General features: G+C 44.9%; 4 protein-coding genes and 1 non-coding gene across 5 annotated transcripts in view; 3 read left to right on the plus strand and 2 right to left on the minus strand.

Moving 5' to 3' along the window:
* ZFAND1 (zinc finger AN1-type containing 1) overlaps positions 1–15,195 on the plus strand; it is a 22,670-nt gene extending 7,475 nt beyond the window's left edge. The window contains exons 4-8 of the mRNA XM_052651922.1: positions 1,930–2,057; positions 2,143–2,234; positions 3,313–3,431; positions 14,768–14,923; positions 15,015–15,195. Of these exons, the coding sequence (XP_052507882.1) occupies positions 1,930–2,057; positions 2,143–2,234; positions 3,313–3,431; positions 14,768–14,923; positions 15,015–15,185 (666 nt within the window). The 3' untranslated portion in view covers positions 15,186–15,195. The remainder of the gene's footprint in view (positions 1–1,929; positions 2,058–2,142; positions 2,235–3,312; positions 3,432–14,767; positions 14,924–15,014) is intronic.
* A 3,486-nt stretch (positions 15,196–18,681) lies between these two features.
* SLC10A5 (solute carrier family 10 member 5) lies at positions 18,682–19,998 on the plus strand. The gene has a single exon (XM_052652030.1). The coding sequence runs from the start codon at positions 18,682–18,684 to the stop codon at positions 19,996–19,998; it is 1,317 nt and encodes a 438-aa protein (XP_052507990.1).
* A 7,864-nt stretch (positions 19,999–27,862) lies between these two features.
* Positions 27,863–51,362, plus strand: IMPA1 (inositol monophosphatase 1). Its single transcript, XM_052651668.1, has 9 exons — positions 27,863–27,923; positions 31,126–31,188; positions 31,562–31,695; positions 33,535–33,639; positions 34,876–34,921; positions 37,094–37,202; positions 40,226–40,334; positions 48,635–48,786; positions 49,817–51,362. Exons 2-9 carry the CDS (start codon positions 31,126–31,128, stop codon positions 49,930–49,932), a joined length of 834 nt encoding a protein of 277 aa, XP_052507628.1. The 5' UTR covers positions 27,863–27,923; the 3' UTR covers positions 49,933–51,362.
* A 43,822-nt stretch (positions 51,363–95,184) lies between these two features.
* On the minus strand, positions 95,185–95,258 carry TRNAR-ACG (transfer RNA arginine (anticodon ACG)). Its single transcript has one exon. It is a non-coding gene; the product is annotated as a tRNA-Arg (tRNA).
* A 17,708-nt stretch (positions 95,259–112,966) lies between these two features.
* On the minus strand, positions 112,967–242,953 carry ENPP2 (ectonucleotide pyrophosphatase/phosphodiesterase 2). The gene is made up of 26 exons (XM_052651453.1): positions 242,871–242,953; positions 204,388–204,490; positions 192,858–193,013; positions 185,123–185,248; positions 182,140–182,200; positions 179,638–179,735; positions 179,357–179,436; positions 178,472–178,591; positions 168,863–168,918; positions 163,797–163,862; positions 162,463–162,535; positions 155,527–155,635; positions 152,370–152,495; positions 148,811–148,842; positions 147,959–148,086; positions 146,246–146,333; positions 145,997–146,084; positions 144,699–144,883; positions 140,478–140,529; positions 129,217–129,291; positions 127,786–127,922; positions 126,537–126,672; positions 125,803–125,880; positions 122,185–122,317; positions 120,569–120,725; positions 112,967–113,547 (listed from the first exon to the last, which is right to left on the minus strand). The coding sequence occupies exons 1-26, from the start codon at positions 242,943–242,945 to the stop codon at positions 113,377–113,379; spliced, it is 2,709 nt and encodes a 902-aa protein (XP_052507413.1). The 5' UTR covers positions 242,946–242,953; the 3' UTR covers positions 112,967–113,376.
* Positions 242,954–244,910: the final 1,957 nt, after the last annotated feature.

Here is a 244,910-nt window from a genome sequence, read left to right on the forward strand (position 1 = left end):
CACAATGGAGTATTAGCCATTAAAAAAAAAATACATTTGAATCAGTTCTAATGAGGTGGATGAAACTGGAACCTATTATACAGAGTGAAGTAAGCCAGAAAGAAAAACACCAATACAGTATGCTAATGCATATATATGGAATTTAGAAAGATGGTAATGATAACCCTGTATGCGAGACAGCAAAAGAGACACAGATGTATAGAACAGTCTTTTGGACTCTGGAAGAGGGCGAGGGTGGGATGATTTGGAAGAATGGCATTGAAACATGTATAATATATATGAAACGAGTCGCCAGCCCAGGTTCAATGCATGATACTGGATGCTTGGGGCTGGTGCACTGGGACGACCCAGAGGGATGGTACGGGGAGGGAGGTGGGAGGGGGTTCAGGATGGGGAACACATGTATACCTGTGGCGGATTCATATTGATGTATGGCAAAACCAATACAATATTGTAAAGTAATTAGCCTCCAATTAAAATAAATTTTTTTAATTAATATACTGGTATTACTCAGGATTAACTGGAGAGAAATACTCAGTCATATAGTAAACATTATTTCTCACGTAGCTTATAAATCTCTGTGCTTTCTTTTTTCTTGTGATATAATTTGCTTTCTATGAATGTCTCATAAAATGTCTCTCAGTTAGATCTTATTAATTAGTGAAATAAAAATCTTCTACCTTTAGATCATTGAAACAAATTTGGAAAAATGGTTAAGAAATTACTTCCAGTGAGATGTAACTATATTTTTATAGAGGACACCCTTTAGTCATGGATTTCAAGCAGTTACCATTGGCCTTGAACGACACAGGTTTGAACTGTGTGTGTGTCCCCTTAGATGTGGGTCTTTTTTTTTTTCCACTAACTATGTGCATCACAAAGCGATGAGCCTACAGATGCAGAACTGCAGCTCTGGAAAGCTAACTGTGGAGACGTACTTGGATTTTTAACAATGTGGGGAGTTCGTACCCTAGCTCCTGAGTTGTCCAAGAGTCGGCTGAGTTCATTTAACTCTAGAAACCTGTTTACTTAGTACTACAATAGCCTAAGTGATCTGGATTTTTTTTTTTTTTTTCATAAAATCTTTTTCCTCTGGTGTAATTGCTAGTAATACAGTAGGTGGCACTAGTGGTAAAGAATCGGCCTGTCAGTGCAGAAGATGGAAGAGGCATGGGTTCTACCCCTGGGTTAGGAAGATTCTCTGGAAAAGGAAATGGCAACTTCAGTAATCTTGCCTGGGAAATCCAGTGGACAGGAGCCTGGCGATCCACAGTCCATGAGGTTGCAAAGATCAGAACCGACTGAGCATACACACAAAGAATATTACATCGTTGTGAAAACTGTTTGTATCATGGAAAAATATAATTTTAAGTGTTCTTTTACATATATTTAAGCCTCTAAAATCAGTGTGGAAAGTGGATATGACTTGTCATTTGAGGAGTGATGGGCTGATTTCCTAGTCTGTGAAAGTCACTCAGTTGTGTCCAACTCTGCGACCCCATGGACTATATACAATCCATGGGATTCTCCAGGCCAGAATGCTAGAGTGGGTAGCCTGTCCCTTCTCCAGAAGATCGTCCTAACCCAGGAATCAAACGGGGGTCTCCTGCATTGCAGGAGGACTCTTCACCAACTGAGCTATTATTGGAACATTGCTGTGTAGTACGTTACAAAGCAGACTAAAATCATGGAGAAGAACAGAGTAGTCGTTTTAACCTGACTTAGAAGATAAACACGCCACGGTAGGGAAATTGAAAATGTGGGGCAGTCAGCACAGTGATCGTTCTGCACACAACTGTTACAATCTGTGCAAGATTGTGTGGGTTGCTTTTACAAGCTGAAGCAAAAATGCTCTGGATATCGAGAATAGATTTGTTGATTTGCGTTTAATGTGAAATATGACGCCATGCTCCCCTTCTACCTTTTCAGGTGACTGTAATCAACGAGAGACCGGAGTCAGACACCCGTACATCTCACCCGTGCTCCTTCAGGGACTGTGCTGAGAGAGGGCTTGTGCCTGTTATGTGTCCTTACTGTGAGAAGAACTTTTGCCTGAGGTGACCACTAAGACCGTTCAGACTGTGTATCTGTTTAAGCCACATGCAAGCACATGAACTACTGTCCCTCTTCTGTCGCTCACAGACACCGTCACCAGTCAGATCATGAATGTGAAAAACTGGAAATCCCGAAGCCTCGTATGGCTGCCACTCAGAAACTCGTTAAAGACATTATTGGCAAGTATCTGGAAAGCGTGTTTGTTGTTTACTTACTGCCGTATACTCGTGAATTCCAGAGCCCTGCTTCTGTCAGCTTGCCGGTTATGGAAGGTGCTATTAGCAGCCCTGATGGTTATAACTTGCTTTAGATTTTGAGGACATTCTTGTGACAGTATTTTTCACAAGTCTTACCTAGCCAGTGGAAATTTGGAAATTCCATCGAAATACCCGGCAGGTGTTCTTTTTTGCTGGACCACTTATCAGCTGGTTAACCATCTTGGCTAGAAATTACGTTCATGACGCTAAAGTAGTGGTTTACATTCTTAAAAGACTAAAGTTAGGACTTCCTGATGGTCCATTGGTTAAGAATCCACCTGCCAGTGCAGGGGACAGGGGTTTAATCCCTGACACGAGAAGATCCCACATGCTGTGGGGCAGCCAAGCCCGTGTGCCCTGGAGTCTGTGTTCCTCAAAAGAAGCCTGAACACTGCGACTAGAGAGGAGCCTCATTCACCACAAAGAGAGAAGGCCCTCATGCTGCAGCAAAAACCCAGCACGGCCAAAAACAAATAAGTAAAAATTAAATGAAAAAATAAAATGTAGAACCATAAAAAAAAAACCTTTAAGAAAATGAAAGAAAAAGATCCCTTTTAAAAAAAAGGACTAAGCTGAGTCAGTTGTCCTCTGAATGCTGCTGATAATCTGATGTGTGAGGAAAGAATATATTTGTGATGTTGACCACTGTCACTGCCAACATACTCAACTGAATTTTCATTTTAAGGATAGTAATTTAAATTCTATTAATTAAGTAAAAAATTTTCTGTAACACTTCTCTGTAGAAGTGTTAGTGATTGCTTTGGATTAAATAGATTTAAGTTGGAAAGAAGCACATATAACTTTTTTAATGTGCAGCTCACTTAACGTCCACTCAGTGGTATTTTTCCATTGTTCTTGTAAATATAATGTCTACAGAATGAATGTGGTCTCCTTATATCTCTAGTATATGTAATTCATATATGTTTCAAGGCCACAGTTAATAAAACTTTGGAAAATGTGCAAGTTCCCGTTTGCTTATATCCTTATGCTTGCTTTTTAGATTCCAAGACAGGAGAGACAAGTAAACGACGGAAAGGTGCGAAGAATAGTGGAACAGCTGCAAAGGTAGCGCTGATGAAATTAAAGATGCATGCTGCTGGAGACAAATCATTGCCACAGGTCGGTTTCAGATATTTAGGCAACAAAAAGTTCCAGTTATGGTTGGAGCCCCCTTTGTGCTCTTCCCTTTCATTAGAACCAACTAAACTTGAACTTGATGTGTATCATTTCTGATATTACAAGGTATAAGCCTGCATAAATAATAGTCTTAGGAGTTTTTTTGTGTGTCATGGAAATGGCAGGAAGCCGTATGTATCCTTCAACCTTTCTCTTCTACCCTTGGTATCATGTTTTTAAACGTATGTCCCTGCCGATATGTTCAGCCTCTTTCATTCATTTTGGTAGCTCTCATTTTTCTGTAGTATGCATGTACCACAGTTTATCTCTTCTCTTAGTGAACACGATTCAGATTCCTTTTCCAAGCTGTTTGCTGTTATAAACTGTTCACAATGAACACCCTGTGCACACATGGAACATTTCTCTAAGGCAGTTTCTCTCAAGCTCCACATTATCAACTACATTTTCTATAACCACCCAGCACACATACACAGGTTTAGTAAGGCCTGTGAGGATGTGTATCTGCTCTGGCATTTTTTGTTCTATTTAAAGACTGTTGGCTTTATAGCCCCTGAAGGGTTGAGACCATCAATTCGAAAAATGATATTCCAGGGAACATACCTAGAAATAGAAAACTGGAGAATGGGGTTTGCTCATCTTTGGCTTTATTAGATGATGTCAGTTTTTTATTGTTAGTGATTGTGCTGATTTATCTCCTTGCAGAGTTTCCTGCCAGTGTTGGTATTGCTCATTATTACCAATCTGATGGGTTGGAATGACGCAGCACTGAGGCTTAAAGTTGAATTTCCCTGTGACAGTGAGGTTCAGCTCCTTTGCATGTGTTTATTGGCTATTTGACTTTCTCTTGTGAATTGCATATCTTCTGCTGGGTTGTTTGGAACTTTTAAAAAGGTCTATAAGGGTCTGTATAGTCTAAGTTCTGATCTCTTCTTGATTAAATATGTTGCACGTATCTTCTCTCAGTCTATAGCTTGTGTTTACTTTGTTTTTTTATCTTTTTAGTGATCCAGACTTTTAAAATTTTAACACACTCAAATCTATTAATTATTTCTTTAGAATTATAAATCTTAAAATGAGTTTTTTACTTACATTTTCCTTTAAAAGTTTTATTGCATTTTTTTGCTTAGCTTTTTATTCCATCTGGAACTTAATTGTAAGTAAGCAGAGGTAGGGATTTATTCCTCCCCCTCTCACCCAGCGGGTTACTTGTCATAACCTAAGAAAGTGAAGAGTTCTCCCTTGTAATGTCGCTGCTGTTACACACCAGATTGTTCTGTAAATGTGGGACTCGTCTGGGGATCTCAGTTCTGTTCCTTTGGTCTGACTCTCGGCATCAATATCGTACTGTGTTAATCGTAGTAGCTTTTACAGTAGTGAGTAGGAGAAGGCTGTCCACCTCATTCTTGGCTTCCAACTGTGTCTATTCTTGGCCATTTATTCTTTTGTAAAAATTTTAGGATCACTTCGTCCCGTTCTGTGAAATGGTGATTTTGATAGAAATTGTGCTAAATTTTAAGTGAGAGACAGTGGACATCTTTAAAATTTCCTTCCTCCTATTCGTCTCCATAGTCTATCCCAACTCTGTTTAGGTCTTTATTTATGTCATTCTATAATGCCTGCCATACACATTTAGACGTCTTAAGTGTATTTGGCTCTTCATAATTTTTGCTGCCATTATAAATGGTAATTTTTTTAAATTAACATTTTCCTAATTTGGTTATTGGTGGTTGTTGTATAATGTCTTTCTATCCAGCAAATAAACTGTGATGGTTCCCATATTTTGTAGATTTCCTGTCTAGTTTTCTGTGCGGTCACATCTTCTGCAAATGATGGTTTTGTGTGGTTTTTGTTTTCAAATTTTCCGTTCTATCACTCTTCCCCCTTCTCACTACTCTTTGTGTCGCTGTATTGGCTGAAACCCCCGCCACAGCGTCAGATCACGTAAGTGATAGCGGGGGTCTCTGTCTTGTTTCTGATTTCAGTGCAAATGATTTTAAAGTTTCATCACTAAATATTATATTTGCTATGGATTTTTGATAGTAGCCTTTCTTGGGTTAACAATATTTTTCTATTCCTAGTTTTCTAGGAATTTATATCAGGAATGGGTGTTAAATATTGCTATAATTTTTTTCCTCCATCTGGTAAGATGATTATCTGGAGAAGGCAATGGCAACCCACTCCAGTACTCTTGCCTGGAAAATCCCGTGGACGGAGGAGCCTGGTAGGCTGGTCCATGGGGTTGCGAAGAGTGGGACACAATTGAGCGACTTCCTTTTCACTGTCATGCATTGGAGAAGGAAACGGCATCCCACTCCAGTATTCTTGCCTGGAGAATCCCAGGGACAGGGGAGCGTGGTGGGCTGCCATCTATGGGGTTGCACAGAGTCGGACATGACTGAAGTGACTTAGCAGCAGCAGCAGTAAGATGATTATATATTTTTTTTTCCTTATTAATGTAATGAATTACATTGATCATCTTCTGTTGTGAATCACCCACATATTCTCAGATAAACCACTTAACTCTGGTATATAATTCTTCTGAAATGTACTGCTAAACTGATTCACTAATATATTATTTACTGTTTTGTCCTGACATTAGTAACAAAAAAACTAGTTGAGTAGCTTTCCTCTTCTATTCTTTGAAATAGAGGCATATTGTTCTTGAAGGTTTGGTAATGGTTGTTACAACCTTCAGATTTGTTGCATTTTGTAGGGGGAGGATTTTGAATACTAATTAATCTGTTAAATAGTTTCTTGGTTTATTTGGATAATCTATGTCTTCTGAAATATATGTTGGTAAATAACATTTTTCTTAAAAATTTTTGTTTAATACAGATTTTTCAGCTTACTGTTACGTTCCCACATCTCTGTTGTATCTTTCATTAGTCATTCTTAATATTTTTCACTTGTACTTTGATTTCCCTTTGAATGGTCTTGCTAGAGGTTTGTGTTTACTTTTTCAATTTGCATTTTAGTTTTTTCAAAGAATCGTGTTTTGGTTTTATTGACTTCTCTAATGTTTCTTTGCTTTCTGCTTTACTGATTTTGTTTTTATATTATTATTTCCTTTTTCTGATTTGCGTAGATTGTCTCTGATGTTGTTCTTCTAACTTCTCACATTGGATGGTGAGCTTACTTTTTCAACCTACTTATTTAGGTGTTTTTTTCTAGGGGAGGTAACTTTATTTCGGGTTTCCTGTGTGGCACTAGTGGTAAAGACTCCGCCTGCCACTGGAGGAGACATAAGAGATGTGGGCTCAATCCCCGGGTCGGGAAGATCCCCTGGAGGAGGGCATGGCAACCCATCCCAGCGTTCTTGCCTGGGAAATTCCGTGGACAGAGGAGCCTGGCGGGCTACAGTCTATGAGGTCACAAAGAGCTGGACACGACTGAAGTGACTTAGCACACATGCATGCAACTTTATTTTAATACAATTTCAAATCCAGAAAAGTTCTAGAATAGTACAAAGAATGTTCCATGCTGGTTACCCAGGTGTTCCTGTTGCTGGCGTTTTGTCCTGTTTGTTATTTCCCTCTGTTTGTCCACGTGTGTGTGTGTGTGTGTGTGTGTGTGTGTGTGTGTGCGCTTACTGACTTCTAGTCAGCTTGATCTGTCAGGTTCTGAAACAGACGGTATTAAATGAAATCTCTCACTGTAGCTGTGGTTTTGTCAGTTTTTTTTCCGTATAATTCTAATAGTTTTGCTGAGTTCTGTATTATCAGGTACATCATTATGTCTTCAGTATGAATTTTTTGCCTTAAATCTATTTTGAATTATGATGATGTTTCGCTATGTTTCTTTTGGTGAATAGTTACTACTATGTGTGTATTCCTTTGTATTCAACTTTTCTGTGTTGTTTTATTTTTAGAGTGTTTCTTGTAAGCTGTATGTAGCTGGACTTTGTTTTTTTAATCCAATCTGATAATATCTCTCTTTTATAGGTGAGTTGGACCCATCTATATTTATTATGATCACAAGCATTTAAATATATTTTTTCTATCTCATGTTTTTTTGCTGATCGTCCTTTTGCTATTGTTATTTATGTCCTTCCAGTCATCTTTCGTATTGATTGAATTTTCTGTATTCTCTGTTATTCTGCTGGTCTAGAAACCATTGATTATAAACTTCTTTTAATAATTTTTTTAATGTTTCTTTTTTGAAGTCTTCCTTATTTTTAAGTTATAGAAATACTACATACTTTTAACAAGGGTAACTTAAAAAGCTGTATAAGGGAAAAAGCCGAACACACCCTCCTGCATCCACGTTCATCCCACTAAAGCGGTGGTTGTCAAGTGAGGGTGGTTGTGCCCCTTGGGGAGGCCTGACAGCGTCTGCAGACAGTTTCGGTTGTCACCCCTGGGCATGGGGACGCTACTGGCACAGTAGGCAGAGGCCAGGGGTGCTCTCAGCATGGGACAGCGCCTGCAGGAAAGCACTCACTGTCCAGCACATGGCGTCAGCAGCGGCGTAACTGAGAGGCCTGCTCTAGCGTGTCCAGGACTATCATTCCCTTTACTGTGCAGTCCTTTTATGACTTAAGACATAGTAGCAGAAATTTCTGTAGCACTTACTTTGTTTCAGGCCCTCTTCTAACACATTCAATCCTCGCAGCAGCTTTGAAATATATACTATTCTCTCTGCCTAATAGATGAGATAATTGAGGCACAAAAATGTTAAGTAACTTGGTAGTAACACAGCTAATTAAGTGGAGAACTGCAAACTGAAATCAGGCAGACTGGCTCAGAAAGCAGGTTCTCAGCACACTTAACACTTTACCACAGAGCACGCAGGTCTGTAGATAGAAATTTTCCCCCCGCCTCATTAAGATTTTTGTGTGTGTGTACATGTATGTGAGAAGGCAATGGCAACCCACTGCACTGTTCTTGCCTAGAGAGTCCCAGGGACGGGGGAGCCTGGTGGGCTGCCGTCTCTGGGGTCGCACAGTCGGACACGACTGAAGCGACTTAGCAGCAGCAGCAGCATACATGTATGTATGTACTGACATAAGTTATTTATATATATATCCACACCCCTGTATATATTAATATATGTATATGTATTTTACATACAGCAAAGTGTCTGCTGGTATATGTATGCAAAGATATAAAGAGTGCTTTAGGATCATTATTTCATAAAAAGGGCATCATATTCAGTCAACACTTTTTTTGAATACCTGCTAGAAATCGGGCCCTGGGGATATGACAGTAAATTGTTAAAGTCCCTGCACATATAGAGTTTATATTCCAGTAGGAGGAGATGGTTATTTAATGTATACTACAATTTTCAGATAGTGATAAAGCCTATAAATAAAAATAAAGCAGGTTTCAGATAGATCACATATTCTTTCAGCTCTGTGTATTTCTCTATAAGTTTCTAACAGCAGTTCCTCCAAGGGAACTAGCATGGTTCTAAATCATTTTCTTTGAAAGATGGATAATCTAAGGTATCCTGAGTTTCATTGCCTTTTTCCTGTTAATGAACATTCACTTTGTTTCCCGTTTTGGTGACTGGTTTCCTATTTTTGATTTCCTATGTCTGTGAGATAGATTCCCTGGAGTATGTTTGCCAAGTCCAAGGGTCTGTCTATTTTAAATCCTTATAGATGTTGTCAAGCTGCTTTACAAAGAAGTTACAAGAATTCACATTTCTACCATCAGTAATTAGGATAGTGAACTTTTACTGACTGTGTCATCCCAAGCATTGTCTTGTGGCTCTGGGTTTTTTACCTCCCTTAATACTCACGGCTATCCCGTGATATATCATTATCCTCATTTCATAGATGAGTAATCTGAAGTGTTAAGATCACTCACCTGGTCAGAACCTGCCATCTGCCCTGTGTAGTACACTGCCTCTTTTGGTCACACATGAGCATACCTCTCCCCTCCCGTGGTGTCCAGTAACTGTTTAGATAATCTTTTTAAATGTATTCCAGTCTAAGGGCTGTGGAAATATATCTTCTAATTGTTTTTTTTCGGGTTTCCTTGACCATTGTTGAGTTTGTTGTTGTTCAGTTGCTAAATCGAGTCCGACTCTTCGTGACCACAGGGACTGCTGCACACCAGGCTTCCCTGCCCTTCACTGTCTCCCAGAGTCTGCTCAAACTCATGTCCATTGAGTTGGTGATACAATCCAACCATCTCATCCTCTGTCGCCCCCTTCTCCTCCTGCCCTCAATCTTTCCCAGCATCAAGGTCTTTTCCAATAAGTCGGCTCTTTGGGTCCTTGCGTCCAGTAGCCAAAGTATTGTTCAGTTTAAAGTATCTTTTCATTCTGTTCGTTGGCCATGTATGAATGCTCTTCCCTAAACTGCCTGTGCATATCCTGTGATCATTTTTCTTTTACATTGTTATTTTTATTTCACTTTTATTTTGCTTGGTCAACTGTGGAAATTCTTGGAACAGAATAGATATTGATCCTTTACCTGTAATCAGTCTGCTTTGGCAACTTTTTTTCAAAATTTATCAAATAATCTTGATTTTACTTATATACCTTATTGACATATCATTGTTCTAAATTTTTCCAGGGTCTGTCTTTTCTTTCATATCTCATTTGGTTTTCTTATTTTCTTTGGTTTTCTATATTTTAATTTTTTTTTCACCTGTCTTTAATTGGTCTGGAATTTTATTTTAACATATTATATGAGCTAAAGATATTTTCTTCCAGTTGTTTAGCTAGTTTTGCCCACTAATTATTAAATAAATCATTTTTGTCCTATTAAATTGAAATACCAAATATCACCTTCATGTTAAATTCAAGATGTACTTTTTACTAGGTTTGTTTTTGGATTTCCTATTCTAATCCCTTATCTGTTTTTTACTTGTATGTTAATACCAAGTTGACTTCATGTAGTAACTTCATAGAATGTTCTAGCATATGACCATGTAAGTCCCGTCCATACTTTCCCATATTTTGCCTTAGCAGTTCTTCTTTTTCTTTTGGTTTATTCATCCATATAAACCTTACGATTATTATACACACTTTTTTTTTAATCCATCTTGGGATCTCTGTGGTTGTCATAATGGGACAAGGTTGTCAGTGACAGACTCCAGAAGATACTGTTGAAGGATGTAGGCTCTTTAGAAGCCAAAATGGAGAAACGGAGAGAAATCATTATGAAAAGCAAAAACGAACACAGCTTGATCTTAGAATGTAGTTTATCTGTCACTGTTTCCCACAGGGATGTAGGCTGTGAATAACAGTGCCTGCAGAAGCCAGGTTGCCTTCTCAGGAGGATCTCTCACCCTGTTGGCTTCGTCCTCTTTGTGCTGGGGATTCTGGCTCCCTCCCTACCCACCAGGCGTAAGTGATTGATACAAGACCTCCTTTGTATTATCAAGTGATTTCTAAGTTCGGTAAAGTAAACTCAATTTCCCAGCAGCATCTATTAACAAGTCCTGACTGAGGATCATTCCTGAGGGTTTCTCTGATTTTGCTTTACATGATATATATTAATTTTGAGAGAAATGACATTTTTATAACATTATCTTCCTGTCTACGAACTTTATGTCTTCTCTTTTATTTAGATATTTTATTGCATTCTGTAACATTTTATATGTTTTTCTTCATCTAAGTCTTATTCCTTGTTGAATCTGCCTGCAATGCAGGAAGTGTGAGTTTGGAAGATCCCCTGGAGGAGGGGCAACCCTCTCCAGTAGTCTTGCCTGGAGACTCGCATGGGCAGAGGAGCCTGGTGGGCTGCCGTCCATAGGGTCACAGGGAGTCAGACACGACTGAAGCCACTGAGCATGCACATATAAACATCTCTAATTATCTTACGGATTTGCTTTCTTTGGTGAACAGAATATTTCCCTGTACCTGTTTCCAGAACTTACTGTTCACATAGAAGGAAAAAAGGTCTTGATTTCTGTATATTCATTGTATTCAATCACAGCATCAAATCATCAAATTCTTTTATTTATTTTAGAAGTTGTTTTGTTTTTGCCTTTGATTTCCTAGGTATACAATTACATCCCATTGACAAACAGCTTTAGTTTTCACCTTTCAATAATTAGTTCATTTTCTTGTACTATATTATATATAATCTCCAATATAATGTTTTATAGTAATGGTGATAAGAGGCATGTGCTTATATTTACAATTTTTAACATATATGATTAAATACCAATTCTTCTCTCAAAATCTAAAGTTACTTGAGATTGTATCCTCTGGAATAAGACAGAGTTTGACATGTTTTCTGCAGTTGAGTATCTCCCATTTCATTGAGTTTGTTTACACATGATTGTTTTTAAGTCAGTTGCTATTTAAATTTGCCAATATATTTTTTGAGTTTCTTTGTTTCTTAAGACTCGCTTTTATTTTGGCTCAAGCACATTCTTTAGTAGTTCATTCATCAAGGGTCATTGTGGTAAATTTAAATCTTTTTTGTCTGAAACTGCCCTTATTTTCCCTCACTTAAGCTGGACTGACTGACTGCCTCTCTCAACTCTTCTAATAGACTGTTCATTGGCCTCTTTTGTTTATTGTTTGGGAAGTATGTGCTGTAGATCTTGCTCTTGTTGCTCTGTGGGTAATCTATACCTTTTTTTGTAACTTAAGATTTTTGTCTATGATATTTGCAGTTTCAGTGCAGGATTTCTAGGTATGATTTGTTTCAGTTACACAGCTTGACCCTTGAAGTACATTTTAGCTGTTGATCCCTTACCCTTAGAAAATTATTGTTGTTTTCTTTCTGAACATTGCTTCCTTCTCTTCTTTTCTGAAATTCTTACTGGACATGTTTCGGGGATTTATAATTTCTATAAGTGCCTGTTTGTGTTGCCTTCTAGATGACTGCCTCACATCCATCTTTCAATTAATTAAACCTTTTTATTGACTATTATAGAAATTTATTGTTTAAGTTTCTTATTTCACAAACTGTATTTTTAAGTTTTTTTTTTAATTTCTAATTGGTTCTTCATAGCTTTTCATGTTTCATTTCTGCCTGTTTTGGTTTTATAACTGTTTGTTCTGTTTTTATGAATATTATTCTTTAATTTTTCTCATTGTTCGTCCTAAATAGGGGCTTCCCAGGTAGCTCAGTGGTGAAAGAATCTGTTTGCCAATTCAGGGGACACAAGAAATGCCAGTTCCATCCCTGGGTCAGGAAGCCTCCCTGGAGGAAGAAATGACAATCCACTCCAATATTGCCTGGAAAATCCCATGGACAGAGGAGCCCAGCGGGCTGCAGTCCTTGGGGTCACAAAGAGACACAACTGAGTGACTGAGGACCCACAGATATCCTAAATAACTCTTTAAAATGTCTTTTTCAAGTTTAGTTTCTCCTACCCATAATAAGCTGAGCTCTGCTGTGTTCCGAAGTTTCAGCTTCTAGCTTCTGCATATTCGTGTTGAGGAGGAGTTTCTTTCTGTGTCTCTCCTGACTGTCTCACTCACCTCTCCCCGAGTGTTGCCTTTTCTTCCACAGGCCCACCTACCCACACCCTCTGTTCCAAACCCAAGTCTGAGACTGACAGTTTGTGCTTCTGCTCTGCGGAGATTTTCAGCCTACTGCAGATCCATTACTGAGCTGGAAGGCTTTGGCTTTGTTCCCTCGCAGGAGGCTGTATCTGTGCTCTTGTGCCTCCCTGAATGGCGGCTTTGTGAGCAGCAGCCTAAGTCGGCCTGCAGCAGTGACTTCCTCAGCCTCCTCTGCTGGGGGCCCCATCCCAAACCGGCCTCTGCCTCCAGGCAGTCAGCCAGAGGCAGGGGCCCCTCGCCACGTGGCCTTGCTTTTTCCCGTTAACCTGCCTCTTCTGAGCCCTGGGGCCTGTGGCTCAGCCCTCCTGCTGTTACTCTGCATTTCTGTTCCATTTTGGATACTCAGACATAGTTATTTTTTTACTTTTAGGTGAGGGTATATCTTTTAAAATTTCTCTTTTCATTTGTATGCTTTTATTGCCATGTTTCTGGAGCAAGAACTGTAAGGTTACAGAGTTGTCCCAAAGCTGGAATTTCCCATAATTTCTTCTTTTCCTGTTATATGTGATAACGCATTCCACTGGTCTTTAACAAATCTAAATTTCTTAGTGCTGAGATGGAAATTGTGTTGAATCTAGTATTTCTTAAAATAATTGTGATCTTTCCCTATAACTAAGAGACCTTCCAGTTATGCCAACGTATTCATTATAGCAGGAATTGGTCTATAAAGCCAGCACTTTTTAAAAGTGATTTTAGGAAAGAAGGGTAGCTCAGAAGCTAAATACCCTTGCTTCTATTCTTGTTTCTTACATTTGTAATTTTGCAAGAAAATGCAATATAAAGGAAGCATATAGGGTATAGAATACTAGTGGAGCCATCTCTGAATTTCTGAGTCTTTCTCTTTTGTTGACGTGGTACTTTTCTGATTTTTAAAGTTTCTTTTTTTCTCAGAGGTCCTGCTGTCTCTAAGTGTGTAGTGAGGTCTTTCAGGCGAACAGAAGTGTATATGTGTCAGGAATTTTTCAGTTGTAAGAGACAGAAACTTGACTGAAACCACTAGCCATTTCTTCTCTCGTATAATGAAAAGTAATGCATTGATCTGATCTCACGGAATGACTGAATGCCAGGACTCAAATGCCCTTGAGAGACGCCATCTGTTTTCTTGACTTCTCTCTTTATGTGTGTTGTTGCTGCTGCCGCTGCTAAGTCGCTTCAGTTGTGTCCGACTCTGTGTGACCCCAGAGACGGCAGCCCACCAGGCTCCCCCGTCCCTGGGATTCTCCAGGCAAGAACACTGGAGTGGGTTGCCATTTCCTTTTCCAATGCATGAAAGTGAAAAGTGAAAGTGAAGTCACTCAGTCGTGTCCGACTCTCAGCGACCCCATGGACTGCAGCCCTCCAGGCTCCTCCATCCGTGGGATTTTATGTGTTAGACTCACTGTTTTTCCTTTGAAGAAACTTGTCTACATTGGTTCAGGAGTGGCTGAGAGGCGCGGGGGATAACTGTAGAAACCTTTGGATGTAATTTAGCAAGACTTAAAAAAAAACACCTCTGAAACAAATGGTGCTCCTCCCTACTCCTAGGGTTTGAATGCACAATCCCAGGAAATGACTAGCCTAACTCAGGGCACAGGCCTATTTGGCACAGATCATCCAGACTAGGGACTTGGGTCCTCTGCCCACGCGTTTAGGTGGACACTGGGGTCTATGATTGTCTTCCTGCTCAAACATGCCCACGCGTTTAGATGGACACTGGGGTCTATGATTGTCTTCCTGCTCAAAGGTGTGTCACTAGAGGCCAATCCTTCCCTGGCCAGGAGAAGCAAGGAAGAGATGTCACCAGACAAAACCAGATGTCTACCTCGAGTATATAACCTGTATTTTAACTTTTATCTTTACAGACGGAAAGAATTTACTTTCAGGTTTTCTTACCTAAGGGGAGCAAAGAAAAGAGGAGAGCCATGTTCTTCTGCCGAGGGTGGAGCATTGGAAGGGCCACAGACTGCGCAGCTTCTTTAGCCAGCCTTAAAAATGACAACAACAGACCAACAGCTAAGGTAACACCAGGGCAGAACTTTCCCTGAGAGTTTTAGACTACTCTGTGAAGCATGTTTATGTACTGCATATGATGTATTTCTGTCTTAACAGAAATTGAGGTTGTGTCACAGTGTCTCAGGAGAGGCCTTACCCTTGGATCATATTTTGGAAACCTGGATTGCTAAGGAGGATTGTCCTTTGTACAATGGTGGAAATATTATCTTGGAATATCTGAGTGATGAAGAACAGTTTTTAAAAAATGTTGATTCTTACTTGGAATAGCCATGCAGGGACTCAAGCCAGAAATCACGAGGCAAATTCATCATTAGTCAACTTCTTTTACTACAAATACTATATGTGTATATATATATATATTTTTTTTAAGTTGCTTTTGAATGCCATTATGTCATAATTTATATTATTAGTCTTCTATTAAATTGAATTTGAATTTTTGTCTTTTCAAGTGTAACCATGAACTGACATCCAGTTAAACAAATGCTTGTATCTAATTAACTTTTATTAGTTTATGCTGTAATTACAACAACAAAGATGTATTTCCCATTTGGTTACCGTGAGCTCGGATGGGCCGTGACTCTGCTCTACACTATCTTTACTCCAGAATCTAAGATGAAGCAATGACCCTTTTGGGGGACACTGCCATTCTTATGGTAGGAGGAAGAAATGGCTCTTAGAAGATAAGATGCGTGACCTTTTGCTTTAAGCAAGACACATGACCAGGCCTAGCCTCATGGGGCGGGGAAGTATAGCCTTAGTATCTGCCTCCATTATGATGCGTCAGTTGGTGTGTATACAGGAATCATAGAAACTCAGAGGTCATCTCAATCACTCTATAAAGTTTGTAGATGAGGAATCTCAGGCCTAGGAAGAAGAAGTTATTTTTTTGTTGCCACCTAAGTGGTTCGGGGCATCTCTCTGATAAAAACCCCTCCGGTGACTTCATCACTTTGTCAGTATGGAGATATTACAATAAAAAGGGAGATGGGATGCCGAAGTTAAGGCCCTTTATATATGCCCAAGCGCAACACATGCCGAAAGTAACAACCTTGTACCAACACATTAAAATTAATGCTCCTGACTGATGTCTTCCATCTGTACTCCACAAAGTACCACCATAGAGAAGGGATGGAAGTTACTTCTGTTTGTTATCTGTCTCTTTCCTACTTTGCAATAGATAGGGGTAGTGGCTTTAGGTTTAATTAAGGGAATAAACTCAGAATGTTTATTTCATCTCTAATTCTTTCTTCATACTGTTTTCATGCAGTAAATGGAGATAACTTCTGATTTCTATCAGCTGCTTGAACATTCATTTATCAACCAAGTTTTTCAAGTACCTTCTAAGTGATAGGATTTGATTCTAACTGCCATGGTGGATACGATGAAGAAATGCATACTTAATTAGAACTATAATACAAAGCAGTATGGCAAGTGCCAAATGAATATGTAGTAAGTGCCATTATGCTCTAATAACTCTTTTATCAGAAACCAGAAGACCAGAAGTAAAAATAATCCTTAAACATATTCCAGAGACCAGAAGGTTTAATACCAGCTAATACCTTAGCATCTGTCATAATTACTTGCACATAGTAAGCTGACAGACACGTCTCATGAATTGAACAAAAGCTAAATATACCAGAAAAAATACCAGTGGGGGTTGAAAAGAGAGAAAGTAAGGCTGCAGAGATTGAGCTTAATTTAAGGAGACCAAAGAACAGGTCCTGTCATGATTAGAAAAGAAAGCAGCTTGGAGGGAAGGCCTTACTTAAATCATCAGAAATCTGATCTCGGATAGTTGAGTGGACTAGTTGGAAGAGGCACAGGTGCCAGCATTCTTGGAGGCGCTGTGGATCCAGATGCATTGTGGGCAGGAGGGGAGGTCCCTCAAGGGTCTCATTTCCAAATGACTCTTGAAATCCTACCCCTTTCTTAGGCTTTCTTTTAAGGCTTTGTGTCTGCTTAATATAATTCTAAGATTGACTGTACCCACCTTCCCCTTTAGAATCTTTTCACTGCCCACAGGCAACTAGAACTAAAAGTAGAAAGCCCACAAATTGAAAGAAGTTTTAAACTCAGATAAATATTTAACGTACATGATGACAGAAATGAGTTGTCATGTAAGCAGCCAGTAAAGACATGTGAAAGATAAACTACTGATTTTCCCCAGATTTGTCAGATTTTATTCTGGATGATTCTTAAGGAAAAGGGGAAAGGCTGCAGATGGAAGAATCTGAGGAAAGTAAAATTGACATTTCGCACCTCTTTGACGTGGGAGACAATAATTGTGAATAAGATGTTTGGTCACATAACATAACGGCAGCTTTGGCTTCAAATCCTTCATGTTTGTTTTTCTCATCTTTTTAAACCAGGGAAGTTCCCTGAGAATTTACACTGATTGGTACACTGTATCTTGTTTTTCTTAATGTAATACATGGAAATAAAACTTATGAACTATAATGTATTGCATTTGAAATATTAACCTACATAAATCAGATTTTCAAAAACTTGTAAAAACATCCAATAAAATTGCTTGGACAGTTTTTGAAGAGCAAACGTTTTATGATCTAAAATACTCAATACATAGCTGTCATTGTTGGATGAGACACAGTGTCGTGATTACCTGAAGGGTCTGCTGAAATGGTTAGATGATCAGAGACTAGTAGACCTGTAGGCTCGGTAGTAGATAACTGTGAAGGGTTTTCTGTTGCTTTGTCTCTTTTTTTTTTTTCCTGCTTAGCATCACAAACCCCTCCTCTCATTTGGGAAATTGAAAGCATTTGTGAGTCTGTGGATTGAAGTCCAAAAAGCCTTATACTTTCCCTTGTTTCTGGCAGCCCTCAAGCATATGACCTAAGTTGGGTCAATTGTGCTAGGAGTAGTGTTACAAGGAAGGAAGAAGAGTTCAGAGTTAGGCCCAGTGGCCTTCCGTTGCCCCATTGGTCAGAGTCCCAGTGCCCAGCAGCAGCGGTCCACTAACCAGACTGTTTCTTTGGCCGTGGATACAGCTATATGCTTCTTTAGGTTGCCAAGCTATCTAGTAACCACCCAGGGAATTGTTTTTCTGCCTAAAGACACCACAGACAGTTCCAGTTTTTGCCTCACTGATAGGATCACTATTTAGAGTTGTGGGAAAACTTATTAGCCTAAGGTTGCTGCAAGGCCAGTTTATGCGCTCCGCAGTTTCCTAAGAAATGATAAAGAGCCACCAGGACTAAGCTCCAGGAGGGAAGAGTCAGCTGGCTTGGCTACTGTGGTGTACCCTGCTCCTAGCCCAGGCCCCCAGCACATGCATTTAGTAAATTTTTATTTGATTTTGACCTGAATGAATAAAATAATAGTACTCAACTTTAGGCCTCCTCAACATCTATTTACATTTTTGGATCCTGTCTGCTTTTAGCATAGGAGGGAACAGAACTCAAAAGACGATGACACTAAGGTGTTAAATTCAGGTAAATAGGAGGCTGTTTTTCCAGTGGCAGAAATGAGGAAGTGGAGGGGCCGGAAAGAGCTAGGTTTCAATGGTGATGAACTGAACCTGTTAAATGCTATGTCTTTTGCGTTTCATAACTGGGTTAAACTGGTTGTGTCACTCCTTAGACAGCTCTGTACTTGTTTGAATAGTACAACAGTCCCTCCTACTGAACTTTGATCCAGCAGAAACAACTGTTACCAAACAACTTCAGACCGTCACCGGAACACTTGTATGAAGAATGTTCTTCAGTTTAACTAGCTTTGCGTACGTGATTTCTTTTAAACTTTTAAAATGATTAGAAAACTTTTTATTGCCCTGCTTTTGTCATCTGTGACTCTTGGAGAAGCCAGGAAATCCTTTCTCAGTTTCCTGAATATGGAAAAGACTGAAGTTCTGTTTTTCACAAAGACGGAAGAAGCTGTCGTTGTGAGGTCAACTTACAGAGATAAACAGCCCAACTCCAGCCACCTCCTGGTGCAACTGGGAGACGATAGAATACTCCAGGTGGCGAATGTGACCAAGACCTTATCGGACGTGACCAACTTTACCATAAACCTGGTGATGGGTGGAGACGGAGAGACGAATCTGACCGTTCAGCTGTGGGATTCGGAAGGTAGGGGCCAAAGGCTCATTGAGGAGATCAAGAATGTCCGAGTCAGCGTGCTCAGAGAGAGACATGACAGTCCTTCCCAGGTACCAGACCTCCTCAACAGAAACATCCTAATGCTGTTTCTGCCAATGATACTGTTAAATAAATGTGCGTTTGGGTGCAAGATTGAGTTCCAGGTGTTTGAAACAGTGTGGAAGAGACCTTTGCCGGTAGTTCTTGGGGCGGTCATACAGTTTTTTCTTATGCCATTTTGCGGATTCCTTCTGACGCAGATTTTGGCCTTGCCTGAGGCCCAGGCGTTTGGGTTTATAGTCACCTGCACATGCCCAGGTGGGGGTGGGGGCTACCTCTTCGCGCTGCTTCTAGAAGGAGATGTCACTTTGGCCATTCTGATGACCTGCATGTCAACGTTTCTGGCCCTGGTCACGATGCCTACCAATTCGTACATATACAGTAGAATCTTAGGGTTATCGGGCACACTGCATATCCCTATTTCTAAAATTATGTCAACCCTCCTCTTCATCCTCGCACCGATGTCAGTGGGAATAGCCATCAAGCGTAGACTGCCTGACAAAGCCAAGTTCTTGGAGAGGATCATTAGGCCTCTGAGTTTTATTTTAATGTGTATAGGGATTTGTTTGACTTTCAGCATGGGATTGGTGTTTCTGAAAGCAATGAACCTGGACGTGCTTCTGTTGGGTGTCTCAGTTCCTGCTTTGGGTTTGTCATTCGGGTACTTTTTTGCTAAAATTTCTATGCTCCCTCTTCCTGTTTGTAAAACTGTTGCTATTGAAGGTGGGGTGCTGAATAGTTTCTTAGCCCTTGCCATTATTCAGCTTTCCTTTTCACAGTCTGATGCAGACTTGGCGTCTGTGGCTCCGTTTACAGTGGCCATGTGTTCTGCATGTGAAATGTTACTGATCCTTCTGTTCTACAAGGCTAAGAAAAGATGTGTCCTTAACACAGAAGAAAAAAGAATGAAAAATCCCCCAGTCTAATGATTAAAGCTTTCCTGAATTTTCCTACTCTGAATTAGTTACTGTGGGAGATGCAAAGAATATCTGAGATGATTCCTGCTCTCAACTCACTTATGATCTGATTGAAAACATGACATTAGGGAAGAATACAGTCATATGTGCCTAACACCCCGTGGACAGTCCAGACTGTTAAATGTGCAGGAATTCAGAAGGAGACTACTATAGCACTGGAATGGAATATAATACCTTATTATGATGTATCCCAAGTATTTACAGGAGGGCTGCCCTTCCACAATAGGCATTTGGTAGTCACTCACACAGTGAACAGACATGTCAATTCCTATTTGAAATCAGTCAGTGCAGCATCTCTGGTCTCCTCGGTGTCCCTCGCATCATCTCCACCGGAGACGCCGCCATTTGCCCTGGGGCACGGGGTCCTCTCTCCCCACTCTTCTCACTTCTTCCCTCCTCTTTCCCTCGTTACAGTAGAATTGTTTCCTACAGACCATCTCCTGTAATGCCTCTCTGTCGGCCTCCTCTCCATTCTCAGACCCGCTTTTGTGCTGCCCCCTAAACCTTTCTTCCCCAGCTTTTGGCCTCTCTGTCTACTCTCCAGTACACTGGCAGATTAATGTCCCTAAAACTTAACTTTGGTCATGTGCTTTCCCTGCTGCAAAGCCTTGTCACCTCTTGAATAAAGCCTGTATTCCTAGTGAGGCATTTCCTACTCTCTGCTGACTTTAGCTTTCCGGTTTTATCTCCTCTCCCACTTTTTACATGCAGGCTTTGTTCCAATCAGCAGATAACTGGGTCACTCATGACTGTGCTTTTGTTCACATTGTCCCTGCAACCTGAGGGGCCCACATCATCTCTGTCTAAATGCGGACCACTCTCACAGACCTGGCTCAAACACAAGCTTTGACTAATCCCTGTTAGCTACTGGGAATTGAAGTTTCCTCTAAATTCTTATCACAGTTTTCTACATCCATAGTATTTAGCCAGCCTGGCTTGCATTACAATTCTTTGTGTTGCTATTGTAGCCTCCCTATTTTGCTATAAGTCTTTGAACATGTGTTTTATAAACATAACATGTAAACAATGCAATATAATAAGTTTATATAATAGCATAAATAGTATAATATAAACAGTAGAATATGATAATGCAAATAATATTTATTTTGATACTTTACATAATGTCTAGCACATTTCCTATGTGCTGATTCAAATAAAGTGTTGAAGCACAGACTAGGGCCCAAATGAATAGTATGCTTGTTTTTATACTAACATCGAGTTTTTAAAGGCAGTTTTTAGTATCTAGTTTCAGTTTTCACTTTACTCCAAAGAGAGTGGGCATCAAGAAAGAGAAATCACTCTAAATAAACCTGCTTCCCACATTTCACAAGCGTGCAGTTGTAGGCAAATTACTTAATCACTCTGTAGTACCATTTGCTCGTCTAAAAAACGGAAATGATAGTGTCAATGCCATCAAATTGTCATAGGAGTTAACTGAGATCTTATGGACAGTGTACTTAGAACAGGGTACATGCTCCTCAAGTGTTAGCTGCTGTAATTCTTTTACCTCACTTCAAACTTTTGACCCTAGTGTACCTACTATTGTTTTGAAATACCAATCTGATAACTTTAGTGTGAAGGCTAAAACTTGGAACATTTTCCTATCAGTGTGATTCCCCATCTTACTTACAGTATTAGGGAACTTTTGTTCAGTTTGCGAACTGACAACTATAGTTCTTATTTTACCAAATCCAGTATTTGAATACCAAGATTTATGAAGGCCCTGGTTTGGCATATTTGGTGGATGGTTATTATTCATTTTATAAAATGATAATTGCCTACATGAAACACTTTACTATTGACTCCATTAAAACAGAAATCTCCACTTAGGGCCTTATATTATAATTAAGCTTGCATACATTTGACTTTCACATATTTTCATGAACATATTTTACTGATCGGGAGATAAGAAATTGCCTTTCTAGTTGTACTTTATCCTTAACTTTGTGGCTTCAAACAAGACATTTCTCTGCAGTGCAGTTTTCAGATTTGTAAAAGGAAGAGATTCAGTTGAAGTTTAAGATGTTGCTCAATTCCTACGCCTGTAATTCTGGCATGAAACTCTGGGTCATTAACACCATAGATGGTGATGGATTCAGGTTGACAAGAATAACCACCCACAGCAGCTGCTTTCTACTGGAGGCAAAAACCAAAATAGTTTCCTGAAGGCAGAGACCACATATTATTTATTCTTTGAATTCTTTGTAGTTTTTAACCAATGCCTTTAATCAAGTTGGTGCTCAGAAAACATTGAGTTAATTAATCATTAATGTCTGTAAAGAAGTGAAGTGAAGTTGCTCAGTTGTGTCCGACTCTTTGCAACCCCATGGACTGTAGCCTACCAGGCTTCTCTGTCCATGGGATTTTTCAGGCAAGAGTACTGGAATGGGTTGCCATATACTCAGGGGCCAGGTTATGCCTGGGTCTTCATTTCCAGCTCTGTCACCAGCTGGGTGACATTGGTCAAGCTACTTAATCTCTCTGTGCCTAAATTGATGTGGAAAGTGGGGATAATGATAATACATACCTAATGGTATTTTCGTGAGAAGTAAATTAGTTAACATTAGTAAGATCCTCAGAATAATGCCTAACACACAGTAAACTCTAATTATTATGGTTACTCTATGCATGTTTGATCTTGCACCTAAAAGCAGACAAATGTGTATGAATGGAACTTGAAATGTATTTCATTTATCTTACAGATGTATCAGGGAAAGACAAATTTTACATGAGAAAGTTTGTCTAATTTAGATGGGGATGAAGTTATTCAAGCTACTTATTTGTTCTTTAAGAATGAGAGACATAAAGCAGGCTACCTAGTTGCTTGAGTTCAGACCAACAACTTGTCCAGCAATAATCAGTATCAAAGCTGCAGAGAACAAAGAGCTTTATTTGAGGTTTTAAGAACTGCAGTTCAAGAGACACAGATTTTGGTAAACCCAAAAGAGTGTCTATCTTAGGGGAGAAAAAGAGTCAGGAGCTTATACAGGTGAAAGTTACAAGGATGTTCACGAATTTTGACTAACCTTGATTCAAGAAAGGAAATAATTGTCCTTAAGGGACAGGCTGTCGTGAGTCATTTTAGGTTAAGGGCTCAATAATATCTTGAGTTTCTGGAACACTGGGTAGATGTTCTGGGTGCATGTGTTAAGATATTAGGGTGTATTTGGGCTAAGACATAAATCACACTTCCTCAATGGCATCCTGACTATGAGCTCCATCTTGATTTTCCTTTCACATGTTTCTTTTCACATTGGTTAGACAAAAGATCCAGGGGTAAAGGGATGTCATGTTTAAAAAAAAGTTTCATTCCAATCTTTAATAGAGATGATTCTATGATATATATATATATATTTTTTTTTTTTTTTTTTTGGCTACTAAAAATTGTCGGCAATTTCAGCCTATGTTATGTCAAAACATGAAACCTTGTTAGGTATCCTGAAGATTCCACTCATGAAGACCCCCATTTTGTGTGTATAAATTCTTATCATTTTTAATCAAAGTCCACTAACAATTAATTATTAAGAAAATCTTGGTATGTAGAATCAGATTCTGTGTGTGTGTGTGTGTGTGTGTGTGTGAGAGAGAGAGAGAGAAAGACAGAGAGAAAGGAGATTCCATTTAAAAGAAATCCACTCCAGAGACTAAACAGAGTTAGCAAGATACCCAGGACTGCCAGGGGAGGAATCACGTTGAAGGTCACTCTTTATTACACAAATACAATGCAGCTGGATGGCCATCACTCAGGCAGGTGACTACCGAGCACTGTGCTTGACAAAGGAAATCCTTCCCAGCACCTCTCCATGAACACTCAGGTCTCAGGAGGTGTTAGCGGCACTGGATCTCACCTCCCGTCCAGCTTCTCATGGATGGAAGTCAGCTAGTAGGAAAAGGTATCAACAGCCCCTAAGAGGGATCTCCTTATTAGGGAAACCTGGAATGGTGACCTGGACATCATGCCAGGGAGCAGATTCTGTCCTGAGGCAGTGGAAGCTGAACCCTGTATAACCCCCAAGCACTCTGGCACAGTACACAGTCGAGGGTTGGGAACAAAGCCTGCAGGCGCGACTGTAACTTTAAAAATTACCCCTTTGGGAAGCCAAGGGCAACGCACCAGGCACCAGGTGTCCGCAGCCATTTGAACCACTCAGCACTGGACAAAAGCCTTGTGGATAGTAGGGAACCAGTGTGCAACACCGCCAAAACCAGGTCTGAGCACTAGACCTCTCTGAGCACTAGAGGACTCTTCATTTCACTTTTGGTCAGGCATCTGAAAGCAGAACAGCTTCCTTGGACTGAGAAATTTCCAAGTTACTTGAGGACAGTGGTAAACTAACAGCTGAGGCCACTAGAAAAAGGCTGTACTTTCTGCTCATTTGAGGTAGAGAGCTTGAAATAGTTTTTAATTTCAAGGAGTGAAATAGTCCATCCATCTTATTTCACTTCCAGTACTCTGATTTTAGCAGCTTTGCCAAAGCAGTGGGACCATGTTTATTTAAATGAGGTTTAAAGAGGACTCATGACATTTCTGCAAATGCCTGGAAATTTTTATTTGGTTAAAACCCAACACTTGTCATCATGTAGTTGGCAAGATTATTATTTTAAGATAACTGATGATGAAGAACCAAAAATCTAATTTCTGAAGTTTTTTTTTTCATCAATAAAAGCAACTTCTATTAGACAAATCAAGGTCGTCAAATCAGATACAGCATCATTCTTTCAAAGGAGACAACGTTCTGGCTCTTTGTGAGGTTTGAGAATTGATCCCACGCTTCATGTCATTCACCTTTGAGAATTCTCATTTGCAATACATTGGTGACAATATCCCATCTTCTGCTGAAGCTAAGAGAAGAAATCACTGCAAATACAAAAAGCCAAATAACCTGCTTCCTTGATCCTGTTGTGACAGCTTATATCTGTGCTATTTGTGTTATAATGCTAAGACTATGATGCCAGATGTGTTATTTCAAGAAGAGGAAACATGTTAAGGACTGTAGACTAGTCCTTGCACCTCGTGTGATGCAACCTCATCATGCCGACACTCCATTCCCTGAGTGTGGACTTCAGAGTCAGTGCTTTCTACGCTTTGCTCTTGCTGTGGGACTTGAGGATAAATAAACTCCCTGAGCCTCAGTTTCCTCCTCCGTATGATGCAGCTGATTATATCTTCTCATGGAACTGTCGCGATATTCAAGTAAAGTAACGCATGTGAAAACAAGTGCCTGAAGCATGGTAAGTCCTCAGTAAAGGGTAAGAAACCAAAATAATTCTTAATAGGGGCAGTTGGTTCTGGCCAACAAATACCTATCTATCTATCTATCTGTCTATCAACTATCTATTAATCATGGGTTAACTATAGTGTATATTGGTCGGAAGAAAGAAAACTTGCCTCTAGGGAACCTTCTAAATTCTTCTGACTGGACTAAGAATTAAATTGACGTGAAAGTGACAGTTGCTCAGTCATGTCTGGCTCTTTGCAACCCCATGGACCATATAGTCCACGGAACTCTCCAGGCCAGAATCCTGGAGTGGGCAGCCTTTCCCTTCTCCAGGGGATCTTCCCAACCCAGGGATCAAACCCAGGTCTCCTGCATTGCAGGCAGATTCTTTACCAGCTGAGCCACAAGGGAAGCCCAAAGATGACAAGAGACAGAGGCAACAGGAGAAAATCAAGTTTAATTTTATACTTGCGAGAATTCCACAAACATAAGAGAGCCAGAGACCCCACGTGCAGGAGAGGGTCAGAGGCAGAAAAGTAAAATGAGGGCTCTATACCATCCTAAAGGAGATCAGTCCTGGGTGTCCATTGGAAGGACTGGTGTTGAAGCGGAAACTCCAGTACTTTGGCCACCTGATGTGAAGAACTGACTCATTTGAAAAGACCCTAATGCTGGGAAAGATTGAAAGCGAGAGGAGAAGGGGATGACAGAGGATGAGATGGTTGGATGGCATCACCGACTCAATGGACATGCGTTTGGGTAAGCTCCGGGAGCTGGTGATGGACAGGGAGGCCTGGCATGCTGAGGTTCATGGGGTCACAAAGAGTCAGACACCACTGAGCGACTGAACTGAACTGATATACCATCCTGAGCTAAGGAATGGGATGGGTCCTGAGAGCTTCCAAGGATAGGAGAATGATAAGAAGAAAAGCAGATGTTTGGTGATTAGATATTTGCCCTACCATATAGATGGGCCCTTTAGATAAAGTGCATCTCCAGTAATAAACTTTTCTGAGAAAACCCCCCAATTTAAATTCTTCTAGGTGGTTAAGGGAGGGACAGTAATTTCTCTTGCATTCACCAGGTCTCAGTTGCCTTTAGCTCAAAATAATCCTCTTGCAAAAGTGGAACATTTGGAAGAGGCTCCTTATGAACCCCTGTAACATGCAAACATATAGTGTACGTTTACACAGCATCAGTTCAGTTTAGTCACTCAGTCGTGTCCGAGTCTTTGTGATCCCATGGACTGCAGCATGCCAGGCTTCCCTGTCCATCACCAACTCGCAGAGCTTACTCAAACTCATGTCCACTGAGTTGGTGATGCCATCCAACCATCTCATCCTTTGTCATCCCCTTCTCCTCCCACCTTCAATCCTTCCCAGCATCAGAGTCTTTTCCAGTGAGTCAGTTCTTCGCATCAGTTGGCCAATGTATTGGGGCTTCAGCATCAGTCCTTCTAATGAATATTCAGGACTGATTTCCTTTAGGATTGACTGGTTATCTCCTTGCAGTCCAAGGGACTCTCAATAGTCTCCAACACCACTGTTCAAAAGCATCAATTCTTCGGGGCTCAGCTTCTTTGTAGTCCAACTCTCACATCCATACATGACCACTGGAAAAACCAAAGCCTTGACTAGATGGACCTTTGTCGGCAAAGTGATGTCTCTGCTTTTAAATATGCTGTCTAGATTGGTCATAGCTTTTCTTCCAAGGAGTAAGCGTCTTTTAATTTCATGGCTGCAGTCACCATCTGCAGTGATTTTGGAGCCCAAAAAAATAAAGTCTGACACTGTTTCCACTGTTCCTCCATCTATTTGCCATGAAGTGATGGGACCAGATGCCCTTATCTTTCTTCTCTGAATGTTGAGTTTTAGGCCAACGTTTTCACTCTCCTCTTTCACTTTCACGCAGCATGCTGCTGCTGCTAAGTCGCTTCAGTCGTGTCCGACTCTGTCCGACCCCATAGACGGCAGCCCACCAGGCTCCCCTGTCCCTGGGTTTCTCCAGGGAAGAATACTAGACTGAGTTGCCATTTCCTTTTCCAATGCATGAAAGTGAAAGTGAAGTCGCTCAGTCGTGTCTGACTCTCAGCGACCCCATGGACTGCAGCCTACCAGGCTCCTCCATCCATGGGATTTTCCAGGCAAGGGTACTGGAGTGGGGTGCCACTGCCTTCATGCAGCATAGGTTTAACAAATAAAAGCTACAAAGCTAGAGACATACCTCCAGTTTGTGTTTTGTCAAAAGAGTAGTCTGGAATAAAAGACAGGGAGAAAGAAATGGAAATAGGAAGACTGGCAGGAATGAAAAACGGGAGAAATGGCAAAATAGAGGCGAGGAATTTTCTTTTAATTACAGACAAATGTATGGGCAGGAGAAAGAAGCACAGATGAAAGAGAAGGTGCAGACCCTGAAGGCCTAGGCAGGGCGGGGCGGCTCCGGCAGCTCAGCCGCGGGGCCCGGGGCTGGGTGCTGGGTGCAGGGTGCAGGGTGCAGGGTGCAGGGTGCAGGGGTGCGCGGTGTGGGCGGGGCATGCGCAGGCCCCGCCCGTGGGCGGGCGGCGGGGCGGGACTTCCTGTCTGGCGGATGCTCTCGCTGCCCTCTCGCTGCGGAAGCGCCGCGCGTCTGACAGGCTGGTGCGCCCGCCGCTCTGAGGTGAGCCCGGTCTCCCCGCTGCACTTGGGCGGGCGTGGGGTCGGCTGGCGCCTGCGGCCCCGCACAGGGGGTCGAGGGGGCGGGCTCGGCCGGGGGCACCCGGCGCGGAGGCCTCGGTCGAGGGGCTGAGGGCCCGGGACGGCCCCCGCGCCGCGGGACCTCTGAGCGGCGGGTGCGGGGTGACCCACTGGCTCTCGTCCCGCCGGTCCCGGAGGCCCGGTCCGTGTCCAGGGCGGGTGGTCCCCGCCAGCCCTCGACCGCGTGTAGCGCTTCCGCGGACGGGCGGCCGGAGGCGGCGAGCGGGGCAGAGACGTCCACGCGCCTCAGGGGTTAGTCTCCCAGCAGGCGAGGGCGGACTAAGGTGCTTCCTTTGGGCTTGTCGTAAGACTGGTTGAAGGCGAAGGCGCGCACACTGCTGAGCACAGTGTAGGAAAGACCCCCGAGTGCGCCAGGGGTGACGGACGCGGCCCGTGGGCTTCCAGGCGGGGCGGCCTCCTCAGAGTGTCCGTCAGAGGCGGCGCTCCGTGGCTGCCTGCTCACGTAACTTACGTGTTTGTGTCTGCAGGCCGTACCTCTCTTTTGAGGTCAGGATCGTGTGTTCAGCGGCCTAATGGACCTCTCCTTTTGGCTTCACAAAGGCTCCTCACGCTCTTCTAATTAAACTTTTGATCTCCCCACCTCCTAACCAGATCTCAGATTTGACTCGCTTCTATCGTTCCAAGTTTCGGTTAATGTCACGTTATCCATTCATTTGCCTAAGTGGGAAATCTGGGCCTCGTTAAACTCTCCCCCTCCCTCAAGCTCCATATCCACTTTATTGCCGAGTGCCCTCACCTTTTCCTCCCAGAGCGGTTTCCCTACCTCCACCCCCGCATCCGTCTTGTCCTGCAGCCCCCATGTAATGATTCCTCATGGCTCTCAAATCGAAATCATGCCTCTAAGGGGTGATCATCATGACAGGACCCCCAGCCACATCCCTCCTCCTGTTCCTCTTAATCTCTGAGCTGTCACTTAGGCCTTTTGGTTCCTCTTCACTTACCAGGAGTCCTGCAGTTGAGTTAGTCCTTCAAATCTTGGTTGAATCGTGTTCTTAGGGAAAGGATATCTGGTACCTAAGACCAGGTCAGTGTTCTCCTGTTAGGTGCTTCTCATTGAATAAATACTCAATGCATAGCTCTCGAATGATTAAACAAGTACAGCCTCTGGGTGGAGAATCCCCAAAAGAAAGGGTAACTGTTGAAATGATTCTGGAAGAATTGGTAGGAATTACACATATCAGTGCTGTGAGAAGGGGGAGATATGAGTGGCTTAAGCACAGTTTCCCACTAGAAAGCAGATTCACCATGAGAAAATCCAGTTCTGTTGAAGCCTAACAGAAGGGAACAGGAGTAAGAATGAAAAGAAGAAAGATCTTAGAAACAATTCTTGAACTGCTCTGAGTAACTCAAAAGGTGGCTTCCTTCTAAAATCATGTAAATGCTTATATTAAGAAACAGGCTTCCCATGTGGCTCAGTGGTAAAACAATCCGCCCGCCCAGGCAGGAGTTGCAGCAGACCCTGGATTGATCCCTGGATTGGGAAGATCCCCTGGAGAAGGAAATGGCAACCCACTCCAGTACTCTTGCCTGGAGAACCCCATGGACAGAGGAGCCTGGCGGGCTACAATCTATGGGGTTGCAAAGAGTCGGACACAACTGAGCACGCACGCATAAAATATATATATTAAAAAGAAACAGCTAGCAGAAACAGCTCAAAGTATCTGCCGAAGAATTGATGCTTTTGAACTGTGGTGTTGGAGAAGACTCTTGAGAGTCCCTTGGACTGCAAGGAGATCCAACCAGTCCATTCTGAAGGAGATCAGTCCTGGGTGTTCTTTGGAAGGAGTGATGCTAAAGCTGAAACTCCAGTAATTTGGCCACCTCATGCGAAGAGTTGACTCATTGGAAAAGACTCTGATGCTGGGAGGGATTGGGGGCAGGAGGAGAAGGACGACAGAGGATGAGATGGCTGGATGGCATCACTGACTTGATGGACATGAGTCTGAGTGAACTCTAGGAGTTGGTGATGGACAGAGAGGCCTGGTGTGCTGCGATTCATGGGGTCACAAAGAGTCAGACATGACTGAACAACTGAACTGAACTGATCTGTCTTTTGCCCCCACCCCCATCCCCTCTCATCCCCATTCAGATGCTGTGAGCACCATGATTGGGATTTCAGACCAGTCTCAGGTCTGAAACTGTCAGTTATTCTCAACTGTAAAGATTACACAATTAGGGTTGCTTGATAAATGATGCCACACATTTGAGTCTGACCTCTTAAAAAGCTTCATTGTCCTAGGTACAGATTTTAGAGTGTGGTTAAGCCTGTGGTGAGTTATTTTAGTCTTCTCTGCAAAAGTCAGTGGAAAGTTGGACAGTTCAGAAGACAAAACTGTTTTATTTTTTGCCCTCTCTGAAACCTGCAGCAATTCCTTTCTAGCTTTATACATTTTTTTTAGTCCTGGAATTTTCTTCCCTCAGAATGTCACAGTGGAAAAAGCAGTGGACTTTCAATTCAGAATCAAGTTCAAATTCTGGTTGTGTCATCTGTCTATAAAATCTTGGGCAAATTAGTTATATTCACTGAGCTTTAAGTTCTTCATCTTTACAATCTCTTTAAAAATAATTTTACATGTACAAAGCACCATACTACCTGATACTCAATTAGTGCTTTCTCCCCCTTCCCTTTAAAACTTCTTTAATTTCCATCCATGGTCAGTTGAATCCATGGATGCCAAAACTGCAGATACTGAGGGCTGACTGTTCCTTGTATTCTTTTTCTAATTTTTACTTTATTCTTAAACCCAAATATGCATCTATGTTTTAGAATATTTCTTATGTCATTTATTCTCCATTCCTCAAATGATTGTCATTTTTTAAAGTGTGATATGGTATGGGCCCTTTGAGAAACACTTTCATTGAGTACTTTTTTTTATGAAAATGTTTGTACAATAGAAGTGAATGAAGCTAGGTTAAAAATGTTTCTTAATGAACCTGTGAATGAATATTGAAAAAAAAATGAATTCTAGAATCAGGAGGAGGGTGAATCCTGAATGGAAGTATTTTGCAAATTGAGATGTTTTTGTGAACAGACTTCTGTAATTAAGACTTTTTAAGCAATGTGTAACTGCTTTGTCTTTGTATGTGTTGCATCTGGTGAGAAGATGGCTGATCCTTGGCAGGAATGCATGGATTATGCAGTAACCCTCGCAGGACAAGCTGGAGAGGTATGAACTGAAAGCTCAGCCATGATGTGATGGATGTGGGCAGTGTGTGGTTGCCTTCTTAAACAAAACATGTATTTTTATTGGTCTGGATTTGTTTTCAATTTACTTAATGGGTGAATACTTCCATTTTATGTCATTAAACATTTTATAATAACAGTTGTATATCTAAAATTGGCTGTAAGATTCTATGGTTTTCTACGTAGAAAGTCGTAACCACTAAGGGTTTATTTTATATACATTGTGGTAAGAAACATTTAAGAATACCATTCCAGAAAGATTGATTGTTTCAGATCATTTCTATTATTCATCTTTTAATTTGGTTTAAAATGACTTATATGCTTTTCTTATTTGCTTACCAAAAAAATCTTTTCAGGTGGTTCGTGAAGCGCTCAAGAATGAAATGAATATTATGGTTAAAAGTTCTCCGGCTGATTTGGTAACTGCTACTGACCAAAAAGTTGAAAAAATGCTTATCTCATCCATAAAGGAAAAGTATCCATCTCACAGGTATTGCTTATGTCATTTTCATGTGATAAAAATGAAATCTAGGTTGGTGTCCAAGATTTTGACTTTAGACTCAGAAATTGACTGTGCTTAATTTAAGCTGAACTGGAGTTTATTTGGAGGGTGTCAGAATCCCTGAGAGTAGGACTGAGCACCCAGGGAGGAAGGCAGAGCTGTAGGGTTGGGTTGGGGTTGGGTCAGGGTTAGGCGCCATCGTTCAGAAGCTGCTGATAGCCTCACTCCTGACTGCTCTCTTTAGATGTCTTACCCCATTAGCTCAAGGTTACAAATCATGGGCAAAAACATCACTTGCTGAACTTAGGGTTTTTTCCCCTAAGCTCAAACTTCCAGGGAGCAGTGAACAGGGGATATTTGGATTCCTTTTTAGAAAGAGGAGTGTTGGATGCTGGGAAGTTAGTGTGACAAATATCTGCCATAGAGAAGATTTGAAAGTTCAGTTTTATTCTCTATATTGCAAACATTTTTAGGTGCTAAAGGGGTGGTAGCTTTGAGTTTGAGAGAAAATACTAAAATCTGTCTCTCTTATGGGCACAGAAATACAACTGAAATATTGTCATCATTTTAAAGTTTTAACATTGTCATTTGCCAGTTCGTCTTGATCATGCCATCGGCCTTTCCTGGTATTTCAGCCACTGAGGAGAAGAAAAAATTAAAGCTGCATATGCTTTCTCTCAGTAAAAGGATTTATAGCTAAGAGAAAAAGAAATAAAAGAAATTCATGGTAATGATTATTAGGACTTTTCAGCTTTGAATAAAGGACATAAATAACAAAGAAAGTAGGAAAGGAAAGAAGAAATCCAATGAATTCAGACACCATTTACAGAGTTCGCCTGACATTTACTGTGTAGTATGTTTTAGGAATGCATATTGATACAGTAATTTTGGTGGGTGATTTTCTTTCTCTAACTTATTTCATGTTCTCTGTATTATCTATTGCCGCATAGCAAGTTACTCTTTAAAAACTTAACAGCTCTAGATATCATAGAGTTTTCTAGGATCAGGAATATGGGAGTAGCTGGAGTGCGTGGTTCTGGCAAGGGTCTCGTAGAGTTACAGTCAAACTGTCAGTCTCCTCAAGGCTCAGCTGAGGCTGAAGGACCCATTCGCTTGTGGTTGTTGGTGACCTCAGTTCCTCCTGGCTTGTCTGCTGGCAGCTCCCTTCAGTTTCCTCACCACGCGGGCCCCTCCACAGAGCGGCTCACAGTGTGGTGAGCGGCTTCGCCTAGGAAGCAGAGAGAAGGGGAAGGAGGAGAAAAAGAGTGAATAATACGGAAACCTCAGTGTCGTTTTGTCAGAGTCTTCAGAATTGCATATTGTCACGTACACTTTGTTCTTCTGGCTAGAAATGAGTCACTAAGTCCAAATTCACACTCAAGGCAAGGGACATTAACCTCCACCTCTTGAAGAGAGGGTTACGAGAGAATTGGTAGACTTAAACCTCCACATTTCCTTAGTAAGTTATTAGCATGTGTCTTTCCTTATCTTGGTAATACATTTGAGAATTTTGAATTCTGTCTTCTTTCACATAACTTGTTCTGGGGGAAATAAAATTTTCTCACTTTCATCTGTCTGAAGGAAAAACAATAGAAAAGTGTAGTTGTGTAGACTTTTGTTATGTTTTATACAATGGCACCCCACTCCAGTACTCTTGCCTGGAAAATCCCATGGACAGAGGAGCCTGGTAGGCTGCAGTCCATGGAGTCACTAAGAGTCGGACATGACTGAGCGACTTCACTTTCACTTTCACTTCATAGTAGACTAAGGGTTTGAAAATTATTGAAAACAGTGTAAAGATTCAGAATTTGTCATATTTGCTTTTAGTTTCATTGGTGAGGAATCTGTGGCAGCTGGGGAAAAAAGTATCTTAACCGACAACCCTACGTGGATCATTGACCCTATTGATGGAACAACTAACTTTGTACATGGGTATGTTTTTAAAATTTTAATATTGTAATTACTGTTTGTATATTAACTGAATGGACTGTTCAATATGGTTTTCATAATCACATATACTTCAGAGAATTCTGTGATTGTAAAATATGTTATGCATAATTTTGATCAGCTGTGGATGAGGTAATGAACGATTAATGTTATAGACATGTGCAGTCAAGTGCCCTGTTCACCATTCTTTTTCTCATTGTAGAAACCACATAAAAATGTATGCAAGCAACATTGCTGCTTTGAAATCAATTAAGGAACTGACTAACTCAGTACTAGAGTGTGCCTTTATAGAATGCATTTAATCCAGGAGAAAAAACTATAAAAGAACATGGGTTTAGAATGTGTGACCTTGTGACCTTGGGCAAGTTACTTAATCTTTTTAAGCCTTAGTTTTATTTTTTTCATTCTCTAAAATGGGCACATTGATGGTACCTGCCTCACAAGATTGTTGATGGGACCTAATGAGTTGTACATTTATATAAAAACTTAATATAGTGCCTGGCACAAAGTAAGTATGTAATTCAGTATATGCTGAGAAGAATATGTTGAAAAAATATATATATATGTATACAAATTAAGTGTATAAGTCCAAATACATAGAAGAAAGCCTGATGTAATTAAGAGTTTCAACAAGTAGCCGAGTTTGGTGGGATGACACATAATTGTTATATTTGAAGTTGCCGTACATGGCTGTATGTATCTTTATGAATAGAACTGTTAAAGCCATAAAGCTAAGAGGTAGGATCTATATATCATGGAATGTTACTGCAGAAAGATGCTCACGATATGAGGTAACATACAGAAGATTATAGTACAGTGGACAGTATGATCCCATTTTTGTTGACATTTAAGCTATATTCGTGGAACTTGGCATTCAAAAAGTATAGAAAGGCATGCGGTGCCAAGTGGCCTTCCCACTTCTGACCCCAGCTTCTCAGAACCCATTTCTGGAGGCATCTATTGTTACCAGTTTCTTGTGAATCCTTTCAGAGATGTCTCGTGCCTGGAGAAGCATTATGCGTGTATGCATCTGTGTATTCTCCCCGCCAACCCTCCACCCCCGCACTTATACAGAGAGCTGAACATTGTATACACAGTTCTCGGGAGGGATGAGACTGTTCACAGGAAAAAAAATTGTAAGCAGTTATATTATGAAAAAAAGTTTGTTGAGAATAAGTTCTATCTTGGTAAATTTGTGTGTGTTTGTTTTTTTTTTTTAAGATTTCCATTTGTAGCTGTTTCAATTGGCTTTGTGGTAAATAAAAAGGTATGTTGTTTAAATTTATGGTTGGTAAAATGCCTTGCTCTCATTTTCTGAGAAAGAGTAAACGAGTCTCCATAATAAATTTAGGTTTGTCTCTATTCAGTATATGCAGAGCATTATTTTGAAATAAAATACACACCTGCTAAACTTGTTGTGATAGTTTTTTCCAGTGAAGAAAATGTAGTGTCTTCTGAGAAGATTTTATAAGGAAAAAATATGCACAAGTAACTGAAATACAATTCAGTATTTAATCACCGTTATATATGTGAATATGATAGGAACTGATGTAGGATCATGTTTAATGGAAAAGTTGGGTGCTGAGCTAAGAATGCTTTAGTAGACATTTAGTGAGGGGAAAGACCAGGATAGTGGTAGGGGCCAAGTATGATGAGAAAATAGAGAGTATATTCAGGAACCTAAATACTTGCTATATCTAAAGCCCTGTAGAGTACACTCTACACCTATTGCGTTGCCATGCTATTTGAGTATTTGATTAATAAAAAAAAAAGAATGATGTATACTAACACCTTACATAACTGTTTTCAAGGAGTTTGCGATACATTTGATCAACATGTTCACAAAAGAGTTAAGAAAACCCTGAAAATAAAAACATAAATTAGTGCAAATGAAATCTTTGTATTAATCAGTGAGAAATGATTGTATTAATCAGTGAGAACCTTCAAAAGGAGATAAGCGAGCATTTCTCTTATCATCAGTTCTGGGCTGTTGAATTCCCAGTTCAGTGCAAAAGTTACATGTCGAACTATGAAAAAATTTTTTTAAAGTACTCTAAGAACATGAAGAGGGTATAACATATCCTGCCATCAGTGGTTTGAGGAAATCTTCATAATAAATAGAAGGGATCTCGGAATTTGGTCATGTGAGTTGGGTCATATTGGGAATTTTCCAGGTAAAGAAGAAAAGGAAAGCATTTTAATCAGAAAGAACAGTTTGGGGACGAGCGGGATGTGTATGGGCAACAGTGAGATGTTCATTGTGCGTGAAACTCTGGAAATGGTTGGAGCAGAACTGGTGAGGTGAGCTTGCTGTGGTCAGGCCATGAGGCACTGTGGTCTGTCTGTGCCGGAACACTTAGTGGCTTCGAGGTGGTCGGAAACCAGGAGAGGTTTTTCAGTGCAGGGTGCCAATAATTCCAGCAACATTAGAGGTCACACCAGGGGGGTGGGCAGTTCTGAACTGAGATGGAGGTGGTGAGAATAACTGAGGAAATGGCCAAAATCAGGAAGTATTTTCAAGATAAAATTGACTCATGGGGAAGGACTGAAGTGTGCGTGATCAGGTAGCGAGTGAGTGTGATCTCTTTGGCTGAAGTTCTGCAAGCCTAGGTTCCGAAGCACGACTCCTAACCTGTGTTGATGGAGTTGGTGGGAGCCACACATAGAGGGATAGTTGGTTTTGCGGACCAGAAAGAAAAACCTGTAAGAATCGAGAGAGCTAAAAGGGAATTGGAAGAAAAGGAAGAATGAAAACCCCTGAGACACACAACTGTTGGGGGTTAGGCAGAGAAGAATGTCAGAAGAAAAAGTGACCCCAAGAGAGATCGAAGGTAGGAGGACACCACCAGGAACACAGAGTATGGGGTTAACTGTTGGTGGTCCACAGCCTCCAGGTCTTCAGAGAAGACGTTTGGTCCGTAAGAGTCCATTCACAATCTCTTTGCAGGGAGTTTCAAGAGATGCATGATCAGAGCAGAAGCCAGATTGTAATGTAGAAAGAGAATGAGAGACACAAAGTCTCGACCACTGTGTGGCAAAGAAGAGAGAAGGAGAAGGTAATGAAGGCTTGGTGAGGGAGGGCCACTGTGGCGAGAAAGTACCAGAACCAAAGCCCAAGAGGCAGGGAGCCGTTGATGGAGCAGTGTTTCAGGGAAGGATTCACCTTAGAAAACAGGGAAGACTGCCTTCATCTGAGCCGGGAAGGAAAGAGGTCAAAACATAGGCCCCGAGTTTGGAAATTGATGGGAGGGGAGTCAGGGTTCAGACCTGATGAGCTCTTCCTCAACTCAGCTGGGAATTAGCATTTTACATAGCCCATGGTCTACCCATTTAAAAACATTAACATACCAGATATTCTTTTTGCTTTCTGAGAAAAAGTATTGATTGAATGAAGAAAAATACTCAGGTTTTGTAAAGAAAGCTTGCATTCCTTCCACAGATGGAGTTTGGAATTGTGTACAGTTGCCTGGAGGATAAGATGTACACTGGCCAGAAAGGAAAAGGTGCCTTTTGTAATGGTCAAAAACTACAGGTTTCACGCCAAGAAGGTAGGTTTACCCTCTAATTTTTGGTGTGATTCATACCATGTACTCGTATGGTAACCTTAGAGTTCTCCAAGTGTTACCTGACTCATACGTGTGTCTGTTTCCTCTGTACTTTCTCATTGTGACCACGGTTGTGGATGCGGTCGTGGAAGCGGGGGAGGCAAGGGCAGTGGAGCAAACGGCTCCGGCTTTGCCAGGGGCCCTGGCGGAGCGAGAGTGCCTCCCACCCTCATGGCGCTATCGGGTCATTGCTTCAGCCCCTGTGTCTCAGATTCTTTCTAGAATTCCTCTGCTCTGATGCCATTGGGACTAGTTATTAGTAAATTGAAAGGGAAAAGGCCCTTCAAGTTGGAATCATTTAAAATGAGACATAAAGCTATTATATATGTAGGATGGGTAAACAGCATCTTTCTACTGTATAGCGCAGGGAACTATATTCAGGGTCCCATGGTAAACCATAATGGAAAAGAATATGAAAAAGAATACCTAGATACATATATATAAAGCTATAACTGAATCACTTTGCTGTACAACAGAAACTAACACAACATAGTAAATCAACTGTACTTCAATATATTTTTTTTTAATGAGGCGTAAAGCTTTTTGTAATGAGCTTAGTGATCGGCCTTTTTAAGTCTGCTTTCTCTGGGACAGCTCACTGTGTTTTGGAGGCACTTATCTTCCCTAAAGCAATCCCAACATTTTCCACAGTTTACACTTGCAGATTCATTTCGTTTCTTTTCTTTTTTTTTTCTAAGATTCTTTTATGTGCAGCAAAAACTTTAGAATCCTCCTCCACTTTTGTAATTTTTCTCCTCAGGCACTTAATTTGAGGGCAGATTTTGAATTTGTTTTCTTTTCATTGAACTCTAAGACCCCAGAGATTAGAAGATACATCCTAATTTTTGAGATGTTAACGTGAAAAAAATGTGCATTTTAGAATTGAAGGAATGTGGCAGCTTTTATAGAAAGAACTCGTTTCCCTTTTCTGTTATTTATCTCACTTAAACAGGTTATGTGATCGTTAGAAGAGTTCACAGTTATAAACAAGGGTCGGAACAAGCTGGTGGGTGTACATCTCAGCTGTGGGTGCAGATGAAGTGTGAGGTGTCCCAAGAGTAGCCTGTGAGCCAGGAAGGTTGAGTGCTTCGTGAGCTTTGGTCATGATGTTTCCAAGAGAAAATGGAAAATGCAGGATAATTTGTCAAGTTAGTGAATGGAGGTCAGATGATTTATTTTGATTTTATTGAAGCATAGTTGATTTACAGTGTGTTAATTTCTGCTGTACAGCAAAGCGGCTCCACTGTACATTGCATTCTTTTCCGGATCCTTTTCCGTTGTGGCTGATCACAGGGTGTCGGGCGTGGCTCCGTGCTGTGTGGTAGGGCCTGTTTATCTGTTCTGTAGGTAGCAGCTTGCACTCTCCAATTCCAAACTCCCAGTCTTCCCTGCCCGCCTTCTCCCCTCGGGCAACCCCCAGGTGGTTCTCTGCCTGCTTCTGCTCCACAGGTATGTTCATGGGTCATGTTTTAGACTCCATGTGCAGGTGACGCTGTATGATGTCTGCCTTTCTCTCTCACTTCTCTCAGTATGATAACCTCTAGGCTCATCCATTAGCTGCAAACGCCAGCATTGTGTGGTCGAGCAACATTCCACTGTGCATGTGCCCCACATCCTCTCTACCCATCCACCTGCTGACGGACATTGAGGTTGCGTCCATGTCATGGCTGTTGTAAACAGTGCGGCAGCAGATGTAGGAGTGCATGGATCTTTTCGAATTATAGTTTTGTGTGGATATATGTCCAGCTAGATCATATGACAACTCCATTTTTGGTATTCTGAAGAACCTCCGTACTGTTTTCCATAGTGGTTACACCTGTTTACATTTCTACCAACAATCAGTCAGTCAGTTCATTCACTCAGTCGTGTCCAGCTCTTTGCGACCCCATGGACTGCAGCACGCCAGGCCTCCCTGTTCATCACCAACTCCCGGAGCTTACTCAAACTCATGTCCATTGAGTTGGTAAAGCCATCCAACCATCTCATACTTTGTCATCCCCTTCTCCTCCCACCTTGAATCTTTCCCAGCATCAGAATCTTTTCAAATGAGTCAGTTCTCCATATCAGGTGGTCAAAGTATTGGAGTTTCAGCTTCAGCATCAGTCCTTCCAATGAATATTCAGGACTGATCTCCTTTAGGATGGACTGGTTGGATCTCCTTGCTGTCCAAGGGACTCTCAACAGTCTTCTCCAACACCACAGTTCAAAAGCATCAATTCTTAAGTGCTCAGCTTTCTTTATAGTCCAACTCTCACATCCATACATGACTACTGGAAAAACCATAGCCTTGACTAGATGGACCTTTGTTGGCAAAGTGATATCTCTGCTTTTTAATATGCTATCTAGATTTGTCATAGCTTTTCTTCCAGGGAGCAAACGTCTTTTAATTTCATAGCTGCAGTCACCATCTGCAGTGATTTTGGAGCCCCAAAAAATAAAGTCTCACAGTTTCCATTGTTCCCCCATCTATTTGCCATGAAGTGATGGGACCGGATGCTATGATCTTCATTTTTTGAATGTTGAGTTTTAAGCCAACTTTTTCACTCTTCTCTTTCACTTTCATCAAGAGGCTCTTTAGTTCTTCTTCACTTGACAGTGGTATGATTTAGTTTTAATTTTTGTTTTATTTCAAATCTATATATAAATTATTTCTAAATTCTACTTTTTAAAAAAATATATAAGGCATTTGGTGGCTAAATGTATCATGCATGTAGGCAAACTGGTTATATTCTGCATTTTTGGGGAGGTAGTCTAAGAAGCTAGATGCCTTTTGATAATTATAAAAATGATGATAAAATGACTAGAAGAGAAGAAAAATTCATAACTATTTAAAGTCTTAGAAAGAAATATGATTCAACTAGGAAGAAGGATAAAAATGTCCAATTTGTTGAGCTACAAGTGTCAAACTTTTTTTATCAGGTTCTTCTTTATAAACTGTAGTAATTATTTGAAACTTTTTCTTTTAGATGTTACCAAATCTCTCTTGGTGACGGAGTTGGGCTCTTCCAGAACACCAGAGACTGTGAGAATTATTCTTTCTAATATGGAAAGGCTTCTTTGCCTTCCCATCCATGGGTAAGCTCTTTTCACTTTATCCCTAAAGTTGAACATTCTATTATATTAATGCTATAGATAATTTGACATTCTAAGGAATGAATTTTTATTTAGAAATGAACTTTTAATTAATAGACATGGAGTAAGTACCATAATTCTAATTTTAAAATGTGACTTTTAAAACTTTTATTTGAAAATAATTTGAAATTTTAAAAAATTTGCAGAAGTAAAAACCTATAAGAAACAGCAGTATGCAGTTAAAAACCTATAAGAACAACTCGGCTATTGTTAACATTGTGCCCATTGCTTTATCATTTTCTCATTCCTTCTTTTCCCTTTCTTTGTGTATGTGTGTGTGTGTGTGTGTAAATATTCTTTTTTTCCCCTCAACTATTTCATGGTAAATTACTTAGTGTGTGGCTCTTTATCCCTAAGTAATTCAGTTTGTTATTGCCTAAGAATGGGGATATTCTCTTCCATAACCACAACTATTGGCTTCATAGTTTTATCTATCCACACATACTTAGTTTTGTCAGTTGATCTAACTATGTCTTCTATAGCATTTTTTCTTCCTCCAGGGCAAGATTCAGTCTAGGGTTAGCTTTACATTTGGTTGTCATGTCTATTTCACTGCCTTTAATCTGGATCATTTCCGTAGCCTAAGCATTACCCACTTTCTCTAAGTTTTCAAGTTATTTGCACAAGGTATGCTAGGTAGACTCTTATAGTTTATTTCTGGCCTGTCTTTATCAGTAGTTTTCTTCCCCCCTTATCATTTCTTATTTTATGTTACTTGTTCTTTTTTAAAAATCCTGCTTAAATTACTTGGCAGTTTGTCAGTTTTTTTTCAAAGAAAGAACCAGGATTTTGATTATTAATCTGGTATGCTGTCTTTATCCTCCCTGCTTTATTATTTTCATCATTGTGCTTTCTCGTCATTCATTTTGTTGTTTCCTGTTTTTTTTTTTTCCTTTTTAAGTAGAGAATTTATTTTTATGCTTTGATTTTTATTGAGGTGAGTATTTAGGCTATGAGTTTTTATCTGATTGCTGCTTTAAATGTATCTCACAGATTCTGATGTGTTTTCATTGTAATTATTTTTCTGGTAACTTCTGTTTGTATTTCCCCTTTTACCCAAGAGTTGTATTCTTAAACTTCCATGGGGAAATGCTTTTTGTGCTTTCTTAGTTTTGTTTTTTAATTTGTAGTTTTATTACATTGTAATAAATATATTTCATGGAGCTTTATGTTTCCTTTGTGCCCAGTATATGATCAGTTTTTGTGGAACTTCTATATGCACTGGAAAAAAGTACACTTTGTACTTTGATGTTTGGACTTGAAATCTACTTTGACATCAGAATCGCAGTCCCTGCTCTTCTCATTGTTTCCATTTGTCTGGTTAATCTTTGTCCACCTTTATTTTTAGTGGTTTTGAAATCAGTGCATTTTAAGTGCACCTCTTGAATACACCATAGGGTGGAGTTTTGCTCTGTAATCAATTTGAAAATCTTTTCTTTTTAATAAAAAAGTTAGGCTTGTTCATTTATTTATATGACCATTTTGTTTGGTCTCAATTTTGTGTTATCTTATGTTGTACTGTGATTTGTATATTATGTTATGTTGTATAGTAAGTACTCTGTACTTATTTAGTGTATCCTCTTTTTTTTTCTTTTTCTGTTTATAAGAGATTCCATTTTATTCTCATGGGTTTCTTTTGTATTAAAGCTCTTTATAGTGCCCTTAATGTTCTTTTTTCTTATGTAACTGTTCCGTTAGTTCTGTAAAGACTCCAGAACTGCTTGGCTGCCGCCTGTTGCCTGTATGACATCCAGTGATTTTACTCTGCTTCTCTCTTTTTCTCTCCCTCTTAGTCTAGCTTGTTTTTTTTTAAGTCTTTCCAGTTTGTTGGGCCTGCTATTACTACGTATTGTCTCACCCATAGTCCCATCCTGTGGTCTTAGTTGTTCCTTTATAAAATGGTCACTGTCCTCTGGAGTCTTCCTGGTGTCAGAAGTTCAGAAACCATTGAATCACTGAATTCAATATTTATTGTGCACATACCAAAAAGTCACTTTGCAAACCAGGAACACCCAGACCAAAACATGGGATGAGGCTCAGCCATGTATTGTTATAAAGCAGCTTATACAGTGAGAAGGCAGTGACAACTTATTCTTCAAAACGATTGGCTATAATAGAGTTTTCTTAAATGATAGGGAATTGATTAGTGGTTAACTCATATCCACCTTGAGAAACAATTTAAGGTTTGCTTGTAATTTTCAGAAGCATAAGCAAGAGATGATCCAGGTCTAGTTACTTTTGCAAAATGTGCTAAATTAAGCTTTGTTTTCATGACTAAACTGATTTGGTCTGCTCCAAGAATTTTCAAGACTGGTCTCTGCTTTTTGCTCTAACACCTATCACCTTTGGATTGGTGAAGCTCATCCTCTAGTAGATTCCTTGGGAAGGGCTCCTGTGCATGGTAGGCCATGATTTCTGGCATATTCCAGCCTGTTTTCCTATGGTCCTGAAACTCCAAGGACAGCTTGGCTGGATAGAACATCCTTAGTGAAAGAAAGTATGAAGAATATTTCTTTAAAAATGCTGTTTCACTGTTGCTTTGCTTTGTATGTTATTTTTGAGAAATCTGGTGCCAGTCTGATTTTATTGGCTTTTAAATTATTTCATGTTTTGTTTGGAGTCTCTGAGACATTTTTTTTTCTTTTAATCTTTCATGGCTGGCACTTTTATAAGGGTATATCTTGGAGTTCTTAGAGTTGCTTGTTGTGGGATGGTTTTCTCCCTTTAATTGGTAGATTAATGTCTCTTTTCTTTTTTTCTGGCAAGTTTCTTGAATTTTAAATATTAGTTCACTTATACTGTTTTCTTTTTCTTCTTCAAAGACCCCAGCAGGAGCATTCAGCCTCCTTTGTATCTTTTCTTCTGTTACTTTCTCTCTGGCCCTTTTTACTTTCTTTTAGTTTTTTCTCACTGCCCTTTTTCAAGTTTTCATTTGCATCTGTTCTCTTTAAGGGTACCTTGTGATTCAGTCTTAATTTCTGATAAAGTTTTGTCTTTTTTTATTCCCCTTCATTTCTGAGTTCTATTATCTCTTATATTATTTTCTCCTTCTTTTATTTCATTCACTCTGGGCTTACTTTTCCTTTTGCAGAGCAACTTTATCAGCCAGAAAAAGCCCACACACTTTATTATTAGTGGTGTTTGGTGTCTCACTGTAGTTACATGCGGCTGTGTCTCCTTCTTCCCGTCTCTGTTCACTTTGGGATCTGGGTTCCTGGTTCTTTCTTCATTAGCTCTGTTTTGTGTAGTTTCTGTTATGAATCTCTTTCAGGTGTAGGAGGCGGGGATTGGCATGTCATTTTCTCTTTCATTTCTCAGGATTTTTCATTTCTTTTACTTTTTAAAGACTTATTTATTTCTGGCGGTGCTGGGTCTTCATTGCCGTGCTCAGGCTTTCTCTAGTTGTGACGAGCGGGGCTGCTCTCCACGGTGGGCCACAGGCTCTGGGGCACACGGGCTCAGGGGCTGTGGCACACGGGCTTTACGGCACACGGGCTCAGGGGCTGGGCCTCACGGGCTTCAGTGGTTGTGGCTCTTGGGCTCTGGAACGTGGGTCAGTCATGGTGGTTTCCAGGCTTAGTTGCTCCGTGGCATGTGGGGTCTTCCCAGACCAGGGATTGAACCCACATCCCCTGTATTGGCAGGTGGATTCTTTACCACTAGATCATCAGGGAAGCTCACCACCTCCTTTATTTTAAATTGAAGTATCAGTTCAGTTCAGTCGCTCAGTCGTGTCCAACTCTTTGCGACCCCATGAACTGCAGCACGCCAGCCCTCCCTGTCCATCACCAACTCCTAGAGTTCACTCAGACTCATGTCCGTCAAGTCGGTGATACCATCCAGCCATCTCATCCTGTGTCGTCCCCTTCTCCTCCTGCCCCCAATCCCTCCCAGCATCAGAGTCTTTTCCAATGAGTCAACTCCGCATGAGGTGGCCAGAGTACTGGAGTTTCAGCTTTAGCATCATTCCTTCCAAAGAAATCCCAGGGTTGATCTCCTTCAGAATGGACTGGTTGGATCTCCTTGCAGTCCAAGGGACTCTCAAGAGTCTTCTCCAACACCACAGTTCAAAAGCATCAATTCTTCGGCACTCAGCCTTCACAGTCCAACTCTCACATCCATACATGACCACTGGAAAAACCATAGCCTTGACTAGACGGACCTTAGTCAGCAAAGTAATGTCTCTGCTTTTGAATATGCTATCTAGGTTGGTCATAACCTTTCTTCCAAAGAGTAAGCGTCTTTTAATTTCATGGCTGCAATCACCATCTGCAGTGATTTTGGAGCCCCCCCAAAAATAAAGTCTGACACTGTTTCCACTGTTTCCCCATCTATTTCCCATGAAGTGATGGGACCGGATGCCATGATCTTCGTTTTCTCAATGTTGAGCTTTAAGCCAACTTTTTCACTCTCCTCTTTCACTTTCATCAAGAGGCTTTTGAGTTTCTCTTCACATTCTGCCATAAGGGTGGTGTCTTCTGCATATCTGAGGTTATTGAGATTTCTCCCGGCAATCTTGATTCCAGCTTGTGTTTCTTCCAATCCAGTGTTTCTCATGATGTACTCTGCATAGAAGTTAAATAAGCAGGGTGACAATATACAGCCTTGACGTACTCCTTTTCCTATTTGGAACCAGTCTGTTGTTCCATCCAGTTCTAACTGTTGCTTCCTGACCTGCATACAGATTTCTCAAGAGGCAGGTCAGGTGGTCTGGTATTCCCATCTCTCTTAGAATTTTCCACAGTTTATTGTGATCCACACAGTCAAAGGCTTTGGCATAGTCAGTCAAGCAGAAATAGATGGTTTTCTGGAACTCTCTTGCTTTTTCCATGATCCAGCGGATGTTGGCAAATTGAAGTATAACTATATTAATTGTCAGTGAGATTTATGAGTCAAAGTAAATCACTGTGGATCAGTTTCCTTTTATTAACTTTTTGGGGTTCATTTAACGAAATGCACTATATTTTTTACTTCAGTGATGTTTCTTGTGTGTTACTTTAGGGAGTGACTTGATCATGACATGGCTCCTCTTTTGAGGCCCTCGAATCTTCTGGCCGTTTTGCTTCTGTTGTTTCTAGTCATTGCAGCCATAGCCAAGTCGGTTATCCCCATCCGATGACAAAAAGAGTAAAACTTGAAGAAGAAACTTCTTTCAAAATTACAGCTTTTAAGCCACTGAGCAGGGGAGCAAACTCAAATCTTTGTGATTCTGAAGATGGATAGATTCTTTTTAGCTCTATACCATCCTAACTGTAAAGAAGGATCAGACTAACATAGGATTCAGACAGAACACATTTGCAAAATCTAGGCCACAGCCTCAATTGTTTGGCAGTTAAGTACTATCTTTAGTAATACTTACCCATAAAAGATTATACTTACTGATCAAAAGACCTCTTGCCAGAGAGCTGTTGAGGTTCATCAGAAGTAGGCAGAAGCATTGCATCTAGCGTTGGTCTTCCAGCCCAGGGTTCCGTGTCTGAATAGAATGCTGAGAGATGATTTGTGGAAGACCTTGGTATTTTCTTTCTATGATGTGAGATATGAACTATCACATATCCCCTGAGAAAGTGGGGCAAGTGCACCATTCTTGATAACTGAAAAAAGCTGTAATGTTGATTTGGGTTTATATATCTATGGACATTTTTGGAGTTGCTAGTTCTTAATTTTGATATATAATAAAACTGTAGGCAGTAAAATGTATTTAAAAATCAAGGGCATCATGTAATTCTGGTCCTTTTTTGTTGTTAAATTGTATTGGCATGAAGGATGTACTAGGCACAGTACTAGTTTAGGTTTATTTTTTAAATGCAAAACAGATACCACATTATTTCTTTTTTAATTTTAATTGTATTGGAGTATAGTTAATTTAGTTTCAGGGGTATAGCAAAGTGATTCAGTTACACACATTCATATTCATTCTTGTTTAGATTATTTTCTCACATGGGTTATCCCAGAAGATTGAGTAGACTTTGCTGTGCTAGACAGTAGGCCCTTGTTGGTTGTCTGTCTTACATACAGTGGTGTGTGTTCATCTCAGCCCTGATTGATCCCTCCCCCGTGTTTCCCCTGTGGACCATAAGCTTGCTTTCAGTATCTGTCTGTTTCTGTTTTGTGAATAAGTTCATTTGTCTCAATTTTTTAAAATTAGATTCCATGTATCATACAATATTACTGACATGTAAAATCCTCTTATTTCTTAAAAAATAATGAAGGGTCTCAGTGAACAATCCTGACTGCTTTATTTTCAGAGGACTTCCTGGTGGCTTAGAGGGTAAAGCATCTGCCTGCAATGCGGCAGACCTGGGTTCGATCCCTGGGTTGGGAAGATCCCCTGGAGAAGGAAATGGCAACCCATTCCAGTATTCTGGCCTGGAGAATTCCATGGAGAGTCAGACAGACATGACTAAGTGGTTTTCACTTCCATTTTCAAACAATTAAAAAAAGAGGTTTTAGTAAAAACCATTTGAAAGTAGTCAGTTTACAGACATAGCGACTCCTTTTTCTTAAATACTTCTGTGTGTGTATTTTTGATAAAAGGACATACACTAAGATAACCACAGCACAGTTATAAAAATCAGGAAATTAGCTTTGATCCATTGTCTAATACAGTGACAATTAAATTTTGAAAGAATTCTAATCCAAGGTCCAAGCCAGAATCATATGCTGCACTTTAAGTGTTATTCTCATCCAGCTTTTTTTTTTTTTAAGATTTATATGATTTGGCTGTGCTGGGTCTTGGTTGTGGCGAGGGGGCTGCTCTCCACGGGGGTGCGGGGCTCCTCCCTGCGGGGCCTCTGGTCCGGACGCACAGCCCCCGCACAGGTGAAGGAGTTGCAGCTCCCAGGCTCTAGAGCCCTGGCTCAGTAGTTGCGGTGCTTGGGCTTAGTTGCTCCTTGGCACGTGGGGTCTTCCCGGACCAAGGATCGAACCTGTATCCCTGCATTGGCAGGCAGATTCTTTACCATTGAGCCACCAGGGAAGCCCTCATCAGTGCCTTTTAATCTGGAACAGTTGCTTAGCCTCTATCTTTTATGACCTTGACGTTTTTGAAAAATGTAGGGTGGCTGCTTTACAGCATGCCTTCTGATTTGAGTTTGTTGGATTTCCTCTTGATTAGATTTGGGTTAGGCGCTTTTGGCAGGAATGCAGCCGAAGCTCTGTTATGTCCTCCTTCTCAGTCCATTCTGTCAGGAGACACAGGGTACCTTTGTTCCGTTGTGTGTGTGTGTGTGTGTGTGTGTGTGTGTGTGTGTGTTGCTCAGTCGTGTCCAACTCTTTGTGACCCCATGGACTGACTGTAGCCCACCAGGCTTCTCTGTCCGTGGGATTCTCCAGGCAAGAATACTGCAGCGGGTTGTCATGCCCTCCTCCAGGGAATCCCCCAACCCTGGGATGAAGCCAGGTCTCTTGCATTGCAGGCAGATTCTTTACCAGCTGAGCCATGCCCTTTGTCCCATTACTGGATGCTAACTTTGATCACTTCGTAGTGATCTTGCCATCTTTCCCATCGTAATTATTATGTATCTTATAGGGAGATACTTTGATGTGTAAATATCAATTGTTTTAGCATTTATTGATGATTCTTTCCTGAATCAGTTATTACTACAATGGCTGATAAAGTGATGTCTATACTTGCCCTAACTTGGTGTATTTCCAAGGACAAGGTTCAGTGAGAAGGCAGACCTAAAGCAGGCCTCGTGGGCAGGCCTCAGTGTCAGCAGAGCCCAGTGGGGCCGTCACCTTCTGGCCACACACGCCGATGCCCGCGCGACCTGAAGCAGGCCTCGTGGGCAGGCCTCAGTGTCAGCAGAGCCCAGTGGGGCCATCACCTCCTGGCCACACACGCTGATGCCCGCGCTGCTGGGGGTGGCCAGGGGCACACTTGCACGAAACTCCTGCAGACGGCTTGTATTGTGGGGCGCTCGTCCCCAGGTGTAGACCACAGTGACAAAGCATGCATGCCACGGTGGTGGAATTAGTGCATTTTCTTCAGTGGTTTTCTTCCCAAAGTATCATCATTTTAATGTTTTTCTTACACATGATTGCTTTGTTAGGCTTCATTCTGTCATTTATGTAGTGTATCATGATAATTAGGTTTTACATATTTTGATTTTAAAATTAAGTTCCACCCTTTTTTTTTTAACAGTCTGTAGATTGGTTCAAGTAATCTGTCCCCACTTGAAACTGCAGCTAAGGAGGAATGCCTTATTTGAAGATTAATGTTTTCCCGTCTTGTCTGTTAGGATCCGGGGTGTTGGGACAGCAGCTCTGAACATGTGCCTGGTGGCCGCTGGGGCTGCGGACGCGTATTATGAAATGGGGATCCACTGCTGGGATGTTGCGGGTGCCGGCATCATCGTGACTGAAGCTGGTGGAGTGCTCCTGGATGTCACAGGTAAAACTGCGGAACAGGAAGGCTTTGTTTTCTTTCCATACCTATGGGACTGTCCTCCAAATATGGCTTTTTTTTTTTTAGATGTATCTTTAAATGTTTCCCTTTACTATTTTTTTCGATGTTTACACTTCAGCTCTTCAGGCAACACAAACCATGTAATTTTCTGCAGAATCAAAATAGCAGATATTGGGAGACAGAGGCAAAAATGAGAAGCTAATGGTAGTGTACAATTAATGATAATAGATGGCTAAACCTCTTCAGGGCTTCCCTGGTGGCTCAGCTGGTAAAAAATCTGCCTGCAATGCAGGAGACCTGGGTTCAATCCCTGGGTTGGGAAGATTCCCCTAGAGAAGGAAAGGCTCCCCACTCCAGTATTCTGGCCTGGAGGATTCCAAGGACTGTATAGTCCATGGGGTCACAAAGAGTCACAACTGGGCGACTTTCATTCTCACTTTCAAGCCTCTTCAACTATGAGTACCAGGAACTCTTGAGAGGCTATAGGAAAAGCCTGGAAAGGCACCGGATCTGAGGCCGTACCAAGGTCCCTCTGAGTGGTGACCGCGGCGGCAGCTGAGTATGGGCTTCCTCCACCGTCACTTTCTGCCTTGGCCCTGTGGGGGTTACATGCTTTCTCTGCACTGATGACGACATGTTTAAAAGTAAAGAGTGAACCTGGGTTAAAACAGTTTACCAGCAGTCTGGGAGAAAAGCAGCAAAGAATGAAGGAGCTGGGCAGGAGAGCAGTGTGCAAATCCCTGGCCTCGGGTTTTCTGTCGATAGGTTCCATCAAAGGGGAGAGGAGGACGGTGGGGCTCAGACCCCGTTCCCTTCAAAACGGGTCTCTAAAGGATGCTTAGAGACTCATTACGTATTAGTGAAGCTTAAACATTGTGCTTATGACACAGTGTAGTGTGTTTTCAAGATAATAGAAAATATTAAATGTTATGATCAACCATAGTACATACTGCTATGCTTGTTTTATAGGAATTATTTTTTACAAGATATAACCATTTTCCATATTTGATTTTAGGTGGACCATTTGATTTGATGTCACGAAGAGTAATTGCTTCAAGCAGTAAAGCATTAGCAGAAAGGATAGCCAAAGAAATTCAGATCATACCTCTTCAAAGGGATGACGAAAATTAACTCTGACAGCTTCACACATTCAATCACAGTTGCGTCTCTCCAGGTTTTCTGATGCACTCATGGTGTTACAAAATTCAGGACTTCTGTTTCACTTGAACAATATGATTGGTGTAAATTGCTTTCAGCGTCCATATTTAAAAACTACAGCTTGTTCTGTGTTTTACTAAGAGTAGGTGTGCAAGAGTGGATGAAATAGTCCATTGTTTTAAAAATGTCTGTGTGGTAAGAATGTCCTCTGGGAAAGTTCACAGGCAGTTGGTGAGACAGGTTATCACGTCAACTGCAATAGGTGGCAGTTTAGAGTTTCTAAGTATTTATGAGCCTGTGAAATTATGACTCACTGTTTCTGTGCATATGCATTCCTAATGAGACAGTCAACTTTTTGGAAAAAGATTTTTTTTGGTTTCAAAAGCCACAGTACATTAAGTTTGTGAGAAGCATATGATGAATACTGCCTGGAGCAGGATTTCTTTCTCTGCAGAAAGCCTTGCTCTGTTCATCAGTGTGGCACCCCACATGGAGCCTGTCAAACAGGGGGCAATCAAAAACGAGCAGAGGGAGAGTGGGCGCCCTGAAGGCAGTGATTCCAAAGAAGTGAGCTGATCGCTGTGTGATTTTACTTCGGGTGTGGACATAAGAACTATCTGGTCATCCTGTTTATATCTCACCCGACCCTTCCTGTTCACATTTCATATTACCATGCCGCTCCAGTGACAGCACCAAGCAGACCTCGCTGCGCCGCTCCCCGCTCCAGGGCCGCGCTTTTGTTTTAAGTGGACAGTGGCCGCAGTGAGAGCAGAGGAGAGCGCGCTGAGCCAGAGACGCCGTTCTCGCGCCTGCGTGGGGCCGCGCGTGTCGGTTTCCTGTTGCACGGAACGCGTTGTCCCCAGGCCTGGGAGCGTCCAGTGGGGCCTGCTTATTGTGCCACAGTTGTGGCGTCAGGAGCTCCGGGCGCCTGAGCCAGCATCCCGTCCCGGGGGTCTTCCGCGAGCTTGCAGTGAGACTTGACCGGAGCTGCAGTGTCTCAGAGCGCCTGCTCAGTCTCGCGTGTGCGGCCGCTGGGGGCAGCTCCTGCTGTCTGGCGGCGGGAGGGGTGCCTTCCTCTCCCTCTTCGCCGCTGAGCGCCCTCATCGCCTGGCGCCTGCCTTCCCCAGGAAGTGAACCGAGAGCGGAGGCAAGCAGGAAACGGCTGTGCCTCTTGTAACCTCGTCTCTGAAGTATCACTATCGCTTCCTTTCTTTTCTGTTTAATGGATGCGGCTCTTTAAGTCAGCCACACTCAAAGGCTGGGGAATTCCGCGAATAGGTAGCATCATTCTAGAATTCTCTCTCTCCAGCTCCAGACTCATGCTTCCAGAGGCCGAGTGAACTCTCTCTCAGTGTGTTGCAGATGTCTCATACTGTACGTGTCTCCAAATAAACTCAATCCGTGCTCCCATCTGTTCCTCTGCTTACATTTTTTCTCTTAGTGAATAGTATTTTACCCAGGCAGACAGGTGATATTTTTACCCTCCCGTGCCTCTCACCTCCTACACGCAGCTGGCCACCAGCTGTGTGCAGATGTATCCGGAAGTCTCTCTGGAATTTTCTCCAGTTCCGCATCTCCTGCGACACCTGGGCAGTTACCTCTGGAATTACTGCAATAGTCTTGAGTCACTAGAGCCCCCTCCAGTCTCTCCTCCATGCTAACACCCAGATCTCTCACTTAAAATCTAAGCACTCACATAAATATGAAAAAAAAAAAAAAAGACTCCTGTGATGGTCCAGTCGTTAAGAATCTCCACCCCCTTGCAATTCAGGGGACTCGGGTTCAAGCCCTCCTCAGGGAGCCAAGATCCCCCTGCTGTGGGGCAGCCAAGTCCACAACCAGAGAGACGCCTGCCCGCAGCGACAGAGGAGCCTGCCTCCTCGACTGAGACCCGGGTGAGATCCCCCTGCTGTGAGGCAGTGAGGTCCACTAGAGAGACGCCTGCCCGCAGCGACAGAGGGGCCTGCGCGCTGCAACGGAGACCCAGCGCAGCCCAAAAAAGCATGTTCTCAGATCCAGGCTCTCCCCAGGCAAGGATCCTGGGGTGGAAGCCCACGTAACACACACCTGGGCTTCCCTGTGGCTCAGTCAGTAAAGAAGCCGCCTGCAGCGCAGGAGACCCGGGTTCCATCCCTAGGTCGGGAAGGTCCCTGGAGGAGGAGGTGGAAGGTGGAAGCCCACTCCAGTGTTCTGGCCTGGGGAATCTCACGGTCAGAGGAGCCTGGTGGGCTGCGGCTACAGGTGCAAGTCAACCACGACGTAGCGAGTAAACCGCCACCACCACCACTGGCCAGATTAAATTTCTCTCTGATCCGTCATTTCCAACACGCAAACCCCAATCCCTCACTGATGCCCGCATCCTTGCACTGTTGGACTCACCCCTTCCAGCTGCTTTTGGCCGAAGCCCCACAGGCAACCTGCGATCAAGCCACCACCAGAAAGTGCCAGAGGAGGCTTCCCACCCAAGCTCCATCTGCCTGGAATTCCCCCCGCCTACCAGACTCAACCTCCAAAACCTAAGCCAAAGGTCACTGCCTCTCTGCCCCATCTTTGGCTCACCTCTTCTTTCAGATTGTATGCAAACCCATATTGAATTTGTCTCAGTGAGTAAGAGTTTTTGTTTGTATATCTGTATCCCCACAATACTCTGAGCTCTTTGGGAGCAAGGATCCTGAGTCAGTCAGTTTTCTGACTGTGAAGCAGTAAATGTCAATATTTTGGTGGGGAAAAAAAATTGGTATGTATTAATTATTTTTTAAGAGAATGGGTTTTATTCAGCCATAGTTTGTTCTTTTATGAGTGATTGCTTTCTGGAGAAAGTGAAAGATTTCTGAGTGGATAAATTTGGCTTAAAGAACAGAATATCTACATTTCAGAATTCCCAGCGTGTCTATTTGCTGAAGACCCCCTCCACTCTGTCCTCTGCGCTGGCAGAAAATGGCCACTAGGGGGCATCATAGTTACGTTCACGTTATTCGCTGTGACGTGATTAACTTCAGGGCAAAAGCCAGTTTTGAAAACAAAAATCTCTTTATGACCCACGGTTGTTTGTTTAGCTATGCATGACTTTTGAAAGAAAATTAACATTTAAACTTCCTACCCCTTATCTCCATTCTGCCTGCCACTCAGAAATCCTCCCGCCAACAGTCATATCTGGAATGTTTGCTAAGAAAACTCAACTCCCCATTTTCCCTCTACCTCCAGCAAATTCTTCACTAAACAAAATATTATCTCCAACTCTACACAAACCAGTTTGACAGAAAATATCGAAGATAGAACATTTTCAACCAGCATTTATTAGGAGGCAGGCACTGTGCTGAGGTGTACACAGGTGGGGGGAAAGTAACTAAGAGGTGGTACATAGCTAGTCTGTCTATTTATAACCTAAGGTGAAAAGAAGTACCTTTGGGCATTTTACAGAAGTAACAGAGCAGAAGAATAATCTGCAAAAAAAGCAGCAGTGCAGGCACTCGGAAACAACCGGGGCCAATCGCCGACTTAGGGGAGGGCTTAGCTGGACTTAGGGGAGGAGAAAGCCAGTTTAGGGTTGGGGGGGTTGGGCCATGCTGCAGAGAAGGCAATGGCACCCCACTCTGTACTCTTGCCTGGAAAATCCCATGGACAGAGGAGCCTGGTGGGCTGCCGTCCATGGGGTCGCACAGAGTCGGACACGGCTGAAACAGCTTAGTAGTAGTAGTAGTAGTTGGCCATGCTGCGTGGCTTATGGGATCTTAGTTCGATGACCAGGGATCAAATCCATGCCCCCTGCTCTGGGAGCTTGGAGTCTCAATGACTGGACTGGCGAAGTTCTGAGTAAGCCAATTTAGGAAGAGCATATACCAAGAAAATGTAAAAGAACAGTGTGTAAGTTTCTACTATTGATGGCCTGTTCTAAACAAAACAGTCAACCCTGCGTAAAAATGTGCTTTCTAAGTGGAAGAAGAAATCCCCAAGGTCTCGATTTAGAAAGAGCTGTGATGGTTGAGGGACTAACCAGTAAATCCTGAGGTTTTCTTAAGGATATATCTTCTGTGTATTCCATACATTGCATCAACATATTCAATGAATCAGAAGACTGCCTTTGGAACAGAAGGATAGGGAAGGTGGGCCTTAGAATCTGCATTTACCAAAGACCATGAGAGAGGGTAGAGTGGCTGAACAAACAGGAATCTTCTCGGAAGGACAGCATTCTTAGCTTAGACCTTGGAGTGCCCATAGATTAAAATCAACCATCTGTGAGTTTATAGTCAAAGGTCACCAAACACGGGATAAGCCACCACCAGTGAAAGTTACAGGAAGCAAAAATTTAGACACCTTAGGACCTCAGATCTCAGAACTGTCAGACACAAGATACAAAATAGCTAGATGTAAACTGTTTAAATAAAGCTAGGGTAAAAGTTGCATACTTAGTCACTTCAGTCGCGTCTGACTCTGCGACCCCATGGACTGTAGCCCACCAGGCTCCTCTGTCCATGGGATTCTTCAGGCAGGAATCCTGGAGCGGGTTGCCATGCCCTCCCCCAGGGGACCTTCCCGACCCACAGACAGATCCCGCGTCTCTCATGTCTCCTGCACTGGCAGGCAGGTTCTTTACCACCAGAGCCACCTGGGAAACCAGGGTAAAATGTACACAAACAAACAGATAATGAGCGGATATACTTGGGGAAAAGAACAAGACAACTTTTAGGAATGAAATAAAGGTCGTTTAAGTACAGAACTTGGTCTGTAGGTAAAAGAGCAAAAGGCAGATCTTCTGTGGCACACGATGGGGCCCGTGTGCCTTCACTTCAGTCCCATCCAACTGTGACCCCGGGGACGGCAGCCCACCAGGCTCCTCTGCCCACGGGAGTCTCCAGGCAGCAATACTGGAGTGCGTTGCTGTGCCCTCCTCCGGGGAGCTTCCCGACCCAGCGATCGAACCTGCATCTCCTCCGTTGGCAGGCGGATTCTTTACCACCAGCACCAGCTGACGGGGTCACATCCCTGTAAACAATCGTAAACTGAAAATACTTGAGCCAAAATGGATTGAATACACCAACTGAACATCAAAGCTTGGCCTAGGCTGCCTTAAATGTGCTCAGAACAGTTACATCAGCCCGCAGCAGAGTAAACTACCTAACATGAGACCTAATATACGATGCAATTGAACACACTCTTGAATATCCAATGGGTCAAAAAACCAGTAATGGCACTTCTATCCATTTACCCTAGAGAAACGAAAACATGAGCATAAAACAGAAAGCAGCGCCCAGATGTTCACACTTTACACATAATAGAGCAAGAAACAACCCAGATGCCCTTTAACAAACGTGTGGTTAGCACACTCCGGCACGTCCATACCACATGTGCAAGCAGTCATGGGCTCTCAGCGATGCCCACGTCCTACATCCAAAACCTGCGTGTCTCTTCTCAACGTGTGGATGACAGCTGACTCTGTAGGTGTGACGGTGGGTACAGGCCAGCAGCCATCAGAGTGTGCGCGACATCGCCAGCCAGCAGGACATACAAGCTAAAGCCATGTGGCAGAGCGTTCTGGTCTGAGAATGGCTGAGATTAAACCTTCTAGAGCAGAATGATGATAGTGTGGAGGGACTGGAATGTTCGTCCATCATCACTAGTTAATATAAAATTGCACAAGCACTTTGGAAAAGTTTTTTTTTTTTAAGTAGACATCCTCTTTCCTTATATTCTGGCAACTCCACTTCTAGGACTCTAACCAAAATAAACAAAAGCTTGTGTCCACAAAAAGGCTTGTATCAGAAGTTTTACTGCAACTATATCTAGAAGGGCCAAGCCGGGGGGGAGACAAACCAGGTGTCCAGCAAGAAGTAAAGGGTGAGACTGTTGTTGTTCGGTCACTGAGTCGCGTTCCTCTGTGACCCCATGGACTGCAGCACGCCAAGCTCCCCTGTCCTTCCCTGTCTCCCAGAGGTTGCTCAGACTCACAGCCTTTGAGTTGGTGATGCCATCTAACCATCTCTAAATGGGTAAATAAATTTCTCTAAATAGATAAATTATGGTATATTTTTTCAATGGAATATTACTAAAAAACAGTGACCTACTAGTGTGACATCACTGCTGAGATGATAGTGCTGTGGTGGTGGGCACATGACTCTACACTTTTAAAAACTCGAAGAACTAGACCAGTAGAGAGTCGTTTTTACCACATGCAAAATGGAAACCCTCAACCAGGACAGTGGGGAGGAAGGAAGATTAAATGCAGGCTGCAACAAGTGAATTTAACTTTATTACAGATGAATGGCGTAACCCAACTGGAAGGGAAGGGGAAGAAATAAACCGGTCTAAATATCTCTGTCAAAAAGTAGGTCTGGGAGGAATCACTTCTCAACACACCTGTAGGAAAAGAAACTGTTTTGACATATACTGCATGTATACAGTATATAGGGGGGAAACTGCACTCTGTACTCTGGTTGAAATTTTTGTTTCTTACAGGGATGTGAATAACCATTCCGAAACAACTTGACATGTAGACTGAGACTGAACAGTTTAGTCAATAAACTGTCGATGGTGAGAGGCAGGTTTCTCCCTGTCACAGAAGAGAAGCTGCAAGTTAACAAAGGCGAGATGTTAGAATGAGCCCTGTGAGACCGTCGGGTTGGAATCAGAGACACCACGTGACCTCAGGTTTCTCCCAATGTGTGTGCACCTTAGAATCTGCGTATCTACTCATGTCTGTGTGTACGCGCACATATAGACTGATCAGTTCAGACATCAGCAGAGATGTGTGTACATACGGGTTAGCAGAAATACATTTATTTCCCAGATGTTAATATAAGGAGAACCTGGAAGTAATATTTTTACCAACTCCCAATAAGTATAAATTATTTCAACATTTACTAAATTATATAAACTTAGAATTAAGTTCTGTCATACAGACACAGATCAGACTTGTGGGTGCCGCGGGAGAGGACGGCTGGGGAGGGGCCAAGTAGGAGACTGGGGTTAACAGAGGCGATCGCTGACCACAGAGTGGAGGTGCAACAGGCCCTCCTGTCCAGCACACGGAACCAGCTTCAGTACCCTGTGATAAACCACAGTGGAAAAGCATATAAAACAGAAAGTAGATAAAACTGAACCACTTTGCTGTACAGCAGAAACTAACACAACATTGTAAGCCAGCTATACTTCATTTTTAAAATATTATACTGAAGTTAGGAAAAGAATAATAACTACTGCCAGACGTGAAAATATGGATAGGTCTCAAAAGAAACTATGAGTAAAAGAAAATAGACCTTAGAGTTCATAATGTATGATTCTATTCATATCAACTTTGAGAACAGGCAAAAGTAATGGTGATAGAAATTTTATAGTGAGTGCCCCTGGGTAGGGAGGGAATGACTGCAAAAGAATATAAGAGAACTTTCTGGGTGAGTGAAAATACCCTGTGTCTTAACCGAGGTGATGGCTACATGGGTGTGTACTAAAGTCTCATCAAACTGCACTTTAATGGTGCATGTATTATATGTAAACGATACCCCAGTTAAGTTGCCTTTTAAAAAAGATAAGAGAGTAGAAAAATGAATTTAAAGCCAAAACGTATAAAACATATGAGACATAAAAAGAAAACAACACTAACTCGATCAAGGGAAAGACCCAAGGACAAGCTCGGGTCTGCTTAAAGCTTTGAAAATAACCGTAACCTCTAGACTGATCCCAAACTTCTGAGCACTAAAACTGGAAAATGTCCTAAACTCCAGGAAACTAGGGTAGAAGCAGGCTGTCCCCGTAGTCTTGGCCTCCATGTCTGTTTGAGATTAGTTTACAACTATTAAAGTCCTAATAAATAGTCGGTACCTGTGGCACCCATTCTGTGCAGCAGCTCGTTCTGAAATTCATGCCTTTTCCTTCCTTTGCTTGGAAGCTCCTGAGGCCAAAGACTGCTGTTATCCACAGAGCCTGTTCAGCAGTGCATCCAAAGAGTTAACCCGCGCACCCTGGAGTCACCAACACCCACACCTCCAGCCCCGCAGAAGAACCCCCTGGGGGCCTGCCAAGTCTGTAAGCCACAGACAGGGGAAATTTAGCTGGAAAAAAAGGTCATGGAAAAGAGCTGACTTAGAGACCCTTTCCACACGTCATTGGCATGACAGCAATGGGGGTCTGGGGAAGAGACAAATCTGATGGAGAAAGGACCCTGGGCTTAGGTGTCACTGGGGCCAGAAATCTGGAAAATGTGTTCTTGGGAAACTTGTTCAGACCATCTGGGATTAAGCTACCTCATCTGAAAAAAACATTGGTCACTCAGTCGCGTCCGACTCTTTGGGACCCCGTGGACTGCAGCCTCTGTCCATGGAAATTCCCCAGGCAAGAACACTGGAGTGGGGTAGCCATGCCCTTCTCCAGGGGATCTTCCTGGCCTAGGGATTGAACCTGGGTCTCCTGCACTGCAGGCAGATTTGTTACCATCTGAGCCACCAGGGAAGCCCCAGTGAAAGTGCCAGTCGCTCAGCCGCATCCAGCTCTGGGACCCCATGCCCTGTAGCATGCCCGGTTCCTCAGGCCGTAGGATTCTCCAGGCAAGAACACTGGAGTGGGTCACATTCCCTTCTCCAGGAGATCCTCCTAACCAGGGATCCAACTCAGGTTTCCTGTGTTGCAGGCAGATTCTTCACCATCTGAGCCACCAGGGAAGTCCCAAGAATTCCATGGACTGAGGAACCTGACAGGCTACAGTTCATGGGGTCGCCGAGCCAGACAAGAGCAACTAACACTTTCACTTTTCACCTCTGAGGAAAATGAGCACATTCGTGTCCAGGTATACCCACATTACGTTAGTAACCCTGCCTGGAGAGCTATTGGATACGGCAAACCTAAGCGAAAGGGCTTCCCTGGCAGCTTAGATGGCAAAGCGTCTGCCTGCAATGCGGGAGACCTCGGTTCGATCCCCAGGTCGGGAAGATCCCCAGGAGAAGGAAATGGCAACCCACTCCAGTATTCTTGCCTGGAGAACCCCGTGGACGGAGGAGCCTGGCGGGCTACGGTCCGTGGCATCGCTGAGTTGGACACGACTGAGCAATTGGGCACAATAATGTGTCCTTGTGATTAGGGCCAAGTTTCCACCTGGGACAGGCTTAGCCCAGGTGAGATGCTGAGGTCTTCTCATTGCACGTGATTTCAAACTGCCCCATTACTGGTCATGTTCACTTTATCACTCATTTGAGAAAAGAGGGTGGAAGCGGGTCACGTTGCAGGCTACAAAGAAGAGGAGTGGCAAGGCAGAAGCCTGCCACGTCGGCCCCGGGCACCCTGCTCTGGCAACACCGGGCGTCTGGCGAGCGAAAGGCTGCCCCACGGTTTCTAAGCACAATCCAGGGAAGGGAAATACATCTCACGTCCCCCATTCCGAGGAGATGGCATTTTCTTTCTCTTTGGAGAACAGACCAAAGTGAAAGATCGTTCCCTCAAAGGTCTGGAGCCTTTTTTATAACCGTTTCCTATTGAATCTGTAGCAGTAGTCTGCCTTCTTCCGTTGCCAAGTTGGTCTGTATTATTGAAGCAAAACTCAAGGCTGTGGCTTTCTGGGAAAGAAAAGAATTCCGAAGAATAATATAATAACAGTTGAAGGGGAACAAATCTCATTTCAAAGGGGTTCCACATCACCAACCATGCAGCCCAGCTGAGCGCTGGACCAGCCCTGGCGTGAACAAGCCAGCAGCCCTTCTTATCTGTCAAAGGGGAGGCTCCTTAAATGTTGAGTCACAGCTGTCTGAAGACTTGATTCCAGAACGAGAACTGCACTTTGTACCTTTCTCCTTGGTCATCCGCTCCACGGAAGAACTTATTTTTATACACTTTTCTTTCCTACATTCAATGCACACACATACACATACACACATCTACACACCTTTCTTTCCTTAGCTGAGAACATGGACACTTAGATTAAAGCCAGCAATGCCCTATCCTTGCAGAGTTGACTTTCATTTTTAATTTTCCTTGTGAGACTTTGGATAAACACATCAGCTATTTCCATTTCCAGGCAATATTACATGAATCACATAAGCTTTGAGGTCAAAGAGAACCACGTTCATATCCTTAAGTGCCAATACTTCCTGGGTGACTTAATTCAAATCACTTAAATCCATATCCTAAACAACTTGCACTATATCAGTTTAGTAGAATTTGGGCATTTAGACAGAATAAATATGAGCACTATGAAATATAAAAAATATTTGCAAAGCTGTATGAACACAAAATTTCATTATCAGTAAAACTATTATTTAGAGCATGATATTTAGTTTAAAAAGTTCTTTACATGTATACTATCTAAATAAGATAATAAATAATGCTGCATAATGACCTTAATAGGGTAATATTATCAGAAGTCGTATTTCACAGATCAAGAAACCCAGACTGCCAATAGTTAGGTAACTTGGCAAAAATCATGCACGTAGTAAATACAGAATGAAGGCTTAGTTTCTGAAACCCATGTGATAGCTCTCACTTTAAAGACAGATGTCAAAAAATAATATAACAACATTACAGAAAGTCTAGAAGTTTTGCTATTTACAGATTTTAGATTTTCAATTAATGTTGTACATTTCATGATACATTGGGGACATATTCTCAATATATTGACTCTATTTCTGACCCAAATGGCTTTGAACCCAGTCAAAGATAACAGAACATGAATTCAGGTTGTGGTCACCCACTGTGTCCATGACCCTGATGCTGGGAAAGAGTGAGGGCAGAAGGAGAAGAGGGCGACAGAGGATGAGATGTTGGATGGTATCACCGACTCAACGGACATGAACTTGAGTAAACTCTGGGAGATGGTGATGGACGGGGACATGGCATGCTGCAGTCCATGGCGTCTGGAAGAGTCAGACACACCTTGGCGACCGGACAACAAGATCCACTACAGAGCCGAGAATAAATGTGAGCCTCAGCCAAGTATTTGTAGAATGGGGATATAATAGCTTTGGGAAGATTTCACAAGACCACATATGTGAAGCACCTAGTGGGGTGCCTGGTAGAAGGTGGTCAAAACACATTGGTTTCTCTTTTCCTGTGCACCCCTGCCCCACTGCTCTGAGTGTTCACTGTCGGCAGCTCACAGCTGCCTTCCCCCAACTCAGGCAAGGAAAGTCATCTGTCCGGGAAGGTACACATCTTCCTGGTTGACACAGAAGTACAAAAGACTGACCTTGGCTTTACTGCGGAGTCTCTGATGTTCTGCGGGCCCTGTGGGCGACGCCAAGACTAGACTTTATTAAAACCCTGGGAGTTTATCTTGGCTCCTTCCTTCTTCCCTTGTTTGTTTGTTTTTTTTTTTTAATAGGATCTTCCTGAAAGGTGCTCCTTCAGTAAATCACCTTTATTGGTCACACCAGTTCCTGCTTCTAGAGAACCAGACATGAGACACTTAAAGGGTCCAAGCTCAAATAACTCTCCTCTAAGTCTTTTGACAATAATTCCTACGGAAACTGGCTAAATGCATTTTTCTATCTTGAATCAGCTCAAAACTCCTCCATTCTGACATGGGCCCAGGGAGCTCGACGGCCTATCAGCGATCCTTCACCCAAGGAAAGCCAGTCTCATAGTTAACCTGAGCTCTGCAGAGTGGGTACTCTGTGTCTGTCCGCGGAAGCCATCTAGTTGATGTTCAGTCGCTAAGTCGTGTCCCTTTGCGTCCCCATGGACCGCAGCCCGCCAGGCTCCTCTGTCCACGGAATTTCCCAGGCGAAAATACTGGAGTGGGTTGCCATTTCCTCCTCCAGGGGATCGAACCTACGTCCCCTGTGTTAGCAGGAGGATGCTTGACCACTGAACTGTCAGGCGGCCCAGACGCCATCTGACTTCCATCCTGCTACAGTTTATTAGGAAAATGGAGGTTATCTAGAGCTCAGAAAAAATGAGTGAGATTTCTTGATGTGGAATAACCTGGTTTTAAAATCTATAGGCTTCTAGAAGTAACTATTTTTAGCCTAAAACTGGTTGACATATCTACATAAATTTTCCTTTTCCTTTGATTTCTAATAAAACAAGTTCTGGAGACTGGTAACATGAAGGGGAATCAGGGCTTCTTGAGAAAACATTGGGTTTAAAAATGGTTCCATGTGGCTCGAAATATATTTTAGACATTCGGTAGGAAAAAGTGTGCACTTAATCATAATAATGAGATTTGGAAAAGGTTTCTGTTAGCAGAAAACTCCAGGGAGGAGCTGGGGACTGTGAGGCATAACCTTAAATGGTTACGTGCAAAGCTTGTTCTCACCAGCAAGCTGGAAAGAGAGACTGGGTTGAGTGAAAGAGGGATGATGGTGGCGGGAAGAGGCACAGAGTACGGGCAGGTGTGTGAGAGATCAGGAATAGTTGCTGTGGACATTTAATAAGGAGCCGTCTATTGACAGATACAGGGATGGGCAACAAGTAGGGAGCCTCCAGTAGAAAATGGGTGGTAGAAATCCTAGAAAAGGTCAGATCCATCCATCCTGTCATGTATGCATTCAACAGTATTCTGTTTCTATGTCCCGGGAACACAGTTCAGTGCAGTTCAGTCACTCAGTCGTGTCCGACTCTCTGCGACCCCATGAATCACAGCACGCAAGGCCTCCCTGTCCATCACCAACTCCCAGAGTTCACTCAGACTCACGTCCATCAAGTCGGTGATGCCATCCAGCCATCTCATCCTCTGTCGTCCCCTTCTCCTTCTGCCCCCAATCCCTCCCAGCATCAGAGTCTTTTCCAATGAGTCAACTCTTCGCATGAGGTGGCCAGAGTACTGGAGCTTCAGCTTAAGCATCAGTCCTTCCAATGAACACCCAGGGCTGATCTCCTTTAGAATGGACTGGTTGGATCTCCTTGCAGTCCAAGGGACTCTCAAGAGTCTTCTCCAACACCACAGTTCAAAAGCATCAGTTCTTCGGCGCTCAGCCTTCTTCACAGTCCAACTCTCACATCCATACATGACCATTGGAAAAACCACAGCCTTGACTAGACGGATCTTTGTAGGAAAAGTAATGTCTCTGCTTTTTAATATGTATGGGGTACAGGGAAAAAAAGTTTGAGAGAATATATACTCCCCCAAAGCGGGCGCCCTAAACTCAAATCCCCTGTGTCCAGGGCAGCGAGGCCGGGCGTCCTCCTTCCCGCCCCGGCCCCCTCGACGGGCTCCTCCCCCGTCTGCGCCGGGCATCGCTTCCAGGGCTCGGCTTCTTCTCCTTTTTTCCATACTTCAACCATCTTCTAGCTTCACCAGTTCTCCAACCCAGCCTCTTCCCAGAACCCTAGGATCTCTCTTCCCTCAACTTCTCATTTGCCTTTAAAGATGTTGTTAAATCCAGGATCAAGATGTCCTGGTTTCTATTGTTTCAGCTGTGTTAAGAACATAATATGAGAACGACCTTCTTAACAAATTTTTAGTACAGGTACAATATTGTTACACACAAGCACGAGGTTGAACACAGATCTCTAGAGCTTATTTATCTTGTATTACTAAAACTTTACACCCATTAAACAACATCGCTCCTTTTTCCCCAGTCCCAGCCCTTGGCAACCACCATTCTTCTTCCTGCTTCTTTGAGTCTGACTATTTAAAACACCTCACTGGAGCGGAAGCACACTGCATGCCCGCCGACAGGTGCACGGGTAGCACAGCGTGTGTGTGAAGGGACTCGTCTGCTGTCGCTCAGTTGCTGAGTCAGGTTCAACTCTTTGTGACCCCAGGGGCTGCAGTGAGCCAGGTGCCTCTGTCCTCTACCGTCTCCCAGAGTTTGCTCAAATTCTTGTCCTCTGAGTCAGTGATGCTATGTAACCATCCCATCCTCTGTTGCCCGCTTCTCCTCCTGCCCTCAGTCTTTCCCAGCATCAGGGTCTTTTCCAATGAGTCGGCTCTTTGCAACAAGTGGCCAAAGTATCAGAGCTTCAGCAATAGTCCTTTCAGTGAATATTCAGAGTTGATTTCCTTTAGGATTGACTGGTTGGCTCTCCTTGCTGTCCAAGGGACTCTCAAGAGTCTTCTCCAACACCACAGTTCAAAAGCATCAATTCTTCAGCACCCAATGTTCAAACTACTGTACAATTGGGCTCATTTCACATTCTAGCAAGGTTATGCTCAAAATCCTTCAAGCTAGGCTTCAGCAGGACATGAAATGGAATATTATTCAGCCATAAAAAAAGTATTACCATACGCAATAATGTGAATGAATTTTGAGGACATAGTGCTACGTGAAATGAGACGGGATCCATTCTTAAAGCTGGTCTTTGAATATGGAAACCTCCCTAGGGGTTTTACTCATCGTTGTGATCATGGCATCTGGTCCTATCACGTCATAGCAAATAGATAGGGAAACAATGGAGACAGTGACAGACTTTACTTTGGGGGCTCCAAAATCACTGCAGATGGTGACTGCAGCCATGAAATTAAGACGCTTACTTCTTGGAAGAAAAGTTATGACCAACCTAGACAGCATATTTAAAAGCAGAGACATTACTTTGCCAACAAAGGTTCATCTAGTCAAAAGAAAAAAGAAAGAAAATGAAGTCACTTAGTTGTATCCAACCCTATGTGACCCCATGGACAGTAGCCCATCAGGCTCCTCCATCCATGGGATTTTCCAGGCAAGAATACTGGGATGGGTTGCCATTTCCTTCTCCAGGGGATCTTCCCAACCCAGGGATCAAATGTTGGCCGCTTGCTTTGTAGACAGATGCTTTTACCATCTGAGCCACCAGGGAAGTCAGTCAAAGCTATGGTTTTTCCAGTAGTCATGTATGGATGTGAGAGTCGGACTATAAAGAAAGCTGAGCACTGAAGAATTGATGCTTTTGAACTGAGGTGTTGGAGAAGACTCTTGAGAGTCCCTTGGACTGCAAGGAGATCCAACCAGTCCATCCTAAAGGAGATCAGTCCTGAATACTGGAAGGACTGATGCTGAAACTGAAACTCCAATACTTTGACCACCTGATGCGAAGAGCCGACTCATTAGAAAAGACCCTGATGCTGGGAGGGATTGAAGTGGGAGGAGAAGGGGATGAGATGGCTGGATGGCATCATGGACTCGATGGACGTGAGTCTGAGTGAACTCCAGGAGTTGGTGATGGACAGGGAGGCCTGGTGTGCTGCGAGTCAAGGAGTCGCAAAGAGTCGGACACGACTGAGCAGCTGAACTGACTGAGCCCACACATGCAGGATTGTGTATGAGCTGATCAGCTTCACCCTCTGCTCAGTGAGCATTACACTCTATCCTAAGCAACTTGATTCTTTTTAAATTTTTTCTAAAAGCGTGATTAGGAAAATAAGAAAAGGAGATAGGACTGGGGGCAAGGAAGGAAAAGGGGGAGACATTCTTCAGGCTTTCCATGGCTGTTGAGAATCCGAGGAATCGGGAAGGCAGAGAATGAAACTCAAAATGAAATGCCAATGAAGTAAGGTCCGTCTAGTCAAGGCTATGGTTTTTCCACTGGTCATGTATGGATGTGAGAGTTCGACTATAAAGAAAGCTGAGCACTGAAGAATTGATGCTTTTGAACTGTGGTGTTGGAGAAGACTCTCTCTTGGACTGCAAGGAGATGCAACCAGTCCATCCTAAAGCAGATCAGTCCTGGGTGTTCATTGGAAGGACTGATGTTGAAGCTGAAACTCCAATACTTTGGCCACCTCATGCAAAGAGCTGACTCATTGGAAAGGACCCTGATGCTGGGAAAGATTGGGGGCAGGAGGAGAAGGGGATGACAGAGGATGAGATGGTTGGATGGCATCATCGACTTGATGGACATGGGTTTGGGTGGACTCTGGGAGTTGGTGATGGACGGGGAGGCCTGGCATGCTGCAGTTCATGGTGTCGCAAAGAGTTGGATACCACTGAGCAACTGAACTGAACTGAAGCTAAGCCAGTCTACAGATAAGAGCTGAGAGAGACACATGAAAGAAAACAAAATCTGGCAAAATGGCAGAAAGAGAAACAGAGAGAGATTCCTTTTAGAGCAACTATAAGATGGGAGAATAGAAGGGAAGAAAAAAAAGCATTTAAAAATATTTTGCCCTGCATTATTGACTAAATTCCCCTAAGAGATAAATGGCATACATTGATTTATTTCAGCAATGATTTTTATAACCGAACACTTCCTTTGACTGCCACATTTAGTTAGGATTGGGTCATATTAATCCTGAGATTTATGCAGGATACAGAAGTTCTACCCTTGAGTATAACTTAAGATTGGCCCATTTCGGATCGTTTCTTGCTTATGATCATCTTCCAACCTGCATATGCAAACTGGAGATCGCAGCTATGAACTGATTTGCCCCCGTCACAATATTAGTGAGTGAAAACACTCACATTTGTCAGACTCCATACCCCAAAATGGAGCATCTCTACCTGAGAACTGACTTTAAGGAGTCACAGTCTTGTATGCGTGTAACTACAATGGAATGGCACGGTGCTCACTGAAATTAGACAGAAGGAACAAAAATGGAAAACCTGCTGATTTGTATATGGGGTGGGTGTGGGTGTGTGTATGTGAGTCGCTTAGTCGTGTCTGACTCTTTGTGACCCCATGGACTGTAGGCCGCCAGGCTCCTCTGTCTATCTGATTCTCCAGGCACTGGAGTGGGCTGCCATGCCCTCCTCCAGGGGATCTTCCCGACCCAGGGATCGACCCCGTGCCTCTTACGTCTCCTGCACTGGCAGGCAGGTTCTTTACCACCTGCCACCGTATTCTGTTGCTTAATGCAATCCCAGGACACGCTCAGATTCAAGGGGGTAGAAAACTTAATTCTACCCCTAATGAGGGAGGGGAAGAGAAAGTCATGTCGCATGTGGGATAAGCTATAATCTGCCACGATCATTATTATTCTGCATGTCAAGTTAAGTAAGTTGCTTAAGAACACAAAGGTAGTAGGCGGAACCAGATCTGAAACGTGAGCATGTAAACCCATCAACGCCCGTTAATGACTCCAGAGTCAGTTCACGCGCCGAACCAGTCATCTGCTCGCCTGCCTCTCTTCAGAGACTTGTGCTTCCAAAGCTGCCGTTTAGTCAGGATCCAACTTGTTGAAACCTCACGGACTGTAGCCCGCCAGGCTCCCTGTCCATGGGATTTCCCAGACAAGAACACTGGCGTGGGTTGCCATTTCCTTCTCCAGGGGATTTTCCCAACCCAGGGATCGAACCCGGGTCTCCTGTGTCTCCTGCATCGGCAGGCGGGTTCCTCACTGCTGAGCCATCGGGGCAGCCCTCTCTCCACGAGGGCTGGGTCTAATTCCTCTTTGTATCTTTCTCGGTGTCTGGTACAAGTTCTGTCACAGGGCGATTACTCAACACAGTTTTTGCTGAGAAAACAAGTGAATCATAGGACATCACTTGTTCCACCAAGCTCAGAAGCAGCTATTTTCTGGAATGATCTGTGTTTTAGCCCCTCTGGACATAAACGATGCCGATGACAAGGAAATTCCTGAAGCAGATCAGCTCTGAATTATTCACTGCAGAGCAAAGACATGAGCCTATAGGCAAGAGTTTATCATCTTTTCAACTCATTCTCATTGCAAACGTTGATGGTAAAATTGAAGCATTAAGACAGGAGTGCCCGGCTTCGGCGGGAGGGGAGTTTGGGGGAAAATGGACACGTGTATAGGCATGGCTGAGTCCTTTTGCTGTCCACCTGAAACTATCACAACATTGTTAAGCGGCTATACTCCAATATAAAATAAGAGGTTTAATAAAAAAAGAAAGGAACTCATGCTGGAAAACATCTTCGCAAACGACTCTAGTCCATGCCTATAAATTTGTGCCTGATTTATTTTTAATCACTACGTCCATTTTTTATTCATAACTCCTGAACTCTGAGAGGTGATCTATATGTTGGAGGAACGTGCCGGGTACTCCCCACTCTCTTTCTCCGCCCTTTTCGGACGGCAGGGTTGACCTGTGTCGGCAGAATCACTGGGTCCTCTGTCCGGGCAGTTCTGGCCGGGGCAGTAACGGCGGGGGTGGAACGAGCTGGCGTGCACCCTCGGGACTGCGCCTCGCAGGCCCGGGGCGGGCTCCTCTGCAGAAGCCGCTTCACTTCAGGGGCGGGCACCCCACCCCGCGGCCTCTGCACCCCGGATTCCAGCCCGACGGCCAGGCCTCAGCCTCCAGGCTCAGGAGCAGGACAAGGGCGCACGCCTCTGCTACCGCGCTTCTCCCGGGCTGGCGTCCGTAAGTCAGCCTTGGCGCTCGCGCCCAGTCATTCATTACAGTCACCTCCACCACCTTGCTTAAGTGGATTTTCTGTCAGACCCTGACTGATAAAAATGGTGTTAGGAATTTGAAGCTTTGTAAACGCCTTGGAATGAACTCCCTCGTGAATCACTCACGACTTTGGTTAATGTTCTAAATCTGTGTTACAGCGGGAAGTTGGGGGCGGTGGAGGGGATATGAAATCAGCTTCTCCTTGAATCTTAGCTTCGGCTGTCCTTGGCTTCTATGTAACAAAAGAAGAACGTTTTACATGAGGTTTTCTCCTGCCTTGCTCCTTTAAGATACATACTTCACGGTCATTAGTTTCACATCTTTTCCTAGTCAATCTTACTTTTCAATCATCAGTTCAGTTCAGTTCAGTTCAGTCTCTCAGTCGTGTCCGACTCTTTGTGACCCCATGAACCACAGCACGCCAGGCCTCGGTGTCCATCACCAACTCCCGGAGTTCACTCAGACTCACGTCCATCGAGTCCGTGATGCCATCCAGCCATCTCATCCTCGGTTGTCCCCTTCTTCTCCTGCCCCCAATCCCTCCCAGCATCAGAGTCTTTTCCAATGAGTCAACTCCGCATGAGGTGGCCAAAGTACTGGAGTTTCAGGTTTAGCATCATTCCTTCCAAAGAAACCCCAGGGCTGATCTCCTTCAGAATGGACTGGTTGGATCTCCTTGCAGTCCAAGGGACTCTCAGGAGTCTTCTCCTACACCACAGTTCAAAAGCATCAATTCTTTGGCGCTCAGCCTTCTTCACAGTCCAACTCTCACATCCATACATGACCACAGGGAAAACCATAGCCTTGACTAGACGGAGGCAAAGTAATGTCTCTGCTTTTGACTATGCTATCTAGATTGGTCATAACTTTTCTTCCAAGGAGTAAGCGTCTTTTAATTTCATGGCTGCAGTCACCATCTGCAGTGATAAAGTCTGACACTGTTTCCACTGTTTCCCCATCTATTTCCCATGAAGTGATGGGACCGGATGCCATGATCTTCGTTTTCTGAATGTTGAGCTTTAAGCCAACTTTTTCACTCTCCTCTTTCACTTTCATCAAGAGGCTTTTGAGTTCCTCTTCACTTCTGCCATAAGGGTGGTGTCATCTGCATATCTGAGGTTATTGAGATTTCTCCTGGCAATCTTGATTCCAGCTTGTGTTTCTTCCAGTCCAGCGTTTCTCATGATGTACTCTGCATAGAAGTTAAATAAGCAGGGTGACAATATATAGCCTTGACGTACTCCTTTTCCTATTTGGAACCAATCTGTTGTTCCATGTCCAATTCTAACTGTTGCTTCTTGACCTGCATACAGATTTCTCAAGAGGCAGGTCAGATGATCTGGTATTCCCATCTCTTTCAGAATTTTCCACAGTTTATTGTGATCCACACAGTCAAAGGCTTTGGCATAGTCCATAAAGCAGAAATAGATGTTTTTCTGGAACTCTCTTGCTTTTTCCATGATCCAGTGGATGTTGGCAATTTGATCTCTGGTTCCTCTGCCTTTTCTAAATCCAGCTTGAACATCTGGAAGTTCATGGTTCATGTATTGCTGAAGCCTGGCTTGAAGAATTCTGAGCATTACTTTACTAGCATGTGAGATGAGTGCAATTGTGTGGTAGTTTGAGCATTCTTTGGCATTGCCTTTCTTTGGGATTGGAATGAAAACTGACCTTTTCCACTCCTGTTGCCACTGCTGAGTTTTCCAAACTTGCTGGCATATTGAGTGCAGCACTTTCACAGCATCATCTTTCAGGATTTGAAATAGCTCAACTGGAATGCCCTCACCTCCACTAGCTTTGTTCGTAGTGATGCTTTCTAAGGCCCACTTGACTTCACATTTCAGGATATCTGGCTCTAGGTGAGTGATCACACCATCGTGATTATCCGGGTCGTGAAGATCTTTGTTATACAGTTCTTCTGTGTATTCTTGCCACGTCTTTTTAATATCTTCTGCTTCTGTTAGGTCCATACCATTTCTGTCCTTTATCGAGCCCATCTTTGCATGAAATGTTTCCTTGGTATCTCTAATTTTCTTGAAGAGATCTCTAGTCTTTCCCATTTTGTTGTTTTCCTCTATTTCTTTGCATTGATCGCTGTAGAAGGCTTTCTTATCTCTTCTTGCTATTCTTTGGAACTCTGCATTCAGATGCTTTTATCTTTCCTTTTCACTTCTCTTCTTTTCACAGCTATTTGTAAGGCCTCCCCAGACAGCCATTTTGCTTTTTTGCATTTCTTTTCCATGGGGATGGTCTTGATCCCTGTCTCCTGTACAATGTCACAAACCTCATTCCATAGTTCATCAGGCACTCTATCTATCAGATCTAGGCCCTTAAATCTGTTTCTCACCTCCACTGTATAATCATAAGGGATTTGATTGAGGTCATACCTGAATGGTCTAGCGGTTTTCCCTACTTTCTTCAATTTAAGTCTGAATTTGGTAATAAGGAGATCATGATCTGAGCCACAGTCAGCTCCTGGTCTTGTTTTTGTTGACTGTATAGAGCTTCTCCATCTTTGGCTGCAGAGAATATAATCAATCTGATTTCGGTGTTGACCATCTGGTGATGTCCATGTGTAGAGTCTTCTCTTGTGTTGTTGGAAGAGGGTATTTGCTATGACCAGTGCATTTTCTTGGCAAAACTCTATTAGCCTTTGCCCTGCTTCATTCCACATTCCAAGGCTAAATTTGTCTGTTACTCCAGGTGTTTCTTGACTTTCTACTTTTGCATTCCAGTCTCCTATAATGAAAAGGACATCTTTCTTAGGTGTTATGACATAGAACTACAAAAAGATTGATTTCAGTGGATTTATGTCACAAAAGGAAATAAATTGAATAAATACATATATATATATTTTAGCTGATACTATGTTCTAAGCACAGGATCAGATTCTGAGGATGGACACATTGACTTAAAACATAGACACACACATACATATCTTATCACGGCTTTACTGAAACATAATTCACACACCATATGATTCCCCCTTTTTAAGTGTACAATACCCCATCACTTCAGTTCAGTTCAGTTCAGTCGCTCAGTCATGTCCGACTCTTTGCGACCCCATGAATCGCAGCACGCCAGGCCTCCCTGTCCATCACCAACTCCCAGAGTTCACTCAGACTCACATCCATCGAGTCCGTGATGCCATCCAGCCATCTCATCCTCGGTCGTCCCCTTCTCCTCCTGCCCCCAATCCTTCCCAGCATCAGAGTCTTTTCCAATGAGTCAACTCTTCGCATGAGGTGGTCAGAGTACTGGAGTTTCAGCTTTAGCATCAGTCCTTCCAAAGAACACCCAGGGCTATCTCCTTTGGAATGGACTCGTTGGATCTCCTTGCAGTGCAAGGGACTCTCAATAGTTTAGAGAAAAAAAGAATATCATGCCAGATTAAATACAGTGAAACATTTAGCATTGTCTTCCATGTCCATCAATAATAGAACAGAATGATATAATAGTTGGAAAAATTTTGAAGTGCATTCATAGTTGTCTACTGAAAAATAAGTTATATCCACAGCCTTTGATGTGGAAATATATCAGTGATGTATTATTAAGTGAGAAAGGACATTTGTAGAGTAATGTACATGATGTAATTTCACTTTTTATTTAAAAAAATAAAAGACCAGCCAAAACAATTTTAGACACATCTCTGTAGCCTTTGTCCATAAATAGGGAAAAAAGGATAGAGGATCTTTAAGTGTTACCATTACTCCGGAGTAATTGGGATGAAGAAATGTGTTAATATTTACTTTACATAACTTTGCATTTATGTAGTGAATGCAGTGTGAGCAGTTTTTGAAGGTATTTTTGGTATGTGTATAATTTTCCAGAGAAATTTAGCAGGAAAATGTTAAGAGGAAAAACAAGACTCATCCCCACATCTAGAGCTGCTCCTAAACTTTTTGACTAGTAAATAGTGACTCTGATAGCTTACATCACCTGTCTTTGATGCTATGTGGAACATGAGTGAAAAAATTCAAATTTATTGTGGTAAATAGGGGCAGCAACAGCAGGCAAATGGAATTCAGTTTGTTTTAAAGAGCATAATCAATTTTCTCACATATTAACACTTCTCTCAATGACCAGAATATAGACTAGCACTGACTGGATGGCTGTCTTCTGATCGTGCCTCCTTCTGAAGCGGAAGGTGTGGCTGCATGGGCACCACCCACTGACCTGTCCTCATCCATCACAAAACAACTGCTATTGCCAAGGATATCTATCTCCAGCTTGGTTTGGGTACCAACTGCACATCCAATCCTGAACCAATCATGACAGGAGCCGAAGCTCCAATACTTTGGCCACCTGATGAGAAGAGCCGACCCTTTGAGAAAGGCTCTGCTGCCGGGAAAGACTGAGGGTGGGAGGAGAAGGGGGCAACAGAGGATGAGATGGTTGGATGGCATCACCGACTTAATAAACATGAGTTTGAGCAAGCTCCGGGAGACAGTGATAGGCAGGGAAGACTGGCTTCCCTGTCCTTCACTATCTTCCCTGACTGTCTGTGTCCACGGGGTCACAAAGGGTCAGAGACAACTTTGAGACTGAACAGCAACAGGAAGGGAGATGAATTCTGCTGCCTGATGAAACCAATCTGAAGCAAGCCACTAGCAACAAGAGACTATTGTTAGAATCAACAGTCTCTTCTAATTCACATGGCAACAGTGGTTAATTCAAGGATGTATTCATGCCTAAATTGGTCATAACAGGCAAAGGACTTCGGTTTGATAGCAGAAAGATTTTCTCTTTCTCTCTGGGATGTAAACAAGAAGACACTGGCCTGAGTTGCTGCCAGTAAGTATCTTAAACCGTGTGGGGACTTTATAATGACATTAAGCCCCTGGAAGGCAAAGCAGAACAATAAAAAGAAACTAACACCTTGATTCTGCTGTTGAGTCACTGGCTCATACCTAGCCTGAAGTGCATACTCACACTGGGTTTTATAGTTATGGAAATCAATACATTTTAAAATTGACTACATCTGTCTATTTTTATTATTTTTCTGCTCACGCAACCAAAACATCCTAAAAAGTATTCCCCCCACACACCATCTGCATAGTCCAGATTGCGAAAGAAAAAGCTGAAGCTGTATTTCCCTCTACATGTTTCTACTGAGAAAACTCTGGCATTTTTAAAGCACCTCAACAAACACGCCCCACTAAGGGAAGGGGAAAAGAAGCAAAACCCAGGCCGTGAAAAGAGCACGAGGGTTTTTCTCAGGGATGACACCCACCAGAGCTGGGACGTGCTCTCCACCCGATTTCACATTTTATTCACTCATATCCTGTCGCCTGGCATTTGCTTTTCTCAGAAGTGAGCCACAGGCACAGCTCTTAGTATATCGTAAAAGCTCTTCAGCAAAGCAGATCCTTGTCTCCACTGCTAATAAACATCACAGCCTTCAGCCAGCCTCACCATCCGCGGCAGGGAGAGTCTGAGTTTGTTAAACCCATCTTCTTTTTGGCTTCCCGTTCACCGAGCTTCACCCTGTGTTTGGCCTGCAAAGAGAGAGGCCTACCCAGCTCTCCTGAAAGGCGTGGAGGTCACGGCCTCATGGCCGGAATCTGGAGGTCGTTTGGAAAATCCTGCTCGGAAGCAAGCACCTTTGGCGGCTTCTTGGTGGAGGCAGCTTGGTTGAATGGTTAGAAGAAGTGCAGCTTCTGGAGTCAGACGCTCTTGGGTTTGAATAAAACCTTGGCGCCACTGGACACGTTTCTTACCGCAGACATACCTCTGCATTCCCCTCCGTGCCGTGGAGACGGCAGCTAGTGCCACCTCTCTGGGCTCTAAGGTTTAGCACAGAGCTCTCCATACATCGCTGAACACGGCGCCCAGCAGGCTGTGAGCACTCAAGAGATAACAGCCAGAAAGAGGGAGGGCACGCGACAGTAACCACCTCAGCAGCTGCACCCGAGTGCTTAAAGATCCAGGCCAAGGAGATGAAGGAGGCAGCGTGGAGCGCGGGTGTCCAGGTATCATCAGGACCTCCGCAGAAAGAGTCTACGCTGACCACTGTGCTTTCTTCCTCTCTTTGCCTGTTCTTCCACATTATCAATAACAAGTTTGCCTATCCCATCTGTGAACAATCAGAGCAGGGCAAAATCTTTCAGGCACTTTGCTTCCCCATCAATAAGCTGAAATGGCTTTTCCAGTCCTCAAACCACACACACACACACACACACACACACACACACACACACACACGTGCACACACACACATGCACACATGCACATGTACACATGTACACACACACACTCTAGGCAGTTTATTGAGGTGCATGACAGTGGGCAAAAAGAAAAGAAAAAAAAAAAAAGAAAGCTACTCCTTAAGATCAAACATTGTTTTCAAGTCTAGGTTAGCCTTCCTGGAAAATCCATCCACAGTATTTTAAGCAGGTTAAAATGTCTGAGCTGTGATCAAACGGTGTGCCAAGAACATGGTTAGACAGAGAGGCTTGGAAAATTGGAAAGGAAGATTTGTTTCCAAATGAAAAGTATAGCACAGTCACAGTTGGCACTCCAGCATGAAGGGCTCTGCGGGTAGGACCGGGCTCTGGAGAGAAAGAAATGCTTTGAGCCTGGGGCCAGATCGCTATCAGGGTGCAACTGGGTTCGTCCCAAACTGACTCTTCTGCCTTCCTCTGCTTTAAAGAAACAGCTTCATAACAGGACTTCTGCGACCATAGAAGTCAGCTACCTTTTTCTAGTCTGAATCAGTAGCGGTTACACGTAGAAACTTCGTCTTACTGGGCTGTGCCGTCTCTCCCTTAGTTGACTGCTGCACTCTCAGGACAAATGCTGTCCCTGGAGCCTGTGAACTGGATATACCCTCCAAACGAATATAGCTTCTGTCTCATCCAGGAGTTCTTTCAGAAAAGATTTAGACAGCTAGATAGTGAGACTTCTCTCCTAAGAGCCATCACAAAAAGGAATGAGGGTTTAGCTTTCATAAATAGGTCAGGTGGCACAGTTGGTAAAGAATCCGCCTGCCAATTCAAGAGACACACGTTCGATTCCTGGGTCGGGAAGATCCCCTGAGGGAGGGCATGGCGACCCACTCCAGTATTCGTGCCTGAAGAATCCCATGGACAGAGGAGCCTGGCGGGCCAGAGTCCATAGGGTCGCAAAGAGTGGCACACGACTGAATGCACACAAACACACAGGCCCTCCCAACCAAACCGCATAAGGTAGAGTCTGACCAACCCGCCCCTACCTGGCAAACCAAAGAAGCCTGAAATTCTAGGCTTAGCTTCAACAGCATCAAGTGAAACATAGAGCATGCAATTTACAATTAAACAATTGTAAATGGCTTAAATAATCCTCCATTTCCTAGCTGTGTAATTTGGGGTTGGAAGGTTACATTCCCTGACTTTCAGTTTGATCCATTATAAAATGGAAAGAATAAGGAATGGCCTCATAGATTGTATATAACAAATGAGATCATGTAAGTGGTTCTCCTTTGCAAAGCCAAACAAAATATGCAGAGCTAACATGAAAATGTTTATAATTATTATTCATTACACATTTATCTTTGTATTACTGGTATCTGTGAAAATAGCTTTTCCCTTTGAGAAAAGCACTTCAGTCACTCCAATTATTTGCACTTTAATGTGAATAAAAATAAAAGTAAAGAGGCCTTGCCTCGCTTGATGACTGAAAGGCTCTAAGAAATAATAATGTTAGACTAACTATGAAAGCAAACATGGCTTAGACCAAGAGGCTAAGACTAAACTTTCTCCTCTTCAAAACATCTTCTATGTTGCTACTGGGCTAACTTTCTTTTCTCCAACAGAGAAAGGTAGAAGATACCACTTTTCAGTCAATAAATGATGTATTGAGTGCTTGCTAAGTGCCAAGCATGGTGACAGGTGCTGGGAATGTAACAGGCACACAGGTCAGCGGCCCTTGGACCCTGCCGTCCGTGTTGGTGACTGACTCCACTGAGAGAGCAAAGGCCAAGACAAAGCCGTGAGATCCTCTCATGCCTGAGGGTCCGGGGTATGTAAGAAAGAGGGTGAAGACAGGTCTACAGAGAAGCAAGACTGGGGGAAAAGAGATGGATCCAGAGTAGATATGGAGACCAGTTTTAGGCAAGAGAAGGAAGGTCTTCCGTTCTCTAAAAGGAACCAGTCAGTTATTCAGCAGATACGTTTTCTTACTCCTTAGCAACTGCACTGGGGCCCCAACAATTGAGTGATAGAATGCTGTCACACGCTGAGTTTCCCAGGAAGTAGACTCTGCCATGGGGACCAGCATGTAGGGGCTTTGATAGGCGTTTCTGAAGATCAGCCCGGGGTGTGCAGGGAGAGGATGGAGGCAAGCTTGGGCAGAAGGAGGGGTGGAGCTCCAACCTCAGCAAACCTCCCGGGGAAGCAGCTCGAAGCCCGTGCTTGGCCCAGTCCAGCCGGCGCTCTCACGCCAGCTGCCAGGACTAAGCGTGAGGCATCCTTGGCCAGAGGGGAGGACCTGGCTTCCACGGCAGCTCGTGAAAAACGTGTCCTCGGGCATCGACATCAGAGGGGCCCTCAGACCCTGGACCGATCTTTTAAAATCCTAGAGACAGATGATCGACGGTGGATAGATCGACAGATACAGAGATTGATAGAGATCATGCAAAGACCGGCCCACCGACTTGGCCCTGCGCTCGCGAGAAAGGGTGAAGGAGGGTCACGCAGGGCTTCCCCTGGGGGCTCAGCGACATAAAATCCGCCGACAACCCAGGAGACAGTTTCGATCCCTGAGCCGGGAAGACCCCGCGGACCTCGGGGCGACAGAGCCCGAGCCTCGCGGCCACTGAGCCCACGCGACGCAACGACCGAGTCCCTGGCCCCGAGCCTGGCCCTGCGACAGGGGGTCCACTGCGATGGGACGCCGGCGACCGCGGCTGGGGGCCGCCCCCTGCCTGCCGCCCCCAGGGAGAGCGTGCAGCGCCAGACCCAGCGGCCGACACAAACGAAGGAAAACGCTGTTTCCACTAGGGTGACGCAGAGGTTAAGCCCCGAACGCACACCGGGGGCGGGCGGGGCTGCGGACACGACCGCCCCACCGCCCGCTCGGCCTGGTGGGCAGGGCTGTGAGGGCTAGGGTTGCTGCGGGGCTGGCGGGCGGCCCCGGGCTCCGCAGAAGGAGACCGCGCTCGGGAGACCCGGTCAGAGGCGGGATCAGAGAGACCCGAGACCGCGGCCCGCCCGCCCGGCGCAGCGCTGCCCTGAGGCTGCGGCCCGGGTCCCCGCAGCGGGCGGAGGAGGGCCCTTCCACCTGTGGTCACACGCGGCCAGAGGGGAGAAGGCGCAGGGAGCCCGCGAGCTGAAAGTTTTCTGTTCCAGCAAGTGAGCAGCCCGAGGGCGACGCCAGGAAGAGAGAGGACCCACAGGGAGGCTCGGAGCGCGCTTCTCTCCTTGTCTGCTCCTCCAGACGAAGGAAGGGCCGGTCACGTTTATTCCCTGCCCGCAGGACTCAGGCCGTCTCACAAATACCTTCTCTTTAAAACTGCACAAAGGCTATGATCCTCAACCTTAACCAAGGCAGAAGCGGGGGTCACAGACTCTGAAAACAGGAAGACTGTCAGCGCTCAGGAAGGGCAGGGGTCATCTCTCCTTTACTCAGAGCAGAGTGCCTCCATGCTCTGGGAGTACCGGCGCTCTCACCCCACTAGATGCTAAACCCTTCCCTGCGCACGTGGCCCTGATGGGCACTTGGTACTTCTCAGTTTTGCTTCTCAAATGGGAATTTGTATTCTCTGTATAACATGTCTGGGGGCTCTGAGGTCCCAGACTCAGTATAAGCACATTCCTATGATGCCAATTCGTTTGTTTGGTCCACAGCACTTGGTGTGCGGGGTCTTAACTCCCTGATGGGGGATTGAACCTGCAACTCCCGGAGAGGAAGCATGGAGTTCTAACCACTGGAGTGAGTGAGTGACAGTTGTGTCTGACTCTTCGCAACCCCATGGACTGCAGCCTGCCTGGCTCCTCTGTCCACGGAGTTCTCCAGGCAAGAATACTGGGGTGGGTTGCCATTCCCTTCTCCACGAACCACTGGACTGCACTGGAATTTCCTCCTATGATGACAATTTTACTTGAGGATTCTGCAGGGCTGGGGTTTCAAGTAGGAGAGAGTGCAAAGTGGAATATTTTCATTGGCTAGTGTTTAAAACATTTTTGTTTTTCATTAAAGAAAGCACAGATACCTTTAAGATGTGAAAATGTAAGACCAAATAGGCCATGTTGAAGATATCACAAGCTACTTTGGGCAGAGCCCTTTGAGATATGCATTCACTTGACTGTACCATTAAGGGTGTATTAATGGCAACGTTTGAGAAAGATTAGATATGAAAAGAAGACCTAGGGAAACTTGGCTAAGCTCTCCACCACCTCCCAAGGCCACTCGTGTTGCAAAGCATCTCCGGCCTTCATGCCTGAGCTTCCTGATCGTGGGAGAGCACGACTTGCCGATGGGTACTGGGAGAAGTCGAGCGTTAGGGGAACACCCTGACTGTGACACGCCAGCCTCTGCGAAGGATGGAACCTGCCAGAGACAAAAGGATGAGTCAGAGGCCCATGAGTATCGCGGACGGACAATGAGATGAAGGGCAGCAAAGGAAAGCTTTGGCTTGGGGTCGGGAAAATCTCCAAGCAGTGAGAACAGTCAGGTGGCCGACTCACAGAGGAAGCGAACGAGGCTCCCCCAACACTGAGCTCATCAAACCCAAGAGCCCTCACTCAGCCTCGTCAGAGAACCGTTTGAAAACACTCCGGAAGGACAGGCTGGCCAAGCAGGTCATTTTCGGCTCCTATTTCTGTTGCTCCATGGAACGAGGGTGATTCGAACCGTATGTCTTTAAAACCACTCTGCATGCGGTGGTTTGGTTGTTTGGGTTCTTTGAAAGTACCACGTGACCCTGGTCCTTGTGACAAAGCACAGCACTCTCACAAACAACGTTCATTTCCATCCTGACTCCCTTCTCCTCTCTTCCCCGAGCATGTCAAGTAATGTGCTTTCTTTTAGAACTAAACTGGATTGATGTGCTTTAGGTAAATCGTGAGGCCAAAACAGGAGAATATGAAAGATCCCACACTGGGTAGGATCAAATTTCAGGGCCGCCTGGGGTTCTGAATCTGACAATGGTACCCAGGGACATGTGGTTAAAAACAAAACACACACTGGTTGTTGTTAACCTCAAAAAGACAGGGATGAGCCTTGAGCAGACTAACGTGCCTATCTTGTGGGCAGATGTTTTATGAATATCTTATTCCAACTCTAGTCAAAACAGTTAAAACAGCCTGGCCTTTGAAATCAGACAAAGCTGGGTTCTGGCATCCTGGCACACAGAAAAAGACTTTGAAGAGTGCCTTCATCTTCTCCAAGCCTCATCTGTAAAATGGACACAATAAACACTTCCACCAAGCATGGCTGAGAGGATGAATTGAGAAAATGTCTGCGGTGGCGGGCGAAGAGCAGGTAATCGATAACTTTTAACAACTAGTATGACAGAGGTTCTGTCTGAAGCTCTCTTAAGATGATGTGCTTTCTCAGTGTCTAGTGCGTTAGTTCAGATGTATATGAGATACAAGCCACTGTTATGATTATTAGCCTTACTGAATGATTTCCTACTTCATCAAGAGACACAGTTGCCTTTCTATTTGGAAATGGTCTTACTCTTCATCTGATCAGGCTGCTGCAACAGAGTAACATGGACTGGGTGGTGTAATCAGCAAGCCTTTATCCCTCACAGAGCCAGAAGCCACAAGGTCCAAGAGCAAAGCGCTGCTAATCTGTCAGTTCAGCTCAGTCGTGTCCGACTCTTCGCGACCCCATGAATCGCAGCCCGCCAGGCCTCCCCGTCCACCACCAACTCCCGGAGTTCACTCAGACTCACGACCATTGAGTCGGTGATGCCATCCAGCCGTCTCATCCTGGTAAAAACCCTGCTCCTGGGCTGCAGATGACGTCCTCTGACTGTCTGCTCACACGGCAAAGAGAGACTGAGCTCTGTCAAGTCTCTTGCCTTTATTTTTGGCTTTCCCATGTGGCATGCAGGGTCTTAGTTCCCTGACCAGAGATCCAAGCTATGGCTCTGCAGTGGAGTCTTAGCCACTGGACCACTGGGGAAGCCGCCATGTCTCTTTTTAAAAGGGCACGAATCTCATTTGTGAGGACTCAGCGCTCATGACCATATTACCTCCCACGTTTCCCACCTCCGAATCCCATCATCTAGGGGATGAGGGCTTCAACATGTGAATTTGGAAAAGGAGGCGAAGGGGGCACAAACATTTAGTCCATCGCAGAAGGGAGTGTTTCTCTAACAGTGCCCTGACCTCAGCCTGCAAGCAGGGCTCTGCTCTGTTAATTTTTGGCCCCTAGGGTGCTCTTTACTTCCCAGACTTCCTTCCTCAATCCCTTCCTGAATCCGAAGGGATTAACCTATAGCCTGCTTTCCAGATGCTGTGGGTTAACTCTGCCCTTTTATGGGTTTACCTAAACAAATATCACACTCTCTAACATCTGCCATTTAAGTAAGAGGACACTTACGACTTACTCGTTGCAATGAGAATGTCAAGAAGAAATGGATAACTGCTTGTGCTAGCCGTGGCAGCCTGTCTAGGTTCACCAGTAATCTCTTTTCTTGCCATTGCTGTGACAGCCACAGGTCGGACGCACAGCGTTGACAGTGCATCCGCCTGAGTAACCTAGAGGACTGCTCTGATGGGAGATGGTCCACAATCCAGAGTTTCTAACTGTGGGATCCAACACATTTCTCTGTTCCTGCCAGTGTTTCAGCTGCTATGGAACAAGGAGGGGGCCTTTCAGATGGCTCCACACCGCTCGCTCAGACACCAGTCCAAGCCCATGAAGCAGCTGTTCTCCAGTTTGCTGGTAATCACTTGTGAATAAAATCAGGGTTTTGTTCACTTCTAGGCAGCAGGGGTATCGGGATGTATCCCTGCCAACGCAAAATGTGCCGGTGTCATAGATAAACAAGGAAAGCAGAGAGTACAGACCACAAGGAGCAGAGTCCAGGCCAGAGAAGGACAGAAGGTCCCTCAATTCTTCAGAGCATCAATTCTTCAGCGCTCAGCTTTCTTTATAGTCCAACTCTCACATCCATACATGACCACTGGAAAAACCATAGCCTTGACTAGATGGACCTTTGCTGGCAAAGTAATGTCTCTGCTTTTTAATATGCTATTTAGGTTGGTCATAACTTTTCTTCCAAGGAGTAAGCATCTTTTAATTTCATGGCTGCAGTTACCATCTGCAGTGATTTTGGAGCCCCCAAAAATAGTCTGACACTGTTTCTACTGTTTCCCCATCTATTTGCCATGAAGTGATGGGACCAGATGCCATGATCTCCATTTTCTGAATGTTGAGCTTTAAGCCAACTTTTTCACTCTCCCCTTTCACTTTCATCAAGAGGCTTTTTAGCTTCTCTTCACTTTCTGCCATAAGGGTGGTGTCATCTGCATATCTGAGGTTATTGATATTTCTCCCGGCAATCTTGATTCCAGCTTGTGCTTCTTCCAGCCCAGCATCTCTCATGATGTACTCTGCATAGAAGTTAAATAAGCAGGGTGACAATATACAGCCTTGACGGACTCCTTTTCCTATTTGGGTTCAGCTACTCGAGCAAAGCTAAAAAGAGAATAGCCCACTGCTTCCAGTTCTGTAGCGAGAGTAACCTCCCACCTCTCAGGACTTTCTCCAAAATGCAAAGGACATTTTTAGGTTCTCGGCAGTCAGAATGACTAACATTCACGACATCCTCCATTCTGACTAAAGTCTCCCCAGATCCTTTTTTGCTTCTTAACATTTTTGAAAGCATTGCTCCTGTAAATACAGTGAAATGCTTCTCAAGACAACCAGACTCTCAGAGTCATCTGATGGGAGCAAAACAACATCTTGTTGGGCCCCGTAGCAAGCCCCAGGCTCCGGATCTTACTCCTTCCTGATATTCTTCCACTTTGACTAGAAGAGACGTCATTACTCAGGACTTCCCTGGTTGTCCAGTGGCTAAGACTCCAAACTCACAATGCAGGGGCTCCAGGTTCAATCCCTGGTCAGGGAACGAAATCCCACATGCTGCAACTAAGACTCAGCACAGCCAAATAAATCAAAGTCATTACCTGACAATATATGATATGTACACACATATGAAAATGAGATAGAAGAAGCAGGTAATGAAGTATACACACACATCTGTGTGCACACACACACACATTGCAAGGTAAGAAATATGGCTTGATGTTATATTCCTCATTTTCGTAATTGAGATGAGGCTACAGCTGATGCTGGGCTTCCCAGGGGGCACTAGTGGTAAAGAACCCGCCTGCCAGTGCAGGAGACATAAGAAACACGGGTTCAATCCCTGGGTCAGGAAGATCCCCTGAAGGAGGGCATGGCATCCAACTCCAGTACTCTTGCCTGGAGAATCCCATGGACAAAGGAGCCTGGTGGGCTACAGTCCATAGGGTTGCAAAGAGTCAGACACGACTGAGCAACTTAGCACACGCACATAGCTGATGTTACAGGTTGGGTTCTTTGAGAAGTAAACTCTGCGATGGCATTTAAATTTCAGTATACTTATTTAAGAGACGCCTTGGATCAGCACCTGTGGAAAGGTGGGGAAGGAAGCAGTGTAGACAAAGGGCAGAGTCAAGCTGCAGTGCAGGCCCTTTGGGGACCTTGGTTAAGCAACGGGTAGGTGAGTCATACATAATTCATCCATCTCAACCCTCCCATCTTTAAAGTCTTTAGATTCCATCTCTACAGTGAAACTGGCATCTTTTTCATGTAGGTCCAGATTTCAGTCAACCAAGTGAAAAAAAATTAGAACCACTCCCAGATGTTTAAACATGCACAATGAACCCAACAGAAACTGAAAATGGACCAGTTTCCAAAAACTCAGCCTGAAATAAAGCGATCTTCTTCCAGTTTTAACCCAACACCCTCAGAATCCATTCCTGCACACATATCTTAGATTTTTGTCCACATAAGTTAGTAAATTCTTATAATGCTTTTGGAATATAAAATTCTTCTCTCAGATTTAATTTTTTAAATGTCTCCAACCCAGATATTCTCTGGAGAAGGAAATGGCAACACACTCTGGTACTCTTGCCTGGAGAATTCCATGGACAGAGGAGCCTGGTGGGCTACAGTCCCTGATGTTGCAAAGAGTCGGTCATGACCGAGCACGCACACGTGAGGCTCAAAGATGTCACGACAGCACATGAAGAATTAGGCCCTCCTACTCACTGGCTCGACTTAGAAAGGGGCCACACACAGGAAAGAGCTGTGCCCTCAAGCTCTACTCTTTATTCATAGGGCCTCTTTTTTTCCTTTTCCTCTTTGAATCCGGGGGCTACACACCCCTTCCCCAGGTCACCTCTAGGGAAAAACCACCTTTGCCCCAGCCTGATAGTTGCACTTGATCCCGTGCCGGTCGTGGGGTTGAAGAGACGCCAAGCGGCAGTGTTTGCAACGCCTCTCCTGCGTCTCTCAGACTTCCTGCTGAAGTGAGCGGCTGTCTCCAGCTCAGCTCCCTCACTGTCCACGGCGAGCCTCTGGATGCTTCTGTCCTCATTGCACTCTAGCTCACCTCTCAACCTTTGGAACTGACAGTCTAAAAATCATTGGTGTTATCTTCTATTTTGACTTTGAATGAAATATACTTTTCACTATTAGAAGAATTTGAGAAACTAGAAAGTTTGTAAGATAGAAAGTGTATAAACGTGGGGTATTTCACTATACTCAAATTTTCATGGGGATAATAAAAATACATGGGCTTTCCCAGTGGCACAGTGGTAAAGAATCTGCTTGCCAATGCAAGAGAGGCAGGTTCTATCCCTGGGTGGGGAAGATCCCCTGGAGGAGGAAATGGCAACCTGCTCCAGCATTCTTGAAGGGGAAATCCCATGGATAAGAGGAGCCTGGAGGGCTAGAGTCCATGAGGTCAAAAAGAATCGGACATGACTGAACACATATACACAGCCCAGATATTATAGGAGCAAGTGTTTAACAGTCAGTCAGTCAGTAAGGTTGGTAGAGAGGACCCAGGAGGAAATGACTTCTGCAAGAGTTAGAGACGCGGTCACGAAGTTCAACAGCAGTCTTGGAAAGGGGTGAACCATTTCAGCTGGCCGTGAAGGCTCACTGCAGTTGCGAGTGTAGACACTTAATTCTCTCACAGGGTCCCATTCTAATTCATGGAGGTCCCATCCTATTTCAATTTCTTCTAACTTTAGAAGTCTAACAAACTTTGAATTAAGCTGATTCTGCGATATGTCAAACCTTGGAACAAAACTGTTTGGTTTGGGGCCATCCCCATCCTAAGCCTCTGAGAGATAAGATATTCTTTTCCATAGCCATAGAAAATACCTTTCTTTCAGGCTGTTCCTTGAGCCAAGAATGTAGGAATTAGTTGGCTAATCTCTTGAAAGCTCTCTCTAGTGCCATTAGAAGTAGCCGCCCTGTGCAGAACAGCCTCTGTTTGTCCGCCCTGATCGACACTCCATTCACTTCCTCCCTCTTTGCCCCTAAAAGCCATCTCCAGGTTCTGCATCAACCAGGTGACCTCAGCCTTTCGGCTTCAGGTTGGCTGCGGCCCCTGGGATGCCTGAGGGGAAGACTCAGATTGAGAAAGATAAGGGAGGATCTACCTCCTGGCCTGCAGCCTGCCACGACAGAAGGCAGCAGCTGGATCCTTTTACCAAAGTCCACAGTTGCTCTCATTCTAAACCTGCGGCTGCACCGACGGCTGTCTGGGGCCCTGGTGACCTCTCCTCCCTCTCGCTCTTTCAGGCGCAGGGGCTGTGAGGACCTTGCAGTTTACATCCCTTCGCTGCTGCACGGCCTCGGGTTGATTTCCCTCAGCCCTGCTCACAATAGTCTAATAAGCCCTTTGTTAGACTTTCCTCAGCTACCCTATTTGAGTGTGCCATCTCCTTTCTGCTGAGACACCACGTGATACACACCTCAGCCAACAGTTCTCAAATTCTGGGAGTCTTCATTGCACCCCAGGGCATGAAATGACTCAGTCCACCAAATCTTGCTTTTGATATGCATTTTATCCCAGACTGACAAGCTTCAGCAGCAGATTCTCAACTGTGCACCATGAGCTCTGGATGCTCAAGACCAAATCTGAGCGGAACTTCCATTGTTCTTCATTCTAATCGTTTCAAGGAGCCCACAGTTCTCACATTGTCCTAAAATACACCTGCGTATACTACTGGTTCCAGGATCTGCACTTGCCAAGCTTCTTGTTTACAAAGGACAGAAAGTACCACTGAATAACTTAAGCAAAAGCAATGATTTCTTGGGAGGAAATTCGTAGCTCACAGGATTGACAGGAAAGTTGGAAAATGACGCTCCGAATGGAGTAAAAGGAGGGAAAACATAATCAGAGTCGCACTAGAGCCACCTCTCAGGTCGGCGCCACAGAGCGCTCACGGCCCCAGCGATGCAGGGTGCAGTGAGCATTGATGATCAGGGCTTGACGGCCCCAAAGCCACTGAACTTGAACGCCCTCGCCACTGAGTGCTCAGCCCCACTGCAGCTGTCCTGATAACCTCTAATTCACGGCAGTTCTTTCTTTAGTCCATTGACTCCAGCATTTTCACGTCAGCCGCAGACCAACCCTGAAATTAGTGTCAACATGTAGTTCAGCCTTTTTATCCTTCTCTGACTCAGAGCTCTTTGTCTTTTCTGCCACCTCATCTTTGTCCTTTTATCCCCTTATTAGACATTCTAGCAGAAGACATTTTTCTCCCTCTCTCTCATAGCAGAGTGAGGTGTAGCTTGAGCAGAGATTTACAAGTCAAATGTTCATAAATTCAATATTTCTATATAATTTCTTAGAATTCTTTCTTAGATACATTTAGTATTCAAATGTCAGGACAAAGGTCTACTTCGGTATAGAAGGCTTACCTAAATATTTAAGTCACACTAAGGCTTTCAACCTTTTCAATAGTCTGGGACACTGTTATATCAAGTTGCCTTGAAAGGAAATCATGGATTTGTTCCTGGTTTTGTTAGGTCAAATATGTAAAGGACATATCCTCTCGACTTCTTGGTTCCACAAAGAATCATCCAAAATACCTCTCTTAGATATGCAAAGATAAGACAAGAGTTAATGGGAACCATTTGGAGGTATTTGCCAAAAGCCCCTCCAGATGGTCTCTGCTGTGCCAAAGGCACAGCGCGTCTGTGATGAGATGGTGAGGTCTGCATGGAGCTTCACGGACTTTGGGATGCGCAGGCGGTGTGCGTGCTCACTCGTCAGTCGTGTCCGACTCCTTGCAACCCTATCGACAGTAGCCCACCAGGCTCCTCTGTCCATGGAATTTTCCAGCCAAGAGTTCTGGAGCAGGTTGCCATTTCCTTCTCCAGGGGATCTTCCTGACCCAGGGATCGAACCTGCCTCTCCTGCATTGGCAGGTGAGTTCTTTACCACTAGCACCACCTAGGAAGCCCACTTAGGTGGTAGATGCTTCAACAACTTCCACTGTGATGGTCAACATTAAACTCTCTCTGATAGATTGGAATGATGTCAACTTAAGTCCCACAAAGGCCTTCAAAAAGGGCTCACAAAGACGGAGCACAGACAAGTCCAGGGTCAAGGCCAAGGCCCAGTGCTTACAGAGGGAGAGGTGATTCTAGCGGAGCCTGCTGCTCACGTCCAAGCTTGTCTCAGCCAACAACCATTGCGAGCCCTTTGAGAACAACACCTTTGCAAGAGGAGAAACCAAAGCACTCTAACAATGGTGAGCTCTCTGGCAGCGGATGCCGAGGGGGGAGTCAGATTGCTCTCCCTCGAAGAACCGCTGTAGCAGGTACAGAAACCTGGGTCAGCAGTGTCTTCTACCAAAGCAACTTGAGATGCAATTAATGTGAATGTCAAAAAGTTTAAGACTAATCTTCCTTTGTACTGTGAAGCGGATGAGGCAAATTGTCTTAATGAAATGGAACTTTTACTCATGAAAGATTCCTGTTGCGGTCATTCTGTCTTCTTTCTAGAGTACTCTTTGTACACTTCAGGAAGAGATAACTTGGTATATGTATGATGTGTGCGTGCATCCTAAGTCGCTTCAGTTATATCTGACTCTCTGTAATCCCATGAACTATAGCCCGCCAGGCTCCTCAGTCTATGGGAGTCTCCAGGCAAGAACCCTGGAGTGGGTTGCCATGCCCTCCTTCAGGGGATCTTCCCAACTCAGGGATCAAACCTGTCTCTACTGTCTCCTGCATCAGCCGGCAGATTCTCCACCAATAGTGCCACCTGGGAAGCTCAAATGTATGATGAGTCAGACTAATGAATGAATCAGTAAAGCCATCATTGTGCTTAACACAAAGATGCACCAAAGTCCAAGCCCTGAAGAGCAAAGTCATGGTCTTTAGTACCTTTCCTATCTTCATTATACCTGCCTGCTTAAACCTGTCGTATGGACATTATCTGCTGCAAAGACTGGATCGTCATTCATTCAATGAATAAATTTAAAAGTCTTACCAAGTAAAACTACCTGGTTAAGTATAATAAGCCCTAGACTGGGAATAAACTGACCAAGTTGATTCCCAGACCTCATAAACATTTAATTATCTTTGCAAATACAAACAAACAAGTTACTCTCTTTCAACCCAGTCCTCATCTGTAAAATCCATAAAATGGAAAAAGTAAGACCATTCTTGACTACAACCCAGAGTGACTGTGAAGATCCAATGGGATAATGTATGTGACATAACACTGCAAATTGGATTAAACAATGCATAAATGTGAGAGATGACCTAATTCATCTTCCAGTTTTAACTGGTAAGTTTGGAATTGGCAAGCACTCATTTGAAACAACATTTCTCAGAGGAGCTCAGGGCCTCTCAATCATCAATTCCCCAAGGCTTTTAAAGAGAGTCATAGGACTGAGTCTCCACGGCCACATTCAGAGCATGAAAAGCCCATTTAGCTGTCATCCCTTGCTATTGGCAGACTCTCAGGGAATGCCAGCAAAACGTCTGAAATTGGAACGGCAACCCACCAAGTACATCCAAATCTTTCATCAAACTGTGCCGAGTTTAGAAGCAATATTATGTTAACATTACCCCCACCATGGATTATTTCTAATGAAACCGATCTGCCAAGGTGAAATGAGAGTATGTGTCACAGAGAAGCATAACTGGATTGACCTGAAAACTGGCTTGACAAGTAAATATCCTTTCAATTAAAGATGAGCGAAAAGATTCCAGAAAATATCAAGACTTCTGACTCTTTTAAATTTGTGGCCTGTCCCTTGGCCCAAAGTATAACTGTCTTTTAAAGCTTCTGAATGTAATTAGAATAAAAATGTGTAATTCTGTTTATTGAACTGGATTCTCCTGATGGCTGAACTCTCTTAATTGTAGGCTGGCAAACTTCAAAGGCAGAATCAGCTCCTTCAAGCTGACATAGTACCATTCAGGATGTGGAAGACACCACACGGTCTCTAAGTTCAGCCTCTGAATGGTCTTCGTTTCCTTCCTCTCTTTCACCTTCATCATCTTCCACCTCCCTTTGCAGCCATCTTCTGCTAGACCCCAGAATTTTATGGTCATTCTATTTTCTGCACACTACAAAATGGGCTCTAGGAATATAAAAATGGGTAAGACTTGAGCCTTGGTCTTGAATATTCTGCTTTTACCTAATCACCTTCTTAATCATTCTTTCGATCTTTGATCAAATACTTCCTCCATGATGTTTATCCTTATTCACCCAGAAAGACATAAAACTTCATGATTTAACTGTTCCTTGAACATGTGCCCATTCCGACTTGTACCATATTCTTTGTAATTATTAATTAACATATTTCCTAGAAGTCAATAATCAGGTCTTTTCATCTTTGGACGCCAATACACATATTGTATTTGGCACAACATAGGTGTTTAAAATATTTGTTGAATAAATGATTCTCCAACCGAATCATCCCCCAGATACCAAACACTTTTGTCTACCCTCTTAGTGGCTCTTCTTCCAAGGCCCGTTTCTTCACTGCTTTTTTTGGCGGGCAGCGCTATGCACCATGTGGCATCTCAGTTGCCTGATCAGGGATAGAACCTATGTCCCCTGCACTGGACGCTAGGAGTCCTAACTGCAGGACCACCACGGTTACGACTCCACTGCTTTCAGTACCCACCTCGGGCCTTTCATCACCTTTCGCTCTATCTTTTTCAAATAAGTTTTTCATATACTATTCTTACACCTCTCAGATCCATTTTCTATTTCTACCAAAGTTATCTTAAGTCTGCCTCCAACCATCTTATTCCATTCATCAAATATTGTCTCCTAGATACACAGCAAAAAATACACTGTTCTAACTGACATTCTTCAGCCTATTTCTGCCCTCACACTCCAAGTTCCCTGTGTGCCTAAATAGTTATGCATTTTTGTTATCTCTATGGCCTTGCTCATGTGTCCTCTAAGCCTGTCTACTCAGGTTTGCCTACTGAAAACTCACCCATCTGTAAGGTTTTAGCTTCAAAATCACACAAAAATCACAGAAGCCCAGGCTAACAATAACCTAGTCCCTCAAGCTTAGTAAAGTAGCCTGCAGGAGCCAAGTCTAAAGGCGGAGGCAGCGCTGAAACCTGAACTCCTGCCTCCAGAGCTCTTTACACAGATGACCGCCCGAGGCGGCCTTGGAATGTGCAGGAGGTCACGGTGAACAGAGAGGGACACACACGTGTGAGACTCCGGGGGATCTGCACCGGAGAGTGCGGTTTAAGCCATCCCCGATGAGGCAGTTATGACAGCCGTGGCATCAAGGAGATGCTTGAGAGAAAGTAGAGAAAGGGAGAGAAGAGGGCCCAAGGCTAACCCTTGAGAAAACTTTCTTTCTTTTTTTCTTTGTAGCCACACTGTGTTGCATGTGGGACCTTGGTTTCCTGCCCAGCTGACACACCTGCACCCCCTGCTGAGGACGTGCAGGGTCCTGACCACTGGACCAGCAGGGAAGCTGGTCCCCTAAAGCCTCGAGAAACTGTGATGGAGGGTTGGGAGGGGAAAGACGTTGCGAAGAGAAGGAAGACTCAGCCAGAGATGGAGGGAGACGTCCGGGAAGGCGCAGCAACTTGGGGTCTCCATGAAGACGGCCGGGATCCGCGGTGGGAAAGCCTGCCCGAGGTGGGGAGTGAAGGAGCGGCCTTTGCATTAGGCGGCGGCGTGGAGGCCACTGTGATCTCAGCTGGAGGCGTGAGAGGCGGGAGCCGGCGGGCGGAGAGGAAACGGAGCCCCGGGTGCAGACAGGCCTCTGAGACGTTTAGCCCTGAAGATTGGACAGGATTAGAAGGCTGTTCGGAGGAAAAACAGAAGAAGCTGTAAGAGGACACAGGTGTAACATGAGGGGAATTTTTTTCTTCACAGATTGAAGAGAGCCGTGTGTTCAAGTATGTACGGAAAGATCCAGCTGAGGGGGCTCATTAATAATGTAAGGCCCCTGTGAAGACAGAGAAGTGTGGAGTCTGAAGCACACGGAGGAGGGGTTGCCCTGAGGGGAGGGACCACCCCAGAAATGGAACAGGAGGTGGAGACGGCCTTCGCTCTGGAGACAGGCGCACACTCGCTCGGCTGAGCTTAAAGAACTTGCCGTCTGATGGCCTCAACTTCCTGTGCAGGAAGGAGGAGACACTGAGCTGTTCAGAGGGTGGGAGCTTGAGCAGAGGTTGGGACAGGGTGACGGTCCCCGCACAGAGAGAGCTGAGCGCCGCGTGGAGGCCCACAGGACTGTGCAATCACCAACTCCCTGTGATTCCACTACGTCCTACTGTGCGGCCTTCACCGGCCTACTCGGGCAACGATCTGGAAAAGCAGAGCACAAAGGTGAGTGTTAGAAAAGCAGAGAGTAAGGGTGTATGTTAGCCGCTCAGCCCTGTCCGAGTCTTTGCAACCCCCTGGCTGGGAACCTACCAGGCTCCTCTCTCCCTGGGATTCCCCCGGCCAGGATCCTGGCTGCTGCTGCTAAATCCCTTCAGTCGTGTCGAACTCTGTGCGATCCCATAGACGGCAGCCCACCAGGCTCCCCGGTCCCTGGGATTCTCCAGGGAAGAACACTGGAGTGGGATGCCATTTCCTTCTCCAATGCCTGAAAGTGAAAAGTGAAAGGGAAGTCGCTCAGTCGTGTCCGACTCTTTGCGACCCCGTGGACTGCAGCCCATCAGGCTCCTCCATCCATGGGACTTTCCAGGCAAGAGCACTGGAGTGGGGTGCCATCGCCTTCTCCAAAGGATCCTGGAGTGGGTAGCCATTCCCTTCTCCAGCAGGTCTTCCGGAGCCCAGGATTGAACCCGGCTCTCCTGCATTGCAGGCGGATTCTTTTCCATCCGACCCACGTAGGAAGCGCTAAAATAAGGTTAGGGTTTTGCCAGAACACCGTGGGAAGAAACAAGCAGCGCGGAGGCAGGGTGGGTCTGGGGACTGGCACCGCGGCGCCCTCTTCGCAAGCGAGCGGTACCGGCTGGGCCGGGCCTCGGCGGGGCACCCAGAGCTGCAACCAAGCCGGAAGCCGAGGCCGGGTCGCAGGTCCGCGCCGCGTCCTAGGGGCGGCGTCCGGCGCGGCCGCCGACGAGGGCCCGCCGCCCACTTGGCCTGTCCCACGGCCAGGACCCCGAGAAGAGGCGGACGAGGCCCTCGGGCCGCAGTGCACGGCGAACACCCCTCACCGCCACCGGGCGTGCGCAAGTGGCTGCACGCGCCTCGTCCCCGTCTTGGAGATGGACAAGGGAGCAGACCGAGCGGGAGGCTGCAGGCTTCCGGGAGGGCGCGGGGGCGGTCACTGCGCGCGGGGCTTCGCTCACGAGCCTCAGGGCGAGGGCCGGGGACGGCAGCCCGGGGCGCGCGCCGCCCGCACGCGCAGGGCGCCGCCTTCTCGCCAGGCCAGCGGCGCCTGCGGAGCCGCGGCTCCCGGCGCCCGTTTCCGCCCGGGGCCCGCGGCCCGCCCCGCCAGTAGCGGCGCCGCCTCAGCCCCGGGCCGGCGCGTGGCGGGCAGGAGGGCTGCGGCGGGGAGGCTTCCCCGCGGCGGCCCGCCTCTGCCCCGACGCGCCTCAGCTCGCCCCGCGCACGCCGCCGGCCGGCGGGCGCCTGTCCGCGCTCTGCCCTCGGGCCCGGCGCGTGGCCCCTGGAGACGCAGCAGGCGTGCCCGCGGGGAGGCTCGGCCTCGGCCTTCTCTGACGGCAAGGGCGCCACCCCAGCCCTGGAATCCGGGGGACACGACGAGCAGGGATTCCTGCCAACGTGTCAGTCCCGCCGGGGCCACGAGATCTTACCTTAGTCCAGAGCCGTCCGTGAGCCCCAAGGCAGGGGCGCCCTCTCCCTTTCCCGAAATCAACACCCCACCGTTTGATGAGTCATTGCTTCCCTGACATTGGTAGAATTCGCTTGAAACGCTCCCAGAGGGAAGAAAATTACACTGCAGTCAAACCACACTCTCTCTCTTCTGCCTTCTCCAGCCTCTGCAAGCGCGCCGCCGCGAGCTTACCTGGCTCAGACGGTAAGCGTCCGCGGCGCGGACCTGCGACCCGGCCCTCGGCTTCCGGCCTTGGTTGCAGCTCTGGGTTGCAGCTTAAGGCCCACCAGTCAACAGTGGAGGCCTCTGCAGCTACCTCCCCTGCTCATCTAACTCAGCTGAATTAGAGCTGGCTCATGGCTTTTCAAAAAGTAAACAAACGAGGTCTCCTAACCTGGCTCAGATGGTAAGCGTCTGCCTGCAGTGCGGGAGACCCTGTTCAATCCCTGGGTCAGGATGACCCCCCGGAGAAGGAAATGGCAACCCACTCCAGTAGCCTTGCCTGGAAAATCCCATGGACAAAGGAGCCTGGTGGGCTACAGTCCATGGGGTCACAAAGAGTCGGACACGACTGAGAGACTTCACTTTCTTTCGTTCTTTTCTTTCTCCTAACCTCAGACAGGATCAGGACACTCAAATTTTTGTCACTGAGAAAGAATGAGACGGAACCAGTCAATAGGTGACTGTTGGTTCGGTACTTGTTCATTACAGCACTGAAGAGGTGCCAGTGGCCAGCTTAGAATCTGTCGAGGACCAGCCAACATTCACAAGGGAGCCAAGGCTAGGCCAGAGGCAGCTAGTGAGGAGCGCGGCAACCAGGTGGGACGCAGAGGAGATGAATTGGTGAAGGTGCTTGTGTGGCAAAAAAGAAGTTGAAGCAAGACCTTTGAAACAACGAGGCTGATGATGGTAGGGTTGGGAGAGGTGTGTGTGGTTATGATTGCTTTCTGAGTTTTGAATGGGTTCATAAACCCTAATTCACAGAAGGAAGACAAGACCAGCTCCTGGGTGAGTCAGCATTCCATCAATTACGTATCAAAGTCAAGCTCAAACTAACTGAAGCAAGAAAGGCATTTGCTGACCCATGTTACTGAAAAGATTGGCAGAAATGTCTACCTGCATGCTCATGCGAAGAGTTGACTCATTGGAAAAGACTCTGATGCTGGGAGGGATTGGGGGCAGGAGGAGAAGGGGACGACAGAGGATGAGATGGCTGGATGGCATCACCGACTCGATGGATGTGAGTCTGAGTGAACCCCGGGAGTTGGTGATGGACAGGGAGGCCTTGCGTGCTGTGATTCATGGGGTCGCAAAGAGTCGAACATGACTGAGCGACTGAACTGAACTGATGCTTGGCTGAGGCAAGGAACCCAGGGTGTCTCTCTACCTTGTTCTGAGGCCACCTGTGACCTACTTGGAGTGACAGCTCCTCCTGGAAGAAAGAAGACTATCATGGTCCAGCTTCACATCCTCCTGGGGTCCAGTTTCATGGGAAGAAGCATCTCCTTTCAGGACATTCCAGCTAAAGGCCCTCTGTGTCTTGTTGGTCCTAATGAGGTCACATGCCATTCAGAATCACTCATGAACTCAAGGAAAAACACATCTATAATTGGTCAGATCTGAGTAATCTGCCTGTGAAACTGGAATGGATCCTTGTCGTTCAAACCATATGAAATCAGAGATAGGTAAGAAAGTTTTCTTTTTTTTTTTGGCAGTGCCTCTCAGCATGTGGGATCTTGGTTCCCTGACCAAGGATCGAACCCTTGACCCCTGCAGTGGAAGCGCAGACTCTTACTCACTGGACCACCAGGGAAGTCCCGAGAGGTGGTTTCTTAGAAGGAGATTGGAGCGCTGCTCTCAAAAGAGGGGCGCAGCGGATCCCAGCAGCCAAACACTGCAAGTGGCCCTCACAGTTTACTGAGACTTTGTAATGATCTCTATATTCTGATGACTTCTAAAAAGATCAACACAACTAAATAAAATCTAGTTTATGTAACTGAGTTTTTCTGTAATAAACATAGCTAATTTTCATGCCAGGTTTATCTGAATTATATTATTCTGACAATGATTCTACCAAGGCTGTGCCTTATCATATTTTACAGACAGGAAAGTGAGGCTCAGCAAAGTGACTTTTGCAAAGTGTCACATTGCTAATTAGTGGGCGAGTCAATGGTCACGGACAGGCAGACTGAAGCCAGAGAGGCTGCTTGAAAGTTTTCAAGTGATAGTAAAGTCTGGTCCAGACTTTTCACTTGAGAGATGATTAAGAAGAAAAAAAAAAACAAATCCCTGAGGGACAAGATATCTTACCTGTAGTCAGATGCAAAGACACTTATAAGAATGTATATAATTTAAAGCTACATGCAAGAGCTTTGGTGTCCAGAAGGCCCAATTTATTTTCTTGCAAAGCTAAATGATTGCAAAGACGAGATGTCATCGAGGTCTAGAAGTCAGTCCATCTTGCTGGATTACTCAGGTCTCTTCAAACAGCCAACCAGGGAAGGAGATGCAGAGTAGAGGTCGGGGGACAGGTGAGGAGAGACGGGTTTAGGCCCAGCCATAGGCAGTGGCTGGGGCAGCACAAAGCCAAGAGCCATCTGTATTAGCTTTGGTTGTGAAGTCGCTCAGTTGTTTCCGACTCTGCAACCCCACGGACTGTAGCCTGCCAGGCTCCTGCATCCATGGGATTTTTCAGGCGAGAATACTGGAGTGGGTTGCCATTTCCTGCTCCAGAGGATCTTCGCGACCCAGGGATCGAACCTGGGTCTCCTGCTTCGTAGGCAGACGCTTTTACCGTCTGAGCCATCAGGAAAGTCTCTGGTTAAGGATAGTAATTTGACGATCCTTCCCTCCCTCTGAGAATCATTTGAAACTCCTCGTCCTAACATCCTTCTGTTCCTCTGACATTATCAAGTTCTTAGATACCAGGAATGCACTCATGAATAACAGAGATTATGAGCCAAATATTTTCTAACCCAGCCAGAGAGGAACCAGTGGCAATCCACTCACTAAAGAACGTAGAGATAATTGTTATCTCTTACTTGGTTAGACAGCAATGGGAGTACCACGATGGGAGTGAATAATCTCGACTTTGGAATAAACTACTGGTGAAGGGCTCAGTAAGAATTCTGTATCTGAACTGAGATGGATTCAGAAATTAGGGGTGGAGAGGGAAGGAAAGGGTCAGTTCAGTGCAGGTCAGTTCAGTCGCTCAGTCGTGTCCAACTCTCTGCAACCCCATGAATCGCAGCCCGCCAGGCCTCCCTGTCCATCACCATCTCCCGGAGTTCACTCAGACTCACGTCCATCGAGTCCGTGTTAGAAACTCAAAATTATAAGATTCTTTTTTAAAAATTAATTTATTTTTTAATTGAAGGATAATTGCTTTACAGAATTGTGTTGGTCTCTGCCAAACATGGCCAACCTAGACAGCATATTAAAAAGCAGAGATGTTACTTTGCCAACAAAGGTCTATCTGGTCAAAGCTATGGTTTTTCCAGTAGTCATGTATGGATGTGAGAGTTGGACTATAAAGAAAGCTGAGTGCTGAAGAATTGATGCTTTTGAACTGCCGTGTGGTTCAGCAGGGCACTGCGGACTGACCAACAAGTTCCTTCTTCTTCCAGCCTCCAACTGGGTTGGGCCAAGGGGAGGCCCGAGCGGGAGGGAGACAGTGTCACTGTGTGTCTCTCTCGGGCCTCTCCTTCCAGGCCACGGGTCTGACATGCTGCACCCTTCTTCCAAAGGTCACAGCCGCTACTTGAGAACCATCTCCACAACTACAGCTCTTCTTCCAGGTTCCAGAAACCTTTCCTTTTCTTGGCTCAAAAGACCAAAGGGCAGTAATTCCCCATACCAGGGGGCACCAGGATTCCCCGTACCAGGGGGCACCAGGATTCCTCGTACCAGGGGGCACCAGGATTCCCCGTACCAGGGGGCACCACTACCTCTAGCTGGTTTGCCTCAACCCCTGCAAACTGTGCCTTCTCTTATCTCTCTTCCATCTCCCCCTGTGAGCGTGCCCTCTGTGTCCTGCCAGCTCAGTCCAGTTCAGTTGCTCAGTTGTGTCCGACCCTCTGCGACCCCGTGGACTGCAGCCCGCCAGGCCTCCCAGAGTTGACTCAAACTCATGTCCATGGAGTCGGTGATGCCATCCAACCATCTCATCCTCTGTCGTCCCCTTCTCCTCCTGCCTTCAATCTTCCCCAGCATCGGGGTCTTTTCTAATGAGTTGGCTCTCCACATCAGGTGGCCGAAATATTGGAGTTTCAGCCTCAACATCAGTCCTTCCAGTGAACACCCAGGACTGATCTCCTTTAGGATGGACTGGTTGGATCTCCTTGCCATTGAAGGGACTTTCAAGAGTCTTCTCCAACACCACAATTCAAAAGCATCAATTCTTCAGCGCTCAGCCTTCTTTATGGTCCAACTCTCACATCCATACATGACTACTGGAAAAACCGTAGCTTTGACTAGAGGGACCTTTGCTGACAAAGTAATGTCTCTGCTTTTTAATACGTTGTTTAGGTTTGTTCTCTCTCTATATATGAATCGAATCCTTTGGCCATACACCTGAAACTAACACTGTAAATGAGGAATACTTGAATAAAATAAAGCTGCCGCATTGACATAACTGTTGATAAAGACAGCAGAATAAGCACTGTAAAGTAAGACTTGGGGACGTGCAGAAGGTACCTTGGAAGGGAGCCTCTTTTCACAAGAGAGTTACTTGATACCAAAGCACTGGCCCCCATCCCTCACCTGGCCATTCTCCAGGCTGCGGTCCCCAGCTGGCTTTGCTTCTTGGGCCTGTAGAAAATGCCTCCTCATTCCACCTGCCCTGCTTTTTGGGGTGCTGCAACTCTTTGGAGCTCGCCCCCCAAAATCACTCTTGTTTGGCCTGTCTCGGGTCCAACAAATGAATGGAAGACACATTTTTATTAGGGAATCCCAGATATTACTCACCTACGGAGCATTCTCATTCATGGGCCTGTGACAATTACCTTTTCATTAGTATTATTGTCAATAAATATTGCTCAGGAAGGCTTCCCTGATGACTCAGCAGTAAAGAATCTGCCTGCAGTGCAGGAGATGCAGGAGCCTCAGGTTCGATCCCTGGGTCAGGAAGATCCCCTGGAGGAGGGCGCGGCAACTCACTCGCTGGAGTTCTTGCCGGAGAATCCCGTGGACAGAGGAGCCTGGTGGGCTGCAGTCCATGGGGTCGCAGTCGGACACGGCTGGAACGACTGAGCATGCACACACACGTTGCTCAGGAACAAAACAGTTTTTAATACAAGAGAGTTCATTTTGCTCTAGAATACTTGGACTTTCGTCACGGTGAGGGTGGGTGCCATGTACACGTATTGTCAAAGATGAACTGACATTTTATTATATTCAGACTGTAAACTGTTTATATCTCTTGGGTAAGACTTCTGACTTGACATGCAGAGAAACGAACGGCTTCCCCAGCTGTAGAGCTATGGGACTCCTTATTATGTCCACAGATGCATATGGTGTGGACTTGTACAAGCCACAGAGAGCTATTTACTGTGACCCCTATGGGACTGAGCTTATTTTGCACTCTTACTAAAAATGTAAAAGAGGAAAGAGATCAGACTTCACCTCCGCTCTCACTCCCCACCCCCAGGTTAAAATGCTTCCCCACCAGGGAAGGTGTTAAAGGAGAGAACTCAAACAAGCCTTCCTTCAACCCATCCCATCCATCCAGCAAATCCCAGGCTTCTGTGAAACTGAGTGCTCGGCCAGCTCCCTACTGAGGACAGCTCTCTGCCGCCCGGTGGAGCTGGAGGAAAGGAGAGCGCCTTGGGCCAGATGGAGGCCTCTGGATGGGACCTTATGCAGCTGTGGCTGGAGATTCCAGCTCTGCCACACACGTGATCTTCAGCACGTTCCTTACCTCTCTCAACTTTAGCTTCCTCAACTGGAAAATGGGTCCACTAATACACTTAACTGAGGGGCTTTGGGTGACCCATTTGTCCCAGGGTGCTTGGGGCTGTTCCAAGTGTTAGAGCTGAAAGCCCGGCATCCTAGGAACACCTTCGTTCCCAGGACAGTGGATCGTGTTATTTTTGTGAGGATGAAATACAGTTTCACCTGTGAAGCGCTGCCCTCCGGGTCTGAAACACGCCACGTTTACAGCGTATGGATATGCTTGGCCTGAAGCCCCACTGCCACACCCTGGGGTTCCCCGGAAGTGCCGGATGCTCACCGAAGCGAGCGCGGCGTCCGGGGTTGCCCGCTCTCCGGGGCGGGCCGCGCCGCCGTGTCAGTCACAGGGGCTGCTGTGGCCCTCAAGCCAGGGTCCCCGGGCGCCCCGGCCGTGCACCGGAGGAAACGCAGGTGGGCAAAAGACACCAAGGAGCTGGCCCCGGAGAGCTCAGCTGCGTATCGGAGAGTGGCCTCAGGGAGCCTGACCCTGGGCTCTTCCTGCACGGAAAAATGCGCCACAGGCCTCCGCTTGTGATGTCTGGTTTGCTCTAATCAAGAGTGATCTTGCTGTGTTCCCACCACTTGGGTTCTGTTGCAAAACTTCCATTGTCTCTTGGCTCCTCCCGTCTCTTCGGAACAGCCCCTCAGCCCCGTGTTAGAGGCTGTCCTCTGGACTGGAGTCCTCAGAAAGTCCTCCACATAAAACATCATTCTCAAAGTTGAGGTTGTGCATTTTTTTTCAGTCGACAATTGTCTCTAATTTTCATAAACACCCAAAGAGATACATGAGAGCATCCCTGTTTTACAAATGAACTAACCGCCCGGAGAGAAACACCACCGAGAACGAGTATGGAGTCCAAACGTGAACCTGCCTCCGCTCTCAGCGCCCTGGGGTCTTTCCTCCCGTTGCTGTTTGCGTGAAAGGGGGCGGCAGAGGCGCAGGGCTCCTTTGACCGGATGAGCAGCTGAGTTTCGGCCAGGCGGAGCGCAGGGCCGGACCTGCGGCTCTCCGGCTGGGTGTTACCACGGCCCGCGGTGAATGCTCTCAGCGCACACAGGCCGCACAGCGCCCGTCTCAGGATGCTGGCCGCTGAATTACCAGTTTATCTTCATCTCAGCCTAGAGGTTTGCAGCCACAATGACATTATCTGAGAGGGTCAAGAGAGAGGAAGGCCCACCAGCCGCCCAGCTTTCTCTCAGTGATAATCAAATCTCTGTGAGGCGCTCAGCAAATGTCTCTGGAGGGAATGATGAACAAGACAAGATCCCCCCCTTTCGAAGTGGAGGAGATAAACTTACTAAAGCGGAACACTGGCTGGAGTTATTACTGAAACAGCAAAGCCGCAAGAGAGAAAGAGAGCAAAGATTACTAAGATTTTTAAACTATTTAAGGAAAATGACGGTGCGTTTTCCACGGCAAAGTAGATTAGAATAGAAATGTAATGTAATGCAAACATCAGGCGTGACCAGTTCGTCACTGTTACTCAAGACTCTCTGGGTTTCAGCATTGAGTCCTTCAGTCCAAGGCATCTGGTCAGCCCACATGGGAGTCAGAATCAAGGGTCTCAAGACAAGCAAAGTGCACTGTTCTGTGGCAGCCTGGCTGGGTGGGGAGTTCGGGGGAGACGGAATACATGGATATGTATGGCCCGGTCCCTTTGCTGTCCACCTGAGACTATCGCAACATTGCTAATGGCTGTACACCTATAAAATTTAAACAGTAATAAAAAACTTAAAAAGTAAAGGTGAGCAAGTTAAACTAATGCAGTAGGACAAGTATGAAAAACAGAAGTGAAAGATGGCAAGCGGCACCCCATCTGGGGTAGGAGTGTTACGCTCCGAGCCCGTATCTCCAAACCGACCGAGAGAGAGAGCAAGCCCACCACACTAATGCAAGGGCAAGAAGGGAGTTTATCTCTAGCGCGCTAGGGCCCAAGTCTCATCCCACACAAGGAAATCCGACAAGAGCCCCGAACAAAGGAGTATGGCGGCTTATATACAGGCAGTTCTTTGTCTCAGTTACAGGAGTAGCTGGCGTTACATGATTGGCCAGGCAGGATGAGCGCATATCCTGTCTCTTTCTGGTAAACATGACTCAGGTCCTAGAGCCCGTCGTTTGGTCCCTAACACTCCCCCCTGTCCTTAGATCATATAGAGGAATCTTCCTCTCGGTCCTGAGACACAGTTTGATATTGTTGTCAAAGCACAAACTGCTGTACTGCATTTATGCGTTCTTTTACAAAGGCTATAAGTCTATTGATAATACATGGGCCAAAGGTAAGCATCAGTAGAAGTATTAGCAGGGGTCCCAGCAAGGTGGAGATTAGGGTGGTCAACCAAGCGGGTTGTTGAAACCAAGACTCAAACCATCTTTGTTGAGCCTCACATTCTCGTTTACGTTGGGCTAGTCCCTCTCTTACTTTGGCCATAGATTTTTTAACTATTTTTGTGTGATCAGCATAAAAACAACACTTTTTTTTAGGGCAGCACTGAGTCCCCCCTGTATCTCTCCACAGATCTTTTAGTTATGCCTGGGTGCACCTGGACATGCCCAGAATGCATGATTTCGGAGCTTGCCCCTCTTCCAGGGTATATTTACCACTGGCTTAAGGTCAAAGTATAAGTCTGGCCACCAAGTATTTGGTGGATGTATTGCGGCAGTGGAGTTAAGCATCTCAGGTGTTAGTCTATTTTGCAGCTTCCAGGTGATTTTGACGGGTTGATGCAGGTTCACGCTGGCAGCTCCGGAGCAGAGTAACTGGGTCATCCACAAGACAGCCCAGCCGAGCTGTCCTGGTCCTGTTGGCGCCTTCGAACCTTTAGCCTCAGGGGGTTGGACGGGTGCAGAGATGCTTCCCATTCTCTTTTAGCGTCTTCCTGCTCTGCTGAAGCAGCTGGGCGTACGTGGTTGCAATGGACCCAAGGCCCGATACCGTCGACCTTTAGGGCAGTTGGGGTGGTAAGAAGAACAACATAAGGACCCTTCCATTTGGGTTCTAGTGCCTTGATTTGGTGTCTTTTGACCCATACCCAATCTCCTGGGCCAATGTCATGTGAGGGAATAGTTCCCTTATTTTGACCCACATGTATTTCCCGGAGCAGTTTCCAGACACGAGAGTGCACCTTGCTTAAGGCCATCAAGGCCTCTTGGAATTGTCCCAACGTGGGAGGCGGTAGTTTTTTCCCTTCAAATATTGGACATACAGGGGGAGGTCTCCCATACAGAACTTCAAATGGGGTCAGATTAAGTTGATAAGGAGTATTACGCGCACGGAAGAGGGCGAAGGGAAGGAGGGTCACCCAGTCCCCGCCAGTCTCTGTAGCCAGTTTAGTTAAAGTGTTTTTAGAGTCCGATTCATTTTTTTTTACTTGCCCTGAGCTCTGTGGACTGTATTTACAATATAACTTCCATTTAGTCCCCAGGGCTAGGGCAAGGCTCTGAACTATTTGACTCACAAAAGCAGGTCCATTATCAGAGCCAATGGTCACTGGCAGGCCAAACCTGGGAACTATTTTTTTTTTTAATCTTTTTTGCCACTATCATCGCAGTCTCTCCCTTTGTAGGAAAAGCCTCCATCCACCCTGAGAAGGTATCCACCAACACTGACAAGTACCGGTAACCATACTTGCCTGGCCTTACCTCGGTGAAATCTATTTCCCAGTGCTGCCCTCACTAGATCTTGCAAGGATTGTTCACTTAACCTCTCTATCTTTTGTAACTTTTTTTAATATCGGGGGCTGCTTGATTTACAAATGCTAACATAACTGCCGCTCGTGACTCATCTGCCTGTGGGTCCATAGGGGTATACTGTCTAAAAGCTTCCATTATCCTTTTTAGGAAGGCTGCTGGGCTCTCATTTGGCTCTTGCCTCACTGAATTTACCTTGGCCAAATTAGTTGGCTTCCTGGCGGCCGCTCTAAGGCCAGCCATGAGAGTCTGACGGTACACTCGGAGATGCTCCCTACCTTCAGCGCGTTCGAAGTCCCAGTTGGGTAGCACCAAGGGGAACCCCTCCTCAATGAGGTTAGGCTGTACTGTGGGCCTCCCATCCACCCCTGGCACATTTTTTCGGGCTTTTGACAGGATCCGTTCGCTCTCTTCTGTAGTAAAAAGTACCTGTAACAGCTGCTGACAATCATCCCAGGTGGGACTGTGAGTAAACAGGATAGACTCTAAAAGATCAGTAAGACCCTGCGGTTTTTCAGAGAAGGAGGGAGTCTGGGTTTTCCAATTGTACAAATCACTAGTGGAGAAGGGCCAATACTGATATGTCCGTTCTCCACCCTCTCTGGCTGGCCCCGCCTGGACTGGAAATGCATGAATGGTGGAGGAGGGAACCTCCGGGTCTTCTTCTGCTATGCCGGCCTTTTTTTTTTTTTTTTTTTGCCTTTCTCCGAGTTCCCTAGGCAGGGCCCCTTTTTCTGGGAGGAGCTGAAGGCTTGGTTCTCTTTCTGGCTTCTCCCGATGAAACCTGTGGAACCTGTGGAAGCAAGGGCGGGGAAGAGGGAAGGGAAGTGAGGGGCTGAAAAACAAAAGGTTTTAGCCAGGCCAGGAGGTTTTCTACCAGGTCCTGTCAGACCAAAATGTATGGAGTTTGGTCTGGCTGGGTGTCCCGAAGGGTAGGGGGCAAGCACCTTCTCTCTGACTGCTCAAATAGTAGGCAGGCTGAAGGTGCCTTCTTGTGGCCAGCTGACATCAAAAGCAGGCCACTCGGCAGAACAAAAAGTTACTAACTTGCTTTTTTTTTACCAGCAATGATAGATTCTGTGCTCTAGACTTGAAATCAGAGAAGTGGTTAATCATAAGAGATAAAGGAGTAGAAGCTGTTTGTCCCATGATCACAGAAAAGTACACTGGGAGCCAACACAGCACACAAAGAGCAACGCAGACACCACAAATAGACAAACAGATAACAAATGCAAGGTGGCCACCAACAATGCACTCAGTCTTACCTGCAGGATGTTCACAGAGCCAGCCACCTCCCCAGCATGAAACGGGGCCCCGGCCTTACGCTGGGCTTAATCCAGTAACCAGAGCCAGCCGCCTCCCCAGCACGAAACCGGGCCCTGGCCTTACGCTGGACTTGCCTCTGCATTTTACACCCAGATGCCTCCCCAGTACGATACTGAGCCCCAGACTTAATCTGGGCTTCTGCAACGTTAGCACCGGTGCTCAGAGCTCTTATCTCCTAATGAGGTTACTCCTTCTACCAGGAGAGTTGTCCTCCCCGGCGGGACGGAGATCCCGGACGAGCCCCCAAATGTTATGCTCCGAGCCCGTATCTCCAAACCGACCGAGAGAGAGAGCAAGCCCACCACGCTAATGCAAGGGTAAGAAGGGAGTTAATCTCTAGCGCGCTAGGGCCCAAGTCTCATCCCACACAAGGGAATCCGACAAGAGCCCCGAACGAAGGAGTATGGCGGCTTATATACAGGCAGTTCTTTGTCCCAGTTACAGGAGTAGCTGGCGTTACATGATTGGCCAGGCAGGATGAGCGCATATCCTGTCTCTTTCTGGTAAACATGACTCAGGTCCTAGAGCCCGTCATTTGGTCCCTAACAGGAGGGTGTATTAGAACGAAGCAGAGCCCGTTCGCTTCTGTGCTGTCCACAGCTGCCTTCAGGCTACAGTGGTGGAGCTGAGCAATTAGAGGTCGAATGGCAAAGCCTTTTATGGAAACCCTTGGCCAACCCTGTTCTAGAAAATGCTTGGGAATGCTGCTAAGGGCAGCCAAATAGACTTCCACTGAGGGTTGACAGGAACAATAGCCTACGAACAATGACTAAGTTAAAGATTCTCAATGTTTCAGGAGAGGTTAAAAATCTTTGGTGTCTAATTTTTAAAAAATATCCCACGGGCACAGCAAAAGTAATCTGCATGCAGCCTACAGGCCACCATTTTGCAAAGAGCGATGTACGTCATATGTTCTATGCTAACACAACCCAAGAAATAATTCTATTTGTTCTTTAATTTGAAGGCAAATCCATGACAGCTGGAGTCATCCATTGCTTTCAATTTTGAATGTGTTTCTAATTCAGTTGTTTTACCCATGAGTGCCTTTCCAGGATGATCGAATCCTCTCAACAGCCTGTGAGAAATTTTCCCATCCTAAATAGCAGAAAGGGCTCCCTTAGCTCTCCCCATCTTCTGCGACTGTCCTCTGTTTCTGCTGTTTCTGAACTTCAAAGGGCCAGTCTGCACTGCCAGCTCCCAGCGCAGTCTCCATTCTCTCCTCCTCCGGACAGTGTGGCTGTTTCTCAGACCCCTTCACTGAAAGAACATGCGTGGCAGATTCATGTCAATGTATGGCAAAACCACTACAATATTGTAAAGTAATTAACTCCCAGTGAAAATAAATAAATTTATATATATATATATATGTAAAAGAAAGTGCTTCCAAGAAGGTCATGGATGGCCACCTTATTGCAAAATTCAAATGGATGCTTTCAAATTCCTGTTTAACTTAACTTCCCTCTGGCATTTGGTATCATTGACCACTTCCTCCGTCTTGAAAATGTCTCTGGCCTTGGGTTTCACACTGCTCATTCTTTCTGTATTCTCTCCCTACCTTTCAAGATATTTCTTCCATGAAAATGTTTATTCCTGGATCATTTGTTTTCATTGGCTGCTTTACAATGTTGTGTTGGTTTCTGCTGTGTGAGGAGGGGAATCAGCTCTATGGATACGTATACATCCCCTCCCCCTTGGCCCTCCTCCCCACCCTCCCCATCCCACCCAGCTGGGTGGTCTCAGAGCAGGAGCTGAGCTCTCCACATACACGGCAGGTCCTCACTAGCTCTCTCTTTCATGCGTGGTCGTGTATGTACGTCAATCTCAACCTCCCAGTTCATCACACACCCCCTCCCCCACCCCCACCATGTCCATAACTCCACGCTCTACGTAGACATCTCTTCCTGCCCTGCAAATCTGTTCATCTGTACCGTTCCTCTAGATTCCACATGCATGCGTTAAGATTTTTTGTCTTCCTGACTTTTCTTCACTCTTTATTTAGATAATTTTCTTGAGCACTTGACATAGACCGAGCTGATGCTGAGCATTTTCCAAATGTAGCTAGTCTGTAGTGTAACTCGCTCCCTAAACCCATTTCCCCAAAACGAATTGCACCCCTAATCTAAACTCCAGCTTACGTGGCTTACACGCTTTAATTCAGTCTTTGTGGAGAGTCCAGTCGTTGCCCCACCCCGGATTATTCCAGACTCTAGTAAATGGGGAGCGATGGGAGCGGGGCAGCGGGCATGGGCGCCTCCACGGTGCATCCTCAAGTCCCTTGAAAGCCCTTGGAAACCATCCATGTCCAGGCCGAGGTCAGGGTGCCGGGATCTAGGGCTCTGCCCCTGAAAGGAGCACGCGGCACACCTTGGAGTGTAGGTGTTAGTCGCTCAGTCGTGTCCGACTCTTTGCGACCCGTGGACTCCAGCCACCAGGCTCCTCTGTCCATGGGATTCTCCTGGCGAGAATACTGGAGTGGGTTGCCATTTCCTTCTCCAGGAGACCTTCCTGACCCAGGGATCGAACCCGGGTCTCCTGCACTGCAGGCGGATTCTTCACCGTCTGAGCCACCAGGGAAACCCTCCCGGGGTATAGTCACCTCTCCGACCCACAGGCTTCTCTCTGTCCTGAATCCCAGGAAAGGCCCCTTTCTCTCTTGGCACACTAAAGACTTTTTTTTTTCCACTTCTTCGATGGGTTTAGGTTTTCACAAAAGACAGGAAATCCATTAATTACAGACTACCGCTGCTCCCCACACCCACTCTGCAAAAAGCCCTGAAGCCAAGAAAACACTTTAAGAGGGGATGCCTTCCTTGCTGGGAAGTGGTGTTAAAAATGGAGGGAAAAGGTATCAATTTATATTTCAGTGAGGTTTCCTGCCACAATTCTTTTGCTGACGCTGTAAAGAGTTATTGTCATCACTTTTTCTCTTTTTCTTTTTTTTGGCTGCACTGCGAGGCATGTGGGATCGTAGCTCCCAACCAGGGACGAACCTGCGTCCCCTGCATTGGAAGCATGGAGCCTTCACCGCCACCGAGCAGGTCCCTCATCACCCTTTTACAGATGAGAAATACTAGGCTTAAGGTTGCCTGAAACCATGAGCCCGCGGATCTCCAGAGTGTGCCCACAGCCTAACACGGCCTTGCCGTCTCTGCCCTGAAATGCTGGCGTTCTTCCTCTCTCTTGGTTTTGCCCAGTCTGCATGCTTTTCAGGGGTCATGGGGCCACACGTATTATATTATCTGACACCTACATACCAGGAGTGTAGATTTTTCCTATTCTTGGGTCTCCTTCTCTGCCTGCTTCCTGATCACTTTCACCAAGATGGCTTGTTCACGCTTCCATTTCAGCCCTTATGAATTAATAACGTATTATCTCCTTGTTCCGCCAGCATCTTTCCACCTGTTCCTTTTCTGAGAATTTTGAGGTTTCGGCCCCATCTTCTCCCTAATTGCCAGAATTAAAAGCCTCTGAATTATGCTTATTATCCCTTTTCCTGTTTCCGTATTGAATCTCCTATTTACCTGTCAGGCTTCCCTGGTGGATCAGATGGCAAAGAATCTGCCTGCAATGCAGGAGACCCGGGTTCAATCCCTGGGTCTAGAAGATCCCTTGGCGAATGGAATGGCAACCCACTCCAGTCCTGAAGAGTCCCAGGGACAGAGAAGCCTGGCGGGCTACAGTCCATGGGTTCACATAGAGTCAGACACAACTGAAGGGACAAAGCACGCAGGCACACACATTTATCTGCCAACTTTTCCCCTCCTTTCCACCCCCAAAGCTACTTTTATGTACTAAATATATATTTTATTTTATTTTTAAGGAAATACTTTTTTCTACATTTGTTATTAACACTATAAAATACAGTTTTAACAGCCAGGAAATATAATGCCATTGATCATATGTTATAAATAAATTAATTTGAGTTACTGTATTTTTTCATATGTAGTTCAAAATTATGTATAGATGCAAAAAATCTTATGGTAAAAATCTATGCATTACCATTTCATTACATTAAATTAAAATCATGCCTATAAGAGATTTTCCCTAAATTTTCTTTTTTATTAATTAATTTTTATTGCTGGATAGTTGCCTTACAATATTGTATTAGCTTCTGCTGCTGCTGCTGCTAAGTCGCTTCAGTCGTGTCTGACCTTTTGCGACCCCATGGACTGCAGCCTACCAGGCTCCTCGGTCCACGGGATTTTCCAGACAAGAGCACTGGAGTGGGGTGCCATTGCAACTTCCAGATTAAGGTAGAACTAGTCTTCCTTCTCACTAAAGGCATTTTACATTGTAACTCTATTTTAACACATATGTGTGATCCAATATGGGCTTTCCAGGAGGCGCTAGTGGTAAAGAACACTTGCCAATACAGGAGACATGAGAGGCCTGGGTTTGACCCTGGGTAGGGAAGAGGCCCTGGAGGAGGGCATGGCAACCCCCTGCAGTGTTCTTGCCTGGAGAATCCCATGACCAGAGGATCCTGGTGGGCTACAGTCCATGGGGTCATGGAGAGTCAGACACGACTGAAATCACTTAGCATGCATGAGCGTGACCCAATATACCTTAAGGCTTTTAAAGTTAAAATACTTCTTAGGCATTTTTGCATAAGGAACACTGCCAAGTGTCTCAAGTATTCAGTTGAACATTAATAGCACCTGAGTTTCCACCCAAAGGCAGGAAAAGAACCCCGTGAAGGAATTAGTGGGAACAGAGCCCAGAGCTCACATAGGGGTTGGAGCTTTGCCTGCTCCCAAGAGCCGGACGGCAAAGCTTCACAGGGCCAGGGCACCACGTTCACCTTCACATTCCATCCGAAACTAGACGTCCTGCCCGGGGTGGGGACACGGATGGGACAGGAGGGATCAAGGACAGATGCTTCCTAGAAATTCGACCCAGGTTGGAGCTCCTGCCGCTCCTGGTGACCCTTTCCCGGCCCCCTGCTCACCCCAGCCTCCAAGCTCAAACAGCTCGATCTTGTTCCTCACGGCCCCGGACAATCCCTCCCCTCATGGGAGAATTCCTGTCGCCTTCACCACTTCCCACCCACAAGGCGGCCCCGACCTGACTCAGCAAAGAGCTAGAGAGAGACAGCTGGAGGGAGGAACATCCTCGGTCCACAGCAGCCCTTCCCAAAAAGAGGCGGAACGGGCCGGAATCTAGGCAAACCCAGTGGACACCAAACCTGCTTTTGTGCATAGATTCTTTTTTTTTTAAAGTCAACTCTCTTAAGAACAATTCAGAATGTTTTTGCCCTTGAGAAACTCTGTGGCCGCTTTCCTGGTTCACCCTGTTTACAGTGAGCTCATTTTAGAGAGGCAGTTTCTGAATGTATCTGCTAAAACAGGACCACCATGCTAGCAAGCAGTTGGCAACTTGCTCAATGAAAGTATGAATGGACCAAGGTCTCAAAATAAAAAAAAATTTAAAAAATATCCCCAACTTAAAATAATCTTCCAGACCTCATTTTAATAGAGTCCCTGTCCGTTCAGAGCCTTTCATAAATAACCCCCCAATTAATGACATGTGTTTATCGGCAAAACCGCTCCCCTGAAATACACAGTGGTCGGTATGCAGTTTACTTATGAGAAAGAAAGACTTGACCTAAGGATTAAAAATAGAGGAGCAGTACTCAACTAAATTTGCTAACTGCTCACCCCCAAAGCCTCAGGTATAGTCTATTTTGAGAAGAGTTCAATCTGAGGGGAAGTGCAAGTCTAGCTATGCAAAGAGCTAGCAAATAGTTCTTAAAAATGGAACGGACCCTTCTATCTTGCAATGCCGCTGTTGGGAATGTTAGTGCAGAATTATTGCACCGAAATGGGTGCACTCTCTAGTATCAGTTGCATTTTGTGGAATGACATTGAGAGGAGGCTATATAATTACCGCATATCCAGGCCAATATACTGAAATCTTAAATGGAACCCTGTCATACCTCGGCCTGTGACTTCTCAATTACTTTCCTTGCACTTAGACCCCTCAACGGTCCCCACAAGGATCTGCTGACCTGTTCCCTGACAACCCCACCGTCATGTCTGGGCACACCTGTTTTCTTTCAGACCCTCACACATGCCAAAGTCTTTCTCACCCTAGTCCGTGTGTGGCAGGAAGGGGGACCCCCACCAGGGCCTGACGGCGGGCTCCTGTCTAACGCTCAGAAATGAATTTTCCAAGGAGACACACGCGCTGACCAAGCAAAAGATTTTACTGGGAAGGGGCACCTGGGTGGAGAACAGCAGGATGAGAGAACCAGGAGAACTGCTCTGCGCTGGGGCCCCCAGGCGGGGGTTTTACCGGAGTGGGGGTAGCTTCCGGTTGCCTTTGGCCAACCGTTCTGACTCAGCATCCTTCCTGGCAGCAGGCACCTTGTTCATCCTTCTCGTGGATTTCAGGGAGAAGGACGCTGGAAGGCTGATGATTTCTCCGTTTGCTGCTGCTAAGCTGCGTCAGTCATGTCTGACTCTGTGTGACCCCACAGACGGCAGCCCACCAGGCTCCCCCATCCCTGGGATTCTCCAGGCAAGAACACTGGAGTGGGTTGCCGTTTCCTTCTCCAATGCAGGAAAGTGAAAAGTGAAAGGGAAGTCGCTCAGTCGTGTCCGAGTCTTTGCGACCCCATGGACTGCAGCCCACCAGGCTCCTCAGTCCATGCGATTTTCCACGCGAGAGCACTGCAGTGGGGTGCCAGTGCCTTCTCCATCTCATGGATTCCAATGAGAAGGACTCCGGAAGGCTGATGACTTCTCCCTGTTTGGGCCCCTCCCAGAGTCTGTAGGCTGACGTCTTGGGGCAGGACCGTATCCCTTATCAGCCTTTCCTGTTGTGAGACCTCTCAGGCAAGAGCACCAGGCCAGGGTGTGTACTTCCCGGGTGAGAATTCCCCAGTCCCTGAGCAGCTTCTTCCTTATCTCTGCTCTTGAGGCAGCTTTTCACATCCTCAAGTGTTGGCTGTATTGTCACTGAAGCCACTTCTCTTTCCACCCCCTTGCCCCTCAGCACCTGTGTGATTCTCTCACTGCACCTGTTGCAACGAAGCCCTGTGGGTTTGGAATGGCTCTTGTTCTCCCAGTTCAGTTCCATTCAGTCGCTCAGTCGTGTCCGACTCTCTGCGACCCCATGAATCGCAGCACGCCAGGCCTCCCTGTCCATCACCATCTCCCGGAGTTCACTCAGACTCACGCCCATCGAGTCCGTGATGCCATCCAGCCATCTCATCCTCTGTCGTCCACTTCTCCTCCTGCCCCCAATCCCTCCCAGCATCAGAGTCTTTTCCAGTGAGTCAACTCTTCGCATGAGGTGGCCAAAGTACTGGAGTTTCAGCTTTAGCATCAGTCCCTCCAAAGAAATCCCAGGGTTGATCTCCTTCAGAATGGACTGGGTGGATCTCCTTGCAGTCCAAGGGACTCTCAAGAGTCTTCTCCAACACCACAGTTCAAAAGCATCAATTCTTCGGGGCTCAGCTTTCTTCACAGTCCAACTCTCACATCCATACATGACCACAGGAAAAACCATAGCCTTGACTAGACAGGACCTTTGTTGGCAACACTAAAGTGCAAGTTCTGTGAGGAGCCATGTTTATCTGTTTCATCCTCAACAGCAAGCCTAGGTCCTGGCATGTAGTAGACGGTCAGTTAACCGTGACATGATACTACACAGTGAGTGATACACCAATTCATCTCTACCGCATTTCTGTTGCCAAACCAGATATGTTTTGCCTGATGGGTGGCAGGTTAAAATGCTGACACACTGAGGTTTACAGCAGAGAAATGATTTATTTGAAAGGCAACAAAGTGAAGAGACATGTCAGATCCATCTCCCAGAAGGCAAGGAGATTGGGGTGTCTATGGGACAAAAACACGAAGAGGCAGGGTGCTCTGGGGTTGGGGAGCAGGAAGATCACCGGGAGAGGTGATGGAAGAAGGCGCAGTAGCCATCGTGCTCTGTGCAGGTGTGATTAAGCGACAGGCCTCGGCACATTGAAAACCGGGAGGCGCAGAGCACGACCTGCAAGGGGAACTTCCGGCTCTGTGACGTCAGAAGGTCACTGAGCGTAGGCGTTCGCGCATGCCCAGTTTGAGGGTTGGGGGTCCTATCCAGTCTTAACCAGCTCAGCGCAAATTAGACGCAGCTGACTCCAACTTCCTGGGAAACCACCCGGGCAAACATCTTATTGTTTAGGCTACATGCCGCTTGGAGGACATGCAAGTGTTTTGATGACCTTGATTTGTGAAGGCAGGTGAAATGGATTTGAGTAATAATTGCCTATGGTTTCACTCCCACCCTATTTACCCCAAACTCCAAAGCCCAATTCCAGCCTTGCCCATCCCCACCTTCACCTCTTCCCTTTTCCATAAAGTCGTTCCTGAGCATATGAAGGGCCAGAGATGTGCGTGGCGCATAGTGGTTGGTGGATAAACGCAGCTGCCATCAGCATTACCAGGGCACTTCTTCCAGTGCATCCCTGTAGCTGTGTTTCCCAAACATCGGTTTTCCTCATACCATGTTCATGATTTTTCCCATATCCCCACTGTCCACATACCAGCTGTCCTGCTTCTGTTATGTACTTCTTAACACGACAACTTCCTTCTTAAGGAAACAAATGTTTTAAATATTTATTTCTTTGGCTGTCCCCGGTCTTAGCTGTGGCACACAGGACCTTCGACCTTCGTTGGGGCGTGTTGTATTTTACCTTTTAGTTTGGGTGTGTAGGATCTAGCGCCCTGACCAGGATCGAACGTAGGCCCTCCGCATTGGGAGCATGGAGTCTTAGCCGGTGGACCGCTAGGGACGTTCCCTTAAGCAAATTTATTTTTAAAGGAAGATTTAACTGCTATTGTTTTTTTTTTTTTAGAGAAGATTATTAACTGTTAGAAATATGGCAGTACTGAGATGCATCTTCATCCATATACAATCAGAAGGACAGAAAATCTCTAAATGACTTCCTCACTTTGTGCTTCATTATTTTTTATGGCCACAATTGGCTCCATCAAAAATCACTCCATCTATCATTCAAACCCTTCTGTCATATTGTGTTATCCTAACACTGTTCACTTAGTGTTCATTACTGTCTACCTTGATTTGTTAAATATACTTTTATGCCTATATATCATCTCAGTGTCTTATTTATCTTTATATGCTTCCTGGTTCTTAGGTTGATACTTATACAGAATATATGCTTAGTACACTTTCAGTTAAGTCCAATAAAAGCTTTGAAACAACTTGATCAAAGGAACCTGATCCTCCAACGTTCAAAATATTTTTTAAAGTAGATAGGTGAGAGAAGATATTCAGGAGTTCTGGTTCCCTTCTCCCTCTGTCCTTCTGATATCCCACAGATATGTATCAATTCATCCTCTACCTCATTCAAGCCACATGGTGGACTATTAAGGACGTCCCTTTGTCTATGTAAACTATATCCAACTAGGAAGAGGGCCCAATACAAGAAATGTATCCTTTTCATGCATGAAATTCACTAGAAACAAACCCTCTAATTTCTATGAAACAAAGGCAGAATAAAACCAGGAAAAAAAACTGAATGTGTGATTTATTATATTTACGATTGGTCTATATTGGTCTATAAGGTTTAAATATGTCTGTCATAATTAACAATAAATGAATGCAACTTTACAAAATCAGTATTTTAATACAGTACGGGACTAAATGTGGCAACTGTGCTCTGGAAGATTGAGATATCCTCCATGCGAATATGGCCTACGCAGCACCATTTAGAAGCTTCCACTAAAAATGCCAGGGGCAGCAATTATCACAAGCTCTACTCAAAACACAGGACCACCTGAATCAAGCATTAGAGGAAAACAGTGGAGTCATTCAGGCGTGAGATGTCAGATTTGGTACAGGATTAAAATACTAGCTTTTTTTTTAATGGCCTGGTTTCAAATTAATAAATACAAAAACAATATAAAAATATACACCAGTTGATAAGCCTGCAGCGCAGAGGACCGGAAGGCTAGATCTCGCTCTCATACGTCTGCAGGTACGTCTTTAGGGTCAGAATTTCCGGGTAGCTGCGGCTGGTCTTGCGGAAGAAGTCCAGGCTGGTGAGATGCTCGATGTCCCGCACCCGCGCTGTGTGCATCTTGAGAAGCTCTTCCACCCATTTCGACTCGTCCTCTGAGCTCTGCCACGGAAAGGAAAGACAATCAGAGTCAGAATTTTCCAAAGGCGTTTCTCCAACACTCTGTTTGGTCCAAGTCCACACACGACCTCTGCGAACTCCTGCACCCAAAGCCAAGGTGTTTTCTTCCTCCTTGGATTCGCCGCGGCTCCCACATCCCTGCCACAACGCACCACAAATACCGGCCCTCGGCTGTTGAAACATTTTCAGCGGCAGTTAGCTGGACCGAATAAAAGCGAGGTGTGGTGCAAGAGGACGTTTGATTCAATGGGTCTTCAGAACAGAAATCAAGATCGGGAGAGCGCAAGGCCCTGGAGAAATCAGTTCTTTGTCTCTCTCCCCCGAGGTCGAATTGAAGCGAGGAGCAGAGCGCAGGAGGACTGGAGAGCCTCGGCCTCCCCCGGGGGGTGCAGAGCTTGTGCGCAATGCACACGACGTGTGTGCACCCCTGGAGCTTCTGAAGAATATGCTAGATTGATGACGTCACCTATTAGACTGCAACCGATTGAGACTGCAGTAAGTTTGACTCGACTCATATCAATTGAGCCGCTCAGCGAATACACCTGGCACTTGGGGGCCCAAGAGGCCGGGGTTGGAAAGGCAGTACCGCTTCCTGCCTGGGAGACCTTGCTCAAGCTCTCTAAACTCTCGGCCTCCTTTTCTTCATTGGTACACAAAGAGAATAATGTTTACTACAGCGCCTGGGACAGGAAGAAGGACAGGAAGCAAGAAGGGGGTGAGAGCGAAAAAAACCGTTACAGGTGATCCCAGGATGGGAAGAAAGGAAATCTCTTTCTGTCATAACTGCTTGCGAAGAATCGCCTCATTGGCCCAGACTCAAGATGAAAGACATTTAAATGTCTCACACTAAATAATTTATTTCACATCTAAGGAGAAATGAAAAAAGTAATGCCGGGACCTCCCTGGTGGTCCAGTGGCTAAGACTCTGCACTCCCAGAGCAGGGGACTCAACGTTTGATCCCTGGTCAGGGAACCGGATCCCACATGCCACAGCTAAGACTTGGTGCAGCCAAATAAATCAATGATTAATTAGCAAAAAAAGAAAAAAGAAAGAAAAAATAATGCCCACAAAGCAGTCTTTACTTTAAAAAAATATTTTTCACTTCTGAGGGAAGTTGAGAGAATGAGATCTGAGAACCTTGAGAATGTGGGGAAATGTCTACCTTCAGAGAAGAGATGGGGCGGGAGGATCTTTGCAAATAATCTCATTTCCAAATTGCAACGGCTGCCAAGAGTCCTTCTACAAGCTGAAGGATAGCTGCATGTCCCAGGACTGAGACAGCTCAGGCATGCCTTTGCCCGAGTCTTCCACCGCAGGCGGTCTCCGTGAGCTACACCGAAGCCCAAGAACCTGCACTGGGTTTTCTCGGAAAGCTCCAACCCACATGGGCCTGGACAGGGAGCTCTGGCAGCTCGTGCCAGTGCTAAATACGTCCAGGAGGGTGTTGGTTCAGGAAACTGATGCCTGGCCATCCCCGGCAAAAGGAAGAAACAGGAAGAAATTGCTTTGGAGGCTGGGGGAAATAAGGATTTTAACCCTCCACGCCCCACCCTCCTCACCCAGGCTGACCAAGATCTCTGCGATTCATAGGAAAGGACAGGCCTAAATATAACTCTGCCCACAACGGTACTGACCAGTCCTCAGTGTGACCATATAATTAACGAAGTAGGAGGTCTCCAAATGGGTCGGGACCCCCTCAGAGTAAGCAGAGTAAGCACGAAGAGATATTTTGGGAGAATTTTCATATTCGACTCATTCATTTGATTTTTCAATGGTCAGTAAGTTTAATGTTTCCTTTGTAAATGCAGTCTTTTGAATGTGTGGACACGGGGTGAAAAGGTTTTTCCTAATTTTAATAATGGCCAGCTGGGATTATAAGAATTTGGGGAAAAATCTGTCTTTTGCTATTTCTTTCCTAGGGAAGTGATTTGCGCGTTTCATCTGAGAGGCATTCTCCTCTGGTTCTCACAGGCTAAAATCCAGCCTCCAATTAGTCAAAATACTGGGCTACGCTACAGGAAAGAAAATGACTTCTGCCCCTTGCTAGCTGGCAACCCACTCAAGTATTTGCTGCAGGAGACTCTAGTATGAAACGCAAAACTAATAAAAGTCGAATAAAAGTTCAAGTGAACCAAGAGAGGAAAAGAAAAACTTTAAAAATAAATAACTTTACACATTAATGCAAATGAAAGCACAATCCAGGGACTTGCTTCGTGTTTGTTTTGTTTTTTGTTTTCGATATGGACATTTATTCTTCACCCGCCTTCCTTCCAAACGAGCTTGTGAATTCAAGTCCCAGCAGTTTTAAGGTGGACCTTAAAGCAAGGATGTAATTCAAAATGACATGTGTACCCCCATGCTCACTGCAGCACTGTTTACCAAACCCAGCTCATGGAGACACCCTACATGCCGCTTAACAGAGGATGGAAAGAAAAGATGTGGTCTGTGTATACAATGGGACACAGCTCAGTCACAGAGAAGAATGAAACTGGGTTATTTGTAGAGACATGGATGGACCTAGAGTCTGTCATACAGAGTGAAGTCAGAAAGAGAAGAACAAATGTTGTCTATTAATGCATATATGTGGAGTCTAGAAAAATGGTACAGATGAATCTATTTCCAGGGCAAGAATAGAGATGCAGACGTGGAGAACAGACGTGTGGACCCGGTCAGGGGCAAGAAGGGGAGGGTGGGACGAAGTGGCAGGTTGGGACTGACATATACGCTACCATGCGTGAAGCAGGTAGCTAGTGGGGACCTGCTATAAAGCCTAGGGAGCACAGCTCAGTGCTCTGGGATGACCTGGAAGGGTTGGATGGATGGGAGGGACGGTCCGAGAGGGAGGGGCTGTAATACATACAGTTGGTTAATTTCATTGTACAGCAGAAACTAACAGCATTGTAAAGCAATTATACTCCAATTTAACAGAGTAAAAGAAAGCACAGACAGCTGTCTATGTGGCAGGGGGTTCTTCAGTAAGAAGCACGCTGGCCATGAGCACTGCAAGAAACACCTCTAAGCCCGGGCAGGGAGGAAGGCATGTGAGGACATCAGTTGCTGTCGTCAGACATAACGTTGGGAGGAATAAAAACTGCCTTCGAGCTGAGTTCACGACAATGTTTTCAAGCTCCTCCATCACCCACTTCCCCAAATGACAGAAAAATGTGAACACCTTCCCTCAGAACTTAGGTGTCTCCTACACGGCTTAAGTCCAAGATGTCTTTGTAGACTCTGCCTTGTCTTAAACATGTATGGCAATTTTGAATTTCACCCCATAAAATATGTGTTTACTTTTTTGCAAAAATGTTGTCTCCCCACAGCCAGATTTCAGTAAAACTGCAGTTCAGATCCAGAGGTATTACACTCCCAGCCCCAGTACAGCATTAGCTGCTCCTGTAGGGTGTAGACAATCAGAATTGAGACGGCCAAGCCAATCAGCTGAGAATCGCTCCTCTCTCACCTGACGCTCCCTTGCTCCTCCACCTCCCATCCAGTTATTTCTAAGATTTTATCGATTCTTGCAATACACTATTGCTGCCTTCCACCTTCCTTTAGAAGTCTCCAAGACCACACCCCAGTTCAGGTTCTGTCACCTCAATCTTGGGAATCCCGCCAAAGCCCTTTGAGGACCATGCTTCATCTCCTCCAATTCTGATTTATCTCCCAAAACAGAGGCCAAAACATTGCTCTCACGCCTAAACATTTTTTGTGGTTACCTTTGTGGCTCAGCTGGTAAAGAATCAGTCTGCAATGCAGGAGACCTGGGCTGGGAAGATCCCCTGGAGAAGGGAAAGGCTGCCCACTCCAGGATTCTGGCCTGGAGAATCCCATGGACCACACAGTCCATGGGTCGCAAAGAGTCGGACACGACTGAGTGCCTTTCACTTCACTAATGTCGATGCAATAAGCAAAAAATGCTAAGGCTCCAAGCTTCCACTATAGAAATCTGATAGATTTGAAAGAGGATGGGCTTTTGAAAACAGAGGTCTTGAATCTAAAGTTCTGCTCTCCTACCGACTAGGTAGAAGGCAACCAGATAGCCATGCTACAGAGTTCCTTTATGAGCCACAGGTTCCTCAAGACTCAATAAAGGGGAAGGGGAGGGGGTCATACGTACCAGCCTAACAGGGTAATAAGCTGATGAGAAATGACACAGGAGACCAGGCTGCACAGGACTGGATGGTTAGCATGGACTCGACCAACGGTGACACCTGCTACCGTGGCTGCTATGCCTATTTTTATTTTATTTTAATTATTATTATTTTTGGCCTCATGAAATGTGGGATCTTAGTTCCCCGACCAGCGAGGGAAACCAGGCCCCCTGCTTTGGAAACACAGAGTTTTAACCATTAGACCAGCAGGGTAGGCCTGATGACTTTTATTTCAAATTTGATTCTACGCAACCTTTAAAACCTTATCTCCCACTATGATCTTCATTTCCGATATTCTGGGCAAACTTACTTAGCCTTTTTTTAGCCATATTTCACATTTCTATCTTTTCCTGAATCCATTGTTTTTTGTTTCAGATAGGTCAATCTTCACCTATAATTGAAGCCCTAGCCTCAAAACTGCCTTGTCCATGAAGCTGAAAATCTGTCTTGAAGCTATTCTTAAGTCTCTTTGCCTTTTAGTGAAGCAGAGTGCTTGTTTCATTTGCTCTCCCCTGGAAGGCTGCCTGGAGGAGTGACTGTGTTAAACACAGCCTGGTTTCTCCCAGGGTACCTTACATAAATAATTAAGGAATTTAAGCACTGCTTGTTGACTAAAAATTTTCTTCTGGAGATTTTAGCTCTGATCCTTCTATTCTATAAACAAAAGCATAGAGACTATTCTAAAATCAACCTTGAAGCACAAGGTTTCCATCGCATTAAAGAGACCTGGAGTGGTCACGTGATTTGCCCCCAAGCGCAGCATTCGACCAGGGCCAGGCGCACCCAGCATGGCTCCTGCCTGCCTTCCTGGGCCTTTTTCATCCTGCCGCCCTGCTTTCACATTGGAATAAGTGAATCGAGTCATCTGTCTTATTTAAGAATGGGGTGACCTGTTACACCTGCCCTTACAACTTACACATCAAAGTCTGATGCGTAGAGCATATATTCCTGTGTGTTTGTGTCTATATTTAAAATGGAAAACCAACAAATTCCTACTGTGTGGCACAGGGAACTCTGCTCAGTGTTACGTGGCAACCTAGACGGTAGGGGAATTGGGGGAAAAAAAAAATATATATATATATATATATCCCCAAATGAATCCTTTTGCCGTCACCTGAAACTTTCACAACATCTGTTAATTAGCTATTGTTGTTGTTATTTTAGTCACTAAGTTGGGTCTCTCTGCAACCCCATGCACTGTAACCTACCAGGATCTCCTATCCATGGGATTCTCCAGGCAAGAATACTGGAGTGGGTTGCCATTTCCTTCTCCAGAGTGATTGGCTATACTCCAATATATAAAAAAACATTTCTTTTTAGTTTTCATTAATGAAAATTTCAAACAACCACAAAAGTAGAGTGAAGGATATAATGAGCTCCTGGCCGTTCTTTCCTCATTTCAATAACTACCAAAGTTCTGCTACTTTTCACTGTTTTCAAAATATATTTGTCTTTTGCAAAACTGAAGGCATTTGAGCACTTTTATCGTTTGTTAAGAGCAAACACTGAAATAGAACTTTATTAAATGCACAATACCCTTACATTGAAAATTAAAACACCATTAGAGCACAGAGTTCCCAAGTGTTAGGCAGTTTTGTTGGGTCCTTTCCAAAGACTCAACTTGTATACCCATTTGTATAGTCCAAATGTTTTATAATAAGTGTGTTCTAGTTCAAGGGTGGGGATATAATTTAAGACACAAAGATGAATTCTGTCAGCAAATCCCAAAGGACACTGCTCTTTTATAACTACATTTTTTTAATTTTCAAAATTAAAATATCAACATCACTAGCAACACCACATCTACTGTGTAAAGTTCAAATTTCCTTTGCTTGCTTTATTTGTTCTTGAACTATATCCCATTCAGGGAGTGTGGTCAGAGTGCACGTGTGCTCAGTTGCTTCAGCCGTGTCTGACCCTTTGCAACCCTGTGGACTATAGCCCTCCAGGCTCCTCCGGCCATGGGATTCTCCAGGCAGGAATACTGGAGTGGGTTGCCATACCCTTCTCCAGGGGATCTTCCTGACCCAGGGATCAAACGTCTCTTATGTCTCCTGCATTGGCAGGCAGGTTCTTTACCACTAGCACCACGTGGGAAGCCCTATAGTCAGAGTACAAATGCATAATTTATTTGAATTCTTTTCTCTGTGCAGTTATGTTATAAACTTGATGCACAGTCATTTGTCTCATTTTATTTAATATGTATACATATAGCTGATTCACTTCATTGTGTAGTGGAAACGAACACAACAATGTAAAGCACCTATATCCCAATTACAAAATAATAACAGAAGGTGGGATGATTTGAGAGAATAGCACTGAAACATATACATTACCAAACCTAAAACAGGTCGCCAGAGGGAGTGTGATGTGTGACGCGGGGCACCTGAAGCCGGGGCTCGGTGACCGCCCGGAGGGGTGGGGTGGGAGGGGGCACCTGTGTGCTTAGGGCCGGCTCACACGGACGCACGGAAGAAACATCACAACACTGGGAAGCAATGATCCTCCAACGAAAACAAGTTCCCCTGATGCCCTACAAATAGGGGGAAACTGTGCCCCTCATTTCAGCGCGGCTCGTCCCTGCTGTCTGTAGTTGGTATTTCATAGCATCCTCCCTCCACTTCCAGAAATGTTCCGGTTTGGATAATAATAATGATAATAATAAGGACCTATGTACTTGCTGAACAAAACCTAAATAAATAAACAAATTAAACAAGTAGATTTTAAAAATAATAATAACAATATAAAGACTTTCAAAGCAATGAAAATGGAACCGGAAATACGCGTGAGATGAAGGAGCGCGGGCGGAAGCGGAAGCGGAAGCCTCGAGGGCCGCCATGTCTGCACTCACGTTGCAGCTCTCGTCGTTGTCGGGCCTGTGGGGCAGCACGAAGGCGGACACGGAGAGCGGCCCGTCGCAGCGGTCGGCGGGCTGCGTGAAGTCCAGGCAGCTGGTGAGGATGCTGTAGTAGTGGGTGGGCACGGGGACGGAGCTGCCCTCCAGGTACCTGGCACGGGGAGGCAAGACGAGTTCGGGCTGAGGGAGGGCGCCTTGTGAGGTGTGCTCAGCGAGCGCTGCCCCAGCGACTGCAGGGAGATTCCTCTCCAGGGAGGCGCTGCCTCCCTCGCAAGCGTTAACCCCCGTCTCTGTCTTTGAATATCATGTTTTCAATGCCCCAGATCTCCTTTCTCAACCTGGCAGCGCAGAAAAGATACTCGAGACACAGGAAAACCGCCTGAACCCAGACTCAGAGGCTGGACACAATGACAGGCCAGCGGAGTGGCGATGGAAGTCAGGGAGAGGCAGGAAGCGCCGCAGGAGGAGGGGCGGTGGTTCTGAGCGCGGGCGGTGTGGAGTTTGGGCCGTGATGCTCCGCTGAAAGCTTCCGTGCTGGGAAGCACCATTGTGAGGCCCACATTTCAGGAGAATAACTCGCATAGATTTGTATCAAATGGGCCAGAGGCAGAAAACACAGGAGCTAGGAGAATAGCCCTTTCAAGCCACAGTGAGGGCCTGAACTTGGTACAGAGAACTCATTTACTAAAGAAACTTCTAAGGACTGAGTGCTAAGCGTAAATAATTTTTGCCGGTAGAGCACAGCATAGGAAGTGATCATTCCTTACTTAGTTTCCTTTTATCTTCATTTTAATCATTTTCAAAATACTGAAATTACAATTAAGCTGATAATACAGTTTGAGCTTAAAACTGTAACAGTAACCATCAATAAATGTATGAGTAAGATAAAATTTCTCTTATGGATGACTGGAAAGGGAGTAAGAGCTATTTTATTACTTATCTATATTTAAAAAATTAACATTTTTGTCTGCTGCTGCTGCTGCTAAGTCGCTTCAGTCGTGTCCGACTCTGTGCGACCCCACAGACGGCAGCCCACTAGGCTCCTCTGTCTCACAATTAAACCCTGTCATATTTTGTGTTACTCTGTTTCATGCATGTATACAGTTAAGTGCTAATCTATTATGAATTCGTTGTATTTATATCTTCTTGCCTTCTCCACCAGACTGTCAGTTCCTCATGAATAGAGTATGCCCAATTCTTTTATATCCCTAATAGCACCAGAGAGGGACAGAAATGAGATTTGATCAAAGTTTATATGCAATTTCCTGTTGACATGTACTGACTCAGAAAACCTAAGGAATTTTAAAAGTCCCCCCCCCCCCCAAATAAGGGAAACAAGGGAAAATTATTTCCATGAGTTATTAAAGAATAAATGAAAAAAGTTTAATCTTTTGATACATATTCTTTGATGGAGCTGAAAAGTGCATGTATTTACCACAAATTCCTGTTTCTTTCAACCCCCAATGCCATGTTTCATAAAAGGCCCGAAAGAACTGAAGAATTCACAAGGAGATTCAAAGAAGAACAGGTTTAAGAGGCATCAGCTCTTCTCTGGTACATGAGTATTTGAAAAATATTTTTGAGTGAGATCTTGGAATTTAAAAGCTTACTGTTTGATTTTGTCTTGTGTGTCGTGTAAGCCATCGTAGTCATAGTCAAAAATTGGTCCACTTATCACATTAACTCCATTTCTTTCTGAAGCATATTTCTTCACCAGAACCCTTTGGAAATAATTCCAGATGCCTGTGCAAAGACAATATCAATTCTTTGTGAACAAAACTCCTTGCTTTGGCCGAATTCTCTATAGGATATGTTAAATAAGACACATATCACAAGTTAAGAGACAATAGAGCTGTTGTGATTCTTGAGAACAACCCATCGTAAAGCACTAGCTGTGTGTGTGTCATTTATGAGCCAGAAAAGACATGGAGACATTCATTGGTAGAGGAGTTTAACCTAGGTGAACAGTCAGGGAAGGCTTTGCAGAGGAAGTGGTTATTAGGCTGAGATCTGAAGGATAGGGGGGGTATTTCTGAGCAAAGAGGTGGAGATAGAACATTCCAGGAAGACAGAATAGCTGTGCAATGGAGGAAGTATAGTGTTTGTGAAAAATTGGAAAAAGGCCTTAATCTACTTTTTTTTCTTTCACAATGTGATAGACTAGTTCCCAAGTTTATGTCTCTATCCCTAACCTTTCCATGCAGCTCCAGACATATTATCCAACCACCCATCTCATGGTGCATTTGAAGACCTCATAATCATATCTAACAAAAAATTATTCAAACAGAATTCTTAATTCTCCTTTTCACTCCTGTTCCATCTCTTGGCTTCTCCATCACAGTCAGTGGCACTCACTCTCAGATGTTCAGGTCAAAATCCTAGGACTCACCCTGCACTTGTCTGCTCTATTCATACACATGTGGCAAAGTCCTGTCAGTGAGACCTCCAAAGCACAGCCCTGTCTTCTAAAGCTGACCACTCCTCACCATTCTCACTGCATCCACACTGATCTAAGCCACCATCTTCTCTTGCAATGAGCTACCACAGAAGACTACTTCCTGGGCCCCCTGGGAGAAACTCTTCCTTGTAGCTCAGGGGTCCCCAACCTCCAGATCTAATGCCCGATGATCTGATGTGGAGCTGATGTCATACCAGAAATAAAGCACCCAATACATGTAATGCACTTGAATCATCCCCAAACCATCCCCTTCCTATCCCGGAAAAACTCTTCCACAAAACTGGTCCCTGGTGCCAAAAAGGCTGGGGACCGCGGTCTGTATGCGGCCATTCTCTGGAGCAGCCAGACGGATCCTCTTACACCATGAATCGGAGAGTGACTCATGCTCCCCAGCACCCTTTTCTCACACTCCAGATGATTTCTCCCGTAGTTAGAATAACCCCCAGCTCTCCACCGTGGCCCTTGCCTCCCTCCGTGGCTCTCCTCCCCATTCTTCCCCAGCTACAGGCTTTCTTCTGCCCCTGCTTGCTGAACGTGCTTCAGAGTAAGGCACATGCTCCTCCCTCTATCTGGAAAACTCGCCCTTGGTTTGGGATCCCCGGGTGTCTCCTCCACTCTGCATTTCTCAGCTTCACAGTCGTCCTCTAGAGAAGACTTCTCTGTCCAGGCTAGCTCCCAATTCCACGACAATCAATCGCGGGGCAAGGACGGGTGCAAGGGAGAAGAGAAAAGGCAAGAGAGGACGGGCAATGCAAACCAGAGAAGCTGGCTCCAAAATGTTAGATATGACTTACTGTACTCGACGCTATTGGGTTGGTCAAAGAACTCATTCAGGTTTTTCTGTACAGTGTGATTGAAACACTTGAACTTTTTGGCCAACCTGATACATGGGGGTTATGAGGTTCAGGCTGTTATCATTTCTTACCTCCTCTAATTAAAAAATACTTGGGCATTTTTCCCACGGGGTTTCAACTGCTGATGATCCTCTGTCCTAAATGAGAAGGACAGAGCAGCCACCAGAGCCAAAACACCACGGATGATTATTTGGAATAAAGAAGGGAGGACAGTGGGGGAGAAGTTCAAACGTTAACTTAAGCATAAAAATTGGAGAGGACAGAGGGAAAGAAATAACAATGGGAACAGTCAAAAGGCCAAACCCGCAGAAATGTGGCCTGTGAAAAACCATTCCCCACTGAAGAACAGCGGGCCCTCTGTGAAGGGCCTCTGGCCACACCAGCCTCAGGGTGGGACCATGTGTGTGTGTGTGTGTGTGTGTGTGTGTGTGTTTCCTTTATTGCTGCTTGGTCAAAAAGGCATCAGCAAAGAAGAAAGAAAGCCAGGAAACCCAGATTTGTGGAAACTCAATGAAGCTGCATTCCATGTAATATTATGACAAATGGATTTACGTGACTTTATGAAACATTTCTCCACTGGGCCTGAGAACAAACCAGGAAACCTCCTTTTAAAAGCATACTTTAAATTTTCACTCATATGCAACAGAGTCTACCTTTGAATAAGCCCTTATTTACTAACTGAGGACATCAAATAAACATTTTTTTCCTCTAAACCATGCTGGCCGTTTCACCAATGTCAAGTTGAGGAGGCACGGCCCCGTAGATGACACTTCACCATCTCATGTTTCTGTTCTGAAATTTTATATTAGTCCTGAGAGTCATGTAACACAGCCCAGTGTGCCTTTACTAAGTGAAATTACGTAGAGATGTTTCCTTTTCCCACCCTTCCTAGAAGCATCCAGGTCTGCTTGCTGTAAATGAAATAAAGGGAGGTCAAGTCTGTTCCATAATGCCCTCTCTGTCTTTGAAGACATGGATGGATGGATGCATGGATGCATCGTAGATGGAAGGAAGACGGATAAACGGATGGTTGGAAAATGAATGGACGGATGGATGAATGGATGGGTGGAAGGAAGATGGATGGATGGGTAGATGCATGGATGGATGGGCAGATGAATAAATTCTTTGTTATCAGAAATAGAAAATGGACTGGACAGTTAAGTTACAAATCCATGTAAGTCATAAAAGTCATGCAATCAAATCTTACAATTTTACAAATGAGAGACTAAATGGCATTTCTATGGTCACACAGGCAGTGGTCACACTCCAGGGACCAGAATTCAGTTTGGGAGCCAGAGCTCACCATGCTTATACCATTCATTTCATCACTATCACAAATATTTATATTGTATAGAAAGAAATTATGAGTGTATATAATTTACACAGCCCTAAAACCAGCTGAGTTTATACTCTGATGATTCAGAAGACTCGTTAAGGTCTTCCTAGGTTTCAGGATCAATGTTCAGACTACATCGTCACCATTCCCCTAAAAGAAGGGTTGTTCACAGCTTTTACTGTCACATTCAATAAATACAGATGCTATTCGAGGTTAGACAGCCTCCAAAGTACAGAGAAGACTCTAAACCACTGATAGAGTGCGCACTGAAATAGGGAGAACAACAGAGTCGCAGCACGAACTTGGTTTAGCTCAGCTTCTACCATTCATGACCCGAGTCACTTCTTGTGCCTTTAATTTCTTAACTATAAACAAGGGATAAATAATAACCCACCAAGCTCCCTCACAGATACATAATTTGGATTAGCAGTAGAGAATTTACATTAAAGGTTGTTGAAAATTATAAAGGCTAAACACATGAAAGTTATTAAAATGAATATAGAGGTAGGAAAGCTAAGTGGTAAATTTAGAAACATTTCTTCCCACAAATAATAATCTACTAGGTAAATATTGGACTTACGTTTAAAAGCAGGATACATTGGAACCATATTGGTTACAAGGAATGCATCGTATTTAGCTTCTGGGGACGAGCTCAGATCTAAACATTAGGAAAACAAATAGTGTCTATTACACACTAAAATCGACATCAATACAAAAAGGTCATCTTGTAAAATGACCCAAACAGCATGCAGTGACTGGACCTACTTTCATTTCCACTTATCCCCTCTCTATGCCATCGCCTACTTCTCTTCCCATTCCACCTCTCTTCTTCACTCACTCGTTCTCCTTAAATAAAATTTTTATGTTCTTTTGCTTCCAACCTAATCTTGGGTCTACTAAGTATTATGTAAAATAGTTCCTTGACTTTACCAGTGTAATTTGGACTTTAAAAAATGTCATCAAGGTAATGAGAGATAATTAAAGGGCTTCATGTATTAAGAGATCACATCCATAGTATTATTTAAAAGATTAATGTCTTATTAATTTTCTATTTCACTTTTAGATTCTCATTTAATGATGTCAGGAGACACACTGAATGTTCCCTTGCACTTTAGAACTCCCCGGGAATAGGATTTGTGAAAGCTGGTCTCTTTTCCTGGCTGCTTTTGGAAGGCTCCCAGAGAAGTTCATCTCCTCAACCTCTTGAGCACCCCTCTAAAAACCACCGAAATCCTAAATACCAAGTTGCACACGCCAGACTCCGCAAAATAACACCCCTCTAGAATGGTTAGATCCTGGTCTTCTGTAACTTACAAGGAGGGAAGAGGAATCCATAGGACATCTGTTTATCATTTTTGTAGGCCAAACAGCTCTGACTGAAACTCGGAGAAATGCGGACGTCAGGCCGGACACAGTTGGTCAGGTGTGCAGCGATGTCAGAGACGTCAGCCTGAACAGTGAGTCACAGGTCGTCAGCAAAGCCACGGGGGAGACAGTACCAGACCAACAGGGGCACTGAACCAGACTGCTTGGTTCCAAACAGCCAAAGTCAAAACCCCACTAGCTGTTACTATAGCTCATACTCTGATAGTCCCTCTTTAAAATAAACAAACAAAAAAGTGAGGTCTTCCTTGGCAGTCCAGTGGCTAAGACTCCATACTTCTAACTCAGGGTGAGGTTCAATACCTGGTCAGGGAACTAAGATCCCACGTGCCACTCGGCCAAAAAAGGAAAAATATACTCTTAAAAAAAAAAAGACCTCACTTTTAAATCACAAAGCTAGTAATTTTCAAACTTTTTTTTTCTACTAGCAGAACTCTCTTATCAGTCTTAGGTAAAACAATAATACAGAAGGCAGAAATCTCACTGTTGACATAATGAATGAGATTCCACAGAAGACAGCTTAAAAAATAATATTCTGAGCAATAATACAGACATATCTCATTTTAAAAAAATAACTTGATGTATTGTATGTGCCTGAGTACAAATTAATAAGAAGCTATGTTTGGGGCAGTTGAAGTAGTCCTTTGTATTCAGAAATTAGAAACATATCTCGACTGTAATAAATTTTTCTAATTTCTGATATAAACTGAACTATCTCATCTTTACCAAAACTGAAACCCCAACATAAAACAAACCTTCATTAAAAAAACAAAACAAGATATTCGTGGGTCAGGCTGTGATGTGTGGAGCCGTGGGCATATGGGAATTCTCTGTCCTTGCCATTCAGTTTTGCCGTGGACCTAAAACTGCTCTAAATAATAAGTATATTAAAACGCACAGCCAAATCTTGATAGCTTCTGAAACTACTGGGCCATGACAAGCAGAGTAAAAGAAACTAACAGAATTAGTATGCTATGCTATTTCACATATACCGTGAAGTTATTAGAACATGGCAGAAAGCCTAATTCAAAATATTTCACAATAGAGCCAATGTAGGATTTCTTTCATGAGGAAAAATTAAAGTCTTTTCTAAGACAAAATTCTGTTCTGCCAGCAATCATTCTATTAAGGCATGGAGCATAATGACATGAAGAACATGAAACCCAATGCTCTCAATGACCTGTTTGGAAACAGTGTATGATGTCCAGAGTGGCATTAGAAATATTTCACTATAACCGCTTTCAAAGTCAGTGTGATATAAGATATCATATCTAGTCCGATAGAGCACGGCAGGCCGTCCATAGAGGAGATGTCTCTCTAGGAAAGAAAAAATAATCTGTCTTAAATACAGATTAAAATGTACATCAAATGTTAAAGACTCAAATGAAGAGAGTCAAGTTGTCCAACATTTGCTTGCTTACTATTAATAACATAGTTCCTTCTCCTCAATTTAATCAGGTTAGTGTTCCTATTACTTTGGTGGTTTATTTGATCACCTAAGCATGGGTCAAGGCTTCCAGTCATCAAAACTGTAATTCAAATGCCATATTTATTTTAATAATTATTTTCCAGTTGTAAAGACTTTTAATCCACATGGGAAAGAAACATAGAAAATTCTGAAATGATTCAGCTGAATGGGAAGTCAAGACAGTTTTATTTTTATAGAATTAATTCCTTTGACCCTGAAAGGCTCATCAAATTAACCAACGATTTAATTAAGAGAAAGGCACTCTTTGATCATTATTTGTAAACTGCAACTCAAATACACATTATTTCAGCATAAAAAGTGAGCAGTAATGAGCGTTTAAGTAGCTTTGTGACACGTAGGAAAACCCTTTAGGTAAGAACTTAAAGGAACATGTATAGATAAAATAAGTGGCATTCAAGAGGGGCCTTTGAATACAAAAGGAAGGTTGTCAGTTAGCAAGGAACTCAGTTAAGACCCCAGAATGTAGATTCCTCTTAGGAAAAAATAAAGGTTTAAAACCTTCATCTTCTAAGAAGACAGGGGACATGAGCGGGCAAACCTTCATTCCATACCCACAATAAATGCCTCAAGCTTGATCTGCCCATTTTAGATAGGCCAAAGTCAGAATTGCCATGGACCCTTAGAAATTGGGGTCCTACAGATTGAAATAGCGGCTGAGGCTTCGGCAATTCACAATTCCCTAAGTGATAACCAAAAAAAAAAAAAAAAAATTTGCTATGATTTCTATTAGAGAAAATCATTTCTGGCAACCACTTATTAAATTATGTATACATGTTGCTTTAATTAAAGTATTACCATTCTACGCAAGTAACAGAGAAAACTCTGTAGATTACTTTGCATGACCCTCCCAAGTAGAACTGCTGATTTGAGGCAAAACAGCCCACACTGTTACAACACAAGCCTGTTCTGGGTAGTTGGGCTTCGTCAGCACTGCAGTAAATGTAGAAGCCTTGGTTAAGCTGCTGAATTTAGGGACCCACCCCTAAGAATTAGAAAGTAATAGGCTAGATATTATATAAGTGAAATATATAACAAACACATAAAAAGCCTGCAAATCATAACAGTAGTACTTGGGAGCAGTTATTAACCAGGTCAGACTGTCCTTCAAAACTCAAACCAAACCTTTTCTAGGTTCAAAATTTCCATTAACGTTTTCCTTGATTTCATTTTTGCTGCCTCTGAATTTCCTGGTTTCAGCTGGAAGCAGAAGTATCAAGATTCTTTGAGAAGCTATTCTCTTTTTATCATTCAAGTTTCCATGCTTACCCAACACATTCCTCCAAGCTCAAACGCAAGCCTGGTGGATTATCCAGTCTACCCCATTAAGGAAGACAGCGAAACAGCAACTGTGTTCCTTCACCAGCACCACCCCTCTCTAGAGCAGGCATCAATCACCAGTCTTGCACAATCTGTAGACGCCACCAGCTCTGGTTCCTCCTTACTTCTTGTCATCCCTCCACTCCATGAAGGCTGACTGATTTGCAGGACGGCCCTTAATCGCTGTCAGCAACTCTACGCTATGATACATGTGACGCCTTTTCTTTCCCCTGGGAATAACTTTTCCACCAATCCTGTCACTTGTCTCCCTTCAAACGTGTTGTCAATATATCCTCCCTTGTCAAACATGTGTGTCAGGTCTTGGGTCATGGAATAGAGATAAATCATGTGTGCGTGCTGAGTCATTCCGTGTCCAACTCTGTGTGACCCCGTGGAGTGCAGCCCGCCAGGCTCCTCTGTCCATGGATTCTCCAGACAAGACTGGAAGTCTTGAGGCTCTCAGCCTCCAGAAGCTCACAGTTCCATGGGAGAAAGAAACATGGCCTGAATAACTGCGAGGCAGCCTGGCGCCCACTCTAGCGGAGACCCTGGCGTGGCCGAATAGGAGCACAGAGCCGGCACCTGCCACAGACGGGCTGGGCACCAGTGCAGCCTTCCGGAACTTAGGGAGCTGAGACACAGTGAGCCCACACCCCATTCATGCCTCTGTCCTGGCATAACCGCCCTCCTCACCCTCAAAAAGGGGCGGCAAATCACATGGCCACATGGGTCAGCTCCCATGGAAAAGACGGGCGAGGAGAGGGAGGAAGGGGGAAAGAGGACAAGACGCCCAAAGAGCCCCTTTCTCTTGAGACGTGTCTCTAGTTAAGCTTCTCCATCTCTCCTTACGCCTTTGCCCTATATGTACAGACTCAGTTTTCTTCAGAAATGGGGGCTTCCTAGCTCCCAATATATGCACTACTGGAGTTTTTGGCACACGGAACACAAATATATCATCATCTGACTCACTTTTCCTCAGTTGTTAACTGACCATATATGAGATGAAGCAAAAAAAAAAGTAGTAGCTTTGGCAGTCTCCTAAGAGCCCATGAGCTCCCCAATGACTGAAAGAACCTACTTGAGTCTTCCTGAAGCATAAGAGGTGAAATCATCTTTGCAGTAAGAAACACTTTAAGCCCAGAATCCAAATTTAGACTTCCTTTTGGGGGTTTATCAGGGCTTCCCTGCTGGTTCAGTGTTAAGAGTCTGCCTACAATGCAGGAGACCGGGGTTCGATCCCTAGGTCGTGAAGATCCCCTGGAAGAGGGCATGGCTACCCCCTCCAGCATTCCTGCCTGGATAATCCCATGGACAGAGGAGCTTGGAGGGCTAGTCCACGGGGTCACAAACAGTCGGACACGACTGAGTGACTGAGCCTTTTTGGTTTATCAGGGTATCAAAGAATCACAGGTTCTTGCTCACTGCCTGGCTCTGCTACTCCATACGACACCTTAGGCAAGTCACTCACGGCATTTCTGGGTAGCAAAAAGTCCCTGTTGGTTGAGCCACAGAGCGGACTTGGAGCTTGGTCTTTGTGCACGTAAGGTCCCCATCCTGAAACCAGCCGCCCTGGAGATGAACTTCTAGTTTTGAAATATGTTCCTCGTGACTTCTTGACACAGATCTAGCATACCTTTAGTCTTCCCAGGCAGGGCTCCTGCTCCATGAGATTCCAGACGGAGCCTCCATGCCACTCCCCAGCTCCCTGTTTACAATAGTGTCTGGAATTCTCGGGACATGCCACAGTTCCCCTCCAGATACCACATTTGGCAAGTACTGGGAGGCGAATCTTTTTAAGTGGTGTGGACTTCCCCAGCCCTCTTTTTTTGTCTTCCAGCATTTGCTTGTCCAGACTGGAGTGTGTATTTCTTTGCCTTCTTCAGCTTTCTGACCCATATTCCCATAGATTAGCTGGCTGACTTGAGAGCCACATGAAAATCTCTCCTCTTTTTCTGTTTGTGTTTCAAACATTCATTCCCACAATAATACGCTCTTACATTTCACCACAGAACCTCTACCCCAGGTCTCTGCTTTTCCTGCCTCCTTTCTCTCCCTTGGCCTTACGAGTGTCCACTATCATTCACTGCCGAGTAAACCGCTTCTGGGATCAGACTGGATGTCTCTGTTAGCGTCCTGGTCTTTCTTACCTTGGCCTTTAAAACACTGTGTTGTAACTCAACAGGCTAAATCTCACAATAAAATAATAACTTAATGAGGACAGGGCTTTTATTTATTTTGTTTACCATGTATCTCTACCTCCAACATTGCCAAATATTGACCTGGATAAGTAAATGACTGTTTTATTTGAAAACAAAATATTGTGCTTTATGACTTTCAAGACCTGGCTTTCTACATATGACCCATCTAATATAACCCCAAGAGATAGACTGGGCAGACCAGTGTCATCTTCCTCTTACTGATGCAGGAACTGAGGATTCATGATTTGTGTGAGGTAATTCAGCTACACGACAGCACCCAGAATCCAGGTCTCCACCCCGGCCCATTACTCTTGTCCTAGCTTTTTGGACAGTTTCCAGGTGGATGCCGCCTGCCGGGTTATTCTAACGGAGAGCACACTGGATGGAAGGCCCACTTACTCCGGGCAGGAGCTCGGCCTGAGTCATGCCTGCTGAGGCGCTCATATGACCAGCGGTTTTTATCCAAGCATCTACTGCTTCAGAAACAACTTCCAAACCCTGCTGGGCACTGAGATTCTCTCCAAACACTCTCTCTTTATTCCAACCCTTAAAATAAGAAGCATTTACAGAGGGAAGCACAGAGGCTTTAGTGTCCTATAGAACTGGAGTCAGATCTCATCTCAGCTCTTTATAGCTTTGTGATTCTCTAGCTTAACCTCCCAGAGCCTCATAGCTCTCTGAGACGCTGCATTCTTTTCAAGCAAGGATGTAAAGCACCTCGCCCTGTCTTGATCCAGTGTAGTTGTAGTGTAGTCATTTAGCAAAGGGCATCTGGTAAATTCAGGCTTAAATTGAAAAAAGTAGCGAAAAATCACTAGGCCATTCTGGTATGACATACATCAAATCCCTTACGATTATACAGCGGAGGTGATGAACGGAGGATTAGATCAGGTAGACAGAGTGCCTGAAGAACTATGGACGGAGGTTTGTAACACTGTACGGGAGGCAGTAACCAAAACCATTCCAAAGAAAAAGAAATACAGGATGGCAAAGTGGCTGTCTGAGGAGGCTTTACAGATATCTGAGAAAAGAAGGGAAGCGAAAGGCAAGGGAGGAAGGGAAAGACAGACCGAACTGAATGCAGAGATCCAGAGAATAGCAAGGAGAAATAAGAAAGCCTTCCTCAGTGATCAATGCAAAGAAATAGAGGAAAACAACAGAATGGGAAAGACTAGAGACCTCTTCAAGAAAATTAGAGATACCAAGGGAACATTTCATACAAGAATGGGCAGATAAAGGACAGAAAGGGTAAGGACCTAACAGAAGCAGAAGATATTAAGAAGAGGTGTCAAGAATACCCAGGAGAACTATACAAAAAAGGTCTTAATGATCTGGATAACCATGATGGTGTGTTCACTCACCTAGAGCCAGCCATTCTGGAGTGTGAAGCCAAGTGGGCCTTAGGAAGCATCACTATGAACAAAGCTAGTGGAGGTGACAGAATTCCAGCTGATCTATCTCAAATCCTAAAAGATGATGTCGTTAAAGTGCTGCACTCAATATGCCAGCAAATTTGGGAAACTCAGCAGTGGCCACAGGACTGGAAAAGGTCAGTTTTCATTCCAATCTCAAAGAAGGGCAATGACAAAGAATGTTCAAACTATTCTACAATTGCATTCATAGCAAGGTTATGCTCAAAATCCTTTAAGGTGGGCTTCAGCAAGATGTGAACCGAGAACTTCCAGATGTACAAGCTGGATTTAGAAGAGGCAGAGGAACCAGAGATCAAACTGCCAACATTTGTTGGATCATAGAAAAAGCAAGGGAATTCCAGAAAGACTTCTACTTCTGATCTACTGACTATACTGAAGCCTTTGACTGTGTGGATCACAACAAACTGAACGATTCTTGAAGAGATGGGGATACCAGACCACCTGACCTGCCTCCTGAGAGACCAGTATGCAGTCAGGAAGCAACAGTTAGAACCAGACATCGAATGACAGGCTGTGTCAGAACTGGGAAAGGAGCGCGGCAAGGCTGTATACTGTCACCCTGCTTATTTGCCTTATATGCAGAGTGCATCGTGTGAAATGCTGGCATGGGTGAATTACAAGCGGGAGTCAAGGCTGCCAAGAGAAATACTAACCGCTTCAGATATGCAGATGATACCACTCTAATAGAATCAAGATTGCCAGGAGAAACATCAACAACCTCAGATATGCAGATGACACCACCCTTATGGCAGAAAGCAAAGAAGAACTAAAGAGCCTCTTGATGAAAGTGAAAGAGGAGAGTGAAAAAGTTGGGTTAAAACTCAACATTCAGAAAACTAAGATCATGGCATCTGGTCCCATCACTTCATGGCAAATAGATGGGGAAACAGTGGAAACAGAGAGACTTTATTTTGGGGGCTCCAAAATCACTGCAGATGGTGACTGCAGCATGAAATTAAAGGACGCTTGCTCCTTGGAAGAAAAGTTATGACCAACCTAGACAGCATATTAAAAAGCAGAGACATTACTTTGCCAACACAGGTCTGTCTAGTGAAAGAAAGAAAGTGAAAGAAAGTGGAGTCACTCAGTCATATCTGGCTCTTTGCGACCCCATGGACTATAGCCTACCAGGCTCCTCTGTCCATGGGATTTTCCAGGCAATAGTACTGGAGTGGGCTGCCATTTCCTTCTCTAGGGGATCTTCCCAACCTGGGTCTCCTGCATTGCAGACAGACACTTTACCGTCTGAGCCACCAGGGAAGTCCTATAATTTAATCAGAGCCAACAAGCCACGATAACGTCTGACTCCTTGCGACCCCGGGGACTGTAGCCCACCAGGCTCCTCCATCCATGGGATTCTCTAGGCCAGAGTACTGGAGTGAGTTGTCATTTCCTTCTCCAGGGGATCTTCCCAACCCAGGGATTGAACCTGGGTCTCCCTCATTGCAGGCAGATGCTTTACCTTCTGAGCCACCAGGGAACCCCACCCCTCAGACGGTGTCATGTCTAGTCAAGGCTACGGTTTTTTCAGTAGTCATGTATGGATGTGAGAGTTGGACTACAAAGAAAGCTGAGTGCTAAAGAATTGATGCTTTTGAACTGTGGTGTTGGAGAAGACTCTTGAGAGTCCCTTGGACTGCAAGGAGATCCAACCAGTCAGTCCATCCTAAAGGAAATCAGTCCTGAATATTCACTGGAAGGACTGATGTTGAAGTTGAAACTCCAATACTTGGGCCACCTGATGCGAAGAACTGACTCACTGGAAAATACCCTGATGCTGGGAAAGACTGAAGGCAGGAGAAGAAAGGGATAACAGAGGATGAGACGGTTGGAATGGCATCACCGACTCAATGGATATGAGTTTGAGCAAATTCCAGGCGGTGGTGATGGACAGGGAGGCCTGGAGTGCTGCAGTCCATGGGGTCACAAGTGTTGGACACAACTGAGTGACTGAATTGACTGAAAATCACTGTGGATGCTGATTGCAGCCATGAAACCAGAAGACACTTGCTCCTTGGAAGGAAAGCTATGACCAACCCAGACAGACTATTAAAATGCAGAGACATCACTTTGCTGACAAAGGTCCATATAGTCAAAGCTACAGTTTTTCCAGTAGTTATGTACGGATGTGAGAGGTGGACCATAAGAAGGTTGAGTGCCAAAGAATTGATGCTTTTGAACTGTAGTGTTGGAGAAGACTCTTGAGACTCCCCTGAATAGCAAGGAGACCAAACGAGTACATCGTAAAGGAAATCAACCCTAAATATTCACTGGAAGGACTGATGCTGAAGCTGAAACTCCAATACTTTGGCCATCTAATGAGAAGAGCCAACTCATTGGAAAGACCCTGATGTGGGAAAGATTGAGGGCAGGAAGAGGAGGCAACAGAGGATGAGACGACTGGATAGCATCATTGACTCAACAGACATGAGTTTGAGCAAACCCTGGGAGATGGTAAAGGACAGGGAAGACTGGCGTGCTGCAGTCCATGGGGTCGCGAGGAGCTGGACATGATTTGCAACTGAACGACAACAAATTTAGTAAATTTTCAACATCAGCAAGGAATACTGATAGGTAGTCATTAAAATTCAGTGTTTGGAGAAGGAGAAATATCATATGACATCCCTTATATGCAGAGTTTAAAATAAACGATACAAATGAACTTACAAAACAGAAACAGACTTAGAGAACAAACATGGTTGCCTGGGGGAAGGGTGAGGGAAGGGATAGTTAGGGAGTCTGGGATGGGCATGTACACACTGCTGTATTTAAAATGGATAACCAACAAGGTATAGCACACGGAACTCTGCTCAATGATATGTGTCAGCCTGGATGGGAGGGGAGTTTAGGGAAGAATGGATACATGTACACATATGGCTGAGTCCCTTCCCTATTTACCTGAAACTATCACAATGCTATTTGTTAATTGGCTCTACAAAAGAGAAAGTTAAAAAAAATTACTGTCTCACCCAATTCCTCTTGGATCCTACTATAAATCATCGACAATTATGCTATGTATTGAGTTCTTCTAAGCCTTCTGCAAAACACACATGAGCATACTTGCACAGAGAAACACAAGTATATTTCTTCCTTTCTTTAGCAATACTAACATCTCCAGTAAAATAACAAAAGTGAGAAGCATTTCATAATTGAAAAGAGCTACAGAGGAGTGTCCCTCTAGTTGTTCAGGGCTCTGCTTTAAATTGACAAGAATCACTAGTTGGTTAAATCATTTTTCTAATCAAACTAATTTCTCATAGGGTGTGATAAGGAGCCAAACATGGGTGTTACAATGATTTTTACCTTTTTCTCACAAAGATGATAGTGAATGCCAATCTGACCAAGAAAATATGAAACACAGTTTAGTAATGTAAACAGAGAAAAGACTAAGGTGAAATAAACAGTGGAGTTATTCATACAGTGAAACTTCCACCTGGCTCCCCGGCCAGAAATGCTTGCTATGAGAAATTTAAGCATCCCCATCTCATTCATTCATTCCTTCACCAATTCAACGGATTTCAAAATGAAAATTTAGTACATTTGCCAAGACATTAAATACATCTGATATAGAAATAGCAGCCATCCAACTAAGATATGGGATTCATTACAAGTGTAGAAATATTAGGGCTTTAGAAAGCAATTTAGATCATAATTTTTGAAGATTATATTGTTCTTTAGTAAAAGACTTGATTCTGTAAATTTAGTGTTTATAATAAAACATTTATCATTGTTGTTCTGTCACTGAGTCATGTCCAACTCTTTGCAACCCCATGGACTGCAGCGCGCCAGGCCTCCCTGTCCTTCACCATCTGGAGTTTGCTCAAACTCATGTCCATTGCGTTGGTGATAAAACATAACCTAACATTAACTAAATATACCATTCTCTGTTACCTTGAATTTACCCTGAGTTGTTTCACTATTGGAATGCACAGCTTTTACAGATGTGGTTGGTACAAATGTATGTTCAGGGCACGTGATTTATTCTGAAAGAATCAGCTTGTGTATTTTTTTAAAAACTAGGCAGGAAAATAACACAACTTTACATTTGTATAGAGCTTTAGGTCTACAAAACGGTGGAGAAGCCTCAGTACATGTTCAGAGATATGCAGAGAGGGGAAGTGATTACTCTGAGCACAGCGCACACAGCACCGTGAATTCACGAGGTTCCCCCCAGCGGAGCGGACCCCGAAGATTTGCGGGGGGGACCAGACTCATGAACCAGGCACACCACAGCAGCCTGAAGGAACTCAGACCAGGAAAATGGCACTCTGCAGCTGAAGCAGTGACTGAGACAGGGCCCTCACGGGGACAGACAGCAAGAGAAGGGAGAGAATCGGACAGGAGAGAGGACGCTGAGGCTCCCACATGCTCCAGAATTTAGACAGGCACCTGATCAGACAGTGACATGTAGTCATTTGTATTTCATGTAATGGTGGTAGCATCTCTCCTATATCACTCCAGTTATTGGCAGTTGCAAACAGCCATTATTATGCATACAGAGCAAACAGTGCTGTATAAACTCAGACAACTTTACCAAAAAAGTCTATTGATATTAATCCGTTAATTATAATAAAAATAAATGCAGACTCCCTTGCAGCATCAGAGGCTGCCCCAGGGCTCCCCAGTGGCTCGGCGGTGAAGAGTTCACCTGCTAATGCTGGAGACTCGGGTTTGACCCCTGGTCCGGGAATCCCACATGCTGCAGAGCAACTAAGCCCGTGTGCCCCGACTACTGATCCTGGGCTCCAGAGCCGGGAGCCATGACTACTGATGCCCACCGCCCAGAGCCCAAGCTCTGCACCAAGGGGAGCCGCTGCAGGGAGGAGCGCAGGCCCTGTGATTAGAGAGGGGCCCTGCCCCCCACGACAGAGAAAAGCCCCGCTGCAATGAGGATGACGCACAGCCAAAAACAAAAGGACAAAAACAGAGAGAGCCAGGAGCAAGCCAAGGAGCTGTGCTACCATGACCTCCCTCTAATATCTCAGGTCGCCGTCGTGAAGTCCCGTGTTGGAACTGGCGGTGAGACGGCTGACGGAATCTGACCGGGCGTCTCAGCGAAATCAACCCCCAGCTCAGGGCAGGCGCTTAACAAACTCATGAGGGTCCATTGCCATGAAAAAGTAAAAACTTTAAGTCTCAGTGATGTGAAATCATCGAGAAATAAGACGTATTCAACACTGAGCAGAGCAAAGGAAAGATGAGGTCGCTAGGTCCAGCTCCGGCCGGCCCTGAGAGTCAGCAGTTCGCCAGAAGACGCCTGTTACTTCCACGCTCAGCAGTGTGAGGCCACTCTTTGTGCTGAGTGTGGGGCTGGTTTTGTCCCAAGAGCACACTGCCACCAGAAAACGAAGTGAAAGATTTTTTTTTTTTCCCAAGCTGGAAATGTTTTAGGACCATGAAGAGCCAGAGCTTGAATCAGAAAAAACATGAGCGTCCCTTCAAAGCTATCATAATTAACTATTTCATTAGTGGCTTTCAGAAAAGAAACATTTCAGTCATATTTCTCTGTCTTGCTGATTGAATGTTTGAAAAACTCAAATCATGAGACTTCTTGATCGTGGTGTGCCGTGTGCGAATTCATTCAGTCGTCTCTGACTCTTTGTGACCCCATGACTGCAGCCCGCCAGGCTCCTCTGTCCATGCGATTCTCCAGGCAAGAACACTGGAGTGGGTTGTCATGCCCTCCTCCAGGGGATCTTCCCGACCCAGGGATGGAACCCATGTCTCTTACCTCTCCTGCATTCAGGCAGTATTGCAATTTTTCCAAATATAATGACACCTTCATCCACTAGATTTGATGTCAAATATTTTGAATCACTTCTAGAGTTTGTGAAGGATTTGTGTAACTTCCATCAACCAAGTCCTTTCTCTAAAGCTGTGTTCCTCCAATGACATGTCAAAGAGCCTGTGTGTTCCTTTATCACAGAGAGAAGCGGGAGGGTGGATATGCAGAAAGGGGAGAGGGGAAAAGATGGAGATCTTTACAGAGAGGAGAAATAAGTCGAGGAAATAAAATCTTCTGCGGGTTTCCTCAACCTTTGCTTAATCAGATTGAAGACGGCACATGTGATAAACAGAACCATGTTAGCTAATAACGCTCTGAAGAGAATTTGCCCATGTGCGTCTTGACTGCATGACCTGGGCAGCTGTGCTTGAGTTCAGTCTTCTTTTTCACACACTTCCGGTCATTCCCTTGCTGTTAGAAGACGCTGTCGCCTCTGCTGCAGTAACCTGCCTAGGAGGCTTCCCCTCTGCTTCTAATTTCAAAATCAGAAGAAGAGCCTGGGTGGCAGATCACATCACTGCTCCTAATTATTTACTGCTCTTGTGTAAAGGATTATATGCTTCCACCCGGCGCCAAGAAACGTGGAGGATGGCGTCCTTGGGGAGAGAATGTACGTCCCTCCTCCACGGGCTTCACTTGCCCTGCTGGCCCCAGTGAACTTGAAATAGAAGTGAGAAATGCCTCATCCAAGCAGAAGCACCGAATCCGGCCAGAAACCCCGGGATGGACACGTGCCTCGACCCTGCACCAGGACACCAGCAGGGCGTAGGGGCACACACTCTGCCCTCAGTCCCGGTCCCTCTGCCCAGGACGCAGACTCAGGCCTGCAGATGGGGCAGCCGGGACGGGAGCAGCGTCAGGATGCACATGGTACCCAGAATGACCGAGCGGAGGGAGAAAGCCACGAGGTGCTCACAGTCGGCTAAGGCGCTGAACAAAGAGGAAAGCAGAGGCACTGAGCCCCGCGGCCTGGCTCCGCCCCGAGAAGGGCGTGCTCTAACCAGGCCAGCTCCTTCACAACAGGCTCTAAAATGAAAGTGCCACGGGGCAGAGGCGCGCTTGGCCAACAGTCAGCACCCTGAAACAGGAATAAGAAATGCACAAACCGCGGAGGCTTTCTGTTCTCATCACAAGCTTGCAGAAGCTGGCTAAGCCAGGCGTGTTGCAATCGTATGCAGAACAAGAGGAGGGTGGGTTAGGGCTCGAGACCCTCTTGGGAGAGACTTCTAACACAGTTCCTTCCGGGCACCCCTCCCCCTGACATACACACCGACTCTCCAGGTGGGGAACCTTCAGCAGAGGAACCAGCTGTTACCACTATGAATGGTGACTTCCATCCACTTCATCTGAAGTCCCCTCAGCCCTTAACTTATAACCCATCAGATACACAACAGCATGTCTGTTTTTCAGAGGGTTAAAAGCTGTTGAGGGGGAAAAGAAATGTAATAGAACTTTTCTATTATACAGCTGGCACCTTGTATACAGAGAAAAAACCAATACCTTTTGCCAGATCATATAAAGGTCACTCTGCAATGTGCATTCAAATTTTAAGAAAACACTGTGCTTACACTATGAAGTAAATAAGTCTCTCCAGTTTTTGAAAACTAGAAAACAAAACTTATCTGGTTCTTTTTTCTGTCAACTCCTTACCTTCTGTGGACTCTTTTATATGAAGGCGTTTGTTGAGTTCATCCAATTTGTTCTTCATGTGTGAAAAAAAAAAAAGAAAAGGGAAAAGAAAGCAGATCAGAAATGGTCTTTCTTTCCAGCACCCTTCTCTCTATAAATTCAAAATAGGATCCTAAGCTTCATCAATATCACACGCTGTATAAAGTGTTACTACTTTATCTCAAATTGACACTGAGGCTCTACTTCTTAGCGATCTATGGTGTTGAACATGCTATTTAATCTCTCCATGACTTTGCTTCCGTTTTTTAAAACCATGGATAATCATGGGACCAGCCTCCCATGTCGATGATGAGGATTAGGGCACATATATATAAATTAACTCTAATATTGCCTCAAAAGTTTGCATTAATCTCTAGGTACACTAAAGTGATTCCCAAACAAATTTATAAAATTGCTTTTTCTAAAGTAGAAATGGAAGGACCCAGCAATCCTGAAACTGTCGTGACTCAGCAATTCCATTTCCCACTGTTGATCCTGGAGATTTTCTAGCATGGGTACAGAGACATTTGCAGTAATGTCTATAGCCGTATTGTTTGGAGGCACTAACAGTTGGAAATTACCAAACATCCTCAAGTAGCAAAATGAATAAAATCATGATGCACTAGTTGTGCAATTACGCATTATAATAATTATTGATATTAGCAATAGAACGAGATAAAACTTCGTGTATTAATTTGTAAAAAGTCTTAAAAATGCAGTGATCAACAAATAAATGCAGGATACATATGGTATAACAACATTTACATGAAAAATATAAAGCATCCAGGGGACCTCCCTGGTGGTCCAGTGGGTAAGACTCCACACTTCCAGTGCAGGGGCCATCAGTTCAATCCCTGGTGTGGGAATTGGATCCAGAATGCTTCAAGGAGCAGCCAAAAAAACACCTTTTTAATAAAAAATAAAATATTCAAAACTATACTATAGGTTATTTTAGGGAACTATATTAAAGGTATCTTGATCTATTATTTGAGATACCTGTGTATGGAGTGAAAGTACAGAGGCCTCCATGGCAATTACGGGCCTTCCCTGGTGGTGAAGAATCCACCTACTAATGCAGGGGACTCCAGTTGGATCCCTGGGTCAGGAAGATCCCCTGGAGTAGGAAATGACAACCTACTCCAGTATTCTTGCCTGGAAAATCCCTTGGAGAGAGGAGTCTGTCGGGTTACAGTCCATAAGGTCTCAGAGAGTTGGACACAACTGAGCCCAGCACAGCATGGCAATTATATATACTGTCTTCAGGAAACTGGGCTCCCCTGGGGGCTCAGATAGTAAAGAATCTGCCTGCAGGGCAGGAGACCTGGGTTCAATTCCTGGGCTGGGAAGATCCCCTGGAGGAGGGCATGGCAACCCACTCCAGTATTCTTGCCTGGAGAATCCCATGGACGGAGGAGCCGGGCAGGCTGTAGCCCATGGGGTCGCACAGAGTCAGACATGACTGAGCGACTAAGCACAGCTCAGGATATTAGTTAGCTTTGAGGAAGGAAGTGGGATTGGGGTAGGGGTGTCACGTGGAACTTCTGTTCCATCTTCAACGTTTTCTTTCTCACGATGTCTGTATTGAAGTATTCATTTTATTAATCTTTATACCTTTTTATGTCTGTATATTTTTTTAAAGAAAAGTAGTCTTTTGGAGAAAACCATTGAGAAAATAAAGATGATCTAGAATCCCTCCAAAACAGTTTAAGATAAGAGAACCGAAATATTTCTTGTTTCCCAGAGGAAAGGTAATTCAGAAAACAAGATCTAATAGATGCCTCTAAAAATAAAACTGGAATTCACTTCAAAGACCACTTCCTGTTGACTTGGGCAACTCAACTCCTCCAGCTGAAGTCTTAGAATTACCTACTTTAATTAGTGCTGTCAATTCTCATCAGGAGCTAAAGTAGGAGGCATTAAAGGGGATGTAGGACTCCCCAGGCAGTACAGTGGTTAGGACTTCGCCTTCTAATGCAGGGCCGAGGGTTCAACTCCTGGTCAGGGACTTAGGATCCTATATGCCTTGAGGCCAAAAAACCAAAACATAAGACAGAAGCAATACTGAACTAATTCAACAAAGACTTTTAAATGGTCCACATTAAAAAAAAACAAACTTAAAAAGATACTGAGCTCATATATATATAAAAAAAAAAGGCATGGGTGGAGGGAAAGGAAGCGAACTCTCGCCTATGGCGGGCTCCCAGGCCCCAAGGAGCCCTAGAAGGCAGACAGTGGTGGCAGAGGGGGAAAGACCGATAAGAAAACGACTGTCCATTCTTCTGAGGTCTAATGGGAAGATCACACATTTGCCTGTAATAAAACCACACAAGCAAAAATCGCACATTGCTTTGCTTCATGTTGGAACCCTATCAACTCAGTGTGGTAACACTAGTTGTGTCTTGCTGTCAGGAGCACTGATTGGCAACTTTAAAGGTCATTGATCAATATAAAATTCAATAAGCTAATTATTATCGGCTTCACTCCAGTACAAAAGAAAAAGCCGAAAATATCCCCTGGGATTTTGACTGAGATTGCTTTGAATCTATAGACTAATTTAGGAAGAACTGCCATGAATATTGAGACCTTCAATGAATGATGAGTATCGGTTCATTTGCTTCAGTTCAGTTCAGTTCAGTCGCTCAGTCGTGTCCGACTCTTTGCGACCCCATGGATGGCAGCACACCAGGCCTCCCTGCCCATCACTAACTCCCAGAGTTTACCCAAACTCACGTCCATGGAGTCAGTGATGCCATCCAGCCGTCTCACCCTCTGTCGTCCCCTTCTCATTTATCTAGGTCTTTACTTTCTCTCAATACTGTTTCATCGTTTCCAGCATGCCTAGAGATTTTATATTTCTAACTCTACTGCAAATGTTCTAAAATGTCATCATCCAATTGTCTGTTGCTATATTTAGAAATAAAATTGATTTTTACATACGAGAAAAAAACCATTACTGGACCCGTGCTTGTTTCAACAACTGTCGGAACTCGCTGTGTGGGCAGCGCCTATTTGCACGCCCACCCGCACCCTGCTTCCCGCTTCCCTCCCCTGCCCTGTGCCTGGGAGGCTGATGTCTAGGGACGCATCCAAGACTGGGCGCCAACAGCGAGAGGCACCAGCAGGGTGGCGAGGGCATGCTCACACCCCCAGCTTCCTCTCTCCAGGCTGCAGTGTGTTCACTGCACCATCACCCAAATTTCAGTCCCCGCCTGCAGGGTTCTTTCTGCACGTGCTGGTGACTGTTCCTCCCCTTTGTTGAGATCCAGACTGGTGCCCTGGGAGCCCCAGGCGCCTCTACCATCCCTCCTCGATTTTCCTCTACCCTGCCAGCGTTGTAAATAGTCTTCTCATTAAATGTGATTGAAACAATTCCTTTAAGCCTTCTTGAAAAACTTCTTCTGCACGGGCCATCTGTTTCCTATTGGGACCATGACTGCTAGACATGTGATCCAGGTTGAAAAAAAGAAAAACGTTTGGTTAGGAATTGCGACTCCACAGAATCAATTCAGTTCAGTTCAGCCACTCAGTCGTGTCCGACTCTTTGTGACCCTAGGAATCGCAGCACGCTAGGCCTCCCTGTCCATCACCATCTCCTGGAGTTCACCCAGACTCACGTCCATCGAGTCCATGATGCCATCCAGCCATCTCATCCTCTGTCGTCCCCTTCTCCTCCTGCCCCCAATCCCTCCCAGCATCAGAGTCTTTTCCAAGACAACTCTTCGCATGAGGTGGCCAAAGTACTGGAGTTTCAGCTTTAGCATCATTCCTTCCAAAGAAATCCCAGGGCTGATCTCCTTCAGAATGGACTGGTTGGATCTCCTTGCAGTCCAAGGGACCCTCAAGAGTCTTCTCCAACACCACAGTTCAGAAGCATCAATTCTTCAGCGCTCAGCCTTCTTCACAGTCCAACTCTCACATCCATACATGACCACAGGAAAAACCACAGCCTTGACCATACACAGAATAGTATGAATTTTATTTTTTGCTCTTCATTATCTATGCCTGTGCTGTCCAATATGGTGGCCACAAGCCACTAAATAAAATTAAAAATTTAGTTCCAAGTGTTCGAAAGCTACGTAGCTAGTAACTACTATTTTGGACGATGCAGATAGACCATGCATGTCATCAGAGAGAGTTCTACCGCACAGCACTGCTCTACACCCAACAGGCTCTTCCATGATCAACAAAAAAGATTACTTCTACCTTCGGCTCTGCCTTATCATCACAGGTACAGCCCAGGTCAAAATCGGACTGAAGGTACATGACCCCTGGGTAATTGGGTCTGGTGACTTCCTCCGGCATAGTCGGTCTAAAGATGTTGGTACGCAGGAGATGGTTCAGACTCCCGTGGGTCCCATTATTCGGAGCTGGCTTCAATCCCAGGAGATCTGATGAGAAGAAAGAAAAGGGCCAGGTACTTTGTAAATATTTTTGATGAGATAGGAGGAGAGTCAAAGCCATTCACCTTCCAAGGGCTGGAAAACTTGGAACACAAATCAAAATGGGATAACCAAATTCAGACGGCAGGCTCCCTTCTGAGCTCCCAAGTCATCCTTGCCTGATGAGGTCTTGGCAACAACTTTCTAAAATAGCATCTTCATAGCCTGATATCAAGAGAGACAGTCCCACAAAGAAAGACTGAAGGAAAACAGGGCCTCGCTTCGCCACCTTTATGTCTGTGATAGCTACAACCCAAGGACCATCAGGGTCAGGATCATTGCCTTTCTGCTTCTCTGTGAGACTTTTTATCCCGAGTTTTGAAGTGGGGCTTATGATCAATAAATAACCTCGAGCCTGCCCTCTAATGCACTCCACAGAAGTACGGGGACAAGAGGAGGCTCTGGCTGTGTGCCCTGAAGGGCCGCTGTGAAATGAACAGGCTGATTTCAGAGCGAGTGAGAAGGCTGCCAAGCAGGCACCCAGGGACTGGCCCGAGCCAAGAGGCAGGGCCGGGAAGCGCCGGCAGCCCAGAGGGGAAGGGAACCCAGGAGGCCCAACGTGCAGACTCCCCCTCTGACCGCCAGACTGGCGCTCCCTTGCTAAATAGGAAAAGCTGTCCTCATCCAGCAACTAGAGACTCCAGGAAGAAAAATAATTAGGAGCACATAAATAGCTGGCCAGCCATGCGCCGGGCTGCGCTGGGAGAGATGGAGGCAGGGGCGGGGTGGGGGGGGGGCGGGGGGGCGCTGTGCCCAGCGCTCGCTTCACCCGGCCCGCGACCGGTGGTGTCAGACTGTAATGCTGTGTTAGATCAGCTGGAGGCTGCCAACAGCAACACCATGAAAACTCCCCATTAGTCAACTGTTGAAGCAAGACAAAGAAGCCTTAGAAGGGGGATGATATTCTGTCCCTTGAACCGATGGGCAAATTACAGCATTTTTTTAATGAAAAGATGAGGTGATCCCAGAAAACAGACGCCTCATTTCTTTCTCCGACATCGAAAGGGGCTCATATGTTAACTCCGGATCGTTTTCCTGGTTTTGATGAAATAAGTGACTTACCGCACATAACGTTGTAAAGTTCAATGTTTTCAAATGGAGGTACTTTGGTCTTGTACTTAAATGTTGGGCCATAACCTACAAAAACAGTCTTCCAAAAGAAAAAACCAACAAAAACAATTAGGCCTTGCTAATATCCAGGGGCAACCCTCCCTCCAGTTATGAATGCTCTGCAAGCTTACTCACACCACCGTTCCCACCCTTCTTTAGAGCCTCTAAGATGCTCTTCAATTCATAGTGCTGGGAGCATACCTGCATACTGTTGGCCTTGTTATCAAATCCATGGTCTCCCTGGAAAAAACATTTTCCTGATGGTTTCTTATAAACCTCCAAAGGTTTCCTAGAGCGAAACGATTGGACAATCAATCAGGACTTCTCATAAATCGCTCTGATAAAAGTCCAATGCACAGAAAGGTCTGTTAAGAAATGGATTGTACTAATACAAGCGTATTCCTCCCACTTTGACTGCATCATTCCCAGGGTGATGAAAGATGACGCTGTCTTTTTGCCCCCAGTGCTTTGGCCTTGACCATCAGCCTAGTAGAGACTGGGAGGTCTGGCGCCCTCCTCCTGTCTCACAGTCGCATTGAGCTGAGCACTGGCCACAGGCACGGACACACCCTGTAGGTGCTGCTCGCTGCTCCAGACCACCCCAATTAAGAGACGATCACGCTCAAGGAGTCCCACGAAGCTTCTGGTTTCCCAGTGCGTTTAAAAGTTATATCCACACTACACTGTATTAAGTGTGCAGCGGCATTGTGTCTAAGAAAACAACGTGCATACCCTGATTTAAGAATAGTGCTGTTGGAAAAAGGGCACCAACAGACCTTCTCGATGCAGATTTGCCACAAACCTTCAACCACCTGCTCATGTGCACCACTGGCTCCGGGACTGAAAGATTCTCTGCTCTGGGACCAGGTCTGTCTGGCTCACTTCTATATGCCTGTCCCTAGGCTCCGTGCTAAGCACACACCCAGCTGGCGCTTTTAAAATGTGTGATGTTTGATCAATGAACGGAGATCTGTATTCCATAGAAATATTTGCATGCAGATTTCCCTGTCAACAAATTTATCTGGTAATACCACTGGAAAGTGTAACCGAGTGGTAAGCTTAACACATGTAACAGTGGCACAGCTTAACGAGAGCCAAGCCTTACCGAGGCAGTAGCTCTGTTTAGAAACAGAAAACGGAAACCGTGCTCTCGAGACATCAAAAGCATTTGAGCTTCCTTGTTGCGACAGGAAGATGCCTTTTGCTTAGAGTTATGTAGCAGTTTTCCAAAACACTTATATGTTAATTAAGACAAATATTTCATAAGTACGTACAGGTACACGGCACTGAAATAAAGCACTTGGGGAAAAACAAAGAAATTAAACGTCTGAGTCCTTGATCTTGGGAAAACTACTTTCAGCTTGGGATAATTAGATATGTGTGTATAATAACTCAACCATTCAAGTTCAGTTGAGAAGATGTGCTGCTAATTAAAATGGCTGGCTTTGGTTTATGCTAATCTGCTCAACTGTGTTCATGTTTTACTAACTTCTACTGAACTCCCAAGTTTTCTTCATCAACACATACGTGCCCCCTGCAATGGAAGCGTGGCTTTCTAACCACTGGGTCACCGGGGAAGTCAGGACATTTATTTTTATGATGGCTAATGACCTCACCGCGCTGCAGCTGTCTTACAGAACTATATACAGTGGAGGGCTAGTCGCTCAATCATGTGCGACTCTGCAACCCCCAGGACTGCAGCCCACCAGGCTGCTCTGTCCGTGGGATTCTCCAGGCAAGAATACCGGAGTGGGTAGCCATTCCCTTCTCCAGAGGATCTTCTGAGCCAGGGATCAAACCCAGGTCTCCCACATTGCAGGCGGATTCTTTGCTGTCTGAGCCTCCAGGGAAGCCCTCGGGGCCGAGGGGATGGTTATAAAGGTGAGAAACAGGGGCCACCTGTCCCCAAGGTACCTTGCGACGTGCCATCTGCGCTCCACCAGTAAATGGACGTCTTCGATCCTTCTGTTGTTGGCGTAGTGCAAACGCTTGGGAAGGTGCTGTTTCAAGTAAGGCTTAAAGTGCTGGTCTGGTTTTTTACACTGAAATATAAATGGACATTGGATTTTGCAATGGAGAGTCTTCTAGAAGAGTCCAAGACATTCTCTCCAGAAAGCTGAAGGAGGCTTTAAGTCACAGGAAAGGCTAATTCGTGAGCAAATGGGATTTGTGACACGCCCCTCCCCCCCCATCAAATAATAAAAGTGGGAAACAGATTCAAAGGGATTAGGTAACGTTGAAGAAGACATGGAAGGGTATCACAGAGGGGAGTTAGAAGTTTTTAAGATACGTCCCTGACTCGTGGGACCGTCACCCAGAGCAGCTCAAACTCCAAGGCTTTTCTCAAACACTCTTAAGTCCAGGGGTGAGGCGGTGGGGGTGGGTGCAGAGAGAAGGGAGAGTGGTGAGGTTCACGAGGTCATGTCCTCAGGTGCTTTTAAGCTGTCTAATCTGGGTGGGGAAACAACGGAACAGAACGGGGCCGTGCCCTGGTTCAGAAAGTGCAAGGGTCTATTTAACCAAGGATGAAGGTTTTTCAGCCCTAATGGCATGATCAAATGTTCCCATTCTGGATCACTGCCAAGACCATTAGGGAGCCCGCTGTTGTCCATGGGCCAGGATTTTTGAAAGCTCTTAGGGAAATAAACACACTGGGTGGCAGGGCGGCAAGGAAAACGCTCCTCTCACCCTACAGGGAGGCGAGCATGTGTGGTGAGTATGTGGAAGTCACTCCAAGGGCAGAGGCCCGGGGCACACAACACTTACCGTGAGATTAGCAATAATGACTTTCGGGTCATCTGTTCAAAGAGAGAAGGAGAGAGTTCAGAAGAGTGGACAAGAGTCACCGAGAGAGACCATTTTTACAGCAAGAGACTCAATTCTTTTCTTTCTCCTGGAAGTTATTTAGATTTTGTTTCAAGTACATGCAAAACTCTGTGTGTGTATTTAATAGTTCAGTATTTAAGATGAAATATTTCAGTAAGTGAAATATATCAAAATAAGTAGAAATTCCGATGGTAAACGTCCCTGCTAAGTCTGGGTCAACTTTTCTGAAAGGGAATTCCTCCTTTCAGAGCACCATGATGTTGCTGGGTAAGTGGCTTTTTAAAATTCTCCCAGCCGACTCACAGACTTAGAGAACAAACTTATGATTGCTGGGGGGAGGTTGCAGGGAAGGGATAGTTAGGAAGTCTGCAATGGACATATACACACAGCCATATTTAAAGTGGCCGATCAACAAGGACCTACTGTGGAGCACAGGGACGCTGCTCAATGTCACGTGGCAGCCTGGAGGGGAGGGGAGGGGAGTTCGGGGGAGAATGGATACACGGATATGTGTGGCTGAGGCTCTTGGCCGTTCGCTTGAAACTATCACAACATTGTTAATCAGCTATACCCCAATACAAAATAAAAAGTTTAAAAAAAGTCCTCCTAAAGAGTCCCTCTGGAGCCTGGATTGAGTTTATGTTAAACACCAGGAACCATATTGAGGCATTTGGGGCTTTGAATGTGACTCCCTACGTAGCCACAGATCTTTGAAACAAGTGACTGCTCACTTTTAAGATGAATCTTCTAATCCACTGAGTTATTTTTTTCTAAAGGGAGTTTGGTTTCCTCAGTGATATCACAGGTCTAATGACACGAGTGGCTGCCCCTTGTCCGTCACACACACACACACACACACACACACACACCTCCTTTTCACTACCAGCAAATCAAGGATATTTTAGTCAATATCCTGAACTAGCTAAAAGCAAAACTATGCAAATAATAGCTGTGTGTAAACTGTGGACAGGATTGTATTATCTGAAGGTCCCCTTATGGGCGTGGGGGAGTGGGGAGAAAGAGGAGATTGTAGGTTGGTTGGATTTTGTTTTGTTTTCCGAAAATTTGCTTCAGCATGTCATTATAGAAGCAGCAGCAAAGGAAAGCAGCGTTCGGAAGAGATACAAACAGGCAGGAGGGAGCCGTCCCCGGAATGTAAACACCCGCGGAGCAGGTCACGCCTGTCATTTCCTGCTGTGTCCCCTGGGCCCGGGGCATCGTCAGCGTGCAATAAACATGCTAGTAAACAGAAGCAAAGACTGGTGGACACTGGTGCAAATACACGAGCAAGCTTGCCTGGCCGCATAAACAGGCACTCTGCAAAGACAATGCTCAGAATCTTAGTTCTAAAGCTATGAAATTTAAGGATAAATGTGGATTCCCTTCTACTTAAATTGGGCTTAAAGTTTAGTTGCGTCTTTCAGTGGCAAGGAGATAAGTAAAAATGGTAGCCACAGTCCTTAACCCAGATCGCATCCATGCCACGTGCAGTCTCTGTAAAAGCACTATAGGCACTGTCTCTCTGGTCACTCATGACAGCTCTGCTGGGGGCCCTCACTGAGCCAGTGGGCATTTAGCAGCTGGGGGGGGGAATGTGCCAACCGGGACCCTGTTGGCAAGCCATGCTTTCAACCTCTATACTCGGTGACCTCATAAACCACAGTCCTCAAAGGGACCAAACAGAGTGAGTTCATATTCTTTGATAATGAAGAAAAATTATCATTATCTCAGACAAATCCCAGAGAACTTCTAGGAAACAACAAAAGCTTGAGCCCACGTGTGGGACACCAAGCCTCCAATCCGGAAACACTCAGCTCTCACGCTGCCGGCTCCCCGAGAATGAGAGACGCCTCAGGACAGGGTGGTAGTTAAGGGTCAGTGGAGCACCTGGGTTTCAATCCCAGCCCCGCCACTCCTTAACTGCCGCCCTCTTAGCCGATTACTTCATCTCTCTCTGAGCCTTGATTATTACTGTTTATAAGAGGAGATGATAGTGCCTGTCACACGGGGCCATTGGAAGGATTCAGTAAGATGTGTATATATCTGGCTGAAAACATCATTTTAACTACCACTTATTTTGCTTTGACTATGTGCCCAGCACTAATCTAAGTGATAAGTAGAGAAGCTAAGTAGAGAATCTCCCGTTTACCCTTCCCAATAATCATGTTACAGGTGAGAGAGAACACTCAGTGTTTAGGAAGCTTGCCCAAGGTCACAGAGTAAGGCAGCCGGCAGAGACTCGAACTCAGACTCGAACCCAGACAGCCCACCGCCGCCGTCTGTGCTCTCACCCAGCTTGCTCTGCGGTCTCTCACAACATGGATGGCGTGTTTTTAAGATACAAGACGTTTAATTATTGGTAGTTATCATTTCACTGGCCCCAGGACAGCTTTTCTTCCCCTCCCAAAATAACCTTCCGATTACTTTTAGAGATGTCTTGAATATCTTTAGACAAAACGTCTCTTGCATAAGCCCTAGAAAGCAAATACTCAATCAGGAGGCACCCGCAGGTCACTCTGGCAAGGGCCAGCCTATCTCAAATGAGCAGAGAAGAGGGGACACAGAGGACCGAGAAGGCTCGGAGAAGAGAGGGCAGAGACACCCACACTGTGTTTATTTCTCAACGTTGCCTGGAGCTGACCTTGGAACGCTTCCCGTTTGTGTTGACTCAGGAGCATCGTTTGGGAAAAACTTTAATTTTCCAAAGCTTTCTGCTTGGTGCCAATGGTTTCTTATTCCCAAGGCTAAAAATGCTAAAGGATTTTTTTTTTCTTTCCAAAATGCAGCATGTCTCTAATAAAACTACAGACTTCTCAAAAGCTAGGTGGTTGGGCAACATCTAAAACCTCTTAGCCCATGAGTCAAAACTCTCCTTGGTGACTTATCACAACCCCAATGTGCAAAACAGAAGCAATAAGACTATTCCTGTTTATTTTATTCTAGTCTTTCAGAGCAGCTGCCGCTTTTCAAGGGCTTCATAGCTTCCCCTGCTGGGTTCTGTCACTCACTTTCCATAAGGTGAGATCCCCTTCATCCAGGCTCCCAGGAAGCTCCAGGCTCTGGGGACGGTTCTAACCCTGTAGCTTCAGCTAAAGAGGAAGCCTGAGCCTTTGGTTGGAAAGTTCTTCTCTTGTAAACAGAAGTTTATGGTTATACACATGCCTCAAATTAAGTGTATTTTCCACATGATAAAAACAAGACCAAATAATTATATAATGCTCCCAGGGGCCAGGAACTATTCTAAGCGATACCCATAGATTTATTTTCACAACAACCCTATGAGCTAGTTGTTTGTTATCACCACTTTTTTTTTTCCCCCTCAGATTTAAAAAAAAAAACAAAACTGAAGTTTAGAGTTTCAGTGACTTATTCAAGTTCACTTGGCTAAGAAATAGCAAAGCCAGGCTTTCCCCCAAGTAGTCCAGCTTCAGAGAACAAGACCCTTCTCACTCCACTATGTTACCATTCTAACAACTTAGTGTTTCAAGAGTCAACTTACATTTAGCATGATTGTTGAATTTGGGTCGAATTCTTCCTAGAGTTCCTGGCACTAAAATAATATCATCCACATTAGTCAGGTAATTGCTCAAGAATTCTGTTCTATCACAGGTGACATCTTCCATTCCTATGGGAAAGGGGGGAAAAGTATTTTCAGGCAATTATAAAATTAAAATCTCAACACAGACACTAAAGATAATATTCAGGCACAAGGCTCCCTCTCTTGAGATTTCTCAACTTGACTTCTTTTCAGTGCTTCTTTATATAATCTTTTCACCAGACTTTGATTGAGTTGTATCATCTTGCAGCACTAGAAGGCTGCAAATGCATCATCTCAGTTAACATTTTAAGTCATTCAGCAAGTACAACAAGATAGAGGGAGCAGCCATGATCTTTAAAAAAAAAAAAAAAAGATCATTATGAAGAAGATTTATTTGTTAAAAAAAAAAATCCCAAATCGCTTTAAACTCTTTCTAGCTGGGAGTGATGCAAATCACTGGAATGTATAAGAATCTCATTTTCCAACTCTCTTCTCTCTCTAATACATCTCCCGACTTGAGTACATAATCCTCATTCTGCCTTCACTGGTGGCCTTGGATGAACAAACAATGCTGGAAACAAGAGAGAGAAAGAAAAAGGTCAACCCCAGTGACCACCCAAACTGAAAAACAAAATTACGCTGTAAACAATGCAATCAGGTACAGCTGAAAGCTAGCAGCTAGAACGCAGAAAGGGCTAGGCAGCGAAGTTTTAAATCAACAAATACTATCTGCCCACCAAGGATTTGCTACCTGCCTCTCATCAAAAATTTCCTTGATCCATGATAAAAAATAAATAAAAAGAAACTCAAATTTTAGAATGACAAATCATGGAGGCTGGGAGAGAACTTCATTGTGATTTCAGAATTTACGAGATGAGATGAAGCTAGAAAGGCTTAATATATTGCTTTGTACAATTCACTATCTGAATATTCTTTAAGAGGGGGAACATAAATGATTTTTTAAAGGATACCTTAAGGTTCTAGAATAAATAAATATAGAGTGGTCCTGATCCAATAAAATTTAAATTATCACCTTCTGGGATCCCAGAGTCAGACCCCTTCCTTTTTTAAATACAAACTGGAAGGAAGTAACCATGATCTTCAAAGAAAAATCTATTTATACAATCCTTATTAAAAAAAAAATCCCAGATTGCTTTAAAATATAGATAGAAAAATATATCCCAACATAGCACAAGGGCTATAGATTTGCCTTTTAACATTTAAAATCTCTGGAAGAAAAATTAAAACAATAAACAGCTATATGTTCTAGTACAATGTCTACTAAGGACTTCCCAGGTGGTCAATGGTAAAGAATCTGCCTGTCAATGCAAGAGACACGGGTTCAATCCCTGGATCAGGAAGATCCTCTGGAGATGGTAATGGCAACTCACTCCAGTATTCTCGCCCGGAAAATTCCATGGAGAGAGGAGTCTGGTGGGCTACAGTCCATGGGGTCCCAAAGCGTTGGACGAGGTGGACTGGACTGAGCAACTGAGCAGGCGCGCACGTACAATGTCAACTAAACAGCAGTGTTCACCCAGGAAGGGCAAGTCTCTAAGTATATATGAATGGAAGGCTAGAAAGATCTCCCACTTTCCCCCTTTCTAAGTCACGTAAGCCACCCCAGTGGTGAAGCATCTCTCTTACTTTCAACGTGCTCCTCAAGCATCATCACCCTCCACCCTCCAGGCTAACTCTGGCGGTGGTGTCGGTGTTCTCATTCTACAGATGAGGAGGCTGACTTGGAGAGTGTTTTAAGTGGCACAGTGTAATCTGAACTCCAACGCAACCCATTCTCACTCCAAAGCTTGGACTCTGAAACGCCAGACAATGTTACCTTCTAAGAAAGAGAAGCTAAGCCATTTCAGAAGGCTTCCCACCAGCAAGACACAAATTTTATCTAGCCAAGACTTTTACAAGGCTCCAGTGTTAACTCACTGGAACCCATCTACTTCTTAGACATCTGGCTCCACCATGTGACCAAATGTCCTTGACACCTCTGGGTTAAGTTGAATCAGCTGTGTCACACAGGCTCCAAATTCTCTATCCTCTCTGCAGCTCTCCACCAAGTCAAACTCTTGGGGCACGGTTCTGCAGACAGTCACGTTTAGTCCCTGCAGAAGAGCAAGTTAATCCAAGGGCTCTTTTTTCTTTCTTTTTTAATTCTCATAGATCTTCTAGAACATTCTGTAAAGAAAACTTCAGGCCCAGAGCAGCAGTTTGATTGGGGAGATTTATTTGCCCAATCTTAATAGAACCACCGGCTCAACCAATTTTCTTCTTCTAAACCCTCCTAGAAGGGAGCCGCCCGTTTTCCAGAGTCATGGTTTCAAATTTCGAGTTCTGGAATGCAGGAGGCGTTCTCTGGAACTCGGCCTGCCTACCTGTGAAGTAAGAATGCTCTCTGATGCATCCCTCCCCCAGCTCTATCAACATATAATGTTTATGATGCTCTTGATCCATGAATTTTTCTCCTTTATACAGTGATTTAGAAAACTGCTTCCTAAACTGTTTCTTCCTCTCTTTAACAGTCGTCTCTGCTGAAACAGGGTCTTCTGACTTGGGTCTAGAATTCACTCAGTGAATGCAGGGAAATAATTTCCCTTATATGCCACTTCTATAGCAGAAGCCTATGTCTCCACCTTTTCATCATGTTTAGACTTATTGTTTAGCCATGTGACTCATGTGAGCTCCTTTTAGGGTTGTGATTAGCAGTAATATGTCATATTCACAGAGGAAACTCTTACTATCACAAGGGAACTGTCTGCAACTTTTTTTTTTTTGCACTGTGAGACTTATGAGATTAGCTCCCTGACCAGGGATTGAGTGAGCCTGGACCCAGCAGTGAAAACACCAAGTCGTAACCACTGGACCACCAGGGAATGCCCGGCAACTTTTTAATAAGAGACAGATTTTGGAAGAAAGGACAGGAAGTCCCTGGTTTTGATTGACATGAACGCAAGGGTTATCTCAGGTCATCTCGTAGTTTTGAGTCATGGTCCAATTTCTTTCCCCATCCTAAAGAAAGGGGGAAGGAAGCAGAGGAAAACAACCTGGGATTTCTGGGATTCCCCGACACCACCAGAAATGTTATTTAGATAAGGAAACAAAGTTTCACCATGGTCTCCAACAAAGATGACATTCACACAGCGATGCAGCTTTAGTTGTTTCAATCCGTCCATTAACTGCCCCACGGTTTTGTCAATGTCCCTCAGAGGATTGGTCATCTGGAAAAAGGAGCAAATTAGTCCCTGAAGGTTTTGTTTTTTTTCCTTGATCTTCTAAACATGCTGGAAAGAAAACTTCAGGCCCAGAGGCAGAGCTTTGTCCAGGGAGATTTTCCCATCATTCGAAACGGAAACCTGGTCTAAGCGCTTCTATTTGTACTCTTTAAGGAAAGTTAAACCTCTCCTCATCCAAGCCCTTTCAAGATTCTTTGATACAAAAATTGAAATATTAAGGGCAATTCTTTTTTTAGAAATAAAATGGCCTTTCTAAAATATAACAATGTTCCTTAAGTCCAAGAATTTTGAGAGTGAGCAGAAAATCAGATGGACAGTTTAAGCTTCTTGATCCCTGAGTGAAATCACTTAGGCTTTGAACCAAGGCAAGAAGATGGAGGCCAAGGGAATCAAAAGCAGCTCTCAGGTTAAATGGTAACCTTTCACTGACAATGCCGAACAAGACCATCACTAACACAATGAGACCCATCTAGCGTTCCAAAAAAAGCTTAACTGTTAATTTCTGACAATAGATTCTCAAGAGAAGGTCCTTTCCTAGGAAACAAGCTACTCCTCACTTTAGTCCCTTTCAGGCTAATCATGAGTAAGATACAAATCTGCAAGAGTCCAAACTTGAACAGAAGTGGATCACTGAGCTTGTTCTAGAAAGTTTCTTATTTAGCCTAATGAAAAATGAAAACTCAGTTCTCCAAAGAACATTTCCAAAGCGTAAGAATCATAACTCATCTCTCATGTTCTTGCTTCAAATGGAAGTTTCTGACAGCATGAAAGTGAAACAGTTAGTCACTCAGTTGTGCCCAGCTCTTTGCCACCCCGAGGACTGTAGCCCGCCAGGCTCCTCTGTCCATGGGCTTTCCCAGGCAAGAATACTGGAGTAGGTTGCCATTCCCTTCTCCAGGGGATCCTCCTGACCCAGGGATTGAACCGTGGTTTCCTGCATTGCAAGCAGAGTCTTCATTGTCTCAGCCACTAAGGAAGCCTCATAGCATGAATGCCCCCACATATTAGAGGTACTGGGGACGTCCCTCTCGGCTCTGGGCAATAGAAAGATTTTCAAGAAACACCCCATCAGCCAAACCCCTGACAGTACTTTAGCTGACTCTGACAACTGAGCTACAGTCACACACATCCACTCAAGATGTCTCCGACAAGAACAGAAGGGATCCGCATATCGTCTTTCCTAAGACATATAATATTATCTTCCATTGGCATCTTCTCAGAGGACTCAAGATCTTTCCTCATATCATGCCATCAGTAAAGTCAAGGTGTAAATTTGTTTTCCTTTACGACAGAAGTCAGTATTTCAAATTCTGTCTCAAGGAGTAAGTCACAAGTGAAAGTTTCAGAGCGATGTATGCCGCGTAATCTGACTAACGGAGGGTGAACAGTGGCGTCTGCTTCTGAGGAAAACATGCTCTCCTCTAAGACCTTCACTTAGACAAAGAAATACCAAATGCACAACCCATATCAACCCCTGGCAACAGATTAATTTCCTTTGGTCGACAAGATGACTCAGGCTAAAACCCAGAACCTACTTCTCAGTGATCAGTTCAAACAATAAATAAGATAGTGCCTTGGCAGTATCTGAAGGTGTCTGGAAAAGAAACACCTAGAGGCTATTGTGAAGGTGATGCAAAGAGAACCCACCGCCCACGTCTCTACAAGGAAATGCGCCCGCCTCTCCCCACCTCTCTCCTGTTTCACCTCCGTCCGTCTGTCCCCTAAGACCGCCTCTGAACTCGGAACAGGCCGCTAACCTAATCCACACTGTCTTTGAGGATTTCCCCAACTACCTTGCTGGGTTGTTCTCAAGAACCAAGGTTACAAACAACTTTGACAAATTCTGTGGAAAAGTGCAAGCAAAACCAACAGCTCTCTTAACATTCGTTCAAGCCAAATGTTCATACTAGTTTGGGGGCAACTAACTCTAAAGAAAGTAGGAGGGTGTTTGTTTTTGGCTGAGAGTTCAAGAACGCTTCACATGAGTGCTAACCTCCGAAGTACTGGATTCTTCTGGACTCAAAGCCAAGGATGGCGCACCAGATGTTTTCTGAAATGCACTCAGCTGATTTTCAAACCAGGGCACTGAAGGGAACCTCCAGGGCTGCCCGCCACAAAGCTTTGGAACAATGGATAAACTTACTTTGTCCTGACGAGCTTCCGCGGCATAATGATCCATCCTATGTACTTTTCTTCTTCTTTTCTTTGGAGGAGTAACTGGTCTTTCCTGTCTCCTCTTAGGGGTAACCTTCCTCTTAGGTCGCTTAGCCGGAGTAAAAGGTGAACCATAACTACTCTCCTGTACTGGCGGATAGAGATGTGTGGGCTCAGAAGCTGTCTGTCCCTCTGGGTCAGATAATAAAGCTCACACTTTGCCATCTAGGGTCAGTGAAGTCTTAGTTAAAAAACAAAAAGCAAACTAAGACTCCTTCTGAAGTGATTAAAAAAGAAATTGGTATGAGGGACGATTTGGGGAACTCTACAGAGAGAAGCCTCCTAAATTGAACTCGATGCTGCTGGCGTAGCTTCTTCACTGAGAACGAGAATATAATTTAAGAGTATCTGGCCATATGGATCTCTTTTGGCTGAGGAGCCTACTTGTGGATACCCCTGAAGGTGACACAGAGTTCTGTATTCCACAACTCCTGCGTCATGGAGAGGCTGGTCCTTGGTTATGAAATACTCTCCCCTTATAAAGTACTCGCTGAAAAATAAATACTAATCACTCAGTCATTTCAAGCTGCGGAGGGATTCATGGAGGTAGTTTCAAGTCAGATTCGGACAGGTATCTGTTCAGACCACCAAATATATCCATGCAACTGTCACCTTCCTTGGAAAGGATCAGGAAAAAAAAATTTAAACCAAGGATGAAATGAAATATAAATACCAAACAATCCTCCTTGGTCATGAATATACTGATATTTCCACAAATCAGGAGAGCGTTTCACACTGATAATTTAGGTTTCTGGTAGAGAGGAACTCCAAGCCAAGAAATAATCATAAATAGAACTGTCATTATAAAAAAAATTCTCTCATAAAATTAGATAAAATGCAAAAAGTCATCAAGATCTCTTCATCTTAGTATATCTATATCAAGAAAGAGTCTACTTATCCTCTTTCTGTTAGAAATTCCCCTCTTGGTGGTGGTCTGGAAGGTAGCGACTGTTCTATGCATCTTGTTTGGAAAATCTCCTGGGTGTTAAAGGCTGATACGTAAATTGAGGAAAGAAGATAACCTTCTGGGACTTCCAAATACTGGAGAAAAATAAGCCCCTGATTTGCGGATGGTGCAAAGGTGAATTGAAGCAGCAAGGCCTGCCGTCCTCCTAGCTGATTTCTCTCGGGGGGACTGTTCTGAGAATCATTCGGATGCAAGAAGGGGCAGAGGAGGAGCGATGTTAGTGTGTCCCCGGGACGCGTGTGCCATGCGGCGTCACTGTGTCCAGAGCAAGCACTGCAGAGGCGCTGCCGTCCCATCCTCTCTCTCCCTCAGAGGATGGACAGACACAGCACCTCCCCAGACTCTGGTTTGGTCTGCTGGTTTTTTAAATGCTTCCGGTTCAGCCAAGTCCCCATGAGATGAGAAGCAAAAGGGAAAAGAGAGCTTACCATTTCATGGCCACCAAACACACTCAGCTAGCGCTCAAGTCTGCCCATCGGACCCCCGGCCATTTGCAAGAGACCTCAACATTCCAAAGACTCCAGAAACGAGCCCTTCTGGTTGCAGGGGGTTAGAGGAGCAGCAGGGGATTTAGTCAAAATGAGTTTCCATCCAGGGATTATACGGCACGTATTTCCTTCTTTGAATGTTAGAGGTAGACGGAAGCTAAGTTTTCACTGACCAGCCATACTTTAGTCTGACTTTAGAAGACTGAGCCTGAGGTTATTAAAAGGATGGGAAGGAGAGGGGGCACATTTTCCTGCTTTTCAGAAGGATACTCTGCCGTCTGAAGGTAGTAACTAGCCAGCCAAAGCTCTGCCTCCGGGCCTGAAGAGCAGCCGAACCAAGAGTCATGGAGAGAAGCACAGAAGCTCAAAGAGGAAAAGGCTGCGCCAGAAACCAAAAGCAAGCATGTTTTCAGAACATTCACCATTACACTATGAAACCAGGAGCGGTATGGCACTGCTTGGAGCTACAAGCCCCGTGTGTGGTCACCTCATTGAATAACCTTCACGAATCATCCTGAAAAGAGGTATACTCAAATATCAGGCGAAGAAAGCACAAATGTCTGCTGTTCTGGAGCACAAAGCATGTTGCCAGATTGAGTCAGTTTGAATTTCAGATGCAAGGTATATTCTCATTAGATGTAAAAGACAGCATGTTACTGATTTCAACAATAATCTTTCAGCTAGTATAGTCTTTGCATGCTCTATAAAGACAAGTGAGAGATATGTATTACTAGGTAGATAAACCAATTTTGTCTACCACACACACACAAAAGAGGTTTTTCTGGCTTTGGTTTCATGTTTAAAAAGTATAAACTGTTTTGTGTTTCTTTCAGTAAAAAATAAGATTTCTCGAACCAAATGAGAATTAGTTGAAATATGAAAATACCCCTTTCCTCTTAAGGGAAGAAAGTGATCAAGTTCTCAGGTTATCGTAACAGAAGGTACATTCCAACATCTCATCATAAATGCTTTACCTGGTGGATATATGAGAATATCCCAATTATAAGAAGCATTAATACTAAAAAGAATATAGCAAGAATCCTTCTAACTCTCAGTTCAGAAATACTGAGAAAAAAAGATTTATATGTTTCTGAGAATCTTGAACCTAAAACCATCATTACACCCAATTAAAGCGTCCTGTATTATGCTTTATCGCCGCTCGGTACTTAAAAAGCTTTTAATTCATTTCTCGATCAACACACACACACTTTCAAGTAAGTAATTATAACTTAACTATGTATATGAGAAATCCAGAGATGTTTGTGGATAAACAACATTCACTGCTAAGCCTCATAAGTTTTAAGGAAATGAAAATTATAAGAATTATACCTTCTCTGTATTGTAAAAAGCCGCCTTTTGACATAAAGAAAATGTTCTGTGCGGTTTGAACACGGCTGTTAATGGATCGCTTTGCTTGTCTCCTGTACTACAGGAGAGTTTAATGGTTTTCTGTTCTGGGAGTCAGAAGTTCCATTTCCAACTTCACTTACTAGCCAGGCAACTGGAGCAGGCCTCCTGAAGTACCAGCCTCTTGCTTTTTAAAGAATGGCTACACCCATCTCTGTTTGCCTCTGTTACAGGGTCTTCTAGGGATACTATTATCCAAGCAAAAGTGAACCTTTAATCAGGGCACATGGAACTGCTTAGGGCTTGGGTTTTGTTTTTTTTTTAACATCTTAATAAAATGCGGCTCCTTCTGTTCACTTTAGATTAATCTCAAGGAAAATCATCCTAAAGATAAAACGGCCATGCTTGCTGTGGCAAGAAGTTCCGTGAAGTTTCATGTATGCAGATGCTCATCTCACTGAATCATTTGTGTCTCATACTCATGCGCAGTGCTTAAACATCAAAGGAACAGGAAAAAGAGCCTTGGACTCACATGACTTCAGTGACTTAAGGCAAACTAAGAATGTTTCACGTAGCCGCCAGCTTCCAGTGCTTAAAGCAACCACCACTGAACTGATGCTAAAGCACTCAGAAGTATTTATGGTTCTCAGTATTTACTGCCTTTGTTCAAACATCCTGCATTTTGATCAGAAATACTTAAACCAAGACACACTTATCTGTATTTCCTTAGTCATTCTTATGCTGAACATGGGAAACTTAATTACAGCCAACAGTGCTGCCATTGGCTCTCTGAGAACAGGAGGTATTTTCCATCACCAAAGAGTTTGTGAGATAATTTCTCATCCAAAATCAAGTTTTATTATGTTGATGTAGACCTCACCACCTCAGGAAGAAACAGTGGTGGAAAACATTTAAAATATTAAAAGATTTAGGTTCCCAAACCCCATCATATTTTAAAATGATCTATGCTAAAGCACTGGGAGAATTTCCATCACCTGATAAAAGGGCAGCATAATAAAATCTCAACATGCCTTTCCCACCTCCTGAATCTGAAGTCCTACTGGACACTACCTCACAAACCAATTGCTCTCCTAAAACTCCTGAGTGTTCGCTCTCAGGGTGTCACACTGCTTTGCTGAACAGATTCATTCAATAGTGTTTTTCTCTCAGTTAAGAATCTGTTTCCCTTTAGGGGGTGGGAGGTACATCCACAGCCTTGGTCCTGGTGATGCTCTTACAGGCATGCACCTATGCCAAGACTCATCAAATAAAAACGTGTCCAGGGCTACTGTGCTTTCCAGGTTGCCTGTACCTGCAAAGGCTACTGAGCTGACCTATCTTCTCTGAGCCGCACAGCCTTGCTAAGGGGCTTAAGATTCAGCTGCACTGCCTTGTATTGTAGGTTCCATCTCTAGATTCTTTTCTACTTCTATCCCAGTGATGGCAAAGGCCAGCCCTTCCCGGTCCTTCGTCTTCTGACTGATGCCGGCAGGACTGGAACCTATGAACACCAAGAGGCTGGAATATATGAACAGCAAGCTGGAAGCCAGGAACACCCTCCTATGAACACCAAGTTTAGGATATGCTTGCATACCAAATCAATCTGAAATGAAGTTCCTGTAAGAAAAACAGGTACGTTTAGGATCCTTTTAAATGTTTTCACTCTTGCAGTTCCTTGACTCTGTATCCACCGTACACACACCAGCACGCTAAGAGACAGTGCTAATCCTGAAATCAGGTCAGTAGGCGACGTGGCCCAGGGACACAGGCTCTCAGGAAGAAGATAAGCTACTAACCTCAGGGCCAAAGGGGCCATACTTGTGTCCAGAGAAATCAGGTTGTTCGGAATAGAAGGCATAGACTGAAGGCCTACGGGAAAATTAGAAGGTTCAGAATCTCCCCCAAACCACACACAATAAAGAGTGTCACATACCCCTACACATTACCAAACCAACCTTGCAAATCGAGTGGATCACCCAACCAGTTAGTCTTACCATGAAACAGTCTTTTTCTTGTTTTTTTTTTTTTTTTTTTTTTTTTTCCGTTGTTTTCTATTATTTCCACATCCACCACCCTCTACACCGCCCCCACTGTGGTAACTACCTGGTTACCACCTTCAGGAATAAAAACTCACGAGGAAAATCTGAATGCAAACTCAGGTCTTTGATCCCTAAGATAATAGAACCCAGTGAGAGTTCACAGGGCCATGCAATCTGCAGCCTGAAAGAACTCCATTCAAGTGAAAATAATCAGTCTTCTGGATTGGGAGTTTGGGATTAGCGGATGCAAGCTATTATCTACTGAATGGATAAGCAATCCTTACTGCTTACACAGGATTGTTTATATATACTGCACAGGGGACTACAGCCAACATCCTGTGATAAACCATAATGGAAACGAACATGAAAAAGAACGTGTGTGCGCATACATATAACGCATACGCGAGTCACCGTCCTGCACAGTAAAGACTGCTCCTGCTGCTGCTGCGTCGCTTCAGTGGTGTCCGACCCTGTGCGACCCCATAGACGGCAGCCCACCAGGCTCCCCCATCCCTGGGATTCTCCAGGCAAGAACACTGGAGTGGGTTGCCATTTCCTTCTCCAATGTATGAAAGTGAAGAGTGAAAGGGAAGTCGCTCAGTTGTGTCCGACTCTTAGTGACCCCATGGACTGCAGCCCACCAGGCTCCTCTGTCCATGGGATTTGCCAGGCAAGAGTACTGGAGTGGGTTGCCATTGCCTTCTCTGACAGTAAAAACTAATACATTGTAAATCAGCTACACTTCGATAAAATAAAACCTTTTCAAAAGTCAGTCTTCATGCTTTCCCGATTCTTGGGATGCTGCTGGTTTATTTGCCAAAGCCAAGAACTCCCTTGAGCGCTGCTGTGGTGACCAGGATTAACAGCTGGAGTAATTCATGTAATTAAACGGTCCTCGATAACCTGCGTCCATTGTGCCCTAAATCCCTCTTACGGAGGTCGCGTTTAAGGCTCAGAACAGCAAAACTAGTAACAACAGCAAACCTCGGCTGCGCCCCTCCTGCACAGTCCATCGAGCTCTTCACCCAGCTCCACCCTGAGACAGAAACGCACTCAAGGAAGAAGCGGGGAGCTGGGGAGGGGACAGATACCTTTCGTGGTCCGGCAGGGTCAGCCACTGCAGGATGGTCAGTATCCTCCGCTCGTGAGGGATCACCCTGTGGGGCGGCAACCAGTAAACGTGAGGTTAGGAGGAAGCTCCACCAGCTCCTGCCCTTGCACCCAGGCCAACGGCTCTCTACTTACCACCATCTGTGTTCACCTCACAGAAGTAAAAGATCCCTTTTCCTATTAGTGTTTAAACGTCCATTTCTATTTGCAACAGGTCATGTTGCTCAGCCTCGGCCACAGAAGATAAGACTGGAAACTCTGATTCACAGTCAAGTGAAGAATCTGCCTTGCTCACAGAGGCTTGGCTGCAGACAAAAAGGACCCCGGACTCGGAACCCTTGCTATTTAGTGGGCAAAGCCATTAGCTATGGCCAGCAAGGGACCAGGACTTATATCCTCAGTCTGCCTTCTGCTAGTATGACCTCTCTTGACCTCTAGACTTCTTTGACCTCTCTCAGCCTCAGTTTACTCATTAGCAAAATAAAGATAGTAACAGACACTGCACAGCTTGGTTGTAAGGATGAAGTGAGGCAAGACAGGCAAAAGGCACGCACAGTGCTTAGCACACAGTAAGTGCTAAAAAATGTCCTTATTTTTATTAACCATCAAGATAAGTCACCATGCTATCTCGAAACAGCTATATGACTTAAGAAACATTGTTGAATCTGAAACTTTAAGTTCCTCATCTATAAAATAAGGGGTTAGGAAAGGTATTCGGGAAATTATCTTCTAGCTCTATAAAAAATCTATCAAGAATAGGCACATATAATTATGAGACTGACAAAAAGGGTATAATCTTCATCCACAATGAGTTTTGTGTTTAAGTCTCATTCCTCTGTTGAAATATAATTACCCTCAGTCTGGTACTCGTTTCAAGAGCCCTCGGCTAGCACGATAGCACTGTATCATGGATTGACTTAGTTACATTAAGATGCTCACAAGCTGAGTGATGTCTTTATGGGGAAATTTGCTTATTCTTTTCCTAACAAGAAGCATAACATACTTTTCTGCTCCCTCATCCGAGATCAGGCATTGGAGTGTGTTTACAATAAATTTAAACTGAAGCCCAAGTTTAACTGTGGATAGTAAAAATGATTGTGGCCGAGAGTGAACCTTAATGTAAACTGTGGTCTCTGGGTGACAATGACATGTCAATGGAGGTTCATCATTTGTAACCAGGGTTCCACTCTGGTGGGGGATGTTGATACTGTGGGAGGCTGTGCCAGTGTGGGGACACAGATGGAGGTATTGGGTTGGACAAAAAAATTGTTCAGGTTTTCCCATAAGATGTTATGGAAAAACCCAAATGAACTTTTGGGCCAAGCCAATATATGGGAAATCTTTGCTCCCACTGTTCAGTTTTACCGTGAACTTAAAACTGCTCTAAAAAATTAACTATTAAAAATGTGTTATGGAATACTGGGTGAGCCATTTCAGCTTTCAGTTTTGGTAGACACGAGCATGGGCTAGCCAGGGGAAAGACAGGCCTTCAGAGTCACGGTAGGTCAGCCTCCCCCAGAGTCTGCCCCCCACCCACCCCCATCACCACCACCCTTGCTGGAGAGACGCTGGGCCTGCCATTCCTCTCTCTAACCACTTCTCCCTCCAGAACTATCCTACCAGCCCAACAAAATCATGTTTACCATAAAACAAGTTCTCGTTTATACAAATTCCAATGCTACTGAATAAACGTGATCTTGTTTATTACATCCTATAATTGAATAAGAAGTAGGCAAAGCAAAGCCAGGTTAATCGCCTGAGGTATTTAATTCCTCAGACTTAGAAATCCCCTGTATCTGAACAAAATAATTACATATTTTGAATTCTTTCCTAACTTAAAAGAAAAGCGAGTGTCGTAGTCTTTTCACTGTGCCTTACTTCACTACCTACCTACAAGCTGCTTTATTTTATGCAATTGGTGTTAAGTCATAAAGATGGATTCTGATGGACTCACTTGATGCTACTGGAAAAATACAGATTAATAGAATGTGTTTCAAGCTCAGAATGCTCACCCTTTAAACGCCTTCTTTGGACGGGGTACTTGACAAGTAGGGGGAAAAACATCAGCTCTGAGGTTTACATCGGTGATGTGACTTTGGCAAGGTACTTAACCTTTTGGTGCTTTATAAAACGAGCTGCCTTACAAGGTGGTTGTGAGGATTAAGAGAGGTAATCAATGTAAAGCACTTAGAATAGCGTCTGGCACACTGGAAACCGTGAGCTTCTATCATTATGGGCTGGATTTGTGTGTGTGTGTGTGTGTGTGTGTGTGTGTGTCAGCCGCTCAGTCGTGTCCGACTCTTTGCGACCCGGTGGACTGTAGCTGCCAGGCTCCTCTGTCCATAGGATTCTCCAGGCAAGAACACTGGAGTGGGGTGCCATTTCCTTCTCCAGGGGATCTTCCCAACCCAGGCATTGAACCCAGGTCTCCTGCATTGCAGGCAGATTCCTTATCATCTGAGCCACCAGAGATGCTTTGGATTCACGGGCTCACAGAAATGATACACTCACTCATGAAATATCTGTTAAAAGCATATTACATTCAAGGCATTTGTGTGAATATAAATAAAGATACAAGATGCCCCTACCAAAAAAAAACCGATACGGAAGAGTTACCATTCTCTGCCTGGAGAGATAAGCAGGCGATCATTCTTTTCTGGGCGAGGGCATGAGCGTGGTAAGAGCGTGAGATGAGCACGTGGGGCTCTGCATATCCGCTGAAATCATGACCTTGGGCACAACAGCTCACCTCTCTAAGCCTTGGCGTTCTGATCACAGACATGGGGAGTCACACAGAGTGGTCTCCAAGTTTCCCTGTAGATCTAAGACTGCCTTTATGAAAAAGCCTCAGAGACTAGAAAAGACACGGCCCCGAGCCATGTTTAAAATTGGATGCAGACACAGTACCCACAGATCTGACAAAGGAAGCCTGTGCTCCAGACAGAAGGGGATTCACGCCGTTGTCTTCCCCATTACTGGTTGATACAGAATTTCTCATGAGACCAAGTACATTAGACACATTAGAAGAAGAAAAGGAAATAGGAAAAAAAAAAAGGAAGATGAGCTAGATGAGGAATTTAGTGCTAAAGGGGAACAAATTACCTTAGGTTACATATAGATAGCCATTGTCTGGTCCTTGTTGAAAGAGATAATGTGAATAAGAAAACAAGTACCATTTGTTGGCTGTTCTCTATGTACTAAGTACCCTACTAGGACTTTAAGTAAGTTAATTCATTCTATCTTCATGATGCCCTAGGGTGAAGACACTATCGTTCCCATTTAAAGATGAAGACATTGATTTGTCAAGAGATTAAAACACTTGTCCAAGGTCAGCAACCTATTGCGAAGCAGAGCTGGGACTGGAATCAATCTGAGACACATACATAAAGGGAACTCCTGCTCTGAGCATGAGTCGATAGAAAAGAACATAATGGAGACACAGCTGAGCATGATTCTGAAATGAAATACTATCATTTGAAAAGCAAGGCTAATTCTAGGTTGCAGGATGGAACCAGGTTAAAAAGATGACTTTCAAAGTCTAAGTCTATCGTTTGAATCTGCTTAAATTTAAAAATTTTCAGTATGGATGATGTGTAGATTTCCTTGACATATATTCCAATAAATACCTGGAAGTGTGACCATTTTTTTTAAGTTCTAAAGACACTTTTTTTAAAAAAGAAAGAAAATGAAACCAGGTCACTTCCAGGATACAGAGATAAAAGAAGAATAGTCTGAGAAGCAAAGCAAAACTACAGGAGTCTTTGGAGCACACAAAAGCTACCTTCTTATAAGGTTTGAAATGGGTGGAGAAAATTACCATTCAGAACCGGAACACTAAGCCTTTTCAATGAAGCTCTGCAGCAGTTTCGGGGGGTAAGGTGAGGACTAAGTATTAATTCTACTGTTGGGGCCTCTTCATTCTGTCAGCCAAATATGTTGTGGAGAAGAAGAAATCACTTCTATAAGCATCAATGACAGCCAAGGGTTAAAAAAAGTTATGCATAAGATTAAGCTGGTAAATCAACCTGTCACTTCTAACATGCACATTTTCTCAGCCAAGAAGATCTCTTTTTAAAAAGGAGAGGGGGAGACTTTTAAGGGATACTCTCTGTCTTAGTTTCAAATCACCAAACCCAATTTCAATTTAGCTCTTCAAATCTGAAAAAGCTACCTTTCTTCCTGAATTTTGAGAATATAGACGGTGCCATTCTGGATTAATCTGAACCTGTGACTGCTCTCAGCACTGTACTGTTACAGAATAGTCAGATATTTGTTACGGCATAAGAGGCAAATATGGAAACAGCTTTAGGTGGTTTAAAAAAAAAAAAAAGATGGAAAGAACATCTCAGTGGGAACAAAATTCCCATGAAAGTTGAAACAGATTCCTTCTCTTACTAAGGAACCTCAAACATAATGAACATGTTGACACTTTTATTAGGTAAGTTTCATCTTAAGACTGTTTCATGAACATTACTTAGCGGCCCCATCACCTCTGTGGGGAAGAGAAGCAGTTTCTTTTCTCTTATTAAGGAAACCCTGGAGCTCAGCAGGAAAATGAGGGGGAAACAGAGACTTCCTCTTGGTCTCCTGTCTGAAGTTTCCAATCTCTGGGCTACAACATCAGCTGTTCAACAACACGCTTGATCTTTAAAGTTATGAACCAAAATAAATATAGAATGTTGTAATAAATCACAGTCAGTGCTATAAACAGTTTGAGAAATATACATTCCCTAGGTGCCAAGTTACCAAAAATCTACAAACAGGAACAGACGAATCTAAAGGCTGACTAGACGTGGAAGAGAAAAATCCTCCTTCCATCCTGTTAAGAAAATATGGGGGAAAAGAGAGACAGGGGAGGGAAAGAGAACTGAGATGGAAAAAGAGAGAGGATCCCCCCAAAAAATACCTGGAGGGTTATCTTGAGTCAGAAAATACTCATAAGTTGGTCTATACTAACATTTACATTTAAATGAAATAAAACTGAATATTCCTTAAACTGAATCATAACTGTAATCTTACAAACATGGACAAAACAGAGGTAACTTACACAGGCCAGAAGAATGTCCCAGCGCTCACCCCTTGCTTCGTGGCTGTGATCCATAGCTAATGAGGAAAATACAAGAGGCTTAGAACATGTTTTGACTTTTGGTCACAGAAGAAAAAGGTTTTCGAGTATATTAGCTCAGACACCTTAAACTTTACCCATACCCTACCATAAATCTCCCAATATTTGCAACTTTTTTTTTTCACATCTGGAAGTCAGAATTATTCTTTCCATAAATGTTATTCAAGACATTCTCTGCAAAAGCTTTCAAGCTCTGCTACGATGACAGTGGCTTTAAAAAAAAACAACCCTTATTTCATCTCAAGAGTCTCTTCTGTCCCTGTCCTTTCTGATCATTGCTTTGAACATTTCACTTATATGGCAGAATTCTGCTCATCAAAGGACCTCAAGTGACCATATGTTTCCTTGACTGTTGAAAGCCTACAGAGGAGAACCCCAATTTGGCACACAGATGCCCAGACTGCGGAACCCAGCTTTGCCTTGTTTTATTTTCAAAGAGGTGAATGAAACGGGGGTGGGGGGAGGATTATTTTTTATTCTGCTTGCACCTTTCACTTAGCCTTTTGGTAAATGGAATGTTAGGAGTGAGTTCCTGGGATAAGTTAGGTGACCCAAGCGTGTCATTAAGTCTTCTAAAATATTCTTTTCAGGGACTTCCCTGGTGGTCTAGTGGCAAAGGCTGCAATTCCACAGCAGGGGGTGTGGGTTTGATCCCTGGTCTGGGAACTAAGATCCCCCATACCCTGTAGTGTGGCCAAAAACATGTAGATAAATAGGCAAAGTATATATATAAAACATGCAAATATGTATATATATACATAGTATATGGGCTTCCCAGGTGGTGCAAATGGTAAAGAACCCACCTGCCAATGCATGGGACATAGGAACACAGGTTCGATCTCTGCGTCAGGAAGATCCCCTGGAGAGGAGGGCATGGCAGCCCACTCCAGTGCTCTTGCCTGGAGAATCCCATGGACAGAGGGGCCCGGTGGGCTACAGTCCATAGAGTTGCAGAGAGAGACACAACTGAGTGGCTTACCACACGTGTGCACACAGCGTACATCCATATATACGTATATGTTCTTTCTAGCTCATGCTGTGGGGCCAGGAGTTATGGCACTTAAGAACCTGACGGGGGGACCAGCTACTTGGATTCTATACTTTGCCTCTGTTGCTTACCAGCCATGTGATCCTCCAAGAAGCTATCTAAGGCCTCAACCTCTCTTTAAAATGTAGATAATATTACCTAGCACATAGGATTATTCTAAGCTGTAATGAATTAATATGTGCCAAGTCCTTAAAAACGGTGTCTTAGCATTTGGTAAACACTGGATCAATTTTCATCTTAATTATTATGCAATAATGGACATGAAGATAATCGAGTTATTTCAGGACACTGAAAACAATTTAGGATGCCTGTGTCCCACTGGACAGAAGTCTGGAAGAAGAAACCCCTTCACTTTAGGAGGCAAACAGGAAAAAGAAGCATGGCTTGGCTTTTCAAAAGACCAAACAAAAATGGTCCAGGAGTTGTGATCCCCCTCCTTTCTGGTTTCAGCGTCTCCATATTTTGACAGTGTTGTATTTACTCCAGTTAAAACTTTTGCTTTGGGGGTGGGGGAGGGGCAGTTGGGAGGTGCAGGGCATCCAGAACTTTGGCCACGGTTTCAGGAAGGTTAGGAACGCCTGGCCAAGGAGAATTATACGAGGACTCCCAGGCCCCCGGGGAGCACTCCAAACCTCCAGCTCCCACAGCACAGCTGCTGAGGGCGATGGAGGGACGGGTCGGGGCAGACACACTCTCAGACTTGTGGAGGCCCGAGCTGCCGGCAGGCGTCATCAGCATGAAAGAAGGGATGCCCTCGTCCCTCGGGGATGGACCAGAGTGGTCAGGACCTCAGACCGCGCTGAGCACCACCCAGGGGGTTGGTCCGAAGTATCAGTCGGACACAACTAAAGCACCTTAGCAGGCACGCCTGCGTCTTCCACTTTACAGGTCAGCTCCGGCATTTCCGGGTATCCCCAGGCCAATGAGGACTCAAGTGGGTCCTCATTCATTCATTCATTCATCATTCATCCTTGTGCCAGACCCTCCACGAGCAAGAAGATGAACTCAAACTGAGTGCCGGACATCCTGGAGGGCCTCAAACCACCTCAGATTCCAGAGAGGTCCATTTCTGACATTGTGCTCAGTCGTGTCTGACTGTTTGTGACCCTATGGACTATAGCCGCCAGGCTCCTCTGTCCATGGGATTCTCCAGGCAAGAATACTGGAGTGGGTTGCTGTGCCTTCCTCCAAGGGATCTTCCTGGCCCATGGATGGAACCCACGTCTCTTGTGTTTTCTACATTGGCAGGCGGATTCTTTACCACGAGCGCTAACTGGGAAGTCTTTTTTTCTTATATTAAGTGATCTTTTTGCATACTTTTTTTCATTTTAGAGACATAAGCTTAATGCATCATAGTCAAGCAACTTCCTAGAAAATCTGGTGCCTCATTTCCAAGGAAGTTGTCTTAGGCAATATCTGGTAGACGTGAATGTAAGATAAACCCGGGGTTTTCTAATGGAAATTTTTTTTTTTGTAAATACAGTTTGTCAAGAGATGACCCTACACTTTCAGAAGCTATCTTGTGGGATGCATGCTGAGGTTGGCATTATCTGAGCAACAGGAAGCCCTATGAGTAACTTTTAGCTTCCTAACCCTTGGGGGGAAGATCACCAAAGGAGTATCCTCAACAGTATAAGCAACGGGCTCTGGGAGGGAGGACAGATGTGTGTTGAAACTACCCTGGAGGCAAAATCAGGACTGTTGGTTCTGTATGCTTTTCTGTGCTTAAAATTTTTACAGTGACGACATCTCGGTAATTAGAGAGACAAAATTAACCCATTGTAAAACAACAACAACAACAACGTGAACTACGAAGACAAAGGTAAAATTTTTTCTTTCTTTCTTGATTTCTTTCAAGAGAAGTGATTTCTCTCTGCTCCTGGTAAAAGTCACGTTGGCCGTATTTTCCAAAAGAAAATTGGGAACCTGACCAGAAAAGTGCAAAAAGTGAACAAATAAGAGAGAATACTTGAAATTTAGGAAAAAAGTTTTTTAAAGCTCAAAGGAAAGAATCCTAGCAGTAACGAAGCTGGTCTGTCAAAGGGCTGGCGAACAGTATGAGACTGAACGCATCAAGTTTCTGAAGTTAAATCAGATCACGAGCAGCTATGAAAGCTCCTTTGCAAGTTATGCGTATATATTATATTTCAGAACCCTGAAGTTAAATCTAGTAATTACAGAGGGAAAAAAGCGCAGTAAAAGGTTGGTCCAAAGGAAGATACATGAAAAGGAGCCTTCTGGGCTATAAAAGTGGGGGAGAGTCAGGAAACAGACATCATAAAACTAGTTTCTCCAGAGAAGTGGAGATCATAATTTTTCATTTCCCGGTAGGAATCTGAAAGTAATATACATTTCCTCAGAGATGAGTCAAACTACACAGCTTGAAAAAAAATTAGCTAAGAAGACACCCAGTTTGGCCTTCTCACCTTTAATTCAAGTATTTCTTCCTTTACTTTGCTTTATCTAGAGGCACAGTTTTCAACATTTGTGTCCTAGAGGCTACATTTTGAAAAGGGGATAAATGGGAATATAAATATTGTACCTTCTTGATATGTTATAGGGAATTTAAAATAAAACAAAAAAACAAAACTTTCCCACTGGGACCAGGAGCATTTAAATGCAAAATCTAACCCTTTCTCAAATTCAGTAGAATATGCAGCTATGGGAAAAGGGCAGGTGTTTTCAAAAGGAAAATAAGCAAAAACACATTTTTGAAGACTATGAACTAGTGTTGTAGTCTTCCTAGTAGCTCTCTGCAGGGAAACTATTCTTCTGCATTCCAAAGCGCAGAAGTGGAAGAAATGGAATTCTGAGGGACCAGAGAAATGGCAGGGCCCTAGTATCAGCGGGAGTAAGTCAGTCACTGAGACTCAAGAGTCAGAACAGGACCCCCTGGTGGCCGGGTGAATAAGCATATACCTGCCAATGCAGGAGGCACAGGTTTGATCCCCGGTCCAGGAAGAGTCCACCTGCCGAGGGGCAGCTAAGCCCGTGCACCACAACTACTGAGCCCGAGAGACTCGGTCTGCAAGAGAGGAGCCACCACCAGGAGAAGCCAGGAGCGGCCACCAAGCGTCACCGCGGCTCACCGCCACGAGAGGAAGCCAGACACTGCAAGAAGCGTACCACGGCTCATGGCCACGAGAGGAAGCCGGACACCGCAAGAAGCGTAACCACGGCTCACAGCCACGAGAGGAAGCTGGACACCGCAAGAAGCGTACCACGGCTCAGGGCAGCTAGAGGAAGCCGGACACCGCAAGAAGCGTAACCACGGCTCAAGGCCACGAGAGGAAGCCGGACACCGCAAGAAGCGTACCACGGCTCAGGGCAGCTAGAGGAAGCCGGACACCGCAAGAAGCGTAACCACGGCTCAAGGCCACGAGAGGAAGCCGGACACCGCAAGAAGTGTAAACAACCCTCATGGCCACTAGAGGACGCCGGACACCGCAAGAAGCGTACCACGGCTCAGGGCAGCTAGAGGAAGCCAGACACTGCAAGAAGCGTACCACGGCTCATGGCCACGAGAGGAAGCCGGACACCGCAAGAAGCGTAACCACGGCTCACAGCCACGAGAGGAAGCTGGACACCGCAAGAAGCGTACCACGGCTCAGGGCAGCTAGAGGAAGCCGGACACCGCAAGAAGCGTAACCACGGCTCAAGGCCACGAGAGGAAGCCGGACACCGCAAGAAGTGTAAACAACCCTCATGGCCACTAGAGGACGCCGGACACCGCAAGAAGCGTACCACGGCTCAGGGCAGCTAGAGGAAGCCGGACACCGCAAGAAGACCCCGTGCAGCCAAAACAAATCACGTCTTTAAAAAAGAGTCAGAACAGACTAAAGATGTGAGGGCTCGGGGCGGAGCGGGGGTGCTGTGGCAGAGATCGTGAACCAGTGCGGCTCTCCCCAGGGGATGAGGGCCAGAAGGAAGTAAGTGATGAGGTTAAGTAGATGGGGGTGCAGAGCAAGCTCAGGCCCGGTAAACAGGATGCCTAGATGAGTCAGGCTAAGGGTTGGGTCCTGAGAATAAAGAGAGAAATGATCAAATCTCTGCCCTCCTGGGATCCATAGACTAAAGCAAATATCTGAATAATTTCAAATGATGTTGTCATAATCATGATAGAAATAATACAAAAACCCAAAACAGGGTCCCTGAGTTTATTAAGAGCTGAGAAAGCTTAGTGAAAGCTTCTTGGGAATGGATATTTCAAATGAAATTTAAAAGAGTGACAAGCATAGTAGGCAAGGGATTGGGGAGCATGGTCTGTTCTAAGTACACTGCTGCTGCTGCTGCTGCTGCTGCTAAGTCGCTTCAGTCATGTCCGACTCTGTGCAACCCCATAGATGGAAGCCCACCAGGCTCCCCCATCCCTGGGATTCTCCAGGCAAGAACACTGACGTGGGTGGCCATTTCTTTTTCCAATGCGTGAAAGTGATGTCGCTCAATTGTGTCCGACTCTTAGCAACCCCATAGACGGCAGCCCACCAGGCTCCCCCGTCCCTGGGATTCTCCAGGCAAGAGCACCATGATACAGCAAAAAGAATGAGAATACAGATTTATAGCATGGATGGAAAAGAAGCAACAGAATAAAGAAAAAGTAGTTTTCCTGGAAGAAAAAAAGTCACCTGTTAGCAAGATAATCACACAGAGAGGTAAGCCAAGACTAGCGCCATCAAGGCGATCGCTTTGGCCTGGGCGATTGCCGCTGTTCCAATGCCATTCTCCCCTTTGCTGTCTCTTTCTTGAACTTGCCATCTTTCTTGGAAAAAAGTGAACGTGTTAGTTGTTCAGTCTGTCCAACTCTTTGTGACCCCATGGACTGTAGCCCGCCAGGCTCCTCTGTCCATGGCATTCCCCAGGCAAGGATACTGGCGTGGGTAGCTGTGACCTTCTTCAGGGGATCTTCCCGACCCAGGGATGGAATCTGCATCTCCTACTCTGCAGGCAGATCCTTCCTTTACTATCTGAGCCATCAGAGAAACATCCTTATTCTACAGTGATTCACAAGGATGATCTCAGGACCAATTCACTGCATTACCAATACTGGCCAAAAACCACTGTAGGCCCAGCAACTTGAGGAGTAATAAGAACACAACAAACTAGCAAATAAAACAAAAAAGAAGCAGATTCACAGACATAAAGAACAGACTAGAGCTTGGACACCACTCTGGAGAGGGAGAGGGGAGGGGGCACTATACAGGTAGGGAGAAAAGAAGGGCTATGAGATCATATGATATCATGTGTGTGAAACCGTGAACACTAAAGCACTACAGGATTTCAGGAATCTTGTTTTCAATTTAAAAATTCTTTTAAATGAAAAAAAAAAAAAAAAACAAAAACCAATGTATCCTGTCCTCTTAGAAGTGCTTTCCTCCAGAAACTATGATTCAAAGAACCTGCACCATGATGGGGGCTAACCTCATCTCTCACATCTCCACACCGAGTGGGTCCCTTGAAGTCTCAATGACTCTCTGCTTTGCTGAGTACAGCTTTAAACTGAACAGGGGATTTTCCCCACCAAGATATCTCAGTATTAGAAACAGCAGGATGAGAGCAGAGAGATTTTTCAAAGAAACAAACGCACTTACGACACTCCATTAAGAGTATGGAACATACTTTTGTAATGAGAAAAAAGTAAATAGCTTCAAAACAACACTATAAAAAGGAATCCCATTATAATACATGTAAGGAGAAATACAGGGTCTTACAGTGAATGGCGACTATTAGCAGTGCATTCTGAAGATTAACAAATGAAAAGCAGACTCACCTTTGCTGAAGTCTCTATCAGGGTTTTGGTAATGAAATTAAAATGTAGAAACTATTTTTGAAAGCCTCATGGTGTGATTCACATTTTCAGATGGACACCGCAAACACTTCATGGCGTATATTAGATTTCAAACTAGAAATAGAGCAGTTCTTATTCCCCATTTAATCTGACGTACACATTATTTGCCAAGTGCCTTTCATGGTTTAATCACTGTTGAAGTAAGTTGAGTTTGACTTAATTGCCTAAGATTTTTATAAATATTTTCTCTACTTCAATTTTTTCACTGGTGAGTTCATGAAATATATAAGCCTCAGAGAGGATGGTATAAATGCTCTGCAGTAGTTTTAAAGGTTCCTATTTTCTTATAGGTTTACTAAGGTTTATTTTCTTATTTTTGGTTTTTTATACTGTAGTTTCTTATAGTTCAGGTCCATATAGTCTTCTTACATGCCAGATTTCAATAAAACGTGTTTTTAAGTTATATCTAGTGCACTCCCTGGAATGCTTTTGGTGGCCTCTTGTTCAAGAAGACGGACAGAAACACAAATCGGTTTCACGGCAAACCCTGGTCTGCACTAGGGAATCACTAAACTTGGTGAAACGTGTCAACTTGGAGAGTGGGCGAGGACACAACTGAACAGTTCAGACGGAGGCTTCGCTTCACTGGGCAGGTGCACAGCTTTCCCTCTGCTCTGTCCTGCAGAAGTTAATGACTGTTAGTCTCATTTTCTGAGTCACACCAACCCAGAGGAAGCCTCATGTCCACCCAGGACGGAAGTTGGTCCAATCTGATAAAATGATCATTCATCTCTATACCCTTTGTGGTTCTCCAAGCAACTTTGCTTCCACGACAGAATTAATATAAAAGACCAACTAGCCACAGCTTGACAGAACTCTAACCTCAGTCATTTTATGTATACCTAAAATGGTCCTCTATCATAAACTTGGTTTGGGGAATCCACCCTGGAAACAGATTTCACTTTGCTTACAACACAGTGCATCACAGACTCCTGGGAGTCCAGCCTGAATAAGGACAGCAGAATCAGAACCTCTACGAGGAAAAAACACTACTACCGACGGACAAGAAGCCTTCCAACCCTTTTTACAATTAAAAACCCTATTAAACCTCGCATACTGGCTTATTATGCAATATGCATATTTTCTCACAGATGACTTTTACTCAAAAACAATATTTTTTTCTTACTTTATATCCTCCATTTAGCCCTTAGACTGCAGCAGACATCGCCAGGTGGGAGCTCGTTTCGGGATGGTGGACTCGTGGATGTGTGCAGACCCTGCCCCCTCTTCCTGCCATGGCAGATAGCACAAAAGCCTCCCAGCCCTCTGTCCTGCCCAGGGCTCCCCCACGGCCGCAGATGGAGCTGACCTGAGACGGAGCCACGTGCCGCTCTTCCACACATCTCTGACAGGCTCTGTGTCCTGGGATGCGTTCCTACAGGCACTCGGATCCTTCCACAGGGTCACGTGCAGTTAGTTCTTTTCTACGCATTAAACAGCTGTGGATTTACGTTGCTGCTTTGCTCACCTTTGATCAACACACAGTCACAGAAAAAATTCTGTGTGGAAAGCCACCTTCATCCCCTTGTACTTTCTGCCCAGCCTTTTGATCTGAAGTCAACAGGATGATTTCTTTCAAAGTATTAATTTGCTGGTCCAGAACCAAGGTAGATTCCACTTACTATATTTCACTCCCAAGATTTTTAAAAAATGGACTAAACAAATTCGTAAAATCACTGTGGGTTTCACTGAGCTGTTTTATTTTATTTCTGCAGCAAATTTCCCTGTTCTTGAGCATATGGAGCTTGGGTTAAAATTTTGTGGCAGTCATGTCATTCGCTTCTTTTTCACTGTACCCACAAATCGTGTAAATCAGTAAGATCTGACTATTCCTTCCCTGGTGGCTCAGGAGGTAGAGAATCCGCCTGCAATACAGGAGGCCTGGGTTTGATCCCTGGGTCGGGAAGATCCCTTGGAGGAGAGCATGGCATCCCACTCCAGTATTCTTGCCTCGAGAATCCGCCAGGAGCCTGGCAGGCTACAGCCCATGGGGTCACAAAGAGCAGGACACAACTGAGCCACTCAGCTCAGCACAGCACATCCCTTCTTCAAGATATTTCTGAAAGTCACTGCTACGTCACCATTTCTACCACAATCATTCTAATGAAGACCCTCATCATCTCACTTTCATAATCATAACCTCCTGTACACACAGATAGACACACAGACACACAAACGTATGTATACATATACACACAGAGATACGTAAATATACATACATGCATATATGGGGCTTCCCGAGAGGCTCAGCAGTAAAGAATCCACCTACAATTCAGGAAACACGGGTTCTTCCCAGGTTGGAAAGATCCCCTGGAGAAGGGCATGGTAACCCACTCCAGTATTCTTGCCTGGGAAACTCCATGGACAGAGGAGCCTGGTGGGCTACAGTTTATGGGGTCGCAAAGAGTAGGACACAACTCAGCGACTAAACAGTCAACAACAACATGCACATACATATTATATGCACACATACTGGGTACAAGCATACAAACTCATACACACACACACATATACACAATACCAAAACACAGAAACATTTCCAAGTATGAAGAAATTAAATGCATCTTTTTCACAGGGAACAAATTTGGAAATGAAGAGTTTCAATGCACAGAGAAACACACAGAAACGCAAAACTCACCGGCTGGCCTCCCCACCACCTATGGTTAAACTTCTCTCGCCCTCGAAGATTGAAATGCGCATCAAATACAGGATCATACATGGAATTGCCAACAATTCCGTGTGATTCTGGATACAGCCCCTTTGTGGAAAAGCAAATTTATTGTCAAAATAATCCACATGTAATAACAGTTCTATCATAAATTTTATCCTAGAAGGTTTTATAACAAAGTGTAATTTCCAATTTTATATGATATATATAACTTTTACATGTCTGTCAGAGGAAACATGACTATTACCTATACCCTAGTTGTAAGCCATTGTAAAACTTGACAAGATTATAAGAAATTTAACACCAAAGTTTTTTTAACTGTTACAATTTAATAAGATGACAACAATTTTTATTACAATAAATTAACCTATAGATTGAAATTTACTTATGTGCCTCCAAAGATGCTTCTATTTCTAAATATACTATTCTTTTTTCCTCGGTTCTATTTCTACTCCAAGGCAAAAAGAAATAAATAAAATAAATAAATTATATTTGTTAAAAAAGAAGGCGAGGTAGAATTTGGGAGCATCTGAAAATTAAAACATAGCAGCTCCAAAGTCAATGCTTTTGTCTGAAAACTCAGAAACTAAAGAAGCAATCTTGCGGTATTTGAGAGGTTAGATGAATGTATTCAGACAGAATTGCACCTGGGAAAAAAAAGGTTTTAAAGTTGCAATGAAGTTCAGTCATCCACAAAGTTGTAAAAGGCATTTACTATGAACAATTGATCTAGGTAAGATGAGAAACAGAAAGATTTTCTCTGAACACTAAAGAACATGTTTTTAAAATTTCCCTCTAAGTCGCTTCAGGATGAAATCAGCCCTTTGAATCTACACCATTTGAAAGAATACTTACAGTGGCCAAAGTGTATAAGTTAGGGAAAGTTTTTGTCGGGTACACAGGCCTCATGTAGGGGGAGTGGGTGCCACAAGACCCTGGAGACAGAATTCAGATGTTAGAGCAGGAGAGAAGAGAGGAACCGCTCCCCAGGGAGACCCATTCCATGAGCGATCGAAGACACGGGCTCTCCTCACTCTTGACTTTCAAACGGGAAAGCCGTGTGCCCATACATCTCCTACCGACAGCTGAGGGTTACTGGGCGGGTCGCGGATCACAGATGGGAACGCGGGACTTACTCAGCTTTTCAATGTTAGGCATAACCTTGCTGCCTTTCTTCATGTACGAAGCGCGGAAACCGTCCACAGAGAAGATGATCAGTGGAGGGCGAACAAACCTTAAATGGTAACACGATAAACTTTAGAAAAATAACGTCAGAGTTTGCACTATGCCTAGTCCTTCTCAACAACTGGAACCGAGAATTTCTAAAGCAAAACTTCAGTGAGGATATCCGTACGAGCCTGCACTTTCAGCCACATAACGTTTGTGGCAACTTCAGGGCAAAGTGAAATGACCAGGGAAGGAGCTGGACTCCAGATTTCCCTCAGTGTGCTTTCTCCACGGCTGCCTCTTGCCTTGCAAACAAGGCTTTTCACAAAGTAAAAAGCTGTTATACTGATTTGCCTGGGATATGAAATCTCCCATTTGCTACCTGAAAAACTCCCATTCATTCTTTAAAATCAAGCTCAAAATTTCCTCTCTCATAATAATGGTTGATGCTTCAGAATTCCTTTAAGATAATAATTAATACCTCTTTCATATTAATATATATCACTTTATATATATTTATATAATGAATACATATTGAATTAATAAATGCATATTATATTTTAATATGTTACATTATATTATAATGCTATATCAACATGTTTATCTTCTTCATTAGTTTCAAAGCACACTTGGTGTCTTATTCATCTTTCTATTCTATGGACCTATTGCAGGGATTCAATAACTTATCAAATACAGAAAGAGGGAGGAAGGAAAATGAAATTAATAAGCAGTAGCAGTCTTATCACAATCTTATCACAATCACAATCTTATCACAATCTTAGACTAAACACTTACCCAAAATTTTAAGTTCAATCACAAAAAGACTGTGAAAACGATTAAAACTGTCGAAGATCCCTAAAACTTCCTCAGTGAAGAACTAGACTGCCCATCTAACTAGGGCAGGATTGATGAACGAGGCTCTTTGTCATAGTCTCAAGTTCCAGTTGTTTGATCAAATCTGAGGATGCTAACCTTTGTGGAAAACTGTTTCTAATGGTTTGCAAACTATTCCTCAAGCACAAGTTTGCATTTATTTGAAGCCACATAACAAATGAGTCTGACTCTTTGTGACCCCATGGACCATAGCCCGCCAGGCTCCTCTGTCCATGGGATTCTCCAGGCAAGAACACTGGAGTGAGTTGCCGTTTCCTTCTCCAGGGGATCTTCCTGACCCAGGGATTGAACCCTCGTCTCCTGTGTCTCCTGCACTGCAGGCAGATACTTTTACTACTGAGCCACATGGGAAGCCCATATTTTAAACGAGTCACCTTCTAAGCACATTCTAATTCTATATGAGTTCATTACTATCATTACTATTATCATGTAATGATTTTACCACTTAAGACTGCTTTCTCTTCCAAAAATGAGTGAACACACTTTAGACATTCAGACACTACTGTCATCCCATTCTAACAGTCCAAAGAAGTTCAAGTAGCTCATGAAAGTTAAAAAGGAGACAAAAATAAAAATATCTAAATTCTTGGATCTTGTGTCCCAGGCTGTGCTGCCTAAAACAAAAAGACACTCACTCAAACACAGTCATGAAAACACACTTGTAGAACATCTTTTCTGCCAGGCACTTTAAGGGTCCATGAATGTGTAACAGTTTCCTGGAAGGCGTCACAAGCGCCTTATGCTGCTGGTCCCACTTGAGTTGTGGGGTGTCACTAAGTCTGGCTGGACCCCAGCAGAGCAGTGCAGCCGTGGTTTCCCGACTTCCTGCAGCATCTGGTAGGAGTTACCATCTTGGATAATATTTTCGAGACGTTCTAGAGTCCTCCCTCCAGCCACCCCGCCCCCCCACCACACACACAAAAAAGCAAAAGGAGCACTTCAGGAAAAAAACACAGAAAAGCCAAATCACTGCCAGAAATGTTTGTCTTCCTCTTCATTATTATTATTTCTAAAACCTTCAGCTGAAGTGAGATACGGAGGATATTGTTTCCAATATGTGCAGAGGCAATAGAGGAGAAAATTTTTTTTTAACGTTTGTTTTATTTTAAATTTTTTTTATTGAGTTCTAATTTACATCTCATACAATTCACTTCTTTTACTTGTGTGATTCAATGATTTTTGGTATTTTTACAGAGTTGTGTAACTATCACCACACACACCACAGACACAGAGTTGGTTTTTTGGTTCTGTTTTTGGTTACACCATTTGGCATGTGAGATCGTAGTTCCCAGACCAGGGACTGAACCTGCATGCACTATGGTGGGTGCCTGAAGGTCTTAACCACTGCCAGGGAAGTCCCAACAGAAGAAAAATTTTTCAAAAAAAAAAAAAAAAAATTCCCCCTTCGAGATGTACATTCCAGCTTCTGACTGGGAAATTACACAGAAGTACTCGTAAATTTGCCTATGTAAGAGGATTTCAGTTTTACATTGTTTTAAACCATTCACCCATCCATAGCTTGTGATATTTTATCAACGCACATATAAAATGGCATAGTATTCATTAAATGCACTCACCCTGCAGGACATTCTGGGGTCTTTATTTCCTCACAGTCATCATCTACCCAATGAGACTCTCCTGTAGGGAAAAATGGGTAGACTTTTGGGTGAATCGAATTACAAATGTCATCCGGATCGCTGAGAGTATAACTGCAGGGCCTGTGTCCCGTTAGATACTTGTTGTTTATGGAACGCCATCAAAAAAGAGCTTCGGCAATAAAGTCTAGAGCCTGTTTTGGCTTTACTAAATTACACCCATACGTGATGGGAGAGCCTAGATTTAATAACCCCAAGTGGTGTTTATTTGAGCGTTCCGTGTCTAAATGTCTTGTAGATAAAAACACCAGTGGCGTCAGGGAACAAAATTCCATGTTTGTTTCCCTCCAGAAATAAACTGTTTGGTCATTAGACGGAACATTTTCTTCTATGCCACCAAACATCTCAACGCCGTAGGAAACATGATACAACTTCCCTTCAGCTGGGGAGAAAGGTTCAGACTGCTCGGAGGCAACAGATGGGAGACGGCCACAGGGAGGCTCTTCGCCAACGGTGTGCGTACAACCCTCACACCAAGGAGTCTAAACCAATGCCATCTTTCACTTTTATGTTCCAGCAAGATCTGAGAGCATAAACCTAGGCCGTTCTTGAGTCACTTCCTCTAGAGAAGAGGGCAGGAACAGAGACGCAGACAGGGAGCAGGAGCTTGCGGACACGAGGCGGGGCATGTTGGGGGGGTGGATCGAGAGCTCGGCCTTGGCATGCACACAGCACCGTGTGTGAAATACTGGCTGGTGGGAAGCGGCTGCTGAGCACAGGGGGCTCAGCTCAGTGCTCTGAGGCGACCTGGGGGGTGAGGGGGTGGGCGGGAGGCTCGAGGAGGGGACATGTGTGTACACACAGCTGATTCATGCTGCTGCACGCAGAGACTAACACAGCACTGTAAAGCAATTATACTCCAACTGAAAATTCATTCATTCATTAAAACCTAAAAAAAAAAGAATAGAGACTGAAAAAGAGCTTAGATTAAAAAATGAAGCTTACTTTGGAGAAAATGAAAATTATCAAAAAGCATGCGCTTTAAATTGTCTTAAAACAAACTAAAGCATATGTCTGAAATGTAAGTAACACTTGTGACCAAGACTTTGAAGAAACCGCTCCCAAGTAAAGAGCGCTGGACATCTCCCTGCTCAGTATGAATCTAACTAGTGACCACTGCGTAAGTCCCATGCTCCTTAAAATGGAGAAGCTCTGCTACACATGTGAGAACCCAGGGCCCACACATGAGCCACAGGGAAGTCCCACAACTAGAATTTGAAACCAGCAAACACCAATTTTCACAGTTCAACGACCAGTGATACCTAGAACTTTATTTTCTCTTCTAATAGCCTTTGTGGATTATTGGTACATTTACCAGGGAAATAAAAGGGAAAAGAAAAGAAAATTCTCAACCAATTTTGTGTTTTATCAACAGCTACAACAATCATTTGGGTAGGAGAAATTTTCAAGGTCAGCATTCAGGTAGGATGTGTTGCCATAACTAAACACTACACATATTTCAGAATCTGCTCTTCCCTTAAAATATTTGAACAGAAACGCTCCATAAATGTTCCATGTCACAGCTTGGAAAAGCTCTTCATTTAAACACTGAAAAGTGACCTGCAAATGTTACACAAAGATCCTGGGATCCTTTCATTAACTTGGCTAAGTGGTTGCCAGGGTGACAAGCTCCTTAAAGACAAAACGGCATCTTTTATACATTCGGCAGTCCATGGATGAATAAAACCATCATATTCGACAATTCACTTCACCAAGTCTGCACGCACACATACACGGCCTTGGGCATAACGAGAGCTATGGTTTAGGCACCCCTCCTCTTCAGCAGCAGTGCTCCCACCCCTGGGCCCTCCAGGTGGCTTGAGTGGTGAAGAGCTCGCGGCCAGTGCAGGAGACGTAAGAGACACAGGTTCGATCCCCGGGTGGGTGGGGAAGACCCCCTGGAGGAGGGCATGGCCACCCACGCCAGGATTCGTGCCTGAGGTTCGATCCCCAGGTGGGGAAGACCCCCTGGAGGAGAGCATGGCCACCCACGCCAGGATTCGTGCCTGAGGTTCGATCCCCGGGTGGGGAAGACCCCCTGGAGGAGGGCATGGCCACCCACACCAGGATTCGTGCCTGGAGAACCCCATGGATGGAGGAGCCTGGTGGGCTACAGTCCAGAGGGTCACACAGAGTCAGACACGGCTGAGGGACTTAGCACGCTCACACTCCCACCCCAAGGCTGGTGCTGGTGCTGAGGCTCACAGCTGACAGCTGGTGGGCACCGAGCCATGCCCAACTTCAGACGTAAGAGCTCTGAGGCTCACCCTCCAGAGCCCGAGGAGGGCAAAGCCAGGGGACCCGTGCCCTGAGCCACAGCCTCACTCGCCTTCCCCTCCCCACGCCCCTGCTCCCTCAGATGGTTCTCCTGCAGAGACCTTCCCAGAGAATTCCCTGGACAGCACTCCCATCTCAGGCTCTGCTTCTAAGAAACTTGACCAAGATAGGATCTCTTCTAGAAATCTCTTCATGATTCAGTTCAGTTCACTCATTTGGAGTTTCAGCTTCAACATCAGTCCTTCCAATGAATATTCAGGACTGATTTCCTTTAGGACCGACTGGTTGGATCTCCTTGCAGTCCAAGGGACTCTCAAGAGTCTTCTCCAACACCACAGTTCAAAAGCATCAATTCTTCGGTGCTCAGCTTTCTTTAGAGTTCAACTCTCACATCCATATATGACTATGGGTCCCTAATTATGGAATTTGGGATAATTTCCTTGTTATTTCAGATCAGCAAAATGCAGGCTGGCCAACCTGAGGAAGAAGCCTGAGAAATGAAAAGGCACAACTCACTCCCACCTCCCAAGCCCACGTCCAAGGTGTCACAGCCGCAAGAGCCGAGGTCTCCTGGGACGTCTCCAATCTTCCCTTTGATAAAGTTTAAGCCAACAGAGGAAACATGTACCTTTGCAAACCACTTGGTAATTAGTGCAGCAGTCTCCCCGGGCCAAGCAGTCCTCCGAGCAGTGACAAGCGTGGTCTTCATTTCTTACTTCTCCGCATCTGTCCTTAGTACACTCCCAGCCGCCAGCTGAAATCAGCACGACAGAACACTTTTCACTGCTTCGCACAAACCAAATAAAAGAGGCCACAACTGCTTACAATGTTTGCCAAGAAAAAGAGCTAAAGTCCCACATCATTTAATCTGCTTGTGAAATTAGAGTTGGCCTGAGGCCTAAATGATATTTGGCATACTTACAAATAGGATGGATTTTTAGTTTTTCAAATCAGAATTCAAAGTCCAATGGCATTGGGCTCCTTTGGGAAAATGGAACCCTTAACCACTTGTGAACTATCCTAAAAGACCAAGGAAATGGATGGTGTATAAGGTTTGTGACAGGGATAGTTCCCCAGGTGGCGTTAGTGGTAATGAACTTGCCTACCAGTGAAGGAGATGAAAAAGACATGGGTTTGATCCCTGGGCCTGGAAGATCCCCTGGAGGAAGGCATGGCTACCCATTCCAGTACTCTTGCCTGGAGAATCCCAGCACAGAGGGCCTGGCGGGTTACAGTCCATGGGGTCACATAGAGTCAGACACGACTGAAGTGACTTAGCGTGCACATACCACTGTAGACATAGTTGGCCACAGCTGGGCTCTTTTATTTTCCAAAGTAGTTTTACTTAAACCTTTATCAGCCTGATTTAAATACAGATGATAATGCAACTAAATGGCCTCTAACTGACACAAGATGCACCGGAGGCTAAAGTTATATGAAGATTATGCGTGTGTTAGTCGCTCAGTTGTGTCTGAAGCTCTGCAACCCCGTGGACTGTAGCCCACCAGGCTCCTCTGTCCATGGGATTCTCCAGGCAGGAATACTGGAGTGGGTTGCCATGCCCTCCTCCAGGGGATCTTCCTGACCCAGGGATCGAACCTAGGTTTCCGGCATTGCAGGCAAACTCTTTACCATCTGAGCCACCAGGGAAGCTGTGAAGAGTATAAAGCCATACTAAAGACATTCACAGTTCTGAGTGTAGGCCAAACTGTGGTCCTGCTTACAATTACAGGTCAGAATACCTATTTTCAAGGAGGTCAGCTGCTAGGTTACAGACTCCTATCTGAGCATACTTGATTGGGAGCTCACAACTTTTTTCCACCAAGAAAATATCTTCAGAAAAGTAATATCTTCGTTTTGAAGAGAGTGCTGGACTTCACGCGTGACTTTCCCTCCGCTGGACTGTAAGCTCCACGGCAGGGAAAGTCCCGTCTCTCCTTTCACCACTGTAACTCTAGTACCTGGGTGTACGCCTGGCTCAAGTCAGTGTCCATGAATATCAACTAAACCTAATTCAGAACTACTGTGACGATACAATACAACTCTTTAAATTCACGGTGGCTTTGCTGAGAAACTTCATAGCTGATTCATTTATTCAAAAGATACATCGACTGTGACTTCCATGTTCTAGGCCGTGGGGAGGGAGTGAAGAGCAAGGAAGACAAGGTCCTTTCTTCATGGACCTTACATTCCAGTTGGGAAAGGCAGACCATAAGCAAGTCAACGGTCAATGAGATCATTTCAGCTTGTGGTAAGTGCTGTGAAGAAAATTAACACTGACAGAGAGTAATGGGGCGGGCTGGGTCTACTTGACTTACGGAGCGGGCTGGGTCTACTTGACTTGAGTGGTCAAGAAAGGCTTCTCTGAGCTAAAGGACACTTCAGATCTTCATCTCTTAAAACACGTCTTAAGTGAGAGGCAAAAATTTTAGAAAGCAATGCTGCTTTTTAGTAATATTCTACCGAGATATACAACTGCCATGTGAATAACTGGATAAACAGATGTTAGTTGCCATACTAGAAAATCATGCAGCTACAGTTTTTAATTTCCATATTTTACAATTACTCTTGCATCCTGATTCCATTCTCTGATATTTTTATAACCCCTGTTTCCACTGTCTCTTTCCAAGTAGATTAAATGCTTGGAATTCTTTTACCCAGGATCTGCTATTCTCAATGGTTAGCAATTTTCCAAGGTTATGTTGAGGGACAGAGGTCATATGAGGTGTTTTTTCCTCAATTCAAAGATAATTCTTCCAACCAAAACACTTTTTAAAAATTTGTTAATTTGCCATATAATCTTTTAAGCTGATATGTAGTAGTTCCAGTTTTCTTTACTCAGTTCAAGCAATTTTCTTTCCTTTCCTTTTGGCCACATGGCATCTTAGTTTCCCAACCAAGGATCAGACCCAGCGCCCCCAACACTGGACACAGAGTCACAGCCCCTGGACCACCAGGGATCAGACCCAGCGCCCCCAACACTGGACACAGAGTCACAGCCCCTGGACCACCAGGGATCAGACCCAGCGCCCCCAACACTAGACACAGAATCACAGTCACTGAACCAGCAAGGATCAGACCCAGCGCCCCCTACACTGGACACAAAGTCACAGCCACGGGACCACCAGGGACGTCCCCCCAAAATATATTTTTATTCCTCCCCTAGTTCCATAAGAGGGTGTCCCGGGTAAAGAATCCTCCTGCTAATCCAGGAGCTGCATGTTTGATCCCTGAGTCAAGAAGATCCCCTGGAGGTGGGCATGGCAACCCATTCTATATTCATGCCTGGGAAATCCCATGGACAGAGGAGCCTGGTGGGCTACAGTTCATGGGGTAGCAAAGAGTTGGACACGACTGAGCGACTTCAGTTCACTTCACTTCATTAACAAGCTAGATATATTGAGGCATTATTAACTTTGCATAAGAGTGAAATTTTTTAAAATTTAATGAACCTCAAGTAAAGTATGATTCTGTATAATTTTAAAAGCAACTATAAGAATAAACATAAAAATATTTAACCTTATTAGATAATAATAAAGTTATCTATCTATCTATCATATCAGAAAAGAAATTTTTATAAATGAGAACATGCTGAAAAGGGAGTGCTGAAAGGGCCTGTGCCCTTTGAGAGAAATATAAACTTTGAGGTGCATAATTATGTTATATTTATTTACATTTAAGAAATGCATATATATACTTTGTCTGGCCCTAGGTTGAGTGTGAGTGATCATACCATCGTGATTATCTGGGTCATGAAGATCTTTTTTGCACAGTTCTTCTGTGTATTCTTGCCACCTCTTCTGAATATCTTCTGCTTCTGTTAGGTCCATACCATTTCTGTCCTTTATTGAGTCCATCTTTGCATGAAATGTTCCCTTGATATCTCTAATTTTCTTAAAGAGATCTCTCGTCTTTCCCATTCTATTGTTTTCCTCTATTTCTTTGCATGATCGCTGAGGAAGGCTTTCTTATCTCTCCTTGCCATTCTTTGGAACTCTGCATTCAAATCGGTATATCTTTCCTTTTCTCCTTTGCTTTTCACTTCTCTTCTTTTCACAGCTATTTGTAAGGTCTCCTCAGACAGCCATTTTGCTATTTTGCATTTATTTTTCTTGGGGATGGTCTTGATCCCTGTCTCCTGTACAATGTCATGAACCTCAATCCATAGTTGATCAGGCACTCTGTCTATCAGATTAGTCCCTTAAATCTATTTCTCACTTCCACTGTATAATCGTAAGGGATTTGATTTAGGTCACACCTGAATGGTCTAGCGGTTTTCTCTACTTTCTTCAATTTAAGTCTGAATTTGGCAATAAGGAGTTCATGATCTGAGCCACAGTCAGCTCCTGGTCTTGTTTTTGCTGACTGTATAGAGCTTCTCCATCTTTGGCTGCAAAGAATATAATCAGTCTGATCTCGGTGTTGACCATCTGGTGATGTCCATGTATAGAGTCTTCCCTTGTGTTGCTGGAAGAGAGTGCTTGCTATGACCAGTGTGTTCTCTTGGCAAAACTCTATTAGTCTTTGCCCTGCTTCATTCCGCATTCCAAGGTCAAATTTGCCTGTTACTCCAGGTGTTTCTTGACTTCCTACTTTTGCATTCCAGTCCCCTATAATGAAAGGGACATCTTTTTTGGGTGTTAGTTCTAAAAGGTCTTGTAGGTCTTCATGGAACTGTTCAACTTCAGTTTCTTCAGAGTTACTGGTCGGGGCATAGACTTGGATAACTGTGATATTGAATGGTTTGCCTTGGAGACGAACAGTGATCATTCTGTCGTTTTTGAGACTGCATCCAAGTGCTGCATGTCGGACTCTTTTGTTGACCATGATGGCTACTCCATTTCTTCTGAGGGATTCCTGCCCGCAGTAGTAGATGTAATGGTCATCTGAGTTAAAGTGAGAGTCCCTTGGACTGCAAGGAGATCCTACCAGTCCATCCTAAAGGAGATCAGTCCTGGGTGTTCATCGGAAGGACTGATGTTGAAGCTGAAACTCCAATACTTTGGCCACCTGATGCGAAGAGCTGACTCATTTGAAAAGACCCTGATGCTGGGAAAGATTGAAAGTGGAAGGAGAAGGGGATGACAGAGGATGAGATGGTTGAATGGCATCATCGACTCGATGGACATGGGTTTGGGTGGACTCTGGCAGTTGGTGATGGACAGGGAGGCCTGGCGTGCTGCGGTTCATGGGGTCGAAGAGTCAGACATGACTGAGGGACTGAACCGAACTGAACTGATATATACTTTGATCCCCAAATCCCATTCCTCAGATTGATCTTAAGGAAAATAGACAAAAGTATGAACATGCATGAACAATATTCACTGGTCCACTGTTCCCAGTAGCAAGAGTTAGGGAAACATAATTGCTGATCACTCACTCAGTGAAGTAGGCTGTACCTGTTCAGTGGAATATGATGTAGGCATTCAAAAGGATGATGTGTATAAAGGTACATAAATACAGATACAGCTCACACAGGCATAAATATACACAAATATAAATGCATACATACATACGCTTCAAACCCCCTGATGCTGGGAAAAACTGAGGGCAAGAGGAGAAGGGGACGACAGAGAATGAGACGGCTGGATGGCATCACCGACTCCATGGACATGAGTCTGAGTGAACTCCGGGAGTTGGTGATGGGCAGGGAGGCCTGGCGTGCTGCGTGCAGTTTGTGGGGTTGCAAGGAGTTGGACACAGCTTAGCAACTGCACAACAAATACATTCTAAACACACAACACAGTCTTAATTTTCACTGAAACACTGACTGTGCTTATCTCTGGGTCAGCAGAGTAGTATCTCAGAGATCTGTTTTCTCCTTCAACCTTTTGTTATTATTTTATATTTGGTTCTTCCACATTTGGCCTAAGATATCTTTGTACACAGGGACGCGAGCTACTTTAACGTGTCTGTATTTATTAAACTCGGAAAGAAAGGCATGAGCTACATTCAGAAAGAGCTAAGCTAGAGTCATAACATCCATTCAAGTTTAGAAGCAGCTCTAAGATCAGGAATCGGGGCGGCTGAGATGATGTGTCAGGGACAAGATACTCAAAGTAGAAGAGGAAGTATAGAACATTCGTTAGTTCTTCAGTGTCAAGTATACACAGACCACTGGTTTGAAATAATATTTTGAAGCCAAAAACTCTGCTGGAACATCTGTTCCATGCCTATATTCAGTTTACAAGGTTCCCAGCATTTCAGTTTACAAACCCACAACCAGAAAGCTGGGAGAAGTTCCAAAGGAAAAAGGGAAGGAACAACAACAAAAAATAGGGCCAAACATGGGGAAAATGTACTATGCAAATAAATAAATAAGCAGCCTAATAGCACTCTCCTTCTTTTGAGGAGGGGGGAAAAATCTGAACTAGTAAGGAGTTGACAGAGGTTTTCATATAAAGCAGGTGCTATTCCTTTAGTAAAGGAGAATAATATATCTGTTTCTAATGTTGTCATTAGAAAAGTCAGACTAATGTCAATGATAATATGAGCTAGATTTCTGAAATAATCATCTAACCATAAAAGTCTAAAAGCAGGTAAAAATTTATCAAGAGAGCTGTGGAATCTCTGTATCTAATGGTCTTAATACAATGAACTATTATACTACTCAGCCATAAAAAAGGAGGGTTTCCCTGATATCTGACAGTAAAGAATCTGACTACAATACAGGAGACCTGGGTTCAATCCCTGGGTCAGGAAAATCCCCTGGAGAAGGAAACGGCAGCCCACTCCAGTATTCTTGCCTGGAGAATCCCATGGACAGAGGAGCCTAGAGGGCCACAGTCCATAGAATCACAAAGAATCAGACAAAGACTGAGCAACCAACACTAATATGTACAAAAAAGAACAAAATTGGGTCATTTGTAGAGATGTGGATGGACCTAGGGACTCTCATATAGAGTGAAACAAGCCAGAAAGAGAAAAACAGGTGTCATATATTCACATATATATGGAATCTAGAAAGACTGGTATAGATGACTTCATTTGCAAAGCAGAAATAGAGACATGGACGTAGAGAACAAAAGTATGGACGCCAAGGGGGGAGGAGGGGGAGGGCCATGAATCGGGAGACTGGGATTGGCCCGTGTACTGCTGATACTACTCCAGAAGAGATGACTGACGGGGGCCGACTGCAGAGCTCAGGGAGCCCTGCTCAGCGCTCGGGGCTGGCCTAGAGGGGAAGGCACCAAGCAGGGGAGCTATATACACACACGGAGCTGACTCACGTCGCCGCGCAGCGGAGACTCACACAGCACAGCAACGCAGCTGTTGTTAAGCCGCCAAGTCGCGTCTTTGCAGCCCCATGGACTGCGGCCTGCCAGGCTCCTTGGCGCTCAGCCTTCTCTACGGTCCAACGCTCACATCCGTACATGACGACTGCAAAACCCACAGCTTTGACTAGGCGGACCCTTGTCAGCAAAGTGATGTCTCTGCTTTTTAATACACCATCTAGGTTTTTCATAGCTTTGTTTCCAACCAGCAAGCATCTTTTAATTTCATGGCTGCAGTGATTTTGGAGCCCAAGAAAATAAAATCTGTCACTGCTTCCACTTTTTCCAAAAAATAATTTTTTACAAAATGACCTTAAGAGCAGGGTTGCTTGTCTCCTTTCCCGGAGTCAGAATATGAAGCTGCCCAGAGGAAGAGGGGATAATCTACAGGGTAACTGCAAAGTCCCCCCTAAAGTGTGAGACTTCGGAAACACAGCAGGCAGAACGAGTCGCCAAAGGTGGTTTTCTCAACTAATGTACGTTCAGAGGCCTGTATATCCCACTGACCCTTCTATCAAGAAATGTAAACAAAGGTCAGGCACGTGTAGAGGAAGACTGTAGAGCTGCCTTGAGCATGCAACCCCAAGAAGAATTCTAAAATGATTTTAGACTTCCACTGAGAAGAAGTAATTGACCTCAGAGTAGACCCATAGTCACTATACGATAAGATGAAACAAAGCCAATGTTAGAAACTGAGCAGGCAAGCAAAAATAATACAGTTAAAACAGACGCCCCAGAAGAGCCCAAGACTTTAAGAACGTGCAAAATTTCAGTCCAGGTACGCTACCAGTGAATGAGGGACAGCAAGAGATAGAAATCACAAAGATGAAAGAAAAAGTAACTGGTCATAAACATCCCAAACTAGAAAATGATGACTGCAGCTGCGAAGAATTCTCTCTGGGCTGAGTCTTGTGTGGACGCGACAGTCATACACGGTGGGCTCATAACGCAACTGGCAGTCACTCCAGGAACAAAACTAAATCCCCCAGCTTGGTTTGTCCAAAGCAGGGTGGCGATGGCAGGCTGCTCAACAGCAGGGGGTCGTTAAGCCAGCGAACCAAGACTAGAGAGGATTCAAAAGTTACGCACCTGTCTTCAAGCAGAGCTCATCAAAGTCAAGGCAGCAGCTGCTGTAGCTCTTACACAGGTTGTCACACCGGCAGTCAGGGGGTCCAGCCTCTTGAAGTTCAAAGCATCTGCCCTTGCAAGATCCGGAGATGTTGATCGAGGGGGCGTCTGACAACACTGCAAGAGACAAGAGACAAGGGCGATGGGATTAGGGCACAGGCCCTGTCACCATGGGGCTTCCCCGGCGGCTCAGACAGGAAAGAATCCGCCCGCGATGCGGGAGACCTGGGTTCAGTCCCTGGTTTGGGAAGATCCCCTGGAGTGGGAAAGGCTACCCACTCTAGTATTCTGGCCTGGAGAACTCCATGGACAGAGGAGCCTGGCAGGCTACGGTCCATGGGGTCACAGAGAGTCGCACGGCTGAGCGACCTTCCGTCACATCACTCTGGCAGGGAGGCCCTGGGCAGAAGAGCACGGTCATGCAGGCATACTCGAGCTGAGCAGCCTGGCTCCATCTCCTGCTGGCTGTGAACCTCGGCAGGCCCTCTGCGCCAGTTTCCTCACCTGTAGAGCAGGGAGACCAATAAAAGTAACTGGAGGCTGTCATGCGAATTAAACGAGGTATTGAGCAAGGTGTCAGCCATATAGAAAGTAACAAATGTTGGCTACTGGTTTTACTCCTATTTACAGTGATTATTACTACAAATCTGTGTTTCTGTGGATGTTGTGATGCCAACAGAGAACAGTCCTTTGAAGCCTACACTTGGAAGTGTTCATTCCTCTGTTCAAAAATCCACAGTTTTTGTAAGGAATGTGCAGGCATGCTCAGCTGCTCAGCCGTGTCCAACTCTTTGCGACCCATGGCCCGTAACCCACCAGTCTCCTCTGTCCATGGGATTTTCCAGCCAGGAATACTGGAATGGGCTGCCATTTCCTAGTCCAGGCGATCTTCCTGACCCAGGAATCGAGCCTGCGTTTCTTGCATCTCCCACATTGGCAGGCAGGATTCTTACAGCTGCAACAGGAAGACTGAGCCGAAATGTTCTGAGAACAGTCTCAACAGACAGGGTTGAAATAGAAGACTTTCAAGATCTCTTCCAGCCATGAAGCCTCCATACGTAACTAGAGCTATGTGAGCGTGAACTCTGCGACCTTGGAGAAAGAAAGGATTAATCACGGAGTGAGAAAAAATTAATTGGTGAGTAGTGCTAGGGTAACAGGCTGGCTGGGAAAATCAAGCAGGATCCTCATCCTAGCTTACAAAGCAAGTCAGATCGGTACAGGCTAGTATGGAAAGAGCTACAAAATGGATAGACATGTTTTTTTAAACAGCAAAGCATGGAAAGTTGTCCTGGTCGACCCAGGGACCGAACCCAGGTCTCCTGAATTGCAGGCAGATCCTTTACCATCCGAGGCACCACGAAAGCCCCGGCAGTAAATGTATATATTATATTTTCTGTTAGAAACAGAGACGGAGAAAGCAGTGAAGATAGAGACAAACGTGAGATAAAGTCAGAGGCCACAGCTGGAGATGAGAGAGTGGGTGGGGACAGAGCGTCGAGACAGGTACTAGGGTCAATCTGCAGGAGGACACGACACCCACCCCGGGATTCCTGCCTGGGAAACCCCGCGGCAGAGGGGCCTGGAGGGCCACAGTCCATGGGGTCACCAGGGTCGGACGTGAGCACACAGCGCACGCCAGTGTGCATCACACTTGTTTTCACTGAAAAAATTCTTTACAGAAATTATTCGTGGAGAAATGAGAAAGAGAAAAAGCAAGGAAACGTCTTACTTTTCTGCAATTTGAAACTTCTGTTTTACAAATGTCTTTTTGCTTTCTTGACGTTTTGCTTGCTCACTTCTCCTTCTCACGTATACATATAGCATACACCTATACATGTGTGAGTAGACATGCATGTGAATTTGTGCGTGGAGGATGTATTATACAATATATAAATATCCTACAAATTTTATCTATAATGTTATTTTAGTTCCTTGTTTATGTTTATGAATTTTCCATTTTTTTAATAATCAGAATCCATTACTTGTGAAATCAAGAAAACACCAGAGGCAGGGAGAGAACAGACATCTAATGGCATTTCTAGGTTCACCAAAGCCGTTTATCTGAACATCCCGTTCATCTGTTAGTCCTTTGTCCTCTTTCAAGTCTGAGTCGTCCAATCCTGACCTGGACGGCGTTAGATCAGTCTAACTAAAGCAAATAGACTCACCTGACCATGAGAGGCGAAACGCTTTTGCATGGTTGATTCTGGGATATTCAAAGACATACAAATCACCCCCGTTCAGCTGAAGAAATAATATCAGGTTTCCAAGGCAATGCCTTACCTCTGGTTCACAAACCACATTTTTCTATAGACTTTGCCCAGCCAATGAACAGACATGCTGAACCCCGAGGAACTATGAGAGGAGGAGGACTGAGCAGCAGAGAAAGGAAAAATAAAGCCCCTCAGCGAATGTAAGAAAAATGCCTATAACGGAAACATGCTTTTTATAAGGATACTGCTTAGAATCATTCCAGCATCCATCTATTATTATGATAAATTCTGAGTAGAATTTGTGCTCATGAACTGCGTATATAAGCACACTTAGCTATCCTTAGAGCTGGGATAATCAGAAGAGCTTCAAAGGCACATTGTTCGCAGATGCTCACGCGTCCTTTGGGGCATCTCAGCCAGCATGTGTTTTCCTCCATTCACGCCCTCTGCTTTTCCCTCATCATACTCTCTTCCTTTTTCTTATTTTTACTTTCAAAAGATTTGTATGAATTTCTAATCATTTTAAACCTTTCTCCATTCATTCTATCAAAGTGATTTTTACTCCTTCCTTCCAACAATAGTTACTCTCTAAGTTTACCACTCACTTTGCTTTTGAAAATAATTGCATTTCACACAATAGCTTGCCCCTATCCAATTGTCATCTTCCTTGCCAACCCTTAAACTGAAGACAGCTTTGGTAAGAAAGAGTTGCTCTTACACTCATAAGGCAAAGATACAGCTCATAAAAAGTACTGCACTCAATATGGGGTCACTAACAGCTTTCAAATAAGAGTGAATTTCTGGGCTGGTGTGGATTAGGGATTGTTGTTGCTTAGCTGCCAAGTGTGTACGGCTCTTGCAACCCCCATGGACTGGAGCCCTCCAGGCTCCTCCGTCCATGGGATTTTCCAGGCAAGAGTACTGGAGTGGGTTACTCTTTCCTTCTCCAGAGGATCTCCCTGACCCAGGAATCGAACCCGGATCTCCTGTGTTGGCAGGAGACTCTGCTTTTTCATCCCACCCAGGTCCTGGGCCCCTCGCCCGGCACCAGGCCCAGCTCAGGTTTTACAACTGCTCCTCTTCTTGTACCTGATTCAATAGTCAGATATGGAAGGATTCTCTGACTTCTTATACACCTGAATTCTAAAATCTGTACAGCCTTCCTTTACCAGAACTAAAAACTTAAGAACTAACGAGAAAGACAACAAGGAAACAAACTCTGTACTGAGTGAAGTAGGTCAGAAAGAGAAAAACAAATACCATATAACATCACACAGATATGGAATCTGGGAAAATGGTGCCTGAACCTATTTGCAGGGCAGGAACAAAGCCGCAGACGTGAAGAGACTCGTGGACACAGCCGGGGGAGAGGTGGGGCGGATTGAGAGAGGGGCATGAAACACAGACGCGACCGCAGGTAAAGCAGACAGCTGGGGGCAAGCCGCTGCGTAACGTCGCTGCGTAACGCAGGGAGCTCAGCCGGTGCTGTGACCCCTAGAGGGTGCAATGCGGCGGTGGGAGCGAGGTGCACGCGGGCAGGGCCTGCGGACACTCGGCCAGTTCACACCGCTGGAGTGGGGCGGGGCCTGCAGACGCTCAGGGCCGGTTCACACTGCTGGGGGCGGGCGTAGGGGTGGGCGGGGAGCGGGGTGCATGGCGCGGGGCCTGTGGACACTCACGGCCGGTTCACACTGCTGTGCGGCAGAAGCCAGCACGACACCAGAAAGCAATTATTGTCCAATTAAAAATAAATTAAAAACAAATCTGTCCTAAGTGTGATGGGGGTTTGAAACTTCATATGAGGCACTTGCCAGCACTTTTATGAAATTCAAATGCTATTCTGCCTTTTGAATTACATATTTAAATGATATTGTTTTACTTCAAAGGAACAAGTCAGTTCCAGAAGCTTAAAAAATAAATGTCACAGGTCTACACAGACAGAAGGTTCCTTTAAACAGAGACTTTAAATTTTAAAATATATGTATATGTGATGTACATAAAAACAAGGCTGTACGTTTCTTACTTTTCCCAGAACGCAATTTCATGATTTTAAAAACCCACCCATGTAAAATTGGATTTATCGCATTCAAACTCATAATTCTGATAGAAACAAGTGAAATTATTTTTACTTAGCTAAGCAAACCTTCTTTCTAAAACATTCCGTCTTACCATACCTACACAGAGGTAGCACTGTGGAAATCTGGTGCCATTTATGCACAGAAAAAAAAATTGTTGATAATGTTAGACTATTCGAAACAACCTAATTCATGATAAGAGTTGTGACCTACACATTATTTCATCTTGGACTCCCAATCACATTTGCCACCAAATCTCTCTGCAAAATGGAAGTTTTCGGATTTGGACGATGGCCAGTGCGGGAGGCTGTGTTTAAGTTTGAAAATGCTTAGCCCAGCCTAAAGCTGGACGAGTCCTCTAAGTTTTGTCTGGTCCTGCATTCAGAGAGCGCTGTGACCCGCTCTCTGTTCCCCCCATTTTCCATGGTTCTCAGCCTGAGGGTTTCCTGAAAGTTGAGAGGCAAGTCTTGAAATGAAACAGACAGTGAGTAAGCCGCCTCCTTTCCAAGAGCACTGGGACAGACCTGGCTCTCCGGTGTCCGCCTGCCTTGTCTGAAGCATAAAATACGAGGAAAAAAGGCCGACAACGTGGATGACAACCAAGATGCCGGCCAACTCAAGAGTGAAGTCCCGTCTAACGCCTCTGCTGGAGTATACAATGTGCTCTTTCTGGTCCTACTTTCTTGCACTGAAGTTGCCGTTTTTCCTCGATAGTCTTGACCTCATCTCTTGGAAAGCAGCACTTAATACAGGCCTGTGTGTCAGTATCTCCACTTCCTAAATACATCACTTTCTATAAATATCCATTACTACGGCATCATTGCTTCTCTGGTGGCTCAGAGGTTAAAGCGTCTGCCTCCAATGCGGGAGACCTGGGTTCGATCCCTGGCTCGGGAAGATCCCCTGGAGAAGGAAATGGCAACCCACTCCAGTATTCTTGCCTGGAGAATCCCATGGACAGAGGAGCCTGGTAGGTTACAGTTCACAGGGTCGCAAAGACTGAGCGACTTCACCTTACCTTACCTTACCTTACAGCATCATTAGGCTCTCTTCTTCACAGCTTCTGAACCAGATTTCATAGACAACTTTTTAAATTAATAGGTCCACCTGGGAAGTTTTCAAACACCTGTACTTTCAATGTGTTTGTAAATACAACATCCTCATGTAGCAAGACCCCATCGACTACAAGAAAACAGGTTTCTAGATGGTTTCAATGAAATTTGAGTCTAACTTCAATTGTAAATCACTCAAATAACATGTATGATCATAGTCAGTAGTATAAGTCTGCTACCAAACAATGAACGGCATTTTATATAGCAGATACTGTCAATTTGATGAGGTAAAAATGGAGACCCTGGCCTTAAAACAAATTTGGAGATAAATGTAGTGTATCAGCATACACTTCACACCTTGTATTCTTATCAGTCTTAGTATGGCACGTTTGTTTTCAAGAATCTTTTCAGACAAAGAGGCAATATTATCCTCATTTTTCCTGGTTGGGCAATCAGAACTCTAGTGAAAGAGAAAGTCGCTGAGTCGTCCGACTCTTTGAGACCCCATGGAAGACAGCCCCCCAGGCTCCTCTGTCCACGGTCTTCCCCAGGCACAAATCCTGGAGTGGGGTGCCATTCCCTCCTCCAGGGGACCTTCCCGACTCAGGGTTGAACCCGGGTCACCTGCCTGCAGGCGGATTCTTTACCATCTAAACACCAGGGAAGCCCTCAGAATTCCATACTTTTTCAGTGTGTTTTTAAATACCATGTCCTCATGTAGAAAGACCTCGTAAACTACAAGAAAACAGATTTCCAGATGATTTGAATAAAACTTAGGTGTTTAATTTCACTTGTGTAGTGCTCCACTACATGGCACAGGGAACCCTACTCTGTTGTGTGGCAGCCTGGACGGGAGGGACTTTGGGCGAGAGTGGGTACGTGTCTATGCATGGCTAAGTCCCTTTGCTCTCTGCCTTAAAGGATCACAATACTTTTATACTCCAGTATAAAAAGTTGTTTTTAAAAAAAGAACCCTAGGCCTAACTTAAGCTAGCAAAGGCCCAGCTACAATTTTAGATCATCTGATTGTAGCTACAATAGCATTATCATTAACAAAGGATTTTCAAATTGTGCACATAAGCTCTGAATTTTAGATGTTCTTTTTAAGACATGATTTTGGAAGATATAAGCTATGTTGAACTTTATTAAAGATGGTGATTTCTGGTTAATGCAACAAGATAGAATATTCTGTATAGTTTTTTTTTTTTTTTTGCTTGTCAATATTAGTCTTTAATTTTTATGAAATTTGAAAATTAGAGAATAGTTAATGCCCCTTTCTATAGCATACAATTATGATAAGCAATGCATAAAAATCATCTGGAATATAAACTAAATTTATTTTTTAAAGACAATCTGCAAAATACCCATTTTAAAGAAATTATTTTAAAAGTTTACTATTACAATGTGTGCTTATATCATTTGGACATTTTTTTGCTTACCAGGTTTTTGCCTACTATTTACTATGCTTTTCAACAGAAATTGGAACAAGTTTTATTAGGTTCACAATAAAATTTTAGTCTGAATTCACTGCTTTCCCTTTTTTAAATTAATGTCATCCCAGGTGGCTCAGTGGTAAAGAATCCACCTGCCAGTGCCGGAGATGTGAGAGACATGGGTTAGATCCCCGGGTCGGGAAGATCCCTTGGGGTAGGAAATGGCAACCTGCTCCAGTATTCTTGCCTGGAAAATTCCATGGATGGAGGAGTCTGGTGAGGTACAGTCCACGGGGTCGCAAAGAGTCGCACAGAGGTGCTTTACGACACTGTGTTGGTTTCAGCTGTAGGCAAGGCTGAATTTCCTTTAGAACTCCCTGTGTGTGGTGGAGCACGGCCAGTTACCAGCGCTGTGATACAGGGCTGCTGGGCCTGCCCCCTGAGCACGGGGCCAGCCAGACACCGGCACTCAGGCCGCTGCTGAGTGGGGGCACGCGTGTGAGGGGGTGCGTGTGTTCACAAGCGCATGAGCACGTGTGGCCCTGTGCCCCTCCATCCTCCACATGGCCCACCTTCTACACTAAGATTCAATATGTTGCTTCGTATTGTATATGTTGGGGAAAGTGAAAGTCACTTAGTCGTGTCAGACTCTTTGTGACCCCATGGACTGTAGCCCACCAGGCTCCTCTGTCCATGGGGATTCTACAGGCAAGAATACTAAAGTGGGTTGCCATGCCCTCCTCCAGGGGATCTTCCTGACCCAGGGATCGAACTCGGGTCTCATGCATTACAGGCAGATTCTTGACTGTCTGAGTCACCAGGAATTTGAGACGTTTTGGGCATAAATCAGTTTGAACTTGTAGGAGCAATTTTTCTATCATGCAGAGTAGGTATTTTTTGTAGACTGAAGGTTAATCAATTTTTAAATACTTCTGAGAAAGAAAATTATCTCTGTATACACAGAAAATATATATATATATGTAGAACAATAAACATGGAACTCGACTCCCTGTGCCCCCTCCCAAGAAAAGGCTGTGATAGTTTCAGGTGGACAGCCAAGGGCCTCAGCCATACATGCACATGCATCCATTCTTCCCCAAGTCCCCTCCCATCCAGGCTGCCACACTGAATCAGCTATATGTTCTCATATATCCCCTCTGTTTTGGATTTCCTTCCCATGAAGGTCACCACAGAGCGTTTGTATAGTTCTAAGATACATGAAAAATCACTGCACCTAAGTGCCATACTACAAAGAACTGAAAAATCCATGCTTTTCTTTCAATGCTAATTCAGATCATTGTGTTCCACTGACTTAAATGCCTTCTGGTTTCAATATTAGATTTAACATAAAGTCCCAGGATGTGATAGTCCTTCTAATTTTCCTTGCAGAGTAATGGCTGATGACAGTCACCTGTCAGCTTTGCAGTTCCTCCAAGCTACTGCCTTATCATTTAAGTGCCTTTGCGTTGTAGGATGAGATGCCCAAAGCTATCAAATGAACGTGAACCTTCTCACTCCTGTCACCATTATCTGCTTTCTCCAGGATTCACAAAGCAAAGCTTTACTTGTAAAATTGTCAGTGACACTCTTCATTTCACATTTCCCCATGAATTTACCTGCATTCTCGTACTTTTAAACTCTCAAGCCACTTAAAAATGATGATGACTTGAACAAAGCTTTCAAGTCTCTGTTAGCCAGTTATTTACAAGCTTACCCACTTCCCTTTGTCTTTCAAGTATGAAGTTGCTTCTCTCAGAGGAGATCCCATTTCCACCCAGAGACTGGAAAAGTATCCGTCACCAACTCCAGTGAAATAGATTCCACCATCACACAAAAACATACACATAAGCACATTATGTGAGTGTCACCTGCATACACATAAATTCTCTTTCAACTTTAGAGGTAAATCAGGCTGGCTACATCAGATGTATGGGACAAGAATGTCAAACTGAATCGCACGTATTCTTTACATTCTCTCTGAAAATTTATTCCCGGCATCTCATGTACCTTATGGTCCGTGATATTTACCCAGCAGACCTGTAATCAGTTCTGCTCATTTCATATCCTCTAATAAATCTACAATCTAAAAGAAGAAATCTTATTTTACCATGACTTCCAATAGATCACCACATCCTAACAAAAAATCCAGCTATCAAGTGTGCCAGCTAATTAATTATAATAGTTTGCACGGCCGCAGCCTCGAAACTAACATCCACCACAGTCCAGTAGCAAGAGTCTGCATGTGTGCAGAACGTTCTCAGCTACAGCTGAGGACTCTGAGGTACTACGTTTCCTAAATAAGAAACCGAATGCTAGTGAATGAGAGGTCTTGCCCTGGTCAGTCTGAAGCTGGCTATACATCAATATCCTCTGTGTTCCTTCTACTTGGTAGAACAATCTCGAAGCACCAAGCTTCTCAGGAATACTCTGGAACACGGAAGTGTCGTTGACAGTAAGCATGGCAGCCTTTCCTCCTAGGATCTTCTCTAAAACGCATGTGACAGCTCACCCAGGGTTTTCTGACGCACGTGCATGCTTTGCGGGCAGAATCACCAACCATAAGCGTCATCTCAGACACACACAACATTTAAAAAGAGGAAAATGCTTAGACTCTCCGCACTATGCGTTTGCTCAGCTTCCAAAGCACATCATGGCCTTCATTCAGGAGAAATCAATTACAGTGCCTCAACAGCAGTAAGCTATAGCAACAGAAATTTAAAAATAACAAGTGTCAGGTACGCCAAAATCCCCAAACTCAGACTCACATGTATCTCGAGACTAATCCTTCCTAGCAGTAGAATTTTCACTGATAAATTATTTTAGAAGATAACATAAGGCCAAAAGTAATCAATGATTTGATTAATAATTCAAGAAGCAAATATTCTGAAATATACTAGATTTAGAGATAATTTTTATATTATTTTTCCAGAAGTAGCATTGACTCATTAATTCTTGTAATTGTTTTTAATAATGCAAGGAAATTATTTATTATACACAAAATATATTTGAGGATTAGTAAATCTGGTCTGTATTTTTCAAGTTCTCCTGCAGAGAGTACACACATTCAAAAGGCAATGAAACAGACAGACAGAATCATGTTTTTCTTTTTTAATCCAGAAGGAAAATTAGAAATCACCTAGGCCCGTTCTCCATTGTACAGCTAAGGAAATGGAACTCACAAGTGACTTCCCCAAGACCACCTGGCAAGTGAGACGCATCCAGGGCGCCAATCCAGGGCTTTCATGACCATTTTCCAAAAAAAAAGTCAACTTTTAAAATAATGGGCAACTTGATTTTACAACATTCATCAGAGAAATCACTTTTAATATCAGTTTTAGCTAAAGTAATATATTGATACAAAGAAGGGGAAAAAGTTCCTTTGAGGGTCCACTGGAAAGAGCCAGCAGCAGGCTCTCAAGCTTGCCCCCATGGCCAAACTAAAGGCCTGATCTCGCTCTTCAGTCTGAGCAGTTACAGGCAGTATGAGCAGGAGTTACACTTGTCTGGAACAACCATTCGTTACCAACAGAAACAGGATCCTCCAGCCCAGGGGTCCGCCTTCCTCCCCTTCCCCAACAGAAGACAGCTCATTTTGTCCACTGGTCCCCTGGGGGTGCAATCTTTATGATTTCTTATATTTTCTTTTCACCCCAAGCACACTCCACCTGGATTCACTAAACCACTTCTGATATAATTCTTTTGCCCTTACTCAAAAGTCACTTGCTTGAAATAAGGAAGGTTCAGAATTCCATCAATGCATGGATCATAACTTGGCTAAGAAATGCTCGTGCTGGCTAAAGAGAGACAGGTGACAGTCTTTTATGAGGCAGGTCAAGAAATCCAGTGCAGAGAAGTACAAAATGCACAGGAAGGCCAACAAACATGCTGAGATGTCAGGAAAAGTCAAGAAAAGATTGCCCCCTAGAGTACCCGTTACTTAATATGTAATTTTTCTTTATAAAACCATCAGCAGCTCCAATTTCCAGGAAATTAACCAACTCATTACTTGAGACCTGGTCAGTTAAGCCTCCTGGACCTGCACAAGGAGCTCCTTTATAAGAATTCCCATACTGCTTATGGCACAGGGTACACTGTAAAAGGAGACGCTTTCACTCCAGTTCTGCTGGTTAAGTCATGACACACCATGAAAACTGACCTCTCCTCGGGCCAAAAGAAAACTCAGGGAGAAGTCACTCTCACCAGCTCTTCTAAGCACCTCCTCTCCTATTTTTCCTGTTTAGGTTAAACCTTCATCTCATAGTCCTGACCTTTCATAAAAACAGCTCCCTGCCATTCTTTGTTTTTTACTTCCATCCCTCTTTTTCTCAAGGTCAGAACTTTCTGGACACAAATACTAGATCTCCTATCATATGACAACAAATTACACTCACAATGTCTTTACTATCAAGTCAGCACCTGTTCTCACCACTTCTTTTTCAGCCTTGTCTGTTCACAAGAGCTTTAATGTTGTCTTAGCATTTATAAATTCAGAGGACAGAGATTTAAACAGTCAGTAAAGCAGCAGGAAGAGTTCATAAAATGTTCTCTTACTAAACCACGTTCTCCCATCTGAACTGTACAGAGAGCTGATTTTATTCCAGAGACGGCATGAGTTAGTTGCACTGCAAGATTAAAGGTGCATTTCTTAAGGAGTGGACAGTGATCACTTTTAATATTTTAAAAGGACTGAAGATGGGCACAGCTGCTACACATACCTGTAGGAGGGCCTTCATCCCATCCTTCTGCCCTCTTAATTCGGTTTGCTGTGAATCCTAAGCAGATATTGACACCAACAGCAAAAGTGAACAGAGATATTACCTAAGAGAAGAAAGAGATCAAACTGTCAGTGCAGCCAGACAAGCCTGAATTGGATTCCACCAAGGCAGTGCAAATGACTTCAACATCACCATCCAACCCTGCAGCTTCCCAAATGCACCCTGTAGAGCTGTCTTCATTTTAAAAGCAAAAAGAAAATTCAGATCAGAAAGCAACTCCCCCGTCATTGTCTCCTTCGCCTACCTGATGGAGCTGGCATGCGCTTCTCCTGGCCATGGCAGGGGTTCTTGGAAAGCCTGTGGCAGCGTGTTCTGTGTGCCTACACTGAACGCGCTGCTTTTTGGGGCTCTGGGTCCAGTCTATTAACTACAAGTAATCCCACCTGGGAGGTTGACAGCCTCCTCTGATTTGTCCAAAGCTCGGTTTCATCACAGTTTGCTCGCAAATCGCAGCTCTGAGCCTAAGCAGCTTGAAACATCCCTCTCCGCCTCTCCACCCCGCTCAGCCCCTCCCCTGACACACAGACACTTTCAAGTGGCTTCCTCTGGTAACATAAGGGTTTCTTATGTTGCTGTAGCCAATAACCCTGCATGTTCATTTTCCTTCCCTCCTGAAAACATGGCTTTTTAAAAAAAGAAACCAAATGCATTTTATCCGATAAAAATGAAACAGAGCCACAAAAGGGTTTCTACCAGCTTTAAGCTTTTAAGGTTTAACAATGTAGTTATTCAATGCAGTCAACCTCACAACTTGATGTTTTTAAAAAAAACAAGGAAAGTTTTATAATTTCTAAACCTACTAACCCTCTGTCCGGCCCGTTTCTTTATTTTTCTGGTCGTATAAATGACCCTGTCCCTTCTGCCGCATTCTCAGCAACTCCTGGCTCCTCAAACATTTCCCACGATGAAACCTCCCAAGATTGTAACGAAACACAAGAGATAGCATTCTGCTTCCCCATGTTGTCCTTAGAGTTTACAGAAGTAACATTTATCAAAATCCTGGGGATGCCAGTGAAGCCGCACAGAGGTCTCCTGCCTCCTGAGGAGGCATAAAATGAGTTCAGATCTGCCTGCCTCTTCCTCCGGAAAAAACCGTCAGGTTTTTTGTTTCGGAGGGACTGGGGAGCAGCGAGGGTGGGATGTGGCGGGGGCGGGGGCGGGGGCGGGGGGAAGCTTTACTAATGACTGAACTGAGAAAGGACATCTCGGTGGCAGCAAGAATTCAGCTCTACAGAATTGTTTCCTTACGTTTTTCCCCAGATAAATTATCATCTAGCCACCAAACACTGTGCCTTTGATGCTATTGTGAGGCTTAAAGTCTTTTTACTGAGCTAGCTAGCCACCAGGGGACTTCCAAAAGAAATCAAGCCCTCAAAAGCTGCAAGTTCTTTAAATACTGTACACTGGTAGGATTCAGACGGGGGAGGAGCGCTTATCTCTGGTTTTTCTCTGGCCAGACCCGGTGACCACAGCTCTTGTGCAGAGCATATGTGTGTACGTAAACAAACAGGGGGCTTACTATGCAACAAATGGCTGAGGAAGCTGGGGCTCTGCTCAAATAAAACCCCACAGCACAAAAGCCAGAGCTTGCTTACGGTGGGCTGCACAGTAGGTCTGGGTTTCATTAGATATTCCAGAATTCGGTAACAGCTAATTGAGAAAAAGGAAACACGGTGCCAAGCTTTCAGCTGCCTCTCTCGAAGCCTTTCCATTCTGCACTCTTACAGAGATGGCAGGCCGATGGGTCTTTCTATAGAAGTCTCTGGCTTCAGTCTGTACGCCATACTGAAATGATTTGGGGTCGGGTGTTTAGCAAGGCTTATGAAAGATGTTAACCCCACGTAAGATTTTTCTACTCTTTATGTTCAGTTTCAAGATGCAGGCTTGTACAAAGGAAAACTATCAGCCAAAAAGGGAGATATCAAGGCAATCCTGTGACTGCATTGTATGCCACAGTGGCCAAAGGCTCCAAAAGAAAACTGCTCCAACCTCCTCACCAGCCTCGCCAGCCCTCACCAGAGTCCAACAGCTGTAGAATCTGTCTGATATTTGATGGTAGAAATCCAGCTTGAGGACAGTGAACACTCCCCTTGAAAAATGATTAGACTCAGAAACTGAACATTATCCACTCATTGTTTGGACATGCAGAGTAGCTGTGCCGGGGGAAAAAAGTCTTAAGAGTAATAGCCAGAGAAATGAAATGTGTGTGTTAGTCGCTTAGATGGGTCCGCCTCTTTGAGACCGCATGGACTGTAACCCACCAGGCTCCTCTGTCCATGGGATTCTCCAGGCAAGAATACTGGAGTGAGTTACCATGCCCTTCTCTAGGGGATCTTCCCAGCCCAGGGATCGAACCTGAGTCTTCCAGATTGCAGGCAGATTCCTTACTGTCTGAGCCACCAGGGAAGCCCAGCCTGATCCATAACTGGCTTCTGCACAGCACTTATTACCAGTTATCTAAGAGGACTGAACACCTCTCTTCTGATAACCATTCGGCCAAAGGACTTTATCTACTACTGGTCACTGTGCACAGAGAACGCATTCTCACTCACACACACACACACACACACACACACACACACACACACCACCTAACCACTGTTACACAGAATTTCACTCAAAGACCTTAACTGAAAGACATCGTTACAAATTAACTGTCAGGGGGGTGACCCAAGTCCCTACCTCAGGCACCCAATCAACTGTAAAACAAACTCAGCCCTCATTATCTAAAACTGAGCCAACGGCAAAGCCTGACAATGCATACTGCCCGTCTAGAAATTCAACTGAGATGACTGAGATAGAGTCCAAACCCTTTTATACAGAACTAAATCAAGACAGTTCGCCCATGCTGGTATTTAAGATTTGGGGATAAGGTCACTCGTGGCTGGGTCAGTAAATAACAAAGTGTATGAGAAAGACTAAAATTAACTTTCAGCTTGGTTTATTAATCCAGCCATATTTCAGAGAACACTGCCCCCTGGCAGAAGAAAACCCAAACAAATCTTAACAACAGTCTCAGGCCTGAAAAATCATTCTCTGATTCTCAAGCTTCACTGGGCATAAGAATGACCCTGGAAACTTGTTTAAAATGTTGATGCTTATGGTCTAAACCCCAAGATTCAGAACCATGAGCTCCAGGAGGTGAGAAGAGAGGGAAAGTTTAGGGCCAGGCAGGAGCTAACACAACAGGCTCTTCTGATGCAAGCAATGGAAGGGCCACATTCTGATGCAAGAAAAGAGCATTAGAATAAATTACTCTGAATCAATTAACTTACATCCTGAATGTTGACTTGCCTGGCCTAAATCATAATGTAATTTTAATATATCACTAATAGCATCCACTACTAATTGGACATTAAAGTTTATATCCCTTAATGGCAAACCATGGTGGTTCTTCCACTGTCCTTCCATCTCCAAACTGTGAGCAGCGAAACAGTCTTTTATTTACTTTGCTGGTGGTACCAAGCAGCCAGGGTGTGTATTGCTGAATTGTGATACAGTAGTTGCATTTATACAAATGCACAGTCCATCTTTTCATGACATGCTTCTGTGAGTCCTTGTTTCCAAGCCCTGATTAAGGTAAAAGGGTTTGAGGTCAACAGTGAGATTTGAAAAAATCTGTAATTGAGGGTTGTCATTCTTGCCTCCTACCATAATTACGAAGCATTCATGAACGGATTCACACTTTATCAATATCCAGCTTCTCATTGTGCAGAACTAACTACAATGACGGCCTTGACCCGACTCTGCTCCCACTGCACTTCTAACACTACCGGATGGCCACTGACCACCTGGTTTTCAGGGGCAACACTTGAGCAGTCACTGCAGCACAAACACCAGGAAATTAAGAGAACGGCACCTACGTGCATTCTTCCTACCCTATTTTAAAACTCTTTCAGTTCGGTCTTATTTTTCAGTTCTGCTGTGGTTGAGGACTGTTAGAAAATTCAGGACAGACACCGGACAACAGGCTCTGCAGGAGGGATCTGCCGACTAAACGGAGCGAGAAATCATGACAGCTAATATAAAAACAGGCAGGCTCAATTGCTCTCACAATCCAGCACTGCCTGTGTATAAAGTGGACTCCACTTAAGAGTTTAAACCACAGGGGCAAAGCTTTACGAGTAATCTACGGTCCCTGGGGGGTTCGCCAGTGAGAAGCGGCATACGCCTATTCAAATGCCAGCAGGACTTGCGTTATTAGTTACTACACAGTTGAAAGCTGAAATCAACACTGTCGCCTCTTTCAGTGACTTCCATTTATATCATAAACACCTATGCATTACATGTGCTCTCAGTGGGATCTAAGCATGAGCCCCCGTACCGGAACACTCTCTAAGAACACGCATTCATGGCACAGATGTTCATTAGCTCCTACTGTGTGCCAAGCACTCTTCTGGGCACTAGTTCCTTAAAAGGAGCCAAACCAAACCAGTCCCTTAGCCTCCATATAAGTCACACAGACACAGAAATAAGCGGGAAATTGCAGCTGCGGCAGGCGTGGATGTATAGGGGCCAGTGATGCTATGGGAACACATGATTCAGGCTTGATGTGGTCAAGAGGGTCGCAGAAGACTTTGTGAAGTGTCGGCTGAGCTGGGATATGAGGGTAGAGGGGAGGAACGAGGTAAGAGAGGAGGAAAGGCTTCTAGGCAGAGCAAACAGGATATGCAACGGCTCTACGCAGACTGGAGGCACCACACATCCCGCCAAAGGCATCCCGTTCAACCCGTGCAGGGAGATGAAAGGGAGCCTGGAGTGAAGTGAGGCCGGAGAAGCTAGTAGAGGTCAGTCCACGTGGGGCCTCGGCAGGCACGTAGGGTGGTATCGTCTTGATCCTAAATGTTTTGGAAAGCCTTTAAAGGGCTTAAATCAGTGGAAGCATAATGAGATATGAAGCCTTGACCTCTGTACACTGTGGATATGAGTTTGAGGGAGTCAAAATGGATACAATAGGTAGTTTGGAAATGGAGGTGGTAATCCAGACAAAAGCCAGTGAGTGAGACGTGGCATTAGGAAAACGACGGCGCTGGTAGAGAGGCGGGAAACTGGTCGAGCTGGGCAAAGGGCTGTCCATGCACCGAGCACGCAGGCTGAGGGGCAGGAAGGCGTTAATGTGACGCGTGAGCGAACGAATCGCTGATGGTCATGATGGCCAGTAAGGCCACTTCTTAGGTTTTCACTGGATTATAAGGAAGATGAGGCAATATGCATCCATTTGCTAACACTCTAGAATTAAACAGGTAAAATAAGGGATCTCGCCAATAGCTTTAAAACCTGTGTCAGTAGTTTTAAAACTCTTCTGAGGCAGTTGATTTAGAGAAAAGTTACAGTAGACTTGAAACATTTGAAAATAGGTTTATTCATAATTGAGGTTTAAGAAGAATTACCCCCAGGAAATAGCTCAGCTTTGTTCCTAACTATAGCTTACAATAAAACACTGCAAAACTCAAACTCAAATTAAGTCTGTTTGTTTTTTTTTTTTTTTTGCTACTCTGAAATGCACGTGTAAAAATCCAGGCAAATGGAAGTCGTTTGAGTCAACTTTGCCAAGTGAACTGTGAACATCTGAGCACGGATGGGTGGCTATATGACTGGAGAAAACTGTTTAACTAAAAGTATCAACCCAAGGTTGAGAACTCTCACCCTTTATCCTCCAGCCTCACACAAACAGGCTGAGAAGCCGTCGTCAACTCCACTTGTATTGGGTTGGCCAAAAACACCCACGGAAAAACCCAAAAGAATTTTTTGGCCAACACAATAGATGAAGAAATGGAAGCTCAGACAACAGATGAAATGGAGGCTCGAACAGATGACGGCCCAAGGTGGACAGAGGACAGCCCACAGTGGTGGAATAAAGGACTGGGCCCGGTCCAGAAGCTGGGCCTCCTGAGCCAGGCTGGTCCTCTCCACTAAAGTGCGATGTCCCTCCACCAGGCCACACGAGGCCTCCAGCCAACACACCCAAAACACAGCCACTGGAGCAGCCAGCCCCTCTCCAGCCTCCTTTCAGGGCAACCCTAAAACCACTTTTGCTCTGCCACAGTCCCTGCATCTCTTACTTCGAGTCAGACACCATGTCTGCAGGTCCTAGTCGTTAATCAGAATTATTACCATCCTTTACCAGAGACTGCTGAAAGCCAGGAATACCTGAATTATCTTCCTGTATGAATTCTTCTAGATTCATCTCTTCATCTGCTGAACACAAGTTAGAAATAGCTATTCTAGTATAAGAGACAAAGCAGGAGCAGAATCAAATTCAGATATGTAAATGTTGGACTGATCAGACAATGATTAAATGCTAAGAACAAAAAAATAAGAGAAGAAATAACTGTTCTTCCCGCTGGCACTCTCTGCCCCCTTCAAACACCATTTCACTGAGGCAAGTCTTATCCAATCTGTAATTCATTTTTCTACTTCTTACCCAGAGAGCTCTGCATAAAATATAGGCAAATGTGATGATTTTCCCCCTAAAGTGACAACCTTCCAGTCAAAGTGTGATCCCCAGAAGGGTCAGAATCACTTGGAAACTTGCTACAAATGCAAATTCTTGGGTCTCAGAAATTCGAAGGTAGAGCCCAGAGTCTTTAACAAGCCCATCAGGTGATTCTGCTGCAAATTTGAGACCCACTGACCTAGAGGATAAAATCCAAACTGCTTAGCAAGGTGCACAGGGCTCCAAATCCAAAATTAAGCTCCCCAAATCCTGATCCTGGCTCTACCACTGTTTAACAGTTAGACCTTACTTGACCCTTTGGTGAATTACTTCTCCATTCTAAGACTCTGTTTCCTCATCTGTATCCAGCTCACAGGACTCTTAAGAGCATTACATGAAATATTCCATGTAAACAGCCTATACAATGCCTGGCACAGAGGGGTGCTTAATAAAGGGTGAGTTTTCTTAATCAGGGGACGATTTGCTCTTCCCTGATGAGGCTGTGCTCTCTCACACCTTCGTCCTTTGGTGCCCCTTGGTGCTTTGGCCTAGAACGTGCTCCCCCACCTAATCTCCCTGGCCGACTCCAGCACGCGCTGAGGATCCAGGTCAGGAGCCACTCTTCTGTGAAGCCCCCAACTTCTGCCTTTCCCACGCAGAGCAAGGGCTCTCCCACTGCATCTGTGATCTCTGTTTAGGCATCTCCATCCTTCAGGGTCACTTCAAATATGCTGGACAGTCACCCTGCACTCCACAGAGCCTCGCATCTTTCCTGGGATGCAACAGACAGACAATAACTGTTTATCCAGTGAAGGACTGGGCATAAAGAAATCGGGACTTGAACTTGAATTCTTGTTCTCTTACTAACTAGCTGTGTCCCTTTAAGCCTGTGTTTATTCATCTGTAAAGAAGGATTTTTGGGCTAACTCAGTGGTTTGAAACCCTTTTTTTAAGCATCAATACCTTACTTTCAAATAAAATCTCAAAATGAGCACCAGCGTCTAAATTTGGGGCTGCTCTAGTGGGACTGGGGAGCCAAGATCCCGTCCAAGCAGCCCCCTCCCTTCTGCCTATGGTACTTTCTCAGAAACATGGGGACAGGCCAAGGCGTGCAGTTTACAGAAACAAAGGAAAGAAACCCATCAATAACTAAGTCAGCTCCACTACTTAAGTACTTCTCTAAACCCCACCCTTTGTTGTAGTTTTCATATACCTACGTGTGTAGTTCGCAGGTACCTATGTGTGTAGTTTGCATGTACCTACGTGTGTAGTTTGCGTGTACCTACGTGTGTAGTTTGCATGTACCTACGTGTGTAGTTTGCATGTACCTACGTGTGTAGTTTGCATGTACCTACGTGTGTGTGCTTAGTCACTCAGTCGTGTTCAGCTCTTTGTGACCCCATGGGCCCGCCAGGCTCCTCTGCCCATGGGATTCTCCAGGCAAGAATACTGGAGTGGGCTGCCATGCCTTCCTCCAGGGGATCTTCTCCAGGGATCAAGCCCAGGTCTCCTGCCCTGCAGGTGGATTCTTTATTGTCTGAGCCTCCAGCGAAGCCCATTCATATGCCTATGAAAAACGGCAGTCGCCCAGTCGTGCCCGACTCTTGGCGACCCCTGGACTACACAATCCACGGAATTCTCCAGGCCAGAACACTGGAGTGGGCAGCCTTTCCCTTCTCCAGGGGATCTTCCCAGCCCAGGGATGGAACCCAGGTCTCCCGCACTGCAGGCGATTCTTCACCAGCTGAGCCCCCAGGGAAGCCACATACCTATACACACGCCAAAACATGACCCGAGTCACCCCCAGACCAGATCTTTCACTGATGACAGTGAGACTCGGGCCCCAGCTTCCCCTCACGCTGATTCTCAGCCCTGCCCCTCTCCCACTGCGGTCACTCAAGCCTTCGTCAAGCCATGGCCCAGCAGCCTCACCAGAAGCCCCTCACAACTGCAGCACCGGGGGCACTCTCCTCAAGAAGCCCAGATTCTACCCAAGACAGTCGTCACGTGTCCCTCTAGTGTTGCCTGTCTCACTTCAGTATTTCTTGCCTTGGCAAAAAGAATATAGATTCCCAAAGAGCAGGGGAAAGACAAAGCCTGGTACAGAGGCTGCAGGCCTGGGTTCTGGAGTCCAGCCAACCTAGGTCTGCCACTTTAAAGCATGAGACCTTGCTTAACCACTCTGAAACTCAGAATTCTCATAACAAAAATGATGACAGTTTTTATCACACAAGACTGATACAAAGCTCAAACAATACAATGCATGTGAAAACAGGTGGCTCAGTAGTTGAACACAGGAAATAAACAAATGCTAAACCTTTGTTAAATATAGCAGGATAAACATCATCTACTCCCATGATCTCAGTAGGCAGCAAAGTGCTGGGCACATAGTAGGTGCTTAGCAGTGACAAAGGTTCTAGGAGAATTCGCTTTACTTGCAGAGAGATGACGTGTAGGTTTCAGCTGGAAATGTTATGAACCGCTTTCTTCACATTCTCTCCAGCCTCGAGAGAAAATGGGCTGCACGTATTTGGCAAAGGGTGCAATGACTCTGGAGAGAGCTCCAGAGACACAGGTTTCCACTGTGACAATAACGACCTTCTAGTTGAATTGGAAAGTCCCAAGAATTTGAGCTTCCACTCAAGAAAGCTGTTGAACTCAAACCTAAAAGGAAGTTTATACTTGCTACTGGGAGGGCACCATCACGTGCTCGGAGCACAGCAGGAGCCTCTTGGGAAGGAAGCAGAGCTGCTATTTCTGTGATTCCCCTTAAATCAGACAACAAATAGTGACATTCAGCAAACAAGGAATGGAAAGAAACTTCTTCTGCCTGATACTAGATTTCTTCGAAAAACTCACAGCTAGCACCATACTAAATAGTGAAAGACTGCAACTCTTTCCTCCTAAGATCAGGGGCAACACAAGACTGCCTTTTCCCACCAGCTCTGCTCAGCACTGCACTTCCAGCTGAAGCAATTAGGCAAGAAAAACAAATAAAAGACATTTGAATTGGGAAGGAACGAGTAAAACTACCTCTATTCACAAATGGTGTGAACTTTTATATAGAAAACCCTAAGTAATCTGTTTTTAAAATGTTAGAACTACAACAACAATAAATGAATTCAGGAACATGGCATGATAAAAAAAAATCAGTGGTATTTTTGTACACTCGCAATGGGCAATCGAAAATGAAACTAAGAAAGCAATTGCATTTATAATAGTATCAAAAAGTCTGAAATACTTAATAATTAATTTAACAAAGGAAGTGAGACTTGTACACTAAAAACTAGACAGCATAATTGAAATATATTACAGAAGACCTAAATAAATGGGAAGACAATCATGCTCATGGTTGGAAAATATTATTGTGAAAAGGGCAAGAAAATGAAAAGATGGAAAAATCTGCAAATTATATATCTGACAAGAATCTAGTATCCAAATATATAAAGAACTCCTGCAAGTGAGCAAAAGAAGACACTTAGACCAATCTTTTAAATGTTCAGGAGTAGAATAGACATTTCTAGAAAGAAAATATATAAATGGTCAATAAGTACATGAAAAGATGCTGACTATTGTTATTCATTTGGGAAATGCAAATCAAAACTACAGTGAAATAGGCACTATTTCACACCCACTGGGGTGGCTAACAGCTTCCCTGTTGGCTCAGACGGTAAAGAATCCACCTGCAATGTGGGAGACCTGGGTTGCGAAGGTCCCCTGGAGAAGGGCATGGCAACCCACTCCAGTACTCCTGCCTGGAGAGTCCCCATGGACAGAGAAGCCTGGCGGGCTACAGACCCAGCCATGGGGTCGTAAAGAGTTGGACATGATAGAGTGACTAAGCAGAGCATAGCACACAGGATGGCTAACCTTAAAAAGACAAAAAATAAGAAGTGCCAGGAAGGATGTGGAAAGATTGGAACCCTCATATATTACTGAGAAGATTATAAAATGGGTGCAGCCCCTTTAGAAAACTATTCGGCAGGTCCTCAAAGTGTTAAGCGTAGTGTTACCGTATGACCCAGCAATTCCACTCCTAGGTATATACCCAGGAGAACTGGAAACGTGTGTCCACACATAACCCTGTACACAAATGTCCACAGCAGAATTCTCAACTGATGAGTGAATAAACAAGATTTAGTATATTCATGCCATTAAACGTTACTCAACTATGAAACAGAATGAAGTCCAGATACATGCTAAAACAGGGATGAACCTTGGAAACATCATGCTAAATGAAAACAGTCAGATGCAAAGGCCCCACACTGTATGAATCCACTTACATGAACTATCAAGAGTAGTCAGAGCCACAGAGAAGGAAGGTGGGTCAGTGGTGGTCAGGTGATGTGGAAGTGACTGCTTCTGGAGATGAAGTTTTCTTCTGGGGTGACAGAGAGGCTCTAAAGTTAGATCATGGTAGTGTCTGCACATCTCTGTGAATGATTAGACACCACTGAATTGTTAAGTTTAAAAGGATGGGTGTTCTGGTTTATATCTCTAAAAATGCTGTTTAAAAAGAGAGAGCGAACACGCTAGTGAGATTATTTCCGCAGTGAAGCAAATTTCAAAGCATCTGGACCTGCAGAAAAGGAACATTAATCCTGATCTGTAGCTCAGGTCAATGCCTTCAAAAGTGTCTTCAGAGTCACCTCAGTTACCCTCCAAACCTGATAATTAACAGGAAAACTGAAGCGTTTGCGTTGCGGTGTGGACCTATTTTAACCAGCCTCAATGTGATGAAGCCCTCTACTTTTCTAAAAATAGGAGGAGTTCCTGGGACTCTTTCAGAGCACTGCAGGTTCTCTGCCATTCTGCTTCGTCAGTTTCTGCTTCATTTGACTTTCAAATAAAGTGGCCTAAGAAGAAAATCTAGGGCCCTGTAGCCATCACTTCGCCTACAGATCTCAAGGGGGTTGAGTCTTAATGGCAACAAACTGCAACCAGAGTCTGCGAGACTGTGGGGGGAGTTTAAGAACAATGACTTGGAACAGCATGGATGGACCTTGAGGGCATGCTGCTAAGTAACATCAGGTCAGACCGAAAAAGACAAATACCGTCGGGTCTCACTGATAGGAGCGATCTCTAGAACAGAGAGAGAGAGAGCACGCGCAGAGACACAGACCAGACTGAAGGTTTCCAGAAGCAGGGTGGGCAAAGCCAGTGAAAGGGATCAAAAAGTACAAGCTTCCAGTTATACAATAAGTCACCAGGATGTCGCATAGAGCACGGTGACGGGAAATAATAATATTGCATTGCCTATTTGAAAGCTGCTAAGGGGGTAGATCTTAACAGCTTTCTTTATGAGAAGAAAGATGTCTGATTCTGTGTTGTGACAGATCTCAACTAGCGCCACTGTGGTGATTATTGATCAATATATACAAATACTGAATCATATTACACATCTGAAAAGACTATAATGGGATAGGTTGACTGTACTTCATTTAGAAAAGAAAAAAAAAGAACAATGTCATGCATTTGAAGAGCACTTCTCTTTTAAAGAAAATGTTAGAAGAGTGAAGAATTATAAGTCAAAAGAATTAAGGCTCACTCACTCTCCCCACTTTGCAATCAACAAAACAGAAGGGTTGCTCCTAGTCAAGGTCACAAGAGCTAAAGTCTGGACAGCTTGGTTGGGAGATGAGGGCAGTCCAGGACTGAGAGAAGGAAACGGGAAAAGCGAGTCTGTGTGAGTGGCATCATATCTGGCGTGGAGAAGACATTCCACAAATGGTACTCATATTTAGTAAGTGCTAGCCCTCTGCCAGGCCACATAAGTCAAGATATTTACATATATTGCCTTATGTCACCTTCATAAAGACCTTCAGAGTATTACCATTGTCAATATACGAGAAAATAAACTTTAAATTGGGCAACTTGCCTGAGTTCAAATGCATTTTAAGCAGAGGAGTCCTCTTTTCTCCATGATTTCCCAATGAGGATTACAAAACTGGCAAGATTTTAAAGGAATGGGAATTTCAACTATTTTCTAGAAGAAACATAAGTCTATTAAAAGCAGAGGATCTGATAAATATTTGAGAAATCTTGAAAATGTTTCCTACTTCAGAACATATCAAAAGCCACAGATTAACGTCTATTCTAGACTGACCTTGCTCTGACCCAAAAAAAGAGTCAGTTGGTAATGAGGAGGTGATCAGAGCCGTGGGCATCATAGCGTGTCATTTCAAAGTTCCTAAGATATCAGAGAGAATGGAGGTCACTGTCAGACAAGGGCCCGAACTGTTCGAACGGAAGAGTTTTACAAATTCACAAAGTGTTGATTCAACACAGATTTCGCAAGCACTCACTATAAAATATAAGTTAATGCTTAGCAAAAGTTTTGTCGTTGTTTACTCGCTCAGCCATGTCCGAGTCTTTGTCACCCCATGGGCTGTAGCCCGCCAGGCTCCTCTGTCCATGGGATTCTCCAGGCAAGAACACTGGAGGGGGCTGATATTTCCTTCTCCAGGGGATTGAACCCGTGTCTCCCACACTGGCAGGCAGGCTCTTCACCGCTGAGCCACCAGGCAATGTGCCGAGCACTATGTATCAGGGATACTGAAACAAAAAAGCATGTCTTAACTGGAAGAAATGGAAGTCAGTTGTTGCTAGAACTCACACTCCTGTGAGTTCTACTTGTAGAGGTACGCACAGGCTATGTGTGGAACATGCTGAGAACTGGCTCCTTCGATCTCTGCTCCACGCCACTTCCAGGGAGTCCTCCTGTCTTGCAGACTTTTTGTAGGATGAATTATAGATACAGTTTATAGATCTCTGCCAATTATGCTACTGAGATTGTCTTTATGCACATGAGATTTGGACAGCAGAATTAAGACAGGATCTCTCTTCCAACCCCTCCTAGCTGTTACTCTGGGCAAACAAGATTGTGGAAATGGAAGGTTTTCATAAACATTATTTCACTGTCCATTCTCCAGATTCCTAGGCCCTCTATGGGGGTGACAGAGATGATAGCTTCTTGATTCCTAAATCATGGGATACGGCATATATTCTTGAAGGCAATAATTCAGTGACAGCTAGCTACCACACACTATGGACCTGGACTGAACAAAATTCAAAAATATCTTGACAGGTTGAAGTCAAGAGATTACAAAAAAAAGATAATAGCTAGATCTGTCTGGGATAACATTCTTCATATACTGAATACAATGTTGAATACAATAGAATACAAAATTCGGTTATATAATTTCATACTAGCAGAGACCAAAATTGAAAACCATTCTCGTTCAAAGAAAACTGGGGGACTTCCCTGGTAGTCCAGTTGTTAAGACTTCCAGTGGAGGGGGTGTGGGTTTGATCCCTGGCTCGTGAACCAAGATCCTGAATGCCATGCAGACAAAATGTTTTCATAAAGAAAGAAAATTGAGTATTTAAAAAAAGAAAATTGGGTCTTAAAAAAAAAATTCCCCCAAAGCCAGGAGTTTTTATCTGCAAGTTCTATAGGAGACCCTGCTTGACCACAGCTCTAAATAACCTCATTTTACCTTGAAAGTGAAAGTGAGAGTCCCTCAGTCGTGTAGGACTCTTTGTGACCCCATAGAATAGGCATGGAATTCTCCAGGCCAGAATCCTGGAGTGGGCGGCCTTTCCCTTCCCCAGGGGATCTTCCTAACCCAGGGATGGAACCCAGGTCTCCCGCATTGCTGGCTAATTGTTTACCAGCTGAGCCACCAGGGAAGCCTGTTTTTCCTTCAGTTCAGTTCAGTTCAGTCGCTCAGTCGTGTCCGACTCTTTGCGACCCCATGAATCGCAGCACGCCAGGCCTCCCTGTCCATCACCAACTCCCTTAGGCTCCTCTAATAAGCAACTAGCTCAGATCCAGAGGAGAAAGGGTCAGCTGCGCTGCGCTGCGCTGCTTGGACGCCAATGGGACCGTTTTCCCTCGGGACGTCTCGTCTAAGTCACTGCAAACGGCGCGGGGAGACGCGTGACCGAGGTGATGGGGCGGCCCTGTCACCCAGCGCATTTACGCATTCCTTCATGCATCCGTTTATTTATTCAACAAACTTTTATTGAGCACTTAGTATGTATCTGGCACCGGAAATGCAAAGTGAACAAAACAGATCCCCGGGGCTTCCCTGGTGGCTCAGAGGTAAAGAATCCGCCCGCCATTGCAGCAGACGCGGGTCTGACCCCTGATCCAGGAAGACCCCACGTCCACGGAGCAACTAAGCCCGTGGCCACGAGTACTGAGCCCGTGGCCCAGCTAGGAGAGCCCGCGCTCGAGAGCCGCGCCCCCTTCCAGAGCCGGGGCCGCCTCCAGAGCCGCGCCCCCGACAAGAGAAGCCAGCGCGTGAGAAGCCCACGCACCGCAATCAGAGAAAATCCTCTGCAGCAACGGACACCCAACACACCCAAAAACAAACAAATGAATAAAATTTAAAAAAAACACAAAACACCCGCACACCACAACTAAGACCCGGTATAGCCAGATGAATGAATAAACAAAAAACGTGGGGAAGAAACAAGAAAACCAATCCTCTGCCTCGTGGGTCTCACATTCTAGAGGGAGAGAAGTGGAATGCAAGGTCAGATCGTGGATTCCTGACAAAGCAGAGCAGAGAACTGAGCGGGACGGGAGGGCCGGATGGGAACAAAAGTGCCCCCGGAGAGAGGACTCCCGACAGAAGTCTGACGGACAGACGGCAGAGCCAGGCGTCTCTTGGGAGAAGCAGCAGTGGGAAGGCCCTGGGGCTGGGCTCAGTCTGCGTGCCCAGAAAGGCCAGTGCGGCTGGAGTGGCCGCGGGACGAGGGGGCGCCTGCGGACGACCGCGGAGAGGGGCTCGAGCTCCGGGTCCCGGAGGCCCACGCAGGCAGAGGGGGCTGCCGCGCTTCCCACGGGTGGGATGGGCAGCCGCTGCAGCGATGGGCCGGGGTTCCGTGTCTGTTTCAGAAGGCTCACTCCGCCTAATATTTAGACGAGGGCGATTTAACGGCTCCCCTTCTGGCCCGTGGTTGAGGAGCCTGTGACCGAGCATCCTGGTGCTTTAGGTGGGCGATGAGAGAAGGTGGGTGTGATTATCCTTCGCAGATATCTGAAGGGCATTGCACTTCCCTGAGCACAACTGGAAGGTCCAGAGAAACATGTTTTATCTTGTAATAAATTCTCCAGCCATCCATGCTGCCAGAGTTCTCTTACAAAGAATGAACTCATGGTTATTACTCAAGAAAAGGTTGGTCTTTTGAGGTATCTAAATTTAAAGGAAGATTGAGTATACAAGTATGGCCCTTTCCAGCTCTAGGCATCTATTATGTTTCTCTCTTCTTAAAACTCTTAGGGAGCTGAGTTCTCTCTGCATGTAATGACCAGCAAAGAGCTACTCAATTAAATGACTAAACTTGGTTTTATCTTTCCTGAATAAATCCAAAGGAACAGTAAGGATCCTAAATACATTTTGTTCTTACTATTTCATCTCCTGAAAGAAATATACATATAGACATAAATAGGTGTAGATAGACATATAATACCTATGGCATGTGCAATTTAATTTCTATCAATCAAAGGGCTTCCCAGCTGGCTCAGTGGTAAAGACCCTGCCTGCCAATGCAGGAGACCCAGGTTCAATCGCTGGATGGGGAGGATCCCCTGGAGAAGGAAATGGCAACCCACTCCAGTGTTCTTGCCCAGGAAATCCCAAGGACAGAGGGGCCTGGTGGGCTACAGTCCATGGGGTTACAGAGCCGCACAGGACTGAGCATGCATGTAGGCACACAATTAAAGAGAACATGGTCAGGGCTAGGCTAAGAAAAGGAGAATACCTTTCACAAAATCACTGGATGGACTTAAGTGAGAGATGAAGGAACCTACTTCCGGACGGAGCTAGAAGAGAGCCAAAGGCAGGCTGACCTTACATTGCCTCTCCCAGTATAAGACCGCGGGGTCTTATACAAGACCCAGTGCAAGACCGGGAGGCCTCTTACAACCCTCTGTAAACAGAGCCACTGCAAAGTTGGAGTGCAATAACCTCGGCGTGCCACTGGAGTATCATGCAAGAGAACTCAGAAGTTCTGGGCCTTCTGTTGACCCGCTAAGCTTCTGTTGCTCTTATGAGTGATGTTCTACAACTTGTTCATTACGAAAATCCTGGGCTCTTGGGCTTGTTTGGAGTGGTGACTCTGCCTGCTAGCTGTGTGGCCTTGCCTGAGTTAGAAAACCTCTCTAGCCCTCGTAAAAATGGGAGAATCCTAGTATCTTCCTCATGGGGTTATTGCAGGGATTAAGCAAAAGAATCCGCCTAGCGTTCACTGTTGAGAACAACAGCTACCATCTTCCGAGCCCCTAGGATGTGCCGGACATTGTTCAGGAATGAGCTCTGTGAATTCTCTCAGCCTTGCAAAGTACACAGTGGTTTCTCTTCTTGACAGAGGCCCATAGAAATTTGAGTAGTTTGCCCAAGTTCACACAAGTTTATTCAAACTCAGGTCTGCCTAACCAGAGTCCAGCTTCTATTAATAAACAGTTCTTGCTATAGTCCATGATGCTATGTTTTATTACTTTTAAAAGAAATTCCTCTAATCTCATCCTTGAAGGGCAGTTGAAGGTTTTATCCCATAGGGCCTTTAACAGTTCAGAAACAGAACAGATTTTGTAAAGCACAGTTCCTCACTTTGGCACCAAATACAGGTTGGGATCATTATACTAATATGCTTTTCTTGTGTTATCTGATCAAAGCAGCTGCTTCGGTATGCCTTCTAGGTTTGGAGCTGGGTAAATCTCAGTCAGAGACATAGCTTGTGGCCTCTTGTGACAAAACATTTTGCAAAAGACCCAGTCTTCTCCTTTTCTCAGGCTTTCCTCCCTTCCTGCAGCTGTTTCCCCTTCTTCCTGAGAATTGATAAAAATTCTGAAACTCCTGTTTTTACGGTTGATCTCATGTGACCTCACTATGGACAATGGCCCTGTTGTTTCACCCAGCTACAACACTGTCGATGAGATGCCAGTGCTAAGAACAAATGTCACCAAGTGTCGGAGGCAAGAGCAGTATTTCTATAGCGGCTCCTGGCCTGGCGCACACCACAGTCTATCCCTAGTAATGATGCTGGCACAGTAAGAGTTCCTGTGTGCTGCGAGCCCATGTCAGTCGCCCAGCCGTGTCTGACTCTGTGTGACCCCATGGACTGCAGCACACCAGGCCTCCCTGTCCTTCACCATTTCCCAGAGTTTGCTCAAACTCATGTCCATTGAGTCGGTGACGCCATCCAACCATCTCATCCTCTGTTACCCCTTTCTTCTCTTGTCTTCAATCTTTTCCAGCACCAGGGTCTTTTCCAATGAACTGGCTTTTCATAGCAGGTGGCCAAAGTCTTGGAGCTTCAGCTTCTGCATCAGTCCTTTCAATGAATATTCAGGACTGATTTCCTTTAGGATGGACTAGTTTGATCTCCTTGCTGTTCAAGGGACTCTCAAGAGTCTTCTCCAACACCACAGTTCAAAAGCATCAATTCTTCAGCTCTCAGTTTTCTTTATGATCCAACTCTCACATCCATACAAGACTACTGGGAAAACCATAGCTTTGACTAGACAGACCTTTGTCAGCAAAGAGATGTCTCTGCTTTTAACACGCTGTCTAGGTTTTTCATAGCTTCCCTTCCAAAGAGCGAGCATCTTTTAATTTCATAATTGCAGTCACTGTCCACAGTGACTTTGAAGCCCAAGAAAATAAAATTTGTCACTGTTTCCACTTTTTCCCCACCTATTTGCTGTGAAGTGATGGGGCCAGATGTCATGTTCTTACTTTTTGAATGTTGAGTTTAAGCCAGTTTTTTTTACTCTCCTTTTTCACCCTCATCAAGAGGTTCTTTAGTTCCTCTTTGCTTTCTGCTATTAGGGTGGTATCATCTGCATATCTGAGGTTGTTGATATTTCTCCTGGCAATCTTGATTCCAGCTGTACATCCAGCCCAGTGTTTCTCATGATGTACTCTGCATAGAAGTTAAATAAGCAGGGTGACAATATACAGCCTTGACGTACTCCTTTCCTGATTTGGAACCAGTCCATTGTTCCATGTCCAGTTCTAACTGTTGCTTCTTGACCTGCATACAGATTTCTCAGGAGGCAGGTAAGATGGTCTGATATTCCCATCTCTTTAAGAATTTTTCAGTTTGCTGTGATTCACACAGTCAAAGGCTTTAGTGTAGTCAATGAAGCAGAAGTGGATGTTTTTCTGGAATTCCCTTGCTTTCTCTATGATCTGATAAATGTTTGCAATTTGATCTCTGGTTCTTCTGACTTTTCTAAATTCAGCTTACACATTTGGAAGTTCTTGGTTCACATATTGCTAAAGCCTAGCTTGAAGGATTTTGAGTATAACCTTGCTAGCATGTGAAATGAGCAAAATTGTACAGTAGTTTGAACATTCTTTGGCATTGCCCTTCTTTGGGATTCAAATGAAATTGATCTCTTCCAATCCTGTAGCCAATGCTGAGTTTTCCAAATTTGCTGACATATTGAGTGAAATAGCTATAGCACCCTATTTTTATGAGGAAGAAAGCAAGATTCAGAAAGATGAAATAACTTACACAAGACTATATGGTAATGGTGAGAAAAGCCAGTCTGAATGGTTCAGTTCCCCTGATCTCTTCGCCACACCTTGCCTCCTCAGTTGTTTGCTATGTCAGAAATTCTTCCTTCTAAATTGAAAGCTCCTCAAGGACAGGGATTGCCTCACCAACATCTCCTGAAAGTTCCACAACATCTGGCACAGAAACTGTTAAACTTTCTCCATCTAAATCAGCTGCATTTTCCAGGCAGACAGAACTCTAATACCCAAGAAAGATGGCTGCCAATTCTAACATTCCAGCTTGCTCAGCCTCCCTTGGCAGTGGGTTGCAGTGAGTAATTAGCTCTGCAGGCAATTCACGGAGTCATTCACGGAGCTGAATGACGTTCAGAATTCACAGTGCAATGGCCACCTGCTGGCATCAGCCTAACCTCCTCAAAATATCCACCTTCCCGAGCGGACTTACGACCTGGACACAGTTGTTTGCCTCTTTATTAGACTTGTGTTTGCCTAGGAATGAAAGGACAAACAAGAGGGACGCACATGCCTCGCATTCTAATGAGGGCAGGAACCCTCTGGAGCAAAGAGGGCATTGAGAGGCATCTGAAGAGCCTGTGGGCTCTGGCGGCATCACCCCAGCTCCAGGCGAACAATGCTTTTCTCAGCCATCCTGGGGGCGTCAGCCGCAGCTGCACTTTGCATTCGCAGGCACATCATGGCTAATCCATGGTGAATGGTCAGAACGGGTGAAGAATGAGCAAATGGTTTCTCTCCTTATTCTTGTCCAAGTAGCTTCATGGGAGGATCAGCTCAGCTCAGTTCAGTCGCTCAGTCGTGTCCGACTCTTTGCGACCCCATGAACCGCAGCACGCCAGGCCTCCCGTCCATCACCATCTCCCAGAGGTCACTCAGACTCACGTCCATCGAGTCAGTGATGCCATCCAGCCATCTCATCCTCGGTCGTCCCCTTCTCCTCCTGCCCCCAATCCCTCCCAGCATCAGAGTCTTTTCCAATGAGTCGAATCTTTTCATGACGTGTCCAAAGTACTGGAGCTTCAGCTTTAGCATCATTCCTTCCATAGAAACCCCAGGGCTGATCTCCTTCAGAATGGACTGGTTGGATCTCCTTGCAGTCCAAGGGACCCTCAAGAGTCTTCTCCAACACTACACTTCAAAAGCATCAATTCTTCAGCGCTCAGCCTTCTTCACAGTCCAACTCCTTCATCCATATGTGACCACAGGAAAAACCATAGCCTTGACTAGATGGACCTTAGTCGGCAAAGTAATGTCTCTGCTTTTGAATATACTATCTAGGTTGGTCGTAACTTTTCTTCCAAGGAGTAAGCGTCTTTTAATTTCATGGGAGGATAGTATAGCTAAATGTAATCATGTTGAGAGAAAGTATAATTCCTTTTTGGTCAAGATTTAATGAAAAGGGTTCTCAAAGTCAGACAAACCTAGGTTCAAACTTCAGGGCTACCACTGCCTTGCTGGTTGAGTTTGGATATTAACTCATCAGACTTCTGCTTTCTCTGAGCCTTCAGTTATTGGCTCAGAGCGAGGCCTTCCTTACCCCTTCACATACCTTCTGCTTCTTTATTCTCTTTCTCCCCAGGCGTTTACACCTTGCCACTGCAACACTCTACCCTAACTGTAACAGGGAAGAACCTTAGTTACTATCATTATTTATATGCCTATTCCAGGAAAGACTCTTTCTCTCCCCAATATGTCCACCTGCTTTTTGGAGCTTAGTTTTAGTCTCATCTCCCCTATTAATTCTCGGGAAGAACCTTGTCCTTCTGAGTTAACCCGTGAAGAGAGGAGCCTGGCAGACTACAGTCCATGGGGTCACAAAGAATCGGACATGACTGAACACGCATGCACACACACACACACAAGTTAATTACTACAGGGCTGTGGCCTTTAGGCTTAAATTATACATAATGGCCCATCTCTGGAAACCCTGCTTCCCACAAAATGAGCATTAAGCTAAAATACCTCTGTTTGGCTCACAGGAGCATCCAGACCAGGCCAACCTGTGCCTGACTGCAGGGAGGAAGAAATGAACACACCCCTCCAGGGGCTGATGGGAACCCAGGACATGTTTGACTTCACTCCCACCTGTTCTAGTAGAAGAGGTGTCCAAATTCTGTGAGTAACTCAGGCAAGATGGTTCTTTAGGGCACAAGCCCATCTTCTTGGTTAGCTGGTGTGTCCCAAACGTTGGCCTGAGAGTTCAGGCTCAGCATGTAATTCTGGGCACGTGTGCCTCTCCCACTAGACTGTAAACGCTACAAGATTAGGAACCAAGTCCACGCCTCTTCGCTCTTACCCCCAGAGCCTGGCACACAGTTACTGTTGTTTCAGCAGGTTAACAAAGGAAGAAGACTCTGAAGAGAGGGGAAGGGAAGCGTACCCGACTATGGGGAACCGAGACGGAGGGGAAGAGGGGCCGGGTGGCAGTCTGGCAGCTTCATTTGCTGTAAAATGGCAGCAAGGTTGCCAGGGCCTTCTCCCTCCGCCTCTACAGCCAGAGTTCTCAAGAATTTTCTAAATCCTAGAGGATGGCAAAATCCCAGCCCTAGACAAATAATGCTACTTTCTGGCTTCTGTTCCATGAACCCAAGACACTCTTTGTTGTTTAGGGGCAAAGTCATGTCCGACTCTTTTGCAACTCTGTGGACTGTAGCCCGCCAGGCCCCTCCATCCATGGGATTCTCCAGGCAAGAATACTGGAGTGGGTTGCCATTTCCTTCTCCAGGGGGTCTCCCCAGATCAAGGATCAAACTTGTGTCTCCTGGATTGGCAGGCAGATTCTTTACCACTAAGCCCCCAGGGAAGCCCCTAAGACACAGCAGGAAATTGCAAAACCCTGCTGATAACTGCCATGCGCACTCACGCCCCTTCATTTCTGCAAAGCGAAGTCTGCAGCAGTCTTGGCCATGTTTTTGTTATTCAGGCACTCGGTTGTGTCCAATTCTTTGTGATACCACGAACTGCAGCACGCCAGGCCTCCCTGTCCTCCACCATCTCCTGGAGCTTGCTCAAATTTACGTTCATTGAGACAGTGATGTCATCCAACCATCTCATCCTCTGTCATCCCCTTCTCCTCCCGCCTTCAATCTTTCCCAGCATCAGGGTCTTTTCCAATGAGTTGGCATCAAGTGGCCAAAGCGTTGGAGTTTCAGCTTCAGTATGAGCCCTTCCAATGAATATTCAGGACTGATTTCCTTAAGAATTGACTGGTTTGATCTCCTTGCTGTCCAAGGAGCTCTCAAGAGTCTTCTCCAACACCACAGTTCAAAAGCATCAATTCTTCAGTGCTCAGTCTTCTTTATGGTCTGATTCTCACAACCATACAGGACTACTGCAAAAACCATAGCTTTGACTATATGGACCTTTGTCAGCAAAGTAATGACTCTACTTTTTAATATGCAGTCTAGGTTTGTCAACGTTTTTCTTCCAAGGAGCAAGCATCTTTTAATTTCATGCTGCAGTCACCAACTGCAGTGATTTTGGAGCCCAAGAAAATAAAGTCTGACACTGTTTCCATTGTTTCGCCATCTATTCACCATGAAGTGATGGGACCGGATGCCATGATCTTAGTTTTTTGAATGTTGAGCTTTAAGCCAACATTTTCACTCTCCTCTTTCACTTTCATCAAGAGGCTCTTTAGTTCTTCTTCACTTTCTGCCAAAAGGGTGGTGTCATCTGCATATCTGAGATTGTTAATATTTCTCCCAGCATCTGATTCCAGCTTGTGCTTCATTCAGCCTGGCATTTCTCATGATGTACTCTGCATATAAGTTAAATAGGCAGGGTGACAATATACAGCCTTGACGTACTCCTTTCCCAATTTGGAACCAGTCCATTGTTCCATGTCCAGTTCTAATTGTTGCTTCCTGACCTGCATACAGGTTTTGCAGGAGGCTGGTAAGGTGGTCTGGTATTTCCCATCTCTTTAAGAATTTTCCACAGTTTGTTGTGATCCACACAGTCAAAGGCTTTAACGTAGTCAATGAAGCAAATATTTTTTTGGAATTCTCTTGCTTTCTCTATGATCCAGTGGATGTTGGCAATTTGATCTCTGGTTCCTCTGCCTTTTCTAAATCCAGCTTGAACATCTGGGAGTTCTTGGTTCACGTACTGTTGAAGCCTGGCTTGGAGAATTTTGGCCATGTCTTTAGTTACTACATATTGACTTAACCCTTGAATAGTTTGTATATAATGTTGCAAATTTTTCCAGTCTTTTCAAGCCTTTCCACTCCCACTACTCTCAGGGAACAAATTTATCTCCTAATCTCCTCTAAAGATCAAATCTATTCTAATATATTTAGCATGCTCTGCATAAAGATTTTATTCATAGTGCCTCCATACACAAAATATACTTTGGAGGGTGAGGAAAAACTTATTTTTTTCCAGCTTTTTCCTGAGGTTAATTTACAGATTGAGATGTTTCTGAGGACAATTGCCTGTCTTGTGTTATATAGGAAGGTCATTCTCTGGCAGCCTGGCTCTATTTTTAGTCAATTTGGAGCCACTGGCAGTGGATATTAGGACTATAAATATCCAGGGTAATAGTAATAAGGGGTTTAAGGTCCAATGAGCACTGGATGAACATGCTGTAACATCTCACAACACGCCTTCCCAAGGCAAACACGGCCAACCAAGCGCTACAAGGCGTGCTCAGAACAAAGACAGCTCTTACCAGCAGACCTCAAAGATACTGTGGGTTTGGTTCCAGACCACTGCAACAAAGCAAATATCTCAATAAAGCAAGTCACAGAAACTGTTTAGTTTCCCGGTGCAAATAAAAACAGTGCTGACACTCTCCCATAGCCCATCAAGTTTGCAATAGTATTATATCTGAAAATCAGTGTACTGGGAATTACCTGGCAATCTAGGTGTTAGGACTCAGCACTTTCACTACGGGGCCTGTGTTTGATCCCCAGTTGGGAAACTAAGATCCCACCTGCTGTGCGGCACAGGCAAATAAGTAAAATAATAAAAGGGAAAAGATCAGTGTGCATATCTTAGTTTAAAAATACATTATGACTGGACTTCCCTGGTGGTCTAGTGGTTAAGGATCCTCCGGGCAATGCAGGGGACATGGGTTTGATCCCTGGTCTGAGAAGATCCCACATATCCCAGAGCAACTAAGCCCGAGGGCCACAGCTCCTGAAGCCCACGGTCCAGGAACCGAGAGCTTTGGTACTGAGCCTGTGCACCACAGTGAAGAGCAGTCCCTGCTCCATGCATCCAGAGAAAGGCCCCCAGCAGCAACAAAGACCCAGTGCACTCAAAAATAAATAATTACCTTAAAAAACACACGATTGCTAATGCTGTCACCTGAGCAATCCGCAAGTCATAATCTTTTTGCAACAGTAACATCAAAGATCCCTGATCATAGATCACATAACAAATACAGCAATAACGAGAAAGCCTGAAATACTGCAAGAATACCAGAACGAGACACAGAGACACAAGCTGAGCAAATGCTGTTGGAAAAATGGTGCCCGTTGACTAGTTCCACACAGAGTTGCTACAAACTTTCAGTTATCTCTGAAGCACCGTAGAGCAAATAAAATGAGACACGCCGACATGAAGAAGCCAGACGGCTGTCTCTCCTCGCTGGGATCTGACAAGCAGAGGCCCCCGTGCTCTCCGAGCCGTCTGGCTGAGCTGCTCTGTCAACCAACCGTGGCAAATGCTCCCAACTTTTCCAGACTCTTTATTTCACCCTTATTTTGAAGTAATAATTTGAAATAAAAATAATAAATGCCCTGTGACCCACACGTCAAATGCTCTTCCCATTTTTTAGACATCGTCTCACTTAACCCCAGTAACAGTCATGCATATAGGTGTTATCACCCTCTGTAATGCACAGGGACGGAAACTGAGATACAGAGAAATAAAGGGGTTGATCTGGGGCTTAAGCAATGTGGCTCCAGAGCCTGGCTGCTTAACCACTACCCCATGCCATCTGGCTTGTCTTTGAGATGGACAGTATTCAATAAGAAATCAGAAATCAGTTTCCCCATTGTTAAACCCATTTAAGGATACACATAACTGACCATCAGCCCCAGGGCCAGCTATAGTCAGAGCAGAGGCTGTGGAACTCGACAGGACTGGGTTTGAACTCTAAGAGTGACGAGACCTCGTGAGCACTGCACTCAGGTGCTCTGTCGTGTCTGACTCTTTGCGACTCCGTGGGCTCAGCTCCTCTGTCCCTGGGGTTCTCCAGGCAAGAATGCTGTGGGAAGCCACTCTCTCCTCCAGGGGACCTTCCCCACCCAGGGATTTGATTCACACCTTCTTTGTCTCCTGCACTGGCAAGCGAATTCTTTACCACTGAGCCACCAGGGAAACCTGTGAGAATTGACCCAATTACGAACCCTGTGGGTCTCTATGCTGTCATTCTAAAAATGAGAACACAGGCAACTCCTTCAAAGGACGGTTCTGTACGCAAACTTTTCCTGTAAGGGGCCAAATAATCAATATTTTAGGTCTTGTGGGCCATACAATGATCTATCTCAACTACTCAACTTGCTGCAACACCAAAGCAGCCCCAAACTATACAGAAAACAAGGAGGTAACTGTGTTTCAACAAAATTTTATTTACAAAATAAGCAGTGCTCAGATGTGGCTGCAGGCTATGGTTCTCCAGCCTCTGATTTTGAGGATGACATGAGATAATATATGTACTTTGCATGATCCCTGGAATACAAGTCACCAAAAATGGTAGTATAATTATGGTTTCAGCGTGAGATGACCGGTGCTTTGGAGCTGGGTTCAAGAAAATCCCAACCAAAATCAAGGAATTTAAAATTGTCAGGAAACTCTCAAGTCTCACTTAGGTAAATCGACAGTTTTCATAGACTTTTGAAATACTGATAAACTATCAGTACTCTACCCTCAAAATAATTTTACAGGTAAGGTTGCCAGAGACAATTTTTTTTTTTTTTTTTTTTTTTAGTATTTTCAATATTGGGGACATATTTATACTAAAAGAGTATTTCTTGTTTATTTGCAATTGAAATTTAACTGGGACATCCTGGGAGCGGGGTAGGAAGGGTTGCTGTTGTCTGTTTTGGTTTGCTTGTCTTTTCCTGAATCTGACAGCCCGACCTACAGACCTTTATGATGCCATAATTTGGGAACTGCTGGTTTTATCCCATAACAAGAATAGCTCAACACAAGCAACATTTTGTTCTTTCAGGGAGGAAAAGAATTACATTCTTCAGGAATTATCCCCAAGGTTCAAAACTAATAAGTCCCCTGGGTAGAAGCCACTGAAACACTAAGACAACCAGTGCTTTGCACTCACGGGTGCCAAGAACAAGCTTAGGTCACCCAAGGAAAAAGTGCAATAATCTCGCATTTGTTCCCGCTGACTAAAGTCAGGCAGCTTCCTGGAAATTGTTTGGCGCGCCTCACGTCACGATGCTGAATTAATATCTGAGCAGAATTAATGATGGAAAAACTCAATTATATCCAACATGTACAAAGTTTTGCAGTTGGATTTGTCAGTAATCAAACTGGGTCCTGAGAAAGTCCATTTTGTCAGTAAACAAAGCTTCTGAGTGGAGAAGAGATATTCTGTGCACATAAACACGGGCGCCTAAATTCCTGATAAATATTTGATAATGAAGACATGGGTGGAGTAGGTGTCTTCAGCCATCGGAGGTCTTCCAACAAGTGGGATTATTCAATCATTCTCAGGGGATTTAGGAGAAGAAAGAAAAAAATTCTGGCTCAGCATGCCACAACTCAAAGTCTTTTCAAATTCTAAAGAGGGAAGATGATATTCGGCATGTCCACAAAGGTGAAAAGCATCATGTTTTCTCTAAAATTGTATGGTATTTAGTATCCAAAGGCCAATATTTGAGTTTCAGGTCTACCGCTTCCGAGCTGTGCAACTTTGAATAATTCACTTGGCCTCTCTGAACCCCAAACCAGAGGTGGGGGAACGCTCATCTCGGCACTGCCCTGGTGGTCCAGTGGTTAAGATGCCCCGCTCCCAATGCAGGGGCCCAGGTTCAGTCCCTGGTTGGGGAACTAAGAGCCTGCAGGCCATGTGGCAAGGCCAGAGAAAGCAAAAGAACGCTCATCTGTTACAGTCAGGGTCAAAGGAGATCAGTTAGAAAATGCTTTGTTGACTGACACACTGACATTCCATCTGCTGTCATGCCTAGGGACAACACCATCATCTCTGGTGACGGAAGAGCAGAATAATGTTGCGTTGCTGTTATCTGCTGAAACCACACCAAGGGAATTACGCATTCATGAAATTGGTGTTAAATCTGTATTAAGCCATAACAAAGTATCACAAACCAGCTGACTTAAATAACAGAAATTATTGTGTCTCAGGCCTGGAAGCTTAGATGCCCAAAACCAAGGTGTCAGAGGGTTGGGTCCCTCTAGGGTCTGATCCCGCCCCCTCCTCTCGGCTCCGAGGATGGCCATCTTCTCTCTGGGTCTCTTCTCATCACCTTCCTCCCTATCTCTGTGTCAAATTTCCCCTTTTTACAAGGATGGCAGTCACAGTGGGTGACAGCCCACTGGACCTTACTTTGATTACCTCTGTAAAGATCCTTATGATGGTTAATTGATGTGATTGGGCTAAGGGACACCCCTATAGCTGGCAGTACATTTCTCCAGGTGTCTGTGAGGGTGTTCCTGGAAGAGCTGAGCATTTGAATTGGTTTAGTAAAGATTATCTTCAACAATATTGATTTGGACCACTTCATACACTGGGGCTTGAACAGAAAAAAAGAGTGACAAAGAGTGAATTTGCTCTTTTTGCTTGATTTGGGGCATCCATCTTCTTCCTCAATATCAGTGCTCCTGGTTCTCAAACGTGGGGGTTCAGACTGGGACTTACACCATTAGCCCTGCAATTCCCTGGACTAAAAGTAAGTTGCACCACCAGTTTCTGGCCCTTCAGCTCGCAGACAATACATGAATGATCTTCTCAGCCTCCATCCTTGGGTGAGTCGATTTTTATAATGAATCTTTCTCTCAACTATTTATATATAGTTGGCCAGTGAGTTCATTCAAGTTTATCCATAGAAGCTATAATGGAAAAATGCAAATGAACTTTTGAGCCAATCCATATGCATGGAAAATTCTTAAAAAGATAGGAATACCAGACCACCTGACCTGCCTCTTGAGAAATCTGTACACAGGTCAGGAAGCAACAGCTGGAACTGGACGTGGAACAACAGACTGGTTCCAAATCAGGAAAGGAGTACATCAAGGCTGTATATTGTCACAGCGTCAAGGCTGCTTATTTAACTTCTATGGAGAGTACATCATGAGAAACGCTGGGCTGGAAGAAGCACAAGCTGGAATCAAGATTGTCAGGAGAAATCTCAATAACCTCAGATATGCAGATGACACCACCCTAATGGCAGAAAGTAAAGAACTAAAGAGCCTCTTGATGAAAGTGAAAGAGGAGAGTGAAAAAGTCGGCTTAAAACTCAACATTCAGAAAACTAACATCATGGCATCTGGTCCCATCACATCATGGCAAATAGATGGGGAAGCAATGGAAACAGCAACAGATTTTATTTTTTAGGGCTCCAAAATCACTGCAGATGGTGACTACAGCATGAAATTAAAAGACACTTACTCCTTGGAAGAAAAGCTATGACCAATCTAGACAGCATATTAAAAAGCCCAACAAAGGCCAACAAAGGCCCATATAGTCAAAGCTATAGTTTTTCCAGTAGTCATGTATGGATGTGAGAGTTGGACTATAAAGAAAGCTGAGTGATGAAGATTTGATGCTTTTGAACTGTGGTGTTGGAGAAGACTCTTGAGAGTCCCTTGAACAGCAAGGAGATCCAACCAGTCCATCCTAAAGGAAATCAGTCCAGAATACTCATTGGAAGGACTGATGCTGAAGCTGAAACTCCAATACTTTGGCCACCTGATACAAAGAGCTGACTCATTTGAAAAGACCCTGATGCTGGGAAAGATTGAGGGCAGGAGGAGAAGGGGACAACAGAGGATGAGATGGCTGGATGGCATCACTGACTCAATGGTCATGGGTTTGGGTGGACTCTGGGAGTTGGTGATGGACAGGGAGGCCTGGCGTGCTGTGGTTCATGGGGTCGCAAAGAGTCGGACATGACTGAGCGACTGAACTGAACTGACTAATATAGAACTTATCTTCAAATAAAGTCACATTTACAAGCATTAGGGGTCAGGACTTCAAGGGGTGGGGGACAGATACCATTCAATCCATGACAAGATCTTTCATTTATTTTGTTAAAAAGTCACCAAACTGATTCACAGTGTTTCCCAACCAAGACTTACTTCTCATATGAAAACATTTCACTCTACAGTGGAGATATACCTGCTTGTTGAGTGTCTAAGGAGATTAGTTATTCTCTTTAGAGTGAAAGTCTAAGACCCTGGTCACGTGTCTTTTCCAGACACCAGAATATCAGGCAGTGTTTCTCTTTTCCGAGATCTCTATCCCGTAATGTACGTGTCATCACTTTCCTTATATTTAGCTTGGAAATAAAAATGTGTCACACTGATGGAGAGATGCTAAAGTTTTTAGATTTCAAACTCTCAATTCTTCATTCAAGAAATATATTTACTGGTTATATCTCACTTCTGCATCAAGCCCACGATTGCTGACACATTTTAAAATCAGATTCCTTCATTAAGTTAGAGGACTGAGAAGTGGAGACATAGGCACACACACATAAAGTCTCATATACAACAGATTTATATAACATAGAGGAGAAATGAAGTTTTTAAGTTGAATTAGACCCTGTTTAAATGCATGTTTTCTAAGCAACTCAATATCAGTTTTTGGTCATCAACTGTCTTGCAATTTTACAAAATGTAAATGTCCCTCACAGAATGGACGTCTGGGCACAAGATGTACATCTCAGATGGTCGTCAAAGCATTCCTGGCAACACTGAAAGACGGAAACAACCTGATGTCCCCCGGGAGGAGTTAGTTAAGCAGAGCAGGAGACACTACAGAACGGAGCAGAAGTCAGCACCCACGGAGGACCGTGTTTTTGAAAACATACAGTGACATGGAGTAAGACAATTTTCAGCTTTACTGAAAAGCAGGCTATAGAAGGATACTCGTGATTCCAATTTTAAGACTACCTGTGCATAAAAGAATATAGAAGGGATATTCACTGACATGTTAATATGCTGGTTTCTAGATACTAAGATTATAGACAATTTTTTCCGTTACTCCCCTTGTTAAATTTTTTCTACAAAATGCATAAATCATAAAATGAAAATATGACTTTTTTAATAAATGAGAATTTTCTTCTGAAAGGTTACTGCCTTAAACATTGTATAATTCATACCACTGGGTGACTATTTTTCTCAGGTCTTTGTACTAGACTTCTAGGGGATAACAGAGGGAGGTCAAATATGTATAGAGATACACTTCCAGGTGTAAACTAGGTTAACTGGTGGGAAGCTGCCATACAGCACAGGGAACTCAGCTCGGTGCCCTGCGGTGACCTGGAGCCGCAGGCTGGGGCGGGAGGGACGTTTACAGAGCAGGGGATAGATGGATGCACACAACCGACTCATGCGCCGTACGGCAGAGACTGGCATGACATGGTAAAGCCACTACACTCCCATTAAAAAATGAAAAACCAAATACATATAAAAATCAGTATGTCCTGATACTTACCGCTATCAGCAATCCACTCCAGCGTTCCTGCCTGGAGAATCCCATGGACAGAGGAGCCTGGCGGGCTACGGCCCATAGGGTCACAAAGAGTCAGACACGACTGAAGCAACTTAGCACAACGCAGCGCTTAGCACTATAATGCAGCTTATAAAATTATCAGAAAGCTGGACGAAGGACTCGGCATTTGATTTAGGCTGTTTCTGTTGTTTAGTCGCTCGGTTGCGTCCAACTCTTTTGGGACTCTCTGGACAGCAGCCCACCAGGCTCCTCCGTCCATGGGATTCTCCAGGCAAGAATACTGGAGTGGGTTGCCATTTCCTACTCCAGGGGATCTTCCTGACCCAGGGATCGAACCCAGGCCTCCTGCATTGCAGGTGAATACTTAATTGCTGAGCCACCTGGAAAGCGCATTTAGGTTAGGCCTTTATGAAAAAGTATATTCTCAGTGAGGTATTTAGGATATAAAGAGGAGGGGTATTCCTGACAGAGGAAATGGCTTGAGTGAACCAACATGCAACAGAATGCTAGGTCTCCTCTGGGAGTAAGAAAGTCCGTTATGTGTAGTTCTTAGGGTGTCTAACAGGATGCCGGGGACAAGGCAGGAATATCGAGTCAAGAGATGCATGATCACAAAAATTTATCAGACGAAGACTTTTGAGAGGGAACACTGAGTGCTCTTAATAGCTACTAGGAGGTGACAGGCATTCACTAGAAAGACACAGGGAAACCAGGGCATATGGCTGTCCTACCTATGACGGGGTCCCAGTGGGCCTTAAATGCCAAGCTAAGTAAGATATCTGAACTTCATACCCAGAATCTTAGAATCTTGGAGTTGATAAGAAATGTTAATGCCCTCCAGCTTGGCCACCCCATCCCTACCTCTGCAACTCTCCCTAGAATATTTATCAAGCCTTTGTTTAAACATCTCTGTGACAAAGAACACACTGCCTTGGACCGGCTCTGTTAGAAAGTTCTTCACTGTACCGAGCTGACGTTTATCTCCCTGTATCTCCCACCCATTTGGCCCATGGCTGCCATCTTGGACAGACAAGCACAGTCTAAGCTTTCTTCCAGGAGAGTGGAAGACGTAGAGACAGCTGAAGAGGCTCCCTGGACTCCTCTGCGGGTTAAACGTCCTGCAGCCGTCTCTACAGCAGCGCGATGTGTGGTGCTCCTTGCGTTCCAGCTCCTAATGAGCTTTGAAAATGCCCCTCTCTTCTCATCTGCCTGCTACCGTCTTGGTTGGAGCCACCATCCCTTCTTGCTTATACCACAGTGATTCCTCCTAAGCCGTTTCCCCCCTCTTCTTTCTCTCTCTCATTGACCATCCCTCCAACTCATTGTTTATATTGATCTTTCCAAAACTGATTGATCTTTCCAAACTATGTTGATCTTTCCACAAAACTGACTGTGACACTGCCCTGCTTACAACCTTCAATAGCTCCCTACTGCTCTGAGGGCCAGTCAGAGCCTCGCAGCATGAAGTTCTAGGCCCATCCACCTCTCTGGTCTGTCTCTCTCCTCCTCCCCACTCTGGGTGCACGCCCCTTCCCTCGGTTCCTTGCACAGGATTTTCGCCCCACCGAAGTCACTTCACCTACACGTGGAATCTTCTTCCCTCCACCACCTGTACCTCGATAACCCATACTTCGCTTCTGGGTTTCAATATAAACACTGCCTCTAAAAGTTTACCCTGATTCCCTTAAGTCTGAATTCCAGACCCCTTAAGTGGTTCCTCAGGGACCTAAGCTTCCCCTGTTATAGCAAGTATAACATCGAATTAAAATCCCCCTGCTTATTCATCTAGCACCTTCCCTATACTGTGAACACCCTGAAAACAAGTCTGTTTTTTAGCACCATGATCATCAGTATCTAAGCACAGTGATTGGAACATAGTGTGCACATACATATGTATGTGTGTGTGTATATATATATTTAACAGCATGGATGGATTTTATGGATTTTTCTATAAGATGTTACAGAAAAACTTGAACGAACTTTTTGGCCCATCCAATATATGTATACATGAATGTGTACACATATGTATATATACACACACACACATATATATATATAATTTTTCCATAACATCTTACAGAAAAATCCAAATGAACTTTTTGGCCAGCCCAATATATGTGTTCAAAAAAATGTATATATATGGCAACCCACTCCAGTATTCTTACCTGGGAAATCCCATGGACAGAGGAGTCTTGCAGGCTACAGCCCATGGGGTTGCAAACAGTCGGAGACAACTTAGCAACTAAACCACCACACCACATACATACATGTGCTCAAAAAATGCTAATGAGTTCATATCTAGCACCCAGAACTAGATACAATTGTTCTAAATGTGGTCTGCATAACACATATTAGAGTGATAATTGCCTTACATGTTCTATATTCCATACCTCTTTTAATAAAACCTAGCATTATTTTAGCAGAAAATTTCATGATTGATTGTACTGTCCATTTAAGTCCCTACACCGTAAGTATATGAAGCCACCACTTCCGTCTTTTAACTTTCCTTCTGTGCTCGAGCACGCGCGCTCTCTCTCTGAGTCACACACACAATAATTTGCAAATGATTTTGGCCATGCACAATACATTTTGCATCTATTTTTGCACACTCCTTACAAAGCTAAAATATCAAAGTGTACTACAACTTATTGCTAACTTCTGGATTCCTAATCCTTAATTAAGCCTTGTCTCTGAGCAAACATGAGTAGTGTGCTATGCCTTCCTGGATATTAATATTGAATAAAACAGGAGTGGAGATGGACCCAGGAGCACACCTTCTAAAGAGGTCCATCTGCCGATCGACTATGCTTTAGTGAATGCGTTCCGACAGTCATTGATCCAGCCCACACGCATACTTCCAACGCAGGAGCACGTCACGAGATCTGGGCCCTTCCTAAAATCACGGTTTTTGAATTGATTAGGTAAACTGAGTATAATTACGTTTCAGATGTTAATCCTTTCATAAACTTTATTTTAGTTATCCTTTTTTAATAGATACTGAAACGGTCGCTCAGAGAGAAAGTCATGCAGCTCACAAGTGCTCGAGCAGGGACATGACCTCCAGCGTTGTGACTGCAGGTTCAATGGCACCCAGTCCACCGGGACCCTCCCAAAAGAGAAAAGGCGCATTCTTGGACAGCAGTGGGCTCCTGGTGACCACCACCTACTCTCCCAAATGCCTGCTGAATGAATAACGTCTTTGATTAGAGATTCTGAACTTGAGGTTCATGACCATGCCAGAGGGCCCAAGAGTAGGCTTGGACGAACCTCCTGAAAGTTTACAAAAAGTACCATGTGGTGTATATGACACATTTTTTTCTAAGAGGTAATGTATGTTTGAATCTCACAGTAATGTAGTCTCCAAAAGGTTCAAAGAACAATCTGCAGTTAAATAGCTCCCTATTAGAATGTCACTGTCACTCTGTCTATAGAGTTCTGAATGCACGTGTTTCTTTAGAAAATCAAACTGAAGTTTTTCATCTCTAGTCTCCAAAGCCTCCATCACTCTAGCAGGCCTCAGACATCTCATCTGCTGGTCCCTTCAGAGCCTTGCTTCTGGTGTCAAAACATGCCAGCTTGATTCTTTGATGTCAGTTTATCAAAGGGCTCTCTTAGAGGCCCACTTTGAGACTCCCCTAGCCGTCTGGGGGTTGGAACGTTGAGCTTCTAATGCAGGGGGCACAGGTTCGATCCCTGGTCAGGGAGCTACGATCCTACATGCTGCACGGCCAAAACAACAAAAGAAGTCCACCTCACTTGGGTTATCTCAAACACCCAGAGAGTTTACACCTTCACTTGTTAAATACTTGGAAGAGTGCGCCTGTCCCTGATAATCAGGGTTGACATTCATTCTTCATTCTTTACATGTTCTATTATACATTGTATCTCTGTCACCTTATTCATCACTTGAAGATCATTGTCACTGACCACAACTGCACAAAAATTCACATAAATACATTGCGTGTCCCCCCTGGGTCCAGAGAACAGGCTCAAAGGATGCGAGGACAGACAGAGCTGATCCTGCTCTCAAGGAGCCTACAGACCAGTGGAGGACGGACAAGCAAGCAGACGCTTGCAACAAAGAATAGTAAATGCTCTGACAGAAGAGATGAGGAAGCTCTGGGAGAAAAGGAGAGGACCACCCACCCTGCTGGAGGATAAGGAGCTGATGGCCTGAGTGGTCTCCAGGAGAGGGGCTGCCAGCCGAGTCTAAGAAAAAACAGAAGTCAGACCAGACCCAAGAGAAGGACACGGAGGAAAGTCAGGGTGAGGAAATAGCTTCACATGCCTGGATTTACACACTGCATGAGTACGGTGTGCATCACACGTGCATCATACGTGGAGAGGGAGTGGGTGGCTGATAAGAGATCACGCTGAAGACAGAGGTAAAGGGCAAGTCCAGAGCTCCTGTGTACATCAGCACTGTTCTCAAAGGAAAAAAACAGGAACCCACTGTGGACTCTTCCAAAAAGGTCTGCGTGATCGCACTGCATTTTAGAAAGACCATCTGATACAGGACGGTGACAAGACAGGGCGCCTGGGGGTGGGCAGTACTGGTCTCAAATGAGACTCACAGAAAGCTGGGACCAGAGTCAACGTGGGGCGGTCCTGACTGACACTGAACAGTGGGAGCTGGTCTGCAGACACCAGCGAGTGCGCAAAACCCGTGAGACAGGGACAGGGACAGGACCTGGGGACTGACCAGGTGTCACGAATGAAAGGGGATGATGGCTCTGTCCAGGGTGACTCTGTCCTGTCTGGCCTGGACGACGAGGGACCCCATTTGAGCGGTGGACAATGGCAGAGGAGCGGGCCTGGGAGGAGAGGGGAGGAGACACTCAGTCTGAATTCGTGGACTTGAAGAGGCTGCGTGAGACCGCGGAGCGGAGAGACCCTGTAGAGAAGGGTGGCATTTAGGAGAAAGACCCAAACAGGCTACAGATGCGTATGAAGTGGGGGAAGCCATAGGGGTAGATGAGGTATCCCAGGGAGACCAAGGGAAAGACAGAGAGCAGAGGGACACGCCGACACTGCTGAAGGGAGGCAGTCAATGGTGACAGGTCAGAGGGGCCCAGGAGGCCGGCATCAAAGGCTCCGGGACAGTAAAATTCTTCAGAGAGAGGATGACCAACCGCTCACAATGACACAGAGAAGCCCTGGGGACGGCCGAGGGCAACAGACTGCACGGTTGAGCCCCGAGAGGCCTCTGGCGCCCCAGCAAAGCTTCGTCCTCAGAGGCAGAGCAGAGGCCCCTCCGCGCGGCCTGGGCCCGAGCGCAGTACTGCTAGTGGTGCCGAGCCGGCCCGCCGGTGCAGGAGCCGTGAGAGACCCAGGTTCGAGCCCGGGGGCCGGGACGGCGCCCTGGAGGAGGACACGCAACCACTCCCGTGCTCCCGCCTGGAGAACCCCCGGGCAGAGCGGCCTGGCGCGCCGTGGTCCATGGGGTCTCAAAGAGGCGGACCGACGGAGCGGCTTGGCGCAGGAGGACATGGGGATGGTGAGTGTCACCCGCTCTTTCAAGAAGGTGGGTGGCAGCCATGGAAAGGCGGCGGACAGGAAGCGCGGGAAAGAACACCTACCGGCTGAGGAGAGGAAGGGCGGAAACGCGACAAACACCTACGGACTGAGGTGAGGAAGCGCGGAAACGCGAAAACACTGACTGGCTGAGGAGAAGGGCACGGAAACGCGAGAAACACCTATTGACTGAAGTGAGGAGGCGCGGAAAGGCGACAAACACCTACTGGCTGAGGAGAAGAAGCGCGGAAAGGCGACAAACACCTACTGGCTGAGGTGAGGAGGCGCGGAAAGGCGACAAACACCTACTGGCTGAGGAGAAGGGCACGGAAACGCGAGAAACACCTACTGGCTGAGGTGAGGAGGCGCGGAAAGGCGACAAACACCTACTGGCTGAGGTGAGGACGGTCCGTCGCTGGCCCCGCCGGCCGGAGGGGAACGGCCTCCACACACGCCAGGGCTGCCTCCCCCTCTGCGTCCTGCCGGGCGCCAGCGGGGCTTTTGTTCCCCTGCCCCTGTCGGAGGTGAACCTTCAAAGCGACACCAGGGCGTGTGGCGGACGGCAGCCCCGAACCCCGCCGCCCCGGCCCCCGGCCCGCCGCGCGGCGCTGCGGCTCCGAGGCGGCTCGGCCGGACCCCGCGGCCCCAGCCCCGCTCGCAGAGGAGAGGCCCCGCTCGTCCCGGGAAGGGGCACAAAGGCCCGGCTCGGGCGCCGACCCGGCCTGTGGGAGCGGCTCCCCCGCCTCCGGGGCCAAGCGGAGGGCCCCCGAGAGCTTGGCCGCAACCGGCGGCTTACAGCGACAAGCCCGGCCTCCCCGCGCGGCCCCGCTCCCGCAGGTAGCGCACGAAGCGCCCGGCCGGCCCCAGGACGGAGCGCCGCGAAGCCCGAGCCCGCTGCGCCCGGGGCGCCGCCGCCGGGGCCCGCGGCCGGGTCTCCAGAAGCGGGGCGCGCGTCTGCACACCCCGACGCGCCCGGGCGCCCAGGCTGGAGGCGGGCCCCGCTCGCGCCCCGCGCGGGGAGGCGCCGGAGCCCGGCCCGGCCCGGCGCCCACCTACCCGCTCGGCGCGGCGGCCCATGCTGCTGCGGCCCCGCGCGGCCCCGCCGGCCCTGCCCCCGGCCGCCCGCCCGCCTCCCGGCCTCCCCGCGCGGGGCCGCCGGCCCGGGGCCCCGGCGCCCGCCGGGAGCCGGCCTCCGGCGGGACGCGCGCGTGACCTTTGCCTGGAGCGGCCCCGCGGGCGCGGACGGGGCGTCCGGGGGCCGCCGCCCCCAGCCCGAGGCGCCGGGTTCATGTTTCTCTTTCGGGGAGACTCCATGGGGTCTGACTTGCCATTGCTCCTGCATCCGGCCCCGGCCTCTCCCCGGGTTCTCCCGCCGCGCGGTTGGGGAGTTCCCTGAATTAGCATTTCCAGGTTAAGCGCGGGCAGTGCCTCCTATAAGGTCCTCTCACACTCCGGGAAATAATACCCCCATTATCTCCCCCTAAAGCCTGCAACAGTTGACAAAGAGCTTTGGACAATCAGCCTGTCATTTGACCTCCCAAACAATGCCAGGAAGGCTCTCCGACGACTGCCATTCTACACAGAAGGAAAAAGCCGCTCCAGAAAAATGAGGTATCTGCCCAATCGGCCAACCAGAAAGTGAATTCTGCGGGGGGGTTTTCAACCACATCCTGGGTGCACCCACAAACCACCCACCTCCCTACTGAGTGACCCACCCCACTAACTGAATTATAACACAGAAGCACCTATTATAGTTATAATGTATAACACAGAGCAAAGATAACTATTCAATATTCTAATTTTGGGATTATAAAAGTGTTAGAAAGTGTTTTTAAAAAAAAGTGTTAAAAGTTAAGGATATCCACAGATATCTTGAGTTCATAGACTACATTGTTTTATTGTCTGATTTCTTCTCTGCCAGCTGCTAAAAGGATGCTGCGGGAACCAGACTGGCCACTCTGAAGTGCTGGAACAAGCCCAGGGATCCCTGAGGCTGCTCTGAGTCCATCACTGGCCTTGGTCAGAGTCTTTTCCCCTCCTTTTTCTGGACCCTTCCAGATGGTGAAATACTGAATGGAAGGGGAAGGGGCTGTGAGACTGTAGAGAGCCCTGAACAAGGAGTCACAGTACCAGAATCTTAGTGTGAGGAGGACAGCTGCGGTGTGGGTCTATAGAGATGCTCTGGAGACAGCTGGTCTGGAAAGTGGCATCACTCTGATTTTTCCACTGAGACAAGGGGAGAGGGGCTGATACTCACACTCAGTCTGGAAGGACTGGAAGGTTTCGGCCAGGAGAAGAGGAAGAAGGACATCACTGACCCGGATAGCATCATGTCCGAAAGCTGTCCTAAGGCCTTCCTGAAAATAGTTCCTGCAGGCGAGAACAGAGGGCGTGGGAGGCTGTGACTACAGAGGAGGGTGTGGTTTGGACTCTGACCTTCTGTGTCTCTTGAGGGGATTTGGACTTCATCCTGCCGATCCTGATGGGTTACTATGACTGGCCTGGGTTACCAGCTCTTAACACGAGGGTGCAGGAGTCACAGACTGTTTTACAGCAAGAAATGTGTATCTGGCTGGTGGTTGTGGGTATTGGTGTCATCAGACAGATACAGTTTCTTTTTTTTCCTAGCTATAAACTGCAAGCAATGTATTTAACCTCACTAAGCCTCAGTTTTCTCACCAGTAAAATGGGGATTATGTTATGTGCTATGAGAATTAAATGAAATTATGTAGGTCAAACCCTTTGCCTTTCTTCTGACAGTGACAAGTAGCTACTGTTATCCTTGCAAGTACTTTAATGTGTGTGACCACAGGGCTACCATAGAATAACAAGGAACTACCTCCCTTCTGATGCCTTCCCTTCTTCCCATTATGCTTGGTTGGCTTTTGACTCATTAGAATCCTTCTGCTTTTTTCCTCCTTCTCGACATCACTTCCTTCCTTAATGTCCCGGTCTAGACTTTAATGTCAGTTTCGATCTTAACTCGCTTTCCTGCTCAGTTTGTTCCTTTCCTGGTCCAACCAGGGTCAGACCATCTCCAAAGCCCCAGCATTGTGCTCTGCGAGAGCCACACAACACTGCGTAGCGTATCCTCTGGCCCCAGCACCTGCATGCTCTGCAGCCGTGGTGTGGTGCCCGGCCCCCCAGACGCCTTATATGCAGCCCTGGCCACCCCTCCCCCCCCCCCCCCCCCCCCCCGCCCACTCCATGGTCCTTCCCACCCCTCAGAACCCGGAGCCCGCTCCTGGCCACCTTTCTTTCAGCAGACAGGCTCCTCTTCAGCAGCAGAGATCACAGAAACTAGCAGGAGGGAGCTCTGCTTCCTGTCCTGGCACCGGAAACTGTATGTCCAGTCTCCATTCTGCATTCGACAGAATCCCTCTTCTCAGGTCTTCTGGAACATTCTTTCATCAACCATCCCCTTAGCTTTCAGTTTGTTCTCTACTTATTTCATCACAGTCTATAAACACATTCAACTGTCTCCCACAGAGCGTGCTCCATCTTTCCTAATATCATCTGAATACATGCCTATTCTTTTTAACAACGACACACACACACCATGTGTCCACTGTATAGAACACACTTCTCAGTGGATCTTCCAAGCCCAGTTCCTCCTTTAGAACCAAGTTTTAAGTCACCTCTTCAAAGAGCCTTTCCCTGACCAGCCAATCAAAGGAGCTGTCCTCTCCCTCGTTATCAGCTGTCAGCCTTCTTCACTTTGGCCACATCCTTTACCCCGTGTAAATATTTTCTGAATAAAGAAATGAATGGATGAATGGGTGATTCAAAGAATGGGATCACTGAGCTCCTGCCTCTCTTGCAATCCTCTTCCCCTGGGTCCTCCTCACAGCATCTGTTATCTGGGTGTACAAGGCAAACAAGCCCTGCACTCATGGCTCTAAGCTTCTGCATGATATCAGCTCTACCAAGATCACCCACACAGCTCAGCTGCCTGAGGCATTTCCCTGCTGCGGGACTCCCAGGAAGATCTGGTATCCTCCACAGTGTCCCCAGAGGACTCCCTCTTCTTGCGTGTGTCCCTGGTAGAGTGGTCATGTTGCTGCCAGCAGCTGTGTTGTGATTCGTTTTGACTTGGAAATAATTGCTGCGTTTTATTTTTTGTTTGGGTTTTTTTTTAACAGCCACATTGAGCTATAAATCACATAACATACAGTTCCTCAATTTAAATGGTACAAGTCATGGTTTTTAGGGTATTCACAGAGTTAACCATCACTACAATCAATTCTAGAACATGGTTGTCCCTCCAAAAAAAAAGAACGCAAAACATTGTAGCGGT

The sequence above is a fragment of the Budorcas taxicolor genome, chromosome 14 (assembly GCF_023091745.1).
Source record: "Budorcas taxicolor isolate Tak-1 chromosome 14, Takin1.1, whole genome shotgun sequence".
Classification (NCBI taxonomy): Eukaryota; Metazoa; Chordata; class Mammalia; order Artiodactyla; family Bovidae; genus Budorcas; species Budorcas taxicolor.

Excerpts from the sequence above, each read along its gene's own strand:
- SLC10A5 (XM_052652030.1), top strand. The coding sequence starts at position 18,682 with ATGATTAGAAAACTTTTTATTGCCCTGCTTTTGTCATCTGTGACTCTT.
- IMPA1 (XM_052651668.1), top strand. The coding sequence starts at position 31,126 with ATGGCTGATCCTTGGCAGGAATGCATGGATTATGCAGTAACCCTCGCA. Across the intron at positions 31,189-31,561 it reads TCGCAGGACAAGCTGGAGAG|GTGGTTCGTGAAGCGCTCAA; the intron begins GTATGAACTGAA and ends AAATCTTTTCAG. Across the intron at positions 34,922-37,093 it reads GCTTTGTGGTAAATAAAAAG|ATGGAGTTTGGAATTGTGTA; the intron begins GTATGTTGTTTA and ends TTCCTTCCACAG.
- ENPP2 (XM_052651453.1), bottom strand. The coding sequence starts at position 242,945 with ATGATGCTATCCGGGTCAGTGATGTCCTTCTTCCTCTTCTCCTGGCCG. Across the intron at positions 125,881-126,536 it reads TGGATTCCTCTTCCCTCCTT|ATCTGAGCTCGTCCCCAGAA; the intron begins GTAAGTTACAGA and ends CCTAATGTTTAG. Across the intron at positions 122,318-125,802 it reads AATGTATCCTGCTTTTAAAC|GCATCTGGAATTATTTCCAA; the intron begins GTAAGTCCAATA and ends GTCTTTGCACAG.